This window comes from Salvelinus namaycush, chromosome 28, assembly GCF_016432855.1.
Source record: "Salvelinus namaycush isolate Seneca chromosome 28, SaNama_1.0, whole genome shotgun sequence".
In the NCBI taxonomy this organism is placed as follows: domain Eukaryota; kingdom Metazoa; phylum Chordata; class Actinopteri; order Salmoniformes; family Salmonidae; genus Salvelinus; species Salvelinus namaycush.
Window position 1 is genome coordinate 25,373,201 of NC_052334.1, and position 288,358 is coordinate 25,661,558.

At 43.2% G+C, this 288,358-nt stretch overlaps 11 protein-coding genes, 3 long non-coding RNA genes and 2 pseudogenes across 18 annotated transcripts; 10 read left to right on the forward strand and 6 right to left on the reverse strand.

Annotated features, from left to right (window-relative positions):
* The first annotated feature begins 3,736 nt into the window (after positions 1-3,736).
* LOC120023295 lies at positions 3,737-4,219 on the forward strand (annotated as a pseudogene).
* A 16,721-nt stretch (positions 4,220-20,940) lies between these two features.
* LOC120023424 (iron-sulfur cluster assembly 2 homolog, mitochondrial-like) lies at positions 20,941-25,735 on the forward strand. Its single transcript, XM_038967440.1, has 4 exons — positions 20,941-21,042; positions 23,571-23,745; positions 23,968-24,083; positions 25,125-25,735. The coding sequence occupies exons 1-4, from the start codon at positions 20,978-20,980 to the stop codon at positions 25,309-25,311; spliced, it is 543 nt and encodes a 180-aa protein (XP_038823368.1). The 5' UTR covers positions 20,941-20,977; the 3' UTR covers positions 25,312-25,735.
* Positions 25,736-31,078: 5,343 nt separating this feature from the next.
* Positions 31,079-91,839, reverse strand: LOC120023407 (echinoderm microtubule-associated protein-like 5). The gene is made up of 44 exons (XM_038967422.1): positions 91,385-91,839; positions 63,879-64,038; positions 60,923-61,021; positions 60,418-60,486; positions 53,593-53,778; positions 52,517-52,652; positions 51,669-51,870; positions 50,247-50,384; positions 49,775-50,031; positions 49,219-49,431; positions 48,956-49,123; positions 48,201-48,307; positions 47,938-48,056; positions 47,612-47,798; positions 47,243-47,348; positions 46,730-46,823; positions 44,928-45,028; positions 44,633-44,826; positions 44,246-44,357; positions 43,919-44,046; positions 42,945-43,086; positions 42,670-42,822; positions 42,016-42,147; positions 41,668-41,756; positions 41,125-41,301; positions 40,461-40,662; positions 40,162-40,288; positions 39,766-39,780; positions 39,269-39,277; positions 38,988-39,066; positions 38,508-38,637; positions 38,197-38,295; positions 37,744-37,764; positions 36,694-36,867; positions 36,355-36,563; positions 35,764-35,921; positions 35,453-35,567; positions 35,149-35,337; positions 34,824-34,996; positions 34,526-34,688; positions 34,314-34,417; positions 33,517-33,670; positions 32,889-32,989; positions 31,079-32,678 (listed from the first exon to the last, which is right to left on the reverse strand). The coding sequence occupies exons 1-44, from the start codon at positions 91,579-91,581 to the stop codon at positions 32,642-32,644; spliced, it is 5,925 nt and encodes a 1,974-aa protein (XP_038823350.1). The 5' UTR covers positions 91,582-91,839; the 3' UTR covers positions 31,079-32,641.
* Positions 91,840-92,711: 872 nt separating this feature from the next.
* On the forward strand, positions 92,712-98,037 carry LOC120023756 (tetratricopeptide repeat protein 8-like). 2 transcript variants are annotated; one of them, XM_038967847.1, is made up of 13 exons: positions 92,712-92,936; positions 93,551-93,671; positions 93,859-93,922; positions 94,112-94,361; positions 94,492-94,536; positions 94,758-94,843; positions 94,939-95,026; positions 95,766-95,876; positions 96,127-96,266; positions 96,438-96,612; positions 96,809-96,931; positions 97,227-97,310; positions 97,464-98,037. In XM_038967847.1, exons 1-13 carry the CDS (start codon positions 92,823-92,825, stop codon positions 97,578-97,580), a joined length of 1,518 nt encoding a protein of 505 aa, XP_038823775.1. In that variant the 5' UTR covers positions 92,712-92,822; the 3' UTR covers positions 97,581-98,037. The 2 variants fall into 2 exon arrangements, with proteins under 2 accessions (XP_038823775.1, XP_038823776.1); XM_038967848.1 differs by lacking the exon at positions 92,712-92,936 and having other exon boundaries at positions 93,630-93,731.
* Positions 98,038-101,994: 3,957 nt separating this feature from the next.
* On the reverse strand, positions 101,995-102,258 carry LOC120023481. Its single transcript, XR_005472697.1, has 2 exons — positions 102,143-102,258; positions 101,995-102,041 (listed from the first exon to the last, which is right to left on the reverse strand). It is a non-coding gene; the product is annotated as an uncharacterized LOC120023481 (long non-coding RNA).
* A 110-nt stretch (positions 102,259-102,368) lies between these two features.
* LOC120023480 (C-type lectin domain family 4 member K-like) lies at positions 102,369-104,720 on the reverse strand. The gene is made up of 6 exons (XM_038967507.1): positions 104,530-104,720; positions 104,231-104,347; positions 103,866-104,129; positions 103,481-103,644; positions 102,846-102,985; positions 102,369-102,652 (listed from the first exon to the last, which is right to left on the reverse strand). Exons 1-6 carry the CDS (start codon positions 104,654-104,656, stop codon positions 102,469-102,471), a joined length of 996 nt encoding a protein of 331 aa, XP_038823435.1. The 5' UTR covers positions 104,657-104,720; the 3' UTR covers positions 102,369-102,468.
* Positions 104,721-104,951: 231 nt separating this feature from the next.
* On the reverse strand, positions 104,952-107,001 carry LOC120023174 (CD209 antigen-like). The gene is made up of 6 exons (XM_038967193.1): positions 106,847-107,001; positions 106,394-106,510; positions 105,946-106,209; positions 105,698-105,861; positions 105,342-105,481; positions 104,952-105,222 (listed from the first exon to the last, which is right to left on the reverse strand). The coding sequence occupies exons 1-6, from the start codon at positions 106,926-106,928 to the stop codon at positions 105,057-105,059; spliced, it is 933 nt and encodes a 310-aa protein (XP_038823121.1). The 5' UTR covers positions 106,929-107,001; the 3' UTR covers positions 104,952-105,056.
* A 7,639-nt stretch (positions 107,002-114,640) lies between these two features.
* Positions 114,641-117,822, forward strand: LOC120023771. The gene is made up of 5 exons (XR_005472745.1): positions 114,641-115,009; positions 115,673-115,848; positions 116,063-116,115; positions 116,269-116,339; positions 117,786-117,822. It is a non-coding gene; the product is annotated as an uncharacterized LOC120023771 (long non-coding RNA).
* Positions 117,823-117,871: 49 nt separating this feature from the next.
* On the forward strand, positions 117,872-124,152 carry LOC120023807. Of its 3 annotated transcripts, none has more exons than XR_005472755.1 (7): positions 117,872-118,045; positions 118,155-118,287; positions 118,432-118,632; positions 118,736-118,837; positions 119,003-119,132; positions 120,721-120,823; positions 122,993-124,152. It is a non-coding gene; the product is annotated as an uncharacterized LOC120023807 (long non-coding RNA). The 3 variants fall into 3 exon arrangements; XR_005472757.1 differs by lacking the exons at positions 120,721-120,823; positions 122,993-124,152 and adding exons at positions 119,248-119,303; positions 119,453-119,555 and having other exon boundaries at positions 118,739-118,837; XR_005472756.1 differs by lacking the exons at positions 117,872-118,045; positions 118,155-118,287; positions 118,432-118,632; positions 118,736-118,837; positions 119,003-119,132 and adding an exon at positions 119,569-120,415.
* A 3,327-nt stretch (positions 124,153-127,479) lies between these two features.
* On the forward strand, positions 127,480-128,880 carry acyp1 (acylphosphatase 1, erythrocyte (common) type). The gene is made up of 3 exons (XM_038967896.1): positions 127,480-127,546; positions 128,000-128,089; positions 128,465-128,880. Exons 2-3 carry the CDS (start codon positions 128,009-128,011, stop codon positions 128,681-128,683), a joined length of 300 nt encoding a protein of 99 aa, XP_038823824.1. The 5' UTR covers positions 127,480-127,546; positions 128,000-128,008; the 3' UTR covers positions 128,684-128,880.
* A 202-nt stretch (positions 128,881-129,082) lies between these two features.
* Positions 129,083-134,855, forward strand: mlh3 (mutL homolog 3 (E. coli)). The gene is made up of 11 exons (XM_038967429.1): positions 129,083-132,040; positions 132,447-132,523; positions 132,702-132,806; positions 132,920-133,004; positions 133,082-133,150; positions 133,329-133,437; positions 133,642-133,801; positions 133,906-133,929; positions 134,025-134,103; positions 134,193-134,341; positions 134,765-134,855. Exons 1-11 carry the CDS (start codon positions 129,346-129,348, stop codon positions 134,834-134,836), a joined length of 3,624 nt encoding a protein of 1,207 aa, XP_038823357.1. The 5' UTR covers positions 129,083-129,345; the 3' UTR covers positions 134,837-134,855.
* Positions 134,701-146,699, reverse strand: LOC120023413 (transmembrane emp24 domain-containing protein 10-like). The gene is made up of 5 exons (XM_038967430.1): positions 146,440-146,699; positions 145,062-145,182; positions 139,064-139,137; positions 135,587-135,713; positions 134,701-135,396 (listed from the first exon to the last, which is right to left on the reverse strand). The coding sequence occupies exons 1-5, from the start codon at positions 146,614-146,616 to the stop codon at positions 135,275-135,277; spliced, it is 621 nt and encodes a 206-aa protein (XP_038823358.1). The 5' UTR covers positions 146,617-146,699; the 3' UTR covers positions 134,701-135,274.
* Positions 146,700-147,649: 950 nt separating this feature from the next.
* On the forward strand, positions 147,650-150,558 carry LOC120023674 (proto-oncogene c-Fos-like). Its single transcript, XM_038967727.1, has 4 exons — positions 147,650-147,840; positions 148,558-148,785; positions 149,104-149,211; positions 149,323-150,558. Exons 1-4 carry the CDS (start codon positions 147,700-147,702, stop codon positions 149,989-149,991), a joined length of 1,146 nt encoding a protein of 381 aa, XP_038823655.1. The 5' UTR covers positions 147,650-147,699; the 3' UTR covers positions 149,992-150,558.
* Positions 150,559-151,124: 566 nt separating this feature from the next.
* Positions 151,125-168,748, forward strand: LOC120023161 (jun dimerization protein 2-like). Its single transcript, XM_038967172.1, has 4 exons — positions 151,125-151,212; positions 160,796-161,013; positions 168,378-168,482; positions 168,566-168,748. The coding sequence occupies exons 1-4, from the start codon at positions 151,125-151,127 to the stop codon at positions 168,746-168,748; spliced, it is 594 nt and encodes a 197-aa protein (XP_038823100.1).
* Positions 168,749-192,542: 23,794 nt separating this feature from the next.
* LOC120023703 (feline leukemia virus subgroup C receptor-related protein 2-like) lies at positions 192,543-221,543 on the forward strand. Of its 2 annotated transcripts, XM_038967766.1 has the most exons (11): positions 192,543-193,495; positions 203,990-204,131; positions 207,709-207,849; positions 208,972-209,039; positions 209,394-209,497; positions 213,069-213,179; positions 215,261-215,366; positions 216,488-216,599; positions 217,048-217,112; positions 218,644-218,756; positions 220,193-221,543. In XM_038967766.1, the coding sequence occupies exons 1-10, from the start codon at positions 192,899-192,901 to the stop codon at positions 218,716-218,718; spliced, it is 1,521 nt and encodes a 506-aa protein (XP_038823694.1). In that variant the 5' UTR covers positions 192,543-192,898; the 3' UTR covers positions 218,719-218,756; positions 220,193-221,543. The 2 variants fall into 2 exon arrangements, with proteins under 2 accessions (XP_038823694.1, XP_038823695.1); XM_038967767.1 differs by lacking the exon at positions 218,644-218,756.
* A 564-nt stretch (positions 221,544-222,107) lies between these two features.
* On the reverse strand, positions 222,108-223,774 carry LOC120023155 (annotated as a pseudogene).
* Between the last annotated feature and the right edge of the window lie 64,584 nt (positions 223,775-288,358).

The window sequence follows — 288,358 nt, forward strand, 5'->3', positions numbered from 1 at the left end:
GACTTGTTTTTCGTCTGGGGTTGTTAGCTAGCTAATGTTAGCACGACCAAGCTAGCATGAACCTCTTGAACATCTTGGACTAGAACTAGAGTTTGTCTGCCACGCTCTTTTGAATATAGCTCAACTGACATGGCTCGACAGTATGTTATGTGTCATATAATGAGTTCTATATAGCAATTTGATGGCATAATAGCGTACGTTTCTCACCTTCTGCATGAATTGTTTACAAACACGTTCATGACACTGCACCATTGAGGGAGTTCGATAACGTGAACCGGTCTATGGCCCGTGATGTGACCGGGCAAAACCGATGAGGGGCGCACTCTCAAATCGAACAGTAATCTGCGCCGCTCATCCATGTTGTCAACAAGGCAGCATGATGCATCGTTAAGAAACACACATGTATTTTCCATAAATTATGTTCTAATTTTCAAACGAGATAAATCATTTTGATCAAAATCAATCACTTTTGTATTTGAAAACACATAATCCTACTATTACTCCACGTGATTAACCTACGTCACTTTTGTTTTGAGCAGTCTTCGCCGTCGGCCAGAACGAGGCACCTGGCTCACGACCGGTTTCCAAAACAGATGCAATCAAGGCTAACCTGCTTCACCCGGGGTATGTCCGGGGCATTAATATAACTCCCTCCCGACGCTTTCCACGCTACGCTGTACGTAAGAAGACAGGGCGACGTACACAACCGCACTCCACCCCTTCTGCGAAAATCTACTAAAAGTGTTTACTGCGCATATGCTCCCAGCAAAGCTTTTTCCTCCACAAGCCATTCCACTTGAACTTTTTCTTTTGACTTCTGATCTGAATATTGCCATGTTCAAAATCAAGGTGTAGAAATAATTGCAAAGAAGTAATTATCAAAAATATTTTACAACAGTGGTGTTGACCAGAAGTCACTAAGGGCAAAAGATTTTGAGAACTGGAAATGTGAAATCTTCATGAACAAAACTCTTTGTTGATCACACAGAAGTACAGTATTTAAAATAAAATAAAATAAAAACCCGCGGAGGGAGGTGAGTAAGGCAGCTAGAATTATTTTAATTGTTTAAAAATATAAATTACATTTCCTGATAAGTTTAAGTATAATCATGATTGTTTATTGGAAATACAAATCATTCTATAAAGAGAACCTATAGCCACGTACATTGGCTGCTATTGGCGACAAGTTAGCTAGCAAGCTAACATGGTGATGGACTGCAGTGGGACTGTCTTGTCACAGAATGAGAAGTGGTACGGTAGTGATGGAAAACCGAGGCTTTCTGAAGAAGGCTTCGGCGCTTTCAACAAATTGTGCCGAAAACGGTGAATTACTCAGTTTCGTTATCTGTTCACAATGCATTAGTAACAACATATTTTCATAACTCCGTGGCGTAGCGATAAATCGTTGGCTTTGCTACCCTATAATCAGTTGGAATACCTGCGTCATACTTCCCTTTTTGCCTTCCAAGTTTACTACACTGAGCAAATATTTGACAGGTGTGGCATATCAAGCTGATTAAACAGCATTATAATTACACAGGTGCACCTTGTGCTGGGGACAATAAAAGGACACTTTAAAAGGTGCAGTTTTGTCACAGAACACAATTTTTTGTGGGAGCGAGCAATTGGCATGCAGACTGCAGGAATGTCCGCCAGATAATTGAATGTTAATTTCTCTTCCATAAACTGCTTCCAATGTCGTTTTAGAGAATATTTGGCAGTATGTCTAACCAGCCTCACAACTGCAGACCACGTGTAAACACGTCGGCCCAGAACCCCAACCTCGGCTTCTTCACCTGCGAGATTGTAACGGGGGTGCTGAGGAGTATTTCTGTCTGTTTATAAAGTTATTTTGTGGGGAATAACTCATTCTGATTGGCTGGGCCTGACTGCCAAGCGGGCGGGCCGATGCCTTCCAAGGCCTACCCATGGCTGCACCCCTGCCCAGTCATGTGAAATCCACAGATTAGGGCCTAATGAATTAATTTCAATTGACTGATTACCTTATATGAACTGTAACTCAGTAAAATCTGTGAAATCGTTGCATGTTGCGTTTTATATTTTTGTTCAGTGTGTATATATAAAAAAAATGAATCTATGGCATTTAAGATGCTTAAGACAAAAGCTTATACTAAATAAAACAAATGATTTAAACAGTGCAGAAAGTGTGGTTTCACATTTTTAAAAATTTGAAAGTGTGTCTTCAGCCTCACCCTCACATCCCTGAATGTTCTCTGCTCCCTACCTGCTAAGCTATCAGTCAGGGTAACGCCTCGATCACACCGACAGCATCATTGCTTTTTGGTACACCAGAAGTACATTTATTTCCAATGGAACGCTGCGTTTGCCTTGCAGCATGGCGTTGGAGAGGCAGTTGCCATGCGTTCTGTGTGGTGCATACATTGGATTTATCGAGCGTATGCGTCAAACTGTATGTGCAGAAGTTGAATGTTGTACTTTTGTTACACACATAGAGATGCTGCATACCATTTTGCACAATAACGCCGAATGTGTGATCGAGGTGTAAACTACTTCTTTGAAGTTTATTGGCAGACTACACTCATAAGGTGTATTGGCACAACCTACTGTACGAGGTAGTAAAAAAGGTTAAACCTTTATTATGAAATACTAACTATATTTGTAAGTACATTGTCCAGTAGAGGTCAGTGTTTGAAAGTAGTTTGGAATCGAAGAAAGCACCAGAACCACAGTGAAATCAGTGGGATCTCACATTTTGCAACACATGGTTGCAAACGCAGCGTTCCGTTGGAAATGAATGTACTCCTGGTTTACCAAAACGCTGTCGGCGTGATCGAGGTGTTAGCTGCTTAGTGATTTTAACTCATGCCTCAGCTCCGATATCAAACGTAAAATCACTAGTAAACAGTAACTATGGTATGAGATGCTAGTCATACTCTGACTGGTTTCAGTAGTTATCACATGATTCATGAATGAATTCCAAACCATCACAACACACCATCCTTTAAATTAAATGTTATTTGTCACATGAGCCGAATACAACAGTGAAATGCTTACTTACAAGCCCTTAACCAACAATGCAGTTAAGAAAAATAAGTGTGGGGGGGGTAGTCCGGGTAGCCATTTGATTAGCTGTTCAGGAGTCTTATGGCTTGGGGGTAGAAGCTGTTAAGAAGCCTTTTGGACCTAGACTTGTCGCTCCGGTACCATTTGCCGTGTGGTAGCAGAGAGAACAGTCTATGACTAGGGTGGCTGGAGTCTTTGGCAATTTCTAGGGCCTTTCTCTGACACCGCATGGTATAGAGGTCCTGGATGGCAGGAAGCTTGGCCCCAGTGATGTACTGGGCCGTACGCACTACCCTCTGTAGTTCCTTGCAGTCGGAGGCCAAGCAGTTGCCATACCAGGCGGTGATGCAACCAGTCAGGATGCTCTCAATGGTACAGCTGTAGAACTTTCTGAGGACCCATGCCAAAGCTCTACTGTAATATTGTTTACAGTCAGACTGGGTCCATCCACAAAAATATAAACCCTGGAGTTAGGTGCATTCCGATGTTTGGAACTTTGGACTTGCTTGTACCATGTACCTATCTTACATCTTAGTTTACAAACTCTCCTATGATAACAAAACACATTTATTATATGGTAAAACACTACTTTTTTCTTGTACTTAGCTTGCATTTACTATACTTAATTGTATTACTTATTGCACCTTTAACATAAGTTGTCCAGTGATTTTGTATGTGTCTGGTGTAGAGGATGGAGATACACTACCAACTAGAGGACTCACCTGTTTCCTTGTTTGATGAAGACTGTATTAATCACATGAAAGACATGAGGTTGGAAGCAGAGGCGGTGGTCAATGATGTTCTATTCGCCGTGGCCAAAATGTACGTGTCCCAAAATCTGGACAGTGTTTTGGATGTGGCCTACATAAACGTGGAAACTAGAGGGAAATCGTTATTGCCTTGAGCTCACTGAAGCCGGAATAAGGGTGAGGGATATTGACTTGATGCTGTGATTCAATTTGTGCTGTTATTCTGTGTAGGCCTATATGATGGACCGCTCTATATTTGACCTTACAGGTGGTTGGCTACGCCTTCGACGAGGTGGATGAGAGCTTGAGCACCCAGTACTATGAGACTGTTTATTCGCGGCTGGACACCCTCAGCCCAGGTTAGAGAAGCCTTTGGGAATGCCTTGCTACAGAGATTGGAGAGGCTGCAGCAAAATGGCCACTAGAAAACACACTGTAGCTAATGCTGTGGAAGTGAAACAAGGGTTGTTGGGACATCAATTGTACTATCTGAATACAAACAGAAACCTTTCTGGTTAGGTCATGATTTATCGGACATCCATCTGGCTGCTACCACCACCAGGGAAGGCAGAATGATTTTATTCACATGGGGAGCAGGGGGGAAAGATATTTCAAGGGAGTATGCGAGCACACTCGTTCGCCTAGTCGAACTGAAGCATGCTGCCGCTTTAACATGCTGACCACACCGCTCGCATCGCAAAATAAATGTACACATACATGTTATCCAGTCATTGCATCCACACTGTGCAGCCAGGCGTTAAAATAGAACTTGGTTCTATTTGTGATGCTTGACAAGCTGCAAGTCCCGCCTCTCCCATCTCCTCATTGGTTTTTAGGAGCATATACACACGTGGGTGACTGAAAGATGAACTGAGGTCCACACTCCAGTCGGTAGTGGTAATGCACCTTTTAAAGTTGGTTGCCAACCGCCATATAAAGTCCAAAGAAGAAGAAGCCTGAAGGGGGAGAGATTACTAGAAACAAACTCGGTTTACCCTTTTATCTGTGGAATTGTCGGAGTAGAGGACCTTGTGCATTTCAGGTAAAATAACAACCCAATGTTTATATCCCAGGACAAATTAGCTAGCAACAGCTAGCTAGCTAAATTGCCATAAATGTTTAATGCTTTTTCAACCAGTCCCCAAATGCATGTAGTTGGTTCAGAGTTCATTTTGATATTTCAACCTGCGTGTCTTGATCGCGTCTGGTGTGGGTGGACAAAATCAATATGTGCGCGGACTGGTCAGCATGCTAGCCCCTTCATCGGTGATTGGTCAACAGTACTACTTCCTAGCAAGAGTGGGAACATGAAGTGTTTGTCATTCAATGAGAGATGACTAGTTTTCATGCCTATTTTTTCATGGCAAAGATTTTAGCTAGATGTAAAATTACGCAACTTAAGACCTGACAAATTTCTTGTTTTATCTTAGATTAATTAAGTCTGTTTTTGATTAAGTGTTTCTGTCTTGTTGCTACGGCGTCTCTATATGGACAAACAGTAATATCATCGCTTTTTTCTCGTTTCCAAGCAAAGGTCTTTAGGGAGTATGAGAGCACAGACATTGGCTTCGCCTAGCCAAGTTCTGCTCGGAGCAAACTGAACCCATGTATGTGGACGCCTTTAGGCAAACAATTAAAGCACCTGAAGATGACTTGAAGAGGATGGATCATTGATAAACGTAATTGTTTTGGATATGGAACAAACTGCATTTGATTCCTCAGTAAAAAGCACAATATGAGTGTTTAACTACCGGTTCCACCTCCTGAGAGTCAACATATTTGAATTATGTCAGATGTCAAAAGATGGAATCATATTCATTATTGTGAAGCTGCTTTAGGATGTTGGCCCATACATCTATGATTAGCCCAAGTCCTTATCAGTTTCACAGTTCTGGTACTGTTCCAGTTTGTGTTGGGAATATATTCTCATCCCTTGTAAAGTCTCATTTTAAGTTAACTTTGTATCAAACCAGTTTAGCCTGTATGTAAAATGTCTCTGGAATTCTTACTTTCATTCTTTATGCTGCTGACCAAGAAAATCTAATTTCATTCTAGTCTGCAATTCTATTGCACTTGTTGCTTTTCAAATGAGTGATGTCTGTGCATCAGTCTTACCTCGGTGAATGCGTAAAGCCAGTCATCCTATGTAATAAAATTGTATTATCTTAAATGCTGAGGCATGTGTTTATGTTATTTGGTTATGCTTTTTAAAAGATAAATGAACCGCTCACAGCATTTTGTCAGACATTTGTTTTTCCGTAATGTTAATCAGATGTGAAAGCAAATTCCCAAGGTAAAACTTTAACACTTAACATGAATTAAATACTTTTATTAGATGAAACAATTTAGAAATCCTGATTTTATAAAATTACAAATCTAGCCATTACTGGTTGACAATACACATCAGTTTTTGGGATCTTTCATTTCTGCTTATGAAACATGGGACCAACACTTACATGTTGCATTTATATTTTTCTTCAGTATAGAAATGAATAGAAAAATGTATAGATTGTGTCCGGTATATGGGACAAACAATACACAAACGTTTCCCTTTTATCAGACTTGCAGCCGTCTTCAATAGGGATGGGAATGTGAGTGATCACCCCATGGACAATTGCTCTACTCGTCTGGCTCTCAACTGCTAAAACGAGAACCAGGAAGGATGAAAAAGAATATAGGCAACATTTACTTTGAATTAAACCTTTACACTCATGGAAATTGGCCTATATGAATAGGGCTAAATTTAAACGCTTCTTACAGAAGAAATATGAAGTGCATATGCATAAGCATGGTAGCAATTGAAAGGGAACAGTTTGGAGATTATGGGGAAATTATTAGACCAAAGTTGAGGATGCAACAGTTCACCAGACACAAGACTGAAACCAAACATTACACTTGATTTTATGTGCATTTTACATTTACTATACTTTCCACCACATTTGTAGGTAACAAATTCTGGAAATACTCATTCAGTAACATAAGAAGATTCCTAGGAAATGTGGGGTAGGTGCAACAAAATAAACTGACAAGGGTTTGAGTGAGAGGACTAACTTGTCTCCCATACGCACAAAAAGCTGGCAGAATGTTTTTTGTTGCACAAGTTACCCAATTAGCTGGAGGGTTGGGGCCAACTTCTTGTCATGTGCGGTGCTCAAGTTCAGAACGGCTGTCAGTCAAAACCCATACAGTGCTGTGAAGCGCAGAGTTTGAGCTCTGACATTTATAGCATGTTACTGTACAGCCACAGCATTCCAATAGCTGCTTATCAGTGCCCAAATCTGAAATGTTCAACCAGTATGGGTACGAATGTGAAGGGCTACAAAAAAAATCGGTTGATGATATATATATATTTTGGGGAGGCAGGTAGTCTAGTGGTTAGAACGTTGGGCCAGTAACTGAAAAGTTGCTGGATCGAATCCCAGAGCTGTCATTCTGCCCCTGAACAAGGCAGTTAACCCACTGTTCCCTGGTAAATAAAAAAAATAAAAAAAACAGTATTTACCACTTGAATGTCACATTGACAGCATAGGCCTGTCCTTTATGGAGCTGGCATGGTTGTTTAGGACAAGGGTGGATGTCCACAATCACCACCGTACCAACAGCAGAGGCTGGAGAGAATAGAAAACAGATTGCATTGTCACTATTCGTTATTCTAGTAATGAAACCAAGCCAAAGAGCCACACCTTGTAACATATGTTATTTTGGTAACCTTCCCTTGTGGTAAATGAAAACAGCCTTGCAACAAATAGAGGTCACACATCACATGACAAGATAAGACCAAAACATTCAGTAAATGAAATAATTTGACATCAAAATGCCAACACATAAATCAAAACGTACCACAATCTGCAAATTTCACAGGTTCCGCGCAGGTGAGAGCAATCAGGGAGAACAGATGGAAGCTAAGTGGAAATCCATAGTTTCAATCTGGACCTGAAAGCGGTTACATACAGTTGAAGTCGGAAGTTTACATACACTTACATTGGAGTCATTAAAACTAGTTTTTCAACCACTCCACAAATTTCATGTTAAACTATAGTTTTGGCAAGTCGGTTAGGACATCTACTTTGTGCATGACACAAGTCATTTTTCCAACAATTGTTTACAGACCAGATTATTTCACTGTATCACAATTCCAGTGGGTCAGAAGTTTACATACACTAAGTTGACTGTGCCTTTAAACAGCTTGGAAAATTCCAGAAAATTATGTCATGGCTTTAGAAGCTTCTGTTAGGCTAATTGACATAATTTGAGTCAATTGTAGGTGTGTACCTGTGGATGTATTTCAAGGCCTACCTTCAAAATCAGTGCCTCTTTGCTTGACATCATGGGAAAATCAAAAGAAATCAGCCAAGACCTCAGAAAAGAAATTGTAGACCTCCACAAGTCTGGTTCATCCTTGGGAGCAATTTCCAAACACCTGAAGGTACCACGATCATCTGTACAAACAATAGTACATAAGTATAAACACCATGGAACCACGCAGCCGTCCTCTGGTCTGATGAAACAAAAATAAAACTGGCCATAATGACCATTGTTATGTTTGGAGGAAAAAGGGGAAGGCTTGCAAGCCGAAGAACACCATCCCAACCGTGAAGCACGGGGGTGGCAGCATCATGTTGTGGGGGTGCTTTGTTGCAGGAGGGACAGGTGCACTTCACAAAATATATGCATCATGAGGTAGGAAAATTATGTGGATATATTTAAGCATCTCAAGACATCAGTCAGGAAGTTAAAGCTTGGTTGCAAATGGGTCTTCCAAATGGACAATGACCCCAAGCATACTTCCAAAGTTGTGGCAAAATGGCTTAAGGACAACAAAGTCAAGATATTGGAGTGCTCATCACAAAGCCCTGACCTCAAACCTATAGAAAATGTGTGGGCAGAACTGAAAAAGCGTGTGCGAGCAAGGAGGCCTACAAACCTGACTGTTACAACAGCTCTGTCAGGAGGAATGGGCCAAAATTCACCCAACTTGTTGTGGGAAGCTTGTGGAAGGCTACCCGAAACGTTTGACCCAAGTTTAACAATTTAATTGCAATGCTACCAAATACATCTTACACCCATAACACCGCTCTCTACAGGTGGTGAGGGCTTCATTTTCCAGCAAAGCTGCATGTTCATCACAACAGCATGACAAAAGTCTTCACCAAGCCAAAGAGGCTGCAACCTACTTATCAAAACTACAGTAAACCCTCTGAAAGGGTGAAATCACTCGCCACAAATTTCTGGGATATTGACTGAGCAAACAGTGGATTCTATGTTTATTCATAAGCGGTAACGTATTCATTTGTTTTCCAACAACCGCGGAGAGGGCTGTTTAGGTTACTAGCATAGTATTGGGTCTGTTCTAGCCATCATACCTGGCGGTCCTCAATTACGTGAGATGGGGAGAACCGTGTTTCTCTGGGGAAGCCGTGGAGAGGGCGGGCTTCTCTGGGGAAGCAGTGGGGTGAGGGGGGGTTCTCTGGAATCAGGGGGGGGGGTTCTCTGTGGTCTGTTACCATGTTTGGTTTTTGTTTTCTGCTGCCAGACAAGTTTGATTTTAATTTGTACATGCTTAAGATGTTTTATTTTAAATGCTCTTGGATGTAAATGTCAGGAAACGATCTCGGGAATCAGTCAGATGTTAAGGCTGTGTCTCGTGGAACTTGAACGGTCTCACGCGCAAAAGGGGCATGATATTTAAGCGTTTGAAATCACTTGGTGCTGACATAATTTTCCTGCAAGAAATGCACATGAAAGCCACTGTGCAGCGGCATCTGAGATCCAACTGGATTTCTCAAGTTTATCAATCACCCAAAGCTAGAGGTGTCGCTATTCTCTTTCGTAAAAACATCCATTTCCAACTCTCCTCCATGTCTACAGACCCACACGGTAGGTATATCATTTTACCAGGGAACGTTCATTATTTTCCTGTCACCCTATTGAACGTTTATGGCCCTAACATTGACAACCCACATGTCTTTCCTAATGTTTTTGATTTGCTCCCAGATCTTAGTACCACTAATCTAATAATTGGAGGCGATTTTAATTGTTACCTTGATCCGTATCTTGACAGACTGTCTACAGTCTACACACACTCCTTCTAATATCACTTCTGTCCAGGTTCTAAATAATCATATCAAATCCAGGAATCTAGTGGACATCTGGAGACCACAACATCCCACAGACAAAAACGACTCATTCTACTCATGTTCACAAGTCTTATTCTAGAATTGACCACTTTCTAATAGATTCCAAACTGATAACCAATGTGCTTAATTCGAAACACCATAGCATCTTAATAAGTGACCACAGTTGTTGATAATTGGATATGGAGAAGGGTGAGCCGGTCAAGGATCGATTCAGACAAGGTGATAAATTGTATGACAAGCGACAGTTTAATTATGAGTAAAGATATCTGGTACAAGCGTATACGGTCTCGTTCCTTCGGCTCATAGAGAACCTCCAGAAAAAGCCCAGATAACAGAAATGCATAGACATTTTATACAACACAGAAAGTAGGTTGAGTCTGGAAGTTCTGGTCCTTTGGTTGGTTCTGGACAGGTTGTTGTCTTCTCAGATTGGTCCTGATGAGCTGGGCGTCATCCTTCTGAGTCTTATAGCAAAAGTTCTTTGTTATCAAATGTTCAGCTAAGCAGGAGATTTTGTGTGTGCGTAGTCAGCCCTCTGTCCTTGGTTATGTGTGTGTCTCATTATTTCGTGAAATGCGGACCCAAGCACTCTTTTGATCAAGGCCTTTCCTTATCAGTGTTTATGAAAGGTCTGTGCCAGCCATCTATCTTTGGGTGTGTGAGAAACCCTGCTTAGAAAGAAGTTAGTTATAACAATGTAATAGCAATATGCTTGTGTTATTTTAAATGGTATTTATTACACAGTCCAATTATGTTGTCCCTCAATCTTTCTTTACCAATACTTTATTACAGATGGCGTTTTAACCTCTCCTTGCTCACAGACCAAGCATTCATTGACAGCATGACAGCCAAGTTGATTGAGTTCCTCAAGACTAATGACACAGGAGTGGTATCTGATTCTACACCATGGGAAACTTTTAAAGTGGTTATGAGAGGTCATATTTCATATGAGTCTGCTATTAAAAAAAAGTGAATCGCAGTCGGTTGGAGGAGATAGAAAAAAAAACTCCCAGCTTTGGAGGAGACATACAGAACTTCACTCTCTCAGGTTGACTACAACAATATTTTGAAATTAAAATATGAATACAATTCTATTCTTGGTTCACAGGTCAGTAACCTCCTACTAATGCTGAGACAAAAACAATTTGAACTAGGGGACAAACCAGAAAGGTTACTGGCTAGACAACTAAAGGGTGCACAGGCAAATAGAGCAATCCATAACATCCGGTCTAAGGCGGACACACCCTAAAAGGATAAACAACTGATTCAAATAATTTTACTCAGTTACATTAGACCAAAAGCATCTGGATGAATATATCCGCTTTCTTTGATTCCATCAGCCGGCCAAAACTTGATGATAGCGCCAAAAAAGAATTGAACTCAAATTTCACAACAGCGGAAATAATCGAGGCAATAAAAGCTTTCCCACCTGGAAAGGCTGCAGGCTCTGATGGTTTTGGCTGTGAATGTTATAAAACCTCCAGTGAAGCTCTCGCTCCCCTCTTACTCAGGATGATCACGGATTCAACAGAAAATAATATTTTGCCGAAATCATTGTATGAAGCCAATATTTGCCGTCTGTTAAAAAAAGGCAGAGGCAACAGATCCTGCAAATTATAGACCGATAGCATTGCTTAATTTCGATTTAAAAAAATATGACAAGTGCTTGCTAATAGGTTGAACAAACATGTAACAACCATTATTCCTTGGATCAGACGGTATATCCCCGGCAAGTTCTGTTTTTCTAATGTGCGCAGGCTGCTGAACATTCTTATTGCAAATCAGGGGAGGGGCTCCAAGGCGGCTGTTATATCGCTAGATGCTCAAAAAGCGTTTGACCAAATAGAATGGTCATATGTTTGAAGCACTTACTATATTTGGCGACTCATTTATCACCTAGGTCAAAATGCTCTACGCCTGCCCAACATCCGCTATTCTGACCAACAGCGACACATCCAGTCCCTTTGAACTACATAGATCTGTCCTACAGGGGTACACACTCAGTTCTCTGCTCTTCGCTGTCGCCCTTGAACCCCTGGCGATACAAATAAGGGATCATCCTAATATCCAAGGTCTGAAAGTAGGAAACATAGAAAGCCGCATTTCGTTATATGCAGACGATGTACTTTTATACCTCTCCGACCCAGTAGCCTCTGTCCCTAAACTACTAGACTTAATCAATTAATTTCGCAAACTATCTGGCTATTCAATACATTGGGGAAAAGGTGATCTCATGTGTATCGCAGATAATTTGACAACAAGTGAGCTAGAGAGGATACTATTTAAAGTGGTGCATGACCACTTAATTTACCTGGGACTAAAAATCCAAATCTCATCTTCAAGCTAAACTACAGTGAACTGGTTGCAAAGCTAAAACAAAACAGAGAGCTGGAGAATATTGCCTCTTTCTATGATGGGGCGCACAAATGCCATAGAAATGGTTTCTCCCCCCAGGTTCCTTTATCTATGCCAGAATCTCCCAATTTTTCTTACCTCATAATTTTTTAAGACTTTGGACTGGACAATCTTGTCATTTGTCTAAGGTTACAAAAAACACCGTATTCGTAAAGCCCACTTAAAAAAGCCCAAGGAAAGTGGCGACTTAGGCCTACCCATCTTTAAGCATTATTACTGGGCTGCAAACACCAGGGCATTACCGTATTGGCAACTGGGTTTCCCTGATAAATTGGACACTGTTGCCCCCCTGTGGCTAAATATGGAACTCAAGTCTATCACAAACTCCTCTCTTCCAGTCTTGCTTTTCTCCAAAGCAGAGTTCCATATTCCATACAAACTGACAGGCAACAACTTTGCTTTGAGATATTATTTTAGATCATACTACATGGTGTCAGAAGTAGTTTTAAAATTCACATAAACGTGAAGGACGTACCAAGTAAATCATACATTCAGGCTGTTTCAAAGCAGGGAGGGCACAGTGTTGGAGATAAAACAGCGCATATCATTATTTTGCTAGCTAACGAGCAATGACTAAGTTACTGCTAAGCAACATGTTTGCAAGAGGAAGAAGCTGGCGGGATTTCAGGGTTTGCGACTCCAAGTTCAACGGACTCTGGCGCAAACACGGACAGGCCAGTGGCTAGTGCTGACGGATTTCGCATTAGTCCCCCGGAGAATTTGGTTTGTATGCACATTCAAAACTGGCCGAAATGGATCAGGCCCTTTTGAAAGGTACAGGGTAGCATCAGGCTTAAACGTGAAAAACGAGGCATTTCAAGTTAATACACTGATCTACTCTATGGGTGATGAAGCCGAGGATATATTAAATGCTTCAACGTTGACCGAGGAAGAGAAACTTAACTACAGTGCCGTTAAAGACTGTTTTGAAACGCATTTTGTAGGGACACACAACATTATTTTTGAGAGAGCTAGGTTTAATATGCGCAAACAGGAGCAGGGTGAAACCACCGACAGTTTTATCACAGCTGTTCACAAACTAGCAGAACATTGTCAGTTTGGCGCGCTCAGGGAAGAGCTGATCCGAGATCGGATTGTAGTCGGAATAAGAAATATCACTTTCTGAAAAGTTACAGTTGAATTCCCAGTTTACCTTGTCCAAAGCGGTAAACCAGGTTAGGCAGAGTGAGACAGTAAAAAGACAGCAGACGATACTGCGCGACAGCAGCTCCTTGCAGAGCGAAGAGAGTGAGGAAATACATGCATTTTCATACAGAGCTAAAAAAAAACGGAGGGGAACACAGAACAGAGACAGACGTGGAGAAAACAATCACAGACAGCACCAGTAGCTAGTTCAAGTGTTTGTCGCAAATGTGGGAAATCCCCTTTCCACAGATGGAAAGATTGCCCAGCAAAGGATGCGGAATGCAGGAAATGTCACAGGAGAGGACACTTTTCAGCTGTCTGTCGATTAAAGCAAATGCATGAGGTCTCAGAGGAGGTACAGAAGGACAGCATCTTTCTGGGAGAAGTAAAGGAAAACAATGCTGGCTGGCATTCAGACATTAAACTCAATGGGGAGGTTGTGTCATTTAAACTAGGCACTGGGGCAGCAGTGACAGCTATCCCAACTAGGCTGTATAGCTATAGCAGAGATGGCCCTTTGCTCTCTACAAACAAAAAACTGTACGGGCCCAGTAATAAGATTTTACCAGTGGTAGGGCACTTGGTGATTAAACTGGAGAGTAAAGACAAAAGTGCCATCCAGCCTGTCTTCGTCATTGACTCTCTAGCCAGACCGTTGCTGGGGCTGCCAGCAATTGAAGCATTGCAACTCATTGAGAGAGTGAGCGAACTGGAGGACCCAGGTGAGGTTTTCAAAAAGAAATTCCCAAAAGGGTTTTCTGGTCTAGGAAGGATAGAAGGTGACTACAAAATCCGCCTGAAAGAGGATGCTGTCCCCTATGCCCTTACCACCCCCGCCGGGTACCTATCCCTTTATTGGCCAGAGTAAAGGAAGAGTTGGGGAGGATGGAAGAAATTGGGGCGGTGTCTAAAATAGAGAGTCCCACAGACTGGTGTGCAGGGATGGTGGTGGTCCCAAAAGCCAATGGGGAAATAAGGATCTGTGTGGACATGACTAAATTGAATGAGGCACTCTGCAGATAGAGACACATCTTACCATCAGTGGAGCAGTCACTGGCTCAGTTGGATGGCTCACAAGTCTTCACAAAGCTGGATGCCCGCTCAGGTTTCTGGCAGATACCGCTGTCATCAGAGAGTAGGGCACTCACAACGTTTATAACACCGTTTGGCCGTTACTGTTTTAATGTTTTGCCATTTGGAACCGCTTCCGGTCCTGAGCATTTCCAAAGACGCATGTTCCAGCTATTGGATGGGCTGAGTGGCGTCATAGTCCACGCGGACGATGTGCTCGTGTGCGGAAGGGACAAAGAAGAACATGATGTAAGGCTCACAGCAGTTCTGACCCGACTCCAGGAGACTGGCCTGACACTCAATGAAAAATGCACTTTTGCACAATCAGAGGTCTTGTTCTTGGGACACAAAATCAGTGCAGCTGGAATTGAGCCGGACCCAGAGAAGATCAGCGCCATCACAGATATGCCCAGACCCCAGAATGTGGCTGAAGTCAGGACCTTCTTAGGCATGGCCACATATGTGGGTAAGTTCCTCCCACAGTTCTCAGATACAACCAAACCTCTGAGAGACTTACTAGCCAAAGAGAATGACTGGTCATGGGGTCACATGCAACAGGTAGCGTTTGACAAAATCAAAGGAGATCTGGCCTCACAGAGAGTGCTGGCCCAGTACCGTCCCCACGCTAAGACAAAAGTATCAGCAGATGCATCATCCTTTGGGCTAGGGGCGGTCCTCACACAGATGCAGGACAACATGGAGTGGCGTCCAATAGCATACATCTCCCGAAGCTTATCCGACACAGAGCAAAGATATGCTCAAGTGGAGAAGGAGGCGTTGGCTATCACATGGGCATGTGAAAGGCTCAGCCAATACCTTATTGGCCTGCAGTTTACGGCAGAGACTGACCACAAACCACTGTTGGTTCTGTTAGGGACAAAAGCACTGGACGACTTGCCTCCCAGAGTTCTGAGCTTCCGCCTCAGATTACTGAGGTTCACCTACAAGATGGTGTATGTGCCAGGGAAGGCACTGATCACAGCGGATGCACTCTCCAGGGCCCCAATTAAACGTCCATTATCAGAGGAGGAGCAATGTCTAGAGGGTGAGGTACAGGTGTCCATTAATGCAATAAGGGACAGTCTACCTGCATCTCAGACCAAACTGCAGCAGATTGCAGAGGAGCAACAACGAGACTACATCTGCCAACAGAGTGCAGCAGTGCAAAAAGGGATGGCCCAGGCAGGAGGAACTGCCTCAACTGCTGAAGCCCTATTGGGTGCACCAAAGTGACTTCCACTGTAATGGAGACCTTCTCATGAAAGGACAACGGATAGTTATCCCAGAGACTCTACAACCAGAAATGCTAGACAGAGTGCATGATGGACACATGGGGATAACCAAATGCAGACTGAGGGCTCAACAGTCAGTGTGGTGGCTTGGTCTGAGTACTCAGATTGCCAAGCTGGTGGCCCAGTGTGAGGTCTGTACAAAATGTCAACCTTGTCATCCGGAGCCAATGATGGCAACGGAGCTGCCAAAACGGCCATGGCAAAAGGTAGGGGCGGATATGTTCTATTGGAAAAATGACACTTATCTGCTAGTGGTAGATTACTACTCAAGATACATTGAAATAGCAAAGACACCTATAACCACATCAGCTGGTGTTATCAATGGATTAAAGTAAAAAAAATTCCAGGCAAGGGGTCGCTGAGGTCCTGGTTACAGATAACACTCCCCAGTTCTCTGCGAGCTCCTTTTCTGCTTTTGCCGCAGAATATGACTTCATACATGTGACCAGTAGCCCCTACCATGCACAGAGTAATGGTGAGGCAGAGAGAGCTGTGAAAACAGTCAAGGGACTGCTGAAAAAGAACAAGGATCCATACAGGGCTCTGTTAGCTTACAGAGTTACACCACTGCATCATGGGCCGTCGCCTGCCGAGCTCCTGATGGGCAGAAGGCTGCGTTCCCCATTGCCTGTCTCGCCGGCTCAGCTTAAACCCCGATGGCCTAACAGGAAGGCCTTCGCTGAGAGGGACAAACGGCTGAAACAAACGCAAACTGGAGACTTTAATCGGACACACCGTGCTAAGGAGAGGCCAGAGCTGACCGAAGGTCAATGTGTGTGGATTACAAACTCAAAGACACCAGCAATAGTGCTGAGGAAAGCGGTTGCCCCACGCTCCTATGTGGTGGACACAGGCTCAGAAGAGGTACGAAGGAACAAAACACACCTCAGAGCTCTTCCAGATCTACCAGCCACACAGACTGAGGCCACAGAAAATGCACAAAAAGAGGGTGAAGGAGAGAGAATGCTCACAGAGCCACAAGCGCGCCCAAAAAGGGATGTGAAGCCACCAGAGTGGCTGAAAGACTATGTTACGTGAAGAGAAAACATACTGTTGGGACCATACCCAGCAAAAAGAGACTGTACCTAAGTTAATGTTCATACTGTGTGATTTAATGCTTTCATACTGTTTCAGGATGGGAAGTAGCATATTAGAGAATAATACTGGTTTCCAAATGGCATTTCAGTTATGCTTCAGTGGTTATGCATGTTGAGTTCTTGTTCATGGGAGGGGAAGATGTAGTAGAATGTCCCTTGGGGGTATCCGTACCTATGTAGGACATGCGAGGGTTAGGTTAATAAACAGGCTGGAGCTAGAACCTTGTTGTCGCGCGTCCTTATTTTAGATCATACTACAATTTTAAACCAGATTAACCATGTTTGTAAGGTGCCTGATACCTCTGATACACCCCGATATGCTTTAATCATTATTTTGTTTCATCTCGGTCTGATAAGGTGTTTCTTGAATGGAGGGAGAAGGGACTGGCCACAATGGAAGACTTCTACATAGATAAGCAATTAGTATCATTCATCCAATTAGAATAAATTAAATCTCTCCCATTCACATTTTTTCTGTTACTTACAAGTCAGGCACTATATCAAAGGGGAAATTCAAAATGCTGACACCCTCCCTGTACAACATTCGTTTTATGACTTGTTACAGCGCCCTCCCAATTCAAAACACCTCATCTCACCTTGTCTCCTTTTTCTCCAACTACACAGAGGCCTCTACTAGCCATCTCAAGGAGACCTGGGGTAAAGAGTTAAATATTGCGATCTCAGACGATCTATGGGGAGAAGCCCTGTCAAGAATTCCCTCCTGTTCCATCAATGCCAGATATCATTTAATACAATACAAAGTCGTGCATAGACTTCATTACTCCAAAACCAAATGACATAGAATTTACCCCCAGGTCTCCCCACTGTGACAGGTGTAAAGCCTCAGAGGGTTCCTTAACTCATCTTTTTTGGCTCTGCCCCATACTCAATAATTATTGGAGGAACATCTTTGATTGGTACTCAAAGTTATATGAGAGGGCCTGACCCTGAAGCAGAACTCACTCTCTTTGGCTGTTCAGAGTCAGTTCTAAGATCGACCTATGAGGAACCACAGGCTCTGATGTTCGGAATGGTGGCTGCTAAAAAAAATGATCCTCACAGAATGGAAGTAACCCACACCCATTGCTTCAGTAGATGGCTAGCAAAATGATTAACACCATTAACTTGGAAAATATTTGTTTTTTTAGGACCAACTCCTCCAGCAGATATCTCAAGGTTTGGGTTCTGTTTCTGGACAAAGACTGACTGAAAACTGACTAGGATCACTTACTGTTGTTGTGACTCATTGTTGCTCTATTCTTGTCCCATGTCTTACCTAAGCAATACCAGCAGCTGTATTTTTATTTTATTACTATTTTTTTTCCGTGTGTGCTTTTGTTTTGTACAAAATTGCAAAAGAAAATCCTTTAAAATAAAATATATTAAATGTTTAAAAAAAAAGAAGAATGATGGAGGCCACTATGTTCTTGGGTACCTACAATGCTGCAGACATTTTTTGGTACCCTTCTCCAGATCTGCGCCTCGACACAATCCTATCTCTGAGCTCTACGGACAATTCTTTCGACCTAATGGCTTGGTTTTTGCCCTGACATGCACTGCCAACGGTGGGACCTTATATAGACAGGTGTGTGCCTTTCCAAATCATGTCCAATCAATTGAATTTACCACTGGTGGATCCAATCAAGTTGGAGAAACATCAACAAGGATGATCAATGGAAACAGGATGCACCTGAGCTCAATTTCGAGTCTCATAGCAAAGGGTCTGAATACTTATTTACATAAGGTATTTCTGTTTTTAAAAATGTATAAATTTGGCATTGTGTGTAGATTGATGAGCAACATTTTTTTATTTAATCAATGTTAGAATAAGGCTGCAACGTAACAAAATGTTTAAAAAGTCAAGTGGTCTGAATACTTTCCGAAAACACTTCAGAAAGTATTCATACATACATACAAGTATTCATTTTGTTACGTTACAGCCTTATTCTAACATTGATTAAATAAATAAAAATCCTCAATCTGTGTTACAGCCTGAATTCAAAATTGATTAAATAAAAAACACCTATCTACACCCAATACCCCATAATGACAAAGTGAAAACATGTTTTAGACATTTTTACAAATGTATTGATGTATTGAAAATAAGAATACAGAAATATCTCTGGGATGCTGGCCTTCTAGGCAGAGTTCCTCTGTCCAGTCTCTGTTCTTTTACCCATCTTAATCTTGTCTTTTTATTGGCCATTCTGAGATATGGCTTTTTCTTTGCAACTCTGCCTAGAAAGCCAGCATCCCAGAGTCGCCTCTTCAATGTTGACATTGAGACCGGTGTTTTGCGGGTACTATTTAAGGAAGCTGCCAGTTGAGGACTTGTAAGGCGTCTGTTTCATAAACTAGACACTAATGTACTTGTCCTCCTGCTCAGTTGTGCACCGGGGCCTCCCACTCCTCTTTCTATTCTGGTTAGAGCCAGTTTGCGCTGTTCTGTGAAGGGAGTAGTACACAACGTTGTACGAGATATTCAGTTTCTTGGCAATTTCTCACCTTAATTTCTCAGAACAAGAATAGACTGACGAGTTTCAGAAGAAAGTTCTTTGTTTCTGGCCATTTTGAGCCTGTAATCGAACCCACAAATGCTGAGGCTCCAGATATTCAACTAGTCTAAAGAAGGCCAGTTTTATTGTTTCTTTAAATCAGTACAACAGTTTTCAGCTGTGCTAACATAATTGCAAAAGGGTTTTCTAATGATAAATTAGCCTTTTAAAATTATAAACTTGGATTAGCTAACACAACGTGCCATTGGAACACAAGAGTGATGGTTGCTGATAATGGGCCTCTGTACGCCTATGTAGATATTCCATTAAAAATCAGCCGTTTCCAGCTACAACAGTAATTTACAACATTAACAATGTCTACACTGTATTTCTGATCAATTTGATGTTATTTTAATGGACAGAAAATGTGACTCCAAAATTTTGAATGGTATATATATACAGTATCATTTAAACGTGTGGACACACCTACTCATTCCAGGATTTTTCTTTATTTTTACTATTTTCTACTGTTAGAATGTTTTGCAATTGCCTGCCATAGCCCCCCCCCCAAATGTAAACATTGGCTGGTTGGGGTCTCGAGAATTTTCAGATATCCAAATGGGGTCGTGGACGAAAAAAAAGTTTGGCAACCCCTGGTCTACAGTAACAAATCCATCAATCCAACATTCACTTGTTAACTACCGTTCTATCTTCGTTTGAATATACACCGATATAATAAGTTGTGAAAAATATATATTAGGCGAACAAAACAACTTTTTAATACATACCGCTTGCGTCCTTCAGGCACAGATAGAACAATAAGCCAGATATTTCACCGGATGTATTAATATGAAGCATTCCAGCCAGCATCTGGTTGGCGTTTCCACTCACTACCAAATATGGTGATGAGAGGAAGCCCTAGTTGCCGGCAGTGGGAGAAGATTGAGCGATATGGATTTTGGCCGAAATTCTGCACATTTTCTCATCGATGAAACATTTTATCACCCATACAGTTTCTTTGTTGCCAAAACTGGAATCTGTGTTTTGTAGACTACCCTTTGTCAACGTTTCTAAAAAGTGCGTTGTTTAGAAGGAGTGCAAGGGCGAATTGCGTTACTGCACACGCGCACTGCGCAGAGTAGGTATTCCCTAACAGAAATATGCAAATAAATGCTAGAACGCGACAACAGGATCTCACTAGCTCGTTCTTGACTCTGCCCACCTCCTTGCTTGTTCTGCCCACGATAATTCATTTTCTCCCATTAGAAACGACAGGCTCTGGTCTATCTTGGGTTACTTATAAAAAAAATCTTTGCTTCAGGTGCAGGCTCACAGACGCTCCTTGTCACAGGAAACTGTCGCGAATCTACAAGGTCCGCTGACTGGCGTTGAAAGTAACGAATCAGATATTTTATATATTGCACGGTAGGCGTTTCTTATGACGTCATGACCAATCGTTTTTCGTCTCTTGATCTAACGCCGCAGTTCTCCATGTTGGGGGTGGGCTTTCTAGCTACAGTGTTACGGAAGATGTCATTCGTTCTTCGAGGAGCTATGTTGAGTGCGACAAAGACAGGAGCATGGACCCTTGCTAGGTATACAATAAGCAATTCTATGGGTATTGAAATATAAGGGAATTGTTTAAGAAGGCATATAAACAACTGAATTCTGTCCATTCCGCTCTTTTAACATTACAGCATTGGTTATCATTTTGGGTCAATCAAGCTTTCGTCATCTAACGTTAGCTACGTAAAAGTTTGATTGCTGTTAATAAAACATTGTCCTATCATCTAATCAGACAAATACTTTGGACTTAGTCAACGTTGTGTGTCTTGATCTAGCTACACATGGGTCGAGCCAGCTCTCATGATCCACTGAGCCTTTATGCATGACCCCAAGGCTGGACCCATCGCTATAGGCTTTGGGAAACAGGTTGGACTCCCAGAGTTGTGCATCGTTCTGGTGGGTGGCGATGGAAAAAAAACTTACCACAATACTAACCAACAGACAGGTTGTGTTCCAAAGCTAATGCCTCGATCACACCAACAGTGTTATCGCATTTTGGTACTCCGGAAATACATGAATTTCCAATGGAATGCTGCGTTTGCCTCGCAAGAGCAGTTGCAGTGTGTTATGTGGTTCCTATGTTGGATGTATCCAACGTATGTGTAGACGGCTTGACAGAAATGGTAGCAGAAGGTGAATGTTGAACTTCTGATGATGCTGCGTATTATTTTGCTCAAAACTCTATTGGTGTGATCAAGGGGTAACGCCTCGATCACACTGACAGTGTTTTCACATTTTGGTACATCAGAATGACATTAATTTCCAATAGAATGCTGTGTTTGCTTTGTAGTATTGCGTTCTATGTGGTACCTACATTGGATTTATCAACATATGCGTCAAACTGTAAGCGTAGAATTTTGCACAGACGCTCTTTTAATTTATTTTTTTTACCTTTATTTAACTAGGCAAGTCAGTTAAGAACATATTCTTATTTGCAATGACAGCCTACCAGGGAACAGTGGGTTAACTGCCTTGTTCAGGGGCAGAACAACAGATTTTTAACTTGTTAGCTCGGGCATTTGATCCAGCAACCTTCCAGTTACTGGCCCAACGCTCTAACCACTAGGCTACCTGCCACCCCTTCCCTGCAGCGAACGCCTCGATCACACCGATAGCGTCTTTGTGAAAAATGGTACGCAGCATCATCTGGATATGTGTGCAACAAAAGTTAAACATTCACCTTCTGCTACCATTTCTGTCAAGCATACAGTTTGACGCATAAGGGTTCCATTGGAAATTAATGTACTTCTGGTGTACCAAAATGCCATGACACTATCGGTGTGATCGAGGCATAAGTAGTAGTAACTAGTAGACTGCACTGCTGTCAGTCTAACGTTAGGCCTTATATGTCCGTAGTATAGGCATAGAGTTGCATTAATTTGTACTTAGTTGGTCAGCATTAACTAGTTGAATAGTTTTTATTTGGATGAAGAAATTGTAACTAACTACGCTATATATAATGAGTGGATTTGGCTATTTCAGCCACACCTGTTGCTGACAGGTTTATAAGATTTGAGCACATAGCCATGCAGTCTCCATATACAGATATTGGCAGTAGAATGGCCTTACTGAAGAGCTCAGTGACTTTCAACGTGGCACCGTCATAGGATGCCACCTTTCCAACAAGTCAGTTCGTAAAAATGTTGCCCTGCTAGATCTGCCCAGGTCAACTGTAAGTGCTGTTATTCTGAAGTGGAAACGTCTAAGAGCAACAATAGGAGCAACAACAACGGAGCCGCGAAGTGGTAGGCCACACAAGCTCACAGAATGGGAACCCCGAGTGCTGTCCTCTGTTGCAACACTCACTACCGAGTTCCAAACTGCCCTGGAAGCAACATCAGCACAAGAAATGTTCGTCGGGAGCTTCATAAAATGAGCAGCCATGGAAGCGTCGGCTGGAGTGGTGTAAAGCTCACCGCAATTGTACTATGGAGCAGTGGAAACACGTTCTCTGAAGTGATGAATCCCGCTTCACCATCTGGCAGTCCAATGGACAAATCTGGGTTTGGCAGATGCCAGGAGAACGCCCCCTGCCCGAATGGATAATGCCAACTGTAAAGTTTGGTGGAAGAGGAATAATGGTCTCGGGCTGTTTTTCATGATTTGGGCTAGGCCCCTTAGTTCCAGTGAAGGGAAATATTAACACTACAGCATACAGTGACATTCTAGATGATTATGTGCTTCCAACTTTATGGAAACAGTTTGGGGAAGGCCCTTTCCTGTCTCAGCATGACAATGCCCCCGTGCACAAAGCAAGGTCCATACAGAAATGGTTTGTCGAGATCGGTGTGGAAGAACTTGACTGGCCTGCACAGAGCCCTGACCGCAACCCTGCCAAACACCTTTGGGATAAATTGGAACCCTGACTGCGAGCCAACATCAGTGCCCGACCTCACTAATGCTCTTGTGACTGAATGGGCATGATTTTAGAATGAGATGTTTGACGAGCAGGTGTACACATACCTTTGGTCATGTGGTGTATATTCAAAGTGAGTGATGTGTATGTCTTGAGCATCTTTGGTACTCTGATTTGACTGAATAATTGTATTTATTTTAGGGCCTCTGCTCCCCTTGTCACCAATGTGGGCCAACCGATATTACTGAGATGTCCCCAAAGGTCACAACCCCTCTACACAGATTTCTCTCGATTAAGCAGCACATCAGCCGAAGAGGAACCAGCAGAGTCCAGTCCAGTTGAAGAGAAAGTATACCTCAGTGCATCATGTGTTCAGGTTAGGGCAATTATTCACTCAAATTGCTTACACGTCATGTACAATATATATAATGTAACTTCTCATTTGAAATAATTCCCATATGTGTGGGCTGTAAAGTTCTACTGTTTTTCTCACTCACTTTCCCTTTCATCAACACTGTGGTGGATGATCAAGTGATACAAGGACACTCCACAATGTCAAGGACTGACATAATTACCCTCTTCTCTGTGTGTTGTTAAGAGGCTAGAAGAAATCATGGATAAGGGAGAGTACCTGAGAATACAGGTGGAAGGGGGAGGCTGCTCTGGGTTCCAGTACAAGTTTATCGTTGACAGTACTAGGAACGAGGATGACAGGTAATTGTCATTGATTGATTGTCCCTCTGTAATCATTCAAGAAGAACTCATTATGAATGAACTATTTAATGTGTTGAATGGCATGCAGCAGTAACACAATTATTTGTGCTAACACAATCATTATCTCAAATCAAATCAAATTTTATTGGTCACATACACATGGTTAGCAGATGTTATTGTGAGTGTAGCGAAATGCTTGTGCTTCTAGTTCCAACAGTGCAGCAATATCTAACATGTAATCTAACAATTCCACAACAACTACCTAATTCACACAAGTCTAAGTAAAGGAATGGAATAAGAATATATACATATATGGATGGGCAATGACAGAGTGGCATAGGCAAGATGCAATAGATGGTATAAAATACAGTATATACATATGAGTGATGCAAGGTATGTCAACATTATTAAAGTAGAATTATTAAAGTGGCTAGTGATCCATTTATTAAAGTGGCCAATGATTTCAAGTCTGTATGTAGGCAGCAGCCTCTCTGTGTTAGTGATGGCTGTTTAACAGTCTGATGGCCTTGAAATAGAAGCTGTTTTTCAGTCTCTCGGTCCCAGCTTTGAGTCACCTGTTCTGACCTTGCCTTCTGGATGTTAGTGTGGTGAACAGGCAGGGGCTTGGGTGGTTGTTGTCCTTGATCTTTTTGCCATTCCTGTGACATCGGGTGCTGTTGGTGTCCTGGAAGGCAGATAGTTTGCCCCCGGTGATGCGTTGTGCAGACTGCACTACCCTCTGGAGAGCCTTGCGGTTGTGGGCGGTGCAGTTGCCGTACCAGGCGGTGATACAGCCTGACAGGATGCTCTCAATTGTGCATCTGTAAAAGTTTGTGAGGGTTTTAGGTGACAAGCCAAATTTCTTCAGCGTCCTGAGGTTGAAGAGGCGCTGTTGCGCTTTCTTCACCACACTGTCTGTGGGTTTGTATATCTGATCATTACACTGTGTTACGTGCTATCTCTCTGTCCTCAATCCCTTCGAATGCCCCTTTTTTAATCCATTCTAAACTCTTTCCACTGCACCCCATTTTTTTCTCTCAGGGTTTTTGAGCAGGGAGGGGTAGGGATCATTGTGGACCAAGATAGCCTGGAGTTTGTGAAAGGCTCGACACTGGACTATACTCAGGAGCTGATCCGCTCCTCCTTCCAGATGCTGAAGAACCCCCAGGCAGACCACGGCTGCTCCTGCGGAACCTCCTTCTCAGTCAAGTTAGGAGTCTCGGCCTGAGGCTTTCAGCTCTCAAACCCTCATCCCCTACATCCCTCACTAAGTCATCAAATTATATAGTCAGAGACCGTGTTCTCATGGTTGCATAAGTTATTACACAATTCACAGACGATCCTTGTAGCAACTCAGCAACTAAAAACATTGACAGACTGGTGTATCTTTAGGTACAGTATGCTTGGTTACAAATTAAACTAAGTGGATGAGAATCTGAGATTTTCTTGGATACGAAGAGATGGATTGGTTTTCAAGTGTTACATTTCACTACAATATAAAAAACTGTCTTATTGATTCATTATACATTTATACTAAATGAAGACTATGCTTTGGAGTGGTTTGAATGCGCAAGAGTGTATCCTGTACCTAGATGTGTTTGTATATGTAAAGAATGGTTTCATATCTCTAACAATAAAACGTGTTAAAAGGATGTTACATGGCTTTTTTATTTGGGATCAAATTTATGCTTGTGTATGTAAACTGGTCATAGAGTACCACAGTATGAGTCATAATACCCATAAAACCTAGCGGTCAAACAGGGAAATGGTTCCAATTGTTTTTCCACCATTAATTTTTCCCATAGGGGATTTTAGAAACACTTAAAATAAGGGCTGTGTTTCATGTAGGCTTACCCTCATGACGTTTTGATAACTGTAAATCCCACTAGGACAAGGTTATTTATCAATATATTTGCCTGGATTAACCCCGCAAAAATGAAATGCAAATGAGCTGCTAATATGGTTATGATAAAGAAATACAAATGCCATGATGATCTGGACGAGACTGTCGAATCGAGGCAAAGGTAAGAATCTCTGGATTAACTATCTAATGTTAGTTAAATGTAATAATGAATAAATTGGCAAAATGTCTTTAAATTGACAATTATGTGAACTATCTTGTGCTAGTTTTAAATTGACACAATACCTGTTAGCAAAAGTGTTAGCTAGAGATGATGTGCAGGACCTTGCAGGGATTTGTAGTTTTGCATGATGCAAATGGTATTCACACCAGATACTGACAGATTTTCTGATCCACACCCCACCTTTTTTTTAAGGTATCTAACCAACAGATTCATATCTGTATTCCCAGTCATGTGAAATCCATAGATTGGGGCCTAATGAATTCATTTGAATTGACTGATTTCCTTATATGAACTTTAACTCTGTAAAATCTTTGAAATTGTTTCATGTTGTGTTTATGTTTTTGTTTAGTGTATTTACCCATTGAATTGGGAGCTTTCTGATTATGTCATGATGATGATTGAGTAGCTAGGAAGTGTGGACAGTCAATCACAGATATGTCTATCAATCAGCACTAGGTAACTACAGTACAGGAGTTCAAGTTCTCCATCACTGCGACGGATTTCCATCATATGGATTTGTTTATAAATGTTTTCAATGTTTTTATATTAAAAATATTAAAAAAGAGGAATTGGTCAAACTCACAGTTTAATACATGTACAAAATGATCATCTTTCCCTAAAATCATGATGGTCATGACTTTTTACATGAAAGGGGAAGTTAACTTGGCCCCTCAAACAATCCATCTGAGATCGACAGTTTTAGTCATGGGATTTTGTTGTTGTTGCTTTAACCCCTGCAACTACCATTAGAGCATTGCCATTTTAAATACTCTTCTCTGTTTTGGAACATCAACATTTTTGGGAATTATTTGTTCTGAACAGGCTATCATCTCAACAGTTTATTATTAGCTCACCAAACCGTCAAATTTACATAGCTTAGATCACTGGCTGTATGCAAATAGTTACTGGATTGATATACCTTTTTGGTTGAGTTAGTACCCTCTGCCTGATAAAGAACTTATGTTGTTGTCTATACATTTTCTTTATTAAAATGTGATTTAAGAAACATTTCACAAAAAATATACAAAATAATATTTACAAACTATATTTACATTGATGTAATGTAAATCAAATATGCAGTAAACATGTCATCTATTTAACAACATAATTAAAACAAGAGGGAAAACATTCTACACATTTCATATTTTCAATTGACTCTGTTAGTTATATCATATCTGGTTACAAGAAACATACACCTATATCCTTGTAAAAATAGCCACTCACTTTTAAACATACAGTGCCTACAGAACGTATTCAGACCCCTTGACTTATTCCAGATTTTGTTGTGTTCCAGCCAGAATTAAAAATGTATTACATTTATTATTTTCTCACCCATCTACACATAATGACAAAGTGAAAACATGTTTTTAAATGTATTGAAAATTAAATACAGAAATATCTAATTGACATAAGTTTTCACACCCCTGAGTCAACACTTTGTAGAAGCACCTTTGGTGGCGATTATATTTTTGAGTCGTCTTTGGTACGTCTGTATCAGCTTTGCACATCTAGATTTGTGGATTTTCTCCCATTCTTCTTTGCAGATTTTCTCAAGCTCTTAAATTAGATGGGGAGCAGCAGTGAACACCAATCTTCAAGTCTTTCCACAGATTTTCAATGGGATTCAAGTGTGGGTTTTGACTATGCCACAAGGACTTTCACATTCTTGTTCTGAAGCCATTCCAGCGTTGCTTTGGCTGTATGCTTGAGGTCATAGTCCTGTTGGAACATAAATCTTTGCCTCAGTCTAAGGTTGTTTGCACTCTGAAGCAGGTTCTCATCAAGGATTTGCCTGCATTTGGCTCCATTCATTGTTCCCTCTATCCTTACCAGTCTCCCAGTCGCTGCTACTGAAAAGCATTCCCATAGCATGATGCTGCCACCACTGTTCTTCACGGTAGGGATGGTGCTAGAAGGGTGTTGAGCTGTGCCTGGTTTTCTCCAGACATAGTGATTTGCATTCAGGCCTAAGAGTTACATTTTCGTATCATCAGACCACATAATATTTTGCCTTATGCTCTCAGTCTTTCACGTGCCTCTTTGCAAACTCCAGGCGCTTGGTCATGTGCCTTTTTTGGCTTTCATCTGGCCACTGTCATAAATCCCAGATTGGTGAAGTGCTGTAGAGACTGCTGTCCTTCTGATGGGTTCTCCCATCTCAGCCAATGAACTCTGTAGTTCTGTCAGATTGATCATTGGGTTCTTGGTCAAATCAAATCAAAGTTTATTTGTCACGTGCGCTGAATACAACAGGTTACAGTGAAATGCTTACTTGTAAGTACAAGCCCTAACCAACAGTATAATTTTAAAACAAAAAAATAGGTTTAGGTTAACAATAGATAAGTAAAGAAATACAAAATAAAAAAACAGTAAAATGACAGTGAAAATAACAGTAGTGAGGCTATATACAGGTGGTACCGGTACAGAGTCAATGTGCGGGGGCACAAGTTAGTCGGGCTAATTGAGGTAATATGCACATGTAGATATAGTTAAAGTTACTATGCATAGATGATCAACAGAGAGTAGCAGCAGAGTAAAAGAAGGGGTTGGCGGTTGGGGGGGTGGCAGGACACAATGCAAATAGTCCGTATAGTTAATGTGCGGGGGCACCGGTTAGTCGGGCTAATTAATATGTACGTGAATGTATAGTTAAAGTGACTATGCATAGATGATAAACAAAGAGTAGCAGCAGCGTAAAGGGTTGGTGGGGGAAGGTAGCCATTTGATTACCTGTTCAGGAGTCTTATGGCGTGGGGGTAAAAGCTGTTGAGAAGCCTTTTGGTCCTAGCAAGCGGCACTCCGATACCGCTTGCCATGCGATAGCAGAGAGAACAGTCTATGACTGGGGTCTTTGAACATTTATAGGGCCTTCCTCTGACACCGCCTGGTATAGAGGTCCTGGATGGCAGACAGCTTAGCCCCAGTGATGTACTGGGATGTACGCACTACCCTCTGTAGTGCCTTGCGGTCGGAGGCCGAGCAGTTGCCGTACCAGGCAGTGATGCAACCAGTCGGGATGCTCTCAATGTTGCAGCTGTAGAAACTTTTGAGGATCTGAGGACCCATAACAAATCTTTTCAGTCTCCTGAGGGGGAATAGGTTTTGTCGTGCCCTCTTCGCAAATGTCTTGATGTGTTTGGACCATTCTAGTTTGTTGGTGATGTGGACACCAAGGAACTTGAAGCTCTCAACCTGCTCCACTACAGCCCCGTGATGAGAATGGGGGCGTGCTCGGTCCTCCTTTTCCTGTAGTCCACAATCATCTTTGTCTTGATTACATTGAGGGATAGGTTGTTATTCTGGTACCACCCGGCCAGGTCTCTGACCTCCTCCTCATAGGCTGTCTTGTCATTGTCGGTAATCAGGCCTACCACTGTTGTGTCGTCTGGAAACTTGATGGTGTTGGAGTCGTGCCTGGCCATGCAGTCGTGCCTGGACAGGGAGTATAGGAGGGGACTGAACATGCACCCCTGAGGGGCCCAGTGTTGAGGATCAGCGTGGCAGATGTGTTGCTACCTACCCTCACCACCTGGGGGCGGCCCGTCAGGAAGTTCAGGATCCAGTTGCAGAGGGAGGTGTTTAGTCCCAGGATCCTTAGCTTAGTGATGAGCTTTGAGGGCACTATGGTGTTGAATGCTGAGCTGTAGTCAATGAATAACATTCTCAAGTAGGTGTTCCTTTTGTTCAGGTGAGAAAGGGCAGTGTGGAGTGCAATAGAGATTGCATCATCTGTTTATATGTTTGAGCGGTATGCAAATTGAAGTGTGTCTAGGGTTTCTGGGATAATGGTGTTAATGTGAGCCATTACCAGCCTTTCAAAGCACTTCATGGCTACGGATGTGAGTGCTATGGATCGGTAGTCATTTGGGCAGGTTACCTTAGTGCTCTTAGACTATAGTGGTCTGCTAGAAGCATGTTGGTATTACAGACTCAATCAGGGACATGTTGAAAATGTCAGTGAAGACACCTGCCAGTTGGTCAGCACATGCCCGGAGCACACGTCCTGGTAATCCGTCTGGCCCAGCGGCCTTGTGAATGTTGACCTGTTTAATGGTCTTACGTCGGCTACGGACAGCGTGATCACACAGTCGTCCCGGAACAGCTGATGCTCTCGTGCATGTCTCAGTGTTGCTTGCCTCGAAGCAAGCATAGAAGTGATTTAGCTCGTCTGGTAGGCTTGTGTCACTGGGCAGCTCGCTGCTGTGCTTCCCTTTGTAATCTGTAATAGTTTGCAGGCCCTGCCACATCCGATGAGCGTAGGAGCCGGTGTAGTACGATTCAATCTTAGTCCTATATTGGCACTTTGCCTGTTTGATGGTTCGTCAGAGGGCATAGCAGGATTTCTTATAAGCTTTTGGGTTAGTCCTGCACCTTGAAAGCGGCAGCTCTAACCTTTAGCTCAGTGCGAATGTTGCCTGTAATTCATGGCTTCTGGTTAGGGTATGTACGCACAGTCACTGTGGGGACGACATCCTCGATGCAATTATTGATAACGCCAGTGACTGATGTGGTGTACTCCTCAATGCCATCGGAAGAATCCCAGAACATATTCCAGTCTGTGCTAGCAAAACAGTCCTGTAGTTTAGCATCTGCTTCATCTGACCACTTTGTTTTGACCGAGTCACTGGTGTTTCCTGCTTTAATTTTTGCTTGTAAGCAGGAATCAGGAGGATATAATTATGGTCAGATTTTTCAAATGGAGGGCGAGGGAGAGCTTTGTATGCGTCTCTGTGTGTGGAGTAAAGGTGGTCTAGAGTTTTTTCCCCCTCTGGTTGCACATGTGACATGCTGGTAGAAATGAGGTAAAACCGATTTAAGTTTCCCTGCATTAAAGTCCCTGACCAAGGTCCTTGGTCACCCCCCTGACCAAGGTCCTTCTTGCCCGGTTGCTCAGTTTGGTCGGACGGCAAGCTCTAAGCATAGTCTGGGTAGTTCCATATTTTTTTTATTTCCCAATGATGGAGACCACTGCGCTCTTGGAAACTTTCAACACCCTAGAAATGGTTTTATATCCTTTCCCAGTTATATGCCTCATCACAATTCTATCTCTGCGCTCTACGGGCAGTTCCTTGAACTTCATGGTAGTTTCTGCTGTGACATGCTCTGTCAACTATGGGACCTTATGTAGACATGTGTTTCTTTCCAAATCAGGTCCAAACAATGGAATTGGCCACAGGTGGAATCCAATCAAGTTGTAGTGACAGCTCAAAGGAATGATCAAAGGAAATTGGATGCACCTGAGCTCAATTTGGAGTGTCATAGCAAAGGGGTGTGAATACTTATGTAAATTAGATATTTCTGTATCACATTTTCAATACAATGCAAAACAAACATGTTTTCACCATCATTATGGGCTATTGTGTGTAGATGGGTGAGAAAAAACATATATTTAATCAATTTTGAATTCAGATTAATGAAACAAAATGTGGAATAAGTCAAGCGGTAGGAATACTTTCTGAAGGCACTGTATATCAATATGTATGCTCTTAATAATGTAACATAGCAGCACACTGAAAAATGGTGAAAGGAAATATGCAACAGTGCATTGAAACATCCATTTTTAGCCTTTTTCCTTTTCTGAGGAATTTGGTTGGACAGGGAATCAGGTATAGTCTTTCGATAAGCCATACACTCCCATTGCACACATACACAAAGCCTCAAACAAGTATACACACACATGGCATGTTATGAAGGGTTACAGCACAACCTAAAAGATCGCTACAACATGGTCACACACTGCTGGGGGTTTGAGGTTCAACCAGTGGACAACACGGTCACATACACAAATCATTAGGGTAACACAGTGACCAGGTCGGGTGTACAGTGCATAGTATGCTTTGGCATGCTCACATCCAGATCGTAACTGTGGATGTTACATTCAGGAGGAAGGCCACAGGAGTTTAAATCATTGGTAAAAAAAAAAATTTAAACATAAGAAAACAAACTAGAATTAGTCCAAAAAAACCCTCTGAAATGATATAAAACAAACATCAAACCACTCCAAACCTCATCAGTCACTCAAGTAGATTAAGGCTAAGGTAGTTTGTTACAAGTCTTTAAAAATGGCATTTTCATCAGTCACATTTACTCGTACTAACTGGCAAAACTGCAATTTAGAACGTTGACACAGAAACACTCCACCAATCCACAATGACCATCAAAACCATGTGCAGGTGATATGAAAGGAAGTTTTACAACTGTGATGTGATGTTTTGGAGGGATATTTTGCAACGGTAGTGACTCAATGTCCTCTACCTCAGGGCTTATGAAAATGAGGCTCACGCAGACGATTGCACCTAGTGTTGAGGCAGTGAGTCATGTTTACTAGCTGCCAGGTGCGTTGTCCGTTTTGACATGCTTGCCCCACAGCGAAGCGGGTTCTTCTCTCTGAATAGCCATGCTGGGAAAAGACCATGCAGCCCCCTGGACTGGGTTCAGTGGTGGATGGATGATGTGTCACTCCAGTTATGTATCTCAGTGTGGGGCATGGACGCACCTCCAGACAAACAGGCTGCAGAGGACACCGAAAAGGAAGACGCAAAACACACTTATTACTGTAACAGTTAGACAGCAGTCTAATACTAACCTACAGTATTTCATACACCATTACAATGTTTATTTAATTGTTAATTGCTGCAATGAACCAAAAACACTACTAATGACAATGTTGTAAATTGAGACTTTCAGAGGAATATTATACGAATAGAGACGGGGGTTCTACCTTCTATCATCCCCGCCAGCACTAATGACGAAGCGATCCCCACTTGTGAAGCGAATATTAGTCAAGTGGGCCGAGTGGCCCAGAAAGCGTTTATGTTTGGCCTGCAGGGAACAAGAAGTGTGTTAGCAAAATGGCTACCCCAAAATACCGGTAGCTGAGCTAAATTTAGACTGAATTTAGAATAGATGCATACTGTAGGTTAGGTGGCACTGTAATTATGTCATCCTGGTCAACCACAGGCACAATAACATCACACAGACACATGAATGGTACACATTGAAACCACGAACATAAGCCCGGAACACAATAGTGGAAGTTCACCAGCAAAATAAATAACTCCATTCAAATCAATGTCGAAAGCTACTATTTTATTTAAGTCAAAGTGAATAATGTAGACTACTGTACAACATAATACAATTAATGAGTAATCATTCAACAAGTATTAGCAGTTATAAAAAATGTGCAGTATTACATTTTTGTAAGTGACGTAAATAAAGAAATATATTCTATAACTGTAAATGTATACATTTCTGCCATCTTGGATTCATAAGGTACAATTCAACCAGAATTCAATATTTTATTTACACAGAGACACAAATCAGCATCATAGAATACAGATTATACTTACAAACTTTTCTGGACATGGAAAGTCAAACAGCTTTACCATTCCAAAGTCATCGCCTGTGACAATGTTCAGGCCAGAGTGGGACACACAGGCACAGGTGACGTCTGCTTTGTCAGTGTTACGGGACCAGATCCCCACAACCTCGTCCCCCAGGACACTGACCAGACAGTGAAACATCACACGTTAGACAGGAAGTAACTCCAATGATCATGATGGGCCTTTTCTTAATTTTGAATTTACTCAACTACTGTGTCCTCTTTCCTCAGTCCTCTCTCGCCTCCTTATGAAAAAGGTCAAAGGTAATCGAGGAAAGGCGGCGAGGAGAAGGAACATGGACGAAAATGCGCTTGTATTAAATGAGACTCTACTCTCTACTCACACATCAACAGGCAAATGACGTTTACAGGGAAGGAATCCCAAAATAAATGCAAAGTGAGGATAAGTAGCATATCGTTTTTAAATGTTGCATGTTTTTCTCCTTCGAGAAAACAACTGCTTTAAACGGGGTGTGGCAGATATCAAAACTCTTCCACAAAGAACTCAGGTAGGATACACATGACTGTCCTCGATGAAAGGTGGCTAACGAGGAGGCGAGGACACTCTTCCGTTAACCTACTAACTAATTGGCACTCTCTTTGACCACTTGACCAATTATCGGTTTCCAGGTCACAGAGGAGAGGACAAACTTTTGCCCAAATGAGAAAAGGCCAGGGTGTAACTCCTGTGTCCTTAGTATGGATTATTTCATATGGCCACGTCAGTAGTGTGATTACTATGGCCCTAACATAACACACACTCACCTTGTCCATGTGGCCCAGGTTATCCTGTCTATGACTGCCTGCTCTGTGGCCTGCTTCCCAGATGGTACCTCATACACCAGCCGCTTGTAAGCACCAGTAGATATCTGTTTGGGTAATAGCAAATAATAATACAGTCTGAATATTGTGAGAGTTTCATATTGGAGAGTTAGTACACATTTGCACAATCATAGATACACAGATCTTGTGCCTACCTGAACATAGCAGCTGTCTGCAGAGAAGTCCATCTGCATGACAAAGCTGGGGATGTCCCTGCAGCAGTTAATGCGGTTGAGTTGTGGTCCAAGCGTTAGATCGTAGAAGTCAACCGCACTCTCACTGGAGCCCACTGCCAAGTAGCGTGAATCTGGACTGAACCTGAGGAAGAAAGATGTTCAGTTGAAAATGTGTCCTCTGACACTTGTTCCAACACAGAGAAGAATACTCAGTACACTTGGGACAGGTTTCCCCCATAATAAGCACTGAGTGATTTCTTTATAGGGATCCCCCCACCTGATATCTTGGATGGGGGAGCGGCGGTCCCTTTTCTTGCCCCAGATCTTGAGTGAGGTGACCAGCAGGATAATGAACTCTCCGTTCTTCATGCCGATGGCCACCATGTCCCCCTCAGGGCTGTAGGCCACCGTACGTGCTGGGTGGCCCAGGTTCACCTTGTTCAGCATCTTCTGTTACCCCCAAAAAGATTCAACACAGAGAAAGTCAACACACAAGGTTCTTATAGTGCCTCACTCACAACACATGAGTAGAATCAAGTACAATACATCTATAAGAAAGATTCCATCAAAAAGCTAACAGGACACACTGAGAGGCTCCTGACCTTCTCTGGGATGTCCCACAGCCTCACAGTGCCATCCTCTGCAGCAGACAGGAACACATCCCGAGTGGGATGGGTGCCCACACCCCAGATCGGTCCATCCATGTGGCCGTTCACCAGGATGTTGCATGCCGCGTTCTTCTCCCCCACCTCAATGATCTCAGCGTTCCTCGTTCCTACAAGGATTTTACCCTTCAACAGAAACAAGGGAAATGTGGATGAAAAATCCAGATGTGGACTTGATCCTTAACCAAAGCATGACCCATTACCCTATTATTCATTCCCAGTGGATGGTGGAGAGCCTTACCTTTCCTCTGCATACGGAGCGCACACAGTCTATGATCTGTCCCGTCTCCAGGCGGAAGGCTCTGCAGCGCTTCAGCTCCTGGTCCCACAGCTTCAGAGCACCTCCTTCCTTTGACCTATAGGGAGCACCAAACACAACACCGTTGTGACTACTGTAAACCATTCAGGTTTCTTACAAAAACATATTTAGGAATGAGAGTAAGAAAACTTATTAAATAGCAGACTGAGATGAATTAATCCAAATCAGTTTATTGAGTTCAGAGGGCTAACAATAGTGGTAGCTGGTACAGTGAGGAGAGGAACAGTACTCACGGTCTTTCCTTTCCTCCTGTAACGATGAGGCCATCTCTTAGTGTGGTGTACATGGTGAATACAGGCCCTGTGTGGGCCTTAGCCACTACTCTCACTAGAATGTGCTCCTTCCACACACACACATCCCCACTAATGGTACCTGTAAATGTCAAGTTATTCTGAAACAAAAAACAAAAACTGCACTAATCTAGTGATCTGAAAGAGCAGAGGATCATTGCACAGACAATCAAGCAGTACAAGAATCAATTACATTGTTATCAGTTGTTATTCGTATTATTGTTGTTAACCATAGCCAAGTATATTCAATAGGCTTTTATGTGCATGCAATTATTACTACATTTATCATATGTGGTGTCATACTACACACCATTGTCATGCCTTTGAAATGAAAGGTAGGTTATATTCAAATGTTTTCAACACGAATTCAAGTCATTAGGAAATAAATTAAATAAGTATCGTATGTCTTAACAATAAGCAAAATGTCAAATATTAACGCTGATTATACATATTCCATAGGGGAAATTGCATATGCAGTAACTGTATTGTCCGATTGGGTATCATATGGCAATAGAGAGTGGGGAATGGACTTACAGCCCCAAATGCCACAGAGAGCATGGTCTGCATGCGGGCGTCCTCTATGTTACTCATCACGCCCTTCTTACTGAGCAGAGCCCGGCCAGCCAGCGTCCAGAACCTCACATGCTTGACACCCACAGACACAAACTGGGTGTCCGAGTCTGGACGGAACTCCGCCACAAAGATCCGCTGAATATGGCCTGACCGACTGGCCACGTTGGCACCTTGAGAATAATGATTTATTAGAACAAGCTCTGTAGGTGATACATCTACCTGTATTAATTCCAGCTGGGCACTAACAGGTGCACCGTGATGAGGTGAATAGCCTCTACTGAGTTAGTGTGAGGTGTTTACCTTCTTGCCACTTCCAGATGGTGATGGTGTGTTCTGGGTCCAGACCCACAGAGAGCAACAGCTTCCCAGTGGCACTGAAGCTGACCGAGCAGACCCCCCGGGAGTGGAAACAGCGCAGGACAGACAGCGTCTGCTTGTTCATGGCGTCCCACACGTGAATGGAGGGCGACGTGGCTGAAGGAGGGAACAAGACAATTGTAGATTCAAGCTTCATGTATGCTGGCTGAGAAGAGGACAGAAACTTTTGGCCCAAACTAAATCCACAAATGAAATGATTATGTGATTATGTGACTTTTTGATTAAAAATAGTTGATCATGGATATTAAATATCAATGGTGCATTCATGTAAAAATGTGCCTTGAATAAAGTAGCCTACTAATGTAAGTGGGGGTCAAACAAGAGCTGCAAAGACTTCAAAGCAAGCAAGTTTGTGTGAGGTGCACATTTGACATTCCCATCTAACCCACTAGGTGGAAGTGTATCAATATAATACATTGTGGATGTAGTAGAATAGGGTTCCCCAACTGGCTGCGGTTTGATTTGGCCCCCCCCAAGTTTTCTGAGCAATAATTTTGAAAAAAAGTTCACTGTTGGACATAAAAGTCTGTAAAAACACCAGTTATTAGAATTTTTTTAATCTGTTCGCAAGTATTCCCACGCTTAATAGAGAGACACGTGATCATATACAAATGTAAGCAAGGTTTGAAATGATCATGTTTTTGTCAAATATTATATCTGTTTGGGATTCGTGACGTCAAATTTCAGTCTACAAATGATTTGTAATTATGTTCCGGCTCCCTGACCATCCGCTCAATAAAAGAAAATCGCCCCGTGGCTGAATCTAGTTGAGGATACCTGTAGTAGAAGGTATCTGGATAGCTGTCAATCAATTAAACCATGCTCTGTATGAAGAAGATAAGGATATTCTCAATCTACCATAAGAAACACATCTTCATATTTTCCCTTTAGTTTATTGAAACCCTCTCCCTCAGAACAATATTCTCTGCTGTCTGGAACAAACCAAAACTATTGAAATGGCAAAGTTCTTACCTGACATATCACCAGTATCACCTGTAAGGAAGAAAAAAATAGAGAAAAAATCTTTAAAAAATACTACTAAGATCAATGGCACCACTACAACTCTATGACACTATTTTACACAGTCCAAGTGTTACTAAGATTATTGTCAGCATACTGTATTGTAGTAGTTTTCCTCATTAAGAGCCAATAGGTACATGGGAAATGTACAAGGAGCTCCCACATGCAGCTTTTGATTCTCGTTCCAGACAAATAACAGTTGTTTACAGACCAAGTGTGTTTGATAGGTTTCTGTGGATTGCGAGGCACAGAGCATGCGTGACAATTATTATTTTATTCAACCGTGTGAATATTGCGATTATACAGGTTAGCTGCTTCAGAGCACAGATAAGAGAGGGGAGCACAGTAGTCCCCCAGCAGAACACACAGTTACAACACATAGGGAAAAACCTCTCACAAACATACCTACTTGGCCAGTTGCTACCACGTTGGGGAATTTGGGGTGTTGATTGATAGTCAGGCACAGAATGTCATCACTATGTTCTATATAGAAGCTTTGGCAGGCTGCAAGGAAGCACACACACACACACACACACACACACACACACACACACACACACACACACACACACAACGATATATATGAATTGACAGTTCTCGTAAGAACATATTTAGGTTCTCAAAGAAAAGCATTAAGACTCATTCAACAGTACTGTAAAACTCTGTTCAGATGAACACAACTCTGCCCATCCCTTCTTTACTCTAACCCCGCCCACCTGTGGTTAGGTTGAGGACGATGCCAACAGAAGCTGTGTGGTAGATGATATCTGCCCCCTCATTCAGGTAGTGGACGTTGTTGCGGCAGTCATTGCCACGGTAACCAAAAACCAGATCCAGCACCAGGTCCTGTGGGAGAGTCATGAAAGGGCCAGGGTCAAAGGTAATCCCCATAGCTACAGAGGGCGAGACAACTTTCTTTTTTGTCAGTGCCAGGAATGGCAGAAGAGCAGGAGCATGTACTTCCTCAAGATGAAATTATGATTAAATCAGGGTCCCTGAAGAGGAGGTCTGGAGTGGACAAAGAAGAACACTTGATTCTAAAGGATTGCATTACCAAAACAATGACCAACCCATTTGCTGAATGACAAACGCCAATGTAAAGATCTCATTTGATGAAATAGGTGGGTTGCAATAGCCAACATCCATAAAACATTATTTGGATGTGTGTATTTGTCCTGAAGTAACACCAGTCTCACCTCGATGGGCCTCTTCTTCTTGCCCACGTTGTTGGTCTGCAGCTTCTCAGGCTGTGGCAGCGCCCTGCTTACAGGAGGTCTGACACAGAATAAGAGGAGCTGCTGTGTATGATCCCATCGACCAATCTTTCTCAAGTCAAAGATCCAAAATACAAGTCAAGACATTCATGAAACATGTATTTCCAGAATACCTTTCTTGAGCTGTAAGTGCTCAACAAGTGAAATTCGGGTCTGAAATATTTAATCAGAACTTAATATGGACCAGAGGAGATGTGTCTTACCTTGACCCTCTTCCATGGCAGCAATAACAAAGGGAAAGGGAACATTAGAACAGGGGTTTTGACAGCATAGCGTTCACAGCTGCCCCACCGACACAGCAGCGTAACACAACACGGACACTGCAGCCACTGAGGACATAAAATACACCATATTCAGCGCCACGGAGTATCCATAACAACCAGCACCTTCAGGATCTCTATGACAACCACTAACCAGCACCCACAGATGCTGCATGGGTTGTCCAACCATAGACTGAAGCAGACATGATTTTTTATTATAGCCGGAAACCAAAAACATTTCCAAAACCCAAATAAAGACCTTATGTACAGCTTATTTGGACAATAGGTTCTGTGAAATACATATATATAACATCCTTTATCAATCGATACTTGAGATATCTGAAACTGAGATACTGTATCTCAGGGTTTAAAGTATATTGTGCCTAGCAAGAGGTACTTTTCCCTAAAGTAATGGTGATGTCTTGTGTAAAGTCTCTTACCTGACTACCCCCTGCCTTCAAGTAGAATGAAAGAGGAGAGCAGGACAGACAGAGACAGATGGACAGACATTGAAGAGAGAAGAAGAGAGAGGTGAGGTTATCCTCAAATGGGCAGTATGAATTCACGTAAAGGCAAAAAAGAAACGTGATTGAGTAAATTTGAATTTACACAAATTGAGTTGGTGGACCGTTTGGTCTCACTTTGATACATTCACTATGAGTTCCCAATTGGCTGTGCTTTCACTACATCTCGTTTCAGTTTAAACTGATTAGCTCAAAGTATTTTGACTGTTCAAGATTTGTCCATCATGTGTCCAATAAAGAAAGCTCAAAAGAAAAAGAAAATAAAAAGATTTGATCCCTTGTGTATCTCTCCACAGTCCTGTGGTTTGTTACCTCTCGTCCACAGACGGCTCCTTCAGCTGCAGGTGGGGTTTGACCCCAGTCATGGGTCGCATGTTGGTGGATAAGGCCTTGATGGTGTAGTTGATCTCATTCTCCCTCGTCACATCACTGTCATAACCTGGCCAATGACAGAAAATATCAAGATACTAGATCAGAACACAGCCTTTTTACCATCTACGGGAGGCTACATAGAATTACATATTAGAGGGAGGCTAAATATATCAGTAGATAGTGACTCTGTGATGACTTCAGACTGAAGCCCCAGGTTTAGTTTGGGGTGTATTTCTCACCCCCATCATCCTCGCTCTCGATGTCCGACTCTTCACTGTCACAATGTCTGGCCTCCCGGTGCCCCTCTGCCTCGTGGGTCCAGATCATGAGGCACGTGTCACCCCCGCCGACCGTCACCAGGAGACCGTCATCATGCGTCCAACGCACGTTAGTCACATGGGTGCTATGGGCCACATAGCGCTTGAACTTTGCATACTTTCCCTGTGGGCAGAAGTAGCATTAACTTAAAATAACATTAAAATAACAAATAACATTAGCATAGAATTAACATTACATTAGTGTAAATGTTACAATTTAAAATTTAAATAAAAGAGTCATTTAGCAGACGCTCTTATCCAGAGCGACCTACAGTTAGTGCATTCATCTTAAAACAGCTAGCTGGGACAACCACATACAAGTATCTCAGTCATAGTAAGTACATTTTTCTTCAATAAAGTAACTATCCACAAAGTCAGTGCTAGTAGGAAAAAGTAAAGTGCGAGTCTTAGTTCACGAAAGGCAAGGGTGTTTATGTTTATGCTTTTTTAGAGGGGTAGGGTGGGGGGGGGGCTTGGGTGCTGTGTGATTATTTAAGATATTTAAGAGGGTTTATATTCCAGTAAGGGCAAGAGGACATTAAAATATAATATTTATTATAATAAAATATTATTAACAGTGTCTTACCTTGACAGGATACCTGAATAGCTTGACGTATCCCAGATCATCACCCGTTGCTAGCACCTTTCTGTCGTTGCTAAGGCAGGCAGCAGTCACCTCGGTAACCTCACTGACCACAGGCCAGATCCCCTCACAGGACGTCCCGAGCACACAGGTCCATGTGCTCCAGTCTATCTTCTCCACCTGAAGAAGAGGAGTAGGAGCGAGGAGAAGTGGGAGAAGGGAGGAGTGGAGGACACCAGTGGTTCCTATGAGATTTGACACAGCACCAGCCTGACAGAATCTATCATCTCTAACCCCTATATCCTTAGTGCCCCCCACTCTCTGTGTCTCACAAGGTGTCTGAATGTCACACAGTATAAGGCCCTAAAAACACTATCCCATTTAAATTGCCAGAATAAGAACGATGCTGGTAAAAAGTGGGCCGTGTTAATGCTTGAATGCCCTTCCCACGCCGTCCTGTGACATCCCGGGGGGGAAAGTAGGCCAGCCCCGCTATACCCACCACAACGCCATGAGCCATGGCAGCAGTGTCTGTGCTGTGCTTACCTCGGTAGCAGGAATGGTCTGCTTTTTCCCCCGTGGAGCTTCGAAAAATAACTGCTCTTTAGCACCAGTGTTTACTTGAAGTAGTTTTCCTGTGAATGAGAGAACACAGTTAAGATTGAATCGGATTACAAATTAAACACTTTTGTGCTTTATAGTAGCATTATCATTCAGTTTTATACTTGGAATAACACAAAACAACTATTTATTTACCCAGGGGTTTAATATGGATTTCAACACATTGTGAATGAGTAAGACAGTAAACAGTAAGAATAGCCTGAAATACAAGTCCACTGTCAGTTGCAAAGGTCACTGCCACAATCAGTGTACTGGTTAAACCAACATGTTTACCTCTCTTGTCCCAGTCCAGATGGGTGATGTAGATTAGGGACCCCTTGCACACCCCCACCCTCTTGCTGCTCATCACATTATAGATGTCCACAAAGCTGTCACCCGACGCCACCGCCAGGTACTTCCCTGCACCTGAATAAACACAGCAGCCATGTTTCAAAAGGGTTTTCTCATCTGTTTCACAAGACTGACAGACCTTCTGATCAGCAGCCAAGACAACAACACAAATAAAATAAACTCTGACTCCATATCTACAGTACGTGGTCACAATTCTTTATAACAAAAACAACTATCTTCGAACCCTTTTATGTTACTATCGGTGATGTGTTGGGAAACTGGATCGAGAGTTTAGTTTCTAGCTCTCACTTTATCCTCCCCCACTACTCTCTTCCCACTCAGACAGACTTCGTCTCTCCCTGCCTGGCCTTGTTACATACAGTAGTGTATTTGGGTCAAGCCTGCAGCAATACCTCTTCTCCTCACAGCAGGGGGAAATATGAATACCTGGCCACATCTCTGCTTATTTTTTATTTATTTTTAAGAAAGTTAACTTTTACACTCTGTCTTTCTTTCCTCAGGGAAGAATATCTGGATGGGGTTTATAGGGAGGGAGGGATGAAGAGAGGGAGAGATGGACGGAGGCGAGCATCTGACCTGGTGAGAAGCGTATGTCTGAGATTATGTCCTTGCGGTGGTGGAAGGACACTAGGTCCTCCAGGGTGTCTGCATTGACGATGAGGAAGCTGCCGTCGTTCAGGCCCACCGCCAGGGCCTTGCCCTCAGGGGAGAAGCAGCAGCAGCGCCCCCCTATGGAGGACGTCAGTTAGTACTAATGCACCTAATAACTGTATGAATGCACCACAGAAAGAAAGGAAGGAGGTGAATGAATGTAGCATAGACTTCTCTATTTTGAGGGTTGAGTGACTCACCTTTCTTGAGCTTGCGTACAGCCAGCATACAGTGGCTGGGGGACAGGTCCCATATACGCAGGGTTTTGTCATCGCTGACAGTGGCACAGAGAGGGAGATGAGGATGAGTGGCCAGGCCCCACACCTCACCCTCCATGTGACCCTGTGTACCCATCAAATAGACAATATCATTGAATTCAGTGCAGCTCAGTTCAACCTAATCAAGGTCAGAGAGTAAGGAGTAAGGAACCACATTTTATAGGGTGAACCATCTTCTGACCCCTACATAAAATATTTTATATACTTAGTTAAATAAATACACGTCTAGCACAGCCTTGTATTTGGCAAGCACACATCCACAGATTTATTGTTAGAATTATTAAGTGCATAATCAAAATCAATAGAGGAGCCGAGGAGCCATAGCTTCTGTTGCTTGGCTTCACCCATAAGAAATTGCTCATTTGCTCGAGAGCATTTAACAAAAGAAATCAATAACATTAGTTCTGGGTTTCCTATGGGTCAAAGGAGGCCTGGGGAGATAGTAGAAGCACTTATCTTTGTAAAATTAATTTACAAAATTAAAAGTCTGCAGTGCAAAACTGTCTTATAAACAGTTGCCTAACTTTTTCTGCAACATTATTCCAGGTAAAGGGAAAGGGAAGTGGGGATACCTAGTCAGTTGTACAACTGAATGCCTTCAACTGTAGTGTACAGTAGTTTTACAATGGTTTCCAAAGTGATGGGACAGTTCCCCTCACTGCCAGTCTGTTAGTACATTTGCAGGCTTTAAACCCCAAAATAATGTGCCCCCAGCTGACCCCTTCATTACTGACATCTCATTGGCTCCCACATAACCAAACTGCAAAAACCTGGGTGACACATCCCTGCTTGCCGGAGTTACAGCTGGAGCATGTCATGTGTGCTGGTCATTGTGGCATTTGTGACAGACAGTTGACTTTATAATTGTATGTAACTCTGTGTAACCGCTCGCTCACCTGGACCAGCAAGGTAATAGGTCCACTCTTATCCACCTCCAGAATCTCGCCATTTTTTGTCCCCACCAGTATATAACCATGACCAAGAGATATGGCACGTATGGAAGGGTTGTCCTCCAACAGCAACCCTATAGAGTGAATTATAGGATAACGTCAAAGACCTTCACTTTAACCAGGGGCAGAGGAAGCAATCTTCATTAACGCTAAATGGATTGAGTGTTTAAATGGATTTCCACTGAATGATTCCATTGGCATTGGAGCTATGAGCCCAGTATGTAATGTGATTGGCTCCACGGCGGCGGTATGAGAGAAAGGTGATCTTTTTACCTTTGGAGCCTGGAGCGAGGACTGCTCTCTTGATGGCGTACGTCTTGAGGCATCTCTCAAAGGTGTTGTCCCACAGAGCCACTATGCCGTCCTTCCCTCCGGTCACAAATCCCTACAGAGTGGGACATCACGAGAGAACAGGAGATAGAGAGATTCTAATCTTCTTTAATCACTCACATAGCATCTTTGTATAAAACTGACAACTGAAATAATACAATCCTAGTACTCTCTTCATTGACAATACTACACCATCAGAATTGTAATGGCACAAACAAAGAGAGAAACAGAGATAGCGAGAGAGGAAGAAAGATAGAGATAGAAACAGAGAGAGACGTCTCTATTTGACATTTCAAATGACCAGTGTGTTAACCCCTTCCCTTCCAGTACCTTCTCCAGGGCGTGCATACTGAAGACTGGGCCATCATGGGCTTTGACTGTCTTCACCAGGAACATGTCTCTCCAGATACAGATGTCTCCTGTGCACGTCCCCGAGAACACCATCTCCTCTGTCCAGCCATACACAGCACACATCATCGTCTCGGTCTTCCCCATGTTGCCCTTACGCCCGATCAGACCACCACCTGAAAGAAAGGTTGTGTCAGTAACTCCCATAACAACACATCACACCGTTCCTTGAGACACTGCTGAGTCAACTCTCTTGTCTGACTTTGGGGTCTCTTACCTGTTTTATGCCAGAACTTCATATGCTTTATTCCTGCTGTGATGAGCTTGTCAGGACAGTATGGATTCACTTTGATGACGAAAATCTTATCCTTGCTTCCCCTGAAAAATTATTACAAACATTGCATTAATTCCATTCACACAAAAATACTATGGATCTGAAAAGGAAGAGGAATACACTTAGAAGACAGTTAGTATACAGTGCATCTGCATAGCGTGGCTGCCACCCTCCCTAAGGGCTCTTGATCACTTCACATATGAACAATAAGGATCAGTGGCCTTTCCTGTCTGATCCAATGGAGCGTAGTGCACTCTGGGATGGCTCCCTAATCACTGGCCTTTGAGCTGCTGCATCACTACATGGCACTCACTGAGGCCAGAGCTGTACTGACACCTACTTCATCTCTTGATCCCTTTCAAGCCTTCTCACTCACTTACATCCCTCTCTCTTCCTCCCCTTCTCTCTTTTTCCTCCCTCTACTCTATCTCTTCCCCTCACCATGCTCCTCTCCCAGCTGAGGACTAGGCAGTGCAGTGCACAAGGCAGGCTCTGTCAGGCCCCATTTCCCTCTGTCCGCCTCACTGCACTGCCCACCAGGGCCTGCAAAGTAGATTAGTGCAGCTCCAAGCTGTCTGAGCTGCCACGGGAGCACAGTACACAACAGCTACGGCACGCAGGCAGGAAGAGGAGCAGTCCTCCACTGCTCTAACAAGCCTGATGGAATTCCAATAGACTATATTATCGCTATGAATATCAAGTGCAAAGCCATAGTGGAACAAGATCAGCAAAGACTGAGAGAAATGGGGGTGTCCATATAGATGGTAGATTACTATTTTGAAGTCCTGGATATTGGATATTTGCTCATTTGAATTGCCATTTCGATTTTACATAATTGTCTATTTCTAAACGGGCACTTTCAATTTGAAATTAGCGCCCACAGTGAATGCAGTCTGAACCCAGGTAAAATGGATCCAGGTTAAGATGGATCCAGGTTAAGATGGATCCAGGTTAAGATGGATCCAGGTTAAGATGGATCCAGGTTAAGATGGATCCAGGTTAAGATGGATCCAGGTTAAGATGAATCCAGGTTAAGATGGATCCAGGTTAAGATGGATTCAGGTTAAGATGGATGGGCAGGAGATCTGCACCAGACATACACTTTAATCATTCAGCTGTGAGTTGGCAGGGCCAAGTGTTCTCTATTCAGAAAGGAACAGCTTTAAGAGTCTGCAGGGTGGTTCCCCTCCCTCCTCTCTTTATCAATCAACCAGTGAACCCTTCTATATAAATGTAAACATTTAAAGTGGAGGTGCTCAAGTTGTCTAGAGAATTAAAGGGAAGGTTTAGATCGAGAGCATTGATGTACTTGTTGTTATTCTCTCAGCTCTGGAGCCTGTACTGTACAATGGCCAGGGGATGTTTGAGATGCTCGACATTGCATGACTGGACACGTATCTGTGAATCAGTGGGGCTGGATGACTAATTTATCCTGCAGGGACTACTGACCGGGTTATAGCCTGTGGACAAAGATCGCACATTTCCATGAATACAACCAAACTGAATCTGCACCAAAACTAGTAGTATGAGATCAACATGTATAACACGAGCTAACTCACAGAGAAAATAGAAAACATTCTCTGTTCTTGTTTTTCATCAGTAAGAGTGCAGTGTTCCTAAAGCATGTCAACCCCTAGGACGTATCTTGACCTTTGACCTCTCTAGTCTCTGCCTATCAAGGAGACGGCTGCTGAGATCTGAATGGCTCATCTGAGATGCCATAACAGCTACTGTACTGTACCAACCTGATGGCTGAGAGCTTCTCCCCCTTCCTCCAGTCCCAAAGGACAATGGTGTGGTTGTCATCCAGCCCCACCGAGGCCAACCGCTTGCCATCCGCTGAGTAAGAACAACAAAACACAACTTAATTCAATACAAAATTCACAAGGAGGCTTCTTATTTACTCTTGTTTTGTGAGGAACAGTAAACTAGTCTGCTCCCTGGTATGATCCATGGCATGTAATGGCAGCTATGCCTCTGTCTGTGGCCAATTAGTGGGAGAGAGATGAGCGCCTTTTCCTTGATGTGCCAGCCTGCCAGAGTACACTATCTCTGTAACATGTTTGTTCAGAGCGATGCTCTTAAATTGGCACAGATTTTAACTCGCCCCTCCTGTGTGAAGGAAGAGTTATTTTTCTTCATGGCTGACTGAGAATGTCAGGTTAGATTAAAGCAAGAATTGGTCGTTGTTGTGTTCAATGTGTTACATTATCTGGAGAGTGTATGGAAAGCAGCTGTAAACAACTCTGGGGTATTACCTGAGAAGTCCAAGGCACACACTCCGAGTTGGTGGAATCCTTTCAACACAGACATGGGTTTCATAATCTCTGTATCCCATATGTGAATGGAAGAATCTCGCCCTACCTGGACAGACAGAAGAAACAATTAGCTTCCACATAATGCTTCCACTCATCCACAGCAACTTCAACACCCATTCATGACAATTCAATAGTTTTAGCACAGTCTTGGCAGTAGGAAATCATCTTTGGTTACTTTGCACCATAAGCATATGAGCCTCCAGCTCCCAAAGGCATCCTCAGAGGTCAGCCTCTCTACCCTTAGGCCCTGAGAGGGGTTGCTACTCTATCCCTGTCTCTGAATAGTTCATTGTTAGCAGTGCTACCTACCTGGCCTGTTGCTACATAGTCCTTGAGGGGGTGGATGGCCAGGCACAGAATGTCGTCATCATGGCCCATGTAGAAGCGCTGGGTGTTCTGCTGTCGGTTGTACACCACCCCCACGGCCGCCACGTGGTACACTATCTCCCCTGTCTGGGTGTAGAACAGGTTGTTCCTGCAGTCGTAGCCTCTGTAGCTGGAGCACAACAACACAGGGAGCAATTATTGAGATCAATAATAATGAATGATTAATATCAGTCACAATCTATCTCTTGTTTGTGTGATGTTTGATGGTATGTGGTGCTGCCATGGATGATGGTATGAGGTGTCCTAACCCGTGGATGAAGTGTAGCTTCAACCCGCTCCCTGGTGCTCTCTCCCTCTTCTTTATGGCCACTGCACGGTGCTTCTCCTTGGACTGCTCTTTGAGCTGAGCTAGATCTTCTTTGTAAACCTGGAAAATGGAAATACAATATGAGGAATCTGTTAAGGTTTTTACTCAATGTAATATCAATTGTTTTTCATATGCAATGTTTATAAATGTGTCATATTCAAAGGAAAAGCCATCTGAGAGGAGAGCAGGTGTTGTGTCACTAACCTGCCGCCGATATGTGAGGTGTGTCTCCTGCTCGATCTCTGAGTCCATCTCAGGCACGTCCGACTGGTCCGAGTCCGACTCCTCACTGTTGGAGTCGCCCAACGTCTCTGCGGGAGAGAAGAAGAAGACTACATCATATCTATTCTAAAACCCAGCTGCTCCCACATCAGTCTGTTGAATAGGGTTAAACACACTAATCCATAACTAGCAGACAACCAGTATTGAGTACCATTTTAGCCAACACCAAAGTGGATCACAGAACAATTATTTTGCTGGGTGAAGATGACATCTCATATTCATCAAGCAAGCCTTTTAAAAGTCTTAAGTGGTGGACTGCTTGCCCCGTTCCACAGCCCTATTAAGCAGACTGAGACATAAAAATGCTGATGCAGAGAAAGTCGGTTGGCTGTGCCAAGACCAGGCAGTGAGTAGCCCTGGCACTGCTAGGCCGGTACTCGCTGGTCCATTAGGAAAATTAAATGGAAAGGCAGTTAGTATGTGGTTTCATTTCACAAAGCGCAGCGCAGCTCTGTCTGAGACCATTTAGTTGAGAAACATTACTTACAAACGAGGACAAGGTTGTAGGAGCTGTACACAAACACAAAAGTGCTCTTCTATGAGTTGATGTAGAAAGCTTTTAGCTGGGATAAGGAACATCATTCAAGGGGAAGGGTCACAGACTTCTCTGCACTTCAGAGTCATATTCACATTGAGCAGGAGTGATGTTATGGAATAGAAACGGGACAGCGATGTACCTTGAGGTGCTATGTGAAGAGCTTCTTTCGACTTTCTGTCTGTGACAAACTTCCACTGGAAAACTGAGTGGTCAGCACCACCAATGGTTATCACCCACTGGTAGTCATGTGACCACCTGGCATTGGTTATATGGGCAGAGTGACCTAAATACTTTTTAAACTTTGCACCTGGGATAGAGAGAAGAGTAGTTCTAGGTTAATTTGTGAATGCATGAACTGACAACATCACATCAATGAATAGAGAAACCAATGGAAATCCTTACCTTTTCTTACACACGGGTACCGTAATAGCTTCACTAATCCATAATCATCTGCGGTTACTAAAACTTGATTATTAAAGTTGGCGTCAACAGAGTTGATGTCATTGATCTCGGAGTATTTGGGCCATATTCCGTTGACCTCGGGGCCCAACACACACGTCCACGAGGACCACTGCACCAGCTTCAGCTCTTCCCTGTTGGTGACCTCTTTACCACCTGTGTAGAAAGACAGTATTATCTCCATCACGTGCAACTAAAGCATCAAATGAGCAGCACATTAGTCATCATGACAATGTTGTCTCATGGCCATATGTAGGGCTGACACAATTGTCGTATAATTGTGTAACCGTCAATTATGGACAATGACCAAACTAAAAAGAATAAACATCATAATCGTCTTAATACATTCATATTAGAAGGGGGAGGGGATTGAAATGTATTTTCAAGTAGATATACAGTAGTTTACACAATAGCAGCTTAACATTTTTACATGAAGTTGGTGAAGGCTCTTCACAGTGTCCTTTATCTACATGCCGAGACGTCTAATCGTCAGACTTACTTGGCATCCTGTAGAAGAGCCTCTTTCCGTTGCCGTCATTGGTCTGCAGATACTTGCTGTCTGTGGACCAGTCCATGTGTGTGATGAAGCTAGTGGAGCCGATGCACTCTCCCACCTTCTTATACCTCTGCACCACGCCGTAGATGTCCACAGAGTTATCATTGGAGCCCACGGCCAGGTGAGCTCCATCAGGAGAGTACTTCAGCTCATGGATGGCCTCCTTCCTGTCTTTGATGTGGACCACCTCTGTCATGTCTCTGTGGAGAGGGAGGACGTTACTGGAAAGGTCATTCACTATATTCTTTAAATAAGAAACAACCATTCTCTAATCAAATTGAGTATCCAAGCATCCACTAACTTGTCATATTGTTCATCAGTAATGAAATTGCAAAAAAAGGAAGTTAACATGAAGTTCATACCAAGCTAATCAGAAAGAATCAGATGTGCCCTTTGACCTCTGCCCTGTACTCACCTGACCCGTAGGACGGTGAAGGAGCCGTCCTTCATGCCCAGCGCCAGGTGAATGCCGTCCGTGCTCACAGCTGCACAGCGGATAGGTTCCTCCATATTACAGCGAGCTATCAGCGCATGATCTATAAGGCTCCATATTCTACAGAGACAGAGGGAGAGACAGAGAAAGATACAGAGGGAGAGACAGAGGGAGAGACAGAGGGAGAGACAGAGGGAGAGACAGAGGGAGAGACAGAGGGAGAGGGAGAGACAGAGGGAGAGACAGAGACCGAGGGAGAGACAGAGACCGAGGGAGAGACCGAAACAGAGGGAGAGACAGAGGGAGAGACAGAGAAAGAGACAGAGGGAGAGACAGAGACCGAGACAGAGACCGAGGGAGAGACAGAGAAAGAGACAGAGGGAGAGACAGAGGGAGAGACAGAGGGAGAGACAGAAACAGAGGGAGAGACCGAGGGAGAGACCGAGGGAGAGACCGAGGGAGAGACCGAGGGAGAGACAGAGGGAGAGACAGAGGGAGAGACAGAGGGAGAGACAGAGGGAGAGACAGAAACAGAGGGAGAGACCGAGGGAGAGACAGAGAAAGAGACAGAGACCGAGGGAGAGACCGAGGGAGAGACCGAGGGAGAGACAGAGAAAGAGACAGAGGGAGAGACAGAGGGAGAGACAGAGGGAGAGACAGAGGGAGAGACAGAAACAGAGGGAGAGACAGAAACAGAGGGAGAGACAGAAACAGAGGGAGAGACAGAGACAGAGGGAGAGACAGAAACAGAGGGAGAGACCGAGGGAGAGACAGAAACAGAGGGAGAGACCGAGGGAGAGACCGAGGGAGAGACCGAGGGAGAGACCGAGGGAGAGACCGAGGGAGAGACAGAGGGAGAGACAGAGGGAGAGACAGAAACAGAGGGAGAGACCGAGGGAGAGACAGAGAAAGAGACAGAGGGAGAGACAGAGACAGAGAAAGAGACAGAGAAAGAGACAGAGAAAGAGACAGAGAAAGAGACAGAGAAACAGAGGGAGAGACCGAGGGAGAGACCGAGGGAGAGACAGAGAAAGAGAGAGAAAGAGACAGAGGGAGAGACAGAGGGAGAGACAGAAACAGAGGGAGAGACCGAGGGAGAGACAGAGAAAGAGACAGAGGGAGAGACCGAGGGAGAGGGAGAGACAGAGACAGAGGGAGAGACAGAGACAGAGGGAGAGACAGAGACAGAGGGAGAGACAGAAGGAGAGACAGCTTTGTAAGTACTCATGTGGGTCCAATTCCTTAATGAACCATATAAGTACCTGAATATGTGTACCTGTATGTATACATTGCTTTGGACACACCAGATCATTGAGGGTAACTGCATTTGTGGGAGGGATACTGTAGTTCTAATGAGCATAAACTAATCCTAGGGTTTGACAGTGGCTGTGCTTGGTCACCCACCTGACTGAACGGTCATCGCTGCCGGTCATGGCCAGGGGCTTGGTGGGGTGCACTGCCAGCGCCCACAGCTCCCCCTCACAGTGACCCTGCATGATGAGGAAGGGCTTGGTGCGATCGTGGACCACCACCTCAAAGATCTCACTGTCCTGGGTGCCCACCAAGATGTGATCTCCCCGCCAACACACGCTGCGCACTGACAACCCTGCCAACACACACATGCATGCACAAACAGTTAATAAATAAAAACATTCAGACAGACACCTACACACAGAGTGGCTGTTAGAAACAGAACAAGACAGAAGGAATACAAGAGGACTACACAGTCTATTAGTTGTTATGGAGACAGTGTAGTTGGCTGTCTCTGGGGTAAGAAGGAATTGAGGTAGCTATATACAGTATATTCATACATTGTATACATATTCATATACTGTACATACATAAATATGTATACAAATAATACAATAACACTTTGGGCTGAATAACAAACAAGGGGAATGGAACAATACAATACAGGGACGTCTATGCACATAAGGACAGAGGTAGTACTCTGATTGTCCAGTGCACTGCTCACTGTTACCCACCTCCGCTATTTTCACCTCTAGCTACTGTTAGGCCCAAGACCACAAATCAAACGAAAGAAAGAAGAAAGGAAACAACTATTAGTCCCTAGAATACATCCTCTAGATGTAATAGAAAGGGCTCTAGATGTATACAAAAGGCCTGTATTATCAAACAGCATGAGAAGAACACACTGGTTCATTTAACGACTCAGTGCACATTGGCATCCTGTGGACTGACTCTGTGTGGGGGTAGAGAAGAGGAGAGTAGATGAGGGAGTTGCATGTCACCTTTATATCCCTGGTCTGTTTCCCTGAGATCGATAACAGTAATTGGTTTGAAGTTGAGATCCCATAGCCGGACGCAGCCGTCCCGGCCCCCCGTGGCAAAGCCCTCTTCACAGGCATTCATGCTGAAAATCCCGGACTGGAAGAAAAGACAGTCTGTCAGTGGGGATGCGCACCATAAATGAACAAGACAGACCAGCGGTACAGCAGCTAGAAACAGCCCTGCTGCAGCAGACACGTCTAACAAGGCTTTAACAATTAGAAACGAGCTGCTGCAGGAAGTGATAACACAACGGTGCGTTACATAAAGAGCTTGAACCATTGTTTTTTCCCTAATTTATTGGCAGGCTCCGGGGGCCACCTGCTGTGCAACGCAGTGACTGAAGTAGACTGTTTGGAGTGTAGAGGACAGACATGGACCAACGTAGAGTGCCCTCCCCCACCCCTCCAGCCCTGCATCCAGCTGTTGAACTCACAGATATAATTTAATCCCGAGAAGTAAACGGCTGATTCTTTTCACTGAGGAAAATAAGAGAGAGCCAAAGAGGCTATATGACATGGTGTCACCCTGCTAAACCGGTCCTCTTGTATGCTGGCATCAGGCTAAATAAACCAAGCTCTATGGACGGAGGAGTTGATCAGTCGCAGGTGGGTGAGTTGGACATGGATGATGACCTGTTTAATCATCCATTGGTCAGCACTAAGGTGGGTGTAGGCAGGCAGGCAGGCAGGCAGGCAGGCAGGCAGGCAGGCAGGCAGGCAGGCAGGCAGGCAGGCAGGCAGGCAGGCAGGCAGGCAGGCAGGCAGGCAGGCAGGCAGGCAGGCAGGCAATGCGATTGAGTGAGTTGTGGGTCTGAATGTGAAAGCAGGCCTGTGGCAGACATGTGGGGGCTGTAGCAGAATGCAAGCCTGAGCTGCATAGCATGACATCTCTTGATTTGAGAAGAGTCTGCTGCTTAGCATTCCCCAAACTACACCCCACTACTGACAGGGGTGACACATAAACAAGAAACACCACCAGGAAGTGAGGCAGAACTAAAGCTGATTTGAAGTTAGAACCAACAACCACACACACTTACTCCATGGGCTCCTTGGACTGTCCGGATCAGGTTGATGCCCTTCCAGACGTAGATGTCACCGTTCAAGGCACCTGAATATGTGACCTCATCTCTGGCACAGGCCAGGCAGAGGATGGTTTGGAGATCTCCCGTTTTGCCAAAAACTCCTCGCTTAGGGGTCAGGGCGTTGCCACATAAGCTCCAAAACTGAACCCAGAAACAAACAGGGGAGACAGGAGAGAAGACTGAGTTTAACGGGGTGGTTAATAAATAAATCAACCAACTCATCCTACCCTGAGTCATATATTAATAATATCATACCAAAACGTTATCTAGCATGGAAACAAGGCTGTGGCATTTTAACTTGTGTTTATTTTTAGAGTGAACATTATTTTAATTTTGTAAAGTACAAGGTCTGTACAAAATGACAAAGACAAACACTGGGATCACATTGCGCACGTAACTGCATGTAACATCTCAATTTGCATGCACACACACCCAGACACACACAAACACACACACACAGATCCATCTCCATACACAAACTAAAATCTAACCTTACACACAAAGGCTCAAATCTAAATCCCTCACCAAGTCCACAGTCGTGAACCCACGCTGGAGGTCAGAGCTGTAATCAGCTGATCGGCATGCAGACACACCCTGCCTCAGGGCAGGTATCACCATCACACACAGTCTCCACCACCACCGGTCACTATCAAGCCCAGACCCCCCATAGTTCATGAACAAGGTCATTGGGATGCACGGGCACATTCCAGACCGCGGACAAATTCCATAAAGCGGAGAGCCGCTTTGTCTGCATGACGAGGAGATCAAAGGAAAGAGTTGAGTGTGTGTTGTGTTTCCTATGCCCAGACACTGGCACCGTGACACGTGTCAGAGCACACAGAGAGATGCACTCGTCAAAGGGAGCAGCTGGAACATGACAGCCTTTTTCATTTCCTGCCTTAGGAGGATGTCTCTCATGTCAATATTTATCCCCCTAGCTTTAGCTAGAGCTTGGATCTCTGTTCAATTGTAAAATGCCTACAGGTGTAATCATGATGCATTATACATACAGGCTTTAAGTAAACCAACTTCTAAACAACCTTTGAGTTTGATGTAGATAGTAGCAATATCCCAACACTGAGGGTACTAAGTGCAGTATAGTGTGTCCTACGTATCAGACGAGAAGAGAGCTGTATATCTGTAGAGCTAAGATAGGACCCAGGGATGAGCTCTGGTACCAGCCCAGCCGGTGAGAGCATCACTAACACTGTGCTGTTGAGGGAGAGAGCGCCAGTGTGTTAACAGGAGGGATTGATTATCACAGGTCAGCATCATCAGCTCCACTACACAGCCCTAGTGTCCCAGACTGCTGAAAGTCTGAGGTCCTGGGACACCACAGGGTAGGATGTTCTTAATCCTGTTGGGTAGGTAAAGCCAGAAAGTAGTTTCCAGGAAAAGAGAGTGGGTGCTTGGCGTGAGGGCAGGTCGTGTTGAGTTGTGTGGTCGTAATGGTGACGCTCAGTGGAGCTCGGCAGGGCTTTGTGTCCCAGCCTCAGCCTGTTGTGGAGGCAGGCAGTGGGAATGGAGGTGGCGCGAGTGGGCGCCTGGCTGGCCCTGCCTGCCTGGGTCTGATAAGACAGGGACACGCAGGCTACGGCTAATCCCCTCACTGCTCTAAATTACTGCTGAGAGGAGACGAGAGGCTGGAGGGTTTATAATGAGACCAAAGGGAGAGAGAGAGAGAGCGAGAGAGACTGAGCTAGTGAGAGAGAGTGTGAGTGAGAGAGAGCCGCAGTGACAGCGGAGTGGAACACTTCAATTCTGCTAAAGAATAACAAGTAAAACCACTCTCTTTAAAAGCAGAGATAGCAGCAAGACCAGACGATCCTCCCCAGCCAAGACGTAGGCTGGCCACAGTGAGTCATAAAGACGATGAAGGGAAAAGAGAGGAGGAGGATGCTCTAGCTAACAGTGCCCAGCCCAGGATCTGCAGAATGTCAGTAATCAGTAACATGGCCACGTGCACAACAGAACCTTCCTGCACCGTTTCTCCAGGGAAAACCTTTGTAATCAAAGTTGAGAGGGTGTAATTCATCAGCCAGGGCAGGCAGGCACCAACCCCCCCCCCCCCCCCCTCACCACACCATTCCCCCTCTCTGCTTTCCGCTCATAACCACCACAGTGACTCTCAATGTCATGGCATTGACGGCTTGACTGAGCATTATAGAACTGATTGACTGACTGGCTTATTATCCATTTTACAGCAATGACTGACTGACTCAGTGTAATGATACTTGCTGACTGGGTTGTGTCAGGGCAGTGGTGTAAAGTACTTAAGTAGTACTTTAAAGTATTTTTACTTAAGTAGTTTTGGGGGGGTATCTGTACTTTACTATTCTATTTTTGACTACTTTTACTTTACTACATTCCTTAAGAAAACATTGTACTTTTTAACTCCATACATTTTCCGGACACCCAAAAGTACTAGTTACATTTTGAATGCTTAGCAGGACAGGAAAATAGTCCAATTCACGCAATTATCAACCGAACATCCCTGGTCATCCCTACTGCCTCTTTTCTGGCGGACTCACTAAACACACATGCTTTGTTTGGCTTTCTGTAAATTAAAAAAAACTAGAAAATGGTGCCATCTGGTTAGCTTAATATAAAAAATATATAAATTATTTATACTTTTACTTTTGATACTTAAGTATATTTTAAACCAAATACTTTCAGACTTTTACTCAAGTGGTATTTTACTGGGTGACTTTTACTTTTACTTGAGTAATTTTCTATTAAGGTATCTTTACTTTTACTCAATTATGACAGTTGGTTACTTTTTCCACCACTGTGTCAGGGTCCTGCCGGAGGAGGCTTTGAAATCATCCCATCCTTCTGCTTAACATCCCTCTTCCCATGACTGCCTCTCTTGTCTGCCTGTCTATATCATTAACATTTCAAGTTCTCCTTCAATCAATCAATCAAATGTATTTATAAAGCCCTTTTTACATCATCCGATGTCAAAGTGCTATACAGAAACCCAGCCTAAACAATGCAGATGTAGAAGCACGGTGGCTAGGAAAAACTCCCTAGAAAGGCCGGAACCTAGGAAGAAACCTAGAGAGGAACCAGGCTCTGAGGGGTGGCAAGTCCTCTTCTGGCTGTACCGGGTGGAGATTATAACAGTACATGGCCAAGATGTTCAAATATTCATAGATGACCAGCAAGGTCAAATAATAATAATCACAGTGGTTGTAGAGGGTGCAACGGGTCAGCTCCTTAACAGCTCAGCACAGAATGTGTGTGTTAGTGTGCTTGTGTGTATAGGAATGTGTGTATGTGCACATTGGATGCCACCCTCATGAAGGGAAAACAGAGTGCAAATGGTGAAAGACACGGCAGGATTTCCTTAAATCAACAGTAAACATGTCGTCCCCCACAAATGTCAAAATCAGGCCAGTGGTGTCTGTAATATTGCGTGTGACTAGCATACGTACAGTTGATTACCACAGCACCCCCCTTTGGCCAATCAGTGTAATTTTGTCTCTATGACAAGATGCATCATTCACCCAAATTTTGTTTAAAAAAATCAGTCCAGCGGTGTCTGAGATATTGTGTTGGTTAGTTAGATTAATTTCCCTGAACATGTGTACCAAATTTCATCACTCTGAGTCAAACAGATCAAGAGATATAAACATGTGTCCGTTATAGCACCACCGTGTTGTCAATATGAATGTTGTTGCATATGCTGAGTCTAGACAGTGTTTGCAACATGTGTACACATTTATGTTACAATACAAATATCCTTGACTGATTTATATGCATTTATGTGCCAGACCACACCCACATGAATGTTAATTGGTCAATAGCGTTTTAGGTACCTGTCTGAAAAATATTGCCTTGAGAGGCCTTTGTCCAGATGCCACATATCAAGATTTGTGCCAGAAGAATTCACAAAATTCTAAATAGCAGAAAGTCAATCATGGTGGACCTTATGGAAATGTGTTCTTTGTGAGGAGAGGGACCTATGTACCAAATTACTTTAGGTCAAATGGGGTGAGGAGCGTGATCTTTCAAGATATTTTAAATATATTGTTATAGCGCCACCTTCTGGCCAATCAGTATAATTGTGTAAATGCCGGATCTCTACAGCAAGACGCATCATTCACCCAAGTTTTGTCAAAATTGGGCCAGTGCTGTCTGTGACTAACGTACGAATGTACTAATGTACCAACGGACGGAGACAGATCCACAGTCCCCTCCCAGACTTCATTGTGGGGGACAACTAATCATCTAACAGCCAGACGTGTGCATGTCTGCAAGTCCCAGGCACAGGGCTGCTAAGCAAATGTCACAGTCAAAGCCAAATCAAATGACCTTTTGATCGCAAAAGGATTTTAGCTAATGGTGGATCCTCTTGCTTCCCTCTTGTCTTTTGTGTTGAAGTGGGGGCAGCAGACAGTCCCAGAGACTGTGTTTTTCTGGGACTATAGTGAGGGGATTATTGGGGCTAAATCTGCTGGATGCATTGAGTGCTATAATCGCTGAGTGAGCACAGGGCTGGGGAGCAGATGTCACATGGTCCGCAGGGTAAAGGCTCGGGAATTATGTGGGACGGTTGCTGGATTGCCTTGGCATCATGAGATAGGGAGAGAAAGACAAAGAGAGAGATAGACATGGACAGGGAAAGAGAGTGAGAGGGGGAAGGGAGAGAAAGAGCGCGCGAGAGAGAGAGGAGGGGATTGGTTTGCTGCACTGGGGTCCGTGCGTGGGGTTGTGGGAGAGTAGAGGTATTATCGTGAGGGATGGGGGTGGGGGAGACACCAGGCAGGGCAAAGAGGATGGAGAGTCATCCTTGAGATCCATGTCTCATAAGAAATACTAAACATATGTCAAGGAGGATAGCACCTCCATATTACAGATAAGGTAGATCAATTCCTATCCCAATGATGAACACACAATCACACACAGAAGCACACTGAACTAAATTAAAAATATTTTATGAACGCAGAAGTTCCCTGTGATATAATACCTATCTCAAGACAACAATTTGGTCTAAATTTCATTTGGGGAGTAGTGTTTAATGACCATTCAAGGGGAACACCGTGAATCTAATACAAGGTGTTTGCAGAGATATGAGTGCTTCACTGAAGACAGTAGTTTGTATAGAGAAATGTAAAGCTGAATGTGGAGAACTGAAAGGGAAACATGTCCATACAGCTGAGTATCATAGCCACTGCTGAATTCTCCTTTAAAAATAAGAAATTGTTCCTCCTCTGCAGTCCACATTAATAGAGATGAACTTGAAAAGAGAGAATTCTATGAGTCATTGCCTGTCCTACTTACGTTATGGATTAATAGTCATAAACTCCAGAATAAAAGTAATTTGCATATATCACTTAGGGCTTTGATATGATCATGATACAGCAAAGAAGATAGAGAGAAAAGGAGAGCATTACCGTTAAATTCTTTGCGGAACTTTTTGAAAACCTTATGCTAATAAGATATCATACCTTTTGAAAATCAGACTGGTTATGTACAACATACACGACCAAAAGTATGTGGACACCTGCTCGTCGAAAACATCTCATTCCAAAATCATGGACATTAATATGGAGTTGGTCCCCCCTTTGCTGCTATAACAGCCTCCACTCTTCTGGGAAGGCTTTCCACTAGATGTTGGAACATTGGTGCGGGGACTTGCTTCCATTCAGACACAAGAGCATTAGTGAGGTCGGGCACTGATGTTGGGCGATTAGGCCTGGCTCACAGTCGGCGTTCCAATTCATCCCAAAGGTGTTCGATGGGGTTGAGGTCAAGGCTCTGTGCAGGCCAGTCAAGTTCTTCCACACCAATCTCGACAAACCATTTCTGTATGGACCTCGCTTTGTGCAGGGAGGCATTGTCATGCTGAAACAGGAAAGGGCCTTCCCCAAACTGTTGCCACAAAGAAGGAAGCATATAATCGTCTAGAATGTCATTGTATGCTATAGTGTTAAGATTTCCTTTCAATGAAACTAAGGGGTCTAGCCCGAACCATGAAAAACAGCCCCAGACCATTATTCCTCATCCACCAAACATTACAGTTGGCACTACGCATTGGGGAAGGTAGCGTTCTCCTGGCATCCGCCAAACCCAGATTTGTCCGTCAGACTGCCAGATGGTGAAGCGTGATTTATCACTCGAAAGAACGTGTTTCCACTGCTTCAGAGTCCAATGGCGGCGAGCTTTACCTCTCCAGCCGACGCTTGGCATTGTGCATGGTGATCTTAGGCTTGTGTGCGGCTGCTCGTCCATGGAAACCCATTTCATGAATCTCCCGACAAACAGTTCTTGTGCTGAAGATGCTTCCAGAGGCAGTTTGGAACTCGGTAGTGAGTGTTGCAAACGAGGACAGACGATTTTTACCCTACACGCTTTAGCACTCCCGTTCTGTGAGCTTGTGTGGCCTACTACGTTTCCACTTCACAATAACAGCACTTACAGTTGACCAGGGCAGCTCTAACAGGGCAGAAATTTGATGAACTAACTTGTTGGAAAGGTGGCATCCTATGACAGTACCACGTTGAAAGTTACTGAGCTCTTCATTAAGGCCATTCTACAGCCAATGTTAGTCTATGGAGATTGCGTGGTGGTGTGCTCGATTTTATACACCTGTCAGCAACGGGTGTGGCTGAAATAGCCGAATCCGCTCATTTGAAGGGGTGTCCACATACACTATATATAGGAAAGTATCTGTGTGTGCTAAATATCCAACCAATTCTAGATCCAAACACACCTTGACAGCTGAGGGCCTTGAGTAAGCCAGTTTGTAAGGTATGAACTTGATTTAAACAGTACCTTGATATGTTTGACACCACAGCTAACAAGCTTGCTTGGCTGGTACAAGTCCCATGATATGTCAAATATCTGTGGGAAAGATCACATGGTAAGTTTAACTATGTACAATTAAATGCATAACATACCGTGCAACAAATTAGTTTACAACACTTTTGATGTCATCTTCAATTAACGTCATTGTACAAGGCTTCACACAAAATCTTAAGGTGTGGCAGTGTGTGTATGTCTTTGTCTGTGTGAGTCGTTGTGTGTATGTTGGTTGAGTAAAAAAATAACACAGCAGCATACATATCTTTTAAAAATTCTACTCCATTAGCTTAGCGTCTCTTCAGACAGAGTCTGGAATGCTAACGGTCAATCAGGCCTAACTTGTTCATGTGCGACTCCTTTGGGCTGCCACTCCTTCCTGCTCCATCCTGGCTGCATTTCTAACTACAGTAATTGAGGAGATTGATCTGGGCCTGGTGCCTGGGACAGAGAGGGGAGGATGGTGTAGTATAGTTACCCTGTCAGTGTGGCCAGGAGCCGCTGCCAGCACCTTGCCCCTCCTCCAGTCCCACACACAGATCGTGTTTTTGGAGTCCAGACCCACTGAGACCAAACACTGCAAAGGAAACAGCATTTTATGAAACAGAATGACTACAATAAAATAAAAGATAACATTGGCTGCATATAGTAAAAACACCAGTTGTCATGCCTCTGGCTCTGGCTGGGAGCCCATATGTATGAGTCTGCTGGAAGGGGCTCCTATAGCCTAGTGAGTAGGCAACACCGAGCTCTACTCTGCTGCACGTTGCTCTGTGTGGTGGTGAGAGGCCACTTCCATCTGCCATTGAATCAATGTCTGGGCATGGAGAGAATCCATGGGAGGGGAGGAGAACTACTTTAACTGTGTTTGAGAAGAATGAAGGGTAAAGCTCCACCCCATGATGAATCATTGTGAAACTGGGGGTATTCATTCAGCAAAGAATGCAGAGATTATCTGGATCGAAAAGTCTACATGAAGAAATGTACTGAAATGATTCAGAAGGTTCACGCATGTGGATATAGGGCTCTAACTTCTGCCATTGAGGGGATTCGATTAAGCTGGGTCGGGTTGCACCGAGCTATGACCCGCCACGGGACCGGGCGAAGCCGGTGAGGGAGGTGCGCCCTGCTCAAATCTAACCGTAATCTGCGGAGCTCTGTAATATTGTCAACAAGGCAGGAAGATGCATCATTCAGAAAGATACAACATCTCCTTTCCATAAAATACCCTCTGGGGAAAGGGTTCTACATGGGACCCAATAGGGTTCTACCGGGAACCAAAAAGTGTTCTTCAAAGGGTTCTTCCATGTGGACAGCTGAAGAACCCTTTTAGGTTCTACATAGCACCTTTTTTTCTAAGACTGTAGTTTTCATTGGGAACGTTGCTATTATTATCTGGGTGAATTGTTTTCTGCACATACTGGTGCTAGTCTGGTTGCAAGTCTTCGAAGCTAACATTTCACTCCTTTTATGGCACATGGTATATGACACAGAGTACAAGGAGTGGCATAAAAATACTGGCAAACAGACTACACTGGTGCAACCAAATCAAAATTCCAGGACGCACAGCAAAGATATTTAGTGGCATATGTGACCAACTGGTTGCAATTAAGAGCCCTATGTGGATATTAAGGCTACTATACAGAGTTAGAGCAATATTGTTTAGCCAATAAATATGTCACATTTTTTGGGATAAAACATGAATCAATTAGACATGGTTGCTTTATTTATTTTTCTGGAAGGGGCAACATAACACAGAATTCATCCACACAATGTTGACTTGAACATAGACATGACCAGATCAGTAGACGACAGAAAGAGATCAGGAACACAGAAGCATTCAGAGCCAGAGCCTGTAATGGTTTTACAACTGTCACATCCTATCTCAATCCCTAGATGACTCTATCCAACCAGGAAAATGTATGAGGTCATTTCCATGGTCTAGCTCTGTAAACAGCGGCGGTAGAACCACTCTGAGGGGCCCTATGGGAAACTCAGAGATAAAAACCGAGTGCTTGAGCCATGACATATAGATTTTTGAAATATGAGTACTCCAGCAAACACTAGACAACAAAACGACTGTACATAAACCCTGACTGTCCATACCCTAAGTATTACTCTGTGGAGAGTTGGCAAAGAAGCTAACATTTCAGTGGAAGAGTACACATGAAACTGTTATAATGCCTAATGCATATTTACAGTATAATGGTAATAAAGAGGAAACAATTACAGTTACATAAGTAACCTTTATTAAAATGCAATGGACTCGGGGGGGGACTTAGACTTTAACACTAAGTACATGGACATGAACCGTAATAAACGTGATATTTAATAATTTGGTGCTTATATTTGTCCTATTTCACACATTAATACGCATGTGAGAATTGGAAATGTGTTTTTTTCATTTCCCACTCTCCCTGAGACACCCTCGGAGAGTTGGGTCACGGTCAGGGTCTGCCATTATCAACGGTGACCCTGAAGCAATTAGGGTTAAGTGCCCTGCTCAAGGGCACATCGACATATGTTTCACCTTGTCAGCTCGGTGATTCAAACTAGCGACCTTTCGGTTACTGGCCTAATGCTCTAACCGCTAGCCTACCTGCCACCCCTTTAGTGTCATATTACAATATGTAGGTGTTGTGAAGGTCTTCAACTGTCTCAGAACACTCCCCAAAAGACCTTTAGTCATTTATAAATTGGGGAACATGTGCATGAAGCTCTGCACTATTATAGCAAGAGTTTGCACAAAGAAAACAACCCCATACGTAACTACTGTAGTACAGGACTACCCCAGTCGTCAAAGCTCAGGGCCCTATACTGTTTGGTTGGCTCACCGTAACTTCACAACATCCTGTCAAACTCTGAGTCAGTGGATGAAAAAGATTTCCAGCTGACTCTTAAAGTTAAACCTCTCTCTTACACTCTCCCTCTCTCTCGGTATAGCTGTCCTGCTAATACCGCTGGAGTAATCCCAGATGTGTCATTAAGAAACACAAGCCAGCAGGCGTGCCGAGTGGGAGCGCTACTGCCACCCCACAGCAGAGGAGGAGACAACAGTCATGTAGCTGTTATATTCATCTCTTACTGAACTATTCATGTTCATCTACAACTGTCTGGAGGGTTTTCACTATATCTGTCACTTGATGTAGTACAATAAAATGGAAAGTAATTTGTACAACAGGAGGGATCGTTGGGATGTGGAAGGTTTACAGTGACTACTGCAGCTCAATATTGGATCCTACATTCTCTTTGAAAAATCCACATTTTACATAGAATTCACTCTGTCAATACTGATTCATGAGTAGCCATATGTGTCACTGTTTTTGTATGAGCACACGGCATGGTTACGCATATATGCGGAAGACACATTTCGGTTGAATGCATTCAGCTGTGCAACTGACTTGGTACCCCCCTTCCCTTTCCCAGAACTGTACCTGTCCATCGAGGTCGAAGGCCAGGCAGGCGATGCCGTGTGTGTGAGTGTCCTTGAGGATGGACACGGTCTGTACGGTGTAGGAATCCCACACACAGATGTAAGGCTCCTTGCCCACCTGTCCCGTAGCTACCAGCACACGCTCCGGATGCAGAGCTAAACTGTAAGGAGAGAGAGAGAGAGATACAGTCAGAGAAAGAGAAAAGCAGAGTGACAGAGAGGGGGGAAGAGAAAGAGAGAACTCAGAGAACCCAGCTGCACCCTCTAAAAAGAGACCAGTGAGATGATTCACAGTCTATAGGCCTAATGATCAGTGATTATCCCCCTCAGATAGCCTGGGTAAAAAAAGAACGAAAAAAAGACAGAGCAGAGGAAGGCCTTGCGTTATCAGAGAGTGGAAGCTATTAGCCCGAGTTGCCACGTTGGATCTGTGATAGGCCAAGGCAGGAACATGGTGAATCAGAATGGCAGCTTTACCCCTCCTTTCGATATTATACACTCACACAGGGCACGGCAGGAAATAGCCTACCCACTGCCCTAATTCAGGATTTCTCATCCTCTAAGCCACAGGTGTCAAACTCATTCCACGGAGGGCCGAGTGTCTGCGGGTTTTCGCTCCTCCCTTGTACTTGATTGATGAATTAACATCACTAATTAGTTAGGAACTCCCCACACCTGGTTGTCTAGGGCTTTATTGAAAGGAAAAACCAAAAACCTGCAGACACTCGGCCCTCCGTGGAATGAGTTTGACACCCCTGCTCTAAGCTCTGCCCTTTGCCCCCTTTACCTTTACAACATCATCTAGGGCTCCCAAGCACAGATACTGTAGGCATCAGAAGCAGCCACTCTTTGCTCCCCCCTGCTCTCCCCCCTTCCACCGGGGCACGCTCTACATCTGAGCAACAGCCTGCAGTCTGATGCATGTAGCATCCCCCTTCCAGCAGCTGCCAGTCACGTTCCAGGCACGTCTGAATGATTCACAGGGCAATTCTTTCCCTTGCGTTGACCTGTTATATATTTCATGCTGTGACGGAGCTCCCACCATTATAAATCAGGGCACCTGTTTGCCAACTGCACTCCACAACTTCTAATCCTGTATCTGTGTATTCAGAGAGCAGGCCAGAGATCAACCGCATCAGCATGCTGGGGGGTTTCTCTGGGAAACCAGCCTTCCCGGGGTCAGGAGTTTTTCATATTTTATTGTGACACTCAATTTGCATTTGAAATGCGCTTCAGAACTATTCTGCTCGCTCTGTCACAGCTCCGGAAATTGCTTTTTAGCCTGTTGGTGTAATTCCTCTATTCAGCCGTGGTGCTTTGTTAGCGATACAGATGTAGGATCTTAATCTGATCACTCTTTTGTTGCTGAGAATTTTCCTGCACCGCAGGAAATACAGATGAGCTTTGTGATTTACATAAATTCACTGAAAACCCACACTAACACACGGTGATATTGACAGTATTGCACTTTGGGTTATGGTAGTAGGTGTCAGGCGCACCAGTTTGAGTGTGTCAAGAACTGCAATGCTGGTGGGTTTTTCACGCTCAACTGTTTCCCGTGTGTATCAAGAATGGTCCACCATCCAAAGGACATCCAGCCAACTTGACACAACTGTGGGTAGCATTGAAGTCAATATGGGCTAGCATCCCTGTTGAACACTTTCGACACCTTGTCGAGTCAATGCCCCGACGAATTGAGGCTGTTCTGAGAGAAAAAGGGTTGTAAACGCAGTATTAGGAAGGTGTTCCTAATGTTTTGTACACTCAGTGTAGGTCAAATTAAGATCATACATCTGTAAGTCTGAGATGGGCTAATAGGCTTGAGGAACAGGGCAGGGGCTATCACACCACATCTCCACGTCTCCTTCACTCACTCATGAGAGAGGTTTACTCTTTATCTCACCCCTCGCCCTCCCTGTCATCTCCCCTCCCCCCACGAACTTCTCATCACCTTGTGTATGAATTACATAATCATATCAAAGCAGCTAAAAGTAGTAGTCAGAGGAAGAGAATATGATTGGTGCTCTTTGGGATAGAGGAGATGAAAATGCTTTTCAAACTGTGTAATAGTCATCAGGTCAAGAGCACACTGATACCAATACCATACATTCAGCAGCTTTATTCAGTACACAGATGAAACAACGAGAAGGACATCGGATCAATGAACCTTTGTACGAACATTGCACTTTTCATTGCTGAGTACAAACTCTGTGCAGGTCAGAAACAAACAAAAACCATTTGACTGACTCAGAATAAACTCTACATTTCCTACAGAGAGATTGCATTACTCTAGCCAAATAGCACTCTGAATTTCACTGTCTTTCTACACAACAGACTTAGAGAACGCCAGCTGCAGGGACAGGGGACTTTCCTTTCTAAATCCGAGGGTAGAGAAACATCCTTATGAAGGAAATTCCAAGCGGAGGTCTGTGTTCTCCTCAGAGCAGCTGGAGTGTGTGGAGAGATGGGGGACCCGTCTACTTTTTCATTAACAGTGACAGTGAGGGTTGAGACAAGGGCATTAACCTCTCCTCCTCCCAACTCAAGCCTGTGAAGGCAGGGCTAAGCTGGGGCACACCACATCAATCAAGACTCAGCTCCTAGGGCCGCTGTACTAGTTTATAAAGATAGTACATCTCTTGACTCGTAGAGTCAGTTTTTTTACTTACTCGATGTCCAGTCAAACCTCTCTTGGAGTTTTCCTTTTCCTGTACTGACATAATGTGACAAACAACTACACACAGTAAAATAGCAACACTCCTCCCAGTCCTTCCGTCACAATAACGTCACTGCTTCTATTACATTTCTATCAGCTAATGAGATTGGGAAATCTCTGGGCTGGGGGGGTGCTGCAGTGCTGCAGTGCTCTGGTTTGATAAACGGCTGTTTGTTGTGGCTGGCTTCCACCTGCCAAGAGCACTCGGAGTCCTGGCAGGCAGGCGTGTTGGGCTGGATAACTCTGCAGTCATGGAGGGTGGTGCTGGATGCCACTGCTATACAGATGTAGGATCTTCATTTTGTTGCTCAGAATTTTACTGCTAAGCAAGAAATGCAAAAGTGTAGTGTATTTAAGTTTTAAAAAGGCTTCTAAAGTTTGTAATTTCCACTTCAGACTTGATTTGCCCCCCCCCCCCCAAAAAGAAAAAAACTAATCCCCTACAAGAATTTTCATTAATTATAATCCACATTTCATGTTGATCAAATTAAGATCCTACATCTGTACTGTTGGGAAGAGGAAGTGAATAGGGAATGTTCAGATGAAGCAATGTAAAGCCCAGGGACAGGGACAGTGGATCAGGGACTTGGCATGGATTATGGCCCATCATCATGGTGACAGAGCCATGGCAGGAGAAACGTCATTCAGGGCCAGCCATGGAACCATTTAACTAAAGTGTTCGATCAATGGAGTCATTAGGAAAAAGGGTTTCACTGAAGCACGGTGTGCGTACTTGCATGCGTGTGTGTTTATTTAGTTTCACAGTAAGTCTGCTAATTGTATAAATCTTAATTGATTCCTCTCAAACAAGAATTGTTGCAACTCAATTATATTGACATGGCTAATAAAGGAACAAATTATGCTCTCAAATCGGCAACTACATCAGCCTATCTTTCTTGAATCCAAGTCCCTACATTTGAAATTACTTCACTCAACAACAAAAAAATAAAATACGAACATATTTGTCTCTTGATTGATAGAGTAGAAAATGCATGTTAAAGGTCTATTAAAGGCAGATATGATGTTTCACAGCCAAACACACGCACATACACTCACACACACACACACACACCAGTTGTCACAACATGGCTAGCTTCCAAGTCAGTTTTGATCCACACTAATGTAGCAGTCACCTTGTCTGCTCTTGTTCAGGATTATAAGGAAGTATAAGATTAGCACATTTTAAAAAGTATTTATCTTCCTTGGCTTTTAGAAAGCTTGTTTAATCTGTCCGCCAATATTACACCATGGCTGTGTTTACACAGGCAGCCCAATTCTAATATTTGTTCCCCTAATTGGTCTTTTGACCAATCAGATCAGCTCTGAAAAAGATCTGATGTGAAAAGATCTGATGTGATTGGTCAAAAGACCAATTAGTAGAAAAAATATCAGATTTTGGCTGCCTGTGTAAACACAGCCAATGTACTGCACCTGTCTGTCTGTGGCGAGGCAGCTCCAAACTATAAATAGAAAAGTGTAAAAATTGAGTTTTTCCTATTAATTGAGATCACAGTTTGTTATGCTATTATCTGGAACTAAGACAACACCTCAAAATGCAGTTAATATGGATCCTTCTTTAATAAACCAACAACACGTTTTTTTATTTTTCTACTTCTAAAGCTTGGTGTAGTTTGGTGAAGATATTAATAAACAGTCCAGCATTCTGGAGGATCCTAATTGGACTATACAGATATGATCTTTAGAGTGCACAACAGCATTATCCCACCAACCGGTCAATTCTCTTTTGCAGTCATGCATCAGTCAGATACTATGATGATCAGGATTTAATTGTGTGTGTGTGTGCGCGTGCGTGCATGTAGGGTAAGGGGGGTCAGGATGTGCTTGAAGAGGGATAGCAGTACGGGGGTTGAAAATATTTGAGCTTTGTAGCAGCACTAACCAAGATAAGCAGCTTTGGATAATGAATGAATGGATGACTGTAGTACTAGTGTACTCATTGGGATTTTGAACAGGAGTGCGCCAACCAGGATGCAGAAATGAATAGCCAAGCTGATGAGTGTGTGCTGGAAAACCATGAGCAAAAGGCTTGTCCCCATCTATTAGCATCACAGTAACAAGCTAAACCGCATGCATGACTTCACACTGACAACATGCATGTTCATGCCGTGCTTGACCGAGCATAGGTTCAACACATATGTTACACACACACTATGCCCTGCGAACAAAAGGTATCAATAAGACGTCCCCGGAACGTCAGGAGATTGTGTCATGGTCCCCTGTTTGCTTGGATGTGTTGTTTATACACTGCTCAAAAAAATAAAGGGAACACTTAAACAACACAATGTAACTCCAAGTCAATCACACTTCTGTGAAATCAAACTGTCCACTTAGAAAGCAACACTGATTGACAATAAATTTCACATGCTGTTTTGCAAATGGAATAGACAAAAGGTGGAAATTATAGGCAATTAGCAAGACACCCCCAATAAAGGAGTGGTTCTGCAGGTGGTGACCACAGACCACTTCTCAGTTCCTATGCTTCCTGGCTGATGTTTTGGTCACTTTTGAATGCTGGCGGTGCTTTCACTCTAGTGGTAGCATGAGACGGAGTCTACAACCCACACAAGTGGCTCAGGTAGTGCAGCTCATCCAGGATGGCACATCAATGCGAGTTGTGGCAAGAAGGTTTGCTGTGTCTGTCAGCGTAGTGTCCAGAGCATGGAGGCGCTACCAGGAGACAGGCCAGTACATCAGGAGACGTGGAGGAGGCCGTAGGAGGGCAACAACCCAGCAGCAGGACCGCTACCTCCGCCTTTGTGCAAGGAGGAGCACTGCCAGAGCCCTGCAAAATGACCTCCTGCAGGCCATGCACATTTGTGGCCTGCTGGAGGTCATTTTGCAGGGCTCTGGCAGTGCACCTCCTTGCACAAAGGCGGAGGTAGCGGTCCTGCTGCTGGGTTGTTGCCCTCCTACGGCCTCCTCCACGTCTCCTGATGTACTGGCCTGTCTCCTGGTAGCGCCTCCATGCTCTGGACACTACGCTGACAGACACAGCAAACCTTCTTGCCACAGCTCGCATTGATGTGCCATCCTGGATGAGCTGCACTACCTGAGCCACTTGTGTGGGTTGTAGACTCCGTCTCATGCTACCACTAGAGTGAAAGCACCGCCAGCATTCAAAAGTGACCAAAACATCAGCCAGGAAGCATAGGAACTGAGAAGTGGTCTGTGGTCACCACCTGCAGAACCACTCCTTTATTGGGGGTGTCTTGCTAATTGCCTATAATTTCCACCTTTTGTCTATTCCATTTGCACAACAGCATGTGAAATTTATTGTCAATCAGTGTTGCTTCCTAAGTGGACAGTTTGATTTCACAGAAGTGTGATTGACTTGGAGTTACATTGTGTTGTTTAAGTGTTCCCTTTATTTTTTTGAGCAGTGTATATATATATAGCACACCCACCCTAATAAAGGATGACACATTACATTTCTACTGCACAACTACATCTCTATAACCTAGATACAACACAGTGCACATTCATTACCAATGAAGACTTGGGACCTCATCTTAAAAGAGCACAGCAAGCAAATGTGTTAGAGTGCATGAAAACGAGTGTGGCTGGATCAACTGTCACTGTGTGTGCATACTTAAAATCTGCATCTCATCATATCAATAACAAGGACAACCCATCTGAAGTCAGAGAGAAGTGTTAGACAGATGTGTCAGACATTCCTGCTTTCAAGCTAACGCTTGCGTCAAAAGAGGGAGAAGCCTCACGCAAAGTCCTGCTAATAAGATGAGGGATTCCAGAAGAGCTGAAATAGATCGTAGAGTTGGTGAAACAGAGAAATGAGGCAAAGGGGGAGTGAGTAGGTTGCTTAGAAAGGCTATAAATACTACACATCCTCAGACAGACGCAAGCAGTCCTGCTGCACCCTCTCATTGATACTATTAGAATAAAGAACATCACGAATCAACACAGATTTGGTGTTACATGAGAAACTAGTGAATCCAAGTGCACATGGTTTACATACGGACATGGCCACACAGAGCACAGAGAGTAGGGACGCATAGGAAGGTAGAGAGAAAGAGAGAGGAAGAATTACAGCAAGACAGACAGAAAGAAAACAAGTAACAGTGGTTCATTTTTTTTAAAACTTCATTTAAGCTGGGGGTCATGCTGATGTAATAGGGTAATATTCAACAAATATTCATGTTATATACAGTTGATGTCAGAAGTTTACATAGACTTAGGTTGGAGTCATTAAAACTAGTTTTTCAACCACTCCACAAATTTCTTGTTAAGAAACTATAGTTTTGGCAAGTCGGTTCGGACATCTACTTTGTGCATTACACAAGTAATTTTTCCAACAATTGTTTACAGACAGATTATTTCACTGTATCACAATTCCAGTGGGTCAGAAGTTTACATACACTAAGTTGACTGTGCCTTTAAACAGCGTAGAAAAGTCCAGAAAATGATGTCATGGCTTTAGAAGCTTCTGATAGGCTAATTGACATCATTTGAGTCAATTGGAGGTGTACCTGTGGATGTATTTCAAGGCCTACCTTCAAAATCAGTGCCTATTTGCTTGACATCATGGGAAAATCAAAAGAAATCAGCCAAGACCTCAGAAAATAAATTGTAGACCTCCACAAGTCTGGTTCATCCTTGGGAGCAATTTACAAACGCCTGAAGGTACCATGTTCATCTGTACAAACAATAGAACGCAAGTATAAACACCATGGGACCACGCAGCCGTCAGACCGCTCAGGAAGGAGACGCATTCTGTCTCCTAGAGATGAACGTACTTTGGTGCGAAAAGTGCAAATCAATCCCAGAACAGCAAATGACCTTGTGAAGATGCTGGAGGAAACAGGTACAAAAGTATCTATATCCACAGTAAAACGAGTCCTATATCGACATAACCTGAAAGGTCACTCAGCAAGGAAGAAGCCACTGCTCCAAAACCGACAGACTACGGTTTGCAACTGCACATGGGGACAAAGATCATACTTTTTGGAGAAATGTCCTCTGGTCTGATGAAACAAAAATAGAACTGTTTGGCCATAATGACCATCATATGTTTGGAGGAAAAGGGTAGGCTTGCAAACCGAAGAACACCATCCCAACCGTGAAGCACGGTGGTGGCAGCATAATGTTGTGGGGTGGTTTGCTGCAGGAGGGACTGGTGCACTTCACAAAATAGATGGCATCATGAGGAGGAAAATTATGTGGATATATTGAAGCAACATCTCAAGACATCAGTCAGGAAGTTAAAGCTTGGTCGCAAATGGGTCTTCTAAATGTACAATGACCCCAAGCATACTTCCAAAGTTGTGGCAAAATGGCTTAAGAACAACAAAGTCAAGGTATTGGAGTGCTCATCACAAAGCCCTGACCTCAAACCTATAGACAATTTGTGGGCAGAACTGAAAAAGCGTGTTCGAGCAAGGAGACCTACAAACCGGACTCAGTTACACCAGCTCTGTCAGGAGGAATGGGCCAAAATTCAACCAAATTATTGTGGGAAGCTTGTGGAAGGCTACCCGAAACGTTTGACCCAAGTTTAACAATTTAAAGGCAATGCTACCAAATACTAACTGAGTGTATGTAAACTTCTGAACCACTAAGAATGTGATGAAAGAAATAAAAGCTGAAATAAATCATTCTCTCTACTATTATTCTGACATTTCACATTCTTAAAATAAAGTGGTGATCCTGTCTAACCTAAGACAGGGAATGTTTACTAGGATTAAATGTCAGGAATTGTGAAAAACTGAGTTTAAATGTATTTGGCTAAGGTGTATGTAAACTTCCGACTTCAACTGTGTACACATCACATACCTGACTCCATTTTAAGGATATGCATATTATTGGTACCATTTGAAAGGAAAAACTTTGAGGTTAGTGGAAATGTGAAAGGAATGTAGGAGAATATAACACAATAGATCTGGTAAAAGATAATACAAAAGAAAAAAAAAACGTTCTTTTGTCTTTTTTGTACCATCATCTTTGAAATGCAAGAGAAAAGCCATAATGTATTATTCCACCCCAGCTGCAATTTAGATTTTGGCCACTAGATGGCAGCAGTGTATGTGCAAAGTTTTAGACTGATCCAGTGAACCATTGCATTTCGGTTCAAAATTTTGTTCCAAGACTACCCAAATGTGTCTAATTTGTTTATTAATAACTTTTCATGTTCAAAACTGTGCACTCTCCTCAAACAATAGCATGGTATTCTTTCACTGTAATAGCTACTGTAAATTGGACTATGCAGTTAGATTAACAAGAATTTAAGCTTTCTGCCAATATCAGATATGTCTATGTTCTGGGAAATTTTCTTGTTACTTACTTACTCATGCTAATTGCATTAGCCTACGTTAGCTCAACCGTCCTTTGGACGGGACACCGATCCCGAAGATTTAGTTACAAGGCAATACTAACATTAACAAAGCATACTTATAGGCATATTCTGTAGATCCTAAGGTTTACTTACAAGACAAAGTATGGACAACGACATGCCTATTAGACCAGAGAACTAGAAGTCTTGGAAATAAGAATTGATCGTACAACCTTCCTCCATGGACAGGATACAAGATACGAGAGAGAACAACAGACCTTCATATCTGAAGGTGTAAAACCAATTACCATTGACCAATCAAACGATACCAAGTTTACAGTAACCTAATCACCCACGCCCAATCTCCACAAGGTGTCACAGCATCTAAAGGCCTGTGTGCGTGATTAGACCAATGTAAATAAGATAGAATCGCTGAGAGGACAACAAAACACCTTTGCATAGAGTAATTTCCCTTTGCAACCTCTCCCTCAACGTGAGCAAGACAAAGGAGATGATCATAGACTACAGGTAAAGGAGGGTCGAACACGCCCCCATTCTCATCGACGGGGCTGTGGTGGAGCGGATCGAGAGTTTCAAGTTCCTTGGTGTTCACATCACCAACAAACGATCATGGTCCAAACACACCAAGACAGTCGTGAAGAGGGCACGACAACACCTTTTCCCCTCAGGAGACTGAAAAGATTTGGCATGGGTCCCCAGATCCTCAAAAAGTTCCACAGCTGCACCATCAAGAACATCCTGACCGGTTGCATCACCGCCTGGTATGGCAACTGCTCGGCATCCAACCGCAAGGCGCTACAGAAGGTAGTGCATACGGCCAGTACATCACTGGGGCCAAGCTTCCTGCCATCCAGGACCTATATACTAGGCAGTGTCAAAGGAAGGCCCCCAAAAAATTGGCAAAGACCCCAGTCACCCAAGTCATAGACTGTTCTCTCTGCTACCGCATGGCAAGCGGTACCAGAGCACCAAGTCTAGGTCCAAAAGGCTCCTTAACAGCTTCTACCCCCAAGCCATAAGACTGCTGAACAATTAATCAAATGGCCACCTGGACTATTTACATTGAACCCCCCCCCTTTGTTTTTACACTGCTGCTACTCACTGTTTATTATCTATGCATAGTCACTTCACCCCTACCTACATATACAAATTGCCTCGACTAACCTGTACCCGCGCACATTGACTCAGTACCGGTACCCCCTGTATATAGCCTCATTATTGTTTTTTTATTGTGCTATTTTTTTAAATATTTTTTTAACTTTAGTTTATTTAGTAAATATTTTCTTAACTCTGTTTTCTTAAAACTGCATTGTTGGTTAAGGGCTTGTAAGTAAGAAATTCACGGTAAGATCTACACCTGTTGTATTCGGCGCATATGACAAATATAATTTAATTTGATATGTGAATTTAAAGTTCACCTTGTACAGATACAATTTTCCACAGAGATACAAGTTACCATCAGAGTTCAACTCAGAGGACAATAATCAACAATAACACTAATATACACTGCTCAAAAAAATAAAGGGAACACTTAAACAACACAATGTAACTCCAAGTCAATCACACTTCTGTGAAATCAAACTGTCCACTTAGGAAGCAACACTGATTGACAATAAATTTCACATGCTGTTGTGCAAATGGAATAGACAAAAGGTGGAAATTATAGGCAATTAGTAAGACACCCCCAAAAAAGGAATGGTTCTGCAGGTGGTGACCACAGACCACTTCTCAGTTCCTATGCTTCCTGGCTGATGTTTTGGTCACTTTTGAATGCTGGCGGTACTCTCACTCTAGTGGTAGCATGAGACGGAGTCTACAACCCACACAAGTGGCTCAGGTAGTGCAGCTCATCCAGGATGGCACATCAATGCGAGCTGTGGCAAAAAGGTTTGCTGTGTCTGTCAGCGTAGTGTCCAGAGCATGGAGGCGCTACCAGGAGACAGGCCAGTACATCAGGAGACGTGGAGGAGGCTGTAGGAGGGCAACAACCCAGCAGCAGGACCGCTACCTCCGCCTTTGTGCAAGGAGGTGCACTGCCAGAGCCCTGCAAAATGACCTCCAGCAGGCCACAAATGTGCATGTGTCTGCTCAAACGGTCAGAAACAGACTCCATGAGGGTGGTATGAGGGCCCGACGTCCACTGGTGGGGGTTGTGCTTACAGCCCAACACCGTGCAGGACATTTGGCATTTGCCAGAGAACACCAAGATTGGCAAATTCGCCACTGGCGCCCTGTGCTCTTCACAGATGAAAGCAGGTTCACACTGAGCACATGAGCACGTGACAGACGTGACAGAGTCTGGAGACGCCGTGGAGAACGTTCTGCTGCCTGCAACATCCTCCAGCATGACCGGTTTGGCGGTGGGTCAGTCATGGTGTGGGGTGGCATTTCTTTGTGGGGCCGCACAGCCCTCCATGTGCTCGCCAGAGGTAGCCTGACTGCCATTAGGTACCGAGATGAGATCCTCAGACCCCTTGTGAGACCATATGCTGACACATGCACATTTGTGGCCTGCTGGAGGTCATTTTGCAGGGCTCTGGCAGTGCACCTCCTTGCACAAAGGCGGAGGTAGCGGTCCTGCTGCTGGGTTGTTGCTCTCCTATGGCCTCCTCCACGTCTCCTGATGTACTGGCCTGTCTCCTGGTAGCGCCTCCATGCTCTGGACACTACGCTGACAGACACAGCAAACCTTTTTGCCACAGCTCGCATTGATGTGCCATCCTGGATGAACTGCACTACCTGAGCCACTTGTGTGGGTTGTAGACTCCGTCTCATGCTACCACTAGAGTGAGAGCACCGCCAGCATTCAAAAGTGACCAAAACATCAGCCAGGAAGCATAGGAACTGAGAAGTGGTCTGTGGTCACCACCTGCAGAACCATTCCTTTTTTGGGGGTGTCTTACTAATTGCCTATAATTTCCACCTTTTGTCTATTCCATTTGCACAACAGCATGTGAAATTTATTGTCAATCAGTGTTGCTTCCTAAGTGGACAGTTTGATTTCACAGAAGTGTGATTGACTTGGAGTTACATTGTGTTGTTTAAGTGTTCCCTTTATTTTTTTGAGCAGTGTATATATATATATATATATATATATATATATAAAAACATCAATTACACAATACATGAATGGTAAACAGAAAAATAGAAAAACACAATCATATGAAATGTCATGGAAATACTTCTTAAAAATATCTCTTCGACACCGGAGCTTGTAAATTCAATATAGACTTTATTACAAAGTAACAAGCCGAGCTGGTCCACGGAGCAACTGCTGGTCCCAGACTCAGAGATCACTTTATATACAGTTTTAGTTTGACACGACATACATAGTCACTCCTCTTTATGTATAAGATCCACATATTTTGCTATTCTGCAACTTTTTGTTTCCTAATCTTACTTCTTGTCACGCCCTGACCTTAGAGAGCCTTTTTATGTCTCTATTTTGTTAGGTCAGGGTGTGATTTGGGTGGGCATTCTAGTTTTTATATTTCTTTGTTGGCCGGGTATGGTTCCCAATCAGAGGCAGCTGTCTATCGTTGTCTCTGATTGGGGATCATACTTAGGCAGCCTTTTTTCCACCTTTAGTTTGTGGGATCTTGTTTTTGTGTAGTCCCTGGGAGCACTCCAGTCATTACGTCTTGTTTCCTGTTTATTGTTTTTGTTGGTGAGTTTCATTTAAATAAACATGTGGAACTCTATGCACGCTGCGCCTTGGTCCGCTCATTTCAACGAACGTGACAGAAGATCCCACCCAAACTGTACCAAGCAGCGTGCCCGGGAGGAGATGGCATCCTGGTCTTTGGAGGAGGTTGAGGAGAGAATAGCCTGGACTTGGGAGGAAGTATTGGAGCGATATGAAAGCCAGTCTGGGAAGCAGGCGGAAGCAGCGAAGGAGCATCAACGACGACTCCGGGGGTCGCAATCACGACGCAAGCACGAGGGGCACACGGGGTGGTTGGCGGAGCCAGGTTTCAGACCAGAGCCAACTCCCCGCACTCGCTTTAAGGAGCGTGTAACCGTTCAGGCACCATGTTATGCGGTGATACACACTGTGTCTCCAGTGCGCATTCACAACCCGGTGCCAGCTCTCCGCACTTGCTGTGCGAAAATGAGCATCCAGCCAGGACGGGTTGTGCCGGCTCAGCTCTCCTGGTCTCCAGTACGCCTCCTCGGACCAGGATATCCTGCGCCGGCTCTACGCACTGTGGTTCCAGTGCGCCTTCACAGCCCAGTGCGTCCTGTGCCAGCGCCCCGCACTTGCCGGGCTAAAGTGAGCATCCAGCCAGGACAGGTTGTGCCAGTTCTACGCTCCAGACCTCTAGTGCGCCTCCACGGTCCAGTATATCCTGTGCCAGCTCCATGCACCCGGCCTCCAGTGTGCGTCTCCAGCCTGGTACGTCTTGTGCCTGCTCCACGCACGGAGCCTCCAGTGACGATCCATGGCCCGGAGCCTCCAGTGACGATCCATGGCCCGGAGCCACCAGTGACGATCCATGGCCCGGAGTCTCCAGCGACGCTCTGCGGCCCTGAGTCTCCAGCGACGCTCTGCGGCCCGGAGTCTCCAGCGACGCTCTGCGGCCCGGAGTCTCCAGCGACGCTCTGCGGCCCGGAGTCTCCAGCGACGCTCTGCGGCCCGGAGTCTCCAGCGACGCTCTGCGGCCCGGAGTCTCCAGCGACGCTCTGCGGCCCGGAGCCTCCAGCGACGCTCTGCGGCCCGGAGCCTCCAGCGACGGTCTGCGGCCCGGAGCCTCCAGCGACGGTTCCCGGCACGGAGCCTCCAGCGACGGTTCCCAGTCCCGAGCCTCCAGCGACGGTTCCCAGTCCCGAGCCTCCAGCGACGGTTCCCAGTCCCGAGCCTCCAGCGACGGTTCCCAGTCCCGAGCCTCCAGCGACGGTTCCCAGTCCGGAGCCTCCAGCGACGGTTCCCAGTCCGGAGCCTCCAGCGACGGTTCCCAGTCCGGAGCCTCCAGCGACGGTTCCCAGTCCGGAGCCTCCAGCGACGGTTCCCAGTCCGGAGCCTCCAGCGACGGTTCCCAGTCCGGAGCCTCCAGCGGGGGTTCCCAGTACGGAGCCTTCTGCAACGATCTACGGTCCGAAGCCTTCTGCTACGGTCCGGAGTCCCCGGCAACGATCCACGGTCCGGAGCATCAGGCGACGATCTACGGTCCGGTTCCTCCGGCGATGATCCACGGTCCGGTTCCTCCGGCGATGATCCAAGGTCCGGAGCCTCCGGCGATGATCCACGGTCCGGAGCCTCTGGCGACGATCCACGGTCCGGTTCCACGGAAGCGGAGCGATCAGCGAGCGGAGCGGGGTCTACATCCTGAACCGGAGCCGCCACCGAGGCTAGATGCCCACCCGGACCCTCCCCGATAGAGTCAGGTTTTGATGGTGTGATTTGGGTGGGCATTCTAGTTTTTATATTTCTTTGTTGGCCGGGTATGGTTCCCAATCAGAGGCAGCTGTCTATCGTTGTCTCTGATTGGGGATCATACTTAGGCAGCCTTTTTTCCACCTTTAGTTTGTGGGATCTTGTTTTTGTGTAATGCCTGTGAGCACTCCAGTCATTACGTCTCGTTTGCCGTTTATTGTTTTTGTTGGCGAGTTTCATTTAAATAAACATGTGGAACTCTATGCACGCTGCGCCTTGGTCCGCTCATTTCAACGAACGTGACACTTCTAGTCTGTCTAGGACCATCTTTACTTGGTTTCTCTTCCCCTTCTTGGCACATACTTCAGGGCATAGATTATATTGGTGGCGTAACCATAGCAATGACACAAAAAATAATACAGACATTCATAGTGCAGGTGCATGTCCAAGGACACCCACAGGACTAGGCAAAGGCCTCCCTCAAGCCCACAATGGCCCAGTCACACACACACAATGGCCTCCCCCCAAGCCCACACTGACTGTGCTCACCACTCCGAGACGCACAACACATGCACCGGAAAATCCTCCATAGAAACAAACCCATTCTTCAGTAAAAAGGCCATCTAACATCCGCCTGAATTGCCCTAGAAGAATCTACTCCACCAACTTGAAAGAGTTTGAGATCATTCCACGAGGCACAAAAAAATAAAAGCAAAATTACCTAACTCGGTGGAGATTGAAGGCATCTCCAGGGTTAGCCATCCCTGAGTTTGGGTCTGGTAACTTACACATCTGAAGGTTAACAATGAGGTACGGTATGGCGGAAGTTTATGCAAGTGGGCTTATAGACAAATAATGCAATGCATCGATCTATGAGACTTCATGGAGGGCCAACCTACTTTCTGATATAAAATGCAATGATGTGTACTGAACCCATCGCCCATAATAAAGCGCAATGCGTTGTGATAAACTGCATCCAATGGCTTCAATACAGAGGCAACTGCATTCAAATAGACCAGTGGTCCCCAACCCTTTCTGAGTCAAGATCACTTTCGCATTCAAAAAGCAAGCAAGCCGGGATCTACCGCTACAAAAAAAAAAAAATCATGACTTAAAAACATTAACCTAATAAAGAACAGTTCTGTAGGAATGATGTTTGCGCAGTAGGCCTAATACATTATCACAGCATATTGGCTATTTGACTGGCCTGTCAATATTGTTATTCTCAGCCCATATTAGCTTTGACAACAAAATAGATCAGTTGGTGTAGCACTTACAAGGCACAGCTGAGCATAAATTGAAATAATTAGCTTTTTTATTTGATTGGACTGATGGTACCTGCATATGATGGTAATGGTGTTTTCAAGACAACTGGAAACTCGGCAAAAACGAGTTCAAATCATGAAGTCAGTGAACTTCAGTTCGGAAAGTCGGAGCTCTAGAAATATGCCCGAGTTTCCGAGTTGGATGACCGTTCAGAACAATTTTCCCCAGTCTGATGTCGTTTTTTTCTGAGTTCCCAGTTGTCTTGAACGCATTTAACTCCGAATTTTTGAGTTCCCAGTTGTTTTGAACACGGCATTAGTCTCAGCGGAGGAAGGGACAGAGCAGCACAGGGTCCGCCTCTCACGGTCCCTGCTCTCTCATTTCTTTCCTCCGATGAGACTGACCAGAGAGAGGACAGTCTTCCACCTGATGGCGAAACTCGAGTCGCACCGCATCTGCCTCAGGCACAAATTCATGTTGTTCCTATGATCAGAAAACATGAAATAGGCATACTCTTCGATATTAAAATAGACACAACCAGTTGCTAATAATAATACGAATGCTTGGCTACTCATTAATTGCAGCTGCAGCGCGAATGGAAGTAGAGAGAAGCGCATTTTGTATTTTGTAATAGCGTTGAATAAAAACAGTGTTGACAATATTGAATAAAACTTAAACATGAACTCACTCATAAAAACAGCAGTTATTTTCTATATTATCAATATAATATAATATACATTATCTATATCTGTATTATTGTGTCTGGTCATGGTTTTAAAAGTCATGAAATCTCACCTAGGTTAGTACCAAACATTGCTGTAGCCACCGTCGTGGAAGCTGTAAATAGGCACAGTGATTTGAGCTATCCAATTGGCCAGCACACTATAGTTAATAACCGGAATGAATGTTGAGTGAATGATTGTTTACTGCGGTTGACTGACGTCACGAAAATTATGCATGCGTATCGATGTGGCTGGAAGTCTTGCATTGTTATGATTCTGAACGGCCAGATAGCTAGTAACAATGACAAGAAGCTGCCATGTGGGGGGGATTGCCATGTGGGGAATTGTAGTTGGCTCGTTTCAGCTCATTGTATCTTGTTATGGATACCATGTCTTGTTTTGAGGAGTTTTGACTGATGTCATGTCTATGCTAATATGTCCAAAAATGTGCTAGCTAGCTAACCAACAACTGTAATGATGTATTTCAAATCAAATGTTATTTGACACATGCTTCGTAAACAACAGGTGTAAACTAACAGTGAAATGCTTTCTTACTGGCCCTTCCCAACAAGTCAACAAGTCAAAAAGGTTAGTGCAAACTGGGGTCAATGAGGATAGTCCGGGCAGACCGTCCGATAGAAAATACTTATACTGTAGTTACTGTAAACTAGAGGACAGAAAACACTTATACTGTAGTTACTTTAGACTAGAGTACAGAAAACACATACTGTAGTTACTTTAGACTAGAGTACAGAAAACACATACTGTAGTTACTGCAGACAGAAAACACTTATACTGTAGTTACTTTAGACTAGAGTACAGAAAACACTTATACTGTAGTTACTGCAGACTAGAGTACAGAAAACACTTATACTGTAGTTACTTTAGACTAGAGTACAGAAAACACTTATACTGTAGTTACTGCAGACAGAAAACACTTATACTGTAGTTACTGTAAACTAGAGGACAGAAAACACTTATACTGTAGTTACTTTAGACTAGAGTACAGAAAACACTTATACTGTAGTTACTTTAGACTAGAGTACAGAAAATACTTATACTGTAGTTACTTTAGACTAGAGTACAGAAAACACTTATACTGTAGTTACTTTAGACTAGAGTACAGAAAACACTTATACTGTAGTTACTTTAGACTAGAGTACAGAAAACACTTATACTGTAGTTACTGCAGACAGAAAACACTTATACTGTAGTTACTGTAAACTAGAGGACAGAAAACACTTATACTGTAGTTACTTTAGACTAGAGTACAGAAAACACATACTGTAGTTACTGCAGACAGAAAACACTTATACTGTAGTTACTTTAGACTAGAGTACAGAAAACACTTATACTGTAGTTACTTTAGACTAGAGTACAGAAAACACTTATACTGTAGTTACTTTAGACTAGAGTACAGAAAACACTTATACTGTAGTTACTGCAGACAGAAAACACTTATACTGTAGTTACTGTAAACTAGAGGACAGAAAACACTTATACTGTAGTTACTTTAGACTAGAGTACAGAAAACACTTATACTGTAGTTACTTTAGACTAGAGTACAGAAAATACTTATACTGTAGTTACTGTAAACTAGAGGACTGTAACGTCCTGACCAGAGTTCTTATGTGTTTTGCTTGTTTAGTGTTGGTCAGGACGTGAGCTGGGTGGGAATTCTATGTTGTGTGTCTAGTTCGTCTGTTTCTGTGTTCAGCCTAATATGGTTCTCAATCAGAGACAGCTGTCAATCGTTGTCCCTGATTGAGAATCATATATAGGTGGCTTGTTTTGTGTTGGGGATTGTGGGTGGTTGTTTCCTGTCTCTGTGTTTGTGTTCTGCACCAGATAGGACTGTCTCGGCTTTCACTTTTGTTATTTGTTAATGTTCATCGTTTATTGTTTAATTAAACATGTTGAACACTAACTGCGCTGCATTTTGGTCCTCTCCTTCATCCCAGGAAGAAAGCCGTTACAGAACCACCCACCAACAAAGGACCAAGCAGCGTGGCTACGGGCAGCGACAGCAGCGACAGCAGGAGCAGAGAAAGGAGGAATGGACATGGGAAGACGTTTTGGACGGCAAGGGTTGCTACACATGGGAGGAGATCCTGGCTGGAAGGGATCGCCTCCCATGGGAACAGCTGGAGGCAGTTAGGAGAGCAGAGGCATCCGGAGAGAGGAACCGGAGTTATGAAGGTACGCGGCTAGCACGGAAACCCGAGAGGAAATCCCAAAAATGTCTTGGGGGGGGGGGGGGGGGGGGGGGGGCTAAAGGGTAGTGTGGCGAGGGCAGGTAGGAAACCTGCGCCCACTTCCCATGCTTACCGTGGAGAGCGGGAGTACGGGCAGACACCGTGTTATGCGGAAGAGCGCACGGTGTCTCCTGTACGTGTGCATAGCCCGGTGCGGGTTATTCCACCTCCCCGCACTGGGCGGGCTAGATTGAGCATTGAGCCAAGTGCCATGAAGCCGGCTCAACATATCTGGCCTCCAGTACGTCTCCTCGGGCCGGTGTACATGGCACCAGCCTTACGAATGGTGTCCCCGGTTCGCCTACACAGCCCAGTGCGGGTTATTCCACCTCCCCGCATTGGACGGGCTACGGGGAGCATTCAACCAGGTAAGGTTGGGCAGGCTCAGTGCTCAAGGGAGCCAGTACGCCTGCACGGTCCGGTATATCCGGCGCCACCTTCCCGCCCCAGCCCATTTCCTCCAGTTCCAGCTCCACGCACTCTCCCTGTGGTGCGTGTCTCCAGCCCAGTGCCTCCAGTTCCGGCACCACGCATCAAGCCTCCTGTGCGTCTCCAGAGCCCTGTACGCACTGTTCCTTCTCCCCGCACTAGCCTTGAGGTGCGTGTCTCCAGTCCGGTACCACCAGTTCCGGCACCACGCACCAGGCCTACTGTGCGCCTCAGCAGGTCAGAGTCTGTCGTCTGTCCAACGCTGCCTGCACTGCTCGTCTGCCCAGCGCCGTCTGAGCTGCCTGCACTGCTCGTCGGTCCAGCACCATCTGAGCCATCCGTCTGCCCAGCGCCGTCTGAGCCATCCGTCTGCCCAGCGCCATCTGAGCCATCCGTCTGCCCAGCGCCATCTGAGCCATCTGTCTGCCCAGCGCCATCTGAGCCATCCGTCTGCCACGAGCCATTAGAGCCGTCCGTCAGTCAGGAGCCGCTAGAGCCGTCCGTCAGTCAGGAGCCGCCAGAGCCGCCAGCCAGTCAGGAGCCGCCAGAGCCGCCAGCCAGTCAGGAGCCGCCAGAGCCGCCAGCCAGTCAGGAGCCGCCAGAGCCGCCAGCCAGTCAGGAGCTGCCAGAGCCGCCAGCCAGTCAGGAGCTGCCAGAGCCGCCAGCCAGTCAGGAGCTGCCAGAGCCGCCAGCCAGTCAGGAGCTGCCCTCCAGTCATGAGCTGCCCTTCAGTCGTGAGCTGCCCTCCAGTCGTGAGCTGCCCTCCAGTCGTGAGCTGCCACTCAGTCCGGAGCTGCCACTCAGTCCGGAGCTGCCACTCAGTCCGGAGCTGCCACTCAGTCCGGAGCTGCCACTCAGTCCGGAGCTGCCACTCAGTCCGGAGCTACCTCTCTGTCCTGAGCTACCTCTCTGTCCTGAGCTACCTCTCTGTCCTGAGCTACCTCTCTGTCCTGAGCTACCTCTCTGTCCTGAGCTACCTCCTAAATCATGTGGGGGCCTTGGGGAGGATTCTTAGGCCAAGGTCGTGGGCGAGGGTCGCCACTCAAAGGACGCTAAGGAGGGGGACAAAGACAGTGGTGGAGTGGTGTCCTCGTCCACCGCCGGAGCCGCCACCGCGGACAGATGCCCACCCAGACCCTCCCCTTGAGTTTTAGGGGTGCGTTCGGAGTCCGCACCTCAGGGGGGGGGGGGGGTACTGTAACGTCCTGACCAGAGTTCTTATGTGTTTTGCTTGTTTAGTGTTGGTCAGGACGTGAGCTGGGTGGGAATTCTATGTTGTGTGTCTAGTTCGTCTGTTTCTGTGTTCAGCCTAATATGGTTCTCAATCAGAGACAGCTGTCAATCGTTGTCCCTGATTGAGAATCATATATAGGTGGCTTGTTTTGTGTTGGGGATTGTGGGTGGTTGTTTCCTGTCTCTGTGTTTGTGTTCTGCACCAGATAGGACTGTCTCGGCTTTCACTTTTGTTATTTGTTAATGTTCATCGTTTATTGTTTAATTAAACATGTTGAACACTAACTGCGCTGCAGTTTGGTCCTCTCCTTCATCCCAGGAAGAAAGCCGTTACAAGGACAGAAAACACTTATACTGTAGTTACTGTAAACTAGAGGACAGAAAACACTTATACTGTAGTTACTTTCGACTAGAGTACAGAAAACACTTATACTGTAGTTACTGCAGACAGAAAACACTTATACTGTAGTTACTGTAAACTAGAGGACAGAAAACACTTATACTGTAGTTACTTTAGACTAGAGTACAGAAAACACTTATACTGTAGTTACTGCAGACAGAAAACACTTATACTGTAGTTACTTTAGACTAGAGTACAGAAAACACTTATACTGTAGTTACTGCAGACAGAAAACACTTATACTGTAGTTACTTTAGACTAGAGTACAGAAAACACTTATACTGTAGTTACTGCAGACAGAAAACACTTATACTGTAGTTACTGTAAACTAGAGGACAGAAAACACTTATACTGTAGTTACTTTAGACTAGAGTACAGAAAACACTTATACTGTAGTTACTTTAGACTAGAGTACAGAAAACACTTATACTGTAGTTACTTTAGACTAGAGTACAGAAAACACTTATACTGTAGTTACTGCAGACAGAAAATACTTATACTGTAGTTACTGTAAACTAGAGGACAGAAAATACTTATACTGTAGTTACTGTAAACTAGAGGACAGAAAACACTTATACTGTAGTTACTGTAAACTAGAGGACAGAAAACACTTATACTGTAGTTACTTTAGACTAGAGTACAGAAAACACTTATACTGTAGTTACTGCAGACAGAAAACACTTATACTGTAGTTACTTTAGACTAGAGTACAGAAAACACTTATACTGTAGTTACTTTAGACTAGAGTACAGAAAACACTTATACTGTAGTTACTGTAGACTAGAGGACAGAAAACACTTATACTGTAGTTACTGTAAACTAGAGGACAGAAAACACTTATACTGTAGTTACTTTAGACTAGAGTACAGAAAACACTTATACTGTAGTTACTGCAGACAGAAAACACTTATACTGTAGTTACTTTAGACTAGAGTACAGAAAACACTTATACTGTAGTTACTGCAGACTAGAGTACAGAAAACACATACTATAGTTACTGCAGACAGAAAACACTTATACTGTAGTTACTGTAGACAGAAAACACTTATACTGTAGTTACTTTAGACTAGAGTACAGAAAACACTTATACTGTAGTTACTTTAGACTAGAGGACAGAAAACACTTATACTGTAGTTACTGTAAACTAGAGGACAGAAAACACTTATACTGTAGTTACTTTAGACTAGAGTACAGAAAACACTTATACTGTAGTTACTGCAGACAGAAAACACTTATACTGTAGTTACTTTAGACTAGAGTACAGAAAACACTTATACTGTAGTTACTTTAGACTAGAGTACAGAAAACACTTATACTGTAGTTACTGTAGACTAGAGTACAGAAAACACTTATACTGTAGTTACTGCAGACTAGAGTACAGAAAACACATACTGTAGTTACTGTAGACTAGGGGACAGAAAACACTTATACCGTAGTTACTGTAGACAGAAAACAAATATATTGTAGTTACTTTAGACTAGAGTACAGAAAACACATACTGTAGTTACTTTAGACTAGAGTACAGAAAACACTTATACTGTAGTCACTGTAGACTAGAGGACAGAAAACACTTATACTGTAGTTACTGCAGACAGAAAACACTTATACTGTAGTATATTATTCATTTATTTAACCATTATGTAACTAGGAAAGTCAGTTAAGAACAAATTCTTATTTATAATGACGGCCTACACCGGCCAAACCCGGACGACGCTGGGCCAATTGTGCGCTGTCCTATGGGACTCCCAATCACTGGGGGGTTGAGATATTAAAATTAACTTTCAAAGATACTTTACTTAGGACAGCTAATCAGCCGTACTAGTGATTGTCCGCGAGGTGAGTTCATCGTTTCTACTTCGTGTTGAGATTCAGAGTGCAGACCACTTTAAACGTAACCTGCAGCTCTACGTCTCTGGTCTGATGTGTTTTTTTCTTAACCCATCATTTTATACAATTTGTTCAAAATTCAAAAATCTGACCTCAATCAGGGGCGTGACTTGTCACTGTGCAAAGCTTATGTAAAACAATTATCTCTTATATCTTCAGAAATCACATCCCTCTCTTAACAAAAACACTGTACAACGCATAGGATGGACACTTCATACATGTGGAGAGGGAGAGGGAGAGCTGAATGAATACTTTCCAAGTTACAGTATTTCCTTTATAACATTTTTAATGACATCACAAAATAACAAAGAAAATGACATGAGTGTTCTATAGATCGCCTCTGACCATTCCCCACGTTCTCTGTTAGAAATATTGTTCCATTATTCGCTTTTGAACATGTTAGTGTTTCAGCGGGAAAAGGTCTGTCGAAACAATGGACATTCCTTGTGTCCTTGGGTGAACCTTGGAGAGGGAGAGCTGAATGTTCTCTCCTTGATTTACAACAGGGCATGAGTTGTTAACCCCCACCAGTTCTTTCCTCCCCCCCTCTGCGGGTGAGAGGGGGTCTGAGTGAAGTTATTCATTGCAAACCTGATCTGACCTAATTGGATTCTCGTGGACAGTCATGACACTGTAGTGGAGTGGATAGACAAGACAGTACCACAAAGTACAATGCTGGGCACGACTCAGTGAGAATGAACAGGTCCTAGTCAGTCCAATGAAATGGCCTGTCATTCATGTTCCTAACCTGGCCATTAACTAGCTCTCCTCAGTCAGTCAGACAGTCAGAGGGTCAGTCAGTCAGTCAGACTGGAAGACTGGCAAACCCGAGAACGCCACAGGGCAAGATAACATCAGCAGGGTGATATGAGGAGAGGAATGAATTCATCCAGCACACAAAACACTAACAAATCTAAACATAGTTACAAGACAAACAAACTGAAGAACTGAATAAAGTCTGACTCTGACTGAATAAAACACAGACTGACTCTAAGAAATGAAAGTTAGACTCCATTCACTGTAGAGAGCTTTCTCTGTGGCTGTTTCTTCGTAGAAAATGTAATCACAGCACAGTGAGGAGGGAGATGACTGCACCTCCCACTGCTATTTGAGGTGGCTGCATCTTTTTCACATGACTTCGTGCAACGTGAGCGAGAGCTGCCCGCCAAACAGCTGCAGTTCCGTCTTCTGTGTGTGCTCCGCACTGCTTCCCCTGAGCCCTACCTCTGAGGTAACCGAAACAGAAATCTGCGCACCACAAGAATGTATTAGCTCACCAAGCTAAAGTCTAAGCATTGAGAGCCAACACAAGTCCTCAGGTCTCTGAGAAGGCCACTCATGGCATGAGCTTCACTGAACTACCTCCACTACACATATGCTTCTGATACAGTACCAGTCAAAAGTTTGGAAACACCTACTAATTCATGGGTTTTTTCTTATTTTTTACAATGTAGAATAATAGTGAAATCCTCCAAAATATGAAATAACACATATGGAATCATGTAGTAACCAAAAAATTGTTAAACAAATCTAAATATATTTTATATTTGAGATTCTTCAAAGTAGCCAACCTTCACCTTGACTGCTTTGCACACTCTTGGCTTCATGAGGAATGATTTTGAAACAATCTTGAAGGAGTTCTCACATATGCTGAGCACTTGTTGGCTGCTTTTCCTTCACTCTGCGGTCCAACTCATCCCAAACCATCTCAATTGGGTTGAGGTCAGGTGATTGTGGAGGCCAGGTTATCTGATGCAGCACTCCATCACTGTCCTTGGTCAAATAGCCCTTACACAGCCTTGAGGTGTGTTTTGGGTCATTGTCCTGTTGAGAAACGAATGACTGTTCCACGAAGCGCAAACCAGATGGGGTGGCGTGTCGCTGCAGAATACTGTGGTAGCCATACTGGTTAAGTGTGCCTAGAATTCTAAATAAATCACAGACAGTGTCACCAGTAAAGCACCCCCACACCATCACACCTCCTCCTCCATGCTTCATGGTGGGAATCACACATGCGGAGATCATCCGTTCACCTACTCTGCGTCTCACGAAGACACGGCGGTTGGAACCAAAAATCTCAAATTTGGACTCTTCAGACCAACGGACAGATTTCCGCCGGTCTAATGTCCATTGCTCGTGTTTCTTGGCCCAAAGCAAGTCTCTTCTTATTATTGGTGTCCTTTAGTAGTGGTTTCTTTGCAGCACTTCAACCATGAAGGCCTCATTCACGCAATCTCCTCTGAACAGTTGATGTGTCTATTACTTGAACTCTGTGAAGCATTTATTTGGGCTGCAATCTGAGGTGCAGGTAACTCCAATGAACTCATCCTCTGCAGCAGAGGAAACTTAGTGTCTTACTTTCCTGTGGCGGTCCAGTTTCATCATTGAGCTTGATGGTTTTTGTGACTGCACTTGAAACTTTCAAAGTTCTTGACGTTTTCTGAATTGACTGATCTTCATGTCTTAAAGTAATGATGGACTGTTGTTTCTCTTTGCTTATTTGAGCTGTTCTTGCCATAATATGGACTTTTACCAAATAGGGCTATCTTCTGTATACCACCCCTTTATTTATTTGAACCTTTATTTAACTGGGCAAGTCAGTTAAGAACAAATTCTTATTTACAATGATGGCCTACCCCAGACGACGCTGGGCCATTTTGCGCGCCACCCTATGGGACTCCCAATCATGGCCGGTTGTGACACAGCCTGGAGTCGAACCAGGGTCTGTAGTGACGCCTCTAGCACTGAGATGCAGTGCCTTAGACCGCTGCCCCACTCGAGAGCCCTACCTTGTCACAACACAACTGATTGGCTCAAACGCATTAAGAAGGAAATAAATTCCACAAATTATCTTTTAACAAGACACACCTGTTAATTGAAATGCATTCCAGGTGACTATCTCACGAAGCTGGTTGAGAGAATGCCAAGTGTGCAAAGCTGTCATCAAAGCAAAGGGTGGCTACTTTGAAGAATCTCAAATATAAAATATACACTATCGTTCAAAAGTTTGGGGTCACTTAGAAATGTCCTTGTTTTTAAAAGAAAAGCAAATTTTTTGTCCATTAAAATAACATTGATCAGAAATACAGATTAGACATTGGTAATGTTGTAAATGACTAAAACTGTCCTTTAGACTAGTTGAGTATCTGGAGCATAGTAAAAAAAAAAACTTGAATGTGTGTCCAAACTTTTGACTGGTACTGTATGTCTTGGAGATGGATCGCCTCCTCGCGGCATTTGAACTGAAGCACTTCCCACAGAAGTTAAGGCAATGCAAGGTCTGTCTCTCTTTTGACCAATTAATAATGGATCAACTGAACAGCTGACTAACAATATAAATCCAAGTAATTTCTAGTCTCGGCCAACAACACAGCCACTGAAGCAGTGGACACAGGTCATTCAGTACAATGCATCATTGTATGGCGCATGCTGCTGCAATTTGTCCCCTAGAAGTGAAAGAGGGGTAATCTCCACAGACCAAACATTGATGTGAATGATTGGAACAATCATATAAATGTGGGTCTCTGTGTCAATTCAAGTTTATCTGACCCACCACCAGAAATATCTCTGTGGGAATCACAGACTACAGCTTTTCAAATATTCCCTGAAGGTCCTGGAATGTTTCAAGTCCAATTATCCAGTTGGGCTCCCGAGTGGCGCAGCGGTCTAAGGCACTGCATCTCGGTGCTAGAGGCGTCACTACAGACCCTGGTTTGATTCCAGGCTGTATCACAACTGGTCGCGATTGGGAGTCCCATGGGGCGGCGCACAATTGGCCCAGCATCATCCGGGTTAGGGTTTTGCCGGGGTAAGCTCTCATTATAAATAAGAATTTGTTCTTAACTGACTTGCCTAGTTAAATAAAGGTTAAATACATTTTAAAAAGATGGGTCACTGCAACCTGGTCTCAGAGCATTTCGTATTATTCTGTATGTAAATCCAGGACACTCCATTTAGTATGATATGTTACATTTCGTATTGTTACATAAGACAGATGGTTATGACAGGTGGATGGGTGTTTGTATAACGTGAAAGTCTCGCAACCCAAAGGTTGTGAGTTCGAATCTCATCACGGACAACATTAGAATTTTAGCTAATTAGCAACTTTTCAACTACTTACTACTTTTTATCTACTTTGCAACTACTCAGCAACTACTTAGCATGTTAGCTAACCCTTCCCCTAACTCTTTTAGCTAACCCTTCACCCTAACATTAAGCTTTTTAGCCAACTCCTAAACTAAACCTAACCCTTAGCCTAGCTAGAATTTGTAACATAGCATACGTTTTGTAAATTCGTAACATATCATATATTTAGCAAATTCGTAACATATTGTACATTTTGCAATATGTATCATATCATACTAAAGGAGTCTTGCAGATTTACGTACAGAATAATACGAAATGCTCTGGGACCAGGTTGGAATCCTGCTCAGAATCCTTTGATAAAATGTCTCACTTTATCCTCCTGAAAAAAACAACGGTATCAGAGATATGATAAAGCAACGGCATCATTCAAGACAACTAACACGTTCAAATCATTACTCCCTCCCGAAAGCCTCTACTTTGATTAAAGTCGCTCAATAGGTGCTGAAACGAAATCTACTTTTAATGAAGTGGCTGTCCATCCAGTGGGTGCTGAAAGAGGTTAGTTAGCTCACAAATTAGGACTCAGTCTGATATTTTCATAAACTATACAATTTTCACTCTTTGAAATTGTATAACGTAAATCACATATTACAACTCATAACCTCGATTCAATAGATACTTAGGCAAAGTATCTCCTCGCCAGAAATATAAACCTGATCATTTTCGTGTGTTTTTTGTTGGCCATGTCGTCTCGTTTTATTTTTAATCTCGGTATATCTGTGAATGAATGAGTTTCTGCAAGTGGGATTACCTGATTATGTCATCGTTGTGTCCCAAGTAAAATTTTTGCTTGTGTTCCCGTGTGTTGTACACTACTCCCACACCGGCGACGAAGTAGACTATTTCCTTGGCCGCTGTGTAGTACAGGTTGTTGCGGCACTGATGTCCACGATACCCGTAAACCCACTCTAGTCGCAGGTGACAATTCGGAGCGGTCCTGTCAGCCATGTCCGTATTTCTTTTTTGTCGAGAGTTTTTTATATTTCTTCATTCACCAAGACGGATTTCATTCAATCCCGTATCCCTTAGTTCCTCTGGAAATGCATCGTATCCGGTACAAGCGGTAACAGCGGGCATTCGAGTGCCATGTGCATAATAGTCTAACTGAATCTAGTTTTACTTCGAGATTATATGCTTTAATCAAAATGGTTAACTATGCCATCTTTTTCATAGTGAAAACCATATATCTACCTCTACTTCAGCCTTAGGCTAGCTGCCCCTCTTGAGAGTCAAGGCAGGTCGAAGCTCTTGTCAAATCCTATAAAGATGGAGTTTTCGCGTTTATTTACAAGCACCGCCCCCAAATGTTATCTACATTGGTGATAGATCAACAATCTGTCCAATCACATCCCCAAATATCTATTTAGCGTTTGAAGGAATGTTCACGGACCAATAGCAATCATTATAATTGGACATGAACGTCCTCCCATAAAGAATGTGCTCTAACCATGGTGTGAAGTCAATGACAGGAAGATTTTGACAGCTGTCAATCCAAGTATATGGCGTCACCGTTAAATATTTTACACCATTGCACATTTCTTCAACATTCTGCAGTAGTTTTTCTATCCATGCAAAGGCTCTATCCCACGGAAAGTAGGTCTACTTATATGTTTCAGAGACTATATCAATGCTGTTGAAAGTGACATTCAAAACATTAACTGTATCACTATAGCTAATACACCAACTGGATATTTTTTGAGAAAACACGCATTTAGGTTCACATTATGATACTTTTGACTCCTATCCTCCCAGCTTCTACTTTAAATAAAGTCGCTGTCTACTCAGTGGGTGCTGAAATAAAGGTCACACAATTTAGCGAATGAAACTTGAATACAAAAAAGCGCTCGAAAGGTTTTGACGAAACCCATTGATCATGCTTCACTTCAGAGAATACTATTTGTTCTCGCGGTAAATACCCCCAAAAATCAATGCACCGGGTGGGAAGAGTTCGTACTATAATGGATGGGATGGTCTTAAAAGCAGTGCCAGTGCACACCTCCATCCGCTCCGGCATGCTGAGCGAGCTCAATCAAGTGCACATACAAGAGGACCTCCCCTCCCCTCTCCTCCGTTGCTGGGAGTGACAGGACACTTGCTCAAGCAACAAGCTTAGTGTTGATATCTAAGCTCTAATTTACCTAGCTAGCTACCTCTTCATTTATTTTAGTACTACAAGCAATTAAGACACAATGGAGATACCTATGGATCCCTTGTTTCTTGCATGGAGCTACTTTAGAAGACGGAAGTTCCAACCATGTTCCAATATTTGTTCGAAGATATTGGAGGACAGTCCATACGACCAGGTAATTATAAGCTGAACTTGCTAGCTAGCTAGTTATTTTAGCTCTGCTAGCCAGCTCCAAGCATTAATCCAATTTAGCTAGCAGTAGCAAGCTAATGTTGATAGCATGCTTGCAAAATCTGCCATTGCTTGCTTGCTGGCTAGCTAGCTGTTTTGCTAGCACATTTTTAGCTAGCTATGTAGTATTGGTTGCAAGAAAAAACATCTTGTTAACTAGTTAGCTAGCCTAGCTATCATGTATGGCAAATTTAGACCTTAGCTAGTGCCCCGCTGTCAATTTCATCTCACTTTTAGTTAATCTAGCTACTCTTAGCTTCCTTTTTCTTGAAATTTGCTTTCTATAATGTATGCATCAAATCTGTATTCACATCTTCTCTCATAATTTCACTCACTGCTGTATTAAAAGGAACCTGACTCCTCATCATATATCTCTGAGGTAACCTCTTCCTTGCCGTGCTGATTCTAACCTGGCATGTTGAAATACAAATAGAATGGATAGCTAAATTAATGAAATATCTGTACTGGAGTTCCATACCTTGTAACATCACATTGTAAAATAAAATCTGACTCACTGTAAATATGCCTTCTAAACACACTCTGTTACTTCTTTGACAGGCTGCATGGAGTCTGAAGACCCGTGCTCTGACAGAGATGGTGTACATTGATGAGGTGGAGGTGGACCAGGAGGGGATCGCTGAGATGTTGCTGGATGAGAGCTCCATCGCTCAGGTTGCTCGTAAGTCTGAACTCTGAACTGTCCCAGAGGGCCAAGAGTTTTTCCTGGTCAGGCCAAATGGTCAGTACAGCCTACTGAATCTCAAAGTCTGTCTCAATCACAAAAATATATTACCATTCTGATCTGGTAAAATCTGTCCAAAATGTTCTCAGCTCTTTGAATGTACTGTAATGAAGCTTTCTTTCAGGCCCTGGGACATCACTGAGGCTTCCAGGAACAAGCCATGGAGGTGGACCTACTCCAGCCATCAGGTATGTGACATTTTAGAATTCACAACTATCTTGTATGTGTTAGGTAAGTATCCCAAGGCATTTCCCCTACTGAAATTGTGCAATTACTGTAACAATGTTTCTGAAATTGAGTCGTGGGGAGCATTATGTTCCTTGAAAAGCATCAGATTAGTTCTGAATCTGAACTGAGCTTTTTTTTCCTGAATCTAGGCCCATGACCCAATCGGGACGTCCTATCACAGGGTTTGTGAGACCCAGTACCCAGTCTGGCAGACCAGGGACGATGGAACAAGCCATCAGGACCCCTCGCACGGCACACACTGCCCGTCCTGTCACTAGTGCGTCTGGGAGATTTGTCCGGCTGGGAACAGCCTCCATGTTGACCAATCCTGAGGGACCATTTATAAACTTATCTAGACTCAACTTCGCTAAATATGCTCAGAAGCCCAATTTATCCAAGGTAAGAGTATTTTTATGAATGTAAGGCAATGAACATGGTCTCTCCAAAAATATTTTTGTCATTGTACTTGTATTTATTCGGGTTCAATACATGTTATGACAATTTCTTTGGGTTTTTTTTCTGCCCCCAGACCTTATTTGAGTACATCTTCCATCATGAAAATGATGTTAAAAATGTGAGTTACCAATACAGATATACACTGAGTTTACAAAACATTAGGAACATCTGCTCTTTCCATGACAGACTGACCAGGTGAATCAAGATGAAAGCTAGGATCACCTATTGATGTCACTTGTTAAATCCACTCAATATTAGTGTATGTCTTTGGCTTCCCATATTGTTTTTGTTTGTAAGTTTCACTCTAAAGCCATTTGTACCTTTTTTGTTTGTGTACAGGCTTTAGACCTGGCTGCTCTGGCCACTGAGAATGCTCAGTTCAAAGACTGGTGGTGGAAAGTCCAGCTGGGGAAATGCTACTACAGGTAAATCTTTAGATAATTACTTAGATCTCAAACAACTGTTATTATACTATAATACCACTACAATTCTACTACATTGTGACTGTTTTCATTGACAGACTTGGTTTACACCGGGAATCAGAAAAACAGTTCCGATCTGCTCTCAATCATCAGGAGGTGGTGGACACGTACCTCTATCTGGCGAAGGTAACAACATGCAACCTACAATGTCCCTAACACTGTAAATACTGTGTAATTACAAGTGTAAAACCACTGTATACAGTATGGATTAACCATGACACAAGGCTTCTCCGTAGCAGATAGCACGTGGTGCGTCACTCAATGGCGAGTTGTTTCTATAAATCCAAATAGGTTTTAGTTTTTTATCAAATTTATTTATATAGCCCTTCTTACATCAGCTGATATATCAAAGTGCTGTACAGCCTAAAACCCCCCCCCAAAAAACCCCAGCCTAAAACCCCAAACAGCAAGCAATGCAGGTGTAGAAGCACAGTGGCTAGGAAAAACTCCCTAGAAAGGCCAAAACGTAGGAAGAAACCTAGAGAGGAACCAGGCTATGAGGGGTGGCCAGTCCTCTTCTGGCTGTGCCAGGTGGAGATTATAACAGAACATGGCCAAGATGTTCAACATGGTCATAAATGACCAGCATGGTCAAATAATAATAATCACAGTAGTTGTCGAGGGTGCAACAGGTCAGCACCTCAGGAGTAAATGTCAGTTGGCTTTTCATAGCCGATCATTGAAAGTATCTCTACCGCTCCTGCTGTCTCTAGAGAGTTGAAAACAGCAGGTCAGGTAGCTCGTCCGGTGAACAGGTCAGGGTTCCATAGCCGCAGGCAGAACATCGATCTACAGCGATCTACTGCCCTATATTTGTCACAAATTATATAAAAATACTTATTGTTCTGTTTTGCCACTAAAACAGGTGTATCAGCGGCTTGATCAGCCTATAACTGCACTGAACCTCTTCAAGCAAGGTCTGGACCACTTCCCTGGGGAGGTCACTCTCTTAACAGGAATTGCTCGCATTCACGAGGCACGTGACATGATTCCTTTGTTGTTGTTTGTGAAGCGTTCTCTTGCTTAAAGAAAGCACCGGTTAAAATCGGCATGTCAGATGTGTAATCTGAAAATATCAGCTGATTGCCCTGGAATTTGGAGCCTAATTGTTTTGCATCTCTAGTAGCTATTGAATAATTCTACTCTCAATTGAGAGAACAGATGCAGGTTGATCAGGAGGTCCAAAATCTGTCTTTAATAGTATCTGTTATCTGCGTCTCTCACAGGAGATGAATAACTTCACCTCAGCCACAGAGTACTACAAAGATGTCCTGAAGCAGGACAACACTCACGTTGAGGCTATCGCCTGCATAGGCAGCAATCACTTCTACACGGACCAGCCTGAGATCGCCCTGCGCTTTTACAGGTTAGTCACACACACACATACCACTCCCTTTAATTCCCTCATTTGACTCTGATTATTATGGCTATGCCAGTCTAATATTAAAGAATGTTGATCATGTCAGTGGATACTCATGCCTTGTGTGGTTGCGTTGACTTTCCAGTTGTTTTTCCCTCTAACCCTCGTTTCCTGTAGACGGCTGCTGCAGATGGGAGTATATAATTGCCAGCTGTACAACAACCTTGGACTGTGCTGCTTCTATGCCCAGCAGTATGACATGACCCTCTCCTCCTTTGAGAGGGCTCTGGCCCTAGTGGCCAACGATGAGGAGCAGGCTGACGTCTGGTACAACATTGGACACGTAGCTGTGGTGCGTTAGCGTTAGCTTAGCACACACAGATGTTATTGTTACTGCATGAAGTTACTCTACAGCACCCTCTTCTGTATGCCAACTGGTTTCTCTTGGACAGGTTCCAAACTCTGGCTGCGTGCTTTGAACATATAGCATGCTATCACTTCTTCACATTTCTGTTTATGTTACATGCATCTTATGTTTCTCCCCACAGGGAATAGGAGACCTGACTCTGGCATACCAGTGTTTTAAACTGGCCTTGGCCTTCAACAACGACCATGCTGAGGCCTATAATAACCTGGCTGTGCTGGAGCTACGCAAGGGACACATTGAGCAGGTGAGTGAACTGGGGTTTCTAGATCTTAAAATATATCATATTGATCAAATGTTAGTTTTGGTAAGAGAATTGAGAGAGTAAATCTGTTATAAATGACATACCTTCTTTCCAACTGGTGGAAGCTTCTTCCAGGCTTGCTCTTCTAAGGCATTATACCCAGTGGTTATTTTCCATATAGTACAACACATTATGTAAAAAGTCTTTAGCAGCATCTACAGTAGTCGACTGTTTATGATGTTTTGGTATAGAGTCTAATTCAGAATGGTTGTTTTTGATTTCCTCCTTTTTCTCACAGTCCAAAGCTTTCCTCCAGACCGCTGCATCACTCGCCCCTCACATGTATGAACCACACTTTAACTACTCCACTCTGTCAGACAAGGTAACGAGACATCTCATCAGCACTTTTTAATCTATTTAACTATTGACATGCAGCCTGCACATTCATAGCACTGTTTTAAATTAAAAGGACAGACTGTTTTTAGTCATGAGGGATCATATTAATTGATGTGCTGTTGTCTTCTGCTGTGTCCAGACTGGAGATCTGCAGAGTAGCTATACTGCTGCCCAGAGGTCAGAGGATGCCTTCCCTGAGCATGTAGATACCCAAGAGATTTTGAAACACCTGCGCCAGCACTTTGCTGTGCTGTGAGCTACTGACCAACACACCTGACCTGAAAGTCCAGTCTGCCTGTGCGATAGCTCACTTACTCACTTGTCATAGAGTGCTGCTATTAAACAACAGTGACTGGCCTCCTCATGTAATGGTTAGACGTCTTCACGATCTACAGACAAATCTTTTTCCTGCAGGGACACAACTGTTACTTGATGGTGACATTATACAGGCTAAATGATACCAAGGGCAATCTGGCTTGGGCAACTCACTGTACAGAAATGATTGTAAAACAGTAGTTTACAACTGCCTAGCCCAATGTAGGTCTTATTAGTTGTAATTTAAGTGTTTTATGTGCTTGTTTTTCTCTGCAATGGTTGGTTCACAGGCTTGTAGAATAGTGTAAGGTACTTTTAAGCACCGATTAGTAAATGTACATAGTAAAGTGTGAACATGGAAGAAACAAATATTTATAGTAAATGTATTTATACTGCTATCTTTTTATAGTGTATTCAGATGTATTTTTGTACTACCATTCCTCTTGTCACAATTGTTACACGGAGTGGAACAGGGGAACCCAAGAGCAGACTCAGATGAGGAGACTGGGATGAAGTAACCAAGGTATTTATTGAAACACGGGGAGATGGAGTGCAGTTCAGGGAAGCTCGGGCAGGTTGCTGGAAACCAAATGCTGAGGCTGGAGCGAGAGGGGTTGAGACAGGGTGAGCAGGTCCGGAGGGGAATCCAAGGGAGTAGTAGAGTGGGGAATCCAGGGACCAGAGTCAGAGCAGGCAGAATGAACAGAGATTATGATCTGGCAGTGAGGAAGCGGCAGGACTGAGTATTTGTAGAGGTCTTGATTATGTTTCCGCCCACACAAACACACACACACAGAGGGAGAGGGAGAGAGCACTGGGGGAGTGGTGGCAGGTCAAGGAGACACCGGATGAGCACTAGAGGGCGTGGCAGGAGCAGATGTGATAACAATTTGTAGTCTGTCTTGTTTGTTTTTGATTGATTACTCGTTATGATCAAAAAGATACAGAACTCATATTCATTTCTATGTGTTTAACTTTACAGTATGACAATTTATTTCAACAGATACAATCTTATGCTATGTACAACTTCAATTTACATTTGATTCCAATGCCTATTATTTTCAATGTATGTATTTACTTAATGAAATAATGGACATTTTACAGTAATTTATAAGCCTTCCTTGATTGCATTTCACTTGTACAAGTAGCATCATTCCAGAACTTCATGGGATTTATTTTGATGGCCGCAAAGTCCTCCATTCCATAGTGGTCATTGGGCTCTCCGTCTTCCCAGTACCTTTTAAACCAAGTTAAAGGTTACTTTCTAGACATTCTGGTATTATCCTGAATGATAATGGTACAGTGGAAACATTTAACCAAGAACTGCTTAACATGTTGGTCTATACAAATACACTGCTCAAAAAAATAAAGGGAACACTAAAATAACACATCCTAGATCTGAATGAATGAAATATTCTTATTAAATATTTTTTTCTTTACATAGTTGAATGTGCTGACAACAAAATCACACAAAAATGATCAATGGAAATCAAATTTATCAACCCATGGAGGTCTGGATTTGGAGTCACACTCAAAATTAAAGTGGAAAACCACACTACAGGCTGATCCAACTTTGATGTAATGTCCTTAAAACAAGTCAAAATGAGGCTCAGTAGTGTGTGTGGCCTCCACGTGCCTGTATGACCTCCCTACAACGCCTGGGCATGCTCCTGATGAGGTGGCGGATGGTCTCCTGAGGGATCTCCTCCCAGACCTGGACTAAAGCATCCGCCAACTCCTGGACAGTCTGTGGTGCAACGTGGCGTTGGTGGATGGAGCGAGACATGATGTCCCAGATGTGCTCAATTGGATTCAGGTCTGGGGAACGGGCGGGCCAGTCCATAGCATCAATGCCTTCCTCTTGCAGGAACTGCTGACACACTCCAGCCACATGAGGTCTAGCATTGTCTTGCATTAGGAGGAACCCAGGGCCAAACGCACCAGCATATGGTCTCACAAGGGGTCTGAGGATCTCATCTCAGTACCTAATGGCAGTCAGGCTACCTCTGGCGAGCACATGGAGGGCTGTGCGGCCCCCCAAAGAAATGCCACCCCACACCATGACTGACCCACCGCCAAACCGGTCATGCTGGAGGATGTTGCAGGCAGCAGAACGTTCTCCACGGCGTCTCCAGACTCTGTCACGTCTGTCACATGTGCTCAGTGTGAACCTGCTTTCATCTGTGAAGAGCACAGGGCGCCAGTGGCGAATTTGCCAATCTTGGTGTTCTCTGGCAAATGCCAAACGTCCTGCACGGTGTTGGGCTGTAAGCACAACCCCCACCTGTGGACGTCGGGCCCTCATACCACCCTCATGGAGTCTGTTTCTGACCGTTTGAGCAGACACATGCACATTTGTGGCCTGCTGGAGGTCATTTTGCAGGGCTCTGGCAGTGCTCCTCCTTGCACAAAGGCGGAGGTAGCGGTCCTGCTGCTGGGTTGTTGCCCTCCTACGGCCTCCTCCACGTCTCCTGATGTACTGGCCTGTCTCCTGGTAGCGCCTCCATGCTCTGGACACTACGCTGACAGACACAGCAAACCTTCTTGCCACAGCTCGCATTGATGTGCCATCCTGGATGAGCTGTACTACCTGAGCCACTTGTGTGGGGTGTAGACTCCGTCTCATGCTACCACTAGAGTGAAAGCACCGCCAGCATTCAAAAGTGACCAAAACATCAGCCAGGAAGCATAGGAACTGAGAAGTGGTCTGTGGTCACCACCTGCAGAACCACTCCTTTATTGGGGGTGTCTTGCTAATTGCCTATAATTTCCACCTGTTGTCTATTCCATTTGCACAACAGCATGTGAAATTTATTGTCAATCAGTGTTGCTTCCTAAGTGGACAGTTTGATTTCACAGAAGTGTGATTGACTTGGAGTTACATTGTGTTGTTTAAGTGTTCCATTGTGTTGTTTAAGTGTTTTGACATGGTCATGGATCATTTAGCTATTTGATTTTGAATTTTAGGACCCCTGTAGTTATAAAAAATATATATATATAAATGGAAAAACAAACAGTCAAAGAATAAATGTAAAGGATGTAATGTAAAGGAGTAAGGTTTTGAAGTGTCTGTCCTATATCTAGGAGATATATACGAAAGCTCAGGAAATACTGTATATATTTTTTGGGGACACATATTAAATATTTTTTTGTTGGCACAAAACTACTTTCATACTTTCATGAATTTGTTTAACCGGTACTGGGTTACTTTCAGACAACACTTGTGGAGAAGACCCTCGTGAGAGTCCCCTTTCCGTAAGTGTGGTCATATTAGTTTGTAGGACAAACCATATCGTTCGAACGCTACAGTCGTTTTTTGAGAAGACCGATTTTTGGGATGTCTCCTGGTCTGGCAAACAGCGCTGTAGATCTGCCATTTTCCATCGCAGGTGCGGAAGGCCGACATAGGCGTATGCGGTGGATTGAGACTCACCCGATACAAAAAAAAATATCTAGCTTAAACAGACGAGTCAATCGACTCCTAAGAATTTACAGTCATCAATGTCTGTTCTACATACAACATTGCATAGCATACAAAAGACTGAGTCCCAAAAGTCTCACCAACTTCAGTGACCCTGGACTGCAATGCCGCCTTCTGTTCCTGAAGGCTTTCAACCTGCCTCTGTAACTCCATGCCAGTGTGTTTGGCACTCCCTAGCTGCCCGCTGGTTTTGTTCACCTTTTGGAGCTCTCGCAACCTGGACTCAGAGCATTTCGTATTCTGTACCTAAAACCGGGGCACTCCATTTAGTATGATATGGTAAATTTGGCATGGTTACATAAGACAGATGGTTACTTAAGGCAAAAACGAAAGGAGGATGGTTGATCGAGGTGGGTGGATAACGCGAACATCTAGCAAGCCATAAGTTGCAAGTTTGAATCTCATGACGGACAACTTTAGCCTTTTTGCTAATTAGCAACTTTGCTACTACTTAGCATGTTAGCTAACCCTTCCCCTAACCTTAACCCTTTTAGCTAACCCTTCCCCTTTAACCATAACCCCTAAACCCTAGCCTAGCTTACGTCTGGCCTTCACAAGAGAAGGTCACAGTTGTTTTATAGGGGTATCCTTTGTTTATTTGGTGTGGGCTATGGCCAAACAGTAGCCTGTATGAAGTTGGGTTAATAAACCGTAAATTCTTAAACTCAATTCTCTGTCTGGACAATTGTTCCTTTATGATCTAGTTAGGTCATTGCATTACCATACGAAATGTAACATATCAAACTAAATGGGATGTCTCAGATTTACATACAGAATAGTATGAAATTCTCTGAGACCAGGTTGCAACCTCCTCTTTGGCATGGATCATATTGCTGTGGGTGGCTCTGAGTTGCTCCAGCTCACTGCTGATTTGTGTCAAGTTCTGATATAGTGGACCGTACTTCTCACTGACTTTGCTGTCTGTGGGGACCAAAGAGAGACCTAACATCACTAGAGGAAGAGGACAGAATTATTCAATTAATTATTTAAAGGAGAGTGAAATGATCAAGGACAATACTCACATTGGACCCCCAGACCAATGTCAACGACCAGTAGAAGAGCAATGAGCATGCCCAGACTCACTGCAACCAATCGATAGAATCAAAAACTCTGCCCATCTCTCACCATGAAGATGGACACTGGACTGTGTGTGTGTGTGTGTGTGTGTGTGTGTGTGTGTGTGTGTGTGTGTGTGTGTGTGTGTGTGTGTGTGTGTGTGTGTGACCAGAAAGATCCTCAAACAACCAGTGATGTATTATAATTGCCCAATTTTAATTTACTTTTGTTATAAACATTTTCTTTTAACATGTAGTGTCTTTGCATATGACAACACTCATGAGACAAATTATTACAACTTTAATTCCTGAACTTCCTTTGCTTTCATTTCACATATCCATTTCAGTGAATATCTACATGGGGCATCGTTCCAAGTCTTCATGGCATCCCAAGTCGTCTTGGGATGGTTTTTGGAGTAAATGGCTGCACAGTCCTCGTTATTCATATGGTCGTTAGGCTCCCCATCTGCCCAGTATCTTGAACAAAGGTCAAGGTTCATTTTTAGACAATTTGTCTATCCATACCATGCCACAGCAGATAGGTTAAACTTATGTTAATCAGAGTCTACATGGCTCTGATATTAATTAATAGGTAATAGGACAGTAGTAATAGTTAATGGTAATACTAGCTACTAAACGAACCAATTCCAATAACTTGTGCACCTCTTACCCCTGAGTCAGTTCAGTCCCATCAAGCCATGCCCAGGTTCCCTCTTTATCCTCTTCCTCCTTCAGTCCAATCCAGAACCCTGTTAGGTGCCAGGATCCTGAGCTGTATCTTAATGCTTGTATTGCCTTATTGATAAACTCCTGAGCAGACACACACACACACCACACACAGAGAGAGAGAAAGAGAGAGTGAGATAGTGGTCAAACCTTTACCATGTAAAGGGGTCTATTCCATGGAGTGGGGCATTAACATAATTCCACTTAGAGAGACATTCCATAGAACTGATGAAAATGCTAGAATGTTCTACTCATTCTATGCTAACCTGGTATGTACTGTATATTTTATTTAACACATTTTGTACACCATATTAAAAAATATATATATATATTTAACCTTTATTTAACTAGGCAAGTCAGTTAAGAACAAATTCTTATTTACAATGACGGCCTACCCCGACCAAACCCAGACGACGCTGTGCCAATTGTGCGCCGCCCTATGGGACTCCCAATCACAGCCAGATGAGATGCAGCCTGGATTTGAATCAGGTACTGCAGTGACACGTCTTGCACTGAGATGCAGTGCCTTAGACCGCTGCGCCTCTCGGGAGAAATATGGAATATATCCAAATAACTTACCTGCTTCTCTTCACTATCTATTATTGCCAGGTCAGCTCCTTTTTGAATGCAGTTATCTCTGCTTCTGTCCCAGGTTTTCAGAGGAATGGAGTTAGACAAGGGAAAGTAGTAACACACCGAGTTGAGCAATTTCCATCCTGGCAAACAACGGCCACAGATTTCCACTGTTATAAAATGAGATGGAAAACATTGAAACATTACTTTTGTAGTAACGTGAAAAATGAAGGCCCCCATATAAGCATGCGCTGCTGTTTCAGATCTCCAGATTGGGATATTATCAAAGCAATTATTTTGTTATGAACATCTACCAATAATAAATTCATCAATGTCTCTTCTAGATACAACATTGCATAGCATACAAAAGACTGAGTCCAAAAAGTCTCACCAACTTCAGTGACACGGAACTGCAATGCCGCCACCTGTTCCTGAAGGCTTTCAACCTGCCTCTGTAACTCCATGCCAGTGTGTTTGGCACTCCCTAGCTGCCCGCTGGTTTTGTTCACCTTTTGGAGCTCTTTCTGCAACACTGTCAAGGCCTCCTCTTTAGCATGGATCATATTACTGTGGGTGGCTCTGAGTTGCTCCAGCTCACTGCTGATTTGTGTCAAGTTCTGATATAGTGGACCGTACTTCTCACTGACTTTGCTGTCTGTGGGGACCAAAGAGAGACCTAACATCACTAGAGGAAGAGGACAGAATTATTCAATTAATTATTTAAAGGAGAGTGAAATGATCAAGGACACTACTCACATTGGACCCCCAGACCAATGTCAACGACCAGTAGAAGAGCAATGAGCATGCCCAGACTCACTGCAACCAATCGATAGAATCGAAAACTCTGCCCATCTCTCACCATGAAGATGGACACTGGACAAGGGACAATTTTATCAAGTATTACCGCAATAATATTTGGGTTAATCCACAGGATTTTTGTGACATACCTGTATTCAGAATTTCATTCTCAAATCTACAATCTGTCACCAAGCTCCTGGATTGATATTTATAGGAGAGCAGATATTCTCTTGATTTTCCAAAAAAGGTCACTGTACCTTGTTGTTGGTCTTGTCTGTTATGGAGAGGATGTCCATCTGTGCTGAAATCATCCTGACATATCAGCTCATTATATGTTCCCTTGAATCCTTTCAACACATTTTTTGATATGTCAGAATTCTCCATTGACTTGTCTGTCTGCTGTCTGCCAATATTGAATTAAAACAACTGTTTACTCATTCTCTCTGTCTGTGGATGATTTGTTTAGTCATTGCCCTATGTCAATGCTTCATGTGAATACTGTGAAGCCATTGGTGGTTTGAGTGGAGGGAGGAGTGTTTGTTTGTGTGTGTGTGTGTGTGTGTGTGGTGTGTGTGTGTGTGTGTGTGTGTGTGTGTGTGTGTGTGTGTGTGTGTGTGTGTGTGTGTGTGTGTGTGTGTGTGTGTGTGTGTGTGTGACAGAAAGATCCTCAAACAACCAGTGATGTATTATAATTGCCCAATATTTATTTAATTTACTGTCGTTATAAACATTTTCATTTAACATGTAGTGTCTTTGCAAATGGCAACACTCATGAGACAAATTATTACAACTTTAATTCCTTGGCTGCCTTTGCTTTCATTTCACATATCCATTTCAGTGCATGTGTACATGGGGCATCGTTCCAAGTCTTCCTGGGATGAGTTTTGGAGTAAATGGCTGCACAGTCCTCGGCTTTCTTATCGTCATTCGGCTCCCCATCTGCCCAGTACCTTGAACAAAGGTCAAGGTTAATTTTTAGACTATGTAATAGGTAATAAGACAATAGTAATAGACAATGGTAACACTAGCTACTGAACAAACCAATTCCAATAACTTGTGCAGTGCTTACCCCTGAGTCAGCTCAGTCCCATCAAGCCATGTCCAGGTCCCCTCTGTATCCTCTTCCTCCTTCAATCCAATCCAGAACCCTGTGTTGTACCTGACTATTGAACTGTATCTTAATGCTTGTATCGACTTACTCATAAACTCCTGAGAAAACACACACACACAAACAAACACAGAGAAAGAGAGAGAGTCATGCACAAACAAGCTGTTGAACTAGGTTGGTTAAATTATTAATAATGCCAAGTTTGGAACAGTACTCACTTTCCCACTACAATGCCCTCAGAGTCACACAAAATAGGATAATAAACATCACGCTCCCAGTTACAGGAACAAGATCCGTACTGACGGTCCATGTCTTACCTGCTTCTCCCAGCTATCTACCACAACCAGGTCAGCTCCATAACTTAAACATTCTTTTCTGGCCTCTCCCCAGCTTCTAAACTCATTGGCATCAGAAATGGCAAAGTAGTAACATGTTGAGTTTAGCAGATCCCATCCTGGCAAACATAGGCCACAGCTTAGCTCTGTAAAGACACATTGGATGTTTGTTTTTTTACTAGTCAGTAGATCAAATCCTAAATTGGGTGTCTCACAAAAAGTTATCTCACCAAGCGAAGATATTTGGGACTGCAGCTGCGTCTTGTCCTTGCGAAGGCTCTCAATCTGCGCCTGAAAGTTATCGCTGCTGGTCGTCTGTTGCTGTAATGCTATCTCTAAGTGGTGGAGGCTAGTGAGCTCTCTGTGTAACTTTCTCTGGGCCTCCTCTTTAGCATGAATCACATTGTTCTGGGCGGCTCTGAGTTGCTCCAGCTCACTGCTGATCTGTGTTAAATTCTGATATAGTGGAAGATGACTCTCACTGACTTTATTACCTGTGGGGATCAGAGGAACCCAATATCACTAGGGAGAAAAAAACTCCTTTCATGAACAAAGTAGTATGTTTACGTTTTTTCTATGTAAACAACAGGACATGCATGCTGCATTGACATGTACATTAAGAGTGAGAGATTACTATACTTAGTGTTGAGTCTTATCTTTGGACATGGTTATACTCACAGTATACTCCCAGGACAATGGCAACAACCAGTAGAAGAGCACCAAGTGGCCCCAAACATATTGTAACCAATCGGTAATGCGGAAAACTGGGCCCATCTCTTACTGTGAATGTGGATACTGAAAGGGATCATTTCCATCAGTATCAGAGTGTAGAGGTTATAAACAAGTTATAAACAGTCCACAAAATAGTAATGTTTTCACTGAACGATTTCAGTGAAACATTCTAGACAGCTTACTAAAATGTATGATTTGCACAAACTGGATCAGGGTTACACTTTGGGGGTGGGCAGTGTCAAAGGCCACATTGTCTCAAAGAGCTTTTCTAAAGCCAATTCAAAAACATACTATAACAAAAATGTACAGTCGCAATATGCTGAAGAAAAAGGTTAACACATTGACTTAATATCTAAATCCTATTAGTTTATACTAGAAAAATGTATTTGTTTACGGTACCTGGTTTCTGGTCTTGGCTATGATAGAAGGGAGCTTCATCTGTGTCGAACACATTTTCGGTATATTTCTCGTAATTCTCCATTGAATTGTCTGCCTTGTTAAAAATGTTCCAGTCAGTGGGGATGGTCGTATCTCTCTGTTGAGTTTGTTCAAACATTGGACTGTGTCAATATAGTGTGTGTGCTTGTTTGTGTGTGTGTGTGTGCGTGTGTGAGTGTCTGTGTGTGCGTGTGCGTGTCTATTTGCGCAATGACAGGATTGACTTCAGAGATACAGTGATCGTAGAAAGGGGTTACTGTGATTTTGACAGTAACTTACAGGCAGCTCGGTGGCAAGTAAAATTCTATATTTCATATTAAAACACACCTACTGTAATATAAATACAGTATCAAAGCAAGTACTGTATAGTGACACACAGTACAATACCGTACTGTATTATTATACTGTAAAAAAAAAGTAAATGCTACCGTAATCGAAATGGATGAATGAAATCCATTGATGGGAGAGGTTTGTATTCCACAGTATTTTATTGTAATTACAAGTGATTGTTGCAAGCAGGTTGGCTGCTAGGTCAAATGTTTACAAACATTAAAGCATATTAATGAATATTTGGTGTTTTATATCACTTGCACTTCTAGAGGCCATAACAAAGGCTTCCAAACTGGCAGCGACTACAGTGAAAAACAGACCAAAAGGACATGGCAAAATGCTCAACCATTTAAGGTTTAAGACTTGCTGCCTCTCCAATCTGTCTCCTATACATTTTAAATTGATGGGGCACTATAACCACATAGGAGTTAAATAAGTACAGCATTCTCATTAATGGGTGCAACAAATATAACCTCTTACAAGGCATGACTCAAAATATGTCAATGAGCCAGAAACAACAATACCATGCACCCACTAGTGCTCCAAAATTTTTGGGGCGCTTCAAAGGTACGGTATGGGAAATCATATCACATTGTATTTGTCACATACACATGGTTAGCAGATGTTAATGCGAGTGTAGCGAAATGCTTGTGCTTCTAGTTCCGACAGTGCAATAATATCTAACAGGTAATCTAATAATTCCCCAACAACTACCTAATACACACATATCTAAAGGGGTGAATGAAAATATGTACATGTAAGTATATGAATGAGCGATGGCCGAGCGGCATAGGCAAGGTGCAATAGATGGTATAAAATATAGTATATACATGTGATATGAGTAATGTAAGATATGTAAACATTATTTAAGTGGCATTATTTAGAGTGGCATTGTATAAAGTGACTAGTGATCCATTTATTAAAGTGGCCAGTGATTGAGTCTCAATGTAGGCAGCAGCCTCTCTGAGTTAGTGATTGCCATTTAGCAGTCTGATGGCCTTGAGATAGAAGCTGTTTTTCAGTCTCTCGGTCCCAGCTTTGATGCACCTGTACTGACCTCGCCTTCTGGATGGTAGCGGTTTGAACAGCCAGTGGCTCAGGTGGTTGATGTCCTTGATGATCTTTTTGGCCTTTCTGTGACATCGGGTGCTGTAGGTGTCATGGAGGGCAGGTAGTTTGCCCCTGGTGATGCGTTGTGCAGACTGCACCACCCTCTGGAGAGCCTTGCGGTTGAGGGTGGTGCAGTTGCCGTACCAGGCTGTGATACAGTCTGACAGGATGCTCTCAATTGTGCATCTGTAAAAGTTTGTCAGGGTTTTGGGTGACAAGCCAAATGTCTTCAGCCTCCTAAGGTTGAAGAGGCGCTGTTGCACCTTCTTCACCACACTGTCTGTGTGGGTGGACCATTTCAGTTTGTCTGTGATGTGTACACCGAGGAACTTAAAACTTTCCACCTTCTCCACTGATATCCCTTCATTATGGATAGGGGGGGTGCTCCCTCTGCTGTTTCCTGAAGTCCACGATCATCTCCTTTGTTTTGTTGACGTTGAGTGAGAAGTTGTTTTCCTGACACCACACTCCGAGTACCCTCACCTCCTCCCTGTAGGCTGTCTCATCGTTGTTGGTAATCAAGCCCACTACTGTTGTATCGTCTGCAAACTTGATGATTGAGTTGGAGGCGTGCATGGCCACGCAGTCGTGGGTGAACAGGGAGTACATGAGGGGGCTAAGCACGCACCCTTGTGGAGCCCCAGTGTTGAGGGTCAGTGAAGTGGAGATGTTGTTTCCTACCTTCACCACCTGGGAGCGGCCCGTCAGAAAGTCCAGAACCCAATTGCACAGGGCGGGGTTGAGACCCAGGGCCTCTAGCTTGATGATGAGCTTGAAGGGTACAATGGTGTTGAATGCTGAGCTGTAGTTAATGAACAGCATTCTTACATAGGTATTCCTTTTGTCCAGATGGGATAGGGCAGTGTGCAGTGTGATGGCGATTGCGTCGTCTGTGGACTTCTTGGGGCGGTATGCAAACTGAAGTGGGTTTACCTTGGCCGGTAAAGTGAAGGCGATATGATCCTTGACTAGTCTCTCAAAGCACTTCATGATGACAGAAGTGAGTGCTATGGGGCGGTAGTCATTTAGTTCAGTTATCTTTGCCTTCTTGGGTACAGGAACAGTGGTAGCCATCTTGAAGCATCTGGGGACAATAGACTGGGATAGGGAGCGATTGAATATGTCTGTAAACACACCAGCCAGCTGGTCTGCGCATGCTCTGAGGACGCGGCTAGGGATGCCGTCTGGGCCAGCATCCTTGCGAGGGTTAACACGTTTAAATGTTTTACTCACGTCAGCCACGGAGAGGGAGAGGGGGTGGGGCACAGTCCCTGTTAACGGGCCGTGACGGTGGCACTGTATTATCCTCAAAGCGGGCAAAGAAGGTGTTTAGTTTGTCTGGAAGCATGACGTCGGTGTCCGTGACGTGGCTGGTTTTCCTTTTGTAGTCCGTGATTTCCTGTAGACCCTGCCACATACGTCTCGTGTCTGAGCTGTTGAATTGCGACTCCAACTTTTCCCTGTACTGGCATTTCGCTTGTTTGATTGCCTTGTGGAGGGAATAACTACATTGTTTATATTCAGCCATATCACCAGACCTCTTTCCATGGTTAAATGCGGTGGAGCGCTTTCAGTTTTGCGTGAATGCCGCCATCCATCCACGGTTTCTGGTTAGGGTAGGTTTAAATAGTCACAGTGGGTTCAACATCTCCAATGCACTTCTTTATAAACACACTCACCGAGTCAGCGTATAGGTCGATGTTGTTCTCTGAGGCTGACCGGAACATATTTGTTTGTTTGTTTGTCAATTAGGGTGTGCAGGGTGAATACGTGGTCTATCGTATGATAATTTGGTAAAAAGCCAATTTGACATTTGCTCAGTACATTGTTTTCACTTAGGAAATGTACGAGTTTGCTGTTAATGATAATGCAGAGGATTTTCCCAAGGTTGCTGTTGACACATATCCCACGGTAGTTGTTGGGGTCAAATTTGTCTCCACTTTTGTGGATTGGGGTGATCAGTCCTTGGTTCTAAATGTTGGGGAATATGCCAGAGGTAAGGATGATGTTAAAGAGTTTTAGTATAACCAATTGGAATTTGTTGTCTGTATATTTTATCATTTCATTGAGGATACCTTCAACACCACAGGCCTTTTTGGGTTGGAGGGTTTTTATTTTGTCCTGTAGTTCATTCAAGGTCATTGGAGAATCCAGTGGGTTCTGGTAGTCTTTAATAGTTGATTCTAAGATTTGTATTTGATCATGTATATGTTTTTGCTGTTTGTTCTTTGTTATAGAGCCAAAAAGATTGGAAAACTGGTTTGCCCATACATCTCCATTTTGGATAGATAATTCTTTGTGTTGTTTAGTGTTTTCCAATTTTTCCAAAAGTGGTTAGAGTCTATGGATTCTTCAATTACATTGAGCTGATTTCTGACGTGCTGTTCCTTCTTTTTCCGTAGTGTATTTCTGTATTGTTTTAGTGATTCACCACAGTGAAGGCATAGACTCAGGTTTTGTGGGTCTCTATGCTTTTGGTTGGACAGGTTTCTCAATTTCTTTCTTAGGTTTTTGCATTCTTCATCAAACCATTTGTCATTGTTGTTCATTTTCTTCAGTTTTCTGTTTGAATTTTTTGGGATCTGATAGGGAAGCTGAGAGAATATACTGTTTAGGTTTTCTACTGACAGGTTTACACCTTCACTATTACAGTGAAACGCTTTGTCCAGGTAATTGTCTAGAAGGGATTGAATTTGTTGATGCCCAATTGTTTTTTTGGTAGATTTCCACACTACTCTCCTTCCATCTATAGCATTTCTTAATATTATTCAGCTCCTTTAGCTTTGATGCCTCAGAGCAAAGCTCTGTTCAAGTAGTGTGATTTTTCTGTGATTGGGTTGAGGTCAGTGATAAAGTAGTCTACAGTACTTCTGCCAAGAGATGAGCTGTATGTGTAGCTACCATAGGAGTTCCCTCGAAGCCTACCTTTGACTCTGTACATACCCAGCGTGCGACAGAGCTGCAGGAGTTGTGACCCGTTTTTGTTGGTTATGTTGTCATAGTTGGTCATCCCCAAAGCCAACACTTGCTTTGGCCGCCTTTCCTTACAGTTCTCTGCTGTCAATGACTGGAACGAATTGCAAACATCTCTGAGCTGGAGTCTTATATTTCCCTCTCTAACTTTAAGCATCAGCTGTCTGAGCAGCTTAAAGATCACTGTACCTGTACACAGCCAATTTGTAAATAGCACACCCGACTACCTCATCCCCCATATTATTACTTACCCTCTTGCTCTTTAGCACCCCAGTATCTCTACTTGCACATCATCATCTGCACATCTGTCACTCCAGTATTAATGCAAAAATTTTATTATTTTGTTTGTTTATGTGTAACTCTGTGTTGTTGTTTTTGTTGCACTGCTTTGCTTTATCTTGGCCAGGTCGCAGTTGTAAATGAGAACTTGTTCTCAACTGGCCTACCCGGTTAAATAAAGGTTAAATAAAAATAAATAAATAGTTGTGCCTAGGGTGGCATATGGGGGAGAGAATGCTGTCCCCTCCAGGTAGGTGTTTGTCCCATTGTGTGCTAAGGGTGTCAGGTTCTTGTCCATTTCTGGCATTTAGGTTGCCACAGACTAGTACATGTCCCTGACGGCTCTGGCGGCTCCTGACTGACGGACAGCTCAGATGGCGCTGGACAGACGGGCAGCTCAGACGGCGCTGGGCAGACGGGCAGCTCAGACGGCGCTGGGCAGACGGGCAGCTCAGACGGCGCTGGGCAGACCGGCAGTACGACGCCCTCTCACTCCACGGTAAGCACGGGGAGTTGGCTCAGGTCTCCTACCTGGCTTAGCCACACTCCCCGTGTGCCTCCCCGCGTCGCCGCGCTGCCTCCTCATACCGGCGCCTCTCTGCCTTCGCTGCCTCCAACTCTGCTTTGGGACGGCGATATTCCCCTGGCTGAGCCCAGGGTCCCTTGCCGTCCAGAATCTCCTCCCAAGTTCATGAGTCCTGTGTCTTCTGCCGCTGCTGCTGCTCTCCTTTACCACTCTGCTTGGTCCTTGGTTGGTGGGTGTTTCTGTAACGGCTGTCTATCTCTTCCTCCTCATCTGACGAGGAGAGGCGAGAAGGATCGGAGGACCAATACGCAGAGTGGTAAGTGTCCATGTTTTAATAATATAAACTGAACACTATACAAATAACAAAATAACAAATGTGAACGAACCGAAACAGTACCGTGTGGCGACAAACACTGACACGGAAGACAAACACCCACAAACCAACAGTGAAAACAGGCAACCTAAATATGGCTCCCAATCAGAGACAATGCAAAACACCTGCCTCTGATTGAGAACCATATCAGGCTAAATGAACAAACCTAAACATATAAACAAATAACATAGACTGCCCACCCCAACTCACGCCATGACCATACTAAATAAAGACAAAACAAGGGAAAATAAAGGTCAGAACGTGACAGTCTGCTCTATACCAAATTAGCATACCGCCTGAGTCTCTTCCCTGTTTCACACCTGGTAGTTCGGTGGATGGGACTACCAGCTTTCTGTAGCCTAGATGGCAACCAGTGGGTCCGTCTTCTTTAAACCATGTTTCTTGTAGGATGGCAATGTCTGTATTTCCAATTTCTTTGATGAAGTCTGTGTTCCTGCTCTTTAGGCCAAAGGCAGATGACCTCAGACCTTGTATATTCCAGGATGAGATAGTAAAAGCTTTGTGTTCCATATTGTCTCGTGTTGTTTTTGTATGGTTTACGTCCAAAGATGTTATAACAAAATGTGGTGAGTAAGGGTTCACAATTTTTTTTGAGAACTTCCGGAATTGAATGGTGGAATGTGAACAATTGTAGACGACACCCCCCCTTCAACATGCATACTATAAACAGACCAAACTCATCTTGTCTTCTCTTATTATCTTTGGTTTCTGTGAGAAAATAATGCATGGCTGCGTGCAGAAACTACCCATCTTTGGATTACTTTCGATTTCTAGAAAGTGTTTTACTCAAATATTTCGATAAATGGTGAGCTCACCCATGACCGAAAGGTTGCAAGATTGAATCCTCGAGCTGACAAGGTATAAATCTGTCGTTCTGGCCCTGAACAAGGCAGTTAACCCACTGTTCTTAGGCCGTCATTGAAAATAAGAATTTGTTCTTAACTGACTTGCCTAGTTAAATAAAGGTAAAATTAAATTAAAATAAATCTTTGAAATGCAAGAGAAAGGCCATAATATATTGCTCCACCCCAGGCATTTAGATTTTGGCCACTAGCTGGCAGCAGTGTATGTGCAACGTTTTAGACTGATCCAATGAACCATTGCATTTCTGTTCAAAATGTTGTATCAAGACTGCCCAAATGTGTTTAATTGTTAATACATTTTCATAACCGTGCACTCTGCACTGTCCAATTTACAGTAGCTATTACAGTGAAAGAATACCATGCTATTGTTTGAATAGCATGGTATTCTTTCACTGTAATAGCTACTGTAAATTGGACAGTGCAGTTCGATTTTGTTGGGTATTAATGCGCCCTGAGATCTACAGAAACGCAGTCTAAATAAAGATTTATGAAGTTTGCTTCTGCTCACAGACTTTGCGCTGCGCCACCATTCAGATCTAAGCACTAGTAACTTGAGTGTTTCCGGGTCAGAAACGCAGTCTAAATAAAGATTTATGAAGTTTGCTTCTGCTCACAGACTTTGTGCCACCATTCAGATCTAAGCACTAGTAACTTGAGTGTTTCCGGGTCTTTAGTGAATGCATAGAAATGAAAAAGATGGACTCCTTGAGCGGTACTGTCAGCTTCCAAAATGTAAATTTTGTAAAGTGGGTATTTAAACTGGAGATAGTAGGTATCTTCTTTTCTGTATACATTACTATCAGAGATCAGGAGAGATGGTTATTGTATTACTGCGCATTAACAACGTCCAAAGGTTTCGAAAGACCAGGCCAAAATATTTGCAAGTAACTTGGTAACTAGCAAATCAACAACATTGTTGCACACTATTGCTGTGGGATAATTTTTTTGAAGCAGTCGTAACTATGATGATGTAAGGTTCTGTATTTATTTTCTTAGTCAACCTTGTGTTCTGTATTGTTGTGTTCTTGAACGTAGCCCTGTCTTTCATTTTTGTTCATTGATTTCACCTGAGTTAGTTACTCACCTGGTCTCATCAGCTCCTTATTTAGTTCAGATCATTCTGTTTGTGCCTTTGTGAGGTATTGTTCGTTTTGACTCTACTAAGCCTTTTCGTAGCGCGTTTGTGAGAACCAGGTATAGCCTTCAGTCCTAGTTTTGATTCACTCAGTGTTTGCCTACCTGTGTATGACCTTTGCCTGCCTGTGACCACGATTCCTGCATTCTGCGAAGGCGAAATAAACACCTGCCGCGCTCTGCTCGTGAATCTACACCTTTTTGTCCTTGAGTATTCATTACAGATGATCGCTTTTACTGATACAATGTATAGCAGTTCTCTGTACATTCTACTCTCTCCAAATGTTATTTTAAATGAATAGGAGTTTGTTTACGCAATTAATTTGTAAATAGTTCGCAATTATTAGGCCTACAGTTGTTTGCCGCTTATTATACTCAAAATGTCACTCAAAGACTATGAAAGGCATTTCGCCTCACTAAATTCATATTCTGTCAGTGAATCTTTCGCCAGTGGGCGATCGACGTCAGTATACAGCGGCAAGGAAGAAAAGTTACATTTGGCGAAGCAGACAGAGGTAAGCAGGTCAAGCACTATTTCTATCATTCACGCACGCACACACCTCTGTTCTGTCAGAGCAAAATGCATAAAAAATGTATTGCCCTATTAGGCCTGTTTTATTAGTGATCTACAATAGCTTTTCCTGCATGATGTGTGAATCTCCCACCAAACCTGGCCAGTAGCCTCTGAGATGGCCAATCTACTTTAGTTTTCATACCCCCAGTAAGAAAGGCTTGCGAGAGAGCTGAAGATCCATTACATTCCCAAGCCGTTTGACAAAACTGCTATTATTCACGTTGCTCAAGAGTAATAGTGTAAGGGCATGGTTTGTATTTATTTGATCCCAGCAGGAAAACAACATTTTGTAAATGTCAAACCTTTGTTTACTTGCTGAAAGAACAGTTTGTTTGATTAGAGCCTACATCATGTATAGTACATTATTAGGGATATACCCTATTATTATCTTATTATTACTCTATTAAATTTTATAATAGCAGAAGCACAATGGGGGGGGGGGGGGAATGAATAACATTAATATTTTAACTTTGAGTAAGTAATTGCAGTGAAGTCTTGTTGCCTGAGGTCTCTTGGGGTGTTATTTGTTGTAGCCTTCAAAGTGAAAGTGTTTCTGATCTCATCCTGACCTCTCTTTGTCTGTCCCCTGTCAATCACTGTACAGGACAACTCTCTGGTGGTGTGGAAGGAGGCGGACTTGAACTGCCTCTCAGATAAAGAGCATAAAGATGTCACAGATGAGATCAGCATCCTCTCCATCCTACAGCACAACATCAACAGCCTACTTCAACCATTTCATGGACAAGGACACTCTGCTCATTGAGCTTGAATATTGTAATGGTGAGATATGGCATCATCTTATCACTTGAATGTGGTGTATTTGTATGAAATACACATGGGATATTAAAGCTGTGTTATTAAGTGTTCTTATTAAACGTGATACTTTCTATGATGGGATAATGATATTGACTCAACTGAAATATGATTGTCCCAATTGTAATGGTCTGGCAGTTACAGTAGCAATAGAAAAGGTCCACTATCTTTTCAATTTCAGGAGGAAATCCTTTTGATTAAATCAACCAACAGAAGGGGAAACGCTTCACTGAGGTATGAAAGTGAAACACAACATGATGTAAGGGTGTATTGTACCTAGAGACACACAATGGCTCTGGCTTTGTTCTAGATAAGAACAATTGTGAACATTCAACTTCATCTTTCCCTGCCAGTTTTTAATATCTAAAACATCTTAAATTCCCCTAGGTTGTCATATGGTACCTGCACCAAGTTACCTCTGCAGTGGCTCACATTCATAAGGCTGGTATCCTGCACAGGTAAATTCCAGGGTTGGGTCCAAACTTTCCTCAATGATTGTGCTATGGGCTGCTTTGATTATTTGTATTGTATGTAAGCTGTGTTGGTTATGAATACCAAAGTCCTTATTTGGTCTGGTCACAATTTTATTTTTTATTTTTCTGACCTATTTTATTCTTCTCTTGAAGGGATTTCAAGACACTGAATATCTTCCTAACTAAAACAAACCTTATAAAGTTGTGTAATAACATTTGAAGTATTAGCCTGGAGAGCTGTGCTTTTCTGGTGTAATGTTGACCATGTAGATCTCAATTACGTAGTGCTGAATGAAGTTAACACACAGTCATTATAGTTGCTGCAGAGCTGATTACATTCAGTGAACAGATTTGGTGAGCAGACTGGATACTCAAACCAAATCAAGTCCAGAGAGCAGTGTGGTTGTTCTGTCCCTTTGTGGGCATAGTCTACATATCTCTCCCTGTGTGTACCTAAGCCTGCTGTATTTGTAGTCAGCTCCATCCATGGCTCTTCACTCTGCCACAGGGACATGACTTCTGTTTGGAGGCAGGTGTGAAAAGTGGTAGCAGCGAGTGTACAGCTAATTGTGACCACGAGCAGTGCCATGTGTCTGACGGCCCGTATGGATAGCTAGAGTATACTGTATGACATAATGCAGATAGCCCGGTCAGCCAATGTGCGGGAGCACTGGTTGGTCAGCCCAATTGAGGTAGTATGTACATGAATGTATCGTTAAAGTGACTGCATATATTATAAACAGAGTAGCAGCAGTGTAAAAAGAGGGGTTGGAGGGGCACACAATGCAAATAGTCCGGGTAGCCATTTGATTACCTGTTCAGGAGTCTTATGGCTTGGGGGTAAAAACTGTTGAGAAGCCTTTTTGTCCTAGACTTGGCACTCCGGTACCGCTTGCCATGCGGTAGCAGAGAACAGTTTATGACTGGGGTGGCTAGGGTCTTTGACAATTTTTAGGGCCTTCCTCTGACACTGCCTGGTGTAGAGGTCCTGGATGGCAGGCAGCTTAGCCCCAGTGATGTACTGGGCCGTACGTACTACCCTCTGTAGTGCCTTGAGGTCAGAGGCTGAGCAATTGCCGTACCAGGCAGTGATGCAACCAGTCAGGATGTTCTCGACGTTGCAACTGTAGAACCTTTTGAGGATCTCAGGACACATGCCAAATCTTTTTAGTTTCCTGAGGGGGAATAGGCTTTGTCGTGCCCTCTTCACGACTGTCTTGGTGTTTGGACCATTCTAGTTTGTTGTTGATGTGGACACCATGGAACTTGAAGCTCTCAACCTGCTCCACTACAGCCCCATCGATGAGAATGGGGGCGTGCTCGGTCCTCCTTTTCCTGTAGTCCACAATCATCTCCTTAGTCTTGGTTATGTTGAGGGATAGGTTGTTATTCTGGCACCACCCGGCTAGGTCTCTGACCTTCTCCCTATAGGCTGTCTCGTCATTGTCGGTGATCAGGCCTACCACTGTTGTCGTCTGTAAACTTAATGATGGTGTTGGAGTCGTGCCTGGCCATGCAGTCATGGGTGAACAGGGAGTACAGGAGGGGACTGAGCACGCACCCCTGGGGAGCTCCAGTGTTGAGGATCAGCGTGGCAGATGTGTTTAAAGGTGAAAGCAGTGGCCAGCATGTGTGTGCAGGGGAGACCCACTGCTGTGGTTACCGTGGAGAAAGAGCTGCACACTTGGGCTGTGAGTACCATGTTCCTATAAGTCCAAAGCAGAACATTTTTTTCGAGTACTTTAAAGTTTTTTTTGTTGATCAAACATGTGCCCTTTTGATGTCGTGGTTTCATTTTAGAGTGTCCAAGATGGTGGGCCAGCTGGGCCATGGGGCCCAGGCCTCGTACGGCAGCCACACAAGGTTGAGAGGCTGCAGGGAAAGGCCATCCGTCAGGTCGCTTGTGGAGCTGATTTCACTGCCTGTGTCACTGGTGAGTAGTCTGTCTGTGTGGAGCACAACTCCAGTAGAATAGGATGTTTACAGTGGGAGGGCTCTTTCTGTCTTTTTACAACACAGATACAATTCAGACAGATTTGGTCTAGTTTGACAACATGCCGTTGCTGTTTCGTTTCAGATGAGGACTAGATGTACATGTTTGGTTCTGACTACTACGGCTGTATTGGAGTGGAGAACGAGCAGGGCATGTAGGTGCTAGAGCCAGTGCTGTTGGAATTCTTTGAGGAGTGGCCTGTCAGGCAGGTGTCCTGTGCAGACAACCATGTGGTGGTGCTGACCCACAGGGGAGATATCTACTCCTGGGGCTGTGGAGAGCACGGTATGTACCAGAACAGCGTATACTGAGCTACACAGCAGTACTGTATGTCTACCACGATGCCTCCCTCAAGCTCCATATCTGTTGTCCCACCTTATCTTGCCAGTAGATGGAGCTATGATGATGAAGGACATAATTAATTTATGAAGTTGGCCTTTTCCTCAGTCTTGGCCTGGACTGTGAGGATGACTTTAACTCCCTCATGCAAGTAAGATTCTGCCCTCTAGTTTCCAGCAGAGAGCTTGAACATATAATTTAATTCTGCTCAATGACGTCTCAATTTTATCATCCAGACAAATGAATGAAAATGTGTTTGAATCCACCATTAAAATCGATAGGAAGCATAATGTTGTGTATCGTCTGGCTTTCACAGGTGGAGATACCCAAAGGAGCCATTATCTCCTCTGTGGCCTTGATGGAACCTTCTGACAGTCTGGCAAAGTCCTGGCCTTTGGGAACAACTATCAACCTTGGAGTCTCTGGCCTCAAACCTTCCTGGAGAGGTACAGCATCACATTCAACATACTAGGATCCATTCACAGGCTCTTCTCATTGCTTTAAAATAAGGAATAATGCAATTAATGGTGGAGAATTTAAGTTTTCTTCCTTCAATATCAGGCCTACCAGAGGATACCATACACCACTACACTCACTTTGGTCAAGCAGCTGGCCAGGTATAAGATCCTATTTCCGCTGGGAAGACCCACACTGCTGCCATCAACGGGACAGCTACCAGACTCCTCTCTTTTTTTTCTGATCCCAAATTGAAAGTATATAGAATTTTATATCAAGACATGGTTCTGACTGAACTCTGACCTTGCAGGCTGATGACCTTTGGCTGCAAAAATGATGGTCAGCTTGGTGTGAAGGACTTCAAGAAGCACCATGGCATCCAGCTCTTGTTGGGGTGTTTTTTTTTTTTGGGGGGGGGGGTCAGATGGCTTCACCATCGCAGCCACGGAGGGTCAGAAAAACAACTGAACTTCAACATTCTCTGTTGCAGCATGTTGTTGAATATGCTGTTTAATGTGTATATGCAGCTTAGTTGTGGTGCTTGTTTTTTTTCTTCACTTTATTCTGTTAGCAGGGAGTCCTGCTCTGACCTACAAAAGTAGGACTCAATCTAATGGAGAATACCGGTAGTACTGGTAGATTCCCTGTTTAGGTTCTGGAAGGATATAAGCTAATCTCTCATCCTTTCAGACCAGCAGATCTTTGCCTGGGGAAAAGCAGGAAACGGATGCCTGGGAATGCTTTACCACAACCCATTTTAGGCTCCCTCCACCATGTGCCAGACCTCTTCTGTCGCGGCTGGCACACCATTCTCATCATGGGTTAGCCACTAACTTCTGTTCTAACACCAGCTAATAATTTATTGAAAAATACAGTTGAGATTGATTATGTTCCCTGTTTACAGAAAAGGTTCTCAACTCTAAAACTATCTGCTCAAACAGCAGTGGACTTTTAATTGGCAGTGGTAAGATGGCCATGGTCTCTCTGGTTACTTTATCATTACATTCACAATCTGAACAGGTCAATAGTTTTATACCAGTGTGGTACTGTACTGACCACATGGTGTGTCCTGGTGTTTGTCGGTTCACACTAAGGCCTGGGCCAGGCCTCTACCTCCACTGTGGATCTGGAGTGAGCCAGGCTCAGACAGGGCTACATGAAGGGCGATTGGGGGGCACTAAGGAGGATGACAGACGAGCGACACATCAAGACCTCCATAACGTCTCTGACGAACCAGACTGCCGACAGCTCTTGCCCCATCTGGCTGCGCCAGGTTTGTACTCAAAACAAGCATAATAAAAGCCTGAACAGAGAGGGTTATGGCCACTGAATGTTGGTGTCCCTCCCTGGTCATCCTCCCTAACAGGAGCTACAGGATGCAGAGTTCATCCCGATTCCAGAGGCTGCATACCTGGCCCTCTGGCTCCTTCTTTCTCAGAGAGCGTCACACTGCTCTATGATGTGCTGCAGGAGGTGAAGGCTGCTGCCGCCACTGAGAAAGGCCTCTCGGTTATGACAAACGCACCTGACTACATCCCCATGCTAATGTCTCAACCTAACCAAGTGTTATTTCTTTAGACCACTCGTATGGGCTGTGACGGGGTCAACGGGTTGGAGGAGGCAGGAGCCTGTAGAAGGGGAGGCACCAACTTGCTACAGAGCAAGCAATGAGGTAGCAGAGGTATGTGCAAGATAACCCCTTACACACATTGTTACAGCACAAGGCTAGTTGAGACAGTATTCTGGTGCAGTTGCTTGTTTGTTCTGTGTTTCTCTGTAGTTGTTGCCATTTTATTTTACAGTACATTTTACAGTACAGGTAAGCATTACTCACTAAAGACTAGTGGTACCCGGGTCAGCTGTTTGTTCACCTGCCCCTGCTCACAATTGCAAATCATTTTTTATATGGCCCCACACTTGACCCTAACCCACAAATATAAAAAAATGCGCTGTAGGCTACAGTCAGAAGGTATAAAGTTTTTTTTGACAGGGGGTGGAGGATTGTTTTTTTGCGTAAATTATGTTTCTTATCATTTCCGACATTTTAGTAGGCTATTTGTTAGTCAACTTGTCTATAATTAGATGCGTGCAGCTTCTCTTCTGTCATTATATGTTGCCCTAGAAGACTAAATAAACACTTGCTCACTAGAATGTCATAAATGGTAGAAGGAATGCTTCAATCTAGTTGACATTGTCACGATCGTCTTCGTGAGAGAGAGTGGACCAAGGCGCAGCGTGTGCAAAATACATCTCTTTATTTAGAAGAGGAAAAAACACGCAACGAACACTATTACAAAACGAAACAAACCAACAAACGATCGTGAAGCTAAAGACGTAAGTGCAATCACAAGCTACAAACGTACAACATAGACAACTACCCACAAAAGCCTACTGCCTATGGCTGCCTTAAATATGGCTCCCAATCAGAGACAATGAATGACAGCTGTCTCTGATTGAGAACCAATCTAGGCAGCCATAGACATAACTAGACAACTGCACTCTACTCTGCCCCATACACATACAACACCCCTAGACACTACAAAACACATACATTCCCCATGTCACACCCTGACCTAACTAAAAAACATAAAGAAAACAAAGAATACTAAGGCCAGGGCGTGACAGACATCAATAAAGTTTTCTGTCATCTCTGCTTCTTTTGCAGAGCAAACATGTTTCTGTTAAGATTTCAGTTTGGCTTGGATGTGTATTTTATGTGGTGGAAATACAATCAGCTTGTATGATTCTGATAAAGATAGATAGCACCTCTACAGATGGTATCTAACTGCACATTCACATTCCTTCAAGATGATGAAATAAATAAATCGTATTTCTCCACTCCTGTTGTCGAGTCAAAATGTACATTTGGTGTGTCAATTTGCTGCAAGAAATATTAAAACAGAGGTTACAGACCTACAGTCAGTTTCCATTTAACCCATCTGAACCGTAGGCTACAGTTCCCTTGATGTGCCATAGGCCTATTTGAAGTCCCGTCTTGTGACTGTCGAATTTGTGTAGCGCCTCACAATCATCACATATAACATAGGCACTGCTATCATTGTCTTAATTAAAAAACATTTTTTTTAACCAAGTAAGCTAGTTGAGAACAAGTTCTCATTTACAACTGCGACCTGGCCAAGATAAAGCAAAGCAGTGCGACACCAACAACACAGTTACACATGGAATAAACAAGCGTACAGTCAATTGTATTTTACCACTTCACCAAATCTTTCCCAAACAACTTCTGGCCCCTCCCTTCTATTTATTTTCAACACTCCGTTTCACAGCTTATCTCTTTTTGAATTAAACTCTGACATTGGCCTTTTTCTCTCAGTGGATAGACATGAACTTTTTCTGCCCATTCCCAAAAGCTTTTGGCGATCAGTGTGCAGGCTATTTGGCGCACGTAAAGTTCGACCCTAAAGTTTAGGCTTACGCACTAATGCCTGATAGAACCTCAATGTAGCCAATAGGCCTAGGTCACAGAAGGTTGGTGGCACCTTAATTGGGGAGAATGTGCTCTTGGTAATGGCTAGAGCTGAATTGCTGGAATGGTATCACACATGGTTTCCATGTGTTTGATGCCTATGGTATTGTTGTATGCCATTCCATTGACTCCGTCCAGCCATTATTATGAGCTGTTCTCCCCTCAGCAGCCTCCACTGGCTTAGATATAAATGTAACATTCATTGATTTTGTTTCTGTATTTTCTCTTTATTCAACCCAGCACCTGTAGTGATCCCTGTAGGCAAAGTTGTGTAGTGACACTGAGTCGAGTCCCTATTCTAGACCGATCAACTCCATTGCTATGAAGACAAGTGTTATCAAGAGTTGTTCTCTTTCATAACAGTTAAGTGACCAGCTCAAAGAGAACGAGAGACTCTGGACAGCAATCAACCATCTGACCCTGCGCAAAGCAGGAACTGAAAAGAACAGCAACCACCAATCCGATCACAGGCCTGTGGCAGGACAAGGAGGAGCCTCCAACCATGATCGGGACAGATCTGCTGGGGCAAATCCGTGAGCAAAAACTGTCCTATCCAATGAGTGGCGGTGACCCTGTGCAAAAATAGTATTATATTTGAGATTCTCCAAAGTAGCCACCCTTTGCCTTAATGACAGCTTTGCACACTTTATACACCTGTCAGCACTGGGTGTAGCTGAAATAGCCAAATCCACTAATTTGAAGGGGTGTATTTCAAGTACTTATTTTTTGCTAATTTCCTTTCGAAAGCCCTGAGCCCTATTCTTCATATGTGATGCTGTAAAAAAAAAAAAAAGCCTAAATACTATTTCAAATAGTCAAAGGTATACCAAATATTGTCTCTCTTACATCTAATTTACCAAATAAGTATTTAGTGTTAACATTTAAGTATTTACAATCTTGTGTATTTCATATGATGATCAGCTTGCTATTCTGTATCTGGAAAAAATAGTGTATGAGGTTCACTTTTACATAACTCAAACTACTGATTCAATATAGACAATCACTTTTATTGCCTTAAGATAACCTTGAATTTGTTTAAACTAGTATTTAAGTGGAGGAAATGGTCATTTTATGGTTAATCTTCCTTCTGTAAAATGTAATGTCATGAGTACAGTTCTCTTCCTAGAATGTAGAAAAGCTCGTTTTTGTAAAGTTAATGGTAATATTTTGTTTTTTCTATTAAATGTTTTCTCAACTGTTGCTTTTTCAGGTTTATATTGTCTTTGTGTTCCTCCTGTTTTTGAGTATTGATTCATCCTTTTGACTATTTGTGAAAAGTGTAATATTCACATTGTGTATTTGTTTACTCTGGGTGGTGTGTGTACAGTATGTGTGTGTTTTAACACCAACAGCTTGCAACTCTTGGTTGGTGTGCAGTTAATTGATACAATACACAACACTGGTGGAATTTCCTTTATCAGTGCAAGAGAAAAGTGTCCTTATTCCTTAGTGCTTTTGCATACTCTTAAACCAAATTGTGTTGTGATGACTAGTGCACAAATAAAAAGAATAGGCTATGCTTTTTATACAGTTTGTTTAATGTTGAAATATTACACATATTGTGTTCATTTTTGCAATATTTTTTTTTTCCAATGGCTTAGCTTACCCTATGCAACATTATAAAATAGCGTGGGTGTACCGTTACAGTGGTCTTACGTTCCACCATTCATAGAGGCACCTTTGTTTTATGCTTCATGTAAAAAAAAAACAAAAAAAACATTTTGGTCAGATGAATTCTGAAATGAACCAAACACTATAGACAAAGGAAAATCAGATTTGTATATTTTTTTTTATTGTGCTTCAAAATCCACCAATCGTTGGTTTTCATTTTCTTTTAACCCTTTTGCAGACTGAATCTTGTTCAGCAGTATCTGATACAGTATTTACAATTTAGGCATGACATCTAAATAGTTTAGTTCCCCCCCCCCCCCACTTCAAAGGCAGTGTGAAAAATGTGTAAAAACTATACTCTACAATTCAAAATGTTATTTTAAACTAAATACTCTCATACTAAACCACAACGCCATACCTGTACATTTAGCTCTATAAAAATGTAAGTTAATGCAGAGGCTTTTAGGTAACAAACTACATATAAATTGCATCAGGGCTTTAGTTTTAACATCTGAAACCCTACCTCAAAGTTTATTAAATAATCCCACAGCAGCCCCCCACCCCACATTTTTTACAATTTTATATACAAAATAATTGCCTTTTGTGAACTAACATTCGCTCTTGACTTTTTTCCCCCCTACTAGCAATGACTTTGCTGATAGATACTTTATTGAGGAAAAATGTACTTATTATAACTGAGATATGTGGTTGTCCCACCTAGCTGTTTTAAGATGAATACACTAATTGTAGGTCGCTCTGGATAAGAGCGTATGCTAAATGACTCAAATGTAAAATGTAGTTTTAAATGCTTTTTATAAACATCATTGCAAATTAGTTGGTTTCGTCAGCGGCGGTGGCGGGGAGGTGGAGGGCGACTCTTGATGTTCTGGCACTTGGGGATATGTCGCTCTGCTGGCCCAGGGGCAAATCGGCGGGCACAGTGAGGGCAGGTCACATAATCATCATTGTCTTGGATAGGTGGTTGGGGCTGCAAAGCACCTGTTGCTGGAACATGGGCTTGGCGCAGATTACGAATGAATGCCTCGTGTTTCTGCCTCCAGTTGCTCTTCTTTAGCTGTAAATCAAGCCAAAATCATATTAACCAGGGTTGAGGAATGGCATGAGAAACGAGATAATATAATACCATTATTTCCTCAAATTAAAGAAATTGGGGAAAAACTCTTACCTCAGGAGACTTGCTTCTTGAGTTGGTTTTCATGAACTCTTCCAGGTCAGTTCCCTTGGCCCTGTACTTGGAGGAGTCAAAGACTTTGCGGCTGGAGCGCTGCATCCTCTCACAGACCTGAAGGTGCTTCTCTAGTCTCTCTGCAGCAAATTTTCTGTGGCAAATCCTGCAAGGGATGAGCTGGAGGCAAGCATTGTCAGCACTCTCCACTGGGCTGAGTTCCACTTGCAGTAGCCGACTTGACTGGCGGTGAACTGAGGGTGATGTGTGGGAAGCTTCTCGAGATATTTTTCTACAATTGATGCTACTGCGGCTCCCTGGCACTGATCTATGTGAAGTTTTAAGCTGTCCCTCCTGATCCAGCCCTCTATGAAATATGTCACGCCTCTTATCATCAGCTGAAACATACCTCTCTCTAGAAGACCTTTCCCACTTATACTCCTTCTCCCAGTCTCTTTTCTTCTCAACCTCCCCATTTAGTTCTCTCTCTTTCACTTTCTCCCTCTCCCACCTATTCCTCTCAAATCTTTTCTCCCTCTCCCAATTTGTATACTTTTCATTCTCCCTTTCTCTAGCCCTCCTGCTCCACTCTCCATTTTTCTCCCTCTGTTGCTCTAGGTCCTTCTCAGCCCTCCTGTCTCTACTCCACTCTGGCTTGTTCACAATTTCCCTTTCCATTCTTTCCAACCTCTCCCACTCTTCTGCAAGTGCCCTCTTCTTCTCTCTTCTCTCCCTATTGAACTCTTCTTTTTTCTCTCTCTGCCACTCAATATCCTCCCGGCTTTTATCCCTCATAATCAACCTCTCCCTCCTTTCCATCTCGTGAACTCTCTCCTTTTCCCTTCTCTGCTCAGCTGAGGACACCTTGCTCTCGATCCACTCCTTTTCTCTTTCCACTGGTCTCCTAATATGCCTCTCTGCCCTCTTAGTGTTATCACCTGAGACAGTTCTCTCCCTCTGCTGCATTTCTCTCACTTTTTCCTGAGTTTTCAACAGCTTCTCCTGAAGTATTAGTTTATCCATTTCAATTTTCGTTGCCATCCTCCGCTCATAATCCAGCCTCTGCTGCTCTCCCTTTGATCGTTTGTACCCAGAAACCCTTCTGCTGTTTGTGTTCTCTTCCAATGATGGTGAAGAATCCTCAGCAGGCCTTCTTTGGCTTATTATGCCACTTCTTCTATCATACTCTGAATGATCATGTGGTGGTGAGGGAAAATATGGAGGGAGTCTTTGAAACTCATTAGGTTTACAAGCTACCTCGTCATTACTCAACCTATCTATGATTAAAGTTCTTTTATGGTAAACAGGCTTCAGTGAAAATGCCTTGTCCACTCCATCTGCTTTCCTCCCAGACACAATATCACCTGGTTCTTCAGGGTAAACATACTTTGTCCTTGCTGAGTTATGTGTTCTGCTTTGGGAGGAATATTTGGATTGATGAAATGTCTCTTGGGAATACTGTTGCTGCCATTCATTCATGGCAGTCCTTTCCCTTGGTCTATGATCCTCAAACGGTTGCTCTCGAAGGCTGGTCTGATGTTTCAAAGGGTGATGCAAAGCTCTTGAGCGGTCCTTCACAGGTGGGAGTTTTTCCAATATCACTTCTTTATCCAATAAAAGAAAAGGGTCAGGGTGAGGATGCGGAGCCATTTGCAACCGATGCATAATTATACCCCCAAAGAAATGGTTGATTAGGGGTTGATTTTACTTGTTGAAAAGATAAGGCCTAGCTAGCTAACTATATGACTTAGCTAGCTAAACGTTACATGAATTGACTCACCAGCTGCTCTCCCTCTTGAATTGGCAGATTTCTCTTTGTGATTCTCTTTCAGCATTTCACTACTGCTTAGCAATGGCTACTCCAAGACATGACTAATTATCTTCTTTAAAATAGGTTGTGAATATCTCCAAAATGTGGAAAATGTTGACAGCAGTAGCAGCATGCACACACTTAGCACCTGTTTTGTTGGTATCAGTTGCCTAGAAACAAAGTATTTTGTTAACGTTTTCTGATTGGTGCAGTACTGTCATCCGGAAGCAATGACCGGATGTAACGAAAAATAGCTGTCTGAATGAAAATCTCCAAACTGCCAAACCATTTTGGAGAAAGCTGAGCTAAGGTATGATTTAGTAAACTAGCTATATAAACAATGACAATATTATGCGCTTGTTCTAATTGCACTGCTAAGAGGCAAATGAAGATCACAGGTTAGCAAGCTAGTTAGCTAGCTACAGTAATGAAAGTGGAGGCTAAACTAGCTTTGGGACACAACATAGGGAGTCTGTACACAGACAGTGTCCCAAAGCTATGGCTAAGCATGCTGTTTGAGTCAGTCTCTTGTTTTGGTGAAGCTGTAAGTAACCTAGTTACATCTGCAACTAGCTAACTACAATAAATAGGTAGTCTCTAGGCAGACCGGCAATGTTCCCTAGGTCTGGGATGTCTGAGATTAATAAATAGGTATAACAAAGTAAAACAGTTTGGCCAATATAGATATCTAGGTAGCTACTCGCATTTGTTTTGAATTGAACCCTTCAAAAATATTGATATATTTTTTTCGCTTTTCATTAAGACAGCTGGGATGTCTACTGAAGAGATGATTTCAGTAGATTATGAAATATTTGGGAGAGTTCAAGGTGTATTTTTTCGAAAATACACTCAGGTAAGAATACAATACAACAGTAGGACATAAGCCATTATTATTATTATTTGTCATTTGAAAGTCATGTTTCATACCTATGCTTAGTAACACATGGTCAATTAGCAGGCTGACTGTCAGTCAGTAGATTGGACATAAGCATACTTTCATAGCTACTCATTTATGTTTTCAGCTGTATGGTGTGCTTCATTTAATTTCTTTGTCACTCAGTCATGCTAGCAGGAGTAAGCAGCCCTGGCCTGGAGGTCCTGGCCGAGACACATCAGGGGTTGTAGTGCTGAGCTGGAATAAAAAATATGTATACCTTGTGGCTCTTCAAGGAAATACTCCTGAGTAATGATAACCTCTCCTTCTGCCATATTTGGTGGTGTTTTTCAGGCAGAGGGGAAAAAGCTAGGTTTGGTCGGCTGGGTGCGGAACACAGAGGCAGGAACTGTGCAGGGGCAGCTTCAAGGTCCAAGCAACAAGGTGAGACAGATGCAGGATTGGCTGAAGTCCACTGGGAGCCCCAAGTCACAAATCATCAAAGCAGAGTTCAAGAATGAGAAGAACGTTAAGAGTTTGGATCACTCAACGTTCAAAATAGTTCGCCCTTGAATTTATTTTATACAGTATTACATTCCAAACTAACGTGTGAGATATTATTGTTATTTAAAATGAGGATTGTTTTGTTAGAGTTCCTGAAATGGAAAGCTTTAGAAATGTACTGTAAATAATTTAAACTTATTTCAATGTATGTTAGGCCTTAACTCTGAATTGTGTGTTAATGTGTAATATTTAAAATACAACTAAAATAAAATATTTAACACAATTTAATTGTATATTTCTTGCTTGATGATTTAAGACGTGTTTGATCTTGCTTCACACACTAAAATATTCAGTCCTCTAGGAACATGGTCTTTCATGCCTTAAGGGGGCAGTGTTTTCTCCTTAAACAGGGTAAGAAACCGGTGTGGTGCAAGCTACCATAGACTTCACAATGTAAACAGTCGCTGCTGGAATGAACATGTTTAGTAAAAGTCGAGGATTTCGAGGCTTCCAAACGACTTAAAATCCAGACAGAGACTGCACACGTTGGTCGTATGTATCAATTTAAAACACCCACCTGCAGCCCGCACCTGTAACGTTAGCTAAATTGTCGGTTGGAAAGCACTGGTTTGAATCTTGGCTAGCTAACGTTAACAGGATAGCTAGCTAATGTTACACATCAGTGGCTCCTTGTTGCCCTTAGAAATTAACCAAGGTCTAACGTTATAAATATGATTAAGTGTTTGTCAAAAGAAGTTCAAGGTAAGCTTCGGTCTGGAATAGCAATATTTTCATTACAGCAGTGTCTTGAAGAGCTTATTCTGAACAGTATTGATGCTAGTGCAACATGCGTGGGTGTGAGGGTGGACATCGAAGCCTTCAAAGTGCAGGTTATAGACAATGGCTCAGGGATGGACATAGAGGATATGGAGTCTGTAGGAAACAGATACTTCACAAGCAAATGCAGTTCTTTAGAGGACCTAGATCATCTCAAATTCTATGGATTCAGAGGAGAAGCTGTTGCCAGTATTGCTAATCTCGCCATGCTGGTGGAGATATCATCCAGGACCAAAATGTCTGTGAAGACTCATGTGAAAGTCTTCAAGGATGGTAAAGGCTTGGACGTGTTTGAGGCTGAGACTACCCGCCCATCTGCAGGGACAACTGTTGTTATTTGTAACTTCTTCCACAACATGCCAGTGAGGAGAAACAGGATGGATAGCGTGCTGGAGTTTGAACGGATCAGGCAGAGAGTGGAGGCCATTTCACTCATTCACCCCTCTGTCTCTTTCACGCTGAAGAATGACTGCACAGGGACCATGGTGGTGCAGCTCTCCAAAGCCCGAAACACTTACTACAGGTTTGTTCAGATCCATGGTTTAGGTAGGGCCCAAAAGCTTGGGGAAATCAACCACTCCCATGCACAGTTTGAAGTAAGTGGTTATGTAGGACGAGAAGGCCACTACAACAACACCTTACAGTTCCTCTATGTGAATGACAGGCTACTTCTCAAAACCCGCATCCACAAGCTGCTGAACCTTCTCCTACGTAAAGTAGGCAGTTTAAGTCGGCAGAATGACAGCCCTGGTACACCACCTGCCATTAGGAGCCCAAAGCAGAGAAGAGGAGCCGAGCTACATGCAATGTATGTCATCAATATCATGTGCCACTACTCTGAGTATGACATATGCCTTGAGCCCGCCAAGACCCTGATTGAATTCAAAGACTGGGAAAGTATTCTGTTCTGCATAGAAGAGGCGGTGAAAGCATTCCTGACAAGAGAGAACTTGGTGAGTGAAATCTCCCCAGAGGATATCCAGGACTACATATGTAAGAATGTGTTTAGTGGCCAAACAGCTAGCACAGATGGAGTTAAGGACTCCATTGGCAAAGGTGTCCAAACACACATGGAGGGTGTTACCCTGGAATGTAATGTTGGAAGGACCCTTGCATCTGAACCTGTTCATCGACGGCAGACAGAAGACTCTGACAAGATGAAAAGTGTTTGTCAGACATGTGATGGAGTTGAATCAGAGCAGGGTGACAGAGTAGGAAAACCAAGGGACAAGGAGGTCCTTACGGGTTTTGAACAAGAGCATAATACCACAAACCCACAATGTCGACCAAGCTCAGTAGATACAGACCAAGGTCTACAGTATGATTCAATTACAGATTCATCAGTTACGGATTCATCAGAGTCTTACAAGGAAGTTACGAAAGAGAATGAAAGCAATGCACATCTGAAATCTGCTATTTCTTGTCCTGAATCATCTCAGCATAGTCTTATCTTTAAGACAAAGGGAGAAAATCTGAAAATGAGTATAGAAGAAGGAACAGAGATGAAGGATAATAAAAGAGAGCATGTATCCCTCTCAAGATGCACTGTGAGAGCACCATGTTCTCTCACTCAGGGAATCCAGTCAGAGATGGGCTCTATCAAACAGACACTACCTCAACCACAGGACACAGAACTGAATCCAGGTGGACACAGAAAGATCTTTCTATCACATCCATACATTCATAGCAGTTTACCCTCTCAGAAATGTCTCTCCCACCAGAGTAGACAAGGGCTAGCGTTAGAATCTAGAGAGAAACTTGCAACAAAACGAAAATGGCCTATGGTGGAGGGCCCAGGCCATCTTCACGTTTACGACAGAGAAGGTAAGGACCTTCCCACTGGCATCCCTTCAAAGATTTCTACGTTCATGTCATGTCAAAAGCTGTCTTTATATAAAGAGGCTGGATCTCTGGACAGGTTCAGAAGAATATACGGGAAGCTTACCGAATCCAATCCAGTTCCTGTCGACGTTAATAGCAATTATTTAGCAATTGATGCCACAGCTTCCCAGACCGAACACTTGGTTATGAATGCCAAGGCTGTTTTGCCCTATCTTGAAGCGGATCAAGAAAGGGATGTCACAGAGTCACGTCTGGATCTGATGAAAGACCACAAAAGCCCATTAACACTCTCCATGTTCACCAAACTCAAATCTCTCTCTGCTCGGAGCAGTGAAATATCTTTGGCTGCCAAACTCTCTCAATTAAAACACCAAAGGGCAGAGGTTGCAACCAGTGCATTTGTACATCCTCCAGAGACTACTTCAAATGAGGATATATGTCCCCAGGACACTGTAGAAAACAATGCTATTCTAGAAATCAATAATGGAGAACAACACAATAACACTGGCCAGAATCGTGACTTCATCCCGGGCTGCAGTACAAATCCTCTGCCAGATGAAAAGGAAGCGAACAATGTCACAGCATCATGTGATTGGCTGCATCACTATGACGACGCTGTGGGGAAGCTGGTCTACATCAACAAAGTGACAGGACTCAGTAAATATGAAGCACCCTCTGCTGAAGAGACACAAGTGTCTTGCACGTCAGATGTCACCAACATGGCAATCAGTGTCATCTCCAAAAAAGGTAAGAACTTTTATCATGTGTTCATCATATCTGTCTAATGCCTACTTTTAAAGTTTAGACCATTATATTGTTTGGATCAAGTTTGACAGTAGCAAGCTATGTTTGAAAAGTATATTTAAGGATGTATGTTTGACTATGAGTGCTTGTGTTAGTGTTTACTACCTAGCTTTCCTTCCTTCCCCTGCAGGGATTGAGTACAGGTGTTACCCATTTCAAATGGATCTAGTCTTGCCCTTCCTTCCCAAATCCAAAGCAGGGAGAGTTCTTAGTTCAGGGCCTGACAATAGAGGTACAATGGAGGTTTCTAGCAAAAATGTAGATCATAATGCTGCAGTAGACTAAGTGTGTGTATTATTAACCTATTTTTTATATTCTTGTGTAATCTTATTTTTTCTTTTATCCACAGATGACATTCAGGACTCTAATTCACTGTCCTCCCTGTACTCTGAGTGGACTAACCCTGTGTTTGCACGACCTCCTATGGTAAGCCAAATTCTCTCGTTTCACTCCAGAATGTGCAAATAGACTACCTGCCTCAGTCCAGAAATGAAATACAATTACATTATTTAGGGACTTTATTTTCACATGTAGAAATTGTGGGTTGTCTTGACTTCCCTTTAAAGCACATTATTGCTTATTTCAACAACCCATGACTTGCCAGGTAGGTGTGGACATATCAAGTGTGCAAGCTGAAGGACTGGCTGTGAAGATCCATAACATCCTCTTTCCATACCGCTTCTCCAAGGACATGATTCACTCAATGAAGGCAAATATCTCATTACCCTTTGATTCATATGATAGTGTGTTGAATCAGTGGCTTTATTTCCCACCATGAAGTGATTTCTAACACTAGCTAAATATTTCTCTCTTACCTTCTAGGTTATTCATCAAGTGGATAAGAAGTTTCTTGCATGTCTTATCAACACACAAGACCAAGAGCCTGCGGCCTGCAGTGAAACTGATGGTACAGAGAGAGATTGTCAGTTTTCCAGTTTTAAGTCATCCATTTTTCTTTAAGTGATCACACCTTTTGAATTTCAGGGAACCTTTTAGTGTTAGTGGATCAACACGCTGCGCATGAGAGAGTTCGTCTTGAGAATCTAGTTGCAGGTAAGACCACCCCACCCTGAAGTGGATGCTATGCAGTTACAAAGACAATGCTGAAATACTCTGTAACAACATGTCAATACAGTGTTGTTACTGTAGTAATTACAGCATTACCAAGTAGGAATACGAGCAGTTGGTGTAAAGTGTAACCACCCATTCTGTTATGTATGCAATGATGCAGATTCGTACGAGGATGATCCAGAGGCACCGGGGGAGAGACGGCTATGCTCATCCACTGTAGCCCCACCACTGGAGGTCAGCGTGACAGAGGAGGAGCTGAGGCTGCTCAGGTCAGCGCTTAGCTGCCTCTAAGACAAGCGGTCAGAGGAACTCTGTTGACCATCCAAACGAGATGTAGTGAATGTGCGGTTGGTTTTCCCAGCTGTTAAGTGGAGACAATTGTCTCAACCACTTAATTAGGAGTGAGGGTCTATAGTGGTGGTGGCACAGCTTCTGCTCTGATGATATGGATTAGGGGGTGTTCCTTTCGACAGGTCCTGCCGGCCATCCTTGAGGGGCCTGGGTCTGGAGATGCAGTTCTCGCAGATAGGAGATCCCCAGGTCCTGGTGGGGAAGGTGCCAATGTGTTTCACAGAGAAGGAGAGAAATGAACTCCGCCGGGGGAGGCGTTCTATCATCAAGCCCATAGTGGAGGTGAGAATTATACCACCTCTCCTCAGCAAAATTATTGTACCCTGTAATATTTCCTTATTGATTCAATTATCACCTCATTCCTACCTCATGCAACTGCCCTCCAGGAGTACCTTCAAGAGCAGATTGAGGTGAGCATGAGTACTGTCTGTGTACTCTTCCAAAATCTTTAAAAGAACAATCAATAGGATGAATATCATCAAATAATTTGTGTCTTTCATCTCAGTTACTGCGTTCAACTGGCAGAGTGCGAGGGACATTGCCTCTTACGGTACTTAAAGTCCTCGCCTCCCTTGCATGTCATGGTGAGTGTTATTTTTAATTCAGTGGTCATACTGTACACGTTTCTCATTAGTGTCATGGTGAAGTATTATTGGTGTTATGGCCCAAACAGGTGCAATCAAATTCAATGACCGCCTCAGTAAGGAGGAGTGTTGCAGCCTGGTAGGCGCTCTATCTTCATGCCAGCTGCCCTTCCAGTGTGCCCATGGCCGCCCATCCATCGCCCCGCTGGTAGACGTCCTTCACTTGAATGACCAAGAGGTACCACTATAGACATGCACTGATTAAGGACCAGCTTAAAAGGAAAGCTCCACCCAAAAAATGTGGGTATTTGTTATATGTCAGCAATCAAGTTTAAGACATAACTTTTAAAATAGGTGGTATGCCGTATTTTGAAAGTTAATCTTCAACTTAGTTGCTGACATGCAAAACATTTCAGGACTATAATCAATGGAGTAATGAAACATACCAAAATAGTTTTACTTTAAACTGTTTAATTTGTAATTAGGATCCCCATTAGCTAACGCTAGCTAATCTTCCTGGGGTCCAACACATTACAAATCAAGACTTCAAACAAGTATTTTGTTAATCTGTAGTGACAAATGAGTCTTGCTCCACAATCAGAATTTGCTCTATGCCAAGCTTAATTTTACTTGCTAAACAATATTTTCTTGTTTTTCACAGGAACCACCGAGACCAAACCTCAGAAAACTGAGAAGAATGTACAAAGCCTGGGAACTTTATGGAAATAGATAAGTGTGCCAACATTGTCAAATGATAAAAGATTAATTTAAAAACAGGATCTCATTAAATGAGACATTTATTGTAATTGCTCATCTTTTAATGCTGTATAGTCTTTATAGCTATATGAAAGACACCCAGAGTGAAAGCCTTCTTATTACAAAACACAACCATGTACCTGACATACTGGGGACACTTTATTTTTGCATAACAATAGCTGAATGTGTGATGGGAGGCTTTGTGCACTCAAATGTAGTGTGTTTATTGTCATGCAATATTGCATGAGTACATCTCAAACCAATGTATTTCTAATCAAAACAGTGCCTGAGATGAGGCTAGTAAAAAACTTAAGTCTGAAATAAATATAATTGTATACGGGGGCTACTACCCAACTTAAATTTCTCACAAATTGCACACCATTTCCTCAACATGGTCCCCGCTTCGTAGATGGCTTTACTCGATCAGTTTCTTCGCCTTGAAGAAACGCCGTAGGTAGAAGACCTGCCACGTTGCCAGCCCAATTAGACAGCACATAGAGAAGATACTGAAGTACAAGACACGTATGTTGGTGGATTCTGCAATGTGAGGGAAAATATATTTAACCGAGTAACGTGTCGGTTTAAATAAACTAAGGTTTTACTCTTCACAAGACAAGGCAAAAAAGATTGAGAAACATGAAAGACACTGAACATTTTCTGGTTGAGTGAAAACATGGACCGCAAATGTTGCTTTGCACCTTTTTGTTTTTTTCCATATAGCACTTACCATTTGTGTCCCTCATTTCCTCTTCACGCTTCTTCATGTAGGCAAAGTCATTCACAATGGACTCCGACAAGTCTTCGAGGCGTCTTAGTTCAACTTCTAGGGGCTTCAGCTTCTCAACTTTTGCAATCTGAAAAGAGCAGAAGAATTAAAGTTGAGCGTACTGTGTCAAATGGACATGAGTATTCTCTCTTCCACCGAAACATTGCACCATACAGAATAAAGCCCCGATTGACCACTGGATGTCCTTAGTCACATTTAATAGTGTATAAAATGTTAGTGTATGACACTTGTATTGTGGAGTGGTAAAGAGCTGTATGAGCATGCTTTCAGAAATGTAGTTGAGAGAAAGTTAGTCTTAGGGTGTCTTCACACTTGGTCCCCTTTCAGACAATTTTTGTTAAGGCAGTTCTTAATTTTTTGTGCAGTGTGAACACTCCAAATTAACTCAGAACCCTCAAGAGCCCCCAAACTGAAACCATCTCGAGAGGTGGTCTGGTTTGGTTCACTTTAAGGCAATGTGAACAGAAGGCTCCCCAGGGTCGCTTGTCATTATTCCCGGACCATACACTAGACTACTGCAACAGTTTCCCCTGCCATAACCCCCCACACTAGACTACTGCAACACGGTTTCACCTGCCATAACCCCTCACACTAGACTACTGCAACACGGTTTCACCTGCCATAACCCCTCACACTAGACTACTGCAACACGGTTTCACCTGCCATAACCCCTCACACTAGACTACTGCAACACGGTTTCACCTGCCATAACCCCCCACACTAGACTACTGCAACACGGTTTCACCTGCCATAACCCCTCACACTAGACTACTGCAACACAGTTTCCCCTGCCATAACCCCTCACACTAGACTACTGCAACACGGTTTCACCTGCCATAACCCCTCACACTAGACTACTGCAACACGGTTTCACCTGCCATAACCCCTCACACTAGACTACTGCAACACGGTTTCACCTGCCATAACCCCTCACACTAGACTACTGCAACACGGTTTCACCTGCCATAACCCCCCACACTAGACTACTGCAACACGGTTTCACCTGCCATAACCCCTCACACTAGACTACTGCAACACGGTTTCACCTGCCATAACCCCTCACACTAGACTACTGCAACACAGTTTCCCCTGCCATAACCCCTCACACTAGACTACTGCAACACTGTTTCTCCTGTCATAACCCCTCACACTAGACTACTGCAACACGGTTTCACCTGCCATAACCCCTCACACTAGACTACTGCAACAGTCTCCCCTGCCATAACCCCTCACATTGGTGCCACAAAAGAGAGATGTTCAGATTTGTGGGGGGAAAAACATGCTGTTTTTGGATATTGATTAGCAGTTGTCAAGGATGCACAGACATTACAAAACATGTATCGAGTGTTGTACTGACACGATGTTCAGATTATATGTTTGCAATACGTGATCTATAGGCTAAGAGATTCATAAATTGTTTATTTGAAAGTGGGGCTTGAATAATGTAAGACAACATATTCAGTGAATCAATGCTAGCTCTTAAGCGGCATTGGTGTACAATTTGCAGTTCTATTTATTCTGTTACCAATAATACTTACATGTTAAATTACAATTATAAATCAGAAGATACAATCTATTAGCATCAAATGTGAGTAGGTACAGTACCAGTCAGAAGTTTGGACATCTACTCATTCCATGGTTTTTATTTATTTTTACTATTTTCTACATTCTAGAATAGTGAAGCCATCAAAACTATGAAATAACATGGAATTGTGTAGTAATCAAAATATATTTTAGATTCTTCAAAGTAGCCACCCTTTGCCTTGATGACAGCTTTGCACACTCTTGGCATTCTCTCAACCAGCTTCATGAGGAATGCTTTTCCAACAGTCTTGAAGGAGTTACCACAATTTCTGAGCACTTGTTGGCTGCTTTTCCTTCACTCTGCGGTCCAACTCATCCCAAACCATCTCAATTGGGTTGGCGTCAGGTGATTGTGGAGGCCAGGTCATCTGATGCAGCACTCCATCACTCTCCTTCTTGGTCAAATAGCCCTTACACAGCCTGGAGGTGTGTTTTGGGTCATTGTCCTGTTGAAAAACAAATGGTAGTCCCAACTAAGTGCAAACCAGATGAGATTGCGTATCGTTGCAGAATGCTGTGGTAGCCATGCTGGTTAAGTGTGCCTTGAATTATAAATAAATCACTGACAGTGTCACCAGCAAAGCACCATCACCCCACCTCCATGGTTCACGTTGGGAACCACACATGTGGAGATCATCCGTTCACTTCCTCTGCATCTCACAAAGACACAATTTGGACAGATTTCCACCGGTCTAATGTCCATTGCTCATGTTTCTTAGCCCAAGCAAGTCTCCTCTTATTGGTTTCCTTTCGTAGCGATTTCTTTGCAGCAATTTGACCATGAAGGCATAATAATTCATGCAATCTCCTCTGAACAGTTGATGTTGTGTCTGTTACATGAATTCTGAAGTTTTTATTTGGGCTGCAATTTCTGAGGCTGGTAACTACTGAACTTATCCTCTGCAGCAGAGGTAACTCTGGGTCTGCCTTTCCTGTGGTGGTCCTCATGAGACAGTTTCATCATAGCACTTGATGGTTTTGTAACTGCACTTTTTCAGAATTGACTGACCTTCATGTCTTAAAGTAATGATGGACTGTCATTTCTCTTTGCTTGTTTGAGCTGCTCTTGGTATTTTACCAATAGGGCCATCTTCTGTATACTACCCCACCCTTGTCACAACACAACTGATTGACTCAAACGCATTAAGGTAAGAAATTCCACAAATTCACTTATGAAAAAGCACAGCAGTTAATTGAAATGCATTCCAGGTGACTACCTCATGAAGCTGGTTGAGAGAATGCCAAGCTGCAAAGGGTGGCTACTTTGTAGACTCAAAATATATTTTGTTTTGTTGGTTACTGTACAATTCCTTTTGTTATTTCATAGTTGATGGCTTCACCATTATTCTAGAATGTGGAAAATAGTAAAAATAAATAAAAATCATGGAATGAGTAGGTGTGTCCAAACTTGAGACTGGTACTGTGTATCTAGCTGTCCAATAACACGTTCTGATGGAATGGCTTATACTGCAGTTTGGGTTTTTACAGAGTGCATTTAGTAAATGTTCAAAGGTCTTGGTTCCTTAACATAGAAATGTGAATGCAAAGAGAACTCGGACCACAAAATAGAATAGGTGAAGTAAACTGGCAAAAGAGTTGAGTACTCATTCAAAGGCAAGGGCAGTGTGAATACAAAGAACTGAGTTCTTTGGCTTTTTTTGTTTGTTTTTTTAACTCCAGTGTTCACTTTAGAGGACAGATTTTAAAGAGAACTGTGAAAGGAACCTTAACCATCATTGACATTATACATATATTTTTTAATGTTGACTCATGGTCACACCAAATCTGATCCAGATGCACCTGGAGAAAGGCTGACGGGCAGTTGGTACTTACCTCTTCGTAATTCTTTGCCTCCACACCATGCTTCATGTCTAAATTGACCAGCTGGTCTGTGACCCTCCCAGTACCTAGACCCCAGAATGAAAAGACTTATTGTACAGGGGCCAAACATTCCAGGAAATGACTATTCCCTGCTTCTAAATCCTGCCCAGTCTGCTTTGGCTTAATCATATATACTCTTAACCCTTGAAGCAAGGCTTGACATTAACTTTTTTAGCCACTTGTCCGAAAGCTGAAATCACTTGTCTCCATCAAAATAAAATAAAAATAAAAGACTACTACACATTTGGCTCGCATGCTACGGGATGGATGAGAGGAATCATGATATTGACAAAAGATACTTAGAATATTCAAAAATATTTGTCTCCACTATTTTGCGCTGTGGCACGAAAGATGTGTAGTGACCTAGGCCTATCTGTGTGTGGCTAAGCGTGCAGATGGAGCGAGTGACAGTCAACGAGCCTAGCTGGCTGTGCGTCTTGTGATTGGTTGTAAATCATCATGGGCTGCAGAGCAACTCTGCTGTCGTCAGCAGGGGCGTAGGCCTGGGTGGGCGCAATCAGATTGAGCACTTGTTCCAAACTGGACATTGTCTTTTTACCTAAGCACAGTAGTCTACTTGCAAGAGCGCACCGGAATTGAGTACTGTCACTTCAAATGGTCTACTGCTGGAGTTGCTGCACCTCCTATACAATATTAGCTCAAAAAATATATAGGAGTTCTTGCACCTAAATATAAAATGATACCGGGACCCAAAATGAGTACTGGCACCTATTTCAGTCAAGCACTGGCCTGAACATGCATACACCATCAGATGGAATTCATAGCAAGCAGTAGGGAGGGGTTGGGAAAACTAAAGGGGTATTGATATTAATAATACATTATTTGGCAGATGCCTTTCAGGACACTCAAGGACGTTGTACATAAAATCAATTGTATTTAGGCCTATGTAATGAATTTGAATTATGCTTGATTATTTACTGGGGGAAAAAACTGAAATGTTAATTATATTCAATTCAGTTCAATTTCTAAACAATGGGCAGGTTCTGGCACATCACTTCACACTGATACCGTGTGTAGGCTACCTACAGTTAGCTAGCTAAGACAAGTAAAATGGCCAAACTAAGCTCCCAGTAAAAACATTTTTTTTTTTGAAGAGACCATGACCATGTTGGAGCATTTGCCAAGTTATTTGATATCAGTGATTTCCCCATGAAGGGCCTCCAGTCCCTCCTACTGATTGCATTGATCTAATCGAGGGACTTAGTGTCAGTACATTCAGAGACAATGATCAGCACTACAAAGCTGTTATTCAACACTTCGACTCGCACTCTACCTCCCTCCGCTGACACATCACCATCAGTCCAGTGAAATAACCGTGTTATTTAAAATTCTGTTCCGATGTGCCTCGCAAGTAGGCTACAACAACTGACCTCTGACCAGTGTTATGTAGTTATTAAATATAAGGCACCCCCGCAGTTTGGGGACCTAGACTATTGATCATTTAATTGATCACACAATACATTGTAGGTGCACTTGATCTCCCGCGCCCAGCAGATAATTGCATTTCGACTCAAGCGATCGACTAAGAAAAGATTGGTGACCACTATTCTAGTCTATCGATACCTATTGTGATTATTACTGTTATAACAGGCCATTTTGTTCTTGTCTCTTAATTATAAGCCTACAGTTTGTGTAGGTCTGTGTCACATGTTAAATTAATTTACATAGGCCTACAAGATTAGTGCATTAATGTAAATAAGGTATCTTATTTGTAAAAATGTAAACCTGTTTTCACATTGTCATTATGGGGTATTGTGTGTAGATTGAGGGAAAAATAAATGTAATCCATTTTAAAATAAGGCTAACATGAGATGGTTTGTTGTTTGCGATCAATTACAGAAAGGTATTAGGTCAGCTTTTATGATGAGTGCCCAAATTGTGTACCAGAATCTTTTGGGCTGGCCCTGCATTCAACAGATTTCTGCCTACGCCACTGGTCCTCAGAACTGGATAATTATAAACTGATTTGCATCCTTCTCTCTTATTAAGCCTAGGCTACTACAGTTGAAGTCGGAAGTTTACATACACTTAGGTTGGAGTCATGAAAACTGGTTTTTCAACCACTCCACAAATTTCTTGTTAACTATAGTTTTGGCAAGTCGGTTTGGACATCTACTTTGTGCATGACACAATACATTTTTCCAACAATTGTTTACAGACAGATTATTTCACTTATAATTCATTGTTACACAATTCCAGTGGGTCCGAGGTTTACATACACACCTTTAAACAGCTTGGAAAATTCCAGAAAATTATGTCATGGCTTTAGAAGCTTCTAATAGGCTAATTGACATCATTTGAGTCAATTGGAAGTGTACCTGTGGATGTATTTCAAGGCCTACCTTCAAACTCAGTGCCTCTTTGCTTGACATTATGGGAAAATCAAAAGAAATCAGCCAAGACTTCAGCAAATAAATTGTAGACCTCCACAAGTCTGGTTCATGGGAGCAATTTCCAAACGCCTGAAGGTACCATGTTCATCTGTACAAACAATAGTACGCAAGTATAAACACCATGGGACCACGCAGCCGTCATGCCGCTCAGGAAGGAGACGCATTGTCTCCTAGAGATGAACGTGCTTGGTGCGAAAAGTGCAAATCAATCCCAGAACAGCAAAGGACCTTGTGAAGATGCTAGAGAAAACGGGTACAAAATATCTATATCCACAGTAAAACGAGTCCTATATCGACATAACCTGAAAGGCCGCTCAACAAGGAAGAAGCCACTGCTCCAAAACCGCCATGAAAAAGCCAGACTACGGTTTGCAACTACACATGGGGACAAAGATGGTACTTTTGAGAACTGTCCTCTGGTCTGATGAAACAAAAATAGAACTGTTTGTCCATAATGACCATCGTTATGTTGAGAAAAAAGGGGGAAGCTTGCAAGCCGAAGAACACCATCCCAACTGTGAAGTATGGCGGTGGCAACATCATGTTGTGGGGGTGCTTTGCAGCAGGAGGGACTGGTGTACTTCACAAAATAGATGGCATCATGAGGGAGTAAAATGATGTGGATATATTGAAGCAACATCTCAAGACATCAGTCAGGAAGTTAAAGCTTGGTCGCAAATGGGTCTTCCAAATGGACAATGACCCCAAGCATACTTCCAAAGTTGTGGCAAAATGGCTTAAAGTCAAGGTATTGGAGTGGCCATCACAAAGCCCTGACCTCAAACCTATAGACAATTTGTGGGCAGAACTGAGAAAGTGTGTGCGAGCAAGGAGGCCTACACACCTGACTCAGTTACACCAGCTCTGTCAGGAGGAATGGGCCAAAATTCACCCAACTTATTGTGGGAAGCTTGTGGAAGGCTACCCGAAACGTTTGACCCAAGTTAAACAATTTAAAGGCAATGCTACCAAATACTAATTGAGTGCATATAAACTTCTGACCCACTGGGAATGTGATGAAAGAAATTAATCATTCTCTCTACTATTATTCTGACATTTCACATTAAAATAAAGGGGTGATCCTAACTGACCTAAGACAGGGAATTTTTACTAGGATTAAATGTCAGGAATTGTGAAAAACTGAGTTTAAATGCATTTGGCTATGGTGTATGTAAACTTCCGACTTCAACTGTATTTGCATTGTAGGTAGGTTGCACAATGCTAGAATAATATGGAAATAGGTCAAGGCCAACTACGCATAATTTCTTTCATAAGCTTTCCTCAGCTCATTCTATTTTTCCATCTTTGTATTGTTTGCTCAATTTCACTTCGTGGCCTAAAATATTTCTCATTAAAAATACATCTGAATGAGAATAGCATAGATTCCGACTTTCATAATTATTCCAATTTAAAAGCGGCAACTTTAGGACATTAAACACTATTGGATTAGTTTGAAAAATACACTTAATAACTTTCATTTGTCTTATATTTCAGTTAGTAGGATTAACCTTTTGGGTGTTTGGTTCGCAACGTCAAGAAGGGATTTTCCCACCCGGTCTCGCATGCATCATTCCTGTCTTACAATGCTTTTCTCAACTAAGGTTTGTTGAAATTTCATTAGATTTTTATGTCTTGCTATTGTTTTGCAAAGAAAAAGCCATATTTCAGACTCTTTTTGTCCAGTCTGAGATAAGGCTTTTTCTTTGCAACTCTGCCTAGAAGGCCAGCATCCCGGAGTAGCCTCTTCACTGTTGACATTGAGACTGGTGTTTTGCGGGTATTATACTTATATAATTACTACTTATATAATTATACTTCAGTATTCCATAGTAACAAAAATATCTAAAAACACTGAAGCAGCAAACTTTGTCAATCTCAACTTTTGGCCACGACTGTATTTCTGATCAATTTTATGTTATTTTAAATGGACAGAAAATGTGTTTTTCTTTCAAAAACAAGGACATTTCTAAGTGACCTCAAACTTTTGAACGGTAGTGTGTGTGTGTGTGTGTGTGTATACATAAATATATATATATATATAAATAAAATGACCGGATATTTTGCGCTGCTTTTGTCAGACTCTTAGCTCTGTTCTCTGTGTAAATAACATATTTATTGAAATAGGCTATAGGCAATTTACTCAATGTCAACAATGTACTGCTGAGCGCTCCCTGGTCCAATTCTGATCTGAGTAATTGTTTGATAGTGATTTTTTTACTTGTCAATTCAGACAACTGAAATCTACAATGAAAAAAAATATGAAACACAACATGTAAAGTGAAAGTCCCATGTTTCATGACCTGAAATAAAAGATAGCAGAAATGTTCCATACGTCAAAAAGCTTCTCTCAAATTGCGCACACATTTGTTTACATCCCTGTTAGTGAGCACTTCTCATTTGCCAACTTAATCCATCCACCTGACAGGTGTGGCATATCAAGAATCTGATTAAACAGCACGATCATTACACAGGTGCACCTTGTGCTAGGGACAATAAAAGGCCACTCTAAAATGTGCAGTTTCGTCACACAACGCCACAGATGTCAAGTTCAGGGAGTATGCAATTGGCATGCTGACTGTAGGAATGACCACAAGAGCAGTTGCCAGAGAATTTCATGTTAATTTCTCCACCATAAACTGCCTCCAACGTTGTTTTAGAGAATTTGGAAGTAAGTTCAACTGGCCTCACAACCGCAGACCATGTGTATAGCGTTGTGTGGGTGAGTGGTTCACTGATGTCAACGTTGTGAACAGAATTCCCCATGGTGGGGTTATGGTATGGGCAGGCATAAGCTACGGACAACGAACACACTTGCATCTTATAAATGGCAATTTGAATGCACAGAGACACCGTGACAAAATCCTGAGGCTGATTGTCGTGCCATTCATCCGCTGCCACCACCTCATGTTTCAGCATGATAATGCACAGCCCCACGCCACAAGGATCTGTACACAATTCATGGAAGCTGAAGGTCCCAGTTCTTTCATGGCCTGCATACTCAGACATATGTCACCCATTGACCATGTTTGGGATGCCCTGATTCGACGTGTGCGACAGCGTGTTCCAGTTCCCACTAATATCCAGCAACTTCGCACAGCCATTGAAGACGATTAGGACAACATGCCACAGGCCACAATCAACAGCCTGATCAACTCTATGCGAAGGAAATGTGTTGCGCTGCAGGAGGCAAATGGTAACACCAGATACTGACTGGATTTCTGATCCACGCCCCTACTTTTTTAAAAAGGTATTCCCAGGGGGGGGAAATCCATAGATTAGGGCCTAATGAATTTATTTCAATTGACTGACTTCCTTATTTATGAACTGTAACTCAGTAAAATCTTTGAAATTGTTGCATGTTGCGCTCATGTTTTTATTCAGTATATATTCTGGGTTGTCTGATGTTTTAAAGATTTTTTACTTGCCCCGTACAAAGCGAACAAGCCTTAAGGTCGAACCCTGCTGGCTTTACACTTAAACGACCCATGCCCATTGCTATGTTAGAATATATCTGTGACATGGTTAAACACACTCACCTAGGGGGGATTTGCTTTCGAAGCAAACCTCAAACATATCATAGTCCTCTGTTGTAAAGGCAAACTTCCCCTTTGAAGCATCCTCCTTGGAGTACAAGATGTGACCTGATGAATCTGTAATCTGAAATGGAAAATAATTAAAACACACGGTTGGTACTTTTTTGACCCAGATACACTAGACATGCATGAATCAAAATAAACTAGCTAGCTACTTGTTAATTTTTATAACATACACTACATGACCAAAAGTATGTAGACACCTGCTTGTCGAACAACTCATTCCAAAATCACGGGCATTAATATGCTGCTATAATAGCCTCCCCTCTTCTGGGAAGGTTTTCCACTAGATGTTGGAACAATACTGCAGGGACTTGCTTCCATTCAGCCACAAGAGCATTAGTGAGGTCAGGCACTGATGTTGGGCGATTAGGCCTGGCTCGCAGTCGGCGTTCCAATTCATCCCAAAGGTGTTTGATGGGGTTGAGGTCAGGGCTCTGTGCAGGCAAGTCAGTTCTTCCACACTGATCTCGAACCAAACCATTTCTGTATGGACCTTACTTTGTACACGGGGGCATTGTCATGCCGCAACAGGAAAGGGCCTTCCCCAAACTGTTGTAAGAACAGAATCATCTAGAATGTAATTGTATGCTGTAGCGTTAATATTTCCTGTCACTGGAACTAAGGGGCCTAGCACGAACCATGAAAAACAGCGTCAGACCATTATTCCTCCTCCTCCACTAAACTTTACAGTTGGCACGATGCAGTCGGGCAGGTAGAGTTCTCCTGGCATCCACCGAACCCAGATTTGTCCGTCAGACTGCCAGATGGTGAAGCGTGATTCATCACTCCAGAGAACACGTTTCCACTGGTCCGTAGTCCAATGGTGGCGAGCTTTACACCACTCCAGGTGAAAGTCACTGAGCTCTTCAGTAAGGCCATTATACTGCCAATGTTTGTCTATGGAGATTGCATGGCTATGTGCTCGATGTTATACACCTGTCCGCTCGTAGCTACATGATTAATACTATACTTTCATTGATATCCTATTCAAGTCTTTTGCAGTACTCTGTTGAACCAAAATGACAACATTTTATTTAGCTAGCTAGCTAGCTACATTAGCCAGCTGTACTGTACAAGTTCGATAGTCCATACATCGTATAGGTTAGCTAGATAACTTTTGCTATCTGGTCAGGTGGCCAGCTAATGCAAACAAACCTGCACAGAGACATTTTTTTATATTGGCATTGATTGTATTGATAGTAGCCAAATGATGCACATATTCAAGGCTTCCATGTCAAATAGTAACGCTAACACCAACTTGATTCCAAGGATTTGATACAGTCTAGCTAGCTAGTTCAGACCTAGCTAGCTATGTTACCTTGAGATTGGTTTTCGCATTTGGTTGTTCGCTAACTTCGTATTCGCCTGTGACCAGCACGTCTTTGTGGATCTCTTCCCGCAAACATTTTCTAAGATTTACCGGTAGATAGAACGTAATAGAAAAGGTCAAATCAAAAAGAACAGTAAAGGTAAGTAATAGAAAAAATCTAGACATACTGTATGTAGCTGGCTGTACGCTACAGTCAGTCGCCACCAAGCTCTCGATAATAAAAATATAGATACTGCTCAGTTCCGGGTTAAGTCACGTGATCTCTTCGCTTCCCAGTACTTTTTGCAAGTGCAACGCGCGCGTGGTCATAATGATTTAAATAAATCTCCATACAGTTTCTACTTTGTATCCATATTATTTTCACTGACATGTATTGCATCGTTTTCTTTTAGTAATAATAAGTACTAAATACGTAAATGCAAATCATGTTCTTCAATGGTTACTGGTAGATCGAGCCGTAATAAGGTTTTTGTTTAAAAAAATAATTTGAAGAAAATATTTGATTTCCAGGACATCAGTGTCCTTATATAGAATGCATCCTTTGCGAGATTTGCGTATAATAACTGTCGTTATATTAATGGCGTAGGCTAATATTATACTCTCATTCTATTATGTAATTAAAATTTAAAAAAAATAGCTTTAGAACTAACACAACCAGATTTATCAGTTCTTGTGTGTAGATAACTTCAGTTGTAGTGGCCTATAATTATCCTACTGCCTGATAAAACGTATATAACATTTACAATAATTCTAAGCAGTAACCATTGTGTATATTTCCAATGTCATATAGTGCGCTGTAAACCAATTCATTCAGATTGAGACAACTGCATTATATGGCCATTAAAATGTGCTGTTATTTTCACAAAATCAATACAGTCCGTGTGCCTGAATTTATGAATGGACATGCTACACACTTCTCTGATATTTGTTGTATAAATGCATTTGGAAAAATTACATTATATTTAACTGGGGGGAAATTACAAATTTTAGCAACTCAGTCAAATGACATTGAGCATTTGGCAGATGTAAAAAAAAATATGCTAAATGTGTGTTTCTTTGTCCTGTGGCTCCCCTCCATAGAGATGGTATAGCCTCCGTTCATTCATAAAAGTCTGGCAGACTATAAAAGGAGGGGCTTGCACACGAGTCTATCAGTTACCAGGTATAAACCTGAAATAGAAGCAACTGAAGAAAAACAATATTTGACGAGCAGGCTGATTATTCTATTAGCTGAGGATATTTTAAGACATGTTTCTTAACTCTGAATTAGATTCAATGTCTCGCTGCAGCACAGAATCTCCTGTCGGGGACACCCTGATGTACGATCAGAAGACGCAAGATTACTCTTTCTCCTGGTCCTCAGCTTCGCCGTCAGAGAGCAGTGCACAGGTATGAATGAATCAAGTGATGATGTCTGTGATGCAATGACGATAATAATATTCACACACAACGATGTCAACGACTATTAATTAAAATGTGGTTGACTTTCATCATTTATCATTGTTAATCAATACTCTATTAACATGAATGTGTGTGAAATCAATAATCGGAAATTATTGATTTATTTATCGAGATTGTCAGCATATGGGTGGGTAAGTGGGGTACATGATTTTACCATATTATTCACATTTGTTATGAATACCTATTTCCTATTCCAAAATCCAAGAGTGAAATATTGAAAATGCAATAACACGCCTGTGGATGAAAATTGTGTGTATTATCATTGTCAAGTCCTCAGACCAAATATGTAGCGTGTCCATGCAGCGGTTCATTGAGAAAATAAATCCATTCCGGAGATTTCACAGCATCTCTGCGTCAGTGTTGACGTCAGTAGCAATGATAAAGTAAAATATTGGTTCGTGGGGTGACTATTTATAGGTGGCTAGATATATTTTAAGAAAACCCATACATAGTTCATACATGCCATGACAATACAGCATAAAGTCAGACATCCCCAATACAAATGGGGTAATTCCCTTATGTCTCTGTCATTAGAATAACATGTGTTTAGAATGACTGACTTGTGCAGTAAAATAATTAAGGAAATTGTGATAAAAATCATTAGTGGTAAATTATTAATAACTGTGATAATATATAACTTTGCAGGAGCTCTGCCCAGACATGGATATACCAGCCACTTCATTTGTTCCAACAGTGACTGCAATTTCCACTACCCCAGATTTGCAGTGGATGGTCCAGCCGACTATTATAACATCTGTCTCCCCATCTCTGGGTAGCAAGCAAGCCAATGAAGTGCAGAGCTCTCACCAGGCAACACCCAAAGTGGGCGGGAGCAGGGGAAAAAACACTGGCAGAAAGGGGAAAATCGAACAGGTTGGTTAGCGCTTTTCAGATTGCAAATAAAATGAAACACATTCACTTGTGTGAACATCTAAAATCAATCTTAATTTCCAACAGTGCAGCAGCATCGCATGCTCCCCAAGAGCAGTGTATTTGGCTGTGTGCCAACCTCAGGCAGTCCATTTATATTCAGGTCACAGTGAGTCTGCAACAACGGTCTATTTTTAGACGCATTGCAGAGAAAGATGCTTTTGCTACTCTAGAAAGGGGAACTGGCAATGGAAGTCTGAGATTAGGAGATTAAATGGCCAGATTATTCAAGGTGCAAGTGTTTTTCTCTGAATCTCACAGCTCTCTCCAGAGGAAGAAGAGAAGAAGAGGGTGAGGAGAGAGAGGAATAAAATGGCTGCAGCCAAGTGTCGCAACAGACGGAGGGAACTCACTGATACACTGCAAGCTGTAAATTAACCCTTGGACATCATGCTAATCACAGTACCGTCATTTTAAACAGTAATCTATAGTTATGATTGTTTACATTTCCTGTGTTCCTCTTTCTTTTTTTTTTCAAAGGAGACTGATCAGCTGGAGGAAGACAAAGCAGCTCTGCAGATTGAGATAGCCAATCTCCTCAAAGAGAAAGAGAGGCTCGAAATTGTCCTCGCTACTCATAGCCCTGTGTGCCAAATTGCAGAAGACCTGGACTCCATCTTCTTGGAGCCCAGTGGGTCTCCCGAGCTGCCCCCCAGCCCAGAGGGGAGTAAGCTCCATGAGGACAGTGCCCAGGAAGCCCCCTCGCTCCAGGACATGGACATTCCCAGTGACCCGTCCACAGCCATCTCTGGGAACTCCAACATCCTACTCTGTGCCAGTGCTGAAGTAAACATCTGCGACCTTGAGCCCTCTTTGGATATGAAGGAGGGGCTCCTGGACAATCTGCTGCCCAGCATGGAGGAGAAAGTCCCTACAGAGACTGCCCGCTCTGTACCAGACATTGACCTGAGCGGTTCCCTTGGGGTTACGGACTGGGAAACCCTGTACAAATCTGTGTCTAACGACCTAGAGCCTCTGAGCACTCCTGTTGTGACCTCGACCCCCACCTGTAGCAGCTACCTGACCATTTTCACATTCTCCTGTCTCGAGCTCGACTCCCTTGGAGAGGGGTTTGACGGTCGCAAAAGTGGAGTGGGCAAGGCTGAATCTGTTGATATCCTCAAGTCTCCAACCCTGTTGGCCTTATAAATGTAAGCAGAGGGAGTTGATTGGTGGATCACTGCAGTTGGTATCCCCAATTGTAATAAGATATCAGAGACTTGCTGTGGTGTCAGCACTTCAGTTTGAGGATTACATCAATGAAATGTGTTACTTGACTAAGCAAGTATAAACTTCTTCCAGATACAATTGATGTAGCTAAAAGCATGGCTATACATTTTACAGATGGGGATGAAGTATGTTCTGGTTAACGCATGCCGAGGAATTCCAAATAATGTTCATATATGTTTGATCTGATAAACTGTGTTGTGGAATTGACTGTATGGTTTTGTGCTTCAATGGGAATAGTATATCAATAGCAATGAATATTGTGTTAAAGTAAACATCCATGTTCAGTACTTACATAGATACCTCAATGTCATCCACTGTGATTTGACCTCATTGTTACAATGTTTAGAGTTTTCCATGAAAACATCCAGTGCTATATCTATCCAGATGTAATTTATGATGATTTATTTTTTTACCTCAGATTGACTTGTTTGTCAAATAAAAAAAGTTAATGAGCATTGATTGCTTATTGATAAATATTAATTCAAAGTGATGTTGGATGCTTTTTTGATTGTAAAACATCACACATACCAGCTAGTGTTGCTCCATCGAGTTTCACAATTAATGCATTTCATAATTAGATAAAACAATACATTCTATGGTCACCTGAATATCTAGAAACAACCGCATTGAATTTGATCTGGATGCTTCCCTTGTTTGTAGTTTCTCTTAATTGTTGTAGAAAATATCTCTCCCTCTCGATCTCTTTCTCTCGCTCGCTATCTCTCTGTGTTTCTGTCTCTGGAAAAGGTGAGAGTATTGGTATTATAAATTATTCAAACAAAAATGGCGTTTATAGGCATTAACGGCAGGTGTAAATTACACACGGAATCCCAATTGAGGTGCGTGGGCAGACGACAGGGTCTGTCCTGCTCTGCACTGGGTCAGTGGAGGGGTTTGTTTTCTGGTTTCTAGGGGAGGGGCGGATAGGACTTCCCCACTTCTTGCTCCCACTTTTAGCTGTGCTTTTTACATCCCAGTTTACGTCTAGTTGGCATAACTAATTTCCGCATTCCCAAATCCTCCCAGATAGGGATCACTATTTAAACGGGCTGATGCAACGGTTTCCACTTTTTAAAATATACTCTCGACCTTCCGCTGACAAGAAGAAAGGACAACTGTTGCACTCGGGATCAAAGTCAGGTAATACATTTTCGTAGTCGAGAAACATTTATTATACTGGGGCGCCACACTTGAGTTGCGAATTGTGTGCAATTCATGAGTTTTTCAGTGGACAATTGTGCACAGTCGTGCAATTGTGCAATCCCGTTCTTTCGTTCTCTTTGGATTGGGCAGCAATAGCCTAATTTAAGCATTTATGGAGATTATAAACGTTCTTCATGAGACAACTTTACACTCAATGGTTTTCTTCTGTTTAGTATGCACGCTTGCAGACCTACACGTTTATTCATCCCAATAAAGTGTTTCTCTGCAACTTAATTTTTCCTGAACGAACAAGTATAATTGGTTTAACGTTTCATCACTGCAAAAGTCAGTTACATAACATGCATGCTATACTGAATAATAACTTCTGCTTTGAAATGAGTCATGACTCAAGTGTATCATTATTAACCGAGGTTCACTTTTCTTGTTGCTGTGTAAACACGGGCTTTCAGGAGTTTTACAAAAACGTGTTGGAATAATGACAATGTATCAATTTAGTAGGTAGCCTACTATTTACAGTGGACGCTGGATCTATTTTTTCTGTAAAATAAAATAGGCTTCTGGTAATGTTCATTTCGCAACTAATTCAGCTCTCTGTTAAAGGTTTCTTTATTTTTTCACTTTCTGTTTTAGTATTGAAACTTTCACTGTTGCATACCCAAATCATTGAGTAAGGAACACATTTGTATCGTTCTTATTCATATAATACATATTTTATTTTAATTAAATGTTCTAATCTGCCTTTATTGGGACAGATTATTGGTATGAATGGTGAGGTTGCAGGTACACAGTCCTCAATTGAAAACATCCAAAGGCGTCTATCAAAGCTAGACGTGAGGAACCACTTTGGACCAGATTGACATGAGACATTGGATTGCTCATAAACCCTGCCTTATTGTTCACCATTCATTCCTTCCTTTCACCGGGAGGGAGAAAACATGTTTCTTTGAATGCAATGTAACCGCGCTTTACAGGACCGGGCATTACATTAAGATATACATTTTGTTCATTTGGCAGATGCACTTATCCAGAGCAACTTAGTCAGGGCATTAACATAAATTACCAAGATGTATTGTTGTCCTTGTATTAGAGACAAATACATCTATTAGATAATTTTCTTAGATATCTGCAATGACTGTAACTGCAGTTAGCCTGCACATAAACTGTGCTATGGATATATTTGTATTGTTAATTAAAATTGTTTGCACATTATGGCTTTGTTTGTAGACACACATTAGTTGTTGCATAAAAAAAAACATTACGGAGACCTGGTTGTTGAAGTATGTGACTACTGCATAGGCTACTAAAGCTGCCACAAAGGTAATTGTCATCATGTAGCATCATAACAGTACTAGTTTTAACAATACCAGAGGAGTTCCACATATTACTTCCAGGTTTTTGGGCTTGGTACTTTTCTTTTGAGGAACTTTAGAACTGAAACTAATTATATGCTATGACAAAATGATGGACATTTGCTTGTATTTTCTTGATTTAAAAATTGGTTTCAGTCCAGTACAACCAAATGTGCACCACATAGCAAAAATTGAATCACGTTCTGCACATAAGGTGAAGCAGGCTAAGCAAAACCTGTCTAAGACATACCAATATCTATTCTGTTAGTTAGCTCTCTCTATCTATCCAGGCAAAAGTTGACACACTTACTCATTCCAGGGTTTTTCTTTATTTTTACTATTTTCTCCGTTGTAGAATAATAGTGAAGACATAACTATGAAATAACACATGGAATCATGTAGTAACCTTCAAAGTAGCCACCCTTTGCCTTGATGACAGCTTTGCACTCTTGGCATTCTCTCAACCAGCTTCATGAGGAATGCTTTTCCAACAGTATTGAAGGAGTTCCCACTTATGCTGAGCACTTGTTGGCTGCTTTACCTTCACTCTGCGGTCCAACTCATCCCAAACCATCTCAATTGGGTTGAGGTCGGGTGATTGTGGAGGCCAGGTCATCTTATGCAGCACTCCATCACTCTCCTTCTTGGTCAAATAGCCCTTACACAACTGTTCTGCCTGCGGCTATGGAACCCTGACCAGTTCACCGGACGTGCTACCTGTCCCAGACCTGCTGTTTTCAACTCTCTAGAGACAGCAGGAGCGGTAGAGATACTCTCAATGATCGGCTATGAAAAGCCAACTGACATTTACCCCTGAGGTTCTGACTTGTTGCACCCTCGACAACTACTGTGATTATTATTTGACCATGCTGGTCATTTATGAACATTTGAACATCTTGGCCATGTTCTGTTATAATCTCTACCCGGCACAGCCAGAAGAGGACTGGCCACCCCTCATAGCCTGGTTCCTCTCTAGGTTTCTTCCTAGGTTTTGGCCTTTCTAGGGAGTTTTTCCTAGCCACCGTGCTTCTACATCTGCATTGCTTGCTGTTTGGGGTTTTAGGCTGGGTTTCTGTACAGCCCTTTGAGATATCAGCTGATGTAAGGGCAAAATAAATAAATTTGATTTGTCCTGTTGAAAAACAAATGATAGTCCCACTAAGCGCAAACCAGATTGGATGGTGCATCACTGCAGAATGCTGTGGTAGCCATCCTGGTTTTAAGTGTGCCTTGATTTCTAAATAAATCACTGACAGTGTCACCAGAAAAGCACCCCCACACCACCTCCTCCATGCTTCACGGGGGGAACCACACATGTGGAGATCATCCGTTCACCTACTCTATCGAAGACACGACGGTTGGAACCAAAAATCAGACCAAAGGACAGATTTCCACCGGTCTAATGTCCATTGCTCGTGTTTCTTGGCCCAAGCAAGTCTTCTTATTGGTGTCCTTTAGTAGTGGTTTCTTGCAGCAATTCGACCATGAAGGCCTGATTCACAGTCTCCTCTGAACAGTTGATGTTGAGATGTCTGTTACTTGAACTCTGTAGGATTTATTTGGGCTGCAATCTAAGGCTGGTAACTAATGAACTTACCCTCTGCAGCAGAGGTAACGCTGAGCCTTTCTTTTCCTGTGGTGGTCCTCATGAGAGCCTGTTTCATCATAGCACTTGATGTTTTTTGTGACTGCACTAGAAGAAACTTTGAAAGTTCTTGACATTTTCCAAATTGACTGACCATGTCTTAAAGTAATGATGGACTATCATTTCTCCTTGCTTATTTGAGCAGTTCATGCTGTAATATGGACTTGGTCTTTTACCAAATAGGGCTATCTTCTGTATACCACCCCGACCTTGTCACAACACAACTGATTGGCTCAAATGCATTAAGGAAAGAAATTCCACAAATGAACTTTTAAAATGGCACAGCTGTTAATTGAAATGCATTCCAGGTAACTAACTACCTCATGAAGCTGGTTGAGAGAATACCAAGAGTGTGCAAAGCTGTCAAGGCAAAGGGTGGGTACTTTGAAGAATCTAAAATATTTTGATTTAACACTTTTGGTTACTACATGATTCCATATGTTATTTCATAGTTTTGATGTCTTCACTATTATTCTACAACATAGAAAATAGTACAAATAAAAACCCTGGAATGAGTAGGTGTGTCCAAACATTTGACTGGTACTGTGTGAGATATATTCTGACAATTACCAGATTTTCATCCGTAAAGCCAAAATGGGTTGTAGCTGTGCAATGGTAATATTTTAGTAAATTATTTACTTAGTTGAACAGAATTTGCTGTAAAAGGAGGGCAAATGGAAGCTGTTGGTAGATTTAATGTTGCACATTAGGGCAGTTAGGTGGAGGGAGGGGGCAGGTAGAAAGGGGTAGCGTATTCTTGAGTGAAACAGGCTACACTTGCATGCAAATACACAAAAACCTCAAATTACTTATCTTGGTACCTTGCCCAGAGTGAGGTTATTGGCTTACTTTGCTTGGGTCCCATTAATTGCAACTCAACGTTGTACGACTAAACGGCATAGGCCCAGGCTGTATAGACATTGAAGGAAACCTTCAGTACTTTCTATTATTTGGGTAGGATCAGAGGTCAGTGTAGGACATTCTGTATCAATGTATCCTGGGTTTGAGTTGGTGTCTGGATTACTGTACACTCTTTTACTCGTTTGAATTTTTATTAGCCGTATGTACGGGATACACATGGTATTCACCATCCAACAAAATGCTTACTTGCTGGTTCCTTCACAACAAGAATAATCAATAAAAAATACAGACAAAGTAAATGGCTCAGTACAACAGAATATACATTTTAGCATAAGTATAATACAGGAAGGCACAATGTTTAGTCCAATATTTACACGTTTTGGGGAAGGGGGGTTGGGAGGCAAGTGTTTAAGTTGTGCAGCATTTAGCAATCATAATAAGAGTTTGGTAGCAGCAGGTGTGTGTGTGTGTTGTGGAGAGTCTGGTAGCAGCAGGTGAGTACATTATGTGCTAGGTTGTGGAGAGTCTGTGCAGGTGGTCAGTCCAGTTAGTTTCTATCTACAAGCCATCAGACTGAACACTGTCTCTGAGCCTGTTGGTATCAGACCTCAAGCTCCGATACCGACTGCCTGATGGTAAGGGAGTGAACGGCTTGTGTGTGGAGTCCTTAATGATGCTGCGGGCCTTCCTCAGGCACCGTTCTGAGTAGATGTCCTGGATGGGTGGGAGCACGGTACCAGTGATGTACTGGGCCAACTTCATCACAAGCTGGAGGGCCTTGCGGTCGTGGATGGAGCAATTTTCCTACCAGGTCGCGTTGCAACCAGTCAGGGCGCTCTCGATGGTGCGGCAGTAGTATATGGAGACGACCCGGGTGGCATGCAAATTTCTTCAGCTGCCTTAGGAAGTAAAGATGCTGTTGCACCCTCTTGGCAAGAGTGGTGGTGTTGTTGGTCAATGTCATGTCCTCAGTGATGTGGACGCGGAGGTACTTAACTGCTGACTCTACTGCAGTCCCGTTCATTTGAGTCAGGTCCTGTTCCCTCTGCTTCCTGAAGTCAACAATCAACTCTTTTGTTTTGCTGATGTTGAGGGAGAGGTTGCAAGTTCACTTACCTCCTCCCTATAGGCTGACTTGATGTTAGTTATCAGGCCTATAATTGTGGTGTCATCAGCAAACTTGATGGAATTAGTGTCATGCAAAGCCATGCAGTCATAGGTGTATAGGAAGTACAGCAGAGGCCCGAGGAAACATCCCTAGGGGGCCCTTTAAGAGTCAGTGTAGAGGAGATGTTGCCAATCCTCAGCCTGTGCTCTGCCCGTCAGGAAGTCCAGGGTCCAGTTGCAGAGGGTGGTGTCCAGACCCAGAGCTTGGTGTTGAGCTTGGAGGGAACAATAGTGTTGAATGCTGTACTGTAGTCAATGAACATTATTCTCACATAGGTGTTCCTGTTGTCCAGATGTGTTATATATATATATATAAAAAACACATATCAAAGTGCTGTACAGAAACCCAGCCTAAAACCCCAGACAGCAAGCAATGCAGGTGTAGAAGCACGGTGTCTAGGAAAAACTCCCTAGAAAAGGCCAAAACCTAGGAAGAAACCTAGAGAGGAACCAGGCTGAGGGGTGGCCAGTCCTCTTCTGGCTGTGCAGGGTGGAGATAACAGAACATGGCCAAGATGTTCATAAATGACCAGCATGGTCAAATAATAATAATCACAGTGAACAGGTCAGGGTTCCATAGCCGCAGACAGAACAGTTGAAACGAGCAGCAGCACGGCCAGGTCGACTGGGGACTACAAGGAGTCATCATGCCATGTAGCCCTATCAGGTCCTCCAAGAAAGAGAGAATTAGAGAGAGCATACTAAAATCCACACAGGACACCGGATAAGACAGGAGAAATACTCCAGATATAACAGAATGACCCTAGCCCCCAACACAAACTACTGCAGCATAAATACTGGAGGCTGAGACAGGAGGGGTCAGGAGACACTGTGGCCCCATCCGATGATACCCCCAGACAGGGCCAAACAGGCAGGATATAACCCCACCCACTTTGCCAAAGCACAGTCCCCACACCATTAAGACACTAACAGCGTACAGACGGTAGGCAATTAAGGTCACAGTTATGAAAACTTAGGACACTAAAGAGGCCTTTCTGACTCTGAAAAACACAAAGATGCCTAGGGTCCCTGCTCATCTGCATGAACGTGCCTTAGGCATACTGCAAGGAGGCATGAGGACTGCAGATGTGCATTGTCCGTACTGTGAGACGCCTAAGACAGCGCTATATGTAGACAGGACGGACAGCTGATCGTCCTTGCAGTGGTAGACCACGTGTAACAAGACCTGCACAGGATCGGTACATCCGAACATCACACCTGCAGGACAGGTACAGGATGGCAACAACTGCCCGAGTTACATCAGAAACACACAATCGCTCCATCAGTGCTCAGACTGTCCACAATAGGCTGAGAGCGGCTGGACTGAGGGCTTGTAGGCCTGTTGTAAGGCAGGTCCTCACCAGACATCACCGGCAACAACGTCGCCTATGGGCACAAACCCACTGTCGCTGGACCAGACAGGACTGGCAAAAAGTGCTCTTCACTGACGAGTCACGGTTTTGTTTCACCAGGGGTGATGGGCGGATTTGCATTTATCGTCGAAGGAATGAGCGTTACACCGAGACCTGTACTCTGGAGCGGGATCGATTTGGAGGTGGAGGGTCCGTCATGGTCTGGGGCGGTGTGTCACAGCATCATCGGACTGAGCTTGTTGTCATTGCAGGCAATTTCAACGCTGTGCGTTACAGGGAAGACATCCTCCTCCCTCATGTGGTACCCTTCCTGCAGGCTCATCCTGACATGACCCTCCAGCATGACAATGCCACCAGCCATACTGCTCGTTCTGTGTGTGATTTCCTGCAAGACTTTAATGTCAGTGTTCTGCCATGGCCAGCGACGAACCCGGATCTCAATCCCATTGAGCACGCCTGGGACCTGTTGGATGGGAGGGTGAGGGCTAGGACCCTTCCCCTCAGAAATGTCTGGGAACTTGCAGGTGCCTTGGTGGAAGACTGGGGTAACATCTCACAGCAAGAACTGGCAAATCTGGTGCAGTCCATGAGGAGATTCATTGCAGTACTTAATGCAGCTGGTGGCCACACCAGATATTGACTTACTTTTGACCCTCCCCTTTGGTCAGGGACACATTATTCCATGTCTGTGGAACTTGTTCAGTTTGTCTCAGTTGTTGAATCTTGTTATGTTCATACAAATATTTACACATGTTAAGTTCTGAAAATAAACGCAGTTGACAGTGAGGACTTATTTTGCTGAGTTTATATACTATACCCTATCTGTCATCCGACCAAATTAATTACTTGCTACTCACCTGGGAATAGAGGCAGATTTCCTTGCAAAACTTAGTGCATTCGGAAAGTATTCAGACTCCTAGACTCTTTCCAAATTTTGTTACGTTTCAGCCTTATTCTAAAACTGATTAAGTAGTTTTTTCCCCTCATCAATCTACACACAATTACCCCATAACAACAAAGCAAAAACAGGTTTAGACATTTGCAAATGTATTGAAAAAAAGGTGACATAAGTATTCAGACCCTTTACTCAGTACTTTGTTGAAGCACCTTTGGCAGCGATTACAGCCTCAAGTCTTCTTTGGTATGACGCTACAAGCTTGGCACACCTGTATTTGGGGAGTTTCTCCCATTCTTCACTGCAGATCCTCAAGCTATGTCAGATTGGATGGGGAGATTCAGGTCTCCAGTCCTGGCTCTGTCTGGGTCACTCTAGGACATTCAGAGACTTGTCCCGAAGCCACTCCTGTGTTGTCTTGGCTGTGTGCTTAGGGTCATTGTCCTGTTGGAAGGTAAACCGTCGCCCCCAGTTTGAGGTCCTGAGCACTCTGGAGCAGGTTTTCATCAAGGATCTCTCTGTACTTTGCTCCGTTCATCTTTCCCTTGATCCTGACTAGTCTTCCAGTCCATGCTGCTGAAAAACATCCCCACCGCATGATGCTGCCACCATGTTTCACCTTAGGGATGTTGCCAGGTTTCCTCCAGATGTGACACTTGGCATTCAGGCCAAATAGTTCAATCATGGTTTCATCAGACCAGAGAATCTTGTTTCTAATGGTCTGAGAGTCTCTGTTAGGTGCCTTTTGGCAAATTCCAAGCGGACTGTCATGTGCCCTTTACTGAGGGAGTGGCTTCCGTCTGAGCACTCTGCCATAAAGGCCTGGTTGGTGGAGTGCTGCAGAGATGGTTGTCCTTCTGGAAGGTTCTCCCATCTCCACAGAGTAACTCTGGAGCTCTGTCAGAGTGATCATCGGGTTCTTGGTCACCTCCCTGACCAAGGCCCTTCTCCCCCGATCGCCCAGTTTGGCCGGGCAGCCAGTTCTAGGGAGTCTGGGTGGTTACAAACTTCCTCCATTTAAGAATGATGGAGGCCACTGTGTTCTTGGGGACCTTCAATGCTGCGGAAATGTGTTGGAACCCTTCCCCAGATCTGTGCCTCGACACTATCATGTCTCGGAGCTCTACGGACAATTCCTTCGACCTCATGGCTTGGTTTTTGCACTGTCAACTCTGGGACCTTGTCATGTCCAGTCAATTGAATTTACCACAGGTGGACTCCAAGTTGTAAACATCTCAAGGATGATCAATGGAAACAGCATGCACCTGAGCTCAATTTCAAATCTCATAGCAAAGGGTCTCAATACCTATGTAAATAAGGTATTTCTGTTTTATATTTGTAATACATTTGCAGAAATGTCTAAATCTGTTTTCGCTTTGGCATTATAGGGTATGTGTTGATTTAATGATTTTTTTAAATGTATTTAATCCATTTTAGATTAAGCCTGTAACGTAACAAAATGTGGAAAAAGTGAAGGTGTCTGAATACTTTCCGAATGCACTGTATATCACTACAGTTATAAACAAAACAGATTTACAGGCAAGACGCTGATGAACAAGTATGACGCCATAGCTCTTGGATAGTGTCAGTTTAGTCAGACAAAATAGGAGAAGGGATAGGGGAAGGGGCTTTATCAGAGGACCAGGGTTGGCCACATTGTCCTGAGATCCTCCAGCCACATTCCACCTCCCTGACATGGAGAAAAGGCTCATATGGAGGAAAACATGGGAAATGGGTGTTTGTTGGCAATGGCAGTCTGTAGCTCTCCGTGGGATAAAGTGGAACGTGTCTGAGTCTACTTTTGTGCAGGGTTGTGTGCCTCTTGGCCTCCTTGGGAATAAAAAAAAACCCACAGATCCTTGCCAAGACCTCTGTAAATGGGAGTATACATACATTCCAGAAAAAAGAGATGAAATAATAAAATGGCCTAATGGGAGACAGCCTCGGCCTCCTGCTCTGCAACAGGCCAACATTTCATTAGAGAAGGCTGCCAGGGAGACCAGGTGCACTTGTGGAAATGACACCTTTAAGCCCTTTAGCAGACTGAAATGAAAGTAAACCAATTATCTGTCAACTACACCAAAACTAGAAGCAGGTTTGAAATGTGAATATTTTGGGTAAAATGTATTCAGATCTTTTACTCTGGTACAGCTGCAAAATGTTGTGAAATATTCAGAACATGGGGACAAGGTGGTGAATTGTACATCTCAATCCACGTCTTTCATTTTCTTAATGCATTTTCCTGCCCTTTTGTCCCTGTTCCTATCAGCTGTGGTCACGGCTGGGTCTTATATGATGCCGGGACCAATCCCAGATCCTCGGATGACAGCCGGCTCATTGCCCAGCCTGGGTCCCCTGGCAGGGATCCCCTACACCACACTGACTGACCAGCTCAAATACGCCAACCTCCGGGAACTGGGGGCCATGCTTTCTCCACTGCACTTCCTGGGCAAGCTAGGGAAGAGGCCCCTAACCATCAAAACAGAGGTGAGAATTAAAGTTTTGCTTTCGTTCTTGAAGATGTTGTGAGAAGTTAATTCAGATCTTTCATGTAATTTTACTGTTTAAGACGTTAGTTTTTTCTAACTTTTCTAACCATCAATGTTTTGTTCCCAGACCTCAGAGGGACTTAAGTATCTACTTAAAGGTCCAATGCAGCTGTTTTTCTCTATCAAATCATTTCTAGATAACAATTAAGTACCTTACTGTGATTAAATAGCCTCTTTTAGCAAAGAGCAACTTATCAAGCAAGAATTTTGCAAGGACATGTCTGTGAGTGGTCTGATTGGGGTGGGGAAAACTCTGATATTTGCGTAGTTTGGAACTATTTTTCTTATTGGTCTATTAACAAATTTACCGCCTGGTGAATACCCCAGGCAGTAGTGATGGGTAACCAATGCCTTTGGGGCTTTCACTCAGTTGTGCCGAAAAACTGTTACTCTGAACTTTTAACACAGTGCACATTAGAGACATCTACTGGTCAGGAATACATATCAGCATGGGTGCTGTTTATATAAACCTGTTTTCCCATTGCCTCTATCAAAATGTCGTGGGGCAATGGATAGGCGTGAGCGTTGGTAAACAAAATTGTTAGAATGTTGGGTTCACATTCTACTTACAGTACCCTTTTTGCCCTGTTTATTTATACATTTTTTTACTGTGCATCCATGGTTAGTGCTAAGTGATTTAACCAAAATGTCGGTTATTTTTCGGGTTTTAAACAACTTAGTGACTGACTTCGGTTCAATTATTTGAATTCCATTTAGTTATTTTTTTCTTCTTTGAACTCCATGTGCACATTGCTCTAGAAATAAATCCAATCCAGTTTGAACTGTACGATGTAGTAAGGAGTTGTAGTTTCCAACAGGCCAATATTCTACATAGTTTAGTGTATTAAACTGTGGTAATGAACAACAATGACCATAATCCATAGCGCATCTACTTGGTCTGTGTATCATTTACGACGGCTATGGAAGAGACAGGAATTCGCAATCGTGAGGAGATCGAGAAGCATCAGCTGCTCTAGGTATCTTTACCTTAAAATGCATGATCAAAGTGATTGATAGTTGGTATTCAGCAGTCATAAAATATGAATTATTTACTTTGAACTACAAAATAGTGATTTTTGTCAGACAGCACAGGCAGCAGCTCTACAGAGATGAGATGATGACTTGCTTAGAATGAAATAATAGTAATCAAATAAAATTCACAACTGAAATATTTTATTGAAGTGAATAAATTATAGTTAGTATGTGATAAGCAGTAATGGGCAATCATGGAACTTATTAATAATTTTATTCTGTTACAGCATTCAACCAAAATAATCGAAACCGAAAACAGTAATTATTTTTAAAATTATTTTATCGAAACACCAGCATCCTGAAGTCGCCTCTTCACTGTTGACGTTGAGACTGGTGTTTTGCGGGTACCATTTAATGAAGCTGCCAGTTGAGGACTTGTGAGGTGTCTGTTTCTCAAACTAGACACTAATGTACTTGTCCTCTTTCTCAGTTGTGCACCGGGGCCTCCCACTCTTCTTTCTATTCTGGTTAGACAGTTTGTGCTGTTCTGTGAAGGGGTGCATGTGTCAGCATATGGTCTCACAAGGGGTCTGAGGATCTCATCTCGGTACCTAATGGCAGTCAGGCTACCTCTGGCGAGCACATGGAGGGCTGTGCGGCCCCACAAAGAAATGCCACCCCACACCATGACTGACCCACCGCCAAACCGGTCATGCTGGAGGATGTTGCAGGCAGCAGAACGTTCTCCACGGCGTCTCCAGACTCTGTCACGTCTGTCACGTGCTCATGTGCTCAGTGTGAACCTGCTTTCATCTGTGAAGAGCACAGGGCGCCAGTGGCGAATTTGCCAATCTTGGTGTTCTCTGGCAAATGCCAAACGTCCTGCACGGTGTTGGGCTGTAAGCACAACCCCCACCTGTGGACGTCGGGCCCTCATACCACCCTCATGGTCTGTTTCTGACCGTTTGAGCAGACACATGCACATTTGTGGCCTGCTGAAGGTCATTTTGCAGGGCTCTGGCAGTGCTCCTCCTTGCACAAAGGCGGAGGTAGCGGTCCTGCTGCTGGGTTGTTGCCCTCCTACGGCCTCCTCCACGTCTCCTGATGTACTGGCCTGTCTCCTGGTAGCGCCTCCATGCTCTGGACACTACGCTGACAGACACAGCAAACCTTCTTGCCACAGCTCGCATTGATGTGCCATCCTGGATGAGCTGCACTACCTGAGCCACTTGTGTGGGTTGTAGACTCCGTCTCATGCTACCACTAGAGTGAAAGCACCGCCAGCATTCAAAAGTGACCATAACATCAGCCAGGAAGCATAGGAACTGAGAAGTGGTCTGTGGTCACCACCTGCAGAATCACTCCTTTATTGGGGGTGTCTTGCTAATTGCCTATAATTTCCACCTTTTGTCTATTCCATTTGCACAACAGCATGTGAAATTTATTGTCAATCAGTGTTGCTTCCTAATTGGATAGTTTGATTTCACAGAAGTGTGATTGACTTGGAGTTACATTGTGTTGTTTAAGTGTTCCCTTTATTTGTTTGAGCAGTGTGTGTGTGTTATATATATATATATACACACGTATTTTTTATTTATTTTTTTACAATGGATCCACAGTCCTTTGTATGATTTTGGATGTTAAATAAAAATCGGAACAGCCTATGCTTATCAAAACACTTGATTTAAGTTAGAAATACAATGTAACCAGTGTTTAAGAAAATAGAAGAAAAAAAGTATATCCTAACAGGGATTCGTTCATGTGCATCAAGGCCACAGACTCAGTTGCTGCTGCTGTACAGGCAGAACCACCTGTCATGGGAGAACTGGAGAAGAATGTTTATATTAACCCTGTAAATAGTGCCGAGCAGAGCTCAATGTTTTGGAAGCCACAGCGGAATCCACTGAGGGAGGGATCAAACTAAGCTTTGTACGTAATTTATTAGGTGGTAACTGCTTGTCAACATTGCTTTGGGATTGAATTAAACTTTTAACTAACTTTTCCAAATTAAAAAACTTTGGAAACATAATTTGATAATAACACCAATAACAACTACAAGAGCTGTTTAATTTACAAACACAGAGAATTCTAAATAGGAACTCGAGATTCAATGGTGTGCTACAATTTCAGAATAGATTCTTCTACCTAATGGCACTATGCCCTGAGCTACAGTAGCTTTCCACCTGCTAAGGTGAAATGTCTAGATAAAAACAAAAAGCTGCCAGCAGTGATCGGCTCTCTGTTACGACACCTGTCAGATGCTAGTGTGACCACCAATGCGTCCAATGTCATCATCACGTGATATTGTTACTTTGATACAAGCATCGATATGTTGTCGACTCAGTAGTGCTATCAACCACCACTACCAGGCAGGCAAAAACTCAAACCCATCAAAGCAGGCTGAAATGGATTTTCAAACAGCTCTTATACTTAAAAAATGCATTTTCAGAATATTATTCCAACCTCGTAGTGTGGAAATGCATACCAGTGGTTGTTAGTGCTGTTTATGATGAGGGAAGACACCATTTATTTTTTTAATGAGCATGGCCTAATTTCTATTACAGAATATTGGATGACTGTCGTTCATATTCCGTTCACCCAGTTCAGGCTACTACATGATAGTCAAATGTTCCCTATAGCCATCAGGAGTTTGCTAAAACTTAGCATATGAATGGAAGTTTACAATGTAGGTGCATACAGGTTGAGAGAAATTTGAGGTGACAGTGACACATGGACAGTGACACATTCAATACTGCCTTGCACACTCTTGCCTGCATCTAGCTTATCTAGGGTGTAATTAGTCCAACAGTTCCAAACAAGAGTTTCTATTGGACAAATTCAGGTATTTTTATCCCCGTTTGCTTCCGTTTTAAGAAATGTTTTTCAACAGAATTGGAGTGAATACACCCCATATCATGCGTAAACACCATGTTGTATTCCTTCTCGCCTCTATGCACTCTTCTCACCTTTTTCCCTTCCTTTGTGGACTTCAATGCACAACAAATCAGCTGTATGTGACCAGGCTAAAAAAACTCCTACAATCATGCAGTAACATTAATGTTTAGGCAGTTACACCAACGGGCCCTGGTGGCAATAAATTAATAAAACCAAAAGCTTACCTTGGACGAGTTTGTAACGATTTCCTCCTCTTCAGACGAGGAGTATGAAGGATCGGACCAATACAGTGTGGTAAGTGTCCATGATAGTTTTAATAAAACTGAACACGACACAATACAAAAATAAAAGTGAATGATAACAAAAACCAAAACAGTCCTGAAACGTGAAACAAACACTAACACAGGAAACAATCACCCACAATGGAAAACAGGATACCTAAATATGGCTCCCAATCAGAGACAACGATGAACAGCTGCCTCTGATTGGGAACCACACCAGGCCAAACACATAGAACAACCTAGAAAAAATAACATAGACTGCCCACCCTAACTCACGCCCTGACCAAACTAAAATAGAGACACAAAAAAGGAACTAAGGTCAGGACGTGACAGAGTTTCAATGTTGTTGGATAGTCATAGCCAGCTAACGTTAGCTAACATAGCATCCCTCTGTTTGAGCCGGGTGTTTGAGTAGGCTAAACTAGCCAGCTGCATTTGCTAGCTAAGTAAGTGATATGAGAATTAAGTTCTCCTGTTCATTAACCAATTCAATTTAATTACTCAGTCTGCGCTATCAGGATTTTTATGATACTGATAGAAATAAAACAGACAGAGGCCCAGTCTACAATAGTTAAACGTTTATTCACGGAACGTTCTAAAATCAGGAATACAAAACAATTCATTTTATACTGACTTCTCACGCCCACACATTCACACAACCATACGCACACACACACACACACACACACACACACAGACGCACACACATGTCCTGCTACCCAGCCGCCAGAGATTAGTGACCTTGTCCCTGAGACATACTCCCAGTTCTTCTCCCAAATCTCTAGTCAGGTCGGCACCAAGCTCAGACAGTCTGTGTTTATAATACCATAAAGACATATTGTCTTTACCCTAATTCTGACTAGGACTACACATTTATTGATTATGATGTTATACATTCTAATCACTTCCATACAATTATATGTTTCAGGGCGGAATATTCGAATCATTCAATTAACCGATAATTCTCAACTAACAGTAAGTGAACAAGAAAGTGAAAAATGACACTCCTCTCTTCTTTCATTTTTGAAAATATTAATTTGTTAAACTGTTCAACTATTGTCTTTCTCTCTCTTTGAGTCAATTACTCACCACATTTTATGCACTGCAGTGCTAGCTAGCTGTATCTTATGCTTTCAGTACTAGATTATCTGATCCTTTGATTGGTTGGACAACATGTGAGTTCATGCTGCAAGAGCTCTGATAGGTTGGAGGACGTCCTCTGGAAGTTGTCATAATTACTGTTTAAATCTATGGAAGGGGGTGAGAACCAAGAGCCTCCTAGGTTTTGTATTTGAAGTCAATATACCAAGAGGAGGAGGGAAGCTAGCTGTCCTCCGGCTACACCATGGTGCTACCCCACAGAGTGCTGTTGAGGCTACTGTAGACCTTCATTGCAAAACAGTGTGTTTTAATCAATTATTTGGTGAAATGTGAATCTATTTAGTATAGTTTTGTCTAAATGTTTTACATTTATTTTTATGAAGTTCACTGAGGAGGATGGTCCTCCCCTTCCTCCTCTGAGGAGCCTCCGCTGACATGTATGCATACAGTACCAGTCAAATGTTTGGACACACCTACTCATTCCAGGGTTTTTCTTTATTTTTATTATTTTCTACATTGTAGAATAATAGTGAAGACATCAAAACTATGAAATAACACATATGGAATCATGTAGTAACCAAAAAAGTTTTCAACAAATCAAAATATATATGAGATTCTTCAAAGTAGCCACCCATTGCCTTGATCACAGCTTTGCACACTCTTGGCATTCTCTCAACCAGCTTCATGAGGTAGTCACTTGGAATGCATTTCAAATTCAAGTGAATTTGTGGAATATCTTACCTTAATACATTTCAACCAATCATTTGTGTTGTGACAAGGTAGGGGTGTTAGCCCTATTTGGTAAAAGACCAAGTCCATATTATGGCTAGAACAGCTCAAATAAGAAAAGACATTAAGGTCAGTCAATCCGTAAAATTTCAAGAACTTTCAAAATTTCTTCTAGTGCAGTCGCAAAAACCATCAAGCGCTATGATGAAATTGGCTCTCATGAGGACCACCACATGAAAGGAAGATCCAGAGTTACCTCTGCTGCAGAGGATAAGTTCATTGGTTACCAGACTCAGAATTTGGCAGTTAACTGCACCTCAGATTGCAGCCCAAATAAATGCTTCAGAGTTCAAGTAACACACTTCTCAACATGAACTGTTCAGAGGAGACTGCGCGAATCAGACCTTCATGGTCGAATTGCTGCAAAGAAACCACTACTAAAGAACACCAATAATAAGAGGCTTGCTTGGGCCAAGAATCACGAGCAATGGACATTAGACCAGTGGAAATCTGACCTTTGGTCTGATCAGTCCAAATTTGAGATTTTTGGTTACAACTGCCGTGTATGTGTGGTTACAAGCGTGAAGGAGGAGGTGTGGGGGTGCTTTGCTGGTGACACTGTCAGTGATTTATTTAGAATTCAAGGCACACTTAACCAGCATGGCTACCACAGCATTCAGCAGCGATACACCAGCCCATCTGGTTTGCACTTAGTCCCACTCATTTGTTTTTCAACAGGACAATGACCCAACACACCTCCAGACTGTGTAAGGGCTATTTGACCAAGAAGGAGAGTGATGGAGTGCTGCATCAGATGACCTGGCCTCCACAATCACCCGACCTCAACCAAATTGAGATTGTTTGGGATGAGTTGGACCGCAGAGTGAAGGAAAAGCAGCCAACAAGTGCTCAGCATATGTGGGAACTCCTTCAAGATTGGAAAAGCATTCCTCAGGAAGCTGGTTGAGAGAATGCCAAGGGTGTCCAAAGCTGTCGTCAAGGCAAAGGGTGGATACTTTGAAGAATCTCACATCTATTTTGATTTGTTTTAGACTTGTTTGCTTACTACATGATTCCATGTGTTATTTCATAGTTTTGATTTCTTTACTATTATTCTACAATGTTTGGGTGTGTGTCACAGAATATCATGTTTTTGATTGCAATGGGCCTTTAATGTTGACCAATAGCATCACCTATTGGACAGAACTATCATTAAAACAAGTAACCCACTTTTAGATTGTTTCCTGCAGTTGAAACATAATTGCGGGGTCCATTTTCCACCTTGTTCAGTTTTAAAATATGTTTGCATTTCCCTTTAATGTAGATTGATGAGGAAGAAGACAGGAGGAAACGAAGGAGAGAGAAAAACAAAGTAGCAGCAGCACGCTGTAGAAACAAAAAAAAGGAGAGGACAGACTATCTACAAAGGGTGAGGTTTTCTTTAATGAAATGTGAAATAATTCTCCAGTTTTCTAGGAATAAGTAATGATCTTCCTGCCCCCTCTGTCTCAGGAATCGGAGAGACTAGAGGTGATGAACTTTGAACTCAAAGCTCAGGTTGAGGAGCTGAAGCATGAGCGGCAGCAGCTGATCATCATGTTGAATCACCACCGCCCAACGTGCATAGTCAGGACGGACAGCGTCAAGACCCCTGAGAGTGAAGCCAACCCCCTGCTGGAGCAACTGGAGGGCTAGTGATGTCTCAGGACTCAGAGCTGAAGAGCAGGGTGTTGTTACAGTTTACAGTGAAGCCCCACTCCGGCCAACTAGCAGCACTTCGGTATCTCTGGGTTCCTGGCTTAGAGGCAAACCAGCTAAGCACACCTGCCTGGAGCCAGAGAGCCTTAAAACACAAACGTGACCCAATGTGATTGGACTTTGTGCTGGCACATTTATTTTGATGTTTTGTTATTGTTTCCATTCAGGTCCCCATAGCCTCATCCACTATCACTGTAAATAAATAAATACATACATGGCTAAATGCAGCTTGGTGAGAAATACTCCCACTCCTGGGCAACGTGACAGATCTCTCAGGCCCCTAGGCACAGTCAGAACTTGTCCTATGTTTGTTTTTACTTATGTGTACTGGTTATGAACTAGTAGGGTGTTTAAATATAATTTTTTTCTCTATTACAGTATGTCCTGATGGCAGACCGGTTGAAACGTCTTATTTTTGTTGGCGCAGGCGTCATATATGCACATAGCCTATGTATGGACTGTTTACATTGTAGTTGGTCTGCTATTACTTCCAAATATGGTTCTTATTTTTAAACTTACTGTATATTATATCATATACATATAAGCTATCACAAAAGGTGATACATTTTGTATTTCTGTTAAATAAATAGTTTATTTTCTCCTTGGCTTTTGTTATGGTTTAGAACAGTGAACGTCTATTCAAATGGTAATTTAATCCGTGATATGAATAATGCCATTACACAAATCCTAATTGTAAACGATATCATACCCTGGCACCACTACAAAATTACTATAAGTCCATGTAAATACAGCTGATGATTTGTCTATAAAGTTATTTAAATCAGCTGCTTGATTTGATCACTCTTCTCATTCATTTGTTTACAGGGTAAATTTTGTGTGACACTGCCATCTGATGGCAGATATTCATATAGGCGCAGAGGTTTTGGCATGGGAGGCTATATGGACCATAGAGTAGATGTTAAAACCAGGTATGGATATGCCTGGTGCCCAAATTGATTACCTATTATTAAAATATATATATATATATTCACCTTTATTTAACGAGGTAGGCTAAATGATAACAAGTTCTCATTTACAACTGCGACCTGGCCAAGATAAAGCAAAGCAGTGCGAAACAAACAACAACACAGAGTTACACATGGAATAAACAAAACATAGTCAATAACACAACAGAAAGAAAGTCTATATACAGTGTGTGCAAATGAGGTAAGATAAGGGAGGTAAGGCAATAAATAGGCCATAGTGGCGAAATAATTACAATGTAGCAATTAAACACTGGAGTGACAGACGTGCAGAAGATGAATGTGCAAGTAGAGATACTGGGCTGCAAAGAAGCACAAAAAAAACCAGTATGGGGATGAGGTTGTTGGATGGGCTATGTACATGTGCAGTGATCTGTGAGCTGCTCTGACAGCTGGTGCTTAAAGTTAGTGAGGGAGATATGAGTCTCCAGCTTCAGTGATTTTTGCAATTCGTTCCAGTCATTGGCAGCAGAGAACTGGAAGGAAAGGCGGCCAAAGGCTTTGGGGTGACCAGTGAAATATACCTGCTGGAGCGTGTGCTACGGGTGGGTGCTGCTGTGGTGACCAGTGAGCTGAGATAAGGCGGGGCTTTACCTAGCAAAGACTTATAGATGACCTGGAGCCAGTGGGTTTGGCGATGAATATGAAGCGAGGGCCAGCCAACGAGAGCATACAGGTCGCAGTGGTGGGTAGTATATGGAGCTTTGATAGACTGCATCCAATTTGCTGAGTAGAGTGTTGGAGGCTATTTTGTAAATGACATCGCCGAAGTCAAGGATCGGTAGGATAGTCAGTTTAACAAGGGTATGTTTGGCAGCATGAGTGAAGGATGCTTTGTTGCGAAATAGGAAGCCAATTCTAGATTTAATTTTGGATTGGAGATGTGAGTCTGGAAGGAGAGAGTTTACAGTCTAACCAGACACCTAGGTATTTGTAGATGTCCACATATTCTAAGTCAGAACCGTCCAGAGTAGTGATGCTGGGCGGGCGAGCAGGTGCTGGGAGCGATCGGTTGAAGAGCATGCATTTAGTTTTTACTTGCATTTAAGAGCAGTTGGAGGCCACGGAAGGAGAGTTGTATGGCATTGAAGCTCGTCTGGAGGTTAGTTAACACAGTGTCCAACGAAGGGCCAGAAGTATACAGAATGGTATCGTCTGCGTAGAGGTGGATCAGAGAATCACCAGCAGCAAAAGCAACATCATTTATGTATACGGAGAAAAGAGTCGGCCCGAAAATTGAACCCTGTGGCACCGCCATAGAGACTGCCAGAGGTCCAGACAACAGGCCCTCCGATTTGACACACTCAACTCTGTCTGAGAAGTAGTTGGTAAACCAGGCGATGCAGTCATTTTAGAAACCAAGGCTGTTGAATCTGCCGATAAGAATGTGGTGATTGACAGAGTTGAAAGCCTTGGCCAGGTCTATGAATACAGCTGCACAGTATTGTCTCTTATCGATGGAGGTTATGATATCGTTTAGGACCTTGAGCGTGGCTGAGGTGCACCCATGACCAGCTCAGAAACCAGATTGCATATCAGAGAAGGTACGTTGGGATTCAAAATGGTCGGTGATCTGTTTGTTAACTTGGCTTTCGGAGACCTTAGAAAGGCAGTGTAGGATAGATATAGGTCTGTGGCATTTTGGGTCTAGTGTCTCCCCCTTTGAAGAGGGGGATGACCGCGGCAGCTTTCCAATCTTTGGGGATCTCAGACGATACGAAAGAGAGGTTGAACAGGCTAGTAATAGAGGTTGCAACAATTTCGGCTGATAATTTTAGAAAGAGAGGGTCCAGATTCTCTAGTTCTGCTGATTTGTAGGTGTCCAGATTTTGCAGCTCTTTCAGAACATCAGCTATCTGGATTTGGGTGAAGGAGAAATGGGGAGGCTTGGGCAAGTTGATGTGTGGTTGCAGGGCTGTTGACCAGGGTAGGGGTGGCCAGGTGGAAAGCATGGCCAGCCGTAGAAAAATGCTTATTGAAATTCTCAATTATCGTGGATTTATCGTGGTGACAGTGTTTCCTAGTCTCAGTGCAGTGGGCAGCTGGGAGGAGGTGTTCTTATTCCTCATGGACTTTACAGTGTCCCAGAACCTTTTGGAGTTTGTGCTGCAGAATGCAAATTTCTGTTTGAAAAAGCTAGCCTTTGCTTTCCTAACTACCTGCGTATATTGGTTCCTAACTTCCCCTAAAGTTGCATATATTCGATTCTAATGCAGTACGCCACAGGATGTTTTTGTGCTGGTCAAGGGCAGTCAGCTCTGGAGTGAACCATGAGCTATATCTGTTCCTGGTTCTACATTTTTTGAATGGGGCATGCTTATTTAAGATTGTGAGGGAAGCACTTTTAAAGAATAACCAGGCATCTTCTACTGATGGAATGAGGTCAATATTCTTCCAGGATACCCGGGCCAGGTCGATTAGAAAGGCCTGCTCGCTGAAGTGTTTTAGGAAGCGTTTGACAGTGATGAGGGGTGGTCGTTTGACCGTAGACCAATTACGGACGCAATGAGGCAGTGATCGCTGAGATCCTGGTTGAAGACAGCAGAGGTAAATTTGGAGGGCAGGTTGGTTAGGATGATATCTATGAAGGTGCCTGTGTTTACGGATTTGGGGTTGTACCTGGTAGGTTCATTGATAATTTGTGTGAGATTGACGGCATCAAGCTTAGATTGCAGGATGGCCGGGGTGTTAAGCATGTCCCAGTTTAGGTCACCTCACAGCACGAGCTCAGAAGATAGATGGGGGGCAATCAATTCACATATGGTGTCCAGGGCACAGCTGGGGGCAGAAGGTGGTCTATAGCAAGAGGCAACGGTGAGAGACTTGTTTCTGGAAAGGTGGATTTTTAAAAGTAGAAGCTCAAATTGTTTGGGCACAGACCTGGATAGTAATGTCGCGCAGCTGAGAGTGGAGTGGAGACGACTGCATTGAGAAATAGACACATCTCTAATAATATCCGACTGGTATTGCATATCATAGATCACTCAGATTTGGTCTCTGATGAGAGTTTTATACTCTTTTGGGATTTTTATAAAGCCTTTCATACAGTGCAACATTACTTTATTTTTCATGCCCTTAGAAAAGTTGTCTTTGGAGATTTATGTTGTAAAACTATTAAACTCTGTATACAAATGGTAATAGCTCTATCAAATTGAAAGCAGGTACTTATCTAAGGTTTGAATTCATGTGGGGTATCAGACACGGGTGTCCAATTTCACCTTATCTATTCCTATTAGCCACACAGTTTCTTACTTCTCATATTAAGACAAGTGTTTTAAAGGGTATTTCTATTGCAGACAGGGAGATCATTATTAGTCAGTTAGAGGATGACACCAACCTCTTTTTAAATTATTCCTCTCAGATTCCAATTGCACTTAATGTGATTCTTTCATTCATTCTGTAAAACCCTCAAACTCAACTCTGGACAGCAACCAGTTCCAATGCGTTCTTTCATTGTTCCCCTCTAATCAGGGACTGATTTAGACCTGGGACACCAGGTGGGTGCAATTAATTATCTGGCATAACAGAAAACCACCAGGCTCCGGACCTCGTAGCGGAAGAGTTAAATACCCCTGCTCTAAAACATCTGGTCTTGAGTTGAATGTACATAAAATGCAGTAAAAAACTGATATGCCCTCAATCTAAGGATACAACCACTTATCTGGGAATTACGATAACTAAGAATCAAAAGCTACATGTTTTCTGAACTTTAACGACATCGTCGTTTCAAAAGAAACATAATCATTGGTTACAAAGGGTTTTATTATTATTTATTTATTAATTGAACCTTTATTTAACTAGGCAAGTCAGTTAAGAAGAAATTCTTATTTACAATGACGGCCTACACCGGCCACCCTATGGGACTCATATGGCCGGTTGTGATACAGCATGGATTGAAACCAGGGTGTCTGTAGTGACGCCTCTAGCACTGAGATGTCGTGCCTTAGACCGCTGTGCCACTCGGGAGCCCCCAAAATTGCTGAAGAGTAGAATATTACTCACAAAGGCTGAGGTTATTTACATGCTCACTTACAGTGCATTCGGAAAGTATTCAGACCCCTGCGCTTTTTCCACATTTTGTTACGTTTCAGCCTTTTTCTAAAATGGATGAAATAAAACAAAATCCTCATCAATCTACACACAATACCCCATAATGACAAAGCGAAAACAGGTTTAATGAAAAATAAAAAACACCTTATTTACATAAGTATTCAGTCCCTTTCCTATGAGACTAGAAATTGAGCTCAGGTGCATCCTGTTTCCATTGATCATCCTTGAGATGTTTCTACAACTTGATTGGAGTCCACCTGGAAAGGCAAACACCTGTCTATATAAAGGTCCCACAGTTGACAGTGCATGTCAGAGCAAAAACCAAGCCATGAGGTCGAAAGAATTGTCCGTAGAGCTCAGAGACAGGATTGTGTCGAGAGCACAGATTTGGGGAAGGGTACCAAAACATTTCTGCAGCATTGAAGGTTCCCAAGAACACAGTGTGCTTCATCATTCTTATATGGAAGAAGTTTGTAACCACCAAGACTCTTCCTAGAGTTGGCCGCCCGGCCAAACTGAGCAATCAGGGGAGAGCTGACCAAGAATGTGATGGTCACTCCGACAGAGCTCCAGAGTTCCTCTGTGGAGATGGGAGAACCTTCTAGAAGGACAACCATCGGTGCAGCACTCCACCAAGCCACTCCTCAGTAAAAAGAACATGACATCCCGCTTGAAGTTTGCCAAAAGACACCTAAAGGACTCTCAGACCATTAGAAACAAGATTCTCTGGTCTGATGAAACCATGATTGAACTATTTGGCCTAAATGCCAAGTGTCACGTCTGGAGGAAACCTAGCACCATCCCTACTGTGAGGCATTGTGGTTGCAGCATCATGCGGTGGGGATGTTTTTCAGCAGCATGGACTGGGAGAGTAGTCAGGATTGAGGGAAAGATGAACGGAGCAAAGTACAGAGATCCTTGATGAAAACCTGCTCCAGAGCGCTCAGGACCTCAGATTGGGGTGAATGTTCACCTTCCAACAGGACAACGACCCTAAGCACACAGCCAAGACAATGCAGGGGTGGCTTCGGGCGAGTCTCTGAGAGCCTGGACTTGAACCCGATCAAACATCTCTGGAGAGACCTGAAAATAGCTGTGCAGCAACGCTCCCCATCCAACCTGACAGAGCTTGAGAGGATCTGCAGAGAAGAATGGGAGAAACTCCCCAACTCCCCATACAGGTGTGCCAAGCTTGTAGCGTCGTACCCAAGAAGACGCGAGGCTGTAATCGCTGCCAAAGGTGCTTCAAGAAAGTGCTGAGTCAAGGGTCTGAATACTTATGTAAATGCAATATTTCAGTTTTTGATTTTGATAAATGTGTTACAATTTCTAAAAACCTATTTTTGCTTTGTCATTATGGGGTATTGCGTGTAGATTGATTAGGGGGGGAAACGATTTAATCAATTTTAGAATGAGGCTGTAACGTAACAAAATCAGAATACTTTCCGAATGCACTGTATGCTACTTTATCATTACATGTCGAATATATATTTTTTAAATGAAGCTGAACATAACAAAAAAGCAATCAAAACTTTGAATGTTTGTAATTTTTACAAGGTCTTTATAAATGTATTGTCTGCATTCCCCTGGCTGTTGTTTGTTATGTTTGTATAGCCTAATCCATTGTATACTCTTTTTTGTTTTTTTCTATATTGTATATTTTGAATTGCTTTGCAATAAAAAAACACAATTACAAAGAAAAGAAAGATAATAAAAAGATAAAAAGAAAAAAAAGAGGCAAATGGATTTGGTTCAGTCAGTTTATTGTCCTGATGATGAGCCCTTCCCAGCTAGCTAGTTTATGCTGGCAACAACAGCAAAATGGCACTAGTTAAAACTTGTAAAATAAGGTGATGTCAAAGATTATGGATAGACTGACAAGATACATGTCTCTCTTCCCCAACAATGGGAGTCGTTGTCCACAAAACAGCACGGCGGGCTGTACAGGATAGCTCCCGCCTATCCTTTCTTTGGATTGGTGGATACATCTCATTATTGTAATCCTTTCTTGATGTCAATTGCCTGTATTCAATGGAGAGAAATGCTATGTTACTAGCCATCTACCATGAATATGCATAGCCATCTCGACTGCAATATAAAGTGTTTTTTCTCAAAGTTGCCGGGATGTCACTTGTCCTACTTATATTAGTACACTCGTAACAACTTAAGCATTACAAAACTTCTATTCGATCAAATAAACCACACATAGCAAATAAGCCATACATTTTTTGTTGTTGACCAAATTCCACACTCTCAATTGACTTCCATACAAAAATGTGTTGCTTGGTTGGCAAAACAACAAAACAACGCCACATGCTGGAGTGAGACAGATTTCCAGCCAAGTTGGACCTCTCTGTACCTCTTCCTCTCTGGTAATGTTTATTTTGATGGTGTGAGGGAGAAGTAATGACAAGTTCAAAACAACTGGGAACTTGGGAAAAACGACCTCAGTCTGGGATTATATATATATTTTTTTACATCATCCAAACTTCTTAATTCCAACTCTGGAACTCGGGGCTCTTTCTAGAGGTCCAACTTTCTGACCTGAAGATCACTGATGTCACAGGAGGTTGGTGGCACCTTAATTGGGGAGGACGGGCTCGTGGTAATGGTTGTAGCAAATGAGTGCAATGGTATCAAATACATCACGCACATGGTTTCCATGTGTTTGATGCCATTCCATTCACTCCGTTCTAGTCATTATTATGAGCTGTCCTCCACTCAGCAGCCTCCACCGACTGACGTCATGATTTGACCTCATATTTTTCTGAGTTCCAAGTTGTCTTGAAAGCACCATGACTTGTAGTATTGGTTACCATCTGGATGTCACCGTGACATGCCAGTTAGCTAACGCAATGACACACCAGTGTGAATGACCAGTGTAACGGATGGTGTTGTATCAAGGTGCTTCCCAGTTCCCACTGTTGCTTCCCACTGGGCAACAGTTGCTTCACCGGGCAGCTTTGTCACATGTTGCTGGCAGTAGCTATGTGGACAATTTGTTCCATCCCACTTAATTTTGTTTCGAGTAGGATAGCAACCTACAAGATAAATAACTTGTAGGATTAACGCCGCGTTCACGTCCTAGTCGGAACTAGGAAACTTATTATTATTATTATTATTATTTTTTTTTTTTTAATAAATTTTATCCCCTTTTCTCCCCAATTTTCGTGGTATCCAATCGCTAGTAATTACTATCTTGTCTCATCGCTACAACTCCCGTACGGGCTTGGGAGAGACGAAGGTCGAAAGCCATGCGTCCTCCGAAGCACAACCCAACCAAGCCGCACTGCTTCTTTAACACAGCGTGCCTCCAACCCGGAAGCCAGCCGCCCCAATGTGTCGGAGGAAACACTGTGCACCTGGCCCCCTTGGTTAGCGCGCACTGCGCCCGGCCCGCCACAGGAGTCGCTGGAGCGCGATGAGACAAGGATATCCCTACCGGCCAAACCCTCCCTAACCCGGACAACGCTAGCCCAATTGTGCGGGAAACTTACATTTTAGACTCGCTAACTGTTTGTAATTATAAGTGTGCCGCCTTCAACCAGTTAGCAAGTCTGAAGTTTCAGAGTTTGCTAGTTCCGACCAGTACGTGAACGCGGCATGATATTGGTATTTGGTAGGGTAGTGTTGTGAAGCTGTGGGACAGCTTGTAAGGGAGGACGTCACTAAATCATGAACTAATTGCTCGCACCAGTGTCTGCTTGCAAGCACCTGCCCGGAACTCTGAGAGACATACTGTATATATGGCAGAGCCGAGAGTGCAGGCAAGTCTTGGCGGGGGAGCTGTGCTTTTGATGAACATTGGACTTATAGCAGTGGAGGCTCCTCAGAGGAGGAAGGGGAGGACCATCCTCCTCAGTGAATTTCATACAAATAAAAATAGTGAAAGATAAAAAAGTTATCCTTTTTAGATAAAACTATACTAAATGTATTCACAACAAATCAGCTGTCTGTGACCAGGCGAAAAAACCTTTCCAAGCCAAACCTTCATATCATAACCACTAACCGCTACTCACAGCCTACATCGTTGTCACCATATTCACTAACGCCAGTCAACATAACTACTAGAACTAACACATTAGTAAACCCGCTATAATCATCAAATCAAATGTATTTATATAGCCCTTCTTACATCAGCTGATATCTCAAAGTGCTGTACAGAAACCCAGCCTAAAACCCCAAACAGCAAGCAATGCAGGTGTAGAAGCACGGTGGCTAGGAAAAACTCCCTAGAACATAATCATGCAGTACAGTCAGCAAGTAGTTTAGCAGTTACACTGGTGGGCCCCGGTGATAATAAATTAACAAAACCGAAAGCTTACTTTGACTTGGAAGAGTTCCAGTGTTGGATAGACATAGCCAGCTAGCTAACATAGCATGTCTCTCTGTTTGAGTCAGGTGTTTGAGTAGGCTAAACTAACTAGCGAAAGTGGAAAAAAATACTACGAAATATAGCTAGCTCTCTCTCTCTCTCTCTCTTAGTTCTCCTTCATTTTTAAATAAATACATTTGTTCAAAACTGTTACACTACTGTCTTTCTCTGTTTTTTAGTCAACTACTCACCACATTTTATGTACTACTACAGTACTAGCTAGCTGTAGCTTATGCTTTCAGTACTAGATTCATTCTCTGATCCTTTGGTTGGGTGGAGAACATGTCAGTTCATGATGCATGTGCTCTGATAGGTTGGAGAATGTCCTCCGGAAGTTGTAATAATTACTGTGTAAGTGAATGGAAGGGGGCGAGAAGCATGAGCCTCCTAGGTTTTGTATTGAAGTCAATGTACCCAGAGGAGGACAGAAACTTTTTAATGTTTCACAATTAACAGTTTTATGAAATGGAACACATACACTACATGATCAAAAGTATGTGGTGTGCTCATCCAACATCTCATTTCAAAATCATGGGCATTAACTTTCAGTGATACCCATCCCGGATCCGGGAGCATCCTCATCAAAAAAGCTGACTAGCATAGCCTAGCCTAACGGGACAGGGATATCATATAATATAATTTTCATGAAATCACAAGTCCAATACAGCAAATGAAAGATAAACATCTTGTGAATCCAGCCATCATTTCCGATTTTTAAAATGTTTTACAGCGAAAACACAATATGTATTTCTATTAGCTAACCACAATAGCCAAAGACTCAACCGCATATTTTCACCATGTTTCTACCGCATAGGTAGCTATCACAAAACCGACCAAATAGAGATATAATTAGTCACTAACCAAGAAACAACTTCATCAGATGACAGTCTTATAACATGTTATACAATACATTTATGTTTAGTTCGAAAAATGTGCATATTTGAGGTATAAATCATAGTTTTACATTGCAGCTACCATCACAAATAGCACCGAAGCAGCCAGAATAATTACAGAGAGCAACGTGAAATACCTAAATACTCATCATAAAACATTTATGAAAAATACATGGTGTACAGCTAATGAAAGATAAACATCTTGTGAATCCAGCCAATATTTCCGATTTTTTAAGTGTTTTACAGCGAAAACACAATATATATTTCTATTAGCTCACTACAGTAGCCAAACACACAACGCAATTTACTCCCTGCAAAAATAGCTTGCACAAAACCGACAAAATAGAGATAAAATTAATCACTAACCTTGAACAAATTCATCAGATGACAGTCTTATAACATCAGGTTATACAATACACTTATGTTTTGTTCGAAAATGTGCATATTTAGAGCTACAAATCCTGATTATACATTGTGAATACGTAGCATCGATTCACCAGAATCTCCAGAGATATTTTGGACACTCACCTAATCTGACCAAAGAACTCATCATAAACTTTACATAAAAATACTTGTTGTATGGCAAATGAAAGATACACTGGTTCTTAATGCAACCGCCGTGTTAGAGTTTTTAAAATAACTTTACCATAACAAACAGCTTGCGTTATTGCGAGACAGCGCTCGCCAAAACGGCAGAGAATAGGAATCAACATTTTCCACAGAAATACGAAATAACATCATAAATTGTTCTTACTTTTGCTGAGCTTCCATCAGAATCTTGTACAAGGAGCCCTTGGTCCAAAATAAATCGTTGTTTGTTTTAGAATGTCCTTTTCTTCTGTCGAATTCGCGCCACAATGCTAGCCAAGCTTGATAGCGTTCCCATCTTCTCTCTACGCAAAGAACGGAAAACTCCAAAAGTCCCAATAAACGTTGAATAATCTGATAAAACTCGGTTGAAAAAACATACTTTACGATGTTATTATCACATGTATCAAATAAAATCAGAGCCGGAGATATTCGCCGTGTAAACCGAACGCTTATCAGAAGACAATATCGAGGTGCTTCGCGCGCCTAGGTAGAGAAAGGAAATTCCTGACCTGCCACTCCAAAAGCTCTTGTTAGACCTCAGATCAAGCTAGACACCCCATTCCACCTTCCACTGCCTGTTGACATCTAGTGGAAGGCGTATGAAGTGCATGTATATCGATAAATATAAGCCAGTTGAATAGGCAGGCCCTGAAACAGAGACCCATTTTCAGAATTTTCACTTCCTGTCTGGAAGTTTGCTGCCAAATGAGTTCTGTTTTACTCACAGATATAATTCCAACAGTTTTAGAAACTTGAGAGTGTTTGGAGAGTGTATGGAGTTGGTCCCCCCTTTGCTGCTACAAGAGCCTCTGCTCATTTGGGAACGCTTTAAATAGATGTTGGAACATTGCTGCGGGGACTTGCTTCCTTTCAGCCACAAAAGCATTAGTGAGGTTGGGCACTGATGTTGGGCTAATAGGCCTGGCCCGCCGTCGACGTTCCAATTCATCTCAAAGGTGTTCGATGGGGTTGAGGTCAGAGCTCTGGCCAGTTCTCCTGGCATCCGCCAAACCCAGATTCGTCCATTAGACTGCCAGATGGTGAAGTGTGATTCATCACTCCAGAGAACACGTTTCCACTGCTCGAGTTCAATGGTAGTGAGCTTTACACAACTCCAGCCGACACTTGGAATTGTGCATTGTGATCTTATACTTGTGTGCGGCTGCTCGGCCATTGAAACCCATTTCATGAAGCTCCCAACAAACAGTTATTGTGCTGACAATGCTTCAAGAGGCAGTTTGGAACTCGTGAGTGAGTGTTGCAACCGAGGACAGACGATTTTTACGCACTACACGCTTCAGCACTCGGCGATCCCGTTCTGTGAGCTTGTGTGGCATATCACTTTGCGGCTGAGCCGTTGTTGCTCCTAGATGTTTCCACTTCACAATAACAGCACTTACAGTTGACCAGGGCAGCTCAAGCAGGGCATAAATTTTACGAACTGACTGGTTGGAAAGGTGGCTTCCGGCGCCGACAGAGATGGCCGCCTCGCTTCGTGTTCCTAGGAAACTATGCAGTATTTGTCACGCCCTGGCCATAGAGAGGTTTTTATTCTCTATTTTGGTTAGGCCAGGGTGTGACTAGGGTGGGCAGTCTAGTTTCTTTATTTCTATGTTGGTGTGGTTCCCAATCAGCTGTCTATCGTTGTCTCTGATTGGGGATCATATATAAGTTGGCCTTTTTCGTTTGGGTTTTGTGGGTAGTTGTTTTCTGTTTAGTGTCTGCACCTGACATGACTGTTTCGGTTTTCCCTCTGTTATTTTGTTCGAGTGTTTTGAGTAATACATTTATCATGAACATTTACCACGCTGCGTTTTGGTCCACTCCTTCATACGACGATCGTTACAGTATTTTGTTATTTTATGTGTTATTTCTTACATTGTTACCCCAGGTAATCTTAGGTTTAATTACATACAGTCGGGAGGAACTATTGGATATAAGAGCAACGACAACTCACCAACATTACGACCAGGAAACGACTTTCCCGAAGCAGATCCTCTGTTTTGCCCACCACCCAGGACAATGGATCGGATCCCAGCCGGCGACCCAAAACAACGACGCCGTAGAAGGGGCAGACGGAGCGGTCTTCTGGTCAGGCTCCATAGACGGGCACATCGCGCACCGCTCCCGAGCATACTACTCGCCAGTGTCCAGTCTTTTGACAACAAGGTAGATGAAATCCTTCCAGAGAGACATCAGAGACTGTAACGTTCTTTGTTTAACGGAAACATGGCTCACTCGAGACACGCTATCGGAGTCGGTACAGCCGGCTGGTGTCTTCAAGCATCGCACCGACAGAAACAAGCATCTTTCTGGTAAGAAGAAGGGCGGGGGTGTATGCCTTATGATTAACGAGACGTGGTGTGATCATAACAACATACAGGAACTCAGGTCTTTCTGTTCACCTGAATTCCTCACAATCAAATGCGGACCACATTATCAACCTAGAGAATTCTCTTCGATTATAGTCACAGCCGCATATATCCCCCCCAAGCAGACACATCGATGGCCCTGAATGAACTTCATTTGACTCTATGTAAACTGGAAACCACATATTTATGCATTTATTGTAGCTGGGGATTTTAACAAGGCTAATCTGAAAACAAGGCTCCCTAAGTTCTATCAGCATATCGATTGTGCTACCAGGGCTGGCAAAAACCCTAGATCATTACTATTCTAACTTCCGCGATGCATATAAGGCCCTCCCCCACCCTCCTTTCGGAAAAGCTGACCACGACTCCATTTTGTTGCTTCCAGCCTATAGACAGAAACTAAAACAGGAAGCTCCCGCGCTCAGGTCTGTTCAACGCTGGTCCGACCAATCTGATTCCACGCTTCAAGATTGCTTCGATCACGTGGACTGGGATATGTTCCGCATTGCGGTGAACAACAACATTGACGAATACGCTGAGTCGGTGAGCGGGTTTATTAGCAAGTGCATCGGCGATGTCGTACCCACAGCGTCTATTAAAGCATTCCCAAACCAGAAACCGTGGAATGATGGCAGCATTCGCGTAAAACTGAAAGCGCGAACCACTGCTTTTAATCAGGGCAAGGTGAACGGAAACATGACCGGAAACATGACCGAATACAAACAGTGTAGCTATTCCCTCCGTAAGGCAATCAAACAAGCTAAGCATCAGTATAGAGACAAAGTAGAGTCACAATTCAACGGCTCAGACACGAGAGGTATGTGGCAGGGTTTACAGTCAATCACGGACTATAAAAAGAAAACCAGCCCCGTCGCGGACCAGGATGTCTTGCTCCCAGACAGACTAACCAACTTCTTTGCTCGCTTTGAGGACAATACAGTGCCACTGACACGGCACGCTATCAAAACCTGCGGACTCTCCTTCACTGCAGCCAACGTGAGCAAAACATTTAAACGTGTCAACCCTCGCAAGGCTGCAGGCCCAGACGGCATCCCCAGCCACGTCCTCAGAGCATGCGCAGACCAGCTGGCTGGTGTGTTTACGGACATATTCAATCGCTCCTTATACCAGTCTGCTGTCCCCACATGCTTCAAGAGGGCCACCATTGTTCCTATTCCCAAGAAAGCTAAGGTAACTGAGCTAAATGACTACCGCCCCGTAGCACTCACTTCCGTCATCATGAAGTGCTTTGAGAGACTAGTCAAGGACCATATCACCTCCACCCTACCTGACACCCTTGACCCACTCCAATTTGCTTACCGCCCCAATAGGTCCACAGACGACGCAATCGCAATCTCACTGCACACTGCCCTAACCCATCTGGACAAGAGGTATACCTATGTGAGAATGCTGTTCATCGACTAAAGCTCAGCATTTAACACCATTGTACCCTTCAAACTCGTCATCAAGCTCGAGTCCCTGGGTCTCGACCCCGCCCTGTGCAACTGGGTCCTGGACTTCCTGACGGGCCGCCCCCAGGTGGTGAGGGTAGGTAACAACATCTCCACCCCGCTGATCCTCAACACTGGGGCCCCACAAGGGTGCGTTCTCAGCCTTCTCCTGTACTCCCTGTTCACCCACGACTGTGTGGCCATGCACGCCTCTCACTCAATCATCAAGTTTGCAGACGACACTACAGTGGTAGGATTGATTACCAACAACGACGAGACGGCCTACAGGGAGGAGGTAAGGGCCCTCGGAATGTGGTGTCAGGAAAATAACCTCACACTCAACGTCAACAAAACAAAGGAGATGATCGTGGACTTCAGCAAACAGCAGAGGGAGCACCCCCCTATCCACATCGAAGGAACAGTAGTGGAGAGGGTAGAAAGTTTTAAGTTCCTCGGCGTACACATCACGGACAAACTGAAATGGTCCAACCATACAGACAGCGTGGTGAAGAAGGCGCAGCAGCGCCTCTTCAACCTCAGGAGGCTGAAGAAATTTGGCTTGTCACCAAAATCACTCACAAACTTTTACAGATGCACAATCGAGAGCATCCTGTCGGGCTGTATCACAGCCTGGTACGGCAACTGCTCCGCCCATAACCGTAAGGCTCTCCAGATGGTAGTGAGTTCTGCACAACATATCATTGGGGGCAAACTACCTGCCCTCCAGGACACCTACACCACCCGATGTCACAGAAAGGCCATAAAGATCATCAAGGACAACAACCACCCGAGCCACTGTCTGTTCACCCCGCTACCATCCAGAAGGCGAGGTCAGTACAGGTGCATCAAAGCAGGGACCGAGAGACTGAAAAACAGCTTCTATCTCAAGGCCATCAGACTGTTAAACAGCCATCACTAACATTGAGTGGCTGCTGCCAACACACTGACTCAACTCCAGCCACTTTAATAATGGAAAAATGTATGTAATAAATGTATCACTAGCCACTTAAAACAATGCCACTTCATATAATGTTTACATACCCTACATTACTCATCTCATATGTATATACTGTACTCTATACCATCCACTGCATCTTGCCTATGCCGTTCTATACCATCACTCATTCATATATATTTTTTATGTACATATTCTTATTCATTCCTTTACACTTGTGTGTATAAGGTAATTGTTGTGAAATTGTTAGGTTAGATTACTCGTTGGATATTACTGCATTGTCGGAACTAGAAGCACAAGCATTTCGCTACACTCGCATTAACATCTGCTAACCATGTGTATGTGACAAATAACATTTGATATGATTTGATTTTGGCATCCTATAACGGTGACACCTTGAAAGTCACTGATCAGTAAGGTCATTTTACTGTCAATGTTTGTCTGTGGAGATTGCATGGTGGTGTGCTTGATTTTATACACCTGTCAGCACCAGGTGTGGCTGAAATAGCCCAATCCACTAATTTAAAGGGGTGTCAACATACTTTTTATTTACACTGTGTACAAAACATCAGAAACAACTGCACTTTCCATGACATAGACTAACCAGGTGAATCCAGGTGAAAGCTATCATCCCTTATTGATTGTCCACCTACTTTTGGTAATGTAGTGTATATATACTGTATAGAACATTTTGCTAATTTATAAAAAAATAAACAACTGAAATATTACATTTGCATAAGTATTCAGACCCTTTACTCAGTACTTTGTTGAAGCCCCTTTGACAGCGATACAGCATTGAGTCTTCTTGGGTATGGCGCTACAACCTTGGCACACCTGTATTTGGGAAGTTTCTCCCATTATTCTCTGCAGATGCTCTCAAGCTCTGTCAGGTTAGATAGGGAGCGTTGCTGCACAGCTATTTTCAGGTCTATCCAGAGATGTTCGATCGGGTTCAAGTCCGGGCTCTGGCTGGGCCACTCAAGGACATTCAGAGACTTGTCCCGAAGCCACTCCTGTGTTGTCTTGGCTGTGTGCTTACAGTCGTTGTCCTGTTGGAAGGTGAACCTTCGCCCCAGTCTGAAGTCCTGAGCACTCTGGAGCAGATTTTCATCAAGGATCTCTCTGTACTTTGCTCCGTTCATTTTCCTCAAGCAAATCAAATCAAATTATATTTGTCAAATGCGCCGAATTAAACAGGTGTAGACCTTACCGTGAAATGCTTAGTTACAAGCCCTTAACCAAGATTGCAGTTCAAGAAATAGAATTAAGAAAATATTTACTAAATAAACTGAAGTAAAAAATAAATAAAAAAGTTAAACAATAAAATAACAATAACGAGGCTATATACAGGGGGTACCGGTACCGAGTCAATGTGAGGGGGTACAGTCGAGGTAATATGTACATGTACTGTAGGTAAGGGTAAAGTGACTATGCATTGATAATAAACAGCGAGTTGCAGCAGTGTAGCAGGGGGGGGGGGGGGGGGGGGGGTCAATGTAAACAGTCCGGTGTGCCATTTGATTAATTGTTCAGCAGTCTTATGCCTTGGGGGTAGAAGCTGTTAAGGAGCCTTTTGGATCTAGACTTGGCGCTCCCGTACCTCTTGCCATGCGGTAGCAGAGAGAACAGTCTATGAATTGGGTGACTGGAGTATTTGACCATTTTTGGGCCTTCCTCTGACACCTAGTATATATGTCCTAGATGGCAGGAAAATTGGCCCCAGTGATGCTTGACCCTCTGCAGCGCCTTCTGGTCAGATGCCGAACAGTTGCCATACCAGGTGGTGATGGAACCGGTCAGGATGCTCTCAATGGTGCAGCTATATAACTTTTTGAGGATTTAGGGACCCATGCCAAATCTTTTCAGTCTCCTGAGGGGGGAAATGTGTTGTCGTGCCCTCTTCCCGACTGTCTTGGTGTGTTTGGACCATGATAGTTCATTGGTGATGTGGACACCAAAGAACTTGAAACTCTCGACCCGCTCCACTACAGCCCCGTCGATGTTAATGGGGGCCTGTTCAGCCCTCCTTTTCCTGTAGTCCATGATCTCCATCTCCTTTGTCTTGCTCACAATGAGGGAGAGGTTGTTGTCCTGACACCACACTGTCAGGTCTCTGACCTGTTCCCTATAGGCTCTCTCATCGTTGTCGGTGATCAGGCCTACCACTATTGTGTCGTCAGCAAACTTAATGATGGTGTTGGAGTCATGTTTGGCCATGCAGTCGTTGCTGAACAGGGAGTACAGGAGGGGCGTAGCACGCACCCCTGAGCGGCCCCGCTGTTGAGGATCAGCGTGGCAGATGTGTTCTTGCCTACCCTTACCACCTGTGGCGGCCTGTCAGGTAGTACAGGATCCAGTTGCAGAAGGAGGTGTTTAGTCCCAGGGTCCTTAGCTTAGTGATGAGCTTTGTGGGCACTATGGTGTTGAACGCTGAGCTGTAGTCACTGAACAGCATTCTCACAAAGGTTTTCCTTTTGTCCAGGTGGGAAAGGGCAGTGCGGAGTGCGATTGAAATTGCATCATCTGTGGATCTGTTGGGGCGGTATGCGAATTGGAGTGGGTCTAGGGTTTCCGGGATGATGGTGTTGATGTGAGCCATGACCAGCCTTTCAAAGCGCTTCATGGCTACTGACAAGAGTGCTACGGGGCGGTAATCATTTGTGCAGGTTACCTTCGCTTTCTTGGGTACAGGGCTATGTGGTCTGCTTGAAACATGTTGGTTTTACAGACTCTGTCAGGGAGAGGTTAAAAATGTCAGTGAAGACACTTGCCAGTTGGTCTGCGCACACTTTGAGTACACGTCCTGGTAATCAGTCTGGCCCTGCGGATTTGTGATTGTTGAGCTGTTTAAAGGTCTTGCACACACCGGCTACGGAGAGCGTGATCACCCAGTCGTCCGCAACAGTTGGTGCTCTCATGCATGCTTCAGTGTTGTTTGCCTCGAAGCAAGCATAAAAGGCATTTAGCTCGTCTGGTAGGCTCGCATCACTGGGCAGCTCACGGCTGGGTTTCCCTTTGTAGTCCGTAATAGTTTTCAAGCCCTGCTCCATCCGACGAGCATCAGAGCCGGTGTAGTAGGATTCAATCTTACACCTGTATTGATGTTTTCCATGTTTGATGGTTTGTCTGAGGGCGTAGCGGGATTTCTTATAAGCGTCCGGATTAGTGTCCTGCTCCTTGAAAGTGGCATCTCTAGCCTTTAGCTCGGTGCGGATGTGGCCTGTAATCCATGGCTTCTGGCTGGGATATGTATGTACGATCACCGTGGTGGCGGCTTCGTCGATGCACTTATTGATGAAGCTGGTGAGTGAGGTGCTATACTCCTCAATGGCATTGGATGAATCCCAGAACATATTCCAGTCTGTGCTTGCAAAACAGTCATGTAGCGTAGCATCTGCATCATCTGACCAATTTTTGCTTGTAAGCAAGAATCAGGAGGATAGAATTCTGGTCAGATTTGCCAAATGGAGGGTGAGGGAGAGCTTTGTATGTGTCTCTGTGTGTGGAGTAAAGGTGGTCTAGATGTTTTCTTCCTCTGGTTACACGTGACATGCTGGTAGAAATCAGGTAAAACGGATTTGTTTGCCTGCATTAAAATCCATGGCCAATAGGAGCTCTGCTTCTGGATGAGCCATTTCTTGTTTGCTAATGGCCTTATACTGCTCGTTGAGTGCAGTCTTAGTGCCAGCATTTGTTTGGTAAATAGACAGCTATGAATAATATAGATGAGAAGTCTCTTAGTAGATAGTGTGGTCTACAGCTTATCATAAGGTACTCTACCTCAGACGAGCAATGCCTCAAGATTTCTTTAATATTAGACATCGAGCACCAGCGATTATTGACAAATAGACACACACTCCCGCCCCTCGTCTTACCAGATGTAGCTGCTCTGTCCTGCCGATGCACGGAAAACCCAGCCAGCTCTATATTATCCATGTCGTCGTTCAGCCACGACTCTGTGAAACATAAGATATTACAGTTTTCAATGTCCCGATGATAGGATAGTCTTAATCGTAGATCGTCCAGTGTATTTTCCAATGATTGCACGTTGGCCAATAGTACAGATGGTAGTGGAGGTTTATTCACTCTTCTCTGAATTCTCACAACGCAACACAACCCGATATCCTTCCCCTTTTTCTCCATCTTTTCTTCACGTGAATGACAGGGATTTGGGCCTGGTCTCAAGAAAGCAGTATATCCTTTGCGTCGGACTCATTAAATAAAAAATCTTTGTCTAGTTCAAGGTGAGTAATCGCTGTTCTGATGTCCAGAAGCTCTTTTCGGTCATGCGAGACGGTAGCAGCAACATTATGTACAAAATAAGTCACAAACGAGGCAAAAAAAACTAACAAAATAGCACAGTTGGTTAGGAGCCCTTAAAATGTCAGCCATCCCCTCTGACGCCATTACTACTAATCCTTGCCTTTTGGCAATCCTGACTAGTCTCCCAGTCCCTGCCGCTGAAAAACATCCCCACAGCATGATGCTGCCACCACCATGCTTCACCATAGGGATGGTGTCAGGTTTCCTCCAGACTTGACGCTGGCATTCAGGCCAAAGAGTTCCATCTTGGTTTCATCAGACCAGATAATCTTGTTTCTCATGGTCTGAGAGTCTTTAGGTGCCTTTTGGCAAACTCCTAGCGGGCTGTCATGTGCCTTTTACCAAGAGTGGCTTCCGTCTGGCCACACTACCATAAAGGCCTGGTTGGTGGAGTGCTGCAGAGATGGTTGTTCTTCTGGAAGGTTCTCCCATCTCCACAGAGGAACTCTGGAGCTCTGTCAGAGTGAACATCGCATTCTTGGTCACCTCCCTGACCAAGGCCCTTATCCCCCGATTGTTCAGTTTGGCCGGGCGGACAGCCCTAGGAAGAGTCTTGGTGGTTCCAAACTTCTTCCATTTAAGAATGATGAAGGCCACTATGTTCTTGGGGACCTTCAATGCTGCAGACATTTTATTGTACCCTTCCCCAGATGTGTGCCTCGACACAATCCTGTCTCGGAGCTCTATGGACAATTCCTTCGACCACATGGCTTGGTTTTTGCTCTGACATGCACTGTGAACTGTGGAACCTTATATCGACAGGTGTGTGCCTTTCCAAATCATGTCCAATCAATTGAATTTACCACAGGTGGACTCCAATCAAGTTGTAGATACAGCTCAAGGATGATCAATTGAAACAGGAGTAGAAAGGGTCTGAATACTTATTACATTTGCAAACATTTCAGAAAAACTGTTTTTGCTTTGTCATTATGGGGCATTGTGTGTAGATTGATGAGGAAAACATTTATTTAATCAATTTTAGAATAAGACTGTAAGGTAACAAAATGTGGAAAAAGGGAAGGGGTCTGAATGCTTTCCGAATGCACTGTATATGGAGTACACAGTGCAATGAAATGCTTACTAGCATGTACCTATTGACAATGCAACAACAATCGAAAAAGTAAGTAGCTAAGTGAATTAAAAGTAATAAAAATAAAAGCTCAATGAAATAATTTCACCAATTGATTAATGGGCAGTTTTTTTTACCAAATAGTTGTGAGATAGCTATAAATCAGTCGTTCTGCCCCTGAACAAGGCAGTTAACCCACTGTTCCTAGGCCGTCATTGTAAATAAGAATTTGTTCTTAACTGACTTGCCTAGTTAAATAAAGGTTAAATAAAATAAAATAAAAAAGATAGCCTGTATGGAAATAACAGACATGAGCTAAGCATGTTTACCTGTAGAATGGAATAGGTTATAAGACCTCTATGATTAATTTAATTTTGTCAGTTCTACCTCAACATTGCTAATTTTAAACAGGGTTAATGTCACGCCCTGACCATAGAGAGCCCTTGTTTCTCTATGGTGTAGTAGGGGCGTGACTAGGGGGTATTCTAGTTTATCATTTCTATGTTGTGTTCTAGTTTAGAGTTTCTATGTTGGTGTTTTGTATGATTCCCAATTAGAGGCAGCTGGTAATCGTTGTCTCTAATTGGGGATCATATTTAAGTAGATATTTTTCCCACCTGTGTTTGTGGGATATTGTTTTGTGTTTGTACATGTGCACCACGTAGTCACGTTTAGTTGTTCGTTTATTGATATATTTTTGTTTTGTTTAAGTTTCTCTTTGTATTAAATATGTGGAACTCAACATCCGCTGCGCGTTGGTCCCGTTCATATATTGTTGTAGTAAAGTTCAGCTTCAGTCCACAGGTCGGCACTGTGTCACTGTCAGGAGATATGTGCTTCAAGTCAGAAGAACATTCTCTCATCTCTTCGGTCTTAACTAGCTAGCCAGACAGTAGCTACCAATGTGGATAGCCAGCCAAACTAGCTACAGAAACTAAACCCATCAAATACACTTGCTGGAAATAAACCTATTTCCTAATATCATGACTTATATCTAGTGGCGATTTTAGCATGCAAATCTGGTGGGGCAAAAAATAAATAAAAATGGAACGCATGCCAGCAAAGCCACTACACAACACAACACTAAACAATACATGAATTGCACTACAACGGTGACAAATGGTGCCCACAAACTGTTAGGGCCTACATAAAGCTGTCTCAACAGCAGTCCCAACATCTTACCACTGCTACACCTGGCTATCAGCGGAGCCTTGTCTGGCAGCAAAACAGTTCATTCAGCCTCATTTACTGACTTTTAAAAAATATAACTGATATAGCTGACTTGCTTAAACAAATGTGGTTCTACTGACAATTGAGATGTACAAACTATGGCATAAGGGGACGACAAGCGGCTAAGAGGCAATCCGTAATTTCGATTAAGACAATGAGCGAGCTAGGACGGACGTAATGTTCATCAATATAACTATTTGTTTAGCACTTTTGAAATGTACAGCAACATAATTCAGAACATGGGCCGTTGTTACAGTGCTCTCCCTGTACACCAAGTTAGAACTGTAGGCTAAACAAAGTGGGCATATAAGCAGACAATGAAAGCTCTTACAATATTTGATAATTACATTTCTCTAAAACAGGTTATTGAGTGACAGAACACTGAGCCAATCACGACGCAACGCTTCATATTTTCTGCTGGCTTGCCCGACCACAACAGAAAGCACTGAGCTAGGCTGAAACACATATATTACTCAAGAAAAAAAAGAGACCATGTTTGTATGTGACTTTATTAACTCAATGATATATATTATTTGTACATTGTTTGCAAACTGTTATGTGACACTTATTAATGCCAAAATAACATGCAAAACAGGCAAGCCTGTTTTCGCAAAAAATGTGGGGCTCTGTCCCACTTGCCCTGAATGACAAGTCACGACTGCTTATATCAACATCCTTAGCTTGCCCATTCACTAAATATACTGTTCATTAACTCTGACTGACAGCCAATATCTTAAGGATGCTGAGTACTAACACTAGCTAATTATCATTAGCCAACCCTTATGCTGAGGGAGACTAGCTTGTTAGCTACCACCAACCCTGCACAAACATGTGGCTAACTCTGCTGCCTCTGCTGCCTCTCCACCCCATTCACTGTTGCCTCAACCTGCTCGTCTTTTTGCCACTCCTTTGGAATACATTTTGAATATCCATAATTGCTCTGTGCTATGCTGCAGATTGATTGAGTGACAGACATTTTGCTGAGTGATGACATTGACATCTTACAGGTGCTGTAGGGGTGGGGGAAGGGTCAAGGGACATGAACGGTCCACTGGTAAAATTAGTAGGTAAAACGTTTTATTTTATACTGCATAGGACAAGTGATGTGTGTGTGTTTTTTTTTTACCACCAAAAGGTTCGGGGCTTGATCAAAAACATCTGGGCTGAAGCCCTTCAAGCCCAGGCCTAATGACGCCACTGTAATTGTGTACAATGTTTGTTTATTAATTAATTCTCACATTTAGCAATAAACATGTTGTAAGAAGCAATATGGGTCATTAAATGCTAATTATAATTTGTTCTGTCAGTCACGTCGTGTGCGGAAGTTTTCCTTGTCATTGGTTCAACTTCCATCAGGGTGGAGATAGAGTTTGGACATCACGTGGTGTTATAATAAGCCGATTGGAATTTCTCTCAGAGCAAAAGCACTATCACGGACGTATTCGGGACATTCTTATGTTAAGAAACATAGGCTGTATGTATGATTCCCCATTTCAAGTTTTGGAACTTTGTATCATTATATAATAAGAGATGATATTTAACATTAGCCTACATTATACCCTGGTTTACTATTTGGCTTGCAGTTGTCTGCTTTTTAATAGCTAGTTAGAACATATTGCTCACCGAGCATTTTGGCGTTAGTTGCACATTTAAAAAGTTTAGATGTGTTGCGCGTTAGCCAACACTGCATGCTCATTTTGAATAACACATAGACCTAGGTGTTTAAGTTGCAGTTTCTGTAGACTAAACTAACAGTGCGCGTAGGTACCCAAGGGTACCCAACAACTTTGTCATTATGGACGACAACCCTGACTTTGATAACAAAGAAATTAAAGAGGAGAAAAATGGTCTGGATCTGAGGAAAACGAACCCTTCCAAATCCGTGGACATGGAGGAACAAATTGAATGTACGAGCATCTCGAATGAGAACCAGGACAATAGGCCTTCAACTACCACGCGTTTATACAAAAGGAGATGGGTGATGGTGTTCCTTTTCAGCTGTTACTCCCTGTGCAACGCATTTCAATGGATCCAATACGGAATAATCAACAATATTTTTATGAAATTCTACAATGTGGACTCTTTTACCATTGACTGGATGTCAATGGTCTATATGTTGACCTATATTCCTTTTATATGGCCTGTCTCCTGGCTTTTGGACAAAAAGGGACTGCGGCTCATAGCACTGATGGCCACCGCTATTAATTGCCTTGGGACATGGATCAAGGTGGCCAGCGTCAGGTCAAACTTATTTTGGGTGACGATGCTCGGACAGTTTGCAAGTTCTCTATCCCAGGTCTTCATCCTTGGCATGCCCTCCCGCCTGGCATCGGTTTGGTTTGGGTCCGAAGAGGTGTCCACCGCCTGTTCCATCGGCGTTTTTGGGAATCAGGTGAGTTTATCCCACCTCACGCAAAGGTACCCTATTAAGTTAAAAAGAGTTGCGATTTATTTTGTTTCTAATTCGCTTAAGATATTGATTGACTGATCAAAATAAAGAGTGCACATAAATGTGGTGTTTTGAAAAAGGTCGGTCTTAGAGGAGAGTTATTATTTGACATCTTAGATGATGAATGAATAATGAATAAGAACATCTCAATGTCTTAAACTGGACAGTTCATTGGCTCAGATGACATATAGGCCTACAGTATGGCATGTATGACCAATGGCCATCAAGAGAGTGTCCTTACTTTTTGTGGTATTTTAGATGTAAAAGTTGTTTAGAAAAATGATAATACATTGAAAGTGGTTAACATGTTATGATTTAGCCCAGAGCAATCCATATGCATTCACACATGGATCTAGGCTACTGTAATTCTGCAATGGACGCATTGAGAGCATCTTGAGCATGCATCCTCTTTTAATATTAAAGTTCTGACACGGTAAACACAATCTGGGACTGAAAGTATCTACAACCTCTCTTAGGGCGAGATTTGTCTTATTTCCTCCCTCAAAACACCCAATTAATCAAATTATAGATTGGGTAGTTGACTTCTAAATGCAATAGGTAATATGTATAATTACACTACTGCAATATGCCTGTATTCAGTATCCAACTATGTTGAAGTCAAACCTTAAACTGGAGGCCATTTGGGACTTACAATGCTGAGGCAAATGATGAAAGTAAAATCAATTTATTGGGGATTATGAAAGAATGTTCATAATACCTTTTGAGCTGCATATTATTCTCCGTTAGAGGTTAATATTGCTGGTCCTGTGGACTCACTAATCCAGGCGTATAGTGAGTTACATGCATAGTGACAAGCATGTCCTACAAACTGATCTGAGATGATTTTCATAGGCAGCTTCACATCCACTGCTCCAATAAAGTAGCTTTCCAACCAACCGCAGGCATTTTGTTCTTTGTGAGCCTCTTTGCTGGATTATCTCTTTTCAGAGCTCACTTTTGTATGGATTTAAAAAAAAAATCTGCTTTAGCCTACTTTTATGACTAAAGTAGCCCTGAGATTAAGTGTTTGAGTTGATAACAATGAAATACTTAACATGCTGTTTGAGCTTAGTTACCAGTATAGCTTTGTGCTCAAATAATAATATTAAATATTTATTTTTTGAAGTGTGTGTGTGTGTGTGTAATGTGCTGAGTAGGGTGGGGAGTTTTTCTCCTGCAAGTTCAACTCTACATCTTTCCAACCCCCTATCTTCCTACCTATCCAATCAGTCTCCTTGGGATGTAGCCCTTTCTGTATAGATGATCTCTTTGAATATGTATACTTTATAAAAACAATTCAGCTCTCAGGTTTAAAATGTTTCAGATAGACACTGACATTACAGGTTATACCCTAATACTAACCTCAAAATTGCAACATACAAATCTTGAAACTCCATGAGAAGACATCATGTCAAACCATTTCAACATTTTTGTGTGTAACTTTTTCTAAAATTGTAGCACATTTCAATATGTCATCACCATAACTGTCAAATACACAACATTGAGCATCTCTATTGCTGAATGATGGATAATAATTTTCAGAAGTATTTCTGTTATGTTTTCTAATACAACTCAATGGATCTTCCACGATTGGCTAGGTTTCTTGAGAATTCTGTCACTAGAGCAATTTATGGAATTCAAAGAAAAACTCAGAAATGTGAAAATATAAAGGTAAGTAAGGGGAAATGACTTCTGCCAGTACAGTGTATGCAGCTGTACAGTAGGCAACACTTAATCACACACTTAATGCATTAATGCAGCTACTTTTCTACAGGTATGTTAAATCGTCACTCTTTTAAAAATCCTTTATGTAATGTATCCACCACGTGCATTTACGAGGAAATCCGATAAAATATTTACAACTAACTAATATAACAACTAACCAGGTAGAAGTGGTTTGGTGAACACGCACGTGATGAGTAACTTTGCCTAGTGTTGAGTAACTTTGCCTGAGACCAGAAAAATGTAATTAGCTTCTCAAGATAAATTGCCTATAGGCTTTGGCTTAGCAGGCTAAGATGTCTTTCTGGTGTACAGAACACCAGGTTCGAATCCCTAGGCTACCTGGCTAAAATGTTTCCTCGCTAGCCTAACTCATGGGCAACGATGTGCCAGGCCAGCTAGTCAACATTAGCATACTACATCTAGCTACATGTTGAACTTCCATCCTCTCAGGCCAGGGGCACAATGTATGGATTTATGGTTGGATCAGAATCACTGTTATAATCATTGGCTAGAACAGAGAATTACAGAAAACCACATGTTCAAACCACAGCTGAGCTCATTCAGTTTAACTCAATGCTGATTGGCTATTATAAAAAAATATATCAAGGGAGGCCAAATACCATCTGGTTTTCTTGTATTCAATGCTACGGGCAGCAATAATGTCATACTATTTTTGACTAGACAGCATCATTGTCACGGCCGTCGTCGGAAGGAGACCAAGGTGCAGCGTGGTGAGCGTACATTTTCTTTTATTTTTGTAAATGTCGCCAACAAAACAAGAAACGAAGAAACAACCGTGAAGCTTAACAGGGCTATAGTGCCACTAACAAAGAGAACTAACCACAAACACCAAAGGGAAAAAGGCTGCCTAAGTATGATTCCCAATCAGAGACAACGATAGACAGCTGTCCCTGATTGAGAACCATACTCGGCCAAAACATAGAAATACAAAACATAGAAATAAAGAAACTAGAATGCCCACCCTAGTCACACCCTGGCCTAACCAAAATAGAGAATAAAAGTCTCTATGCCCAGGGCGTGACAGTACCCCCCCCCCCCCCCCCGAAGGTGCGGACTCCGGCCGCAAAACCTGACTCTATATGGGAGGGTCCGGGTGGCCATCTATTCACGGTGGCGGCTCCGGTGCGGGACGTAGACCCCGCTCCACCTCTGGCTCCCCCCACTTTGATGGCGCCTCTGGGGACCGTCGCTGGAGGCTCCGGACTGGGGACCGTCGCTGGAGGCTCCGAACTGCGGGCCGTCGCTGGAGGCTCCGGACTGGGGGCCGTCGTTGGAGGCTCCGGACTGGAGAACGTCGCTGGAGGCTTCGTGCCATGGATCGTTGCTGGAGGCTTCGTGCCATGGATCGTCGCTGGAGGCTTCGTGCCATGGATCGTCACTGGAGGCTTCGTGCCATGGATCGTCACTGGAGGCTTTGTGCCATGGATCGTCACTGGAGGCTTCGTGCCATGGATCATCACTGGAGGCTTCGTGCCATGGATCATCACTGGAAGTCTGGAGAGCAGAGCTGGCACAACCCGTCTTTGCTGGATGCTCACCCTAGCCCGGCAACTTGCGGGGCGTTGGCACAGGACGCACTGGGCTGTGAGAGCGCACCGGAGACACTGTGCGTAGAGCCGGCGCAGGATATACTAGGCCGAGGAGGCGCACTGGAGGTCTGGAGCGTAGAGCTGGCACCACCCTTCCTGGCTGGATGCTCACCCTAGCCTGGCAACTGCGGGGTGCTGGCACAGAACGTACTGGTCTGTGGACACGCACCGGAGACACAGTGCGCAGAGCCGGCGCAGGATATCCTGGACCGAAGAGACACACTGGAGGCCAGATGCGCTGAGCCGGCACCATCCGTCCTGGCTGGATGCCCACTCTAGCCCGGCCGATGCGGGGAGGAATATAGCGCACCGGGCTATGAGTGCGCACTGGAGACATACTGTGCAGAGCCGCATAACATGGGCCCTGACTAGTCACACTCTCCCCACGGTAAGCACGAGGAGTTGGCTCAGGTCTCCAACCTGACTCCGCCAATCTCCTCGTGTGCCCCCCAAAAAATGTTTTGGGAGTGGCTTCTCGGGCTTACGTGCTAGCCGTGTCCCCTCGTAACGCTGGGCCCCCTTTCTACCTGCCTCCGCCTTCCTAGTTGCTTCCACCTGTTCCCATGGAAGGCGATCCATTCCGGCCAGGATCTCCTCCCACGTCCAGGATCCTTTGCCGTCCAGGATGTCCTCCCATGTCCAGTCCTCCTTACCACGCTGCTTGGTCCATTTGTGGTGGGTAGTTCTGTCACGGCCGTCGTCGGAAGGAGACCAAGGTGCAGCGTGGTAAGCGTACATTTTATTTTATTTTTGTAAATGTCGCCAACAAAACAAGAAATGAAGAAACAACCGTGAAGCTTAACAGGGCTAAAGTGCCACTAACAAAGATAACTACCCACAAACACCAAAGGGAAAAAAGGCTGCCTAAGTATGATTCCCAATCAGAGACAACGATAGACAGCTGTCCCTGATTGAGAACCATACTCGGCCAAAACAAAGAAATACAAAACATAGAAATAAAGAAACTAGAATGCCCACCCTAGTCACACCCTGGCCTAACCAAAATAGAGAATAAAAGCCTCTCTATGGCCAGGGCGTGACAATCATAGATACGCTACACATACTGAGACAGAGGGGCGCTGTTTTGTTTGCTCGGATGCTTTCCCCGGTGAGATACATTCAGCCTCTTGTGAATTGAAGGACCTTTATGAAACACAGAGAGACGAAAGATTTTAAAAAATTGATATATTTTTTTAATTATTTTTTATTTGTAAATTCTTTTGGGAAGACTTGGCATCCATGCCATTTTCTGTTTACCCTTTACAATTTTAATTTTGAATGTCTGTTTTCAGTTTCCAAATCTCAGTTAATCATTTTTATTTTTTATTTAAATGTTCATTGTGGTATGAATCATTTACACGGATGTTTGTCCTGTATATTGTGCTGTTTGTACCGTGTTATGTTGAGGATTGTGTTGCCACATTGCCGCACAAGGGTTGTATGATGTCTTAGTTCAGGCATCTCTGGCAGTCTGTTTAATATCTATAAAACCCAGCAATTAAGATGTTTTTAACTGGTGCTATGACTCAGTTCAGAGGGGATCCTCATTTCTGGTCTGTGAAAGACATTAGGAGCCCATCCCGTGAACAATATATTAATGACATTAACTTCTCAGAAATCGAATTGTATATGGAGGCTATTTGTTTACCTGAGGTCAAAACATTGCATTATTTTGAAACATGAAAGGAAACCTTTGTCTTGATGCGTGGAGGTCTCTGGGTTTCTCTTTCTGCACTAGCAGGTGCTGTGACAGAAGTTTACAACCATTTTACTCATGCTGCCGAACTGGACATACGGAAGTCTCTTCAGGCCCACATCTCTGGCCATTCCTGAAAAGAAACTACATTTAGTGACATTTTCACAAGTGACCTGACCTCATAACTTCTAGCATCATGTTTTCACTGGATCATGAAATGACACTCACACTGCAGCATCCAATAAAAAACAGGGTTTGGATCTGCTTTTGTTGTCAAGGTTTCATGGTCAACTTTATTATACATATTATGAGCCAATGTTGTCAGTACATGCTCTACCATTTGAGGTCAGGGTACCACGGAGTCATTGGCTGATAATAACAAAGATTGAAAATGAACTGGCTGAGGTTTGAGTTTATGCTCTGTTGAGGTAATGCTCAAGACAGATGATGTAATGTGATCTGGCATTAGAAGACCCTATTTATGCCACGAACACTGAGGCTATGCCCAATAACTGAAATCAAATACTTTTTTATTTGTCACATGGGCCAAATACAACAGGTGTAGACTTTGAGTTTATTTTATTTTACAGGGACAGTGCACATTAATCAACGTTTCAGTAAAAGTGCTGGTTTTAGCCAGTCCGGCTAACTTTCAATCGCAGTGCCTGGGCAGGTTATTAAAAACAATTACAATAACAATATGGATAAACAATGAGCAGTGAGTGCCTCCCGAGTGGCGCAGCGGTCTAAGTCACTGCATTGCATTGCTAGAGGCATCACTACAGGTCCGGGTTTGATCCTGGGCTGTGTCGCAGCAGGCCGAGACCGGGAGACGCATGAGGCGGCGCACAATTGGCCCAGCGTCGTCCGGGTTAGGGGAGGGTTAGGCCGGCCGGGATGTCCTTGTCCCATCGCGATCTGCGACTCCTGCGGCGGGCCGTTTGGCCAGTTGGACGGTGTTTCCTCCGGCACATTGGTGTGGCTGGCTTCCTGGTTAATCAAGCAGTGTGTCAAGAAGCAGTGCAGCTTGGCAGGGTTGTGTTTCAGAGGACGCATGGCTCTAGACCTTTGCCTCTCCCGAGTCAGTATGGGAGTTGCAGCGATTAGATAAGACTGTAACTACCAATTGGATTTCACGAAAATGGGGAGAAAAAGGGGTAAAAATAAATAAATAAATGGTACTATGATCAGTAAACACATGCAGAACAAATTTCGGACAAGCAACAATTAGCATGCAGTAATCACAACAAAATAAAATTCATAAAAGCAACAAAGTGTTTCCACACGTCAGAAGCTACAGACAACTTTAACGTGAAATGCTTACTTACAAGCCCTTTCCCAACAATGCAGAGTTAAATAACATAACAAGGCTATATACAAGGAGTACCGGTACCGAGTCAATGTGCAGGGTACTCTGACCTAACTGCTGGATATCACAAGGTCATATGAGGAGCAGGTGCATCTTTTCTTAAGGTCTATTGTATAATATTTGGATCGTGTATGTTCATTCAACACTGGTGAGCTGGCTGGGCAGATCATGTAGTACAGTGGTTCCCAAACGGTGGGGCGCGCCCCCTAGGGGAAGCATGAGGGGCTGGCATAGGGGGAGTGGGGGTCCCCCCCCAAAATTATTATTAATCTTTTTTTCAAGGAACTTTAAACTTAAACTTACTCTTGAAAGTTGTAATAGTATAATGCACAAGGTGCAATTTCAAAATTGGGCAGTGCATCATCAGTTCCTCTTGTCATGTTAGTCATTGCATACCTTAGAGAGCTACTTATAACTTGTCAGAAATGTCCAGATCAACCAGCCCATGTCAGAGTTTTTTTTGCCAATGGATATTGTTGTATTTTTTTTCCCATTCAAATATCACATGGCAAAATGTATAGAATTGCAAGAAAATGTGCTTTAAAACCGCAAAATCCTCTTTGCACCCTGTGACTAAAGGTGTAGAATTGCAGTAAATAAGCTTTAAGCCTGCAAAATTCTCTCTACCAACAAGAGGCATGAACAGTTTGTGTCATGAACAGTGCTTGTGTATATAGAAATAGACGTGTGCGTGGGGGGCAGTGAAAAAGTTTGGCAGTAAAAACATAGAAGGCCTAGTATAAGCGTAGGGTACTATGAGTCTCACATGGTCAAGAACGTAAATATAAGTTTGCATCATCTCCACTGTTGTTTAAGTCCAATCCCTGACATAAGAGCTTGAGTGTGACTTCAGCATGTGGCAGGGGGGGTATTAGTGATTTGTATTTGACATTTGTATCTTATAGTTATTGAGAAATAATTGATTGAAGTTGGAATATTTGTGACATTATAGCCTTACCCAAGCCTCCTTTAAGACTTCATAATGTTTCATCTGTAGGTGCTACAAAGCAAAAGTTGGAGTCATATGAAGCTTTACCGCTCGCTCTGTAATATGAGTAGTATTTTGATTTCAATAACATGCATTAATTTATGAATATAGACAAATATAAACATACATATTGAAAATATTAATGTTTTGATTTGGCACATTTTTCAATATTTTGTTAAACATAATATACTCTATGGGCATATCAAAGTTCCTGAGTGGGATTTTTGCCAGTTTAACAGTTATGGCCCATTTTCTACAGAGAAATTGGCATAATAGGCAATGCACCCAAACACAGCCTTCTTTTTACTTGTATCATTGCACATCCTGCAGATTACCAACAGAGGGCAACCATTTTGAATCAATTTTCACGTTAACTTTGTTGGTAATGCTTACAAATTGGATCATAACTTTAATAGTAGAAGAGATCCCACACTGAAACTTTGATATCTTCGATATATATTGAGTATATTTGCCAAATCTACAATTTTCTATATTAATGTTTATATTTTTCAATATTCATAAATGTATGATTATAATACTACTCATGTTACAGAGCGAGTGGTAAAGCTTCATATGACTCCAACTTTTGCTTTGTAACCAACAGATGAAACATTTTGGACTCTTAAAGGAGGCCTAAAGGAGGCGCTTTTCATTACAGGTAGAATCTCAAAGTAGCTTTAAAAATCAAATAAACCAAATACAATTTAGCAAAACAAATGTAAGGGATCTGGCAGTTTTTGGGCGATGGTCTTCCACAGCTTTAGGTGATAGGCAGTTCAGAAAGGTAGTATCTTAAGAGGAGGGAGCATAGATGGTACAGTCAGTCAGGGAGGTAGAGACACCTAATAGATAGGCCCCGGAGCTCTTCACCGTGCACCTCGTTGTCTTTTCAAAAGTCACAGCTGCTCCTCCATAGGTAGGCTGGATTGTCCACTACTAAAATGTAGCACCCACCTGGGTGATCCTTCAGCGACTGTCAAAGCGCCAGTAAGACCACCACAAATCAGCAAAGGTCTGCATCCCCTCACAACGCAGAACACTTCCCTGGTGCAGGGGGCCAAAAAGCTGATGCTGTTGATCTGGTGTTGCTCCATTATTCAAATCATATTAGCTAGCTGGCTAGCTAGCTAGCCAAGCCAAATATAAACTGACTTGCCATAATCAAGGCCAAAATATCACAAATATTCCAGCTTCAATGAATTATTTCTCAATTATGCTTTAAAATACAAATGTCAAATATATGTCAACAATCCTTCCTCCAAAGCATGCTTCTATGGATTACATTTAGTGAGAAAAAAAATCATGGTCTTTTTTGGTTCTAGTTCTGTGTTTACAATAGCCCATGCATTTACTGACACTCTAACAACTGTCAAGCAGTATGCCAATGTTGTTAGTGGTTCATTAACATACAGTTGAAGTCGGAAGTTTACATACACAGGTTGGAGTCATGAAAACTCGCTTTTCAACCACTCCACAAATTTCTTGTTGACTAACTATAGTTTTGGCAAGTCGTTTAGGACATCTACTTTGTGCATGACACAAGTAATTTTTCCAACAATTGTTTACAGACAGATTATTTCACTTATAATTCACTGTATCACAATTCCAGTGGGTCAGAAGTGTACATACACTAAGTTAACTGTGCCTTTAAACAGCTTGGAAAATTCCAGAAAATGATGTCATGGCTTTAGAAGCTTCTGAGTCAATTGGAGGTGTACCTGTGGATGTATTTCAAGGCCTACCTTCAAACTCAGTGCCTCTTTGCTTGACATCATGGGAAAATCAAAAGAAATCAGCCAGGACCTCAGAAAAAAATTGTAGACTTACACAAGTCTAGTTCATCCTTGGGAGCAATTTCCAAATACCTGAAGGTACCACGTTCATCTGTACCAACAATAGTACGCAAGTATAAACACCGTGGGACCAGGCATCCATCATACCGCTCAGGAAGGAGACGCGTTCTGTCTTCTAGAGATGAACGTACTTTGGTGCGAAAAGTGCAAATCAATCCCAGAACAACAGCAAAGGACATTGTGAAGATGCTGGAGGAAACAGGTACAGAAGTATCTATATCCACAGTAAAACGAGTCCTATATCGACATAACCTGAAAGGCCGCTCAGCAAGGCAGAAGCCACTGCTCCAAAACCTCCATAAAAAAACAAACTACGGTTTGCAACTGCACATGGGGACAAAGATCGTACTTTTTGGAGAAATGTGCTCTGGTCTGATGAAACAAAAATAGAACTGTTTGGCCATAATGACCATTGTTATGTTTGGAGGAAAAAGGGGGAGGCTTGCAAGCTGAAGAACACCATCCCAACCGTGAAGCACGGGGGTGGCAGCATCATGTTGTGGGGGTGCTTTGCTGCAGGAGGGACTGGTGCACTTCACAAAATAGATGGGATCATGAGGGAGTAAAATGATGTGGATATATTGAAGCAACATCTCAAGACATCAGTCAGGAAGTTAAAGCTTGGTCATAAATGGGTCTTCCAAATAGACAATGACCCCAAGCATACTTCCAAAGTTGTGGCAAAATGGCTTAAGGACAATAAAGTCAAGGTATTGGAGTGGCCATCACAAAGCCCTGACCTCAATCCTATAGAAAATGTGTGGGCAGACCTGAAAAAGTGTGTGCGAGCAAGGAGGCCTACAAACCTGACTCAGTTACACCAGCTCTGTCAGGAGGAATAGGCCAAAATTCACCCAACTTATTGTGGGAAGCTTGTGGAAGGCTACCTGAAGCGTTTGACCCAGGTTAAACAGTTTAAAGGCAATGCTACCAAATACTAATTGAGTGTATTCAACTGTAGGACTGTTTAAACGCCTTACTTAACATTTTAGTGTGTATATTTGTTTTTTGATATGCAAAGCAGGGAAGCACTGGAAGTTATTTTAAATATGTCATATGTGTTTTCTTTTATGCCTCAAATCAAATTTTTTGTGCCTTGGTTATGATCCCTTTTTCCAAGCTTTGTTTTATATGTATGTAGGTGTGAGGGGAGGAGTCATTGAATGATCATGTATTTTTGTCTCCCTCACTCACAGTTGGGCATTGCCATTGGCTTCCTGGTGCCACCCATCCTCGTGCCAAATGTTGACAATATAGAAGAGCTGGCATACCACATCAGCATCATGTTCTACATCACTGCTGGAGTGGCCACCATGATCTTCATCCTCGTGGTCTTCAGTAAGTCCTGAGGGAAAATGGACAGTCTTATACACAGTACATCCTGTGGCTAACACATAGAGTTGGCCAGTAGAGTCACTCCTTCCTAAACTCATCCAAATTATAACGTATAACTCTTTCAGTCATTATGAACCTTGAGGTGTTGAATTCATTATAATGTCAATATGAGGGGCCAGTATTACCTCTCCCCTAACATTGTCGATGTCACAACAACTCATAGTTAACTCTCGGTAGAGGACAAATAGAGCCTCAGTTCATAACCTTGTGCCGAAGAGATTTGGTTTCTGACTTGCTTCATTGTAAGATTATTTAAACGGGGACACATAGCTCTGCTATGGCAGTTGGAATACAATTACATTGCACCATTGCATCTCTGAGGCTTACCATTGGGTCTGCAGTTCTGTAGTCTTCTGTCCTGGATATCTATTTGTCCCTGGCTGTCATGTTCTCCTGGCAGTGTTGGTGGATAGGTCAGCAGTCTTAGGGATTAGTGTGTGTTGAGATGTGCTCTGAACAGACCACCTAACGTCTCTTCACTCACTCGCTGTGGCAGGGCTGCAATCGCTGTAATTGACCGAGATCCCTTTAGTTGTGATATTAAAACGGAGTAGGGACGTTGAGCGGTATTATATAGAATCATTCCTTTGCCCCCCCCCCCCCCCTAGTATCTGTTTAATGACTGACACTTTCTCAGAGTGATGACATGGTAGGATAGATAGAGAAGTATTCACATGAGTCACATGAACTTCAGTAACCTATGTTTGTCCAGTGTTCATGACTTCTGCAATTACCCTCAGTTAAAACTGCTGAACTGCCTTTTTAAAGTAGTTTTGTTTCATCACACAAACCAGGTCATCTCACTTCTGTTTTGGGGCCTCCCATGTTTTGTTGAAAGAGGCACATTGGGCAAGCTTAGACATGGAACCTGGCCTTAGAAGAAGAACAGGGATTCACTGCCTGACCTGCCATTTTTTATATTTTCTTGACTATTGGGAAATAAAACTCTCCTCCGGTGTCAGCAGACAGTATTGAGTAGCGACTTAAGGAATTGATCAAAGTGAACACGGGATAAGACAAGGCCCTTTCTATCTCCCCAGACTGCTCTGTGGGAAAACAGAAGCATGTTTACAGCCTGTAGCCCTCTAGTTCTGGATCAGTAAACCAGATCATCTTCCAAGAAAATTCAGAGACAACCTATGCCTCTCTTGGCACGGTCCGCTGGATCCAACCCATGGCAACTTCACCCTGATCACATAATTAACCCGGCCACACCCTCTGCCCCCCCCCTCCCCCAACATGCCAACATTCAGGCTACTGACAATCCCAGTGGAGAATCTTTTGCTGCACTTTCACACTCAACCAAATGAAACTGGAGCCAGGGGGGAGGATGTGAGCAGATACTGTAGAGATCACACACATGTTCGCAGCTAAGTGGTTGATCTCACCTCAAACTGTTACTGTATTTATCTTGTGACTCTGTATTCAAGATTTCTTTATTCTGAGAACAAAGCTGATACATAATGTATGTTCAGTCTGTAAGTCTTAAAAAAACAGGAATCTGTTTCTCAAAGGCGCTGAGAGATATTTGATGTCAGTTATCAATTGTGCTTGTATAAAGGTGTGGTTAATCAAACAGGTAAGGTAGGTCACAGTGTGCTGATATGGTGGCTGTACTGTATGTGTCACCCATCTGTGGTTAGGACTCACTGTGAGCTGGATGCTGTAAGATGCATTATCTCATACCTATTGAAGCCCTCTGTTATCAGATATCTTACAGGACTCAGCTATCTATTGAAGCCCTCTGTTAGCTCAGTCCTGTAAGATATCTGATATCTATTGAAGCCCTCTGTTAGCTGGGTGCTATAAGGTATCTGAGGCCTATTGAAGCCCTCTGTTAGCTGGGTGCTGTAAGATATCTGAGGCCTATTGATTGAAGCCTTCTGTTAGCTGAGTCCTATAAGATATCTGGTGCCTATTGAAGCCCTCTGTTAGCCTGGTGCTGTAAGATATCTGATACCTATTGAAGCCCTCTGTTAGCTGAGTCCTGTAAGATATATGATACCTATTGAAGCCCTCTGTTAGCTGAGTCCTGTAAGATATATGATACCTATTGAAGCCCTCTGTTAGCTGAGTCCTGTAAGATATATGATGCCTATTGAAGCCCTCTGTTAGCTGAGTCCTGTAAGATATCTGATGCCTATTGAAATCCTCTGTTAGCCTGGTGCTGTAAGATATTTGAAGCCTATTGAAGCCCTCTGTTAGCCTGGTGCTGTAAGTTATTTGAAGCCTATTGAAGCCCTCTGTTAGCTGTACAGATAGGTGGAGTAGAGGCTAGTTGGTGTGTGGGTCTACTCTATGAACTCCTGCCCCAGTGAGCTGATCTCTCCTCCACTTCTCAGACTGAATGTTGGAGCTGATCTCTCCTCCACTTCTCAGACTGAACGTTGGAGCTGATCTCTCCTCCACTTCTCAGACTGAATGTTGGAGCTGATCTCTCCTCCACTTCTCAGACTGAATGTTGGAGCTGATCTCTCCTCCACTTCTCAGACTGAATGTTGGAAATGATCTCTCCTCCACTTCTCAGACTGAATGTTGGAGCTGATCTCTCCTCCACTTCTCAGACTGAATGTTGGAGCTGATCTCTCCTCCACTTCTCAGACTGAACGTTGGAACTGATCTCTCCTCCACTTCTTAGACTGAATGTTGGAGCTGATCTCTCCTCCACTTCTCAGACTGAACGTTGGAGCTGATCTCTCCTCCACTTCTCAGACTGAACGTTGGAGCTGATCTCTCCTCCACTTCTGAGACTGAACATTGGAGCTGGACTCTCCAGCGTGACTATTGTTGAATCACTGACTGACTGACTGACTCACTGACGCACCAGGGGCATGGAGGAAGAGAGGGACCCTGATAGGGCAAACAGTTACTGGTGCATTTCATCTCTCCCGTCTTCAGGTGAATTCTCAGACACTCATCTTTCTTTCTCTCTCTTTCTCTCTTGCTCTTTTAGAGATAGGCCTGGTTTGTTGCCTTGGCTGTGCTGTACTGAACTAGCTGGATGTAACTTTGGCCCCTCCTGTCCTATAGTCCCCCAACCCAAAGCTTTTTGACTGCCCGTGACTGCCCTGACTCCTACTGAGCTCAGGTGTCTGTGTTGATTGATAGAAGCACATATGGAGGGATGTTAGAGGTCATGGGATGGCCATTGCCCTTTCACTAATTTGTTGCTATCACCAGCTTATTTGAGTGACTGCTGCTAGTTTTTCTTGGGAGGAGAAACGAGGGGGAGGATTGACTTGTGGTTGGATCCAATTTTAACATAGTCTTTTAAAGGGCTCTGACAGTTGTGCAACTTCAGAATCTACATCCAACCCTTTTCTAATATACTTTGGGTGTGTCTAGATAATGTATATTGAGAACACAAATTTAAGTGTGTCTATGATTGGTGTTGTTTGTGAAATATTTGTATAGGAATGAATGGTCCAGTGTTACAGGAATTGCATACAAACTTCTACACTACAGTATATCAGCAATATTACATTATTATTATTACCGGTTCTGTATCTGTGTTCAACAGTGTTCCAAGAGAAGCCGGAAATCCCTCCCACCCTGGCTCAGGTCCAGGCCAGGAGCATCCCTCCAGAAGATTACTCCTACATGGCTTCTATCCTGAGACTGCTGCGTAACCTACCCTTCATGCTCCTCGTCATCAGCTATGGTGGGTCGTATTCACCCTTCATCACTCTCCAACCACACCCATGTCTACCAGCATGTTTGTTCTCCTATTATTTGAGAAAACAGAAGTTACATAAGGCTGGCCAGATCAAAGCTTGTTGTGTTGGTGATGCCCCAGACCTCATCTCATAAACACACACACATGGCCTCACAGCAGAATTCCCCCTATTCGAAGTACACTGTGCATTATCCTGCAGTCTCTACTGTGTGTCCCCTGAATGAGTTCAAGTAAGGTGAACTCACAAGCGTAAATATGAACAACGTGGATGCTGTTGCATCATCACAGTGACAGGTGAATGAAAACATGTACACAACATCAGAATATAACCATCTGAAGATAACATCTGTTAGGGGCTTAAAGCCAGATCAATAGCTCATTATCAGTTTGTGCTTAGAGATGTGAATATATCTCTCATTATGTTTTTGTATCCAGCACAGAGTACATATTTGTACATCAAACGGTCTTTTTGAGGATTTTAGGTTTATTGTCAGATTCTTAGGGTTGAAAGGTCACAGTCCTTGTAGTTAATGGTTAACTTATTGAAGATTTGCAATGGTAGCGTTACTAGTCCATAAAAGTATTGCCTCGGGTCAGCTTAGCCTGATTAAATTTTAACTGAATTATTGGCTGCCTTGGCTGTGCCATCTCAATATAAACAATGACATAAATGCTAGAGTTGAACTATTACATATGTCATGCCCTTTAGCTGTTTGGAAATATTAAGTTTTACTTTTTTAAATGTTATTTGATATTAACATTGTTTACCCTTTGATGTGGCAAATAAGGATTTTCAGGAACAAGACAACAAACCTTAAGGGCAAAGCTGTCCAAACCAATTAAATATTGAGTGACACACCACCGTTTATGTCAAAGTCAAATATTCTCTCCTTTGTAGTAGAAGACTGGCTAAGGGCCAGGTATGGGTTCCATTAGGACAGGGCCAGTGAAACCCAAATACAGCGTCCCATCTGGATCCCCCTGCTTTCCCTGCAGGCCTCAGACTAAATAAAGACCTGCTCCTCTGCAGACTACAGCTCCTGTAAAATACAGCTCTGTCTCAGAGTGCAGAAACAAAACTAACATGTGTCCTTATGTTTTCTGCAGGGCTGAATGTCGGTTGTTTCTATGCTGTTTCCACATTGCTGAACCGGATGATTATTGAGCATTATCCAGTAAGTCTCACCTGAATCTTATCACAACAAAACCAACCTACTGTAGTCTGCATAAGTCCCTCCGTGGTCATGACCTTCAGTTATATCCTCACTTACTGTATTCAAGGAAGATCTTGAGATGTTACCTTCCCAATAAGTAAAACATTTAATTGTGTAGTCTATAATTAAGGGTCTTTTCTAGACTAAAGACACAATTCTATAGCCCCGAAAAAGATGACTGGGGTATAAGAGAACTAGTATCAAGTTCTAGTAGCAAGTAGGCTCACCCCAGATAAGATAACTGAAAGGCGTGAGAGGGTCAGGATGTCCAATTTGACTGCAGAAAGACCAATTCAGTCATTTTAACCTCCACAGGGTGAAGAGTTGAATGCTGGAAGAATTGGCCTCACCATTGTCATTGCGGGGATGGTGGGGTCCCTCATATGTGGGATCTGGTTGGACAAGACCAAAACCTACAAGTAAGATACTCTTAGGAACACTTGAGAGTACACAATACTTTACTAAAATTACACGTTATTGCATACAGCATTATGCTCCTAGATACAATAGCTTTTTTGTGTGACTGATCACTGAATGGCAAGTCCGGCCCGAGCCTTTTGGGCCCTAAGCGAGATTTGGTTGGGGTGCGTCACCTCGCTGGGAAAACATTTTTGTGCCCCCCCCAATGTTACAGTTTTAACGCAAGTTTTATGCAATTCTATACATTTTGACATGGAGCGGAGCAAAAAATGGTACGTTTAACAGCTAAATTCCTGCAATTATACACATTTTGCCATAACTTATGCCATGATAAAATTATATCTGAATGAGAGTGACAAACAAAATCAATGTGGGCCCCCTGGAGGTCAGGGCCCCTGGGCATGTGCCCTGGTATAAGGCCATGATTAATAGATAGCTGGCAAGACAAACTTACCAATCAAATGATTTTCTCTGCAATGGCTATTGAGTGACTGACATAACAAGATAAAAACTGCTGATGCACAAGCACATTTCGAAATTGCACTTTGTCTATTCAAGGAACAGTAAGTTGAGGCCCTGACTGAGTTCCTAAAAAAAACACAACGATTTGGTTAGGGACCCTCTAGTGGCCGCGTGGCCCTAAGCGACCACTTATGCCCAGGGCTCAGTGGCCCTTCCTTAGTACTAAGTAACTAAATAAGGTTACATGCACAGTCCCCAACTTAGACACATACACATTGTAATAGTGCAGCTGTAGCTGGTTGCTGACAAGGCCACTGGTTAATCTTTTGTCTGATGACACCAGAAAATCCCAGTAATTGGCTTTATAATCCTTTCAAGTTTTTTCGTCACGCTCTCTGATCAAATCAGTCAAGCTCTGTGTTGGAAGAGGTCCAGTAACTGCTGATGAGTGAGTTAATAAGATAAGAGCTGTTAAGGTCCCACTGCTCATCTCTTTGAGAACCTTTGCCCTTTTTAAATAGTGATTAAAATGTGATTTGCCTTGCGTACAGATAACTATTGTGTACAGATAAAGACTAGTGCATACAGTAGCCAGATTCACTGTATCTACTTAATCTTACTCTACATATAATATCTCAATCATATCCTTCATTAAAAAAACTATCCATAGCATAGGTTGACAAGGTAACAATCAGTAATGTTGTGTTACACTCTTGAGCTCCGGGCTATGAAAACAGTAAACCGAATATGACCTTGGATGGGCTGGGCTCTTGCTTCTCTCATTAGCCACTCTAAAGGAGGCACTTTCTGCATGAATGTCTTTTAAAGCTCTCATTCAAAGGCAGGCGTCTAGGCAGATTAGTTATTTTTGTTGGAAGTGGAAACCAATGAGGTTCTGGAGGAACTAAGCGTTGTATCTGATGCCTCTCCCTGCATATCCAAGCTGACAAGTTTTATCTATGAATCCTCTCAGCTGAAGTACTGGCCTGTTGGAATTGAGGCTCCATAGAGAATGCCTGAGAGGAAGTCTCTATCCTTTTAAATGCATCTAAATACAGATGTAGATCGTAAGGGAAAGGGGGATACCTAGTCAGTTGTACAACTGAATGCATTCAACTGAAATGTGTCTTCCGCATTTAACCCCATTTTACTGAATCAGAAAGGTGCGGGGGGCTGTCTTAATCAACATCCACGTCATCGGCAGCCGGGGAACAGTGGCTGACATTTTAAAGTGGAAATTACAAACTTTAGAAGCCTTTTTAAACCTTGAATACACTACACGTTTACAATTCCTGCTGTGTAGGAAAATTCTAAGTAACAAAAGAGTGATCAAATTAAGATGTAGAGGTTATTAATGCAGTCATTCAGACATCTGCACAGACAATGTCCAATTCTGTTTAATCTCCTTTCTATTTGTTTTGGTCAAATAACACAGGCCCTTGTTTCTCACCACAGAGCAGCCATTCATCAAACACCTGACCTGATCATGAACAAACAATGAATCAACTATGTAGTTCAATTGTAGGTGTTACACAACTCTACACATCAGGGAATGCTATAACAACAGCAGTGGCAGTACCAAGTGTTTACATGCCAACCTAGCCCCCAAACTCCTGCTTCATCCCCAGCAGACAGTTATCTAATCGTAGGACTAATCGTAGCAAAACATGCTCAACATTTAATTGTCCAACAAGATATTGTAGCCTGTAGCTTTTGCGACTCCAGGAGAAGAGGAATAGTGGAGAGGCTTGCGTAATTGTGCATCTGGAAAAGAGAGGCTATATGTAGCTGAAGAAGCTCATTCATATGAACTCATTTGTTGGCTAAATATTAGGCCTAATACTGCAGTACATGTATAATCACCAGCCAATGTGATCACACCATTGCACGCTTTCTCTCCTTTCAAACTCACCGCCAGTTATTTTGGCAGAAGACAGATAAACTACAAATCGCTAGTAGGCTAAGTTAGAAAAGTATGCATGTTAACCCATAATTTAGGAGCTAGATATAAGGGCTTTAAAAATGTAGCTCTCAAAGTCAAGAAAAAAAGATGCAATGGCAGATACAATGTGTTTCCCCATGAATTTCTGTGACAATAGACAAGAACAGCTCAAGGACAGAACTACATACATTTACATGGAGAGAATACATGCATTAAAAGCATTTCTGTGAAGCTTTGATAAGTTTGATGTCTGACAACAATAGAATGTTCATTATTTAATGCGTTCCAAAGCTGCTAAGATAAAAGGCAACGTTTTGTACTGAGGTGTTAGCGAGACTTAAGCATAATACCGCATTCATGACTACCTTGGTTGGTGGAAATAAAAGTACAGGCTTTGTGACCGCAATACCTTTCAAATATAAAGGAAAGGTTTATAAAAGTTGACGGCATGGTAAAGTTGGCAACTTTCCATCTTAGTATGAAAGGGATATATAACACATGTTATGAGGGTGAAAATTGTTTCCCCAAATTCTTCACATGCCATTCGAATAAATCGAGCCAAAGCAGTCAACCCAGATTTCTGTTATTGATGCTCCCTTCCTCATACCTCCATGTGTGTGAGAGACAAAGGACTAAGTTGTATTAACAACAATAGCTGAGTGGAGCAATGTTTCATGCGTGGTTGTACAGGAAGAGCTTCACCAAAGTAAGCCTGTTGGTGTAGGCCAGAATGTGCCAGTTTTAATAAGGGGGTCTTAGATGGTCAGGATTCTTGTTTTTCCTCTCATAGAGGATGGGATTGGAGGTGTTGACAGTGAAGCCACAGCCAGCCTTACTGAACAGTTCTGCATGCTAGTTCAGAACCTGGATGGGTTACTGGTGCTGTATGTAGGCCTACCACAGATTGTTGAGGACTGGGACTTTTCTGAAGTGCTTTGTGAAACTTATGTAAAAGCAATATCCAGATAAGATGAATACATTGCAGACTCATTCAAATCCCATATGGGATATGCAGCTATGTTGACGTGTCCGTGAGAAATGCAGCAAATCAAACTGCTTATGAAAATATAGTTAGTACATTTCTGTTTACACAAGCATACAGTACATTTCATACAGGCAAAATCCAAGAAAAATAAACATATATTATTATTTTCCTCTCTCCCCAGACAGACTACCCTGGCTGTATATCTTCTGTCCTTCGTGGGAATGGTGGTCTATGCCTTCACCCTCAACTTAGGCCACCTATGGGTGGTGTTTGTAACATCGGGGGCTCTAGGGTAAGAGTGAACAAACACTGTGACCATACACAATGATGTTGCTATTCCACCTTTAGCATGTCAGTTGTAATGTGGGGTGGACTAGGTTTCCTGCCCTGGTCACACCGCAGGAACACTGCATGCTATTTACATTGCAAACTGCCTCCTTGTTCTTTAAACAGCCACTCTGTGGGAAGAGGCAGACAATATCTTACAATGCTAATGTTAAGACTGTTTAAGGTCAAGTGTAGTGGGAGACAAGCCCATGATTCTGTGCAACATTAATTATTTTCCTCTGGAGTTGAATAAGTATTTTATTATTTGTTAACTGATGTACAGTGGGGCAAAAAAGTATTTAGTCAGCCACCAATTGTGCAAGTTCTCACACTTAAAAAGATGAGAGAGGCATGTAATTTTCATCATAGGTACACTTCAACTATGACAGACAAAATGAGAAAAAAAAATCCAGAAAATCACATTGTAGGATTTTTAATGAATTTATTTGCAAATTATGGTGGAAAATAAGTATTTGGTCACCTACAAACAAGCAAGATTTCTGGCTCTCACAGACCTTCTTTAAGAGGCTCCTCTGTCCTCCACTCGTTACCTGTATTAATGGCACCTGTTTGAACTTGTTATCAGTATAAAAGACACCTGTCCACAACCTCAAACAGTCACACTCCAAACTCCACTATGGCCAAGACCAAAGAGCTGTCAAAGGACACCAGAAACAAAATTGTAGACCTGCACCAGGCTGGGAAGACTGAATCTGCAATAGGTAAGCAGCTTGGTTTGAAGAAATCAACTGTGGGAGCAATTATTAGGAAATGGAAGACATACAAGACCACTGATAATCTCCCTCGATCTGGGGCTCCACGCAAGATCTCACCCCGTGGGGTCAAAATGATCACAAGAACGGTGAGCAAAAATCCCAGAACCACACGGGGGGACCTAGTGAATGACCTGCAGAGAGCTGGGACCAAAGTAACAAAGCCTACCATCAGTAACACACTACGCCGCCAGGGACTCAAATCCTGCAGTGCCAGACGTGTCCCCCTGCTTAAGCCAGTACATGTCCAGGCCCGTCTGAAGTTTGCTAGAGAGCATTTGGATGATCCAGAAGAAGATTGGGAGAATGTCATATGGTCAGATGAAACCAAAATAGAACTTTTTGTTAAAAACTCAACTCGTAGTGTTTGGAGGACAAAGAATGCTGAGTTGCATCCAAAGAACACCATACCTACTGTGAAGCATGGGGGTGGAAACATCATGCTTTGGGGCTGTTTTTCTGCAAAGGGACCAGGACGACTGATCCGTGTAAAGGAAAGAATTAATGGGGCCATGTATCGTGAGATTTTGAGTGAAAATCTCCTTCCATCAGCAAGGGCATTGAAGATGAAACGTGGCTGGGTATTTCAGCATGACAATGATCCCAAACACACCGCCCGGGCAACGAAGGAGTGGCTTCGTAAGAAGCATTTCAAGGTCCTGGAGTGGCCTAGCCAGTCTCCAGATCTCAACCCCATAGAAAATCTTTGGAGGGAGTTGAAAGTCCGTGTTGCCCAGCAACAGCCCCAAAACATCACTGCTCTAGAGGAGATCTGCATGGAGGAATGGGCCAAAATACCAGCAACAGTGTGTGAAAACCTTGTGAAGAGTTACAGAAAACGTTTGACCTCTGTCATTGCCAACAAAGGGTATATAACAAAGTATTGAGATAAACTTTTGTTATTGACCAAATACTTATTTTCCACCATAATTTGAAAATAATTTCATTAAAAATCCTACAATGTGATTTTCTGGATTTTTTTTCTCGCATTTTGTCTGTCATAGTTGAAGTGTACCTATGATGAAAATTACAGGCCTCATCTTTTTAAGTGGGAGAACTTGCACAATTGGTGGCTGACTAAATACTTTTTTGCCCCACTGTATAAAGGAGATGAACAAGAGCTGAAGGTTTTAAAGGGTCTGCTAGAGTAATGCCCTCAGAGGAGATTTGGCTGTGGAGTAGATTTTTTTAAATTTCTCTCAGCAGGCATGAAATGTTAAGTGCTGCTCTTTAGTTTGAGTAAAAACAACACTGAATAACCTCATGTCTTCAGGTTCTTCATGACTGGGTACCTGCCGCTTGGCTTTGAGTTTGCTGTGGAGCTGACCTTCCCAGAGTGTGAGGGCACCTCCTCAGGCCTGCTCAACTGTTCAGCTCAGGTAACAGGGATCATACTTTGGGATAATATTCACCATTGAAATAGTACATCTAGGTTTGTTGTATGCATGAAGTCTATGTATGAACTTAATGCATTTTATGCACGCTTTGACAATAACAACATAGTCCCGGGTGTGAGGGCTGCCACCGACCCAGAAGATTGGGTGGTCTCGCTCTCCAAGGCCGACGTGAGTCCAGTCTGTAATCCACCTCAATGGGGCTGCAGTGGAGCAGATCGAGAGCTTAAAGTGTCCAAATCACTAAACTTAAAATGGTCCACACACAGTTGTGAAGAAGGCCCTCAAATCCTCAAAGTTCTACAGCTGAACCATTGAGAGCATCATGACTGGCTGTATCACAGCTTGGTATGGCAATAGCACCGCCCTCGATCGCATGGACAACCCAGTACATTACTGGGGCCGAGCTCCCTGCCATCCAGGACCTCTATATCAGGCTGTGTGAAAGGAAGGCCCGGAAAAAAGTTAGACTCCAACCACCCAAGCCATAGAAGGTTCTCTCTGCTTACGCACAGCAAGCGGTACCGGTGTATCAAGTCTGACACCAATAGGCTCCTGAACAGCTTCTATCCCCAAGCTATAAGACTGCTAAATAGCTAACAAAATGGTTACACATAACATCTGAGTTGACCGTCATATTTAATTCTTATTTTTGCACTCTCTATGCACACTCACAGGGTTCTACACACTATGCACCTTGATACTCCAACACACATACATACGCTCTCTCCATAATATGCACATACCTTTACATTTCATACCAACTCTACACACCCACTCACATACACTCATCATATATGCTGCTACTACTCTGTTTATCATATATCCTGATGCCTAGTCACCTCACCTTACCCCTATACATATCTACCTCTCTCCATCCAGTATCCCTGCACATTGTAAATATGGTACTGGAACTGACTCTGTATATAGTATGCTTACTTGTGTTATTTTTTTTGTTCAATTTTGTTATTTTTAGTATTACATTGTTGGGGTTAGAGCTTGCAAGAAAGGCATTTCACTGTACTTGTGCATGTGACATTAAAACTTGAAACTTGATTGTGTTTAGAGATGATCAACTCTCATGTTCACTCCCCTCATTCTTCCAGATATTTGGGATCATATTCACCATCGGTCAAGGGAAGATCATAGAGCACTTTGGAACGTTCGCTGGGAACATCTTTCTCTGTGTCTTCCTCCTCATGGGCACTATTATGACAGGTAGTTTGCTTACCCACTACACACATTATAGCCCTATTTTGCAATAACAGAACAGCTTTACGGTAGATTGAACATTGGACTCCTCTGCCTGCAGTTGTTATAATGAAGCACAGTGTCCTGTTATGTGATCCACATTATATGGGGCTGTAGGAACGCATGACTCCTCAAATAATTGCAGTCAGTTGCACAGATTTTGCGTAACAGCCTTATCTAGGATTCATTATGGAGTAATGATGCCCTCTAGTGGGTCATAGTGACCATAATTTCTCTTCACAGGAAAAAGTTAACACATTTTCTACATACAGTAGTACATTTCCCACATTGTTTCCGAGGCGATACATTCCTGAATATTAATACTATATATGACCCATGCATTCCTGAATATGAATGCTATATATGACCCTGAATATGTTTCTGAGTAGTGCCTTACCTCATCTATATGTCACAGCATTCATCAAGTCTGACCTCCGACGGCAAAAGGCCAACCATCTGGCTGAGACACAGGCGGAAAGTGTAAGTATATCTGTTTCTGCTATTTGGTGTCAGCGGTAGGATCTCTGCGTTCCAGTTAAAAGGGATGTGATCTGTTGGATATTTCCCATGGCTGATGCTCCATTCAATGGACTATGCTGGCTGTCTGGCTTCTTCTCTGGTGTGGGTTCCTCTTGCTTGCTGTGGAGTGGACACAGGGGTCACAGGCATCAGACACCACCATGCTTTTCCTCAGCTCTCGGAAAACAACCTAGCTGTTTCTGAAAACATGACTTTGCACCCGCTGTCAGCTCTCCAACTAGCTGTATTTGATTACATGCCTTGCTGGTGTTTGATACAAAAACATGCTTGAGAAGTTTCTGTTTCATTCGACATGCAAGACAAAGATCATGCATGACCTTTTGTCACAGATTATTATGGCTGCAGAGTTGTAGGAATCTAGAGGTATCACACAATATCATTGTGGTTTATCTAGAGTATAGAACTACAATGATGCAGCCACCTTTTATTTAACTAGGCAAGTCAGTTAAGAACAAATTCGTATTTTACAATGCCGGCCTACCCCGGCCAAACCCTCCCCTAACCCAGATGACGCTGGGCTAATTGTGCATCGCCCTATGGGACTGCCGATCACGGCCAGTTGTGATACATCCCGGGATCGAACCAGGGTCTGTAGTGACACCTCTAGCACTGAGATGCAGTGCCTTAGACCGCTGCGCCACTCGGGAGTATATTCATCAAAAGAGTGTACAATAGGCTATAGTAAAAAATACATCACATTTACTTTTTCAATTACTCTCACTTGGCAGCAAAATAAATCATACACCAATGGCTTGCTCACGCAAGAGAATGTAATTATGTATTTTTTTACTTTAATCATATAATAGATTCATAATAAACTTCAGGTTCAACTAACCATTGGCCAGTGATGTTCAGCTGTTGAAGATCAACTTTAAATCATTAACAAGACTATCATGCCTAACAAATCCCAAATCTCTGCTCAGCAACTATTCTTTCTATTATGAGAATATCGCTATCACTTATTTTATCTCAATGCAGGATGGGAGCTTTACTCACTTCATTTATGGAATACTACAATAATCCCATCAATACTTCTCTTAATATTTGAAACCAGTGCAATGTCCCTTGTCCCCAGTAACAGTGCCAAGAGAATTCAATAATTTTCTCTCCATTTAAAAAAAATTGGATGTTGAAAATGGAATGCTTGTTAGTCACAATAGGTAGCATTGTATTAGTTGAAAATATATCTTAGAACGTGTTTATAGCGTCTGAAGAGTCAAAAGACCATATTGCACAATTTGACTGTTTAATCCATAATCCTTTACAATTCCACTCCAGCTTTATGTCATATCCTTTCCATCCCCAGAAGAGTCCTCATTAAGAGAAGGCTCTCTCTAGAGGCAGGTAGACTGCTGGAGTTAAAATAAAGTGTTATGGGAGGGTCTGGAAAGGGCAGAGGGATTATGGTGATAGGGATGGTGGAGGAGCCCTCTTGCCCCTCTTGTGCGTGATTCCCCAGCCGTTGTTCCAGGCTGCAGATTCCCCGTCTCGGGTACAGGACTACGGGGCCACAACACCCAGCAGACCACAGGAGCAGCAATCCTGACATTAACTTCACTAAAACCCAAACACACACCTGCCAAGGTAGGGGTATCAAGTCTTTGAGTCTTATATCACACATGCAAAGTGCTGTACTGTACAAAATGCAATCATAAAGAGCACTCCTATTGGGGATGTGTTGAGAATTCCGATTGAAAGATAAAGACATAAAACACTAAATTCACTCAATCTTTACACATGTAACCCACTTCAGCAAGGTGAAAGGTCTTAAATAAAGACATGGCACCTGCTCTTTCTGTGAAAAGAGCAGTAACTTGGATTGAGAATGCCGTGTGGGACTTGCCAAAGCAGATGACAGGGATTGGTAAAGCATAAGGAGTCTCCAAGCAGGGTTGGGAGTTAATATCTGGATAGGGTACTGTGCTTCAATTACAATAATCAGTAAGACACGTTTTCTGTCAGCTAAGCAGTGACTGAGGAACTGAAGTTCTGTAAAATATTGTTGGAAATTAAGTGATCATGCCGAAGCTTTGTTGAAGTATGCTACTTGCAGCTTCAGTGTAATATTAGTGTGCTTTGAACTATTTGTCCTTCGGTTGATCATCCTTCTCAAAGCAAAGCCCTACTATATGAGCTGGTTGGAAAACAAAAGGGTGATGATTCTAAGTGTGGCACAGAGCTTTTAACTTCCTGTTTTAAGTTTAGCTAATAAACCCCTGAGGAAATATTTTGGTACCTTACAAAAAGGGTCAGGGGAATCAATCAGCTTTTTCTGTCTTCCAGAGAAAGATAATCATAAGTGTATACATTACATGTAAAATTTGGATTGATGTGTTTATTGCATGAAACACATATTGTTTTGATAACCTAAATACATTCTAGTGAAACCAAGTTACTTAAGTGCCTGTTTGTCTAATTTACACCATCAGCATACCACCCTGGATCCCACTGCTGGCTTGTCTCTGAAGCTAAGCAGGGTTGGTCCTGGTTGGTCTCTGGATGGGAGGCCAGATGGTGTTGGAAGGCCAGTAGGAGGCACTTTTTCCTCTGGTCTAAAACAAATATATCCCAATCCCCCAGTGCAGTGATTGGGGACATTGCCCTGTGTACGGTGACGCTTTTGGATGGGACATTAAACAGGTGTTCCGACTCTGTGGTCACTGTGGCACTTATCGTAATAGTAGGGGTGTTAATCCCGGTGTCCTGGATAAATTCCCAATCTGGCCCTCATACCATCCCCAGCTTCCAATTGGCTCATTCCTCTCCCCTGTAACTGTTCCCCTGGTCGTTGCTGTAAATGAGAATGTGTTCTCAGTCAACTTACCTGGTAAAATAAGGGTTAAATAAAATATGCTTTGTTTATAAATATTGAGACCCAATAAGATGTTCCGTTGTTAGTAAGCTCCACCTCAATAGAAATAACACAATTTAAAGTTTTAACATAGTACATGTAGTAATATATAATATTGGAACATCATGAGGAAAATCTGATTTCTAATAGTAATGTTTTGATTTGACAGAAACAGGCAGGCATCTCACCGCCAGATACACTGAAGGAGGTCAAGGTATAAGGAGGAATTCCAGTTGGACAGGTGTGAGAAGACAGCCCAGCACACACTGACATGTTTGAAAACTACCAAAGGATGTACACACAAACAGGAACAGATTCAATACATACACTAAAAAGCATGCTGCTTTCCCTTTACAAATGTGAAGGTGAGCACATGCACAAGTGATGAATTTGTACTTAATGTACTTAATTGAAACTATGACATGGAGGACGCCTCTGAGGAAGTCAGAGCCCAGGAATGTACTGTAGGCTGGGGTATGGACACCCTGCTTTGGCTTTAGTTCCAGTGACTGCTATTTCTACTGCCTAGCACAACTGGCTCCCCAGATCTACTCAAGCCATGCAGAAGAACTCACTTGGAACCTCACATGTTCTCCCTCTTTAGCAAATTACTCGACAGATAACGAGTTTGATTGTCAAGCACAAGCAGAAGTATTTCAAGTTGAATGACCTGTTAATTAATATTTAAGTGTCACTTTTTGAGAGTACGCTATGAATGGTTCATCTTTTCATTTTGTTTACCTTTGACTGTCTCCAATCTAAATCATGTAAATGTTGATGTCTGTGCATCCCGATATGAGCAGTATTGTGCTTTTTGTTTCCTGACATTTGACCAATACTATACCGTAACCAAACTTAACATTGCTAAATGTATTAATGTAACTGTTCTAGGTCCAGTCAAGCCAACTCACCTAGTGGTTTAACAGGATTTTGAGATTGCTATCTGCCAAATAGGATTACACAGAGATACTTCTAAGTACTACTGATAATGGTGAATAGGGTTGATACTGTGCCTGAGTATGTCTCAGAAGGAATCAACCTGCTTTAACCACATTCTTAGAATAAGTCAGAAACTTTGGGACTATTGTATTTAATGCTCTGCATTGACTTGCTTTAGAGCCTAAAACACTATGATAACAATGTGAGCACAAAATCATTAGCGTGGCAAGACAGACAATCCAATGGACTTGTCATTTTGCACGAGGTAGGCGAGTGTTGTATTTGTATGTATGATTCTTTTGGCCTGTATATTTGTTACTGAGAACTCTTTCATGCCATACTTAATGTTAATAGTGAGATTTAAGATTAAATTCCATAGTGCAGTGTTTCATCAGCTTTTTTTTGTTTTGAAGGATAATTTTATATACATCAAATGGTGATGTCATTTTTACTATTTCTCATATTCAGTAATGAACAACATAATTATAGTTTTGTAAAAATGTTTGTAGATGTTGTTTGGACAAAATGTCAGTGTGAACAATTGTACATGGTGAACTAAATGTAAAAAACATTTAAAAAAATGCTCAGTTATTTTATCAATGGATGTTATACCACACACAAAATCCAGTAACATACAGAAAGCACACCATCACTGAGCAGTTTAGAAATCAAGACAAAGGCCCAATGTTGAGAGAATCCATTCAAGTACTGTACATGGCACACACTGTTCATTTACATAAAATAATTCCAAATCCAGTCAACCCTACCACACATTAATCAAACCATTATTAATATACATAAAATCATCACTGTACATTTATGTAAATTACTGTACTGTACATGATGAAACATTGATCGACAATCCCTGTTCAATTGTCCATGCAAGAGTGAAACAGCTGTAGCCAAACTAGTATATTCTAGCACAGGTACAAATCACATAGGACAGGTACAAATGACCTGCAAAATAAACTCCAGTTATTGTATACCCCCTCTTAAAAGTTTAAAGCTATTGGACTTGTCTTTGTGTACATACAGTATAGTAAATAGGCCACTCATTATTCAAGAGAAGAAGTATACTATCCCACAGCTCTCTATTGCTGGGCAAAATGGCACAATGTATAACAAAAGTTTTCTGCAGCTTGGAATCAGTTCTGCTTCTTATGACGTACAGCCACCTCCTCCTGAGGCTCTGGAACACACTGGAACCCAATCAGCATTTCCACGATAGAGAAACCTGGAGAGGTGAGAGGATGGAATGGGGTTTCCTCTGCAATAACAGACACCAGCAGCACAAGCTCTGAGCAAATTATATCAGATGAAAAATGTTGTTGAGCGATGCACATTCTGTACCTGGTAGTTTGATGATTTACTAACACTGTGTTGTTACTGGTTATAACAAAACAAGCTCACTATTTGATCAGATGGGATTATAGAGCTGCAGTACTTACTCGCCACAATGAGAGGTGCCATAATGCCAATGGTCAGAGGTGCCGTTTTGTAGATGAAGGCTTCAGACAGGAAGTGTCCACAGGGTGATGTGATAGAGGCTGCAGAAGAGGAGAAAGATAACTTCCATAGAACATGAGTCATAGTTTATGCACTCACTACTGCATGAACAGACACAACAGTGCAGGTATGGAGGAAATCTTACGTTTTGTTCTGAATGTGCAGCGGATAATTGACGACAACAATGTCCAGATACCAAATGTTCTTGCTTGGAGGCTATTTACTGTAAAAGGAAGCAAAACCTAAATTAAATTCCCCGAAATTCCTTGCACCATGGAGCATACTGCTACTGTTAAGCTCCTGTAATGTAGACAAATCAATGTGTAACCCAGTCTTATATACAGGCATAATGACATAAACCTACAGGATATTTGTGGGATTGTATGGATAGACTCTACAGTACCCCATTCATAGACACTAACTGCTTTTGTGCCTATTGATGATAGCATCTTCGGGTCGGGGGAGTTGTGTGTGTTATGGGAGGGTCTGACGCTCTGAACGTTTAAAATGCATCGGTTTTGGAAACATAAGGAACCTATCTTTCACATCAGCAAGAAATAATTTTCAAAACAAACACACCTTAATAGTTAGTGTTCCCACAGCCATATCTTGATGTTACAGCGCTTGTTTACGGAAGAGAAGAAGACATAGGCAGCCACCTGTGCTAATTAGCAATCTAATGCGCGCCAAACACCTGTGTGTCAGCTAACTGGGGAGGAAGTGTAGTTCGTCAACTGGAGGCACCAACAATATGGACACGTGCAACGCTGCTAAAGTAAGTGTATATTTTTTATTTGAAAGATTCTTTCTCGCTGATATAAAAGATAAGGGCCAGATGTTTCGAAAACTGTTTAGAAAGCAATGATTATTGACATTTCTAAACGTTAAAACACCGCGACGGAATTTAAGTAACGCGCAGCCAACCGCTGAAACCCCTATAAGAATGTTTTTTGAGCGCTGGACTAAAGCAGCAGATGGGAAACTTACCCTGTGGGGGCAGGCTTTTCCCCTACCCAAGCAGCAACCGATTTGATTCCATTAATCAATTCCTTCACTGAATTATGATTTGATGTATCAGGTTTCTGCTTGGCTGGAGTAAAAGCCTGCACCCACACCGGCCCTTGCAGGGTAAGAGCATTCCAGTCATGAAGTGTAGAAACTACTCACCAAACTCTGGTGTCCCCGTGTAGAGTTTCTCAGAGAGGAAGCTGTGATCGCTGAAACTCTGGACGGTGTTTACCATGGCAATGACAGAGACACCATTACCTACCAACCAAATCCGCAGAACATTTAGAAAACGACTCATCCTTGCCTTCTGTGGGACGCACCTGCCAGACAAGTTGGCTGAGAATGAGGGACCGACAGCATTGCAGTGTGCAAAAGCTATCAAGAAAATAACAGCTTCATTCTGATTGCTATAGCCGGGATCAATGAATGCTACCTGACAGGTTGCAATAACTACCACGATCAAAGGATAGCTACTGTAGCTAGCAACTGTTAGTTGGCAACAACTATTGCTAGCTTGATAACCATGTGTCTAATTTACCTTCTAAAGTGTAGTTTATAGCTGGGGCATATCCAGATACGACAGTGATCGATGTCGAGATCACAGAGTCGAAATCAATAGGCATACAATGTTAACGTGTGAAAACAATGATAATGTTTTTGATATTGAGAATACTGTGTGAAGCTAGCTAGCTACTGTTGTTCAATAACTACTACCTGATATGGACATTCAATTAGGCTATTTAGAGAGCTCAAAAGATGTCTTGGTCAAATTGTCCCATTAATCTCTGGTAACGTAGTTGTTGGGTTCCGCATTATTTCGCTCACGCTCCTTCTTCTTCTGCAAACAAACGTTTAAAGTGTATGCCGCCACCTACTGTGCTGGAATTCACAAACTGCCCAATTCTGAACTACCATGTAAATTAAAAACCAAATAAATCCTTAACTTCTACCATACCCTCCCTCCTCCCCCAAAATCCTCCCAATGCCATTAAACTTTATATCATGCTGAAACACTCAGCATATCAATAACCATTTCAACAGTAACATATGTTACCCCCAATATCTCTTTTACCGTCTCCATAATAACCTTCAACCTTGCATTTCTGCTTTCCACAACCCGAGTCATATTGTTAACCTTACCAATAAAAGCTATAAATTCAACTTGATTAATTATCAAAGTGTCCTTTGACACCACACATTCATGAGCACAAGATTTCTGAACAGGCCTCGAAACCATGCCAGGACCATCCGAAGCACCAGCCTCGACAGTAGGTCCACTTACTACAGGTACTTCCATGTAAGCTCCATCGGTGCTAAACCTTCACATTGCTTCCACATTCACCGTAATTATGTGCCCCTCAACAATTGGCACATCCTTTCTTTCCTTTACACTGAGCAGCTACATGTCCTATTCTTTGGCATTTAAAACACTGCAGTGCAAATGGGACAAATTCTCTAACATTGAAGCTAAGGAATCCAAGCTGTACTTTTCCCGGGCAAGACTTTCTCAAGGCACAGCGTCACTGATAAGCTTCCACTTCTTTGACCCTCTTTCCTACTGATCAACCTTACATTTTCTTTAATATTATCTGTTGACATAGATATTGGGACCACAGTGTCAGATCCCCCGGTATTGCTGCTCATTCCGTTCACCAGCTCCGGAGGTCTACGTCACCGGCCTTCTAGGTGTCACTGAACTGGATCATTACCACCAACCCCGGACTGTCTTGTCTCATTACGCACACCTGGTTCCCATTCCCCCTGATTAGTATGTATGTTTGTGTGTGTGTGCCCTCTGTTCATCATTGACCTTGTCAGTTATTGTTACCATGTCCGTTGGTCTTGTGCTGGTGTATTGGCTTCCATGCTACGTGTTATTGTGCATTTTTTTTACGTGTCTCGTCCCGTGTATTGTTTAGAGGTTTACACCTCGCTCTTTTGTTTGGGTGGAGAAATAAAAATCCCCAATTACGTATTCCTTGTCACGTTCGTCGTTAGGAGAAAGAGAGGAGGACCAAAATGCAGCGTGATGATTATCCATTTTTAATGAACACGAATAATCTAACAAAAACACGAGAACGAAACCAAACAGTCCTGAACGGTGAAAATACAAAAAACACAGGAACAGGAACAATCACCCACAACACAAAACAGGCTACCTAAATATGGTTCCCAATCAGAGACAACGACTAACACCTGCCTCTGATTGAGAACCATATCAGGCCAAACACATAGAAATAGACAAACTAGACATACAACATAGAATGCCCACTCAGATCACACCCTGACCAAACAAAACATAGAAACATACAAAGCAAACTATGGTCAGGGCGTGACAGTACCCCCCCCCCAAGGTGCGGACTCCGGCCGCAAAACCTAAACCTATAGGGGAGGGTCTGGGTGGGCATCTGTCCGCGGTGGCGGCTCTGGCGCGGGACGTGGACCCCACTCCACCATAGTCATTGCCCGCTTCAGTAACCTCTTTGGAGCGGCGACCCTCGCCGCCGACCTTGGACTGGGAACCCTAATAAAGGGCCCCACTGGACCGAGGGGCGCCTCTGGACCGAGGGGCGCCTCTGGACCGAGGGGCAGCTCAGGCGGCTCAGGCGCCTCTGGACTGAAGGGCGGCTCAGGCACCACTGGGCGAGTGTGGGGAGCAGGAACAGGGCATACTGGACCCTGGAGGCGCACTGTAGGCCTGGTGCGTGGTGCCGGAACTGGTGGTACCGGGCTGGGGACACGCACCTCTGGGCGAGTGCGGGGAGCAGGAACTGGAGGCCTGGTGTGTGGTGCCGCCACCGGAGAGCTGGTGTGTGGTGCCGCCACAGGAGAGCTGGTGTGTGGGGCTGACACAGGAGAGCTGGTGTGTGGGGCTGCCACAGGAGAGCTGGTGCGTGGGGCTGCCACAGGAGGGCTGGGCTATTCCACCTCACCGCACTGGCCTGGCTACGGGGAGCATTCAGCCAGGTAGAGTTGGGCAGGCTCGGTGCTCGAGACCTGTAGTGCGTCTTCACGGTCCGGTCTATCCGGTGCCTTCTCCACGCACCAGGCTGTGCTGGTGAACCGGGGACACCATGCGTAGGGTTGGTGCCATGTACCCCGGCCCGAGGAGACGCACTGGAGACCAGATGCGTTGAGCCGGCTTCATGGCACCTGGCTCGATGCCCACTCTAGCCCGGCCGATACGAGGCGCTGCTATGTACCGCACCGGGCTATGCCTGCTCACCGGGGACACCGTGCGCCTCACGGCATAACATGGTGCATGCCCGGTCCCTCTCTCTCCACGGTAAGCACGGGGAGTTGGCTCAGGTCTCCTACCTGACTTAGCCACACTCCCCGTGTGCCTCCCCCAATACATTTTTGGGGCTGCCTCTCTGGCTTCCAGCCGCGCTTTCGTGCTGCTTCCTCATACCGCCGCCTCTCCACTGTCGCTGCCTCCAGCTCAGCCTTGGGGCGGCGATATTCTCCAGCCTGTGCCCAGGGTCCCTTGCCGTCCAGAATCTCCTCCCAGGTCCAGGAGTCCTGCGATCGCTGCTGCTGCTGCCCGTTACCACGCTGCTTGGTCCGGTTGCGGTGGGTGATTCTGTCACGTTCTTCGTCCTTCTCGTCTGAGGAGGAGTAGGAGATATCGGACCAATACGCAGCGTGGGGGGGGGGGGGGGGGGGGGGGGTAGGAGATGTACTCGGTACTGCTGCTCATTCCGTTCACCAGCTCCAGAGGTCTACGTCACCGGCCTTCTAGGTGTCACTGAACTGGATTCATTACCACCAACCACGGACTGTCTTGTCTCATTACGCACACCTGGTTCCCATTCCCCCTGATTGGGATATATCCCAATCTATATAACACACACGTGTGTGTGTGCCCTCTGTACCCTGTTGTGCTTGTCGGTTATTGTTATCATATTCGTTGGTCTTTTGAGTACCTGTGCTGTTGTATCGGCTTCTATGCTACGTGTTATTGTGCACTTGTTTTACGGGTCCTGTCCCGTGTATTGTTTCCAGGTTTACACCTCGCTCTTTTGTTTGGGTGGACAAATAAAAAACCCTATTACGTATGCGCTTGTCTCCTATCATTATCCAGCGTGACACACAGTGATGACCCCCCCCTCCCCCCCCCTCAACCTAGCAAAAACACCAGGAGCATGACTTTTAATCTTCTTCCCATTACGCTTTTCCATTTCCAGAATCTTCCCTTGCTGAGCCTGGCTACCACAAAATATTAGAAATCTACCATTTCCAATTAACCGGGCTAGTTTAACTTCACCCATCTCTCTCTCTCTACAGCATTAGTTAGTCAGGTAGGGTGTAAATGAGGCCCTATGGTCTCATCAATCACAACTTTCCACTCCGACACATTATTGCTCTTGCTTCCTACCTTGACCCTATTTTTGCTTTCTACACTAGACGCTCACCTGCTTTCAGTATCATGATCTCTCTTCTTCTTATGTCTTTCCTCTACAGACCATTCAGATCCTTGCCCCTCATCCTCCCACTCCATATCATCAGAATGGTCACCCATAATGATCGCACTCCAGCACAGCTGTTGCTTCTCTAACATTCTCTTAATTTCTTCCGTTTCTTTTGCTCATTCCACCAATCATTACAACCCAAACCACAATTGCGACTGTGGGCGCATTCGATTTAGCTCTCCTGGTGCACCGGGCCCGACTAGATGGAGACTTCGCTTCATTTAGTCCAGTGATTGCCTGGTGATTAAGACATGTAGGTGTGTATGTATGTATGTGTGTATATATATATATATACTGCTCAAAAAAATAAAGGGAACACTTAAACAACACAATGTAACTCCAAGTCAATCACACTTCTGTGAAATCAAACTGTCCACTTAGGAAGGAACACTGATTGACAATAAATTTCACATGCTGTTGTGCAAATGGAATAGACAAAAGGTGGAAATTATAGGCAATTAGCAAGACACCCCCAATAAAGGAGTGGTTCTGCAGGTGGTGACCACAGACCACTTCTCAGTTCCTATGCTTCCTGGCTGATGTTTTGGTCACTTTTGAATGCTGGCGGTGCTTTCACTCTAGTGGTAGCATGAGACGGAGTCTACAACCCACACAAGTGGCTCAGGTAGTGCAGCTCATCCAGGATGGCACATCAATGCGAGCTGTGGCAGGAAGGTTTGCTGTGTCTGTCAGCGTAGTGTCCAGAGCATGGAGGCGCTACCAGGAGACAGGCCAGTACATCAGGAGACGTGGAGGAGGCCGTAGGAGGGCAACAACCCAGCAGCAGGACCGCTACCTCCGCCTTTGTGCAAGGAGGAGCAGGTGGAGCACTGCCAGAGCCCTGCAAAATGACCTCCAGCAGGCCACAAATGTGCATGTGTCTGCTCAAACGGTCAGAAACAGACTCCATGAGGGTGGTATGAGGGCCCGACGTCCACAGGTGGGGGTTGTGCTTACAGCCCAACACCGTGCAGGACGTTTGGCATTTGCCAGAGAACACCAAGATTGGCAAATTTGCCATTGGCGCCCTGTGCTCTTCACAGATGAAAGCAGGTTCACACTGAGCACATGTGACAGACGTGACAGAGTCTGGAGACGCCGTGGAGAACGTTCTGCTGCCTGCAACATCCTCCAGCATGACCGGTTTGGAGGTGGGTCAGTCATGGTGTGGGGTGGCATTTCTTTGGGGGGCCGCACAGCCCTCCATGTGCTCGCCAGAGGTAGCCTGACTGCCATTAGGTACTGAGATGAGATCCTCAGACCCCTTGTGAGACCATATGCTGGTGCGGTTGGCCCTGGGTTCCTCCTAATGCAAGACAATGCTAGACCTCATGTGGCTGGAGTGTGTCAGCAGTTCCTGCAAGAGGAAGGCATTGATGCTATGGACTGGCCCGCCCGTTCCCCAGACCTGAATCCAATTGAGCACATCTGGGACATCATGTCTCGCTCCATCCACCAACGCCACGTTGCACCACAGACTGTCCAGGAGTTGGCGGATGCTTTAGTCCAGGTCTGGGAGGAGATCCCTCAGGAGACCATCCGCCACCTCATCAGGAGCATGCCCAGGAGTTGTAGGGAGGTCATACAGGCACGTGGAGGCCACACACACTACTGAGCCTCATTTTGACTTGTTTTAAGGACATTACATCAAAGTTGGATCAGCCAACAGTGTGGTTTTCCACTTTAATTTTGAGTGTGACTCCAAATCCAGACCTCCATGGGTTGATAAATTTGATTTCCATTGATAATTTTTGTGTGATTTTGTTGTCAGCACATTCAACTATGTAAAGAAAAAAGTATTTAATAAGAATATTTCATTCATTCAGATCTAGGATGTGTTATTTTAGTGTTCCCTTTATTTTTTTGAGCAGTGTATATATATACAATGTACTATAAAAACACCATACATATGTGGATACTTCATCAATTGTTTTAATACTATGATAGACAATGTTGATTTATTTTTATATTTTTTTTATTTCACCTTTATTTAACCAGGTAGGCTAGTTGAGCCAAGTTCTCATTTGCAACTGCGACCTGGCCAAGATAAAGCAAAGCAGTTCGACACAACAACAGAGTTACACATGGAATAAACAAACACAATCAATAATACAGTCGAGGTAGGATAAGAGAGATAAGGCAATAAATAGGCCATGGTGGCAAAGTAATTACAATATAGCAATTAAACACTGGAATGGTAGGATGTGCAGAAGATGAATGTGCAAGTTGAGATACTGGGGTGCAAAGGAGCCAGATAAATAAATAAATACAGTATGGGGATGAGGTAGATTGGATGGGCTATTTACAGATGAGGTATGTACAGGTGCAGTGAGATGTGAGCTGCTCTGACAGCTGGTGCGTAAAGCTAGTGAGGGAGATATGAGTCTCCAGCTTCAGAGACTTTTGCAGTTCGTTCCAGTCATTGGCAGCAGAGAACTGGAAGGAGAGGCGGCCAAAGGGGGAATTGGCTTTGGGGGTGACAAGTGAGATATACCTGCTGGAGCGTGTGCTACGGGTGGGTGCTGCTATGGTGACCAGTGAGCTGAGATAAGGCGGGGCTTTACCTAGCAGAGACTTGTAGATGACCTGGAGCCAGTGGGTTTGGCGACGAGTATGAAGCGAGGGCCAGCCAACAAGATCTTACAGGTCGCAGTGGTTTTTAGTATATGGGGCTTTGGTAACAAAACGGATGGCACTGTGATAGACTGCATCCAATTTGTTGAATAGAGTGTTGGAGGCTATTTTGTAAATGACATCGTCGAGGATCGGTAGGATGGTCAGTTTTACGAGGGTATGTTTGGCAGCATACCAAAGTGAAGGATGCTTTGTTGCGAAATAGGAAGCCGATTCTAGATTTAATTTTGGATTGGAGATGCTTAATGTGAGTCTGGAAGGAGAGTTTACAGTCTAGCCAGACACCTAGGTATTTGTAGTTGTCCACATATTCTAAGTCAGAACCGTCCAGAGTAGTGATTCTGGACGGGCGGGCAGGTGCAGGCAGCGATCGGTTGAAGAGCATGCATTTAGTTTTACTTGCATTTAAGAGCAGTTGGAGGCCACGGAAGGAGAGTTGTATGGCATTGAAGCTCATCTGGAGGTTAGTTAACACCGTGTCCAACGAAGGGCCAGAGGTATACAGAATGGTGTCATCTGCGTAGAGGTGGATCAGAGAATCACCAGCAGCGAGAGCGACATCATTGATGTATACAGAGAAAAGAGTCGGCCCAAGAATTGAACCCTGTGGCACCCCCATAGAGACTGCCAGAGGTCCGGACAACAGGCCCTCCGATTTGACACACTGAACACTATTGGAGAAGTAGTTGGTGAACCAAGCGAGGCAATCATTTGAGAAACCAAGGCTGTTGAGTCTGCCAATAAGAATGTTGTGATTGACAGAGTCGAAAGCCTTAGCCAGGTCGATGAATACGGCTGCACAGTAATGTCTCTTATCAATGGCGGCTATGATATCGTTTAGGACCTTGAGCGTGGCTAAGGTGCACCCATGACCAGCTCTGAAACCAGATTGCATAGTGGAGAAGGTACGGTGAGATTCGAAATGGTCGGTGATCTGTTTGTTAACTTGGCTTTCAAAGACTTTAGAAAAGCAGGGTAGAATAGATAATGGTCTGTAGCAGTTTGGGTCTAGAGTGTATCCCCCTTTGAAGAGGGGGATGACCGCGGCAGCTTTCCAATCTATGGGAATCTCAGACGATACGAAAGAGAGGTTGAACAGGCTAGTAATAGGGGTTGCAACAATTTCGGCAGATAATTTTAGAAAGAGAGGGTCCAGATTGTCTAGCCCGGCTGATTTGTAGGGGTCCATATTTTGCAGCTCTTTCAGAACATCAGCTATCTGGATTTGGGTGGGGGAGGTTTGGGCGAGTTGCTGTGGGGAGCGCAGGGCTGTTGACCGGGGTAGGGGTAGCCAGGTGGAAAGCATGGCCAGCCATAGAAAAATGCTTATTGAAATTCTCAATTATTGTGGATTTTTCTGTAGTGATAGTGTTTCCTAGCCTCAGTGCAGTGGGCAGCTGGGAGGATGTAATTAAGCCTTTGTATGAATATTTCATAGAATGAATTCTATGTGTGAAATTCTCTAACCATATGTACCAGTTCAGTACAGTAACTTAAACATTGGAATGCACATGCAGGTCTGTTTTTTTTCCCTCAATAAAAATCATTATTTTATGATGCAGATTTGGATTTATAGAAATCCATCACAAATGGGGTCTGAATCCCAAATCACCCCCTTCCCCTCGGCTCTCCATTTGCGCGTTTACACGCACCTCCGCCATTTGCACAAGTGTCCCAAAGCTCAGGGGGTGAACATTATCGAGGGTGTAGGGGTTAATTAGACCCTCAGATAGCCAATTCGACTGAGCCAGTAAGGCTTCAGAGCGAAGTGCTATACCGAGTGTCAGCAATATGTTTTGGCAATTTCATACAAAAGTGCATTTGTTTGTCTGATTTCGAGACTTGACACGTAACAGATGAAATAGCTCCAAAATTAAATGTTTATCTGTTACTGAGGTTTATATACTGTAAAACTACAGGGGGGATTTGTTCATTTGAATTTCATGCTCGTTTTGTTCTTAAAAAGTGGAACATGAATTGCATCATTCAAGTCAGGAGTGTGTCCAGAAGTTGATGGGTTTATTGATCCCTTTGCAATTCTCTGGAGGTCAGTCACCCTAGGAGTTTCATCAGCAACATGTGAAAACAGAGGGCCCTCTGAGCGAGTTGGTAGCCGTTCTTATTATACCAGTGGTTGGTTGGTAGGTGCGAGGGTGTGGTTTGGGATCAGTGTTTGGGATTCACAGTGTAAATTGTGTCAGAAACGTCACGTGCTTGAGGACAATGTGGATGCTCCCTCCATTGGTTGCCAGTCAGTTGTTGTAGTTACAAATAGGCTACAGGACGACTGTTAATGATGGCTAGCTAGCTACTGTAACTAAATGTGGTTCTTTGATTACGTAAGTTTATCCTATGCTGGGAAGAGTTGGGTGTGTTTATATGGTAGTTTTACGGCTGTCATGATTTATAACCTGAATGTTAGTTTGCTCTCCCAATGAAAAACGTAGTTACGATTAACCCCGTTGACTCATCAGTAGGAAAGATTTTCTTTTCTTTGAGTCCATTCAATAACAATAGAGCTATACGAGCCTTGTTTCAACAGGATGTATCTATCCCATATGTCATGGCTTATTGGAATGGTTTTATTGATAATGTCTGTTGGAAAAAAGTTTGGATGTTGCCACCCGCACACCTACTTATTAACAAAATTATGGAAGTTTCTTTTAAAATTGTTCATAAATATTATCCTGCCAACCACTATATGAAGAAGTAAAAAAATTAAATAATAATCAAATTGTACCTTTTGTAATGACCACCCAGAAACAGTATTTTCTGTTTTTTGGCATTGTATTCATTTAAGGAATCTGTGGCAAGACATCAGTAGATTTATAATTGAACACATTTATGTAGATTTTACACTATTATGGAGAGATGTGCTGCTTGCATTCTTTATTTATGATAGAAATAAGTTGACATTTTTTTATGTAATTAATTTAATTATTCTTTTGGCCAATTGTGCAATTGTGTCCCATGAGTCTCCCAGTCGCGGCCGGCTGCCACAGAGCCTGGACTTGAACCCAGAATCTCTAGTGGCACAGCTAGCTAGTGCCTTAGACCACTGCGCCAGTTGGGAGGCCCGCCAAAATATTCTTTATATATACTTGTTTTCCCCATTTAACTTTTTGTATTGATTTGTTGTGATTAATTAAAAAAAAAATAGTTAAAATGTAGCATATACACTACCGGTCAAAAGTTTTAGAACACCTACTCATTCAAGGGTTTTTCTTTTATTTTTTACTATTTTCTACATTGTAGAATAATAGTGAAGACATCAAAACTATGAAATAACACATGCAATCATGTAGTAACCAAAAAAGTTGTAAACAAATGAAAATATATTTTATATTTGAGATTCTTCAAATAGCCACCCTTTGCCTTGATGAAGGCTTTGCACATTCTTGGCATTCTCTCAACCAGCTTCACCTGGAATGCTTTTCCAACAGTCTTGTAGGAGTTCCCACATATGCAGAGCACTTGTTGGCTGCTTTTCCTTCACTCTGCGGTTCGACTCATACCAAACCATTGCAATTTGGTTGAGGTCGCGTGGTTGTGGAGGCCAGGTCATCTGATGCAGCACTCCATCACTCTCCTTCTTGGTCAAACAGCCTGGTGGTGTGTTGGGTCATTATCCTGTTGAAAAACAAGTGATAGTCCCACTAATCCCAAACCAGATGGGATGGCGTATCGATGCAGAATGCTGTGGTAGCAATGCTGGTTAAGTGTGCCGTGTTTTGTTTTTTAAATCACTGAATGTGTCACCAGCAAAGCACCCCCACACCATAACACCTCCTCCTCCATGGTTTACAGTGGGAACCACACATGCGGAGATCATCAGTTCACCCATACCGCGTCTCAGAAAGACACAGCGGTTGGAACCAAAAATCTCCAATTTGGACTCCACACCAAAGGACACCTTTCCACCGGTCTAATGTCCATTGATCGTGTTTCTTGGTCCAAGCAAGTCTCTTCTTCTTATTGGTGTCCTTTTAGTAGTGGTTTCTTTACAGCAATTCGACCATGAAGGCCTGATTTACACAGTCTCCTCTGAACAGTTGATGTTGAGATGTCTGTTACTTGAACTCTGTGAAGCATTTATTTGGGCTGCAATTTCTGAGGCTGGTAACTCTAATGAACTTATCCTCTGCAGCAGAGGTAACTCTGGGTCTTCCATTCCTGTGGCGGCCCTCATGAGAGCCAGTTTCATCATAGCGCTTGAAAGTTTTTGCGACTGCACTGAAATGTTCCGTATTGACTGACCTTCATGTTTTAAAGTAATGATGGACTGTCATTTCTCAATGCAGATAGCCCGGTTAGCCAATGTGCGGGAGCACTGGTTGGTCGGCCCAATTGAGGTAGTATGTACATGAATGTATAGTTAAAGTGACTATGTATATATGATAAACAGAGAGTAGCAGCAGCGTAAAAAGAGGGTTTGGGGGGACACACAATGCAAATGGCCCGGGTAGCCATTTGATTACCTGTTCAGGAGTCTTATGGCTTGGGGGTAAAAACTGTTGTGAAGCCTTTTTGTCCTAGACTTGGCACTCCGGTACTGTTTGCCATGCTTTGGTAGAGAGAACAGTCCATGACTGGGGTGGCTGGGGTCTTTGACAATTTTTAGAGCCTTCCTCTGACACCGCCTGGTGTAGAGGTCCTGGACGGCAGCAAGCTTAGCCCCAGTGATGTACTGGGCCGTACGCACTACCCTCTGTAGTGCCTTGCGGTCAGATAATAGTACAAATAAAGAAAAACCCTTGAATGAGTAGGTGTTCTAAAACTTATGACCGGTAGTGTATATAAAAAAACATAGCAACACGCAACATATGTTTCATTTTCAGTGCATGGTGTGACCTCCTATGATTACGTTTGTTGCTGGGCAGTGCTGATATGGACAGACTCATAATTTTTGCATGAACATTATTTATATAATATGGCTCCTCTCAATTGCAGACAATGTATTATTCAGTATTAATAATATGCTATGTTTTAACTAGACTGATATTTCAACAGTAGACGGTGAGAACTGGAGATGACCACAGTCATAACCTGAGATCGATACCTGACTCAAAGCAGATTTAATCAGGAGGTACCTCCCTCTTCACTGTGGTGGAAATGCCAGCGGTGATCTGGGATAAAGAGGATTCAGAGTCCTCCTCAGAGGACGAGCAAGAGTAAGTGGCTGTTCTGATTGGGTTGTTATTGGGTTGGTTACATGTCCTTCTAGTTGTAGAAAGCAACATTACTGGGATAAGTAATACATATATGTCAATGTTTAAACTCGATCATAATGGAAACCGCAGAGATCCTATTCAATTCTAAGAGTTCTAATTTGTAATTCTATGCAACCGTCATAAACACTGTAACACTGCCTTATTATGCTTAATGAAGAACAGTTTTAGCTAAATATACTGTGTAAAGCATCAATATGTTGGTAAACTTAGTTCACTGGAGCTTACAGTGCAATCTAAATTAAGCCTGGTTTATTTGGTGTATTTAAATGTGATGAATTTGGCACTTAAGTAGCCTGGCACCTCCAGTAGTCTTTAAATAGACCATGTACTTCCACAGTAGATTAGGCCAAGAAGTTCACGGTCTAGTCTTAATCTATTGCTGAATTCAAATTTAATTAGAGGACTAAACTCTTTGGCAACAAATTAGAATGCACTTTCAGTGCACCTTAGATCATTTGCATGTAGCTGTAATGGAATCTGTTTAGAAAACAGTCAAGACCTGGTCATCAGACTAAAATGTATTATTGATTTCAAGCGTCTTTAGTGCCAGACAAATCTCCCTCAAGACATTCAATAGGCCTACATTATTAAGCACTGCATGCTTAATATTGAAATGAGTTTGACCCTATGTTAGGTAGATACTGGGTTATTACTGGTGATGATGCTGCCACGGCACTAGCCTAACTATTACAACTATGACATGTGCTTCTGCATTGCTCGCTGTTTGGGGTTTTAGGCTGGGTTTCATTGGCTGATGTAAAAAGGGCTTTATAAATAAATTGGATTTATTAAAGCTCCCTCTGTAGTGACACATGATGTCTAGCAGCACAGCTACTGTAAATGTATCATAGCAGTCCAGGGCTCAACATACAGTGCATTCGGAAAGTACTCAGACCCCGTCACTTTTTCCATGTTTTGTTACGTTATAGCCTTATTCTTAAATGGATTAAATAAAAATGTTTCATCAATCTACACACAATACCCTTTAATGACAAAGCAAAAACAGGTTTTTAGACATTTTTGCACATTTTATTAAAAAAAAAAACTGAAATACTTTATTTGCATACGTTTTCAGACCCTTTGCTATGAGACTCGAAATTGAGCTCAGGTGCATCCTGTTTCCATTGATCATCCTTGAGCTGTTTCTACAACTTGATTGGAGTCCACCTGTGGTAAATTTATTTGATTTGGACATGATTTGGAAAGGGGCACACCTGTCTATATAAGGTCCCACAGTTGACATTGCATGTCAGAAACCAAGCCATGAGGTCGAAGGAATTCTCCGTAGAGCTCCGAGATTGTGTTGAGGCACAATCTGGGGAAGGGTATCAAAAAATGTCTGCAGTATTGAAGGTCCGCAAGAACACAGTGGCCTTCATCATTCTTAAATGGAAGAAGTTTGGAACCGCCGAGACTCTTCCTACAGCTAGCCGCCCGGCCAAACTGAGCAATTGGAGGAGAAGGGCCTTGGGTCAGGAAGGTGACCAAGAACCCGATGGTCACTCTGACAGAGCTCCAGAGTTACTCTGTGGAGATGGGAGAACCTTCAAGAAGGACAACCATCTCTGCAGCACTCTACCAATCAGGCCTTTATGGAAGAGTGGCCAGACAGAAGCCACTCCTCAGTAAAAGCAAATGACAGCCTGCTTGAAATTTTCCAAAAGGCACCTAAGGACTCTTAGACCATGAGAAACAAGATTCTCTGTTCTGATGTAACCAATATTGAACTATTTGGCCTGAATGCCAAGCATCACATCTGGAGGAAACCTGGCACCATCCCTACTATGAAGCATGGTGGTGGCAGCATCATGCTGTGGGGATGTTTTTTAGCGGCAGGGACTGGGAGACTAGTCAGGATCGAGGGGACAGATGAACGGAGCAAAGTACAAAGAGATCCTTGATGAAAACCTGCTCCAGAGCACTCAGGACCTCAGACTGGGGTGAAGGTTCACCTTCCAACAGGATAACAACCCTAAGCACACAGCCAAGACAACGCAGGAGTGGCTTCGGGACATCGAACATCTCTGGAGAGACCTGAAATTAGCTGTGCAGCGACGCTCCCCATCCAACCTGACAGAGTTTGAGAGGATCTGTAGAGAAGAATGGGAGAAACTCCCCAAATACAGGTGTGCCAAGCTTGTAGTGTCATAGCTAAGAAGACTCAAGGCTGGAATCGCTGCCAAACGTTCTTCAACAAAGTACTGAGTAAAGGGTCTGAATACTTATGTGAATGTGCTATTTCAGTTTTTTTTTTTTACTTTGTCATTATGGGGTATTGTGTATAGATTGATGAGGGGAAAATCTATTTAATCCATTTTAGATTAAGGCTAAAGTACAGGGCTGCCCGGGGAGGCCTGCTTGGGCCAGTGAAGAAAAATATTGTAATGGTATTTTCAATGGAGGCTATATCATTGATGAGAAAAACTACAGATTTCCAAAGCTGTTTCGTTTTGTGGAAAACAAAATTTGGCAAAAAACGAAATGGTTTTGATAGGGCCCTACAACTGTAGCCTTCTGACTGTTCAGAATCACTAATAATAACACCCTTTTTGAGATTGCATTACTCCTGTTAGTCTCTAACACTCCAAAGAATCAGTGTAAATATGCCTTTTATGCTCGCTTCAAGGCAAGCAACAGTGAAGTATGCATGAGAGCACTAGCCGTTCTGGACGACTGTGTGATCACGCTCTCCAAAGCCATTGTGAGCAAGACCTTTAAACAAATCAACAGTCACAAAGCCACGGGGCCAGACGGATTACCAGGACGTGTACTCAAAGCATGCGCGGGCCAACTGGCAGGTGTCTACACTGACATTTTCAACCTTTCCCTGACCATGTCTGTAATACCTACTTGTTTCAAGCAGACCACCATAGTCTCTGTGCCCAAGAAAGCGAAGGTAACCTGCCTAAATGATTACCGCCCCATAGTGCTCACGTCGGTAGCCATGAAGTGCTTTGAAAGACTGGTCATGGCTCACGTCAGCACCATCATCCCGGAAACCCTAGACCCACTCCAATTCGCATACCACCCCAACAGATCCACAGATGACGCAAACTCAATCGCACTCCACACTGCCCTTTCCCACCTGGATAAAAGGAACACCTATGTGAGAATGCTGTTCATTGACTACAGCTCAGCGTTCAACACCATAGTGCCCACAAAGCTCATCACTAAGCTAAGGTCCCTGGGACTAGACTTCCTGATGGGCCGCCCCAAGGTGGTAAGGGTAGGCAACAACACATCTGCCACGCTGATCCTCAACACTGGGGCCCATCAGGGGTGCGTGCTTAGTCCCCTCCTGTACTCCCTGTTCACGCACGACTGCGTGGCCAAACATGATTCCAACACCATCATTAAGTTTGCTGATGACACAACAGTGATAGGCCTGATCACTGACAACGATGAGACAGCCTATAGGGAGGAGGTCAGAGACCTGGCAGTGTGGTGCCAGGACAACAACCTCTCCCTCAATGTGAGCAAGACAAAGGAGCTGATCGTGGACTACTGGAAAAGGCGGGCCAAACAGGCCGGTATAACATCGACAGGGCTGTAGTGGAGCGGGTCGAGAGCTTCACGTTCCTTGGTGTATACATCACCAATGAACTATCATGGTCCAAACACACCGAGACAGTCGTGAAGAGGGGACGAGAACACCTTTTCCCCCTCAGGAGACTGAAATTATTTGACATGGGTCCCCAGGTCCGGCATTTGACCGTAAGACTCTACTGAGGGTATTGCGTACTAGAGGTCGACCGATTAATCGGAATGGCCGATTTAAAGTTTTCATAACAATCGGAAATCGGTATTTTTGGACACCAATTTGGCCAATTTTTTTATTTTATAAAGAAAAAAAAATGTGTACACCTTTATTTAACTAGGCAAGTCAGTTAAGAACACATTCTTATTTTCAATGACGGCCTAGGAACGGTGGGTTAACTGCCTCGTTCAGGGGTAGAACGACAGATTTTTACCTTGTCAGCTCTGGGGATTCAATCCTGCAACCTTACAGTTAACAAGTCCAACACTCTAACCACCTGATTACATTGCACTCCACGGGGAGCCTGCCTGTTACGCGAATGCAGTAGAAGCCAAGGTAAGTTGCTAGCTAGCATTAACCTTATCTTGTTTTTTATAATCAATCAATCAATCATAATCACTAGTTAACTACACATGGTTGATGATATTACTAGTTTATCTAGCGTGTCCTGCGTTGTATATAATCGATGTGGTGTGTATCGTTGCTCCAATGTGTACCTAACCATAAACATCAATGCCTTTCTTAAAATCAATACACAGAAGTATATATTTTTAAACCTGCATATTTAGCTAAAAGAAATCCAGGTTAGCAGGCAATATTAACCAGGTGAAATTGTGTCACTTCTCTTGCGTTCATTGCACGCAGAGTCAGTGTATATGCAACAGTTTGGGCCGCCTAATTTGCCAGAATTTTACGTAATTATGACATAACATTGAAGGTTGTGCAATGTAACAGGAATATTTAGACTTATGGATGCCACCCGTTAGATAAAATACGGAACAGTTCTGTATTTCACTGAAAGAATAAATGTCTTGTTTTCGAGATGATAGTTTCCGGATTTGACCATATTAATGACCTAAGGCTCGTATTTCTGTGTGTTATTATGTTATAACTAAGTCTATGATTTGATAGAGCAGTCTGACTGAGCGGTGGTAGGCAGCAGCAGGCTCGTAAGCATTCATTAAAACAGCACTTTCCTGCGTTTTGCCAGAAGCTCTTCGCTGTGCTTCAAGCCTATCAACTCTCGAGATTAGGCTGGTGTAACCGATGTGAAATGACTAGCTAGTTAGCGGGGTGCGCGCTAATAGCGTTTCAAACGTCACTCGCTCTGAGACTTGGAGTAGTTGTTCCCCTTGCTCTGCATGGGTAACGCTGCTTCGAGGGTGGCTGTTGTCGTTGTGTTCCTGGTTCGAGCCCAGGTAGGAGCGAGGAGAGGGATGGAAGCTATACTGTTACACTGGCAATACTAAAGTGCCTATGAGAACATCCAATAGTCAAAGGTTAATGAAATACAAATGGTATAGAGAGAAATAGTCCTATAATTACTATAATAACTACAACCTAAAACTTATTATCTGGGAATATTGAAGACTCATGTTAAAAGGAACCACCAGCTTTCATATGTTCTCATGTTCTGAGCAAGGAACTTAAACGTTAGCTTTCTTACATGGCACATATTGCACTTTTACTTTCTTCTCCAACACTTTGTTTTTGCATTATTTAAACCAAATTGAACATGTTTCATTATTTATTTGAGGCTAAATTGATTTTATTAATGTATTATATTAAGTTAAAATAAGTGTTCATTCAGTATTGTTGTAATTGTCATTATTACAAATAAATAAATAAAAATCGTCCGATTTAATCGGTATCGGCTTTTTTGGTCCTCCAATAATCGGTATCGGTATCGGCATTGAAAAATCATAATCGGTCGACCTCTACTGCGTACGGCCCAGTACATCACTGGGGCCAAGCTTCCTGCCATCCAATACCTATATACTAGGCGGTGTCAGAGGAAGGCCCCAAAAATGGTCAAACACTCCAGTCACCCAAGTCATAGACTGTTCTCTCCACTACCTTATGGCAAGTGATACCGGAGTGCCAAGTCTAGGACCAAAAGGCGCCTTAACAGCTTCTACCCCCAAGCCACAAAACTGCTGAACAATTCAGCATGAAAATCAAATGGCCACCCGGACTATTTACACTGCTGCTACTCGCTGTTTATTATCTATGCATAGTCACTTTACCCCTGCCTACATGTAGAATTACCATGACTAACCTGTACCCCCTTACATTGACTCGGGACCAGTACCCCCTGTATATAGCCTCATTATTGTTATTTATTATTATTATTATTTTTTACTTTAGTAAATATTTTCTTAACTCTATTTCTTGAACTGCATTGTTGGTTAAGGGCTTGTAACTAAGCATTTCACGGTAAGGTCTACACCTGTCCTATTCAGCGAATGTGACAAATAACATTCAATTTGATTTTAAATATGATATTGCCAAGTTAAAGTTAGGCTACTTGCTCAGCCCGCAAATGAAAGAGAAAATCACCGCTATTGATATTATGTCATGGAGCTTTGACTTGGCATTGGCCCAGTGTGTCACTGGCAAATTTACATGAATATCAAGCTCTGTAATCCATATGTTTATTACAGAAACATTACCATAGCTTGCAAGATCTTTAACAAGCGTATTCCAAGAGCCCAGTATTACTAGACTAGAGTTTGTGTTGAGTGACTATTGAAAATACTCTGGAACTTTAGAAATCATATTAGATGGGAACTTTGTTTTGGCTGACATTTTTGGATAGCTGAGCCAGGAGCAGGTATTATTTACATACCACACCCATCCTTGGTCACGTATGATAGAGTTCTTCTCCATCAGCATGCCATCTTATCTCCACCATGGCCACAGACATGCTGGCTGTGTCTGGTACTATCATATATTTTCAGTGCAATGTTACCAGGGTGTTTGTTAGTTGACAGGTATGTTATTTTGCAGTACCTATGAGACTGTGTGAGGCCCCGACCTTTCTCTGGTCTGGTAAAGTAAACACCTTGTCAGATTGCATTCCAAAACCCTAAGGTAAGCTAAGGGTAGCATCATTTTGGATTTTAAACTCAACATTTAGAGACAGGTTTTACAGCTTTAGGTTAAGGGTACATATGTAGGATCTTAATTTGAGCCAATTTGCTGCAGCAGGACAATAATCCTGCAGCAACAGGAAATGTGGATTTTAATGAATATATTTTTTTTTGTAGGGGTTGATACATGTTTCGTTGGGAAAATCAAGTCGGATATTTGAAAGTGGAAATTACAAACTTTAGAACCTTTTTTAAACCTTGAATAAACGACAAGTTTGTGTTCCTGCTGTGCAGGAAAATTCTCAGCAGCAAAAGAGTGATCAAATTAAGATCCTACATCTGTATGCCCTGTCTGAGAGGCTTTTCTCTTATTTTCATGGGAGTTTTATGCCTGTTTTGTCACCCATTTATCTTATTTTGGGGCTTTGGCTCTGAGATTTAGTGAAAATAGAATAAACTACTAATGTGTTGCTTGACCCTGCATGAGCCTCTCAATGTAAGAATAAGAAGAATACTTTATTGGTACGTTTCTGTCTCATCAGAGACCATCCTTGCATTGCCTGGAGTGGCCTCAGCAGGAAGGTCCCAGTCCTGGTGTTCTTTGCTGAAGCCATCGTCTCTAAGGATGACAACATCTGTTCTGTTGGAGGTACTGGGGTCCATAAGAAGCATTCTAAAGATATATGCGAGTATAGAATTCTGTTGTTATTCTGTCCTATTCCTTAATTCCTGTTGAATGATAATGTTATGTTCCTACTTTGTCTTTACAACGGTACAACCTGGCCTTCAAGATTGTGCACACGGAGAGCCGGCTGGTGCGTGGCATGCTGACCAATCATGGATTCCATGAGGTACTATATGAAATGTTCAAAGAATGTCTCATTCTGATTCACTAGCACATATTGTGCTGTAAGGGGATAAGAGGGCTGATGTTTGACTGACACTGCCTATCTCAAAGCATGGGAATGCACCCATGGACAAAATATTGGCCCACCATAGCATTAATCATGTTTCACAAGGGAGCCCACTCGCCATTATCGCTCCATCCAAGCACTTACTATTAAGTAAATTTTTATTTAACTTCAATGCCTCTTGACTCCCACTAAACCCATCATCAAAGGCAGGCTAGTGTCTGCCACATCATCCCTAGAGCCAAAGTTTAATAACCCTCTATTGCTAACATCTGGCTTTCTCATAGAAGTGCAGGCCCATGCCAAACCTGACTCTTCACAAAGGAGCACATAAGGGTAGGAATAAAACAGATATATAGTAATATGATGGTGATGAATATAGCTGGTGAGCTGGCCGCCCTTTGAGATGATTTGAAGTTAGAGGCCTATATTTCAGCAGATTAGCGACTGAGTATCAGATCTGAGCCTCAGATCCATCCTTATCAAGCTGTCGGATGTGATGTGGTGGTTATCAACTGTGTAAACCTCATGTTTGCACCAAGGCAAACTGTTTCCTGTTAAGATGTCCTTTAATTAACTGGTGTCAATTTATTTTTTTTCGATTTCCCCTGCCATTGCATATAGTGTGGTCTTACTGTGAGTAGTGCCTTTAAGTAGTCTGACGTACATAACGTTTAGATCTGAGCTTGACTGGAAGGTCTTATTTTCAGATCCATTTAAACAGTAATGTCTTCAACCTCATGTGGAATCACCTCAAGCCTTACCTCCTACGTAGCCTTCAAGACTTTCAGAAGGTCAACCACTTCCCTAGGTACCACAGTGTGTCCAAATGTACACAGAACTATGTCCAATTGGCTTGCTACACTTCCTGATGTAAAGGTTCACTCTGCTTAGCATTTTAAACCCCTTCAAATCGGGCTTGTGTTTATTGGCTTCCACAGTAAAGTACATTTTGTTTGGACCAGTGCCTTTCTAAAACATGAAATGAATCAAACTGTCATGCAGGAGTCTCGTTGCCATTGTGTTTGTACAAGGTCTTATTTCTCTCAGCGCCCAAGCTGTGGAGAACTCAAGCATTTCGAGCTGAAAGGTCAATGGCCCTGTTCATTTCCAGGTCATATGAACTGATGCGCAAAGACCGGCTGTATAAAAACATCCAGCGGATGCAGCAGGCTCACGGCTTTAACAACTTCCACATCGTCCCTTAGACCTTTTGTGCTTCCCTCAGAGTACCAGGAGTTCTTCAGTAAGTCTTTCTTGTCTGTTAACTTACTTACTGTAAATGTAAACACAATAAGCCACCATGATTCTCCTCTAGTCTTTCTCACAGCACGCCACACATCCCCGTCCTCTCTCTGCCTCACCCTCAGGTTCTTTCATCAAGGACAAGGGCCCTTGGATCATTAAGCCAGTAGCATCTTCTTTAGGATGAGGTATCTACCTGGTCAGGAATATGCCAAAGGAAGAATTCTGTACTGGTAAAGTGTTGCTGTGTTAAAGATACACTCACCTTAAGTCTTGGATAATGACCTGAGCGAACTTGTGTTGTAAATGAAACAATATGGCCAGTTACGTGTGTGTGTGGGGGGGGGGGGGGGGTTCTGCTGAAAAAAAGTATAAAAGAGTGTGTGTCATAGACATTAAGCATTGTTGAGTAAATCACACACTTCAAGGCATTGGCTTTGGAAGAGCTCCACAAGGTTCTCTGACTTGGACAAGCAATAAACACTTTTTATTTTGAGGTATTTTTATGAAACAGTGGAAAGAATGTCAGGGTGATATTTGGAAAGAAGAATGTTCATTTGTTTTTTCCCCTCTGAACTTTAGCCAGCCCTGAGGTTCGCAGCTCTCCACCTCCCCCACCCCCATCCCTTCTCAGCTTCAACACCTGCAACACATTTTAGCCTCATAAGTGACCCCACTCCTACCCACTGATAGGGCTCTGATAGACTGCTCTATTGGAAGGGTTTTCTCTTTGATTGGCCAATGTCATGTGTCTGACTTGATCATACTGTACCTGGTGCATTATGTGTTTTATAACACATATAATGCACCAGGTACATATATTTGATCCTCACCCTTCAAAGCCTAACCAGATTCCAATGGTTGACAACATCTTAGTGTCTCGCTACATCAATAATTAGTTTCTGATTGATGGTGGGTTTTTGCCCATCAAGTGTTGTCACATCAGTTACTCATGTAGATGAAGACAGTAGTCAGAAAAGCAGAAATGTTGATCTATGTTTAATAAATTGTTTCCAGACTTCAAGTTTGAGGTGCGGTTGTATGTGCTGGTGACATCGTATGATCTACTCACGATCTATCTCCATGAGGAGAGCCTGGCCAGGTGAGCTGTGTACTGGATCTTTCCTTTTACAAATAATGGCCAATGGTTCTATATTGGCTATCTAATCTGTATTTGCCAGGTCATAGAATTGTATAGTGGGTCAAGAGGTCCATCTTGGATAATGGCTTTGCAATTACTTTCTGTCCTCATGAAAGTTGTGAAGAAAGGTACTGTAGCAACTGTAGTCAGGAACTTACAAGGCAATGACCAGTAGAGGGCAGTCTCAACATTTCTGTCTGCCACTGATGAGTGGTAAGACTTGGTGGCGCTTTCAAACAAAGCTCTCCATTGTCTCAATGGTCAAACGGTCACCAGGAGATGACAGGTTTATTACACATTGTAATGATATTTTGCTGTAATAATCTTATGAGTCTCAGATTTATACATCTGCAGTGACAGACTACAAATGAAAGTGTGTCTCAGCGACAATGCTATTTGCAAGATGAGCAATGTTTAGTTATTTTCTTCTCATATTGGATCAATGAAGGCATTGCACAATATATAATTTAGCTGTATCTTTGCCTGGAGCCAGCTGTATTACTATATTCTTAAGGATGACTCATTAAGATAGTCAGGATTCCGGTGGGGTTGGGTGCAGAGATGGGTGGATGATGGATTAAATGGCTCATCTCTGCTTGGCTTGACAGATATACGTGCTGCACAGAGTGACACACACACACACACACACACTGCTGTTCATCGCACAACGTGCTTGATTATTAACTGAGGGTAATAAATCCAGGCTGAGTTGCAAATACCACTTTTTTCTTTGACATTCCATTATGTTTGATGGTATTCAGGTACTCACTGTATGCCAAGGAATCCTCATTATTCCACATGTGGTGTCCAGTCCTCTTTAATACACGACAATAGGGGAAACATATCTCTGTTCTACTAATTGACCCTCTATGACTGTCAAAGATCAATCATATGAATTACTGTATTTATTGTAAGTAATCGTCACTGTGTAGAGATCTGTTGTTAGTTTTGTTTTTGGAAATTGTATATTACAGCAAAACACTGCCTACAGGTTTGCTGTAATATACAATTTGAAGTACGACCGTGGCACAAAGAACATCAAGAACCAGTTCATGCATCTCACTAACTACAGCGTAACCTGGGATCTGCAGTCAACAGCCACTTCTCCATTCTCCTTAAGGAATCTCAATTAATATGTAGCTAATTGAGGGAGCATGGAATTGAGAAAACAGAGCAAATCATACAACTTTGTCTTGGGCATTTGAATGGTATGTATTTGATTGTAATGGGAATTTTATTGTTTGTGCTTTTCTTATAACTAATTTCTGTGTTCTATTCATGTGCTGTTCTATAAACCAATTTCTGTGTTCATGTAAGTGGCTGACTGTACAAATCCTCACTCTCAGTAGCTGCAATTTGGCAGTACGCCCAGACCTTGTTTTGAGAACAAACGAAAGATATCTCAGTTTCAAGGTCTCAGCTTAGAGAGGAGAAGCTTCTTGAGATATTGGTCTGTCACTTGTTATGAACCAGTATTGGTCTGTCACATGAATGAAACAAAACAGTAATGATTAATTAATCATGCTAAATCATGCAAATATAACTTCTCTGTGTATAGCCGTATATAAGACTGCTGGGACTGCCCTGATTGACATGTATACTATGGTGAATTGAATTGGTTGGAACCTCTCCAGCACGCTGACAATAAACAATGAATAATTTAAGATTGACTTTGAGTGTCCCTGTGTAATATTTTCCACAACAAGATAATAGACAACCACTCCAGTTTCCCAATGACCATATTTTCAACACTGTTGCCTGGACTTCATTCACAAGGCTGTTTTGGAAAAAGCCAGACATTGCTTGTCTTGTTTTTTTTCAGTTGCAATGACCCTGAAGTGGAGCAGGAGTGCAATGCTCCGGTATTTATAGCAGGAGGGAAAGGACACCACATGTGAGTAGCCTAAACTCTTCACTCTCTCTTTAACCTTCCCCCACCCTCTCCTGGCTCAGAACGTCCATGCTATTGTCCATGCACAGTCAAAGAAATTAGTCTGTATTGTCAAGATGTTGCTGTAGTTCATCCGGATTCAATCTTACACCCAGATCCTCACCCTTCTCTTCTCTGTCTAAATACTCAACAGAGCTGAATATGCATGGCAACCTGTAACCACAGATTGTATCCCAGATGTTGTGATATTCTAGGCACTTTGTGTCTAGTGTAAAGTTCTTTAGGGCCCTGTGTGTAAAGTGGACATAGTAACCCATGCCATGTCTCAGACTGAATGTCACCTTGCTGTCTATGTTCCTGTGTGTTCCAGTGTTGATAAGTCAGGTGAAGGACCTTGTGATTAAGGCTGTTCTGAGCTGCAGATAGCCACTGCCTGCAAGATGTTTGTGCCCCATAGGAACAACTGCTTCGTTAAGACTGTCTGCTACATTCTATCAGTCTGTTTCCCTGGTTGCACCTTTCTTGTCCTCGCTACATCTTTGAATTCCATACTGTAAATTTTTTGTTATTTCCTCCTTCGTTTCTTCAGTACAGACTACAGACATTCATTCCCAAACACGTCCAGTTCCTGTGTCAGACGTTTTTGGAGTTCCTTTTGACTGGAGCAGGAATTTGCTTCAGTTTTTTCTGTTGCCATTCAGGTCTCTGATTTAGGCTGACTGTTTTCTTGGCTGCTCCTGTGTAGCACCAGGCTCGTGTGAACTCCATTGTGGAGCCATTACTGGTGTTAGTGTTGGAACTAAGTGTCTTCCCTGTCTCTGGCGTTCTCTCAGAGAGTTGGGGTTTGACTGCCGGCACGTCTGCTGAGCCTCCTCGAATTTCTCGGCCCTCTCTGTCTCCTTTTCTTTCGTTCTTTCTTTCTTTCTCTCTCACTCTCTTTTTTTCCTCTGTCTCCCCCTCTTCTATTCTCTTTTCCTGTTCTTGTCTGTAACTTTCTCGTCTCTCTCTCTGCTCTGTGCTCTCACTTGTTAGAAAAGTAGAGATCACTGGCTGCACTTTTCACTGTAGGCATAATGGGCCTCTGACCTGTGATTGTTTGGGCTGTAGGGGCAGTGTACCAGGGCAAAATCATGTAATCTGAGAGTTGCCCACATATAGATAATATCTCTGCCCCGAGCGGCAGGCATCACCTCAGGGCTTAACAGCCAGACGGGCCCAGGGTGGGAAATGTACAGATGAAGGTGTTTGTGGGATGAGGTGGGGCCGTGGGCGGCGTGCCCTAATCCAGCCCTCATGCATGTCTGATGGAAATGAATCAACTCAGGGAAAGATGACAGCAGAGATCCTCCATTCTTAGGAGTGAGAGTGAGAGAATGGGGCAGTAATTGATGTTGACACAGATGAACTCACACACACCCACATGTACACATGCACTGCAATTAGGCCCATCTATCTTATTCTATACACAAATCCTGTTGACTATGATGAACATGCCCATTACCCTTTATGATATTAGTTTACCGTCTATTGTGGTGTAATTTTGTTGTCTTCAGATCGCCCCGAGCTAGTTAATTATAGCATTTACAGTGTGTCTGCTGGAGACAGTTTCCAAAGGAAGACAGTGACAGCTCTTTCCTGACAGTTCCAGAGGACCTCCCCTCGTCCTGCTGCCACTGTTCTTATCCTCCTCTCAAGGTGGGCCTGCTGCTTTTTAAATATGTGACTGAGTGTCTGTGGAGACATGTAGAAGCCATTGTAAAACATGAGTGCTGGTAGGCCAGGCCTGCCTCTGCTTCAGGGCGTCCAGTATTACTGTGTATTTTATCTTCTCTCTTCAACCCAAACCAAAGAGGGGCCGTGTTCTCCCAGCTCCTGTCGGCCTCCTCCTCCTCTCTCTGTCTTCTTCTCCTCCTCCCCCAACCTCCCAAACTTGAACAAAATGTTAGTTCATGCTCTGAAATGTTCCCGAGCAGTGTTGCCATGCATCAATAAAAGGGAAAACATAAGAAGCTGTGATATATCCTGATTAATAATTGTGGGTAAGGAGGGAGGTGTATGCGTCCCTAAAACAGGGCCTATTGTTCGGAATTAAAATGCAATCTCTGCCACTTCTGGACCACAGGCAATAAGGCCACAAAGCACTAAAGAGAGTTGTAATCTTAATTTGCAGCAAATTATTCCAAGCCATTTTAGTGTCTTAAATACAATGTTAGTTGTTTTCAAATGGGATTTGCTCTTTTTGCACAAATTGCTCTGCCTATCGAAACGAGCCTAGTGTAACAAAATCCTTTATTGCTCTCTCTCTCTGATGTGGGAAACTTTATTTTTTCATAAAATATGTTTGGTAAGTTGTGTGTGTGCGTGAGAGAGGGTAGAATGCCACCCATGCTGCTCTCTACCACTATGCTTTAAGATTAATGGACAGGCTTTTTACTGAGAGATGCTGATTAGGACATGTTTTGACTGAGATCTAATTAGTCAAGCAAAAGGCCTATTTTATTACACACCAAACATTCCACTAACTGTTCATGTATTCCACTGAAAATCTCTCTTATAGCCTACTACATATTGTGGAATCAGCAATAGCTTTTAAACAACTTTTATTAGTCCTACATTTGTCTGTAATTTAAACACTTTCCTGTCCCAAAAATAGGGGGTGTTACGATGAGGATGATATGGTTGCTATGAAATTCTTTGCAGGCGATCACTGGATGTAGCCTATGTTTGGAGCCTACTCATTTTTATCATCCAATTTTTCCTCTTTGTGTTATCCATGGAGATACAGCAGTCAATGTTTTTTATTCGCTGCCTTTAGGGTGACTTTGCACATTTGGCATCAAACTTGTTGCTCTTCTCTGTAAATCCAGAGAAACAAGCTCCACATTAGTGATTTATTTGAAAATTATGCAATAATCCAATTTGTGATAACTAACAACAAAACCCACTTCAAGAAGATGCTTTATGTTGTTGTTGTTATTGTGGGGCCCATGAACTACATGGCCAGGGTGGGGAGAACATTGTTTTGGCGCTCTCTCTTGTGATGGGGTATCCAACTGAGCCCACCCAATAGTAATAAAAAACCACTCCTCTTGATCATCCCCTCTTCGTATCACTTCTTTATATATTTTCCTCCAATGTTTAATGGGTGTTGGAGATGTTCTCTCGTTCTTCTCTCTCGCTGTGTGATTGCTGTTGTGGCTTCTTTGTGGGTGCGTTAACAGCACTCCCCAGGCAGCGGTCGAGCCACAGAACAGACACGTCTCAGAGCTCCCGGCTCCGCGGGCTCATGGGGCAGCAGAGGCGTCTGCTCCTAATTGGGGGGGAAATGTGCAGCGCACAGAGTCTGCTTGTCGGGGGCTGATGACGACTGATGAGGAACTCCAGGCTCAAAGCAATTTATTCCAGTGCTCTGTTCCCTGAGACTTACATTATGTTTTATGGCTCTCTCTCTCTCTCTCTCTGTGTGTGTGTGTGTGTGTGTGTGTGTGTTTTATTTAAAAAGAGCGAAAGGGGGATAAACCAGTGAACTGAAAAGAAAATCCCTGCGTTCTGCTTAGCAACTACTGTTTGGCTTTCAGTGTCCAATCCCCAAGACAGATTGGTCGTGCTACTAATGTTAAGGACTCCATCGACACGTTTGGCTCAATTCCACTTTTTAACATGGTTTTAGTTATCAAGCCTGTTGACCCTAGCAATGACATAATGAATGACTTTGCTCAGTGGATGAGTTGGAATTCAGATCTTCCATAATCATCACCATATTTACAAGAGAAGATGAAACTCTTGAAGAAGTTTGAATTTCAGTCTTTTTTCTGGATCAAAAAAGGGCTTAGGTGGTGGGCGTGGCTAAGGGCGTGGCAATGAGCGAGGTCGGCCCTTTGGCCCGGATACATTTCAGAGAAAATTTAAGAAGTCCCCATCTTGGCGGTTTAGACAATTGTTTTGCAGTTTTAAAGCTAGTTTCCTGCAATTGTTCACATTTTGCCATTTCCTATTGTCAGAAAACCATGAACCAAAGGATAGGAAGGAGACACTTGTAGAAAATCACTAAATGAACCATGAATGACTGAATATAGCTTTTTTATATATATATAAAACTTCACTTACACTGTAATATTATTCCTTCACCAACCACTGTGTGAAGATATATCATAGCATGGGTTCTCTATGTAAACACTGACGTTGACCTCTTACACTAGAATAAAGAACTTGCACTACTGTTCAAAGTTTGGGGTCACTTAGAAATGTCCTTGTTTTCCATGAAAACACACATGAAATGAGTTGCAAAACGAATAGGAAATATAGTCAAGGCGTTGACAAGGTTATAAATAATGATTTTTAATTGAAATAATAATTGTGTCCTTCAAACTTTGCTTTCATCAAAGAATCCTCCATTTGCAGGATTACAGCCTTGCAGACCTTTGGCATTCTAGTTGTCAATTTATTGAGGTAATCTGAAGAGATTTGACCCCATGCTTCCTGTAGCACCTCCAACAAGTTGGATTGGCTTGATGGACACTTCTTACGGTCAAGCTGCTCCCACAACAGCTCAATAGGGTTGAGATCCGGTGACTGTGCTGGCCACTCCTTTATAGACAGAATACCAGCTGACTGATTCTTCCCTAAATAGTTATTGCATACTTTGGAGCTGTGCTTTGGGTCATTGTCCTGTTGTAGGAGGAAATTGGCTCCAATTAAGCGCCGTTCCAAAATGGAGTGATAGCCTCCCTTCTTCAAGATTCCTTTTACCCTGTACAAAACTCCCTCTTTACCATCACCAAAGCACCCCCAGACCATCACATTGCCTCCACCATGCTTGACAGATGGCGTCAAGCACTCCTCCGGCATCTTTTCATTTTTTCTGCATCTCACAAATGTTCTTCTTGTGATCCGAACACCTCAAACTTAGATTTGTCTGTCCATAAAAAAAAATCCCCAATCTTCCTCTGTCCAGTATCGGTGTTATTTTGCCCATCTTAATCTTTTATTTTTATTGGCCAGTCTGAGATATGGCTTTTTCTTTGCAACTCTGCCTAGAAGGCTAGCATCCCGGAGTAGCCTCTTCACTGTTGACGTTGAGACAGGTGATTTGCGGGTACTATTTAATGAAGTTGCCAGTTGAGAACTTGTGATGCATCTGTTTCTCAAACTAGACACTCTAATATACTTGTCCTCTTGCTCAGTTGTGCACCGGGGTCTCCCACTCCTCTTTCTATTCTGGTTAGAGACAGTTTGCGCTATTCTGTGAAGGGAGTTGTACACAGCGTTTTATGAGATCTTCAGTTTCTTGGTAATTTCTCGCATGGAATAGCCTTCATTTCTCAGAACAAGAATAGACAGACGAGTTTCAGAAGAAAGTTCTTTGTTTCTGGCCATTTTGAGCCTGTAATCGAACGCACAAATGCTGATGCTCCAGATACTCAACTAGTCTAAAGAAGGCCAGTTTTATTGGTTCTTTAATCATACAACAGTTTTCAGCTGTGCTAGCATAATTGCAAAAGGGTTTTCTAATGATCAATTAGCCTTTTAAAATGATAAACTTGGATTAGCTAACACAGCGTGCCATTGGAACACAGGAGTGATGGTTGCTGATAATGGGCCTATGTAGATATTCCATTCAAAATCAGCCGTTTCCAGCTACAATAGTTATTTACAACATTAACAATGTCTACACTGTATTACTGATACATTTGATGTTATTGTAATGGACAAAAAATTGGCTTTTCTTTCAAAAACAAGGATATTTCTAAGTGACCCCAAACTTTTGAACGGTAGTGTATGCTACGACAGCTTTGAAAACACCAACCTCTGGCCTCTTCTCAAACAGACTATTTTCTTTTTAAGTGCCTTTAAGCTGATTTTTCTTTGGCTTTACAGCCAGAGCTTTGCCCAGTCCCTCTAAAAGGTGGTTGTTTTCCCCTGGGAGCTGTGGGCTAAGCTAAAGGACACTCCCCAGGTAGAGCAGTGAGACTGAGGGAGTGGTGGTGAAGAGGGCTTCCACAGAGCTTCTAGCACCGCCATGCCATGGTGGCATGGCTGTTTTATAACCGTGAAGGAAGCAGAGAGAGAGAGCGAGAATGGAGGAGTTTGTACACAGGGAACTCCCTGACCACTCAGTAAAAGGCCTTTATTGTGTCGTTCTCTGCCAAACTGGCGATGGAGTGTCTGAGTCGCCAGGTCCCTCGCACTTGGAAAATACTTACATCATTTTCCAAACTTAGCTCAGTTGGAGTTCAGGGTCTATCAACAATTGTCTCTATCTTAATCATGTGCTTCTCTTCAACTTGGTCTAGATCAGTGGTATTTAAACTCTTTCTGCAGGAACCCCATGTTTTCCGCCAGAATTTCTGGGGATCCCATTTTTCCCCCAATCATTTTTCAGACTTTCTCACAACCCCACCCCTAACCTAACGTTCCAGGCATAGAAAGAGGCCTGAGCAGAGTTCCCACTTCCGTTTTTCAGGGGAAACAGAAGTTTGGTTGAAAATACTGTGTACATGAAAAACGGATGTTAGCATTTTCTAGCGACTTCCCCACCCCAAATCTTATGACAGAACCTTATAATCGGTAAATTCAGATATTTACATCAACAAATGACCATCAATTCATTGCATTTTCATTTCAAAATGAAAACAACAAATACATTTACTCAATTTTTTTTTTCAAATGTTCTTTCTCAAAAACATTTGCATATTGTACCATATCAAAAGGTTGTATTTCTTATTTGTGTCAAATTTTGGCACCACACTGCAGGTCGTGACCCCGACTTTGAATACCACTGGCCTAGATGGTGACAGTTTGGGACTGAGGTGTGGTTTACACTGAGGTGTCGGCTAATTCTGTGCTACAATATTGACTGAGCAACACCATCCCAATGTGGCAGAAGGATTTTATAGTATATAATGGCATGAAAATCAGACTTGATGTTCAGAGCTTTTAAATAAAGAATATAGGCCTATTCAATGCACGAGTATAGAGTTCATAAATATGTTTCTCATCTAAGCTCTGATGTAAGCAGCTCAATGGAGCTGAAATGTGAATATACTTAGCTAATGTAATGCAGCCAGCCAATCCTCAGTAGCAGCAGCCGTTTGATGTATAGTGATTGGATATTTAATATCCATATAATCAGTAGCAGAAAACCAGTCATGTTGTCAACTGCCAGTTTGTGGTAACCAAGATAAGACTGTTGACGTCTTCTATTTTCTATTGTGACTTATTATTGTTTTATAAGAAACTGGATCTTTCATCACTAGGACCAGGAGTTTTTCCTCCCCACAGGGCCCAAGTTTTAGGCTAGGGCCTAGTGTTTTTCCTGTTTAGCCTAGGTGACGTGGTCTGGGAAAAACTTCTGGTCCTGTTCATCACAAATGGGGGCAGCAGACCCAGAATAGAGCCAGACTCTGCTGACCTCCCATGTCCTCTAGTAATGCTATTATTCATGTGTGTGTTTATCTACAGAACTGTATGGCTTTGATGTGCTTATCCACTCCAACATCAAACCATGGCTCCTGGAGGTCAACGTCTCTCCTTCTCTGGCCTGGTGAGGGACTGTGACTGACTGCATATCATCATCTCATGGTTCACAGGAACAAACACATGCTTATTCCAGATCTTTGATCTTGTTACAGCAGTTGGTTTATGAAACACATAATTTTTTCGCTTTATTCTGCTCTGCAAAATATTACGTAAATGTGTAAATTGCTGGAGGGACTTTAGGGTGACTCTTGTGGGTGAGTCTCTCGCTCTCTATCTGTGCACACTAATGATAAAGGCCAGCATGATGTCAGACATGTTTGATCTTGTTACAGCAGTTGGTTTATGAAACACATAATTCTTTCGCTTTATTCTGCTCTGCAAAAAATTACGTAAATGTGTACATTGCTGGAGGGACTTTAGGGTGACACAAAAACATATTCATGACCTTTGAAATGAAACACACTTCTGTTCTTCCTCCCATCAACACATAAACATCATATGGTGAGCTCTAGGAATATAGATGTTAATATAACGCATAAGGAAATGTCATGTTTGAAGATGTACACTTCGTTGGTAGATAAATACCGGGAAATAGATCTGAGCAGTTCTTTCCAGGCCTGTAAATTCTGTTGACTGTGATTGAGATGTTTATGTCCTCAATAACTTTGGGATTGCACTTGTATGTGAGAAAGGGCATTTATGTGTTATTTTACCAAATGGACTTTGATGACTTTCTAATGAATACCAATTAAATATTTTGCTTAGTTTTATATCAATCTTTATTTCCAGCGATGCTCCTCTGGATCTGAAGATAAAGGCCAGCATGATGTCAGACATGTTTTCTCTTGTGGGTGAGTCTCTCTCTATCTGTGCACACTAATGATAAAGGCCAGCATGATGTCAGACATGTTTTCTCTTGTGGGTGAGTCTCTCTCTCTCTCTCTATCTGTGCACACTAATGATAAAGGCCATCATGATGTCAGACATGTTTTCTCTTGTGGGTGAGTCTCTCTCTCTCTATCTGTGCACACTAATGATAAAGGCCAGCATGATGTCAGACATGTTTTCTCTTGTGGGTGAGTCTCGCTCTCTATCTGTGCACACTAATGATAAAGGCCAGCATGATGTCAGACATGTTTTCTCTTGTGGGTGAGTCTCTCGCTCTCTATCTGTGCACACTAATGATAAAGGCCAGCATGATGTCAGACATGTTTTCTCTTGTGGGTGAGTCTCGCTCTCTATCTGTGCACACTAATGATAAAGGCCAGCATGATGTCAGACATGTTTTCTCTTGTGGGTGAGTCTCGCTCTCTATCTGTGCACACTAATGATAAAGGCCAGCATGATGTCAGACATGTTTTCTCTTGTGGGTGAGTCTCTCTCTCTCTATCTGTGCACACTAATGATAAAGGCCAGCATGATGTCAGACATGTTTTCTCTTGTGGGTGAGTCTCTCTCTCTCTATCTGTGCACACTAATGATAAAGGCCAGCATGATGTCAGACATGTTTTCTCTTGTGGGTGAGTCTCTCTCTCTCTCTGTGCACACTAATGATAAAGGCCAGCATGATGTCAGACATGTTTTCTATTGTGGGTGAGTCTCTCTCTATCTGTGCACACTAATGATAAAGGCCAGCATGATGTCAGACATGTTTTCTCTTGTGGGTGAGTCTCTCTCTCTATCTGTGCACACTAATGATAAAGGCCAGCATGATGTCAGACATGTTTTCTATTGTGGGTGAGTCTCTCTCTATCTGTGCACACTAATGATAAAGGACAGCATGATGTCAGACATGTTTTCTCTTGTGGGTGAGTCTCTCGCTCTCTATCTGTGCACACTAATGATAAAGGCCAGCATGATGTCAGACATGTTTTCTCTTGTGGGTGAGTCTCTCGCTCTCTATCTGTGCACACTAATGATAAAGGCCAGCATGATGTCAGACATGTTTTCTCTTGTGGGTGAGTCTCGCTCTCTATCTGTGCACACTAATGATAAAGGCCAGCATGATGTCAGACATGTTTTCTATTGTGGGTGAGTCTCTTTCTATCTGTGCACACTAATGATAAAGGCCAGCATGATGTCAGACATGTTTTCTCTTGTGGGTGAGTCTCTCTCTCTATCTGTGCACACTAATGATAAAGGCCATCATGATGTCAGACATGTTTTCTATTGTGGGTGAGTCTCTCTCTATCTGTGCACACTAATGATAAAGGCCAGCATGATGTCAGACATGTTTTCTCTTGTGGGTGAGTCTCTCTCTATCGGTGCACACTAATGATAAAGGCCAGCATGATATCAGACATGTTTTCTCTTGTGGGTGAGTCTCTCTCTCTCTCTATCTGTGCACACTAATGACGCGTTAATGCACTGATTCTGGGGAGGGAGGAACGCCAAGGGTTTGGTCTGGCGGCTACGCCTGAATGCTCTGAAATGTTTCTGTTTATTACATACCGACCTGTTTATTGTAAACCACATGCTCTTTATGATGTGAGTAGACCATTACCTCTATACTTTTTGTTTTAAAACATAGATTGTCAGAAAGGTGCAGGTTTTAGGAGCCCATTGACATGCAGGCTATTTCTCCCATTATATCCACTCTTGGTACTGTAAGACTGACTTTAGCAATATGATTAATTGTAAGGGCCTTTTCTAAGGCTGACATCAGTTTGATGCCTGTAAATATTTTAACCATGTCAACCTCTTTGCATAGTAAGTCAGTAAAGAACTGGACAGATTCTCATCATTTATGACATGGGCAGTCTTCTAAATGAGCTGCCCTTTGTTTGATCTGTTGGTTCAGTTGCCTTCACTCCCATCCCCATGTCTCCTCCAGGGCCTCTCTCTACCTGTGAACTGGGCGGGGCCTAGCTGGGGAGTGCCAGTGTAGATGGAAACTTTGTTGGCCCTGACTCCTGCCATCCGCAGGATTCAGCCTGCAGCAGGCTCCACTGCGCTTGTTTTTCAGCCCAGTGTCTCTTGTCTATTAGGCCTCCCTTCAGAAAATCCTCACTGTGAAGAAAAAATGCCAGTAATTGGCCATTCTGCTGCCTGACGCTTGGTTTCAGCCTGTGGAGACAGTTAGGCATTGTTTAAAACTAACTTTTGCCTCACAGTTAGTTACCGTTTTATATTAGAGAATAGTTGGATTGCTCCATAATGGGACCTCAGAATTGTGCAGAAACCACAGGCATTATTCATTAACATTCAATGACTGGCGGGTGAAATTGTCAACAGAGGACTTGTTTTGGAGTAATTAAGCTCTCTTGAGAAATGTGATCTCACATTATTAAGCCAAAGCAATCCTTAGCATGCAGACAAGAAATGGTTAGCCCTAGGAGCAGATCAACACTGTTTATACAACAGACGTTCTTTATGCAGAGAATGACATGTCTTTGTTATGTCGCCTTCCTTCACAATTAATGCATTCTCAGGTAGCCAGGTTGTTTCAAGCTGTGGAGAATATTGTGGAGAAAATTCAAGTCTACACCTGAAAGAAATATTGTTATTACACATTTTTACATTTTTTTTACAGTACTTCATCCTAACACTTTCAGACTTAACCAATTCCTTCCAAAGCAAGTTGAGCTTTGACAATGACACGTGTACTACAAGTATAACTATTTTCATCTTTCTCATATCAGTACTGGTAATGAGTTGAGATATTCTGTCTTCATCTTGTTTGTACCTTCCTGTCATGATCCAGAGCGTTGTCTGAGCCCGTTAACAATATCTAAAATGACACTGAGCCCCAGAGCCTGTAGGCCATATCTAATGACACTGTGAGGGGCTGTTGGGGTATCTGTCTGTACTGGGGCCAGCGTGCGTAATCATAAATTACAGTTATCTTTGGACTGATGCATTACTGGGTAAAATGAGCAGTGGCATGTAAAACATACCCCGTCTATTATTCACTATACAAACCCTGATGCTTTTGGCTGATAACACTTGGGCTGCATCCCAGCTCTGTAAATAATGACAGCATGCCATTAGCATTCATTTTCCCCTTGTGTGTAGCTGTCAGTAATGCGTCAGCCGTGTTTGTAATAATTGCCGCATTTAGACAAGAACGTGGCAAGAGCCCAGTTCTTACCTGACGGCTTGGATGAGGCAGTACAAATAACCTCAGGGCCTGAGCTGTCGATTGATTTGATCCTAAATAAGTTGTCCCATCACTCTGTATGGGAAAGCATGACGTTAACTTTAAAGTAGTTTTCCTCTCTTCATCTGGGATCAGTTAGCTCTAAGTGATTTTTTTAAAGAGAGAAAGAGAGAGTGTAAATGATTGTGAGTTTGAGAACAACTGTGAAGAAAGGCCTACAGCACCGTATTCATGTCACACATGATAGTATCAGATTGATATTTATTACAGGATTACATGTGCTTTACTGCTCTAGATAACACATGCTCTCTAGAATCTTAGGCCACTGTCATTTACTCATTGTAGTGAGTCCCTACAAGCTTTGTTTGTCAGGATCTCCTGCTACAACAATCCCTCTGAACGGGTGACTCTGGACCCAGGCCTGACAAAGCACAGGTATGGGACACCACCACTTTTATTGTTTCACTAAAAAGTGCTTTAGTTTAGACATCTGAAGGAACTGCCTTTCCATGCCATATAACGCAACTTCATGAAACGTCTTTCTCAACATGGCCTGTCATCATGTCTCTTACTGTATTTGTTTTGCTGTTATAGCTGAGCCCTTTTTGCCCTCATGGAAAGTCATTCTCATGAAAAACAACTGCTAATGCAATTACAGGGTTAGGGTGACATCATCAGCACTGCGAGTGCACGCTCTGAAGATTATTATTTGATCATGTTTAATCAGGTGACTAATGCTCTCACTAGGCTCTGTTGCTTAATGATGCCACAGCAGCTAATACACTTGGCTCACTGCAGTGAACTACTGCACCCGGTCTGGGCTAGGATCTGCTGGTGGGACATGATCAAGTCAGACATTTTTCTACTCCACCTTAAATTGCATAAAGTGCCCAGATAGCCTTACTGTAACAAGGCTGTACGTTTGTTCATATGTGTGTGACGCGGTGAGGTTGGACCCAGGTGCAGAGTAGAGACCAGACGGGGAATCAGTGGTTAAGGATAAACATAATACTTTACTGAGAAACGGTAGCCGCAGGATCACAGTACACTTGAAAAAACAACAAACGCTAAGTCTCGAACTCCCTCAGGAAACGAACGCACGTGGTAAACAATTCAAGCTTCTGCAAAGGACAACAGAAAACACACCTCTTTTAACAGGGAAATTAGTAAATAGGACACACCTGAGTGTCGTTAATATCTCTAGGACGGTCTCTGCTGCCCTCTGGTGACAGGTGGAACCATGACAATGTGATCTGTATGAATGGCTCGGTTTGTGTGCTTACAGTGTGTTTTTTGATGTGCATGTCTAAGTGCTTCTCTGCATGTGTGTATGTTAAGACTGGTGTAGTTAGCGGCTGATGTTCATCTCACTGTCTCTCACACGCCATTGCCTCTCTTAGCGTCCTTTCTCTGCTCAGTCAGCCAGTGCACACTCCAGAGTGGTAAGTTGTCCTGCCTTCTCATTTACATTTAACATTTACATTTACATTTAAGTCATTTAGCAGACGCTCTTATCCAGAGCGACTTACAAGTTGGTGCATTCACCTTATGATATCCAGTGGAACAACCACTTTACAATAGTGCATCTAACTCTTTTAAGGGGGGGGGGGGGGGGGGGTTAGAAGGATTACTCTCATATCGTCTAACCCAACCACATGAACCCTGCTGCACCTTTTCCCTATGCCTCACCACTGTGACGTCTTTACATTAATCGGTAGGGAAGCCACTTCATTTTTCAACCACTTATCCTTCTTAGCCTATGTTGTTTTTGAGTCTAAACGATTCTGATATTTTCCCTACTTGTGGCTGCCAAAAAGCCCCCTCTATCGATTGTGAATCATGGTCTTGAAGTGGTGCTTTTAATCGAATAGTCCTTATTAGATTGGTCTTGGCAAGTCTATGATTTAGAAGCAATGCAATGTAGCTCTGAGAATCAATCCCTTGATGTCTCAGCCCCTCTGCCGGTTACAGACACAGCAAAACAATCTTGCCACTAAAGCAGTCCTGTCAGAGAGACAGTGAATCCTGTGCTCCTATGCTGTGATTAGGAGCAACAGTTTAAATTATTTCAGGGGATCAGGCCTTGTCAGTTTCTGGATGCCATCATATCTCCCCAACCAGTCTGACAAATTCAATGTAATCCCCCTGCTATTTAGATGACAAATTCTCTATGTGATCCTGTGGGGTTATGACCTGCTGTCTGACCCTGGCTCAAACCTGCGTGCCAAAGTCGTCAATCAGCCCTGGTAATGCATGCCGAGGAGGAGGCAGCCAGGAATGCCAGCTAGCGAAGATAGAAAATGTGCCATTTATGTAACCCAGGGAGGGAGGAAAGGGGATGATTTTTGACGTTTTCCATAGATTTGGTGCTTTTCTGTATGTAAAGATTGTTACATTTTTTGAAATATTAGTTTTTATCAGTGTGTGGGATGATTTCTTAGAATTCAACAGAGCCAGCCAACTTGCATTAGCACCCTATTCATTAGACCTATTAAACACCTAATTTATTAAACCGTTATCAGGGTGGATTTTTGTGGGAATTAGATAGATGGTATCAGTATAACGATATGTCCGCTCCCCTTTCCTCTCCTGCAGTTGCAGAGACCACTGTCAGCCAACAACACTGACACAGACAGGCCTAATGAGAAGCCAGGAGGTAAACAGGGACAGCACCCTGGGCCTGACTGCTGAGGAGGTAAACAGGGACAGCACCCTGGGCCTGACTGCTGAGGAGGTAAACAGGGACAGCACCCTGGGCCTGACTGCTGAGGAGGTAAACAGGGACAGCACCCTGGGCCTGACTGCTGAGGAGGTAAACAGGGACAGCACCCTGGGCCTGACTGCTGAGGAGGTAAACAGGGACAGCACCCTGGGCCTGACTGCTGAGGAGGTAAACAGGGACAGCACCCTGGGCCTGACTGCTGAGGAGGTAAACAGGGACAGCACCCTGGGCCTGACTGCTGAGGAGGTAAACAGGGACAGCACCCTGGGCCTGACTGCTGAGGAGGTAAATATACATAGCTGAAGTTAGTATGATAGATCTGCATGAGAGGGATATTATCTATCGCTCACATAGTATTGAAGCTAAGGGTTCTCTTTCCTCTCCATGGCAGCTGAAAGTCCTGAGGAGAATAAGAGAGGAGCATTCAAATCTTCCCCACCCCACAGACATGGGAACTGTACAGGTGAGAGGGGTTCGGACACTTTGTGTAATGTTACACACTAACGTACAGTGCCGTGAAAAAGTATTTGCCCCCTTTCTGATTTTCTAAATGTTTTTATATTTTTTTATACGGAATGTTATCAGATCTTCAACCATAACCTAATATTAGATAAAGGGAACCTGAGTTTACAAATAACACAACATGGGTCTCATTATGCCTGGCGAAGTATGCATTTAAAACAAATCTAATATTAGGTTTTGGTTGAAGATCTGATAACATTCAGTATCAAAAAATATGAAAAAATAGAGAAAATCAGAAAGGGGGCAAATATTTTTTCACGGCACTGTACATGTCTAGATACATTTTTGAATAAGAGAACAGCAATGTCTAAGGTTTGACCATACTGCTGCCTACCTACATTTAACGACTCATATTACTACATAATACAACTATTACTACTTCAGCTAGGAGTTAAGGTGAGAAGTTGATACCCATTAGAGAATTGGCCGGTTACTGTACATTACATCTCCGAGAGTATTTATAGGCTTTACAGCTCGCACTCTTGTGAGACCTGTATTTTTTCCCCAAACATGGCTTGAATCCCATGATGACTTCTAGTTGAAACAGCATTAAACCCCCTATTTATAGGGAAATCCAGTTTTGTGCTTACACTCCATATTCTTCTATGAGGGATTTGCTGCTTGATTAGCTTTATGGGCCTGTTAGTACTGGGGATTTTGTGGCTTGGGGCCTATGACATTGAGTATCACATTTGCCCTGTTGTAACACATTCAACTCCCCACAAATTAGACAGAAGATGCAGAAGCCCAGTGCAGCCTGTGGTGGTAGTGGTGGTGGAAATAGTTGTCATTTTGTCATTATCTGTGTGTCTGTTTCTCAGTGGTTATCTGGAGTATAAGACATCAATGAACTCCATGTTGTCTAACAGACGTTTCCATGGAAGGTAAGCATTTCCATTGTGGTTTGGAATGGGAGCAGTTTAAATTTGTGGAAACCGTTGGCCCCTGACTTTGTGTTTGTTTTGTGTTCGGATGAATAGGTGAGGAGAACAGCTAATAAGATATGTATGGTAATAGTAGACATTAAAGTTTTCCAGAGCGAGCACAGTGTCTGTGGCAGTGTGGCTTTGGTAGTCTAGTCCTCAAATGGCAGTTGGGGCTGGGGAGAGTTTATGGAGCAGGGAAGAGCAGGGAAAATGTTATAGAATAAGAAGAACTATTGGGAATTGTGTTGCACAACTCAACTTTTATTCTGTTGCATGGGTTCAAACTTCAGAGAAATCTTGTGTTTGTGAGCTTTAGGTTTATGTACAGTATTTCTTTTACTCAGTTTCACTATTGCACAATACTATCTGGGGAGCTGGAGTCTCCTTTGGCCCATTATGATTGTTCCATGTTGCTTGCTTTGGTCCTCAGATTGGGGAAAGCGGTGGTGACCTCAAGATTACAGTGGGTGTTATTGCCGCCAATTCGCCCCTTCACTCTGTCTTCCATATTTCAACTTTCCTTCTCTTACCACAATATCTTTGAAAATAATAATCTGATACATTTCTCTTCTCAGGGACTGATTCAGTCAAACCTGGTTTAGCAATGTTGAGTGTCTACGTTTATGTTAAAGTGCCTAAAATCAATTGTATGTGACATGGGGAGCTAAAGCAATGTTCAGATATTAGAGTGTAAATAATGTAATGCAGGTTAAATTAAAGGGATCTATAGTTGGTTAAAGGGATACTTCAGGATTTTGGCAATGAAGCCCATTATCTACTTTTGCAGTCTGATGAACTCATGGACACCATTTTTATGTCTCTGCGTGCATTTTGAAGGATGCTGCTAATTAGCATTGGCGCAATTGCTAACTAGCGTGACCGCAATGACTGGAAGCCAATGGTAACTAGTCTATGGTAACTGTTAGCATGCTAGTAGATACCATAGACTTCCAGTCATTGCGCTACTGTTAGTTAGCATTGGCTCGCAGAACTTCATACTGGCTGCAGAGATATAACAATGGTATCCATGAGTTCAACTGACTCTGGGGAAGTAGATAAAGGGCTTCATTGCCAACATCCCGAAGTATCCCTTTAAGGAGTCGTATTAGAGCGGTTTCTCTCGTCCTCCATCAGGAACCTGAATGGTAATGTGTAGCTGCAGGTGGACGTGTTCCACACGTGTCACGGGATCCAGTACGAGAGGACGCTGCTGTCATTGGAGGCGCGGAGGCATCGCCTCCTGGCAGAGCACTCCGCCATGGGGAGGAAGAGCGCAGGTAGGCCTCAGGGAGTCTGTCCTCTTCCAGCTGACACAGCATAGCAACACTCAGTCTAGTCTCAGACCACGGCCTGTCTGGCCAAGCCACTGGGGAGCCAATCAGACAAGTTCATTCCTTTACTTTCTATGAAGAACTCCCCACTGCCAGAATGAATATGGCCAAATATGACAATGAGAGTTTATAAAACAACTACCATAAGAAGTTCTTTGTACAGTGTTGACTTGTGTGTTTGATCCAGTAAAGACACAATGATGTAATTGACATTGTGACATTTCACTTTTTTTCTGTAGTGCTTTATTCTTAAGTGAGGGGTGGCAAGGCCTCCCCCACTAGGACCAGTGACGAGGAGGATGTTGAGGAAGGGGAGGAGAGAGTTCAGAAGGAGGGAAAAGGAGGAGGAGAAGAAAGCCCTGGGTCCGTTAGTGGTGCAGACAGACAGTGTGCCCACCCCACTGGAGCGGTTCCACAATGAGGTCCTCACCAGGACCGTCCCGACACACCGCCGCTGTCGCCAAGCCCAAAGTCAACCTGCTCCACGTCCTACAGCAGGGCTGAGACCTCAGGTCAGAGCACACCCCAGGCTTCTGCTCTTGTTGGCAGCCCTCTCCTCGTTCTCCTCCCCCCTCTCGTCCATCCCACCACCCCTCTCTCTTTCTCTCAGCAGGAGAAATATGAGGCTTCCCAGAGCACAGGGCCAAAAAAGCTCCAGAGAAAATCTGGGCCTATTTTCATACCCCTGCATGTTTTGATCACTCTCTTTGAGCGTGACTCCTTCATGTCTACCTAACGTACCACATGGAGAGAACACTGAGGAAGCAGATGGGTTCTGAGCCAGCGAATCCTGTGTGTCAACCTTGAATTCCATGTAGAGACACTGCCTGTGATTGGACTGTTAATTGTAGGAGTCAGACTGTCACTTCTTTGTTTTAATTTTGAATGACCTGGATGGACTTGAAAGTCTCCCCACCATCCATCATTATGCAATACGCTTGCAAAAATATTTGGATCCTTTTTGCTTTTACAATAACATTTATGAATATTACATACTTCTGTTTAAATGGCAACAAAGGCTCCAGTCTCCTATTGATTTTTAAAGTGTGTCTGAAATTGTAATTTGAGGGGGAATTACAATAACAAGTCTGCGTTTGTAGAAATTCCTCTATGCTTGCCAGGACTGTAAAGGGACCTTGGCAATTATAGTACAGCATATCATTGTTTGTGTTTGACAGCTTTTTCTAAAACATTTTCCCACTACATTGTACTGGCAGTACACTTTTCAGGTTCACTCGGGCCATGAAAACAATGCATCACTCTTGGTACTGGCCAAGGGCAAGTCACACTGTACTCTAACACTCTGGCTGAAATTGATACCTACCTTTATTCGTTTTGTCTCTTGCATGATGCCTAAGATAACAAATCTGAATATGCGTCAGTGCTTGTGCTTACTGTTGTAACACATGTATCTGAGATGCCTAAAATGCAGAAAACCTTTGCTCCCATATAAAAACCTGAAGACCTGTGGAGATTATTAATAATTTACTGTCAGGGAATGACACAGATTGGAGATGTGTGTGTGTGTGTGTGTACATTTGCGTGCCTGCGTGTGCAATTCCTCTAACTACTGTCGATTTCTCCATCCCATTTGTATTTTTTAACCATGCTTACCTTTGCAACCTGTGTTTTTTTCCTCCTCCTCCTCTTCCTCCTTAGTTTCCTCTCCTCAGTCTCTCATGTCCTCCTTTATCACATCTTTCTCACTCCGCCCTCTGATCTGCAGTAAAGTCCAGACTCAGATGGCCTTCTCCTCCTACCTCAACCGGGTGCAGATGAGGCTACTTGCATAGAGCAGGACTAACGCTAACTCAGCCTTGCCAGAGAAGGACAATGACCAAACGGTAAGACAACCGTTTGCGGTATTTCCCAGTGCCCCGGGGAAAGATTTTATAGAAAATAAGACCTGGACCATTGTTTTATGTTTATCTGCATTTGATTTTCCGTTTGATCTGTTGTTACTCATCGGAGCCACGTCGTAACTGTAACGTCAGGAGAATGATGGGTGTGGAGTCAGGAGCAGAGAGCAGAAGTTTCACGGGAACAAACGCTTTAATGTCCACAGTAAACAGGAACAGGTACAAAGATGGGGGAAGCCAAAACACAGGCGCAAACACAACCCAAAGACCACTGTTACCAAAACCGGACAGCGAAAACCCATTATCAACAATACACCTCCTACGTACAATAACAACAAGCCCGCACAAACACAAGCGGGCTAAACGAACTTAAATAGTACCCACCCCAAAAAACCCAACAAGGAACAGGTGAAACCAATTAGACAAAAACAAACGAAAAGAAAAAAGGGATTGGTGGCAGCTAGTAGACCGGCGACGACGACCGCCGAGCGCCACCCGAACAGGAAGGGGAGCCACCTTCGGTGATATTCGTGACAGTAACTGTATAAATGTGCATGAGGCGTTTGTAGCCACGTAGAGAGGAAAATGGTGTGAGTACTACTACGTGGCTGCGTCAAAGTTGGTTTTATCGGAAAGTCTCGTCGGTGCATTGGAATGACAAACATCATAATCTCCCAAGCCTCTGGATTTTTTTTTACTTGAACACGTTTCCATCGTGATGAATCCATAATTTTTTTTTTCTTGAGTTCTTTTAGACAAATGAAATACCACAACTGAAAGGTGAGCGTTGTATTGATGATGTAGTGCAGTGACAGCAGGGCCCAGATTCACAGAACACTTCTTACGCAAAAACTTAACAATCTTCTTATGGGAAAAAAAACAAGAAGTTCATAAGATAGTTCATAAGTGCAATTCCTCAACAATATCTTAAGATTGAATTATTTTCTTTCGAACTTCTCAAATATCCGTTTTAGCTAGCTATCTAGCTAGCAATGGCAATCATGTTAGCATATTTCATACTGAGATTACTGTTCTAAAACATGTTATTGGGTTTAAAATAATCAATACTGAAACTTTTAGGTTAAGTTTGTGAGTGAATTATACATGTTCAATTGCTTTTATGAGATTTTTCTCTCACTGCCCTGAGTTTAAGACAAGGGTTTAGCTTAAGGTGACCACATTTCTGAAATGAAAACCGGGGACATTTCCAGTTCGGCGGTCAATATATAATTAAAATATCCAATGTTATTATCTATGAAATAAAAAAGGGGGACAGTTCCGGTTTCATGTATTTAGTCTAACCGGCACACTGTGATACAGAGAAAACAACTATATTACAGAAACACTACAGACAAGACAGAACTGTCCGATCTGAACAGCCATTCAGTGGTCCTGGTAGTCTGGGTAGAATAAGAGCAGAAGAGAACATGAGCAAAATTGAAAAAACAGACAATAGTATATGTGAAATACTTAACAACATAATAAAGAAATAAGATTCTGATGAGATTGGTAACTACATAATATACTTATACTAATCTGTATATTTCTCAGAAGAATGTATTTTCTTTAGGATTGCTCTGTCTTTGGCCAGCTTCTCCATGAACTCCTGACAGGGGAGGTTGAAGTTTGTCTTCACAATAAGCATGGCCTTGATGGTAGGAACAGGGAACCTATTTCTTGCTGCTGTCCATAGATCATTAATTTGGGAGAACACTCTCTCGACTGGTGCATTACTTCCAGGTAAGCACATGACAACAGACGCTAATCTAGCCAGGTTAGTGTGTGGGATGTCATTCTCTTTGAAGTGGGTAACCACCGTGCTCTATCTCTGACTAAGCGGTGTCTCAGATGTTTTCCATTCTTCAAGTGATCCCCCTTTAGGAACTCTTGCAGGCCAGTAACCTCGTCACACAATGCATCCTCATTGATGTTCACATTGGGGCATTTATCCTGCAGTGTGCCTGCTGCCTTCTGGATCTCTTCATGCAGAGGTTGCCTTTTTAAAAGGAGACAATGTAAATCTTTTAGATTGTCTGTGTGCTTTCCCCATGCTTGCAAGTAGTTCACAGCCGTAATGAAGAATGATTGGGATGTTTTGAGAAAGCTCTCTTTAGACATGGCTTCATTTTCCTCTAGCTCTCTCAGAAGTCCTCTGACCAAAACTGGAATGAAGTTGTCATCACGTCTTGCAGTCAATTTTGCCTCAACGTTTCTCAGAATTGCAGCGGACTCCACAGCACAGTGGTCCTGGCCTCCAAGCATCTTGATCGTGTCACTGAATACGGTCAAGTTTTCATGGACAAAGGCCAGCCAAAGTTCAGTCTTCGAACATTGTTCACAGGACAACAGGGCATTTGTCTTCAGAAATAAAAAAGGATTTCAATGGCACATACATTTTCATCACTCTTTCTAGAGCAGGGAGCATGGACATCCAGCGAACATTGCTGTGTCCTACAATGTTATGGTACTCCTGGCCAACAAACTCACAAAAGCCCTTCAGTCTTTCTACTCTGACGGTGAAAATATGAACATATCCAAATATCTTTGTGAGCAGGTACTCAACATCATATCCAAAGCTGTTCTGGCCGTGTTATGAATGATGTGGGCAGTACAACCTAAGCCAATCACCTCCCGCTGCAGAGCATTTTTAACTTTGGTATGGACATTGACCCTCCCCAGCCTATTCAGTCCTCCAAAGTTGGTATTTGTTGTCGGCAGAGAATGTTTTCCAGGTTACATTTTTGAATGACCACCAGGACCTCAACTGTAATTTCCTCTGCTGTTTCTCCTTTCAATTCAACAAAATCAAGCAGTTTTGTTTCCACAGATGTGCTGCCATCATATATCTTACATATCTGACTACTATTGGCAGCAGCTTTACATGTCCATGATTGGACGCATCAATGGACAGGGACACACATTCAAGCTGGTCTAGGTCCTGTGTTACCAAAGTAGTTGCCCATGTTGTTAACACGTTACTCACTATGGCGTCACATTTTGTCCTAGCACATGTACATTTCGGCTCATAAAGCTTTCGTGTCAGTTGTGCTGTGCAGTCCATAGATCTGTAACTATGATTGTGTCACACGTATGCAAAGACACCCTCCTGCACAGCTAAACCATATTCTTCTTGGGAAGGCTCTACCTTCTTGAAGAATGTGGTGACAGAGGGCATACCAACACGGGCAATCAGAGAGGCTTTATGCTTTTTCGTCTGCTGATGTTCTACCACTGCCGTTTTTCTCCGGCTGCCAATTGAAAGAGAGGAATTACAAAGGGTGCACTGAACAATTCTATCGTCTTGACCTGAGCGTATATATGGAAATTCTCATGTTTTTCATAAAAAGCGCATTTCCGTTTCTTGGAAAGAGTCATTGTATCTCCTCTGTCTGTTCTTCTTCACTCTCCTTGTGTCACTCTTCTTACTCTCAACTTTTTCTTCTCCTCCAATCTTTCTCCTCCTCTTTTCTTCACTCGTCTTCCTTTCCTTCTCTTCACCTTTCCACCTCACTCTTCTACACTCTCCTTGCTTCACTCTTTTTACTCCCTTAATTTTTCCTTCTCCTTCCTCTCCAATCTGTATTAATAAATAGCATTGTTAAAGGAATTTCATTCCTATATGGTCATCAACCAATTCAATTAAAACACTCTGCCCATTCCTAAAAATTTGTAAGATACTTATTTGCATAAAATGGACAGAAACCAGTCTCAAAATCAATCAATCAATAGCGTTTATTCTCGAGAGTACTGCCCATAAAATCATGTACATTAGTTTATATACCTCATTATTTCGTCATAACTGTCTCTCCTCCTCTAGGATACAATGGCAGAATAGTTCACAAGCCTTCCCACATTGTCTACCACCTGTTAAATAATCTACTACTAGCCCAAGGTCTCTCCCCTCCCTGGGTAGAGACAGGATGTCCTGTAAGGAACACAGCATACTAGCCGGTCTGACGATAGCTCCATTCGTTTCTAACAAGGAACAGAAAGTCCTTGTTCTAATTCTTGACTAAAACTACACACATTATATTCAGTATTATGATTATAATAAGATTCATACATCCATACAGTAACATAGTAGTATTCTGTTTAGTTATAGTTTTAAGCTAAATGTATACATAATTTAGTCATTATTCATCAAAATCTCATAATAAGCATACTATTAGATAATATACTTTGGTTAACAGATTCCCATTGCTTGCCTCATTTTTGTATTTTATCTCAAAAACATTGTTTGGAATAATAAATTGGCAGGCTCTGTAATCATATCTTTACCTTTCCTCCTCTGTCTCTTTCACTCTTCTTCCTATCCAGTCTTCCTCCTCTCCTTCCTCTCCACTGCTAATGTTATCCATGAACATTTCTAAATATATTTTTACACTACTTATTTAATGCCAAACCATTAAAATTGTAATCTACAAAAATATTCTCAGAATTAATTGTGCATTAATTTAATATAATCATATTTTCAAAATCGCCCGTCCACTGCATGTTAACATGTGAACGTTTTTTAACCTAGCTACCATAACAGTAGCTAGCTAACTTAGCTAGCTAACTTAGTCTACATAGCTAACGTTAGCTAGCATAACCTATTTAAAACCTTATAGAGCAGATCATCTATCTATATAATAAATTGTGACATTATAACATCACTAGCTAGTATCTCAAACGATTAACTTACCTGGCTTGAAAAGACGTTTGTGGTGATGTTGTGGATTCACTTGACACTTGCTAGCTTCTGGCCGAGTTTTCCACAGCAGTTTTCTCTAAAACTGTCGCGAGCAAGTAGTTAGTAGAAGAAGAGTGAATGAAGCTGATATAGCTAGCAGCCCCCTCTGTTGGCCTAAACAAGCAAAACGCGGTTGAGACGTCAACCGGTAGGCTCTTCTGCCCGGTCCTTCTTGCCAAGTAGAATATTTCACTTTGCGGTCTGTTTTTAACTTCTTTGTGATAGGGGCCAGTCCTATGAGTGTCATCTGATGAAGATCATCAAAGATTAGTGATTCATTTTATCTCTATTTCTGCTTTTTGTGACTCCTATCTTTGGCTGGGAAAATGGCTGTGTTTTTCTGTGGTTATGTACTGACCGGACATAATCGTTTGGTGTGCTTTCGCCGTAAATCCTTTTTGAAATCAGACATGTTGGCTGGATTCACAACATGTGTAGCTTTAATTTGGTGTCTTTCATGTGTGATTTCATGAAAGATTGATTTTTATAGTAATATATTTGAATTTGGCGCGCTGCATTTTTTCTGGCTTTTGGCCAAGTGGGACGTTAGCGTCCCACATATCCCAGAGAAGTTAACGCACAGTTAAAAACGGGGACATTTCCGGGGACAGCTCCAGCCGGGGACAGGCCACCAAAAACAGGGACTGTCCCCGGCAAACGGGGACATCTGGTCACCCTAGTTTAGCTCCACATTTTGTTACTTTACAGCCTTATTTTAAAAGAGATTAAATGAATTGTTTTCCTCGTCAATCTACATACAATAACCCATAATGACAAAGTGAAAACAGGTTTTTAGACATTTTTGCTAATTTATAAAAAATAAAAACAAATACCTTATTTACATAAGTATTCAGACTCTTTGCAATGACACTTGAAATTGAGCTCCAATACATCCTGTTTCCATTGATCATCCTTGATGTTTCTACAACTTGATTGGAATCCCCCTGTGGTAAATTAAATTGATTGGACATGATTTGGAAAGGCACACGCCTGTCTATATAAGGTCCCACAGTATAAGGTCCCATGTCAGAGAAAAAACCAAGCCATGATGTTGGAAGAGTTGTCTGTAGAGCTCCGAGACAGGATTGTGTCGAGGAACAGATCTGGGGAAGGGTACCAGAAAATATCTGCAGCATTGAAGGTCCGCAAGAACACAGTGGTCTTCATCATTCTTAAATGGAAGAAGTTTGGAACCACCAAAACTCTTCACAGAGCTGGCCGCACAGCCAAACTGAGCAATCGGGGGAAAAGGGCCTTGGTCAGGGAGGTGACCAAGAATGCGATGGTCACTCTGACAGAGCTCCAGAGTTCCTCTGTGGAGATGGGAGAACCTTCCAGAAGAACAATCATCTCTGCAGCACTTCACCAATCAGGTCAGACGGAAGCCACTCCTCACTAAAGGCACATACAGCCCACTTGGTGTTTGCCAAAAAGCACTTAAAGACTCTCAGACCATGAGAATAAAGATTATCTGATCTGATGAAACCAAGATTGAACTATTTGGCATGAATGGCAAGCGTCACATCTGGAGGAAATCTGGCACCATCCCTACAGTGAAGCATGGTGGTGGCAGCATCATACTGTGGCAATGTTTTTCAGCGGCAGGGACTGGGAGACTAGTCAGGATCGAAGGAAAGATGAACGGAGCAAAGTACAGAGTGATCCTTGATGAAAACCTGCTCCAGAGCACTCAGGACCTCAGTCTGGGGCGAAGGTTCACCTTCCAACAGGAAAACAACCCTAAGCACACAGCCAATACAATGCAGGAGTGGCTTTGGGACAAGTCTCTGAATGTCCTTGAAGGACCCAGCCAGAGCCCGGATTTGAACCCGATCGAATATCTCTGGAGAGACCTGAAAATAGCTGTGCAGCAACGCTCCCCATCCAACCTGACAGAGCTTGAGAGGATCTGTAGAGAAAATGAGAGCAACTCCCCAAATACAGGTGTGCCAAGCTTGTAGCGTCATACCCAAGAATCTGGGCCCAGGTCTTCTCATCTCCAGGAGCTGGTGATCCACTTCCTGAAGAGGGCAGCCAGTAACCTTCAACAGGACATGAGGATGGTCCTGCCCAGCCGCCAGCTTCCCCTCCAGGACTGCCGACGCATCCTGTCCCACCAGCTAGCAGAGTTTATCCACTGCTACAACAAGGTGCCTCACTACCAGCCACACAGAAAAATACTTTTCAGCCTCTAGTGTACACTGCTGTTCTCGGACAGGTTTATAATAATTATACTAGTCAGGGAGTCTCCATTTATTTGTAATATTTCTTGATTTTTTCCTTTGTGTGCTTATCTAATTACAATTGTTTGTTTCAGTTGAAGGTGTAAATGTTTTGAAGAAGCAACAAATTACTGTTACAACTGACTTTCTCTTGTACTGAAGCATTCAGAACGGCCAGTGTGCTTGGTCTCTGACGGGTTTCTGTCCTCACAGGAGACAGAGCATATGGTCAAGAAACTGAAGAAGACGAAGAAAATTGTATCAACCACAGTGTGTTTCAGGAGTTTATCACTGAGGCAAGGTTAGTGAGCTGGCTCCTACTCTCTCTACTACTGAACGGTACATACTCTATGCTCCTGACTGTTTCAATTACTTCTGCTACTTAACAGTGGTCTTACTCTGGGTATCAAGGAGAATGTTCACACTGCTCTCCTCTCTTCCAGTGAAAATGATCTGGAGGAGGTCCTGACATTCTACACAATCAAATGTAGAAGCACTAAACCTGACAATAGCAACAGCCAGGGTTCGGGAGAGCCAGCTTCCACAGAGAATCATTAAAGTGAATAGAAATTGTCATATGAACAAAATAATACACCATCTGTACAATCGGGATCTTTGTATTCCAGTGCGCTACAGATTTCACATATTTCTACAATTATTTTGACATTTAATTTAATTATTTGTTGAGAAATCGTTTATCATGTATTTGGACATTTTGATTTTGAAAAACCACATTGTGGAAAAAAGACTTGAGTCATACAAAGTCAAGTACAGGTCAGCTTCTAATAATTATCACTCATTGGTCGAAAATAAATGTGTGTCGGAGCCATGGACTGGATGGCTGGATGATAACAGGGATCTGGCTTATTTTGTGCTCTGAACAGCTCTGCCTTTGGCCAAAGAAGACTCCAGAGCTTTAGCCTCTGAGTCCTAACTGTCTGAAGTCAGAATCAGCACAGACCAGCCCACTGCAGACCAACCCACTGTAGAGCGTCTGTAGACCCTAGAAGTATTAAACAACATGAGGTCCAGGCCTCCCAGCACTCCTGCAGCTTCCCAGCTGCCTTAGACTGTGGCCACATCCACCTGCAGCACTACCCTCACCCCCAGAACCCACCTCTGCTCCTGCACTGCCCCCAGTCTCATCTCCACTCCCCTCGCCAGCCCCAGGCCCCTCCACATCCCCAGGCCTTTGTGTTCTCCTCAGCCTCCACCCTGGTCCTCCAGTCCCCTCGGGTCAAATGGGCAGCTCCTATCCTGGTCCCACCACAGTCTCAGCCCCACTGATCTCCCAGGTCCTGAGGCGGGTCCAGTTCTTTACCTCCACCTCTTCCTCCTCCACGGCTGCAGCCTTATCCTCCATGCCCGGCGCAATCCACATCTACAGCCAGAAGCTTTCCAGGCCCACTTCTGCAGGTCAAGGTAAAGAAAACACCCTTGATAGATGTCTGATGTGTTCTCAGCTCCCAGTCTTTCTATGCCCTAAGACATTAATTAATAACATGTTTCGCTCTCTGCTTCAGCAATCAGAAGGACCGCCTCCTGCCAGCCCAGATCAGATCCAGCTGGGGTCTTTAAGGACCTGGACTCCCTGTCTGCTCAGACCCAGTTCAACCAGCAGGCCATTGTCTTAGCCCTGCAGAAGCAGGCTGCCTACCAGCTTCATCAGTCTACTAACACAATATGAGTCTCCTGTCACCCTACCCAACCCCTCTACCCTCTTACCTGCTCAATAATTAGTTAGTGTCACCTATAGAGTGTTCATATCAGGATACAAAACTACTACAAATCTATCATACACTGTAAAGGGATGTGTGCTTTTCTCTAGATGAGTAAAGGGAATCCACACATCCTGCACAGCTGTCTTACTGAGGGTATTAATATTCCACTGTAAACCTGTCTGTGACCCCGTGGTGAGTGACACCTCAGAGCTCAGTGTTGCTCACTCATCCAGCAGGCAGAGAGGGTTCCTGGAGTTAGCTGGAGCTGGCTGGTCTGAGCAGAGCAGAGTGGTGGTGAGCTGATCCGAGGCTCCGTGTGAGGTCTCATTATCATTTGTGCCAAATGGGAGTGCTTTCTGTTGATATTTAACAGGTAGTCACTTTTTGATGCTTATGAATAAAATAATGTGGAAATTAGCACTGAGTGGGGGTGAGATGGCTCTGCTTCCTCCCCCACCTCTCTTTTTAACGTCTTGGCTGAAGGTTTGTCATTCACAGTGGGTAAGCCCACCAGCCTCCCTCCATCTTTCTCCCTCCCTGGTGTAACGGATGTGAAATGGCTAGCTAGTTAGCGGGTACGCGCTAATAGCGTTTCAATCAGTTACGTCACTTGCTCTGAAACCTAGAAGTAGTGTTTCCCCTTGCTCTGCAAGGGCCGCGGCCTTTGTGGAGCGATGGATAACGATGCTTCGTGGGCGACCGTTGTTGATGTGTGCAGAGGGTCCCTGGTTCGCGCCCGAGGTCGGGGCAAGGGGACGGTTTAAAGTTATACTGTTACACTGGGAGTTCATGTGATGGCACCAGACCACACAGACTGCAGTTTTATGTCTTCCTCTTCTCTGTACAGTATTCTATTCTTCTGACAGGTGTTTTCTGTAATTCCCATGGAAAGTTAATCCTGGTCATGACAGAGGGCTATTTTGCAGAGCAAAATAGTTTAATGGTTTGCACTTAAAGGGTTTGAATATACTTTGCCTTTCTTTTGACTCAGATTATAAGTCATTAAATCACTTATTTAACTCAATAGAGTGTTTTGTATGGAGAAGCAACACCCTGTTGCACTGGTTGACCTCTGAAGATTCAGTAATTACTCTTTTTCACATGCCAGGCCTCATCTTTTGGGAATAACCGTAACTACCTCTTACAATGTAATTGTTTCCAATGGGGTGAATTTAAGTATTCTTATCATTTGTAATCTAATCTTTGGCAGTAAAATATGTGCTTGATTGTGAGTCCTCCCTCTATGTAACTTGCATCTTGAGGTCGTGCAACATGATTACACTTTAATAAGCTTCTTTTTTAGACCGGCAACATGATTCAACATGATATAGTATTTAAGTGATTACCTTTTGGTTTGGAGAAGGATGTTCTTTTGACCCATTGTGTTGAAACGTGATAACATTAACGTCACTATATCTCTTATGTTTTGTGTATATCAAACAGGGCATTATTTGCACCCAAAACTGTGAATTGTAAATAAAAGTAATTCCCTCCCTCAGTACCACCCAGGAGAGCAGCAGCAGGCACGTGTCAAGTGCAATGCTAGGAATGTACATATTAAGGTAGCCTGGAGTTTTCCACTGAGATGAGAAACACCTTAGTCCTGATGAACAACATTGAGCGACTAAGTTATTCACGGTTGATTAGGAAATGTTGGAATTTCAGATGTCATGGATCCAAACTTATATTAAAATGTATTATGGATTTACTGAAAATAAACACCGAATTGGCATCCTAGCACACCATTGAGATCTGTTGACAGTATATTATAGATTCCCTCCAAATCCTTGAGGATTGAAAATAAACTGTATCGGGCCCTGAAAAGCACCCCGACTGGCTGTGTTCTGTCAGCTCTTGCATTCATTTAAACACCTGTCATTTAGGAATGTTTGAGATTTCCCTTTCCGTGGCAAGACGACTAGCCAAACAATTAGTTCACCTACCCAGATCTCGGATTAAAACCCAGAGAAAATAAACAGCCCTGTCATTTCAAAAAAAAGGTGGACAAAAGTACTTTTTTCCCCCCACTCTGCAGAATCATAACCTAAACTGAACTCATCAGGAAACGGATTCATAATTTGTCCTTTTTTTTTCTCCAGTCTCTTTTTCCCCTAGTCCAGTGCTTTTCATGAGCCCCTCTGGTTCTGCACTCTAGGCTGGAGGGCAGGTGTCACGATCGTCTATGGGTGAGAGAGAGGACCAAGGCGCAGCGTGTGCAAAATACATTCTCCTTTATTTAGAGAAGGGAAAAACACGAAACGAACACTATAACAAAACGAAACAAAACAACAAACGACCGTGAAGCTAAATGACGTAAGTGCATAGACAAGCAACAAACGTTCAACATAGACAATTACCCACAAAACCCAAATGCCTATGGCTGCCTTAAATATGGCTCTCAATCAGAGACAATAAACCACAGCTGCCTCTAATTGAGAACCAATCTAGGCAGCCATAGACATACAAACACCTAGACAAGACACTGACCCATTAAACGTACAAACCCCTAGACAAACCAAAACACATACATTCCCCATGTCACACCCTGACCTAACTAAAATAATAAAGAAAACAAAGAATACTAAGGCCAGGGCGTGACAGTACCCCCCCCCAAAGGTGCGGACAACCTGACATTGAAGGGGAGGGTCCGGGGTGGGCCTTATTATGGCGGCGGCTCGGGTGCGGGATGTGGCCCCCACTCCACCATTCTCAATACCCGCTTTGGTGGCGCCTCTGGAGCGGCGACCCTTGTAGCAAGTCCCGGACTGAAGACCATCCCAGAGGGCGCCACCGGACGGATGGGTAGCTCCGGACTGAGGGGTAGCTCCGGACTGAGGGGTAGCTCCGGACTGAGGGACGGCAGCTCCGGACTGAGGGACGGCAGCTCCGGACTGAGGGACGGCAGCTCATGGCTGGCTGACGGATCTGGCTGCTCATGGCTGGCTGACGGATCTGGCTGCTCATGGCTGGCTGACGGATCTGGCTGCTCATGGCTGGCTGACGGATCTGGCTGCTCATGGCTGGCTGACGGATCTGGCTGCTCATGGCTGGCTGACGGATCTGGCTGCTCATGGCTGGCTGACGGATCTGGCTGCTCCTGGCTGGCTGACGGATCTGGCTGCTCCTGGCTGGCTGACGGATCTGGCTGCTCCTGGCTGGCTGACGGATCTGGCTGCTCATGGCTGGCTGACGGATCTGGCTGCTCATGGCTGGCTGACGGATCTGGCTGCTCATGGCTGGCTGACGGATCTGGCTGCTCATGGCTGGCTGACGGATCTGGCTGATCCTGTCTGGCGGAAGGCTCTGGCTGATCCTGTCTGGCGGAAGGCTCTGGCTGATCCTGTCTGGCGGAAGGCTCTGGCTGATCCTGTCTGGCGGAAGGCTCTGGCTGATCCTGTCTGGCGGAAGGCTCTGGCTGATCCTGTCTGGCGGACGGCTCTGGCGGCTCCTGTCTGGCGGACGGCTCTGGCGGCTCCTGTCTGGCGGACGGCTCTGAAGGCTCATGGCAGACGGGCGGCTTTGCAGGCTCAGTACAGACGGGCGGCTTTGAAGGCTCAGTACAGACGGGCAGTTCATGCGGCGCTTGGCAGACGGACAGTTCAGGCGCCGTTGGGCAGACGGGCAGTTCAGACGGCGTTGGGCAGACGGGCAGTTCAGACGGCGTTGGGCAGACGGGCAGTTCAGACGGCGTTGGGCAGACGGGCAGTTCAGGCGCCGCTGGGCAGACGGGCAGTTCAGGCGCCGCTGGGCAGACGGCAGACTCTGGCCGGCTGAGACGCACTGTAGGCCTGGTGCGTGGTGCCGGAACTGGAGGTACCGGGCTAAGGACACGCACCTTCAGGCTAGTGCGGGGAACAACAACAGGGCACACTGGACTCTCAAGGCGTACTATCGGCCTGGTGCGTGGTACCGGCACTGGTGGTACCGGGCTGAGGGCACGCACATCAGGGCGAGTACGGGGAGAAGGAACAGTGCGTACAGGGCTCTGGAGACGCACAGGAGGCTTGATGCGTGGTGCCGGAACTGGAGGCACTGGGCTGGAGACACGCACCACAGGGAGAGTGCGTGGAGGAGGAACAGGGCTCTGGAGACGCACTGGAAGCCTGGTGCGTGGTGTAGGCACTGGTGGTACTGGGTTAAGGCGGGGAGGTGGCGCCGGAAATACCGGACCGTGCAGGCGTACTGGCTCCCTTGAGCACTGAGCCTGCCCAACCTTACCTGGTTGTATGCTCCCCGTCGCCCGACCAGTGCGGGGAGGTGGAATAACCCGCACCGGGCTATGTAGGCGAACCGGGGACACCATGCGTAAGGCTGGTGCCATGTAAGCCGGCCCGAGGAGACGCACTGGTGGCCAGATGCGTTGGGCCGGCTTCATGACATCCGGCTCAACGCTCAATCTAGCCCGGCCGATACGTGGAGCTGGAATGTACCGAACCGGGCTATGCACGCGTACAGGAGACACCATGCGCTCTACTGCGTAACACGGTGTCTGCCCGTACTCTCGCTCTCCACGGTAAGTACAGGGAGTAGGCGCAGGTCTCCTACCTGACTTCGCCACACTCCCTTTTAGCCCCCCCCCCAAGAATTTTTTTGGGCTGACTCACAGGCTTCCTACCGCGTCTTCGTGCTGCCTCCATTCGCCGGTATCCCTCCTCGCACTGCGCCAGAGAATCCCAGGGGGGCTCCGGCACTCGCCCTGGGTCGATCGCCCACCTGTCGATCTCCTCCCACGTAGTGTAGCCCATATCCTGCTCCCTTTGCCATAAATCCTGTGTGTATTGCTCCTGTTGCCGCTTGACACGCCGCTTGGTCCGATTCTGGTGGGTAATTCTGTCACGATCGTCTATGGGTGAGAGAGAGGACCAAGGCGCAGCGTGTGCAAAATACATTCTCCTTTATTTAAAGGGAAAAACACGAAACGAACACTATAACAAAACGAAACAAAACAACAAACGACCGTGAAGCTAAATGACGTAAGTGCATAGACAAGCAACAAACGTTCAACATAGACAATTACCCACAAAACCCAAATGCCTATGGCTGCCTTAAATATGGCTCTCAATCAGAGACAATAAACCACAGCTGCCTCTAATTGAGAACCAATCTAGGCAGCCATAGACATACAAACACCTAGACAAGACACTGACCCATTAAACGTACAAACCCCTAGACAAACCAAAACACATACATTCCCCATGTCACACCCTGACCTAACTAAAATAATAAAGAAAACAAAGAATACTAAGGCCAGGGCGTGACAGCAGGAGACAGAGGAGGGCCATAGAAGTCTGTATAAGTATTAATTTCCACCAAATTCCAGGCCTGTCTGATAATGGCTTCCAGAGCAGTATAGACAGTACAGTATGTAGGGAGAGTGCAGCAGCCCCATTTAGTCAGATGATGCTGGAGCATGCTATAATGTAATGGGGAGGGATACTGTAGCACGTCACTGCAAATTGTGCTGTTATTGTTGTAAACAGATTTGGCTGGTGAGTAATGACCAGTGTCCCTCTCAGGGGGGGGGGGGGTAAGGGATGTGGAGTGGAGACCAGAGGAAATTACCAGGCATTCTCTACTGACGGGATGAGGTCAAAATCCTTCCAGGATACCCGGGCCAGGTCGATTAGAACAGCCTGCTCACAGAAGTGTTTAAGGGAGCGTTTGACAGTGATGAGGGGTGGTTGTTTGACTACGGACCCATAACGGACACAGGCAATGAGGCAGTGATCGCTGAGATCCTGACGGAAAACAGCAGAAACACCTTAGTCTAACTGGTGCTAGCTTCGGGACAAGGGCGTCACCGACGTCTGGCAAAGGCCGGTTGAGGGCACATCGGACGGAATTACGTCGGCAGACCAGTCGTGATGGATTGGGCTCCGTGTCGACAAAGGGTCCAGGCCAATTGGCAAAAGAGGTATTGTAGCTGGAGTAATTTTGTTTGCTAGCCGGGAGATGTGCCTGGCTCGAGGCAACTGGTGCTAGCTTCAGGACAAGGGCGTTAGCTACTCCGGTGCGTCCGGTGCAAAGGTCCAGGGCTTATGGCAGGAATCCGGTGATGTAGTGGCTTCTAGTCGTGTTAGTGAAGAGTCCGGGAGGCATCAGCTGTGTAGCCTAGGGTCCACTGAGTAGGCCGGGAGATGGGCCTGACTCAAGGCTAGCTTCGGGTTTGGGCCACTCTGTAGCAGCTAGGTTCTAGCTATAAGGTCTAAAAATAGCAGATCCGTATCACATTGGGTGAGGCGGGTTGCCGGAAGGTATATTTTTAATTTTAAAATGGAAAAAGAGATTGAAGTATATACAAAGAAAGACGAACAAAACATAACATTTACACGGGACAACAACAAACACATCCGCACTGCTACGCCATCTTGGAACTCAATGAGAAGGGTGTGCTTGACAGGATACACAAAGGATGCAAAGGATGCACATAACTCTGCAATGTTGGGTTGTATTGGAGAGAGTCTGTCTTAAATAATTTTCCACACAGTCTATGCCTGTATTTAGTTTTCATGCTAGTGAGGGCCGAGAATACACTCTCACATAGGTACGTGGTTGCAAATGGCATCAGTGTCTTAACAGCGTGATTTTCCAAGGCAAGATACTCTGAGCACAGCCCAATCCAGAAATCTGGCAGTAGCTTCTGATTAAATCAAATGTATTTATATAGCCCTGCTTACATCAGCTGATATGTCAAAGTGCTGTACAGAAACCCAGCCTAAAACCCCAAACAGCAAGCAATGCAGGTGTAGAAGCACGGTGGCTATGAAAAACTCCCAAAAAAGGCCAAAACCTAGGAAGCAACCTAGAGAGGAACCAGGCTATGAGGGGTGGCCAGTCCTCTTCTGGCTGTGCCGGGTGGAGATTATAACAGAACATGGCCAAGATGTTCATAAATGACCAGCATGGTCAAATAATAATAATCACAGTAGTTGTCGAGGGTGCAACAAGTCAGCACCTCAGGAGTAAATGTCAGTTGGCTTTTCTTAGCCAATCATTGAGAGTATCTCTACCGCTCCTGCTGCCTCTAGAGAGTTGAAAACAGCAGGTCTGGGACAGGTAGCACGTCCGGTGAACAGGTCAGGGTTCCATAGCCGCAGGCAGAACAGTTGAAACTGGAGCAGCAGCATGGCCAGGTGGACTGGGGACAGCAAGGAGTCATCATGCCAGGTAGTCCTGAGGCATGGTCCTAGGGCTCAGGTCCTCTGAGAGAGAGAAAGTAAGAGAGAATTAGAGAGAGCATACTTAAATTCACACATGACACCGGATAAGACAGGAGAAATACTCCAGATATAACAGACTGACCCTAGCCCCCCAACAAATAAACTACTGCAGCATAAATACTGGAGGCTGAGACAGGAGGGGTCAGGAGACACTGTGGCCCCATCCGATGATACCCCCGGACAGGGCCAAACAGGCAGGATATAACCCCACCCACTTTGCCAAAGCACAGCCCCCACACCACTAGAGGGATATCTTCAACCACCAACTTACCATCCTGGGCCAAGGCCGAGTATAGCCCACAAAGATCTCCACCACGGCACAACCCAAGTTAGAGGCAGAGAATCCCAGTGGAGAGAGGGGAACCGGCCAGGCAGAGACAGCAAGGGCGGTTCGTTGCTCCAGAGCCTTTCCGTTCACCTTCACACTAATGGGCCAGACTACACTCAATCATATGACCTACTGGAGAGATGAGTCTTCAGTAAAGACTTAAAGGTTGAGACCGAGTCTGCGTCTCTCACATGGGTAGGCAGACCATACCATAAAAATTGAGCTCTATAGGAGAAAGTTAGTCTAACCTAGAAGTAACAAAAGCATGGATTAATTTTTCTGCATCATTTTTGGACAGAAAGTTTCTGATTTTTGCAATGTTACGTAGATGGAAAAAAGCTGTCCTTGAAACAGTCTTGATATGTTCGTCAAAAGAGAGATCAGGGTCCAGAGTAACGCTGAGGTCCTTCACAGTTTTATTTGAGACGACTGTACAACCATGAAGATTAATTGTCAGATTCAACAGAAGATCTCTTTGTTTCTTGAACAAGCATCTCTGTTTTGTCCGAGTTTAAAAGTAGAAAGTTTGCAGCCATCCACTTCCTTATGTCTGAAACACAGGCTTCTAGGGAGGGCAATTTTGGGGCTTCGCCATGTTTCATTGAAATGTACAGCTGTGTGTCATACGCATAGCTGTGAAAATTAACGTTATGTTTTCGAATGACATCCCCAAGAGGTAAAATATATAGCGAAAACAATAGTGGTGTAACGGCTGTCGTCTTCCTCCTCGTCTGAGGAGGAGATGTTTGAAGGATCAGAGGACCAATGCCCAGCGTGGTAATTGTTCATCTTATTTAACCTCTACTTCCACACAATCCCGGATCCGGGAGCACCCCCATCAGTAAAAAAGCTGACTAGCATAGCCTAGCATAGCGTCACAAGTAAATACTAGCATCTAAATATCATTAAATCACAAGTCCAAGACACCAGATGAAAGATACACATCTTGTGAATCCAGCCATCATTTCTGATTTTTAAAATGTTTTACAGGGAAGACACAATATGTAAATCTATTAGCTAACCACGTTAGCAAAAGACACAACTTTTTTTACTCCACCATTTTTTCCCTGCATAGGTAGCTATCACAAATTCGACCAAATAAAGATATAAATAGCCACTAACCAAGAAACAACTTCATCAGATGACAGTCTGATAACATATTTATTGTATAGCATATGTTTTGTTAGAAAAATGTGCATATTTCAGGTATAAATCATAGTTTACCATTGCAGCCACCATCACAACTCTCACCAAAGCGACTAGAATAACTACAGAGAGCAACGTGAATTACCTAAATACTCATCATAAAACATTTCTGAAAAATACACAGCGTACAGCAAATGAAAGACAAAGATCTTGTGAATCCAGCCAATATTTCAGATTTTTTAAGTGTTTTACAGCGAAAACACAATATAGCATATTAGCTTACTACAATAGCAAACCACACAACAGCATTGATTCAAGCCAACAATAGCGATAACGTATAAACCAGCAAAAGATATTAATTTTTTCACTGACCTGCTCAGAATTCTTCAGATGACAGTCCTATAACATCATATTACACAATACATATAGAGTTTGTTCGAAAATGTGCATATTTAGCAGCACAAATCGTGGTTATACAATGAGAAAAGTAGCCAAGCTGCCAACAAAATGTCGGGAGAAATCTTGGGAGAGGCACCTATTCTAATCGATAACTAATCATAAACTTGACTAAAAAATACAGGTTGGACAGCAAATGAAAGATACATTAGTTCTTAATGCAATCGCTGTGTTACATTTTTAAAATTAACGTTACTACGACATACAGCGTGCGTTAAAGCGAGACCGCACGGAAATTAATGGCGGATTATGCATTTTACATTTTTCAACAGAACAACGAATTAACAGCATAAATAGTTCTTACTTTTTGATGTGCTTCCATCAGAATCTTGGGAAAGTTGTCCTTTGTCCAAAAGAATCGTTGCTCGGTTGTAGAATGTAGTCTTCAACGTTGCAATTAGCAGTAAACATTAGCAATGTGGACCAGGCATCCCCAACTCCCTAGAACGCAACACAAATAAATACCCGAAAATCGCAATATACTGACATAAACTGATATAACTCGGTTTAAAATAACAACATTATGATGTCTTTAACAGCTATATCGAATAAAAACAGAGCCGGATATATCTAAGAGCTATAACCGGAGCTTTCTAGTACGACATGCCAAGGTCCTTCCTGCGTCAGAGCGAAGTGAACAAAGACCGGACCCTTCGTTCCCAAGCCATTTATAACCTCTCAGATCTGCCTAGAGACTCCATTTCAAATCTCACTATTCACTGACATCCAGGGGAAGGCGTATGCAGTGCATCTCAACCAATAGAAGACAGGCAAATTAATAAACTGACCTGGGAACAGCTTGCAGAATTCAGCATTCTCACATCCACATAGGAAAAAGGCTCCAACTCGAGTTCTGTTTTACTCACAGATATAATTCAAACGGTTTTAGAAACTAGAGAGTGTTTTCAATAATATGCATATTGTACGAGCAAGAATTGAGTACGAGGCAGTTTAATTTGGGAACGAAATTATTACAAAGTGCAAACAGCACCCCCTATTGAGAAGAAGTTTTAATGGAAGTGAACAACTCAAAATACAAAAACAACAAAGTGAAAACCGAAACAGTTCTATCTGGTGCAGACACACAAAGACTGAAAACAACCACCCACAAAACCCAACAGAAAACAGGCTACCTAAATATGGTTCCCAATCAGGGACAACGATTGACAGCTGCCTCTGATTGAGAACCATATCAGGCCAAACACAGAAAACCAACACAGAAATAGAAAACATAGATTACCCACCCAACTCACATCCTGACCACACTAAAACAAAGAAAATACAAAAGAACTATGGTCAGAACGTGACAAGTGGTCCTAAAACGGAACCTTGAGGAACACCGAAATTTACAGTTGATTTGTCAGAGGACAAACCATTCACAGAGACAAATTGATATCTTTCCGACAGATAAGATCTAAACCAGGCCAGAACTTGTCTGTGTAGACCAATTTGGGTTTCCAATCTCTCCAAAATAATGTGGGGATCGATGGTATCAAAAGCAGCCCTAAGGTCTAGGAGCACGAGGACAGATGCAGAGCCTCGGTCTGACGCCATTAAAAGGTAATTTACCACCTTCACAAGTGCAGTCTCAGTGCTATGATGGGGTCTAAAACCAGACTGAAGCATTTCGTATACATTGTTTGTCTTCAGGAAGGCAGTGAGTTGCTGGGCAACAGCTTTTCCTAAAAATGTTGAGAGGAATGGAAGATTCGATATAGGCCGATAGTTTTTTATATTTTCTGGGTCAAGGTTTGGCTTTTTCAAGAGAGGCTTTATTACTGCCACTTTTAGTGAGTTTGGTACACATCCGGTGGATAGAGAGCCATTTATTATGTTTAACATAGGAGGGCCAAGCACAGGAAGCAGCTCTTTCAGTAGTTTAGTTGGAATAGGGTCCAGTATGCAGCTTGAAGGTTTAGAGGCCATGATTATTTTCATCATTGTGTCAAGAGATATAGTACTAAAACACTTGTGTCTCCCTTGATCCTAGGTCCTGGCAGAGTTGTGCAGACTCAGGACAACTGAGCTTTGGAGGAATACGCAGATTTAAAGAGGAGTCCGTAATTTGCTTTCTCATGATCATGATGTTTTCCTCAAAGAAGTTGATGAATTTATTACTGCTGAAGTGAAAGCCATCCTCTCTTGGGGAATGCTGCTTTTTAGTTAGCTTTGCGACAGTATCAAAAATAAATTTAGGATTGTTCTTATTTTCCTCAATTAAGTTGGAAAAATAGGATGATCGAGCAGCAGTTAGGGCTCTTCGATACTGCACGGTACTGTCTTTCCAAGCTAGTCGGAAGACTTCCAGTTTAGTGTGGCGCCATTTCCGATCCAATTTTCTGGACGCTTGCTTCAGAGCTCGGGTATTTTCTGTATACCAGGGAGCTAGTTTCTTATGACAAATGTTTTTAGTTTTTAGGGGTGCAACTGCATTTAGGGTATTGCGCAAGGTTAAATTGAGTTCCTCAGTTAGGTGGTTAACTGATTTTTGTCCTCTGACGTCCTTGGGTAGGCAGAGGGAGTCTGGAAGGTTATCAAGGAATCTTTGGGTTGTCTGAGAATTTATAGCACGACTTTTGATGCTCCTTGGTTGAGGTCTGAGCAGATTATTTGTTGCGATTGCAAACGTAATAAAATGGTGGTCCGATAGTCCAGGGTTATGAGGAAAAACATTAAGATCCACAACATTTATTCCATGGGACAAAACTAGGTCCAGAGTATGACTGTGGCAGTGAGTAGGTCCAGAGACATGTTGGACAAAACCCACTGAGTCGATGATGGCTCCGAAAGCCTTTTGGAGTGGGTCTGTGGACTTTTCCATGTGATATTAAAGTCACCAAAAATTTGAATATTATCTGCTATGACTACAAGGTCCGATAGGAATTCAGGGAACTCCGTGAGGAACGTTGTATATGACCCAGGAGTCCTGTAAACAGTAGCTTTAAAACGTGATTGAGTAGGCTGCATAGATTTCATGACTAGAAGCTCAAAAGACGAAAACGTCTGGGGTTTTTGTCAATTGAAATTTGCTATCGTAAATGTTAGCAACACCTCCGCCTTTGCGGGATGCACAGGGGATATGGTCACTAGTGTAACCAGGAGGTGAGGCCTCATTTAACACAGTAAATTCATCAGGCTTAAGCCATATTTCAGTCAGGCCAATCACATCAAGATTATGATCAGTGATTAGTTCTTTGACTATAATTGCCTTTGAAGTAACTGCCTTTGAAGTGAGGGATCTAACATTAAGTAGCCCTATTTTGAGATGTGAGGTATCATGATCTCTTTCAATAATGGCAGGAATGGAGGAGGTCTTTATTCTAGTGAGATTGCTAAGGCGAACACCGCCATGTTTAGTTTTGCCCAACCTAGGTCGAGGCACAGACACGGTCTCAATGGGGATACTTGAGCTGACTACACTGACTGTGTGTAACAGTTTAACTTTAGTCCGTCCCCTCGCCCCGACCCGGGCGCGAACCAGGAACCCTCTGCACACATCAACAACCACTACTTCAAGGTCTCAAAGCGAGTGACGTCACCGATTGAAACGCTATTAGCGCGCACCACTGCTAACTAGCTAGCCATTTCACATCCGTTACACTCACCCCCCTTTCGACCTCCTCCTTTTCCGCAGCAACCAGTGATCCGGGTCAACAGCATCAATGTAACAGTTTAACTTTAGTCCGTCCCCTCGCCCCGACCCGGGCGCGAACCAGGGACCCTCTGCACACATCAACAACAGTCACCCACGAAGCATCATTACCCATCGCTCCACAAAAGCCGCAGCCCTTGCAGAGCAAGGGGAACCACTACTTCAAGGTCTCAAAGCGAGTGACGTCACCGATTGAAACACTATTAGTGCGCACCACCGCTAACTAGCTAGCCATTTCACATCGGTTACATGTGCTAGTGGCAGACTCCACTAAGCTGGCAGGCTGGCTAACAGCCTACTGCCTGGCCTGCA

What these genes read in the sequence shown, in the direction of transcription:
- LOC120023424 (XM_038967440.1), top strand. Translation starts at nt 20,978, where the DNA reads ATGTCATTCGTTCTTCGAGGAGCTATGTTGAGTGCGACAAAGACAGGA. An exon ending in GGAGCATGGACCCTTGCTAG is followed by an intron (nt 21,043 to 23,570) that starts GTATACAATAAG and finishes TATTTATTTTAG; the next exon opens with GGCCTCTGCTCCCCTTGTCA. An exon ending in TCAGTGCATCATGTGTTCAG is followed by an intron (nt 23,746 to 23,967) that starts GTTAGGGCAATT and finishes TGTGTTGTTAAG; the next exon opens with AGGCTAGAAGAAATCATGGA.
- LOC120023407 (XM_038967422.1), bottom strand. Translation starts at nt 91,581, where the DNA reads ATGGCTGACAGGACCGCTCCGAATTGTCACCTGCGACTAGAGTGGGTT. An exon ending in GAAGTTCTGGCATAAAACAG is followed by an intron (nt 44,827 to 44,927) that starts GTAAGAGACCCC and finishes CCTTTCTTTCAG; the next exon opens with GTGGTGGTCTGATCGGGCGT. An exon ending in AGACCATTCCTGCTACCGAG is followed by an intron (nt 41,302 to 41,667) that starts GTAAGCACAGCA and finishes CCTCTTCTTCAG; the next exon opens with GTGGAGAAGATAGACTGGAG.
- LOC120023756 (XM_038967847.1), top strand. Translation starts at nt 92,823, where the DNA reads ATGGAGATACCTATGGATCCCTTGTTTCTTGCATGGAGCTACTTTAGA. An exon ending in ATGAAAATGATGTTAAAAAT is followed by an intron (nt 94,537 to 94,757) that starts GTGAGTTACCAA and finishes GTTTGTGTACAG; the next exon opens with GCTTTAGACCTGGCTGCTCT. An exon ending in ACATTGGACACGTAGCTGTG is followed by an intron (nt 96,613 to 96,808) that starts GTGCGTTAGCGT and finishes TTCTCCCCACAG; the next exon opens with GGAATAGGAGACCTGACTCT.
- LOC120023480 (XM_038967507.1), bottom strand. Translation starts at nt 104,656, where the DNA reads ATGGAGAATTCTGACATATCAAAAAATGTGTTGAAAGGATTCAAGGGA. An exon ending in CATTGGTCTGGGGGTCCAAT is followed by an intron (nt 104,130 to 104,230) that starts GTGAGTAGTGTC and finishes TGGTCCCCACAG; the next exon opens with ACAGCAAAGTCAGTGAGAAG. An exon ending in TAGATAGTGAAGAGAAGCAG is followed by an intron (nt 102,986 to 103,480) that starts GTAAGTTATTTG and finishes GTGTCTGCTCAG; the next exon opens with GAGTTTATCAATAAGGCAAT.
- LOC120023174 (XM_038967193.1), bottom strand. Translation starts at nt 106,928, where the DNA reads ATGGAGAATTACGAGAAATATACCGAAAATGTGTTCGACACAGATGAA. An exon ending in TAGCCAAGACCAGAAACCAG is followed by an intron (nt 106,511 to 106,846) that starts GTACCGTAAACA and finishes GATCCCTTTCAG; the next exon opens with TATCCACATTCACAGTAAGA. An exon ending in TAGATAGCTGGGAGAAGCAG is followed by an intron (nt 105,482 to 105,697) that starts GTAAGACATGGA and finishes GTGTTTTCTCAG; the next exon opens with GAGTTTATGAGTAAGTCGAT.
- acyp1 (XM_038967896.1), top strand. Translation starts at nt 128,009, where the DNA reads ATGTCTACTGAAGAGATGATTTCAGTAGATTATGAAATATTTGGGAGA. An exon ending in TTTTTCGAAAATACACTCAG is followed by an intron (nt 128,090 to 128,464) that starts GTAAGAATACAA and finishes GGTGTTTTTCAG; the next exon opens with GCAGAGGGGAAAAAGCTAGG.
- mlh3 (XM_038967429.1), top strand. Translation starts at nt 129,346, where the DNA reads ATGATTAAGTGTTTGTCAAAAGAAGTTCAAGGTAAGCTTCGGTCTGGA. An exon ending in CGCCTCCCTTGCATGTCATG is followed by an intron (nt 134,104 to 134,192) that starts GTGAGTGTTATT and finishes TGGCCCAAACAG; the next exon opens with GTGCAATCAAATTCAATGAC. An exon ending in TTCACTTGAATGACCAAGAG is followed by an intron (nt 134,342 to 134,764) that starts GTACCACTATAG and finishes TGTTTTTCACAG; the next exon opens with GAACCACCGAGACCAAACCT.
- LOC120023413 (XM_038967430.1), bottom strand. Translation starts at nt 146,616, where the DNA reads ATGTCTAGATTTTTTCTATTACTTACCTTTACTGTTCTTTTTGATTTG. An exon ending in ATGCGAAAACCAATCTCAAG is followed by an intron (nt 145,183 to 146,439) that starts GTAACATAGCTA and finishes TTTCCATTTCAG; the next exon opens with ATTACAGATTCATCAGGTCA. An exon ending in AGGCAAAGAATTACGAAGAG is followed by an intron (nt 135,714 to 139,063) that starts GTAAGTACCAAC and finishes TGCTCTTTTCAG; the next exon opens with ATTGCAAAAGTTGAGAAGCT.
- LOC120023674 (XM_038967727.1), top strand. Translation starts at nt 147,700, where the DNA reads ATGTTTCTTAACTCTGAATTAGATTCAATGTCTCGCTGCAGCACAGAA. An exon ending in GAAAGGGGAAAATCGAACAG is followed by an intron (nt 148,786 to 149,103) that starts GTTGGTTAGCGC and finishes TGAATCTCACAG; the next exon opens with CTCTCTCCAGAGGAAGAAGA. An exon ending in TCACTGATACACTGCAAGCT is followed by an intron (nt 149,212 to 149,322) that starts GTAAATTAACCC and finishes TTTTTTTCAAAG; the next exon opens with GAGACTGATCAGCTGGAGGA.
- LOC120023161 (XM_038967172.1), top strand. Translation starts at nt 151,125, where the DNA reads ATGCAACGGTTTCCACTTTTTAAAATATACTCTCGACCTTCCGCTGAC. An exon ending in GCACTCGGGATCAAAGTCAG is followed by an intron (nt 151,213 to 160,795) that starts GTAATACATTTT and finishes TGTTCCTATCAG; the next exon opens with CTGTGGTCACGGCTGGGTCT. An exon ending in GGACAGACTATCTACAAAGG is followed by an intron (nt 168,483 to 168,565) that starts GTGAGGTTTTCT and finishes CCTCTGTCTCAG; the next exon opens with GAATCGGAGAGACTAGAGGT.
- LOC120023703 (XM_038967766.1), top strand. Translation starts at nt 192,899, where the DNA reads ATGGACGACAACCCTGACTTTGATAACAAAGAAATTAAAGAGGAGAAA. An exon ending in TGATTATTGAGCATTATCCA is followed by an intron (nt 209,040 to 209,393) that starts GTAAGTCTCACC and finishes TAACCTCCACAG; the next exon opens with GGTGAAGAGTTGAATGCTGG. An exon ending in GTAACATCGGGGGCTCTAGG is followed by an intron (nt 213,180 to 215,260) that starts GTAAGAGTGAAC and finishes TCATGTCTTCAG; the next exon opens with GTTCTTCATGACTGGGTACC.